Here is a 288,358-nt window from a genome sequence, read left to right as displayed (position 1 = left end):
TAATTTACATGTGGAGATTTCAAGCGAATTGAGGCCAATGACAGAAAAGGAAATATCTTCGTTTAAAAACTAGACGGAATCATTCTCTGAAACAACTTAATGATTTGTGCGTTCAGCTCACAGAGTTTAACCTTTCTTTTCATAGAGCAGTTTGAAAACACTCTGTTTGTAAAGTCTGCAAGTGGATATTTGGACCTTTACGAGGCCTTCGTTGGAAACGAGAATTCTTCATATAATGCAAGACAGAAGATTTCTCAGTAACTTCCTTGTGTTGTGTGTATTCAGCTCACAGAGTTGAACCTTTCTTTAGACAGAGCAGATTTGAAACTCTCTTTTTGTGGAATTTGCAGTTGGAGATTTCAAGCGATTTCACGCCAATGGTAGAAAAGGAAATATCTTCTTTTAAAAACTAGACAGAATCATTCTCTGAAACAACGTATTGATTTGTGCGTTCAGCTCACGGAGTTTCACCTTTCTTTTCATAGAGCAGTTTGGAAACACTCTGTTTGTAAAGTCTGCAAGTGGATATTTGGACCTATTTGAAGCCTTCGTTGGAAGCGGGATTTCTTCATAAACTGCTAGACAGAAGAATTCTCAGTAACTTCTTTGTGTGTGTGTATTCAACTCACAGAGTTGAACCTTCCTTTAGACAGAGTAGATTTGAAACACTCTTTTTGTTTAATTTACATGTGGAGATTTCAGGCGAATTGAGGCCAATGACAAAAAAAGGAAATATCTTCGTTTAAAAACTAGACAGAATCATTCTCTGAAACAACTTAATGATTTGTGCGTTCAGCTCACAGAGTTTAACCTTTCTTTTCATAGAGCAGTCTGAAAACACTCGTTTTGTAAAGTCTGCAAGTGGATATTTGTACCTTTACGAGGCCTCCGTTGGAAACGAGATTTCTTCATATAATGCAAGACAGAAGATTTCTCAGTAACTTCCTTGTGTTGTGTGTATTCAGCTCACAGAGTTGAACCTTTCTTTAGACAGAGCAGATTTGAAACTCTCTTTTTGTGGAATTTGCAGTTGGAGATTTCAAGCGATTTCACGCCAATGGTACAAAAGGAAATATCTTCGTTTAAAAACTAGACAGAATCATTCTCTGAAACTTCGTATTGATTTGTGCATTCAGCTCACGGAGTTTCACCTTTCTTTCATAGAGCAGTTTGGAAACACTCTGTTTGTAAAGTCTGCAAGTGGATATTTGGACCTCTTTGAAGCCTTCGTTGGAAGCGGGATTTCTTCATAAACTGCTAGACAGAAGAATTCTCAGTAACTTCTTTGTGTGTGTGTATTCAACTGACAGAGTTGAACCTTCCTTTAGACAGAGTAGATTTGAAACACTCTTTTTGTTTAATTTACATGTGGAGATTTCAAGCGAATTGAGGCCAATGACAGAAAAGGAAATATCTTCGTTTAAAAACTAGACGGAATCATTCTCTGAAACAACTTAATGATTTGTGCGTTCAGCTCACAGAGTTTAACCTTTCTTTTCATAGAGCAGTTTGAAAACACTCTGTTTGTAAAGTCTGCAAGTGGATATTTGGACCTTTACGAGGCCTTCGTTGGAAACGAGAATTCTTCATATAATGCAAGACAGAAGATTTCTCAGTAACTTCCTTGTGTTGTGTGTATTCAGCTCACAGAGTTGAACCTTTCTTTAGACAGAGCAGATTTGAAACTCTCTTTTTGTGGAATTTGCAGTTGGAGATTTCAAGCGATTTCACGCCAATGGTAGAAAAGGAAATATCTTCTTTTAAAAACTAGACAGAATCATTCTCTGAAACAACGTATTGATTTGTGCGTTCAGCTCACGGAGTTTCACCTTTCTTTTCATAGAGCAGTTTGGAAACACTCTGTTTGTAAAGTCTGCAAGTGGATATTTGGACCTATTTGAAGCCTTCGTTGGAAGCGGGATTTCTTCATAAACTGCTAGACAGAAGAATTCTCAGTAACTTCTTTGTGTGTGTGTATTCAACTCACAGAGTTGAACCTTCCTTTAGACAGAGTAGATTTGAAACACTCTTTTTGTTTAATTTACATGTGGAGATTTCAAGCGAATTGAGGCCAATGACAAAAAAAGGAAATATCTTCGTTTAAAAACTAGACAGAATCATTCTCTGAAACAACTTAATGATTTTTGCGTTCAGCTCACAGAGTTTAACCTTTCTTTTCATAGAGCAGTCTGAAAACACTCGTTTTGTAAAGTCTGCAAGTGGATATTTGGACCTTTACGAGGCCTCCGTTGGAAACGAGATTTCTTCATATAATGCAAGACAGAAGATTTCTCAGTAACTTCCTTGTGTTGTGTGTATTCAGCTCACAGAGTTGAACCTTTCTTTAGACAGAGCAGATTTGAAACTCTCTTTTTGTGGAATTTGCAGTTGGAGATTTCAAGCGATTTCACGCCAATGGTACAAAAGGAAATATCTTCGTTTAAAAACTAGACAGAATCATTCTCTGAAACTTCGTATTGATTTGTGCATTCAGCTCACGGAGTTTCACCTTTCTTTCATAGAGCAGTTTGGAAACACTCTGTTTGTAAAGTCTGCAAGTGGATATTTGGACCTCTTTGAAGCCTTCGTTGGAAGCGGGATTTCTTCATAAACTGCTAGACAGAAGAATTCTCAGTAACTTCTTTGTGTGTGTGTATTCAACTGACAGAGTTGAACCTTCCTTTAGACAGAGTAGATTTGAAACACTCTTTTTGTTTAATTTACATGTGGAGATTTCAAGCGAATTGAGGCCAATGACAGAAAAGGAAATATCTTCGTTTAAAAACTAGACAGAATCATTCTCTGAAACAACTTAATGATTTGTGCGTTCAGCTCTCAGAGTTTAACCTTTCTTTTCATAGAGCAGTTTGAAAACACTCTGCTTGTAAAGTCTGCAAGTGGATATTTGGACCTTTACGAGGCCTTCGTTGGAAACGAGATTTCTTCATATAATGCAAGACAGAAGATTTCTCAGTAACTTCCTTGTGTTGTGTGTATTCAGCTCACAGAGTTGAACCTTTTTTAGACAGAGCAGATTTAAACTCTCTTTTTGTGGAATTTGCAGTTGGAGATTTCAAGCGATTTCACGCCAATGGTAGAAAAGGAAATATCTTCGTTTAAAAACTAGACAGAATCATTCTCTGAAACAACGTATTGATTTCTGCGTTCAGCTCACGGAGTTTCACCTTTCTTTCATAGAGCAGTTTGGAAACACTCTGTTTGTAAAGTCTGCAAGTGGATATTTGGACCTCTTTGAGGCCTTCGTTGGAATCGGGATTTCTTCATAAAATGCTAGACAGAAGAATTCTCAGTAACTTCTTTGTGTGCGTGTATTCAACTGACAGAGTTGAACCTTCCTTTAGACAGAGTAGATTTGAAACACTCTTTTTGTTTAATTTAAATGTGGAGATTTCAAGCGAAATGAGGCCAATGGTAGAAAAGGAAATATCTTCGTTTAAAAACTAGACAGAATCATTCTCTGAAACACCTTAATGATTTGTGCGTTCAGCTCACAGAGTTTAACCTTTCTTTTCATAGAGCAGTTTGAAAACACTCTGCTTGTAAAGTCTGCAAGTGGATATTTGGACCTTTACGAGGCCTTCGTTGGAAACGAGATTTCTTCATATAATGCAAGACAGAAGATTTCTCAGTAACTTCCTTGTGTTGTGTGTATTCAGCTCACAGAGTTGAACCTTTCTTTAGACAGAACAGATTTAAACTCTCTTTTTGTGGAATTTGCAGTTGGAGATTTCAAGCGATTTCACGCCAATGGTAGAAAAGGAAATATCTTCGTTTAAAAACTAGACAGAATCATTCTCTGAAACAACGTATTGATTTGTGCATTCAGCTCACGGTGTTTCACCTTTCTTTTCATAGAGCAGTTTGGAAACACTCTGTTTGTAAAGTCTGCAAGTGGATATTTGGACCTCTTTGAAGCCTTCGTTGGAAGCGGGATTTCTTCATAAACTGCTAGACAGAAGAATTCTCAGTAACTTCTTTGTGTGTGTGTATTCAACTGACAGAGTTGAATCTTCCTTTAGACAGAGTAGATTTGAAACACTCTTTTTGTTTAATTTACATGTGGAGATTTCAAGCGAATTGAGGCCAATGACAGAAAAGGAAATATCTTCGTTTAAAAACTAGACAGAATCATTCTCTGAAACAACTTAATGATTTGTGCGTTCAGCTCTCAAGTTTAACCTTTCTTTTCATAGAGCAGTTTGAAAACACTCTGCTTGTAAAGTCTGCAAGTGGATATTTGGACCATTACGAGGCCTTCGTTGGAAACGAGATTTCTTCATATAATGCAAGACAGAAGATTTCTCAGTAACTTCCTTGTGTTGTGTGTATTCAGCTCACAGAGTTGAACCTTTCTTTAGACAGAGCAGATTTGAAACTCTCTTTTTGTGGAATTTGCAGTTGGAGATTTCAAGCGATTTCACGCCAATGGTACAAAAGGAAATATCTTCGTTTAAAAACTAGACAGAATCATTCTCTGAAACTGCGTATTGATTTGTGCATTCAGCTCACGGAGTTTCACCTTTCTTTCATAGAGCAGTTTGGAAACACTCTGTTTGTAAAGTCTGCAAGTGGATATTTGGACCTCTTTGAAGCCTTCGTTGGAAGCGGGATTTCTTCATAAACTGTTAGACAGAAGAATTCTCAGTAACTTCTTTGTGTGTGTGTATTCAACTGACAGAGTTGAACCTTCCTTTAGACAGAGTAGATTTGAAACACACTTTTAGTTTAATTTACATGTGGAGATTTCAAGCGAATTGAGGCCAATGACAGAAAAGGAAATATCTTCGTTTAAAAACTAGACAGAATCATTCTCTGAAACAACTTAATGATTTGTGCGTTCAGCTCTCAGAGTTTAACCTTTCTTTTCATAGAGCAGTTTGAAAACACTCTGCTTGTAAAGTCTGCAAGTGGATATTTGGACCTTTACGAGGCCTTCGTTGGAAACGGGATTTCTTCATATAATGCAAGACAGAAGATTTCTCAGTAACTTCCTTGTGTTGTGTGTATTCAGCTCACAGAGTTGAACCTTTCTTTAGACAGAGCAGATTTGAAACTCTCTTTTTGTGGAATTTGCAGTTGGAGATTTCAAGCGATTTCACGCCAATGGTACAAAAGGAAATATCTTCGTTTAAAAACTAGACAGAATCATTCTCTGAAACAACTTATTGATTTGTGAGTTCAGCTCACGGAGTTTAACCTTTCTTTTCATAGAGCAGTTTGGAAACACTCTGTTTGTAAAGTCTGCAAGTGGATATTTGGACTTCTTTGAAGCCTTCGTTGGAAGCGGGATTTTTTCATAAAATGCTAGACAGAAGAATTCTCAGTAACTTCTTTGTGTGTGTGTATTCCACTCACAGAGTTGAACCTTCCTTTAGACAGAGTAGATTTGAAACACTCTTTTTGTTTAATTTACATGTGGAGATTTCAAGCGAATTGAGGCCAATGACAGAAAAGGAAATATCTTCGTTTAAAAATTAGACGGAATCATTCTCTGAAACAACTTAATGATTTGTGCGTTCAGCTCACAGAGTTTAACCTTTCTTTTCATAGAGCAGTTTGAAAACACTCTGTTTGTAAAGTCTGCAAGTGGATATTTGGACCTTTACGAGGCCTTCGTTGGAAACCAGAATTCTTCATATAATGCAAGACAGAAGATTTCTCAGTAACTTCCTTGTGTTGTGTGTATTCAGCTCACAGAGTTGAACCTTTCTTTAGACAGAGCAGATTTGAAACTCTCTTTTTGTGGAATTTGCAGTTGGAGATTTCAAGCGATTTCACGCCAATGGTACAAAAGGAAATATCTTCGTTTAAAAACTAGACAGAATCATTCTCTGAAACTTCGTATTGATTTGTGCATTCAGCTCACGGAGTTTCACCTTTCTTTCATAGAGCAGTTTGGAAACACTCTGTTTGTAAAGTCTGCAAGTGGATATTTGGACCTCTTTGAAGCCTTCTTTGGAAGCGGGATTTCTTCATAAACTGCTAGACAGAAGAATTCTCAGTAACTTCTTTGTGTGTGTGTATTCAACTGACAGAGTTGAACCTTCCTTTAGACAGAGTAGATTTGAAACACTCTTTTTGTTTAATTTACATGTGGAGATTTCAAGCGAATTGAGGCCAATGACAGAAAAGGAAATATCTTCGTTTAAAAACTAGACAGAATCATTCTCTGAAACAACTTAATGATTTGTGCGTTCAGCTCTCAGAGTTTAACCTTTCTTTTCATAGAGCAGTTTGAAAACACTCTGCTTGTAAAGTCTGCAAGTGGATATTTGGACCTTTACGAGGCCTTCGTTGGAAACGAGATTTCTTCATATAATGCAAGACAGAAGATTTCTCAGTAACTTCCTTGTGTTGTGTGTATTCAGCTCACAGAGTTGAACCTTTCTTTAGACAGAGCAGATTTGAAACTCTCTTTTTGTGGAATTTGCAGTTGGAGATTTCAAGCGATTTCACGCCAATGGTACAAAAGGAAATATCTTCGTTTAAAAACTAGACAGAATCATTCTCTGAAACATCTTATTGATTTGTGAGTTCAGCTCACGGAGTTTAACCTTTCTTTTCATACAGCAGTTTGGAAACACTCTGTTTGTAAAGTCTGCAAGTGGATATTTGGACTTCTTTGAAGCCTTCGTTGGAAGCGGGATTTTTTCATAAAATGCTAGACAGAAGAATTCTCAGTAACTTCTTTGTGTGTGTGTATTCCACTCACAGAGTTGAACCTTCCTTTAGACAGAGTAGATTTGAAACACTCTTTTTGTTTAATTTACATGTGGAGATTTCAAGCGAATTGAGGCCAATGACAGAAAAGGAAATATCTTCGTTTAAAAACTAGACGGAATCATTCTCTGAAACAACTTAATGATTTGTGCGTTCAGCTCACAGAGTTTAACCTTTCTTTTCATAGAGCAGTTTGAAAACACTCTGTTTGTAAAGTCTGCAAGTGGATATTTGGACCTTTACGAGGCCTTCGTTGGAAACGAGAATTCTTCATATAATGCAAGACAGAAGATTTCTCAGTAACTTCCTTGTGTTGTGTGTATTCAGCTCACAGAGTTGAACCTTTCTTTAGACAGAGCAGATTTGAAACTCTCTTTTTGTGGAATTTGCAGTTGGAGATTTCAAGCGATTTCACGCCAATGGTAGAAAAGGAAATATCTTCTTTTAAAAACTAGACAGAATCATTCTCTGAAACAACGTATTGATTTGTGCGTTCAGCTCACGGAGTTTCACCTTTCTTTTCATAGAGCAGTTTGGAAACACTCTGTTTGTAAAGTCTGCAAGTGGATATTTGGACCTATTTGAAGCCTTCGTTGGAAGCGGGATTTCTTCATAAAATGCTAGACAGAAGAATTCTCACTAACTTCTTTGTGTGTGTGTATTCAACTCACAGAGTTGAACCTTCCTTTAGACAGAGTAGATTTGAAACACTCTTTTTGTTTAATTTACATGTGGAGATTTCAAACGAATTGAGGCCAATGACAAAAAAAGGAAATATCTTCGTTTAAAAACTAGACAGAATCATTCTCTGAAACAACTTAATGATTTGTGCGTTCAGCTCACAGAGTTTAACCTTTCTTTTCATAGAGCAGTCTGAAAACACTCTGTTTGTAAAGTCTGCAAGTGGATATTTGGACCTTTACGAGGCCTCCGTTGGAAACGAGATTTCTTCATATAATGCAAGACAGAAGATTTCTCAGTAACTTCCTTGTGTTGTGTGTATTCAGCTCACAGAGTTGAACCTTTCTTTAGACAGAGCAGATTTGAAACTCTCTTTTTGTGGAATTTGCAGTTGGAGATTTCAAGCGATTTCACGCCAATGGTACAAAAGGAAATATCTTCGTTTAAAAACTAGACAGAATCATTCTCTGAAACTTCGTATTGATTTGTGCATTCAGCTCACGGAGTTTCACCTTTCTTTCATAGAGCAGTTTGGAAACACTCTGTTTGTAAAGTCTGCAAGTGGATATTTGGACCTCTTTGAAGCCTTCGTTGGAAGCGGGATTTCTTCATAAACTGCTAGACAGAAGAATTCTCAGTAACTTCTTTGTGTGTGTGTATTCAACTGACAGAGTTGAACCTTCCTTTAGACAGAGTAGATTTGAAACACTCTTTTTGTTTAATTTACATGTGGAGATTTCAAGCGAATTGAGGCCAATGACAGAAAAGGAAATATCTTCGTTTAAAAACTAGACAGAATCATTCTCTGAAACAACTTAATGATTTGTGCGTTCAGCTCTCAAAGTTTAACCTTTCTTTTCATAGAGCAGTTTGAAAACACTCTGCTTGTAAAGTCTGCAAGTGGATATTTGGACCTTTACGAGGCCTTCGTTGGAAACGAGATTTCTTCATATAATGCAAGACAGAAGATTTCTCAGTAACTTCCTTGTGTTGTGTGTATTCAGCTCACAGAGTTGAACCTTTCTTTAGACAGAACAGATTTAAACTCTCTTTTTGTGGAATTTGCAGTTGGAGATTTCAAGCGATTTCACGCCAATGGTAGAAAAGGAAATATCTTCGTTTAAAAACTAGACAGAATCATTCTCTGAAACAACGTATTGATTTCTGCGTTCAGCTCACGGTGTTTCACCTTTCTTTTCATAGAGCAGTTTGAAAACACTCTGTTTGTAAAGTCTGCAAGTGCATATTTGGATCTCTTTGAAGTCTTCGTTGGAAGCGGGATTTCTTCATAAAATGCTAGACAGAAGAATTCTCAGTAACTTCTTTGTGTGTGTGTATTCAACTCACAGAGTTGAACCTTCCTTTAGACAGAGTAGATTTGAAACACTCTTTTTGTTGAATTTACATTTGGAGATTTCAAGCGAATTGATGCCAATGAGAGAAAAGGAAATATCTTCGTTTAAAAACTAGACAGAATCATTCTCTGAAACAACTTAATGATTTGTGCGTTCAGCTCACAGAGTTATCCTTTCTTTTCAGAGAGCAGTTTGAAAACCCTCTGTGTGTAAAGTCTGCAAGTGGATATTTGGACCTTTACGAGGCCTTCGTTGGAAACGAGATTACTTCATATAATGCAAGACAGAAGATTTCTCAGTAACTTCCTTGTGTTGTGTGTATTCAGCTCACAGAGTTGAACCTTTCTTTAGACAGAGCAGATTTGAAACTCTCTTTTTGTGGAATTTGCAGTTGGAGATTTCAAGCGATTTCACGCCAATGGTAGAAAAGGAAATATCTTCGTTTAAAAACTAGACAGAATCATTCTCTGAAACTGCGTATTGATTTGTGCATTCAGCTCACGGAGTTTCACCTTTCTTTCATAGAGCAGTTTGGAAACACTCTGTTTGTAAAGTCTGCAAGTGGATATTTGGACCTATTTGAAGCCTTCGTTGGAAGCGGGATTTCTTCATAAAATGCTAGACAGAAGAATTCTCAGTAACTTCTTTGTGTGTGTGTATTCAACTCACAGAGTTGAACCTTCCTTTAGACAGAGTAGATTTGAAACACTCTTTTTGTTTAATTTACATGTGGAGATTTCAAACGAATTGAGGCCAATGACAAAAAAAGGAAATATCTTCGTTTAAAAACTAGACAGAATCATTCTCTGAAACAACTTAATGATTTGTGCGTTCAGCTCACAGAGTTTAACCTTTCTTTTCATAGAGCAGTCTGAAAACACTCTGTTTGTAAAGTCTGCGAGTGGATATTTGGACCTTTACGAGGCCTCCGTTGGAAACGAGATTTCTTCATATAATGCAAGACAGAAGATTTCTCAGTAACTTCCTTGTGTTGTGTGTATTCAGCTCACAGAGTTGAACCTTTCTTTAGACAGAGCAGATTTGAAACTCTCTTTTTGTGGAATTTGCAGTTGGAGATTTCAAGCGATTTCACGCCAATGGTACAAAAGGAAATATCTTCGTTTAAAAACTAGACAGAATCATTCTCTGAAACTTCGTATTGATTTGTGCATTCAGCTCACGGAGTTTCACCTTTCTTTCATAGAGCAGTTTGGAAACACTCTGTTTGTAAAGTCTGCAAGTGGATATTTGGACCTCTTTGAAGCCTTCGTTGGAAGCGGGATTTCTTCATAAACTGCTAGACAGAAGAATTCTCAGTAACTTCTTTTTGTGTGTGTATTCAACTGACAGAGTTGAACCTTCCTTTAGACAGAGTAGATTTGAAACACTCTTTTTGTTTAATTTACATGTGGAGATTTCAAGCGAATTGAGGCCAATGACAGAAAAGGAAATATCTTCGTTTAAAAACTAGACAGAATCATTCTCTGAAACAACTTAATGATTTGTGCGTTCAGCTCTCAAAGTTTAACCTTTCTTTTCATAGAGCAGTTTGAAAACACTCTGCTTGTAAAGTCTGCAAGTGGATATTTGGACCTTTACGAGGCCTTCGTTGGAAACGAGATTTCTTCATATAATGCAAGACAGAAGATTTCTCAGTAACTTCCTTGTGTTGTGTGTATTCAGCTCACAGAGTTGAACCTTTCTTTAGACAGAGCAGATTTAAACTCTCTTTTTGTGGAATTTGCAGTTGGAGATTTCAAGCGATTTCACGCCAATGGTAGAAAAGGAAATATCTTCGTTTAAAAACTAGACAGAATCATTCTCTGAAACAACGTATTGATTTCTGCGTTCAGCTCACGGTGTTTCACCTTTCTTTTCATAGAGCAGTTTGAAAACACTCTGTTTGTAAAGTCTGCAAGTGCATATTTGGATCTCTTTGAAGTCTTCGTTGGAAGCGGGATTTCTTCATAAAATGCTAGACAGAAGAATTCTCAGTAACTTCTTTGTGTGTGTGTATTCAACTCACAGAGTTGAACCTTCCTTTAGACAGAGTAGATTTGAAACACTCTTTTTGTTTAATTTACATTTGGAGATTTCAAGCGAATTGATGCCAATGAGAGAAAAGGAAATATCTTCGTTTAAAAACTAGACAGAATCATTCTCTGAAACAACTTAATGATTTGTGCGTTCAGCTCACAGAGTTATCCTTTCTTTTCATAGAGCAGTTTGAAAACCCTGTGTGTGTAAAGTCTGCAAGTGGATATTTGGACCTTTACGAGGCCTTCGTTGGAAACGGGATTACTTCATATAATGCAAGACAGAAGATTTCTCAGTAACTTCCTTGTGTTGTGTGTATTCAGCTCACAGAGTTGAACCTTTCTTTAGACAGAGCAGATTTGAAACTCTCTTTTTGTGGAATTTGCAGTTGGAGATTTCAAGCGATTTCACGCCAATGGTAGAAAAGGAAATATCTTCGTTTAAAAACTAGACAGAATCATTCTCTGAAACTGCGTATTGATTTGTGCATTCAGCTCACGGAGTTTCACCTTTCTTTCATAGAGCAGTTTGGAAACACTCTGTTTGTAAAGTCTGCAAGTGGATATTTGGACCTATTTGAAGCCTTCGTTGGAAGCGGGATTTCTTCATAAAATGCTAGACAGAAGAATTCTCAGTAACTTCTTTGTGTGTGTGTATTCAACTCACAGAGTTGAACCTTCCTTTAGACAGATTAGATTTGAAACACTCTTTTTGTTTAATTTACATGTGGAGATTTCAAGCGAATTGAGGCCAATGACAAAAAAAGGAAATATCTTCGTTTAAAAACTAGACTGAATCATTCTCTGAAACAACTTAATGATTTGTGCGTTCAGCTCACAGAGTTTAACCTTTCTTTTCATAGAGCAGTCTGAAAACACTCTGTTTGTAAAGTCTGCAAGTGGATATTTGGACCTTTACGAGGCCTTCGTTGGAAACGAGATTTCTTCATATAATGCAAGACAGAAGATTTCTCAGTAACTTCCTTGTGTTGTGTGTATTCAGCTCACAGAGTTGAACCTTTCTTTAGACAGAGCAGATTTGAAACTCTCTTTTTGTGGAATTTGCAGTTGGAGATTTCAAGCGATTTCACGCCAATGGTACAAAAGGAAATATCTTCGTTTAAAAACTAGACAGAATCATTCTCTGAAACTGCGTATTGATTTGTGCATTCAGCTCACGGAGTTTCACCTTTCTTTCATAGAGCAGTTTGGAAACACTCTGTTTGTAAAGTCTGCAAGTGGATATTTGGACCTCTTTGAAGCCTTCGTTGGAAGCGGGATTTCTTCATAAACTGCTAGACAGAAGAATTCTCAGTAACTTCTTTGTGTGTGTGTATTCAACTGACAGAGTTGAACCTTCCTTTAGACAGAGTAGATTTGAAACACTCTTTTTGTTTAATTTACAAGTGGAGATTTCAAGCGAAATGAGGCCAATGACAGAAAAGGAAATATCTTCGTTTAAAAACTAGACAGAATCATTCTCTGAAACAACTTAATGATTTGTGCGTTCAGCTCTCAGAGTTTAACCTTTCTTTTCATAGAGCAGTTTGAAAACACTCTGCTTGTAAAGTCTGCAAGTGGATATATGGACCTTTACGAGGTCTTCGTTGGAAACGAGATTTCTTCATATAATGCAAGACAGAAGATTTCTCAGTAACTTCCTTGTGTTGTGTGTATTCAGCTCACAGAGTTGAACCTTTCTTTAGACAGAGCAGATTTAAACTCTCTTTTTGTGGAATTTGCAGTTGGAGATTTCAAGCGATTTCACGCCAATGGTAGAAAAGGAAATATCTTCGTTTAAAAACTAGACAGAATCATTCTCTGAAACAACGTATTGATTTGTGCATTCAGCTCACGGTGTTTCACCTTTCTTTTCATAGAGCAGTTTGGAAACACTCTGTTTGTAAAGTCTGCAAGTGGATATTTGGACCTCTTTGAAGCCTTCGTTGGAAGCGGGATTTCTTCATAAACTGCTAGACAGAAGAATTCTCAGTAACTTCTTTGTGTGTGTGTATTCAACTGACAGAGTTGAACCTTCCTTTAGACAGAGTAGATTTGAAACACTCTTTTTGTTTAATTTACATGTGGAGATTTCAAGCGAATTGAGGCCAATGACAGAAAAGGAAATATCTTCGTTTAAAAACTAGACAGAATCATTCTCTGAAACAACTTAATGATTTGTGCGTTCAGCTCTCAGAGTTTAACCTTTCTTTTCATAGAGCAGTTTGAAAACACTCTGCTTGTAAAGTCTGCAAGTGGATATTTGGACCTTTACGAGGCCTTCGTTGGAAACGGGATTTCTTCATATAATGCAAGACAGAAGATTTCTCAGTAACTTCCTTGTGTTGTGTGTATTCAGCTCACAGAGTTGAACCTTTCTTTAGACAGAGCAGATTTGAAACTCTCTTTTTGTGGAATTTGCAGTTGGAGATTTCAAGCGTTTTCACGCCAATGGTACAAAAGGAAATATCTTCGTTTAAAAACTAGACAGAATCATTCTCTGAAACAACTTATTGATTTGTGAGTACAGCTCACGGAGTTTAACCTTTCTTTTCATAGAGCAGTTTGGAAACACTCTGTTTGTAAAGTCTGCAAGTGGATATTTGGACCTCTTTGAAGCCTTCGTTGGAAGCGGGATTTCTTCATAAACTGCTAGACAGAAGAATTCCCAGTAACTTCTTTGTGTGTGTGTATTCAACTGACAGAGTTGAATCTTCCTTTAGACAGAGTAGATTTGAAACACTCTTTTTGTTTAATTTACATGTGGAGATTTCAAGCGAATTGAGGCCAATGACAGAAAAGGAAATATCTTCGTTTAAAAACTAGACAGAATCATTCTCTGAAACAACTTAATGATTTGTGCGTTCAGCTCTCAAGTTTAACCTTTCTTTTCATAGAGCAGTTTGAAAACACTCTGCTTGTAAAGTCTGCAAGTGGATATTTGGACCATTACGAGGCCTTCGTTGGAAACGAGATTTCTTCATATAATGCAAGACAGAAGATTTCTCAGTAACTTCCTTGTGTTGTGTGTATTCAGCTCACAGAGTTGAACCTTTCTTTAGACAGAACAGATTTAAACTCTCTTTTTGTGGAATTTGCAGTTGGAGATTTCAAGCGATTTCACGCCAATGGTAGAAAAGGAAATATCTTCGTTTAAATACTAGACAGAATCATTCTCTGAAACAACGTATTGATTTGTGCATTCAGCTCACGGAGTTTCACCTTTCTTTCATAGAGCAGTTTGGAAACACTCTGTTTGTAAAGTCTGCAAGTGGATATTTGGACCTCTTTGAAGCCTTCGTTGGAAGCGGGATTTCTTCATAAACTGCTAGACAGAAGAATTCTCAGTAACTTCTTTGTGTGTGTGTATTCAACTGACAGAGTTGAACCTTCCTTTAGACAGAGTAGATTTGAAACACTCTTTTGGTTTAATTTACATGTGGAGATTTCAAGCGAATTGAGGCCAATGACAGAAAAGGAAATATCTTCGTTTAAAAACTAGACAGAATCATTCTCTGAAACAACTTAATGATTTGTGCGTTCAGCTCTCAGAGTTTAACCTTTCTTTTCATAGAGCAGTTTGAAAACACTCTGCTTGTAAAGTCTGCAAGTGGATATTTGGACCTTTACGAGGCCTTCGTTGGAAACGGGATTTCTTCATATAATGCAAGACAGAAGATTTCTCAGTAACTTCCTTGTGTTGTGTGTATTCAGCTCACAGAGTTGAACCTTTCTTTAGACAGAGCAGATTTGAAACTCTCTTTTTGTGGAATTTGCAGTTGGAGATTTCAAGCGATTTCACGCCAATGGTACAAAAGGAAATATCTTCGTTTAAAAACTAGACAGAATCATTCTCTGAAACAACTTATTGATTTGTGAGTTCAGCTCACGGAGTTTAACCTTTCTTTTCATAGAGCAGTTTGGAAACACTCTGTTTGTAAAGTCTGCAAGTGGATATTTGGACTTCTTTGAAGCCTTCGTTGGAAGCGGGATTTTTTCATAAAATGCTAGACAGAAGAATTCTCAGTAACTTCTTTCTGTGTGTGTATTCCACTCACAGAGTTGAACCTTCCTTTAGACAGAGTAGATTTGAAACACTCTTTTTGTTTAATTTACATGTGGAGATTTCAAGCGAATTGAGGCCAATGACAGAAAAGGAAATATCTTCGTTTAAAAACTAGACGGAATCATTCTCTGAAACAACTTAACGATTTGTGCGTTCAGCTCACAGAGTTTAACCTTTCTTTTCATAGAGCAGTTTGAAAACACTCTGTTTGTAAAGTCTGCAAGTGGATATTTGGACCTTTACGAGGCCTTCGTTGGAAACGAGAATTCTTCATATAATGCAAGACAGAAGATTTCTCAGTAACTTCCTTGTGTTGTGTGTATTCAGCTCACAGAGTTGAACCTTTCTTTAGACAGAGCAGATTTGAAACTCTCTTTTTGTGGAATTTGCAGTTGGAGATTTCAAGCGATTTCACGCCAATGGTAGAAAAGGAATTATCTTCTTTTAAAAACTAGACAGAATCATTCTCTGAAACAACGTATTGATTTGTGCGTTTAGTTCACGGAGTTTCACCTTTCTTTTCATAGAGCAGTTTGGAAACACTCTGTTTGTAAAGTCTGCAAGTGGATATTTGGACCTATTTGAAGCCTTCGTTGGAAGCGGGATTTCTTCATAAAATGCTAGACAGAAGAATTCTCAGTAACTTCTTTGTGTGTGTGTATTCAACTCACAGAGTTGAACCTTCCTTTAGACAGAGTAGATTTGAAACACTCTTTTTGTTTAATTTACATGTGGAGATTTCAAGCGAATTGAGGCCAATGACAAAAAAAGGAAATATCTTCGTTTAAAAACTAGACAGAATCATTCTCTGAAACAACTTAATGATTTGTGCGTTCAGCTCACAGAGCTTAACCTTTCTTTTCATAGAGCAGTCTGAAAACACTCTGTTTGTAATGTATGCAAGTGGATATTTGGACCTTTACGAGGCCTCCGTTGGAAACGAGATTTCTTCATATAATGCAAGACAGAAGATTTCTCAGTAACTTCCTTGTGTTGTGTGTATTCAGCTCACAGAGTTGAACCTTTCTTTAGACAGAGCAGATTTGAAACTCTCTTTTTGTGGAATTTGCAGTTGGAGATTTCAAGCGATTTCACGCCAATGGTACAAAAGGAAATATCTTCGTTTAAAAACTAGACAGAATCATTCTCTGAAACTTCGTATTGATTTGTGCATTCAGCTCACGGAGTTTCACCTTTCTTTCATAGAGCAGTTTGGAAACACTCTGTTTGTAAAGTCTGCAAGTGGATATTTGGACCTCTTTGAAGCCTTCTTTGGAAGCGGGATTTCTTCATAAACTGCTAGACAGAAGAATTCTCAGTAACTTCTTTGTGTGTGTGTATTCAACTGACAGAGTTGAACTTTCCTTTAGACAGAGTAGATTTGAAACACTCTTTTTGTTTAATTTACATGTGGAGATTTCAAGCGAATTGAGGCCAATGACAGAAAAGGAAATATCTTCGTTTAAAAACTAGACAGAATCATTCTCTGAAACAACTTAATGATTTGTGCGTTCAGCTCTCAGAGTTTAACCTTTCTTTTCATAGAGCAGTTTGAAAACACTCTGCTTGTAAAGTCTGCAAGTGGATATTTGGACCTTTACGAGGCCTTCGTTGGAAACGGGATTTCTTCATATAATGCAAGACAGAAGATTTCTCAGTAACTTCCTTGTGTTGTGTGTATTCAGCTCACAGAGTTGAACCTTTCTTTAGACAGAGCAGATTTGAAACTCTCTTTTTGTGGAATTTGCAGTTGGAGATTTCAAGCGATTTCACGCCAATGGTACAAAAGGAAATATCTTCGTTTAAAAACTAGACAGAATCATTCTCTGAAACATCTTATTGATTTGTGAGTTCAGCTCACGGAGTTTAACCTTTCTTTTCATACAGCAGTTTGGAAACACTCTGTTTGTAAAGTCTGCAAGTGGATATTTGGACTTCTTTGAAGCCTTCGTTGGAAGCGGGATTTTTTCATAAAATGCTAGACAGAAGAATTCTCAGTAACTTCTTTGTGTGTGTGTATTCCACTCACAGAGTTGAACCTTCCTTTAGACAGAGTAGATTTGAAACACTCTTTTTGTTTAATTTACATGTGGAGATTTCAAGCGAATTGAGGCCAATGACAGAAAAGGAAATATCTTCGTTTAAAAACTAGACGGAATCATTCTCTGAAACAACTTAATGATTTGTGCGTTCAGCTCACAGAGTTTAACCTTTCTTTTCATAGAGCAGTTTGAAAACACTCTGTTTGTAAAGTCTGCAAGTGGATATTTGGACCTTTACGAGGCCTTCGTTGGAAACGAGAATTCTTCATATAATGCAAGACAGAAGATTTCTCAGTAACTTCCTTGTGTTGTGTGTATTCAGCTCACAGAGTTGAACCTTTCTTTAGACAGAGCAGATTTGAAACTCTCTTTTTGTGGAATTTGCAGTTGGAGATTTCAAGCGATTTCACGCCAATGGTAGAAAAGGAAATATCTTCTTTTAAAAACTAGACAGAATCATTCTCTGAAACAACGTATTGATTTGTGCGTTCAGCTCACGGAGTTTCACCTTTCTTTTCATAGAGCAGTTTGGAAACACTCTGTTTGTAAAGTCTGCAAGTGGATATTTGGACCTATTTGAAGCCTTCGTTGGAAGCGGGATTTCTTCATAAAATGCTAGACAGAAGAATTCTCAGTAACTTCTTTGTGTGTGTGTATTCAACTCACAGAGTTGAACCTTCCTTTAGACAGAGTAGATTTGAAACACTCTTTTTGTTTAATTTACATGTGGAGATTTCAAACGAATTGAGGCCAATGACAAAAAAAGGAAATATCTTCGTTTAAAAACTAGACAGAATCATTCTCTGAAACAACTTAATGATTTGTGCGTTCAGCTCACAGAGTTTAACCTTTCTTTTCATAGAGCAGTCTGAAAACACTCTGTTTGTAAAGTCTGCAAGTGGATATTTGGACCTTTACGAGGCCTCCGTTGGAAACGAGATTTCTTCATATAATGCAAGACAGAAGATTTCTCAGTAACTTCCTTGTGTTGTGTGTATTCAGCTCACAGAGTTGAACCTTTCTTTAGACAGAGCAGATTTGAAACTCTCTTTTTGTGGAATTTGCAGTTGGAGATTTCAAGCGATTTCACGCCAATGGTACAAAAGGAAATATCTTCGTTTAAAAACTAGACAGAATCATTCTCTGAAACTTCGTATTGATTTGTGCATTCAGCTCACGGAGTTTCACCTTTCTTTCATAGAGCAGTTTGGAAACACTCTGTTTGTAAAGTCTGCAAGTGGATATTTGGACCTCTTTGAAGCCTTCGTTGGAAGCGGGATTTCTTCATAAACTGCTAGACAGAAGAATTCTCAGTAACTTCTTTGTGTGTGTGTATTCAACTGACAGAGTTGAACCTTCCTTTAGACAGAGTAGATTTGAAACACTCTTTTTGTTTAATTTACATGTGGAGATTTCAAGCGAATTGAGGCCAATGACAGAAAAGGAAATATCTTCGTTTAAAAACTAGACAGAATCATTCTCTGAAACAACTTAATGATTTGTGCGTTCAGCTCTCAAAGTTTAACCTTTCTTTTCATAGAGCAGTTTGAAAACACTCTGCTTGTAAAGTCTGCAAGTGGATATTTGGACCTTTACGAGGCCTTCGTTGGAAACGAGATTTCTTCATATAATGCAAGACAGAAGATTTCTCAGTAACTTCCTTGTGTTGTGTGTATTCAGCTCACAGAGTTGAACCTTTCTTTAGACAGAGCAGATTTAAACTCTCTTTTTGTGGAATTTGCAGTTGGAGATTTCAAGCGATTTCACGCCAATGGTAGAAAAGGAAATATCTTCGTTTAAAAACTAGACAGAATCATTCTCTGAAACAACGTATTGATTTCTGCGTTCAGCTCACGGTGTTTCACCTTTCTTTTCATAGAGCAGTTTGAAAACACTCTGTTTGTAAAGTCTGCAAGTGCATATTTGGATCTCTTTGAAGTCTTCGTTGGAAGCGGGATTTCTTCATAAAATGCTAGACAGAAGAATTCTCAGTAACTTCTTTGTGTGTGTGTATTCAACTCACAGAGTTGAACCTTCCTTTAGACAGAGTAGATTTGAAACACTCTTTTTGTTGAATTTACATTTGGAGATTTCAAGCGAATTGATGCCAATGAGAGAAAAGGAAATATCTTCGTTTAAAAACTAGACAGAATCATTCTCTGAAACAACTTAATGATTTGTGCGTTCAGCTCACAGAGTTATCCTTTCTTTTCATAGAGCAGTTTGAAAACCCTCTGTGTGTAAAGTCTGCAAGTGGATATTTGGACCTTTACGAGGCCTTCGTTGGAAACGGGATTACTTCATATAATGCAAGACAGAAGATTTCTCAGTAACTTCCTTGTGTTGTGTGTATTCAGCTCACAGAGTTGAACCTTTCTTTAGACAGAGCAGATTTGAAACTCTCTTTTTGTGGAATTTGCAGTTGGAGATTTCAAGCGATTTCACGCCAATGGTAGAAAAGGAAATATCTTCGTTTAAAAACTAGACAGAATCATTCTCTGAAACTGCGTATTGATTTGTGCATTCAGCTCACGGAGTTTCACCTTTCTTTCATAGAGCAGTTTGGAAACACTCTGTTTGTAAAGTCTGCAAGTGGATATTTGGACCTATTTGAAGCCTTCGTTGGAAGCGGGATTTCTTCATAAAATGCTAGACAGAAGAATTCTCAGTAACTTCTTTGTGTGTGTGTATTCAACTCACAGAGTTGAACCTTCCTTTAGACAGATTAGATTTGAAACACTCTTTTTGTTTAATTTACATGTGGAGATTTCAAGCGAATTGAGGCCAATGACAAAAAAAGGAAATATCTTCGTTTAAAAACTAGACTGAATCATTCTCTGAAACAACTTAATGATTTGTGCGTTCAGCTCACAGAGTTTAACCTTTCTTTTCATAGAGCAGTCTGAAAACACTCTGTTTGTAAAGTCTGCAAGTGGATATTTGGACCTTTACGAGGCCTTCGTTGGAAACGAGATTTCTTCATATAATGCAAGACAGAAGATTTCTCAGTAACTTCCTTGTGTTGTGTGTATTCAGCTCACAGAGTTGAACCTTTCTTTAGACAGAGCAGATTTGAAACTCTCTTTTTGTGGAATTTGCAGTTGGAGATTTCAAGCGATTTCACGCCAATGGTACAAAAGGAAATATCTTCGTTTAAAAACTAGACAGAATCATTCTCTGAAACTGCGTATTGATTTGTGCATTCAGCTCACGGAGTTTCAACTTTCTTTCATAGAGCAGTTTGGAAACACTCTGTTTGTAAAGTCTGCAAGTGGATATTTGGACCTCTTTGAAGCCTTCGTTGGAAGCGGGATTTCTTCATAAACTGCTAGACAGAAGAATTCTCAGTAACTTCTTTGTGTGTGTGTATTCAACTGACAGAGTTGAACCTTCCTTTAGACAGAGTAGATTTGAAACACTCTTTTTGTTTAATTTACAAGTGGAGATTTCAAGCGAAATGAGGCCAATGACAGAAAAGGAAATATCTTCGTTTAAAAACTAGACAGAATCATTCTCTGAAACAACTTAATGATTTGTGCGTTCAGCTCTCAGAGTTTAACCTTTCTTTTCATAGAGCAGTTTGAAAACACTCTGCTTGTAAAGTCTGCAAGTGGATATATGGACCTTTACGAGGTCTTCGTTGGAAACGAGATTTCTTCATATAATGCAAGACAGAAGATTTCTCAGTAACTTCCTTGTGTTGTGTGTATTCAGCTCACAGAGTTGAACCTTTCTTTAGACAGAGCAGATTTAAACTCTCTTTTTGTGGAATTTGCAGTTGGAGATTTCAAGCGATTTCACGCCAATGGTAGAAAAGGAAATATCTTCGTTTAAAAACTAGACAGAATCATTCTCTGAAACAACGTATTGATTTGTGCATTCAGCTCACGGTGTTTCACCTTTCTTTTCATAGAGCAGTTTGGAAACACTCTGTTTGTAAAGTCTGCAAGTGGATATTTGGACCTCTTTGAAGCCTTCGTTGGAAGCGGGATTTCTTCATAAACTGCTAGACAGAAGAATTCTCAGTAACTTCTTTGTGTGTGTGTATTCAACTGACAGAGTTGAACCTTCCTTTAGACAGAGTAGATTTGAAACACTCTTTTTGTTTAATTTACATGTGGAGATTTCAAGCGAATTGAGGCCAATGACAGAAAAGGAAATATCTTCGTTTAAAAACTAGACAGAATCATTCTCTGAAACAACTTAATGATTTGTGCGTTCAGCTCTCAGAGTTTAACCTTTCTTTTCATAGAGCAGTTTGAAAACACTCTGCTTGTAAAGTCTGCAAGTGGATATTTGGACCTTTACGAGGCCTTCGTTGGAAACGGGATTTCTTCATATAATGCAAGACAGAAGATTTCTCAGTAACTTCCTTGTGTTGTGTGTATTCAGCTCACAGAGTTGAACCTTTCTTTAGACAGAGCAGATTTGAAACTCTCTTTTTGTGGAATTTGCAGTTGGAGATTTCAAGCGTTTTCACGCCAATGGTACAAAAGGAAATATCTTCGTTTAAAAACTAGACAGAATCATTCTCTGAAACAACTTATTGATTTGTGAGTACAGCTCACGGAGTTTAACCTTTCTTTTCATAGAGCAGTTTGGAAACACTCTGTTTGTAAAGTCTGCAAGTGGATATTTGGACCTCTTTGAAGCCTTCGTTGGAAGCGGCATTTCTTCATAAACTGCTAGACAGAAGAATTCCCAGTAACTTCTTTGTGTGTGTGTATTCAACTGACAGAGTTGAATCTTCCTTTAGACAGAGTAGATTTGAAACACTCTTTTTGTTTAATTTACATGTGGAGATTTCAAGCGAATTGAGGCCAATGACAGAAAAGGAAATATCTTCGTTTAAAAACTAGACAGAATCATTCTCTGAAACAACTTAATGATTTGTGCGTTCAGCTCTCAGAGTTTAACCTTTCTTTTCATAGAGCAGTTTGAAAACACTCTGCTTGTAAAGTCTGCAAGTGGATATTTGGACCATTACGAGGCCTTCGTTGGAAACGAGATTTCTTCATATAATGCAAGACAGAAGATTTCTCAGTAACTTCCTTGTGTTGTGTGTATTCAGCTCACAGAGTTGAACCTTTCTTTAGACAGAGCAGATTTGAAACTCTTTTTGTGGAATTTGCAGTTGGAGATTTCAAGCGATTTCACGCCAATGGTACAAAAGGAAATATCTTCGTTTAAAAACTAGACAGAATCATTCTCTGAAACTTCGTATTGATTTGTGCATTCAGCTCACGGAGTTTCACCTTTCTTTCATAGAGCAGTTTGGAAACACTCTGTTTGTAAAGTCTGCAAGTGGATATTTGGACCTCTTTGAAGCCTTCGTTGGAAGCGGGATTTCTTCATAAACTGCTAGACAGAAGAATTCTCAGTAACTTCTTTGTGTGTGTGTATTCAACTGACAGAGTTGAACCTTCCTTTAGACAGAGTAGATTTGAAACACTCTTTTTGTTTAATTTACATGTGGAGATTTCAAGCGAATTGAGGCCAATGACAGAAAAGGAAATATCTTCGTTTAAAAACTAGACAGAATCATTCTCTGAAACAACTTAATGATTTGTGCGTTCAGCTCTCAGAGTTTAACCTTTCTTTTCATAGAGCAGTTTGAAAACACTCTGCTTGTAAAGTCTGCAAGTGGATATTTGGACCTTTACGAGGCCTTCGTTGGAAACGGGATTTCTTCATATAATGCAAGACAGAAGATTTCTCAGTAACTTCCTTGTGTTGTGTGTATTCAGCTCACAGACTTGAACCTTTCTTTAGACAGAGCAGATTTGAAACTCTCTTTTTGTGGAATTTGCAGTTGGAGATTTCAAGCGATTTCACGCCAATGGTACAAAAGGAAATATCTTCGTTTAAAAACTAGACAGAATCATTCTCTGAAACAACTTATTGATTTGTGAGTTCAGCTCACGGAGTTTAACCTTTCTTTTCATAGAGCAGTTTGGAAACACTCTGTTTGTAAAGTCTGCAAGTGGATATTTGGACTTCTTTGAAGCCTTCGTTGGAAGCGGGATTTTTTCATAAAATGCTAGACAGAAGAATTCTCAGTAACTTCTTTCTGTGTGTGTATTCCACTCACAGAGTTGAACCTTCCTTTAGACAGAGTAGATTTGAAACACTCTTTTTGTTTAATTTACATGTGGAGATTTCAAGCGAATTGAGGCCAATGACAGAAAAGGAAATATCTTCGTTTAAAAACTAGACGGAATCATTCTCTGAAACAACTTAATGATTTGTGCGTTCAGCTCACAGAGTTTAACCTTTCTTTTCATAGAGCAGTTTGAAAACACTCTGTTTGTAAAGTCTGCAAGTGGATATTTGGACCTTTACGAGGCCTTCGTTGGAAACGAGAATTCTTCATATAATGCAAGACAGAAGATTTCTCAGTAACTTCCTTGTGTTGTGTGTATTCAGCTCACAGAGTTGAACCTTTCTTTAGACAGAGCAGATTTGAAACTCTCTTTTTGTGGAATTTGCAGTTGGAGATTTCAAGCGATTTCACGCCAATGGTAGAAAAGGAATTATCTTCTTTTAAAAACTAGACAGAATCATTCTCTGAAACAACGTATTGATTTGTGCGTTTAGTTCACGGAGTTTCACCTTTCTTTTCATAGAGCAGTTTGGAAACACTCTGTTTGTAAAGTCTGCAAGTGGATATTTGGACCTATTTGAAGCCTTCGTTGGAAGCGGGATTTCTTCATAAAATGCTAGACAGAAGAATTCTCAGTAACTTCTTTGTGTGTGTGTATTCAACTCACAGAGTTGAACCTTCCTTTAGACAGAGTAGATTTGAAACACTCTTTTTGTTTAATTTACATGTGGAGATTTCAAGCGAATTGAGGCCAATGACAAAAAAAGGAAATATCTTCGTTTAAAAACTAGACAGAATCATTCTCTGAAACAACTTAATGATTTGTGCGTTCAGCTCACAGAGCTTAACCTTTCTTTTCATAGAGCAGTCTGAAAACACTCTGTTTGTAATGTATGCAAGTGGATATTTGGACCTTTACGAGGCCTCCGTTGGAAACGAGATTTCTTCATATAATGCAAGACAGAAGATTTCTCAGTAACTTCCTTGTGTTGTGTGTATTCAGCTCACAGAGTTGAACCTTTCTTTAGACAGAGCAGATTTGAAACTCTCTTTTTGTGGAATTTGCAGTTGGAGATTTCAAGCGATTTCACGCCAATGGTACAAAAGGAAATATCTTCGTTTAAAAACTAGACAGAATCATTCTCTGAAACTTCGTATTGATTTGTGCATTCAGCTCACGGAGTTTCACCTTTCTTTCATAGAGCAGTTTGGAAACACTCTGTTTGTAAAGTCTGCAAGTGGATATTTGGACCTCTTTGAAGCCATCTTTGGAAGCGGGATTTCTTCATAAACTGCTAGACAGAAGAATTCTCAGTAACTTCTTTGTGTGTGTGTATTCAACTGACAGAGTTGAACTTTCCTTTAGACAGAGTAGATTTGAAACACTCTTTTTGTTTAATTTACATGTGGAGATTTCAAGCGAATTGAGGCCAATGACAGAAAAGGAAATATCTTCGTTTAAAAACTAGACAGAATCATTCTCTGAAACAACTTAATGATTTGTGCGTTCAGCTCTCAGAGTTTAACCTTTCTTTTCATAGAGCAGTTTGAAAACACTCTGCTTGTAAAGTCTGCAAGTGGATATTTGGACCATTACGAGGCCTTCGTTGGAAACGGGATTTCTTCATATAATGCAAGACAGAAGATTTCTCAGTAACTTCCTTGTGTTGTGTGTATTCAGCTCACAGAGTTGAACCTTTCTTTAGACAGAGCAGATTTGAAACTCTCTTTTTGTGGAATTTGCAGTTGGAGATTTCAAGCGATTTCACGCCAATGGTACAAAAGGAAATATCTTCGTTTAAAAACTAGACAGAATCATTCTCTGAAACATCTTATTGATTTGTGAGTTCAGCTCACGGAGTTTAACCTTTCTTTTCATACAGCAGTTTGGAAACACTCTGTTTGTAAAGTCTGCAAGTGGATATTTGGACTTCTTTGAAGCCTTCGTTGGAAGCGGGATTTTTTCATAAAATGCTAGACAGAAGAATTCTCAGTAACTTCTTTGTGTGTGTGTATTCCACTCACAGAGTTGAACCTTCCTTTAGACAGAGTAGATTTGAAACACTCTTTTTGTTTAATTTACATGTGGAGATTTCAAGCGAATTGAGGCCAATGACAGAAAAGGAAATATCTTCGTTTAAAAACTAGACGGAATCATTCTCTGAAACAACTTAATGATTTGTGCGTTCAGCTCACAGAGTTTAACCTTTCTTTTCATAGAGCAGTTTGAAAACACTCTGTTTGTAAAGTCTGCAAGTGGATATTTGGACCTTTACGAGGCCTTCGTTGGAAACGAGAATTCTTCATATAATGCAAGACAGAAGATTTCTCAGTAACTTCCTTGTGTTGTGTGTATTCAGCTCACAGAGTTGAACCTTTCTTTAGACAGAGCAGATTTGAAACTCTCTTTTTGTGGAATTTGCAGTTGGAGATTTCAAGCGATTTCACGCCAATGGTAGAAAAGGAATTATCTTCTTTTAAAAACTAGACAGAATCATTCTCTGAAACAACGTATTGATTTGTGCGTTTAGTTCACGGAGTTTCACCTTTCTTTTCATAGAGCAGTTTGGAAACACTCTGTTTGTAAAGTCTGCAAGTGGATATTTGGACCTATTTGAAGCCTTCGTTGGAAGCGGTATTTCTTCATAAAATGCTAGACAGAAGAATTCTCAGTAACTTCTTTGTGTGTGTGTATTCAACTCACAGAGTTGAACCTTCCTTTAGACAGAGTAGATTTGAAACACTCTTTTTGTTTAATTTACATGTGGAGATTTCAAGCGAATTGAGGCCAATGACAAAAAAAGGAAATATCTTCGTTTAAAAACTAGACAGAATCATTCTCTGAAACAACTTAATGATTTGTGCGTTCAGCTCACAGAGCTTAACCTTTCTTTTCATAGAGCAGTCTGAAAACACTCTGTTTGTAATGTATGCAAGTGGATATTTGGACCTTTACGAGGCCTCCGTTGGAAACGAGATTTCTTCATATAATGCAAGACAGAAGATTTCTCAGTAACTTCCTTGTGTTGTGTGTATTCAGCTCACAGAGTTGAACCTTTCTTTAGACAGAGCAGATTTGAAACTCTCTTTTTGTGGAATTTGCAGTTGGAGATTTCAAGCGATTTCACGCCAATGGTACAAAAGGAAATATCTTCGTTTAAAAACTAGACAGAATCATTCTCTGAAACTTCGTATTGATTTGTGCATTCAGCTCACGGAGTTTCACCTTTCTTTCATAGAGCAGTTTGGAAACACTCTGTTTGTAAAGTCTGCAAGTGGATATTTGGACCTCTTTGAAGCCTTCTTTGGAAGCGGGATTTCTTCATAAACTGCTAGACAGAAGAATTCTCAGTAACTTCTTTGTGTGTGTGTATTCAACTGACAGAGTTGAACTTTCCTTTAGACAGAGTAGATTTGAAACACTCTTTTTGTTTAATTTACATGTGGAGATTTCAAGCGAATTGAGGCCAATGACAGAAAAGGAAATATCTTCGTTTAAAAACTAGACAGAATCATTCTCTGAAACAACTTAATGATTTGTGCGTTCAGCTCTCAGAGTTTAACCTTTCTTTTCATAGAGCAGTTTGAAAACACTCTGCTTGTAAAGTCTGCAAGTGGATATTTGGACCATTACGAGGCCTTCGTTGGAAACGGGATTTCTTCATATAATGCAAGACAGAAGATTTCTCAGTAACTTCCTTGTGTTGTGTGTATTCAGCTCACAGAGTTGAACCTTTCTTTAGACAGAGCAGATTTGAAACTCTCTTTTTGTGGAATTTGCAGTTGGAGATTTCAAGCGATTTCACGCCAATGGTACAAAAGGAAATATCTTCGTTTAAAAACTAGACAGAATCATTCTCTGAAACATCTTATTGATTTGTGAGTTCAGCTCACGGAGTTTAACCTTTCTTTTCATACAGCAGTTTGGAAACACTCTGTTTGTAAAGTCTGCAAGTGGATATTTGGACTTCTTTGAAGCCTTCGTTGGAAGCGGGATTTTTTCATAAAATGCTAGACAGAAGAATTCTCAGTAACTTCTTTGTGTGTGTGTATTCCACTCACAGAGTTGAACCTTCCTTTAGACAGAGTAGATTTGAAACACTCTTTTTGTTTAATTTACATGTGGAGATTTCAAGCGAATTGAGGCCAATGACAGAAAAGGAAATATCTTCGTTTAAAAACTAGACGGAATCATTCTCTGAAACAACTTAATGATTTGTGCGTTCAGCTCACAGAGTTTAACCTTTCTTTTCATAGAGCAGTTTGAAAACACTCTGTTTGTAAAGTCTGCAAGTGGATATTTGGACCTTTACGAGGCCTTCGTTGGAAACGAGAATTCTTCATATAATGCAAGACAGAAGATTTCTCAGTAACTTCCTTGTGTTGTGTGTATTCAGCTCACAGAGTTGAACCTTTCTTTAGACAGAGCAGATTTGAAACTCTCTTTTTGTGGAATTTGCAGTTGGAGATTTCAAGCGATTTCACGCCAATGGTAGAAAAGGAAATATCTTCTTTTAAAAACTAGACAGAATCATTCTCTGAAACAACGTATTGATTTGTGCGTTCAGCTCACGGAGTTTCACCTTTCTTTTCATAGAGCAGTTTGGAAACACTCTGTTTGTAAAGTCTGCAAGTGGATATTTGGACCTATTTGAAGCCTTCGTTGGAAGCGGGATTTCTTCATAAAATGCTAGACAGAAGAATTCTCAGTAACTTCTTTGTGTGTGTGTATTCAACTCACGGAGTTGAACCTTCCTTTAGACAGAGTAGATTTGAAACACTCTTTTTGTTTAATTTACATGTGGAGATTTCAAACGAATTGAGGCCAATGACAAAAAAAGGAAATATCTTCGTTTAAAAACTAGACAGAATCATTCTCTGAAACAACTTAATGATTTGTGCGTTCAGCTCACAGAGTTTAACCTTTCTTTTCATAGAGCAGTCTGAAAACACTCTGTTTGTAAAGTCTGCAAGTGGATATTTGGACCTTTACGAGGCCTCCGTTGGAAACGAGATTTCTTCATATAATGCAAGACAGAAGATTTCTCAGTAACTTCCTTGTGTTGTGTGTATTCAGCTCACAGAGTTGAACCTTTCTTTAGACAGAGCAGATTTGAAACTCTCTTTTTGTGGAATTTGCAGTTGGAGATTTCAAGCGATTTCACGCCAATGGTACAAAAGGAAATATCTTCGTTTAAAAACTAGACAGAATCATTCTCTGAAACTTCGTATTGATTTGTGCATTCAGCTCACGGAGTTTCACCTTTCTTTCATAGAGCAGTTTGGAAACACTCTGTTTGTAAAGTCTGCAAGTGGATATTTGGAACTCTTTGAAGCCTTCGTTGGAAGCGGGATTTCTTCATAAACTGCTAGACAGAAGAATTCTCAGTAACTTCTTTGTGTGTGTGTATTCAACTGACAGAGTTGAACCTTCCTTTAGACAGAGTAGATTTGAAACACTCTTTTTGTTTAATTTACATGTGGAGATTTCAAGCGAATTGAGGCCAATGACAGAAAAGGAAATATCTTCGTTTAAAAACTAGACAGAATCATTCTCTGAAACAACTTAATGATTTGTGCGTTCAGCTCTCAAAGTTTAACCTTTCTTTTCATAGAGCAGTTTGAAAACACTCTGCTTGTAAAGTCTGCAAGTGGATATTTGGACCTTTACGAGGCCTTCGTTGGAAACGAGATTTCTTCATATAATGCAAGACAGAAGATTTCTCAGTAACTTCCTTGTGTTGTGTGTATTCAGCTCACAGAGTTGAACCTTTCTTTAGACAGAGCAGATTTAAACTCTCTTTTTGTGGAATTTGCAGTTGGAGATTTCAAGCGATTTCACGCCAATGGTAGAAAAGGAAATATCTTCGTTTAAAAACTAGACAGAATCATTCTCTGAAACAACGTATTGATTTCTGCGTTCAGCTCACGGTGTTTCACCTTTCTTTTCATAGAGCAGTTTGAAAACACTCTGTTTGTAAAGTCTGCAAGTGCATATTTGGATCTCTTTGAAGTCTTCGTTGGAAGCGGGATTTCTTCATAAAATGCTAGACAGAAGAATTCTCAGTAACTTCTTTGTGTGTGTGTATTCAACTCACAGAGTTGAACCTTCCTTTAGACAGAGTAGATTTGAAACACTCTTTTTGTTGAATTTACATGTGGAGATTTCAAGCGAATTGATGCCAATGAGAGAAAAGGAAATATCTTCGTTTAAAAACTAGACAGAATCATTCTCTGAAACAACTTAATGATTTGTGCGTTCAGCTCACAGAGTTATCCTTTCTTTTCATAGAGCAGTTTGAAAACCCTCTGTGTGTAAAGTCTGCAAGTGGATATTTGGACCTTTACGAGGCCTTCGTTGGAAACGGGATTACTTCATATAATGCAAGACAGAAGATTTCTCAGTAACTTCCTTGTGTTGTGTGTATTCAGCTCACAGAGTTGAACCTTTCTTTAGACAGAGCAGATTTGAAACTCTCTTTTTGTGGAATTTGCAGTTGGAGATTTCAAGCGATTTCACGCCAATGGTAGAAAAGGAAATATCTTCGTTTAAAAACTAGACAGAATCATTCTCTGAAACTTCGTATTGATTTGTGCATTCAGCTCACGGAGTTTCACCTTTCTTTCATAGAGCAGTTTGGAAACACTCTGTTTGTAAAGTCTGCAAGTGGATATTTGGACCTCTTTGAAGCCTTCGTTGGAAGCGGGATTTCTTCATAAACTGCTAGACAGAAGAATTCTCAGTAACTTCTTTGTGTGTGTGTATTCAACTGACAGAGTTGAACCTTCCTTTAGACAGAGTAGATTTGAAACACTCTTTTTGTTTAATTTACAAGTGGAGATTTCAAGCGAAATGAGGCCAGTGACAGAAAAGGAAATATCTTCGTTTAAAAACTAGACAGAATCATTCTCTGAAACAACTTAATGATTTGTGCGTTCAGCTCTCAGAGTTTAACCTTTCTTTTCATAGAGCAGTTTGAAAACACTCTGCTTGTAAAGTCTGCAAGTGGATATATGGACCTTTACGAGGTCTTCGTTGGAAACGAGATTTCTTCATATAATGCAAGACAGAAGATTTCTCAGTAACTTCCTTGTGTTGTGTGTATTCAGCTCACAGAGTTGAACCTTTCTTTAGACAGAGCAGATTTAAACTCTCTTTTTGTGGAATTTGCAGTTGGAGATTTCAAGCGATTTCACGCCAATGGTAGAGAAGGAAATATCTTCGTTTAAAAACTAGACAGAATCATTCTCTGAAACAACATATTGATTTGTGCATTCAGCTCACGGTGTTTCACCTTTCTTTTCATAGAGCAGTTTGGAAACACTCTGTTTGTAAAGTCTGCAAGTGGATATTTGGACCTCTTTGAAGCCTTCGTTGGAAGCGGGATTTCTTCATAAACTGCTAGACAGAAGAATTCTCAGTAACTTCTTTGTGTGTGTGTATTCAACTGACAGAGTTGAACCTTCCTTTAGACAGAGTAGATTTGAAACACTCTTTTTGTTTAATTTACATGTGGAGATTTCAAGCGAATTGAGGCCAATGACAGAAAAGGAAATATCTTCGTTTAAAAACTAGACAGAATCATTCTCTGAAACAACTTAATGATTTGTGCATTCAGCTCTCAGAGTTTAACCTTTCTTTTCATAGAGCAGTTTGAAAACACTCTGCTTGTAAAGTCTGCAAGTGGATATTTGGACCTTTACGAGGCCTTCGTTGGAAACGGGATTTCTTCATATAATGCAAGACAGAAGATTTCTCAGTAACTTCCTTGTGTTGTGTGTATTCAGCTCACAGAGTTGAACCTTTCTTTAGACAGAGCAGATTTGAAACTCTCTTTTTGTGGAAATTGCAGTTGGAGATTTCAAGCGTTTTCACGCCAATGGTACAAAAGGAAATATCTTCGTTTAAAAACTAGACAGAATCATTCTCTGAAACAACTTATTGATTTGTGAGTACAGCTCACGGAGTTTAACCTTTCTTTTCATAGAGCAGTTTGGAAACACTCTGTTTGTAAAGTCTGCAAGTGGATATTTGGACTTCTTTGAAGCCTTCGTTGGAAGCGGGATTTTTTCATAAAATGCTAGACAGAAGAATTCTCAGTAACTTCTTTGTGTGTGTGTATTCCACTCACAGAGTTGAACCTTCCTTTAGACAGAGTAGATTTGAAACACTCTTTTTGTTTAATTTACATGTGGAGATTTCAAGCGAATTGAGGCCAATGACAGAAAAGGAAATATCTTCGTTTAAAAACTAGACGGAATCATTCTCTGAAACAACTTAATGATTTGTGCGTTCAGCTCACAGAGTTTAACCTTTCTTTTCATAGAGCAGTTTGAAAACACTCTGTTTGTAAAGTCTGCAAGTGGATATTTGGACCTTTACGAGGCCTTCGTTGGAAACGAGAATTCTTCATATAATGCAAGACAGAAGATTTCTCAGTAACTTCCTTGTGTTGTGTGTATTCAGCTCACAGAGTTGAACCTTTCTTTAGACAGAGCAGATTTGAAACTCTCTTTTTGTGGAATTTGCAGTTGGAGATTTCAAGCGATTTCACGCCAATGGTAGAAAAGGAAATATCTTCTTTTAAAAAGTAGACAGAATCATTCTCTGAAACAACGTATTGATTTGTGCATTCAGCTCACGGAGTTTCACCTTTCTTTTCATAGAGCAGTTTGGAAACACTCTGTTTGTAAAGTCTGCAAGTGGATATTTGGACCTATTTGAAGCCTTCGTTGGAAGCGGGATTTCTTCATAAAATGCTAGACAGAAGAATTCTCAGTAACTTCTTTGTGTGTGTGTATTCAACTCACAGAGTTGAACCTTCCTTTAGACAGAGTAGATTTGAAACACTCTTTTTGTTTAATTTACATGTGGAGATTTCAAGCGAATTGAGGCCAATGACAAAAAAAGGAAATATCTTCATTTAAAAACTAGACAGAATCATTCTCTGAAACAACTTAATGATTTGTGCGTTCAGCTCACAGAGTTTAACCTTTCTTTTCATAGAGCAGTCTGAAAACACTCTGTTTGTAAAGTCTGCAAGTGGATATTTGGACCTTTACGAGGCCTTCGTTGGAAACGAGTTTTCTTCATATAATGCAAGACAGAAGATTTCTCAGTAACTTCCTTGTGTTGTGTGTATTCAGCTCACAGAGTTGAACCTTTCTTTAGACAGAGCAGATTTGAAACTCTCTTTTTGTGGAATTTGCAGTTGGAGATTTCAAGCGATTTCACCCCAATGGTAGAAAAGGAAATATCTTCGTTTAAAAACTAGACAGAATCATTCTCTGAAACTGCGTATTGATTTGTGCATTCAGCTCACGGAGTTTCACCTTTCTTTCATAGAGCAGTTTGGAAACACTCTGTTTGTAAAGTCTGCAAGTGGATATTTGGACCTCTTTGAAGCCTTCGTTGGAAGCGGGATTTCTTCATAAACTGCTAGACAGAAGAATTCTCAGTAACTTCTTTGTGTGTGTGTATTCAACTGACAGAGTTGAACCTTCCTTTAGACAGAGTAGATTTGAAACACTCTTTTTGTTTAATTTACAAGTGGAGATTTCAAGCGAAATGAGGCCAATGACAGAAAAGGAAATATCTTCGTTTAAAAACTAGACAGAATCATTCTCTGAAACAACTTAATGATTTGTGCGTTCAGCTCTCAGAGTTTAACCTTTCTTTTCATAGAGCAGTTTGAAAACACTCTGCTTGTAAAGTCTGCAAGTGGATATATGGACCTTTACGAGGTCTTCGTTGGAAACGAGATTTCTTCATATAATGCAAGACAGAAGATTTCTCAGTAACTTCCTTGTGTTGTGTGTATTCAGCTCACAGAGTTGAACCTTTCTTTAGACAGAGCAGATTTAAACTCTCTTTTTGTGGAATTTGCAGTTGGAGATTTCAAGCGATTTCACGCCAATGGTAGAAAAGGAAATATCTTCGTTTAAAAACTAGACAGAATCATTCTCTGAAACAACGTATTGATTTGTGCATTCAGCTCACGGTGTTTCACCTTTCTTTTCATAGAGCAGTTTGGAAACACTCTGTTTGTAAAGTCTGCAAGTGGATATTTGGACCTCTTTGAAGCCTTCGTTGGAAGCGGGATTTCTTCATAAACTGCTAGACAGAAGAATTCTCAGTAACTTCTTTGTGTGTGTGTATTCAACTGACAGAGTTGAACCTTCCTTTAGACAGAGTAGATTTGAAACACTCTTTTTGTTTAATTTACATGTGGAGATTTCAAGCGAATTGAGGCCAATGACAGAAAAGGAAATATCTTCGTTTAAAAACTAGACAGAATCATTCTCTGAAACAACTTAATGATTTGTGCGTTCAGCTCTCAGAGTTTAACCTTTCTTTTCATAGAGCAGTTTGAAAACACTCTGCTTGTAAAGTCTGCAAGTGGATATTTGGACCTTTACGAGGCCTTCGTTGGAAACGGGATTTCTTCATATAATGCAAGACAGAAGATTTCTCAGTAACTTCCTTGTGTTGTGTGTATTCAGCTCACAGAGTTGAACCTTTCTTTAGACAGAGCAGATTTGAAACTCTCTTTTTGTGGAATTTGCAGTTGGAGATTTCAAGCGTTTTCACGCCAATGGTACAAAAGGAAATATCTTCGTTTAAAAACTAGACAGAATCATTCTCTGAAACAACTTATTGATTTGTGAGTACAGCTCACGGAGTTTAACCTTTCTTTTCATAGAGCAGTTTGGAAACACTCTGTTTGTAAAGTCTGCAAGTGGATATTTGGACCTCTTTGAAGCCTTCGTTGGAAGCGGGATTTCTTCATAAACTGCTAGACAGAAGAATTCCCAGTAACTTCTTTGTGTGTGTGTATTCAACTGACAGAGTTGAATCTTCCTTTAGACAGAGTAGATTTGAAACACTCTTTTTGTTTAATTTACATGTGGAGATTTCAAGCGAATTGAGGCCAATGACAGAAAAGGAAATATCTTCGTTTAAAAACTAGACAGAATCATTCTCTGAAACAACTTAATGATTTGTGCGTTCAGCTCTCAAGTTTAACCTTTCTTTTCATAGAGCAGTTTGAAAACACTCTGCTTGTAAAGTCTGCAAGTGGATATTTGGACCATTACGAGGCCTTCGTTGGAAACGAGATTTCTTCATATAATGCAAGACAGAAGATTTCTCAGTAACTTCCTTGTGTTGTGTGTATTCAGCTCACAGAGTTGAACCTTTCTTTAGACAGAGCAGATTTGAAACTCTTTTTGTGGAATTTGCAGTTGGAGATTTCAAGGGATTTCACGCCAATGGTACAAAAGGAAATATCTTCGTTTAAAAACTAGACAGAATCATTCTCTGAAACTTCGTATTGATTTGTGCATTCAGCTCACGGAGTTTCACCTTTCTTTCATAGAGCAGTTTGGAAACACTCTGTTTGTAAAGTCTGCAAGTGGATATTTGGACCTCTTTGAAGCCTTCGTTGGAAGCGGGATTTCTTCATAAACTGCTAGACAGAAGAATTCTCAGTAACTTCTTTGTGTGTGTGTATTCAACTGACAGAGTTGAACCTTCCTTTAGACAGAGTAGATTTGAAACACTCTTTTGGTTTAATTTACATGTGGAGATTTCAAGCGAATTGAGGCCAATGACAGAAAAGGAAATATCTTCGTTTAAAAACTAGACAGAATCATTCTCTGAAACAACTTAATGATTTGTGCGTTCAGCTCTCAGAGTTTAACCTTTCTTTTCATAGAGCAGTTTGAAAACACTCTGCTTGTAAAGTCTGCAAGTGGATATTTGGACCTTTACGAGGCCTTCGTTGGAAACGGGATTTCTTCATATAATGCAAGACAGAAGATTTCTCAGTAACTTCCTTGTGTTGTGTGTATTCAGCTCACAGAGTTGAACCTTTCTTTAGACAGAGCAGATTTGAAACTCTCTTTTTGTGGAATTTGCAGTTGGAGATTTCAAGCGATTTCACGCCAATGGTACAAAAGGAAATATCTTCGTTTAAAAACTAGACAGAATCATTCTCTAAAACAACTTATTGATTTGTGAGTTCAGCTCACGGAGTTTAACCTTTCTTTTCATAGAGCAGTTTGGAAACACTCTGTTTGTAAAGTCTGCAAGTGGATATTTGGACTTCTTTGAAGCCTTCGTTGGAAGCGGGATTTTTTCATAAAATGCTAGACAGAAGAATTCTCAGTAACTTCTTTCTGTGTGTGTATTCCACTCACAGAGTTGAACCTTCCTTTAGACAGAGTAGATTTGAAACACTCTTTTTGTTTAATTTACATGTGGAGATTTCAAGCGAATTGAGGCCAATGACAGAAAAGGAAATATCTTCGTTTAAAAACTAGACGGAATCATTCTCTGAAACAACTTAATGATTTGTGCGTTCAGCTCACAGAGTTTAACCTTTCTTTTCATAGAGCAGTTTGAAAACACTCTGTTTGTAAAGTCTGCAAGTGGATATTTGGACCTTTACGAGGCCTTCGTTGGAAACGAGAATTCTTCATATAATGCAAGACAGAAGATTTCTCAGTAACTTCCTTGTGTTGTGTGTATTCAGCTCACAGAGTTGAACCTTTCTTTAGACAGAGCAGATTTGAAACTCTCTTTTTGTGGAATTTGCAGTTGGAGATTTCAAGCGATTTCACGCCAATGGTAGAAAAGGAATTATCTTCTTTTAAAAACTAGACAGAATCATTCTCTGAAACAACGTATTGATTTGTGCGTTTAGTTCACGGAGTTTCACCTTTCTTTTCATAGAGCAGTTTGGAAACACTCTGTTTGTAAAGTCTGCAAGTGGATATTTGGACCTATTTGAAGCCTTCGTTGGAAGCGGGATTTCTTCATAAAATGCTAGACAGAAGAATTCTCAGTAACTTCTTTGTGTGTGTGTATTCAACTCACAGAGTTGAACCTTCCTTTAGACAGAGTAGATTTGAAACACTCTTTTTGTTTAATTTACATGTGGAGATTTCAAGCGAATTGAGGCCAATGACAAAAAAAGGAAATATCTTCGTTTAAAAACTAGACAGAATCATTCTCTGAAACAACTTAATGATTTGTGCGTTCAGCTCACAGAGCTTAACCTTTCTTTTCATAGAGCAGTCTGAAAACACTCTGTTTGTAATGTATGCAAGTGGATATTTGGACCTTTACGAGGCCTCCGTTGGAAACGAGATTTCTTCATATAATGCAAGACAGAAGATTTCTCAGTAACTTCCTTGTGTTGTGTGTATTCAGCTCACAGAGTTGAACCTTTCTTTAGACAGAGCAGATTTGAAACTCTCTTTTTGTGGAATTTGCAGTTGGAGATTTCAAGCGATTTCACGCCAATGGTACAAAAGGAAATATCTTCGTTTAAAAACTAGACAGAATCATTCTCTGAAACTTCGTATTGATTTGTGCATTCAGCTCACGGAGTTTCACCTTTCTTTCATAGAGCAGTTTGGAAACACTCTGTTTGTAAAGTCTGCAAGTGGATATTTGGACCTCTTTGAAGCCTTCGTTGGAAGCGGGATTTCTTCATAAACTGCTAGACAGAAGAATTCTCAGTAACTTCTTTGTGTGTGTGTATTCAACTGACAGAGTTGAACCTTCCTTTAGACAGAGTAGATTTGAAACACTCTTTTTGTTTAATTTACATGTGGAGATTTCAAGCGAATTGAGGCCAATGACAGAAAAGGAAATATCTTCGTTTAAAAACTAGACAGAATCATTCTCTGAAACAACTTAATGATTTGTGCGTTCAGCTCTCAGAGTTTAACCTTTCTTTTCATAGAGCAGTTTGAAAACACTCTGCTTGTAAAGTCTGCAAGTGGATATTTGGACCTTTACGAGGCCTTCGTTGGAAACGGGATTTCTTCATATAATGCAAGACAGAAGATTTCTCAGTAACTTCCTTGTGTTGTGTGTATTCAGCTCACAGAGTTGAACCTTTCTTTAGACAGAGCAGATTTGAAACTCTCTTTTTGTGGAATTTGCAGTTGGAGATTTCAAGCGATTTCACGCCAATGGTACAAAAGGAAATATCTTCGTTTAAAAACTAGACAGAATCATTCTCTGAAACATCTTATTGATTTGTGAGTTCAGCTCACGGAGTTTAACCTTTCTTTTCATACAGCAGTTTGGAAACACTCTGTTTGTAAAGTCTGCAAGCGGATATTTGGACTTCTTTGAAGCCTTCGTTGGAAGCGGGATTTTTTCATAAAATGCTAGACAGAAGAATTCTCAGTAACTTCTTTGTGTGTGTGTATTCCACTCACAGAGTTGAACCTTCCTTTAGACAGAGTAGATTTGAAACACTCTTTTTGTTTAATTTACATGTGGAGATTTCAAGCGAATTGAGGCCAATGACAGAAAAGGAAATATCTTCGTTTAAAAACTAGACGGAATCATTCTCTGAAACAACTTAATGATTTGTGCGTTCAGCTCACAGAGTTTAACCTTTCTTTTCATAGAGCAGTTTGAAAACACTCTGTTTGTAAAGTCTGCAAGTGGATATTTGGACCTTTACGAGGCCTTCGTTGGAAACGAGAATTCTTCATATAATGCAAGACAGAAGATTTCTCAGTAACTTCCTTGTGTTGTGTGTATTCAGCTCACAGAGTTGAACCTTTCTTTAGACAGAGCAGATTTGAAACTCTCTTTTTGTGGAATTTGCAGTTGGAGATTTCAAGCGATTTCACGCCAATGGTAGAAAAGGAAATATCTTCTTTTAAAAACTAGACAGAATCATTCTCTGAAACAACGTATTGATTTGTGCGTTCAGCTCACGGAGTTTCACCTTTCTTTTCATAGAGCAGTTTGGAAACACTCTGTTTGTAAAGTCTGCAAGTGGATATTTGGACCTATTTGAAGCCTTCGTTGGAAGCGGGATTTCTTCATAAAATGCTAGACAGAAGAATTCTCAGTAACTTCTTTGTGTGTGTGTATTCAACTCACAGAGTTGAACCTTCCTTTAGACAGAGTAGATTTGAAACACTCTTTTTGTTTAATTTACATGTGGAGATTTCAAACGAATTGAGGCCAATGACAAAAAAAGGAAATATCTTCGTTTAAAAACTAGACAGAATCATTCTCTGAAACAACTTAATGATTTGTGCGTTCAGCTCACAGAGTTTAACCTTTCTTTTCATAGAGCAGTCTGAAAACACTCTGTTTGTAAAGTCTGCAAGTGGATATTTGGACCTTTACGAGGCCTCCGTTGGAAACGAGATTTCTTCATATAATGCAAGACAGAAGATTTCTCAGTAACTTCCTTGTGTTGTGTGTATTCAGCTCACAGAGTTGAACCTTTCTTTAGACAGAGCAGATTTGAAACTCTCTTTTTGTGGAATTTGCAGTTGGAGATTTCAAGCGTTTTCACGCCAATGGTACAAAAGGAAATATCTTCGTTTAAAAACTAGACAGAATCATTCTCTGAAACAACTTATTGATTTGTGAGTACAGCTCACGGAGTTTAACCTTTCTTTTCATAGAGCAGTTTGGAAACACTCTGTTTGTAAAGTCTGCAAGTGGATATTTGGACCTCTTTGAAGCCTTCGTTGGAAGCGGGATTTCTTCATAAACTGCTAGACAGAAGAATTCCCAGTAACTTCTTTGTGTGTGTGTATTCAACTGACAGAGTTGAATCTTCCTTTAGACAGAGTAGATTTGAAACACTCTTTTTGTTTAATTTACATGTGGAGATTTCAAGCGAATTGAGGCCAATGACAGAAAAGGAAATATCTTCGTTTAAAAACTAGACAGAATCATTCTCTGAAACAACTTAATGATTTGTGCGTTCAGCTCTCAAGTTTAACCTTTCTTTTCATAGAGCAGTTTGAAAACACTCTGCTTGTAAAGTCTGCAAGTGGATATTTGGACCATTACGAGGCCTTCGTTGGAAACGAGATTTCTTCATATAATGCAAGACAGAAGATTTCTCAGTAACTTCCTTGTGTTGTGTGTATTCAGCTCACAGAGTTGAACCTTTCTTTAGACAGAGCAGATTTGAAACTCTTTTTGTGGAATTTGCAGTTGGAGATTTCAAGGGATTTCACGCCAATGGTACAAAAGGAAATATCTTCGTTTAAAAACTAGACAGAATCATTCTCTGAAACTTCGTATTGATTTGTGCATTCAGCTCACGGAGTTTCACCTTTCTTTCATAGAGCAGTTTGGAAACACTCTGTTTGTAAAGTCTGCAAGTGGATATTTGGACCTCTTTGAAGCCTTCGTTGGAAGCGGGATTTCTTCATAAACTGCTAGACAGAAGAATTCTCAGTAACTTCTTTGTGTGTGTGTATTCAACTGACAGAGTTGAACCTTCCTTTAGACAGAGTAGATTTGAAACACTCTTTTGGTTTAATTTACATGTGGAGATTTCAAGCGAATTGAGGCCAATGACAGAAAAGGAAATATCTTCGTTTAAAAACTAGACAGAATCATTCTCTGAAACAACTTAATGATTTGTGCGTTCAGCTCTCAGAGTTTAACCTTTCTTTTCATAGAGCAGTTTGAAAACACTCTGCTTGTAAAGTCTGCAAGTGGATATTTGGACCTTTACGAGGCCTTCGTTGGAAACGGGATTTCTTCATATAATGCAAGACAGAAGATTTCTCAGTAACTTCCTTGTGTTGTGTGTATTCAGCTCACAGAGTTGAACCTTTCTTTAGACAGAGCAGATTTGAAACTCTCTTTTTGTGGAATTTGCAGTTGGAGATTTCAAGCGATTTCACGCCAATGGTACAAAAGGAAATATCTTCGTTTAAAAACTAGACAGAATCATTCTCTAAAACAACTTATTGATTTGTGAGTTCAGCTCACGGAGTTTAACCTTTCTTTTCATAGAGCAGTTTGGAAACACTCTGTTTGTAAAGTCTGCAAGTGGATATTTGGACTTCTTTGAAGCCTTCGTTGGAAGCGGGATTTTTTCATAAAATGCTAGACAGAAGAATTCTCAGTAACTTCTTTCTGTGTGTGTATTCCACTCACAGAGTTGAACCTTCCTTTAGACAGAGTAGATTTGAAACACTCTTTTTGTTTAATTTACATGTGGAGATTTCAAGCGAATTGAGGCCAATGACAGAAAAGGAAATATCTTCGTTTAAAAACTAGACGGAATCATTCTCTGAAACAACTTAATGATTTGTGCGTTCAGCTCACAGAGTTTAACCTTTCTTTTCATAGAGCAGTTTGAAAACACTCTGTTTGTAAAGTCTGCAAGTGGATATTTGGACCTTTACGAGGCCTTCGTTGGAAACGAGAATTCTTCATATAATGCAAGACAGAAGATTTCTCAGTAACTTCCTTGTGTTGTGTGTATTCAGCTCACAGAGTTGAACCTTTCTTTAGACAGAGCAGATTTGAAACTCTCTTTTTGTGGAATTTGCAGTTGGAGATTTCAAGCGATTTCACGCCAATGGTAGAAAAGGAATTATCTTCTTTTAAAAACTAGACAGAATCATTCTCTGAAACAACGTATTGATTTGTGCGTTTAGTTCACGGAGTTTCACCTTTCTTTTCATAGAGCAGTTTGGAAACACTCTGTTTGTAAAGTCTGCAAGTGGATATTTGGACCTATTTGAAGCCTTCGTTGGAAGCGGGATTTCTTCATAAAATGCTAGACAGAAGAATTCTCAGTAACTTCTTTGTGTGTGTGTATTCAACTCACAGAGTTGAACCTTCCTTTAGACAGAGTAGATTTGAAACACTCTTTTTGTTTAATTTACATGTGGAGATTTCAAGCGAATTGAGGCCAATGACAAAAAAAGGAAATATCTTCGTTTAAAAACTAGACAGAATCATTCTCTGAAACAACTTAATGATTTGTGCGTTCAGCTCACAGAGCTTAACCTTTCTTTTCATAGAGCAGTCTGAAAACACTCTGTTTGTAATGTATGCAAGTGGATATTTGGACCTTTACGAGGCCTCCGTTGGAAACGAGATTTCTTCATATAATGCAAGACAGAAGATTTCTCAGTAACTTCCTTGTGTTGTGTGTATTCAGCTCACAGAGTTGAACCTTTCTTTAGACAGAGCAGATTTGAAACTCTCTTTTTGTGGAATTTGCAGTTGGAGATTTCAAGCGATTTCACGCCAATGGTACAAAAGGAAATATCTTCGTTTAAAAACTAGACAGAATCATTCTCTGAAACTTCGTATTGATTTGTGCATTCAGCTCACGGAGTTTCACCTTTCTTTCATAGAGCAGTTTGGAAACACTCTGTTTGTAAAGTCTGCAAGTGGATATTTGGACCTCTTTGAAGCCTTCTTTGGAAGCGGGATTTCTTCATAAACTGCTAGACAGAAGAATTCTCAGTAACTTCTTTGTGTGTGTGTATTCAACTGACAGAGTTGAACTTTCCTTTAGACAGAGTAGATTTGAAACACTCTTTTTGTTTAATTTACATGTGGAGATTTCAAGCGAATTGAGGCCAATGACAGAAAAGGAAATATCTTCGTTTAAAAACTAGACAGAATCATTCTCTGAAACAACTTAATGATTTGTGCGTTCAGCTCTCAGAGTTTAACCTTTCTTTTCATAGAGCAGTTTGAAAACACTCTGCTTGTAAAGTCTGCAAGTGGATATTTGGACCATTACGAGGCCTTCGTTGGAAACGGGATTTCTTCATATAATGCAAGACAGAAGATTTCTCAGTAACTTCCTTGTGTTGTGTGTATTCAGCTCACAGAGTTGAACCTTTCTTTAGACAGAGCAGATTTGAAACTCTCTTTTTGTGGAATTTGCAGTTGGAGATTTCAAGCGATTTCACGCCAATGGTACAAAAGGAAATATCTTCGTTTAAAAACTAGACAGAATCATTCTCTGAAACATCTTATTGATTTGTGAGTTCAGCTCACGGAGTTTAACCTTTCTTTTCATACAGCAGTTTGGAAACACTCTGTTTGTAAAGTCTGCAAGTGGATATTTGGACTTCTTTGAAGCCTTCGTTGGAAGCGGGATTTTTTCATAAAATGCTAGACAGAAGAATTCTCAGTAACTTCTTTGTGTGTGTGTATTCCACTCACAGAGTTGAACCTTCCTTTAGACAGAGTAGATTTGAAACACTCTTTTTGTTTAATTTACATGTGGAGATTTCAAGCGAATTGAGGCCAATGACAGAAAAGGAAATATCTTCGTTTAAAAACTAGACGGAATCATTCTCTGAAACAACTTAATGATTTGTGCGTTCAGCTCACAGAGTTTAACCTTTCTTTTCATAGAGCAGTTTGAAAACACTCTGTTTGTAAAGTCTGCAAGTGGATATTTGGACCTTTACGAGGCCTTCGTTGGAAACGAGAATTCTTCATATAATGCAAGACAGAAGATTTCTCAGTAACTTCCTTGTGTTGTGTGTATTCAGCTCACAGAGTTGAACCTTTCTTTAGACAGAGCAGATTTGAAACTCTCTTTTTGTGGAATTTGCAGTTGGAGATTTCAAGCGATTTCACGCCAATGGTAGAAAAGGAAATATCTTCTTTTAAAAACTAGACAGAATCATTCTCTGAAACAACGTATTGATTTGTGCGTTCAGCTCACGGAGTTTCACCTTTCTTTTCATAGAGCAGTTTGGAAACACTCTGTTTGTAAAGTCTGCAAGTGGATATTTGGACCTATTTGAAGCCTTCGTTGGAAGCGGGATTTCTTCATAAAATGCTAGACAGAAGAATTCTCAGTAACTTCTTTGTGTGTGTGTATTCAACTCACAGAGTTGAACCTTCCTTTAGACAGAGTAGATTTGAAACACTCTTTTTGTTTAATTTACATGTGGAGATTTCAAACGAATTGAGGCCAATGACAAAAAAAGGAAATATCTTCGTTTAAAAACTAGACAGAATCATTCTCTGAAACAACTTAATGATTTGTGCGTTCAGCTCACAGAGTTTAACCTTTCTTTTCATAGAGCAGTCTGAAAACACTCTGTTTGTAAAGTCTGCAAGTGGATATTTGGACCTTTACGAGGCCTCCGTTGGAAACGAGATTTCTTCATATAATGCAAGACAGAAGATTTCTCAGTAACTTCCTTGTGTTGTGTGTATTCAGCTCACAGAGTTGAACCTTTCTTTAGACAGAGCAGATTTGAAACTCTCTTTTTGTGGAATTTGCAGTTGGAGATTTCAAGCGATTTCACGCCAATGGTACAAAAGGAAATATCTTCGTTTAAAAACTAGACAGAATCATTCTCTGAAACTTCGTATTGATTTGTGCATTCAGCTCACGGAGTTTCACCTTTCTTTCATAGAGCAGTTTGGAAACACTCTGTTTGTAAAGTCTGCAAGTGGATATTTGGACCTCTTTGAAGCCTTCGTTGGAAGCGGGATTTCTTCATAAACTGCTAGACAGAAGAATTCTCAGTAACTTCTTTGTGTGTGTGTATTCAACTGACAGAGTTGAACCTTCCTTTAGACAGAGTAGATTTGAAACACTCTTTTTGTTTAATTTACATGTGGAGATTTCAAGCGAATTGAGGCCAATGACAGAAAAGGAAATATCTTCGTTTAAAAACTAGACAGAATCATTCTCTGAAACAACTTAATGATTTGTGCGTTCAGCTCTCAAAGTTTAACCTTTCTTTTCATAGAGCAGTTTGAAAACACTCTGCTTGTAAAGTCTGCAAGTGGATATTTGGACCTTTACGAGGCCTTCGTTGGAAACGAGATTTCTTCATATAATGCAAGACAGAAGATTTCTCAGTAACTTCCTTGTGTTGTGTGTATTCAGCTCACAGAGTTGAACCTTTCTTTAGACAGAGCAGATTTAAACTCTCTTTTTGTGGAATTTGCAGTTGGAGATTTCAAGCGATTTCACGCCAATGGTAGAAAAGGAAATATCTTCGTTTAAAAACTAGACAGAATCATTCTCTGAAACAACGTATTGATTTCTGCGTTCAGCTCACGGTGTTTCACCTTTCTTTTCATAGAGCAGTTTGAAAACACTCTGTTTGTAAAGTCTGCAAGTGCATATTTGGATCTCTTTGAAGTCTTCGTTGGAAGCGGGATTTCTTCATAAAATGCTAGACAGAAGAATTCTCAGTAACTTCTTTGTGTGTGTGTATTCAACTCACAGAGTTGAACCTTCCTTTAGACAGAGTAGATTTGAAACACTCTTTTTGTTGAATTTACATTTGGAGATTTCAAGCGAATTGATGCCAATGAGAGAAAAGGAAATATCTTCGTTTAAAAACTAGACAGAATCATTCTCTGAAACAACTTAATGATTTGTGCGTTCAGCTCACAGAGTTATCCTTTCTTTTCATAGAGCAGTTTGAAAACCCTCTGTGTGTAAAGTCTGCAAGTGGATATTTGGACCTTTACGAGGCCTTCGTTGGAAACGGGATTACTTCATATAATGCAAGACAGAAGATTTCTCAGTAACTTCCTTGTGTTGTGTGTATTCAGCTCACAGAGTTGAACCTTTCTTTAGACAGAGCAGATTTGAAACTCTCTTTTTGTGGAATTTGCAGTTGGAGATTTCAAGCGATTTCACGCCAATGGTAGAAAAGGAAATATCTTCGTTTAAAAACTAGACAGAATCATTCTCTGAAACTGCGTATTGATTTGTGCATTCAGCTCACGGAGTTTCACCTTTCTTTCATAGAGCAGTTTGGAAACACTCTGTTTGTAAAGTCTGCAAGTGGATATTTGGACCTATTTGAAGCCTTCGTTGGAAGCGGGATTTCTTCATAAAATGCTAGACAGAAGAATTCTCAGTAACTTCTTTGTGTGTGTGTATTCAACTCACAGAGTTGAACCTTCCTTTAGACAGATTAGATTTGAAACACTCTTTTTGTTTAATTTACATGTGGAGATTTCAAGCGAATTGAGGCCAATGACAAAAAAAGGAAATATCTTCGTTTAAAAACTAGACTGAATCATTCTCTGAAACAACTTAATGATTTGTGCGTTCAGCTCACAGAGTTTAACCTTTCTTTTCATAGAGCAGTCTGAAAACACTCTGTTTGTAAAGTCTGCAAGTGGATATTTGGACCTTTACGAGGCCTTCGTTGGAAACGAGATTTCTTCATATAATGCAAGACAGAAGATTTCTCAGTAACTTCCTTGTGTTGTGTGTATTCAGCTCACAGAGTTGAACCTTTCTTTAGACAGAGCAGATTTGAAACTCTCTTTTTGTGGAATTTGCAGTTGGAGATTTCAAGCGATTTCACGCCAATGGTACAAAAGGAAATATCTTCGTTTAAAAACTAGACAGAATCATTCTCTGAAACTGCGTATTGATTTGTGCATTCAGCTCACGGAGTTTCACCTTTCTTTCATAGAGCAGTTTGGAAACACTCTGTTTGTAAAGTCTGCAAGTGGATATTTGGACCTCTTTGAAGCCTTCGTTGGAAGCGGGATTTCTTCATAAACTGCTAGACAGAAGAATTCTCAGTAACTTCTTTGTGTGTGTGTATTCAACTGACAGAGTTGAACCTTCCTTTAGACAGAGTAGATTTGAAACACTCTTTTTGTTTAATTTACAAGTGGAGATTTCAAGCGAAATGAGGCCAATGACAGAAAAGGAAATATCTTCGTTTAAAAACTAGACAGAATCATTCTCTGAAACAACTTAATGATTTGTGCGTTCAGCTCTCAGAGTTTAACCTTTCTTTTCATAGAGCAGTTTGAAAACACTCTGCTTGTAAAGTCTGCAAGTGGATATATGGACCTTTACGAGGTCTTCGTTGGAAACGAGATTTCTTCATATAATGCAAGACAGAAGATTTCTCAGTAACTTCCTTGTGTTGTGTGTATTCAGCTCACAGAGTTGAACCTTTCTTTAGACAGAGCAGATTTAAACTCTCTTTTTGTGGAATTTGCAGTTGGAGATTTCAAGCGATTTCACGCCAATGGTAGAAAAGGAAATATCTTCGTTTAAAAACTAGACAGAATCATTCTCTGAAACAACGTATTGATTTGTGCATTCAGCTCACGGTGTTTCACCTTTCTTTTCATAGAGCAGTTTGGAAACACTCTGTTTGTAAAGTCTGCAAGTGGATATTTGGACCTCTTTGAAGCCTTCGTTGGAAGCGGGATTTCTTCATAAACTGCTAGACAGAAGAATTCTCAGTAACTTCTTTGTGTGTGTGTATTCAACTGACAGAGTTGAACCTTCCTTTAGACAGAGTAGATTTGAAACACTCTTTTTGTTTAATTTACATGTGGAGATTTCAAGCGAATTGAGGCCAATGACAGAAAAGGAAATATCTTCGTTTAAAAACTAGACAGAATCATTCTCTGAAACAACTTAATGATTTGTGCGTTCAGCTCTCAGAGTTTAACCTTTCTTTTCATAGAGCAGTTTGAAAACACTCTGTTTGTAATGTATGCAAGTGGATATTTGGACCTTTACGAGGCCTCCGTTGGAAACGAGATTTCTTCATATAATGCAAGACAGAAGATTTCTCAGTAACTTCCTTGTGTTGTGTGTATTCAGCTCACAGAGTTGAACCTTTCTTTAGACAGAGCAGATTTGAAACTCTCTTTTTGTGGAATTTGCAGTTGGAGATTTCAAGCGATTTCACGCCAATGGTACAAAAGGAAATATCTTCGTTTAAAAACTAGACAGAATCATTCTCTGAAACTTCGTATTGATTTGTGCATTCAGCTCACGGAGTTTCACCTTTCTTTCATAGAGCAGTTTGGAAACACTCTGTTTGTAAAGTCTGCAAGTGGATATTTGGACCTCTTTGAAGCCTTCTTTGGAAGCGGGATTTCTTCATAAACTGCTAGACAGAAGAATTCTCAGTAACTTCTTTGTGTGTGTGTATTCAACTGACAGAGTTGAACTTTCCTTTAGACAGAGTAGATTTGAAACACTCTTTTTGTTTAATTTACATGTGGAGATTTCAAGCGAATTGAGGCCAATGACAGAAAAGGAAATATCTTCGTTTAAAAACTAGACAGAATCATTCTCTGAAACAACTTAATGATTTGTGCGTTCAGCTCTCAGAGTTTAACCTTTCTTTTCATAGAGCAGTTTGAAAACACTCTGCTTGTAAAGTCTGCAAGTGGATATTTGGACCATTACGAGGCCTTCGTTGGAAACGGGATTTCTTCATATAATGCAAGACAGAAGATTTCTCAGTAACTTCCTTGTGTTGTGTGTATTCAGCTCACAGAGTTGAACCTTTCTTTAGACAGAGCAGATTTGAAACTCTCTTTTTGTGGAATTTGCAGTTGGAGATTTCAAGCGATTTCACGCCAATGGTACAAAAGGAAATATCTTCGTTTAAAAACTAGACAGAATCATTCTCTGAAACATCTTATTGATTTGTGAGTTCAGCTCACGGAGTTTAACCTTTCTTTTCATACAGCAGTTTGGAAACACTCTGTTTGTAAAGTCTGCAAGTGGATATTTGGACTTCTTTGAAGCCTTCGTTGGAAGCGGGATTTTTTCATAAAATGCTAGACAGAAGAATTCTCAGTAACTTCTTTGTGTGTGTGTATTCCACTCACAGAGTTGAACCTTCCTTTAGACAGAGTAGATTTGAAACACTCTTTTTGTTTAATTTACATGTGGAGATTTCAAGCGAATTGAGGCCAATGACAGAAAAGGAAATATCTTCGTTTAAAAACTAGACGGAATCATTCTCTGAAACAACTTAATGATTTGTGCGTTCAGCTCACAGAGTTTAACCTTTCTTTTCATAGAGCAGTTTGAAAACACTCTGTTTGTAAAGTCTGCAAGTGGATATTTGGACCTTTACGAGGCCTTCGTTGGAAACGAGAATTCTTCATATAATGCAAGACAGAAGATTTCTCAGTAACTTCCTTGTGTTGTGTGTATTCAGCTCACAGAGTTGAACCTTTCTTTAGACAGAGCAGATTTGAAACTCTCTTTTTGTGGAATTTGCAGTTGGAGATTTCAAGCGATTTCACGCCAATGGTAGAAAAGGAAATATCTTCTTTTAAAAACTAGACAGAATCATTCTCTGAAACAACGTATTGATTTGTGCGTTCAGCTCACGGAGTTTCACCTTTCTTTTCATAGAGCAGTTTGGAAACACTCTGTTTGTAAAGTCTGCAAGTGGATATTTGGACCTATTTGAAGCCTTCGTTGGAAGCGGGATTTCTTCATAAAATGCTAGACAGAAGAATTCTCAGTAACTTCTTTGTGTGTGTGTATTCAACTCACAGAGTTGAACCTTCCTTTAGACAGAGTAGATTTGAAACACTCTTTTTGTTTAATTTACATGTGGAGATTTCAAACGAATTGAGGCCAATGACAAAAAAAGGAAATATCTTCGTTTAAAAACTAGACAGAATCATTCTCTGAAACAACTTAATGATTTGTGCGTTCAGCTCACAGAGTTTAACCTTTCTTTTCATAGAGCAGTCTGAAAACACTCTGTTTGTAAAGTCTGCAAGTGGATATTTGGACCTTTACGAGGCCTCCGTTGGAAACGAGATTTCTTCATATAATGCAAGACAGAAGATTTCTCAGTAACTTCCTTGTGTTGTGTGTATTCAGCTCACAGAGTTGAACCTTTCTTTAGACAGAGCAGATTTGAAACTCTCTTTTTGTGGAATTTGCAGTTGGAGATTTCAAGCGATTTCACGCCAATGGTACAAAAGGAAATATCTTCGTTTAAAAACTAGACAGAATCATTCTCTGAAACTTCGTATTGATTTGTGCATTCAGCTCACGGAGTTTCACCTTTCTTTCATAGAGCAGTTTGGAAACACTCTGTTTGTAAAGTCTGCAAGTGGATATTTGGACCTCTTTGAAGCCTTCGTTGGAAGCGGGATTTCTTCATAAACTGCTAGACAGAAGAATTCTCAGTAACTTCTTTGTGTGTGTGTATTCAACTGACAGAGTTGAACCTTCCTTTAGACAGAGTAGATTTGAAACACTCTTTTTGTTTAATTTACATGTGGAGATTTCAAGCGAATTGAGGCCAATGACAGAAAAGGAAATATCTTCGTTTAAAAACTAGACAGAATCATTCTCTGAAACAACTTAATGATTTGTGCGTTCAGCTCTCAAAGTTTAACCTTTCTTTTCATAGAGCAGTTTGAAAACACTCTGCTTGTAAAGTCTGCAAGTGGATATTTGGACCTTTACGAGGCCTTCGTTGGAAACGAGATTTCTTCATATAATGCAAGACAGAAGATTTCTCAGTAACTTCCTTGTGTTGTGTGTATTCAGCTCACAGAGTTGAACCTTTCTTTAGACAGAGCAGATTTAAACTCTCTTTTTGTGGAATTTGCAGTTGGAGATTTCAAGCGATTTCACGCCAATGGTAGAAAAGGAAATATCTTCGTTTAAAAACTAGACAGAATCATTCTCTGAAACAACGTATTGATTTCTGCGTTCAGCTCACGGTGTTTCACCTTTCTTTTCATAGAGCAGTTTGAAAACACTCTGTTTGTAAAGTCTGCAAGTGCATATTTGGATCTCTTTGAAGTCTTCGTTGGAAGCGGGATTTCTTCATAAAATGCTAGACAGAAGAATTCTCAGTAACTTCTTTGTGTGTGTGTATTCAACTCACAGAGTTGAACCTTCCTTTAGACAGAGTAGATTTGAAACACTCTTTTTGTTGAATTTACATTTGGAGATTTCAAGCGAATTGATGCCAATGAGAGAAAAGGAAATATCTTCGTTTAAAAACTAGACAGAATCATTCTCTGAAACAACTTAATGATTTGTGCGTTCAGCTCACAGAGTTATCCTTTCTTTTCATAGAGCAGTTTGAAAACCCTCTGTGTGTAAAGTCTGCAAGTGGATATTTGGACCTTTACGAGGCCTTCGTTGGAAACGGGATTACTTCATATAATGCAAGACAGAAGATTTCTCAGTAACTTCCTTGTGTTGTGTGTATTCAGCTCACAGAGTTGAACCTTTCTTTAGACAGAGCAGATTTGAAACTCTCTTTTTGTGGAATTTGCAGTTGGAGATTTCAAGCGATTTCACGCCAATGGTAGAAAAGGAAATATCTTCGTTTAAAAACTAGACAGAATCATTCTCTGAAACTGCGTATTGATTTGTGCATTCAGCTCACGGAGTTTCACCTTTCTTTCATAGAGCAGTTTGGAAACACTCTGTTTGTAAAGTCTGCAAGTGGATATTTGGACCTATTTGAAGCCTTCGTTGGAAGCGGGATTTCTTCATAAAATGCTAGACAGAAGAATTCTCAGTAACTTCTTTGTGTGTGTGTATTCAACTCACAGAGTTGAACCTTCCTTTAGACAGATTAGATTTGAAACACTCTTTTTGTTTAATTTACATGTGGAGATTTCAAGCGAATTGAGGCCAATGACAAAAAAAGGAAATATCTTCGTTTAAAAACTAGACTGAATCATTCTCTGAAACAACTTAATGATTTGTGCGTTCAGCTCACAGAGTTTAACCTTTCTTTTCATAGAGCAGTCTGAAAACACTCTGTTTGTAAAGTCTGCAAGTGGATATTTGGACCTTTACGAGGCCTTCGTTGGAAACGAGATTTCTTCATATAATGCAAGACAGAAGATTTCTCAGTAACTTCCTTGTGTTGTGTGTATTCAGCTCACAGAGTTGAACCTTTCTTTAGACAGAGCAGATTTGAAACTCTCTTTTTGTGGAATTTGCAGTTGGAGATTTCAAGCGATTTCACGCCAATGGTACAAAAGGAAATATCTTCGTTTAAAAACTAGACAGAATCATTCTCTGAAACTGCGTATTGATTTGTGCATTCAGCTCACGGAGTTTCACCTTTCTTTCATAGAGCAGTTTGGAAACACTCTGTTTGTAAAGTCTGCAAGTGGATATTTGGACCTCTTTGAAGCCTTCGTTGGAAGCGGGATTTCTTCATAAACTGCTAGACAGAAGAATTCTCAGTAACTTCTTTGTGTGTGTGTATTCAACTGACAGAGTTGAACCTTCCTTTAGACAGAGTAGATTTGAAACACTCTTTTTGTTTAATTTACAAGTGGAGATTTCAAGCGAAATGAGGCCAATGACAGAAAAGGAAATATCTTCGTTTAAAAACTAGACAGAATCATTCTCTGAAACAACTTAATGATTTGTGCGTTCAGCTCTCAGAGTTTAACCTTTCTTTTCATAGAGCAGTTTGAAAACACTCTGCTTGTAAAGTCTGCAAGTGGATATATGGACCTTTACGAGGTCTTCGTTGGAAACGAGATTTCTTCATATAATGCAAGACAGAAGATTTCTCAGTAACTTCCTTGTGTTGTGTGTATTCAGCTCACAGAGTTGAACCTTTCTTTAGACAGAGCAGATTTAAACTCTCTTTTTGTGGAATTTGCCGTTGGAGATTTCAAGCGATTTCACGCCAATGGTAGAAAAGGAAATATCTTCGTTTAAAAACTAGACAGAATCATTCTCTGAAACAACGTATTGATTTGTGCATTCAGCTCACGGTGTTTCACCTTTCTTTTCATAGAGCAGTTTGGAAACACTCTGTTTGTAAAGTCTGCAAGTGGATATTTGGACCTCTTTGAAGCCTTCGTTGGAAGCGGGATTTCTTCATAAACTGCTAGACAGAAGAATTCTCAGTAACTTCTTTGTGTGTGTGTATTCAACTGACAGAGTTGAACCTTCCTTTAGACAGAGTAGATTTGAAACACTCTTTTTGTTTAATTTACATGTGGAGATTTCAAGCGAATTGAGGCCAATGACAGAAAAGGAAATATCTTCGTTTAAAAACTAGACAGAATCATTCTCTGAAACAACTTAATGATTTGTGCGTTCAGCTCTCAGAGTTTAACCTTTCTTTTCATAGAGCAGTTTGAAAACACTCTGCTTGTAAAGTCTGCAAGTGGATATTTGGACCTTTACGAGGCCTTCGTTGGAAACGGGATTTCTTCATATAATGCAAGACAGAAGATTTCTCAGTAACTTCCTTGTGTTGTGTGTATTCAGCTCACAGAGTTGAACCTTTCTTTAGACAGAGCAGATTTGAAACTCTCTTTTTGTGGAATTTGCAGTTGGAGATTTCAAGCGTTTTCACGCCAATGGTACAAAAGGAAATATCTTCGTTTAAAAACTAGACAGAATCATTCTCTGAAACAACTTATTGATTTGTGAGTACAGCTCACGGAGTTTAACCTTTCTTTTCATAGAGCAGTTTGGAAACACTCTGTTTGTAAAGTCTGCAAGTGGATATTTGGACCTCTTTGAAGCCTTCGTTGGAAGCGGGATTTCTTCATAAACTGCTAGACAGAAGAATTCCCAGTAACTTCTTTGTGTGTGTGTATTCAACTGACAGAGTTGAATCTTCCTTTAGACAGAGTAGATTTGAAACACTCTTTTTGTTTAATTTACATGTGGAGATTTCAAGCGAATTGAGGCCAATGACAGAAAAGGAAATATCTTCGTTTAAAAACTAGACAGAATCATTCTCTGAAACAACTTAATGATTTGTGCGTTCAGCTCTCAAGTTTAACCTTTCTTTTCATAGAGCAGTTTGAAAACACTCTGCTTGTAAAGTCTGCAAGTGGATATTTGGACCATTACGAGGCCTTCGTTGGAAACGAGATTTCTTCATATAATGCAAGACAGAAGATTTCTCAGTAACTTCCTTGTGTTGTGTGTATTCAGCTCACAGAGTTGAACCTTTCTTTAGACAGAGCAGATTTGAAACTCTTTTTGTGGAATTTGCAGTTGGAGATTTCAAGCGATTTCACGCCAATGGTACAAAAGGAAATATCTTCGTTTAAAAACTAGACAGAATCATTCTCTGAAACTTCGTATTGATTTGTGCATTCAGCTCACGGAGTTTCACCTTTCTTTCATAGAGCAGTTTGGAAACACTCTGTTTGTAAAGTCTGCAAGTGGATATTTGGACCTCTTTGAAGCCTTCGTTGGAAGCGGGATTTCTTCATAAACTGCTAGACAGAAGAATTCTCAGTAACTTCTTTGTGTGTGTGTATTCAACTGACAGAGTTGAACCTTCCTTTAGACAGAGTAGATTTGAAACACTCTTTTTGTTTAATTTACATGTGGAGATTTCAAGCGAATTGAGGCCAATGACAGAAAAGGAAATATCTTCGTTTAAAAACTAGACAGAATCATTCTCTGAAACAACTTAATGATTTGTGCGTTCAGCTCTCAGAGTTTAACCTTTCTTTTCATAGAGCAGTTTGAAAACACTCTGCTTGTAAAGTCTGCAAGTGGATATTTGGACCTTTACGAGGCCTTCGTTGGAAACGGGATTTCTTCATATAATGCAAGACAGAAGATTTCTCAGTAACTTCCTTGTGTTGTGTGTATTCAGCTCACAGAGTTGAACCTTTCTTTAGACAGAGCAGATTTGAAACTCTCTTTTTGTGGAATTTGCAGTTGGAGATTTCAAGCGATTTCACGCCAATGGTACAAAAGGAAATATCTTCGTTTAAAAACTAGACAGAATCATTCTCTGAAACAACTTATTGATTTGTGAGTTCAGCTCACGGAGTTTAACCTTTCTTTTCATAGAGCAGTTTGGAAACACTCTGTTTGTAAAGTCTGCAAGTGGATATTTGGACTTCTTTGAAGCCTTCGTTGGAAGCGGGATTTTTTCATAAAATGCTAGACAGAAGAATTCTCAGTAACTTCTTTCTGTGTGTGTATTCCACTCACAGAGTTGAACCTTCCTTTAGACAGAGTAGATTTGAAACACTCTTTTTGTTTAATTTACATGTGGAGATTTCAAGCGAATTGAGGCCAATGACAGAAAAGGAAATATCTTCGTTTAAAAACTAGACGGAATCATTCTCTGAAACAACTTAATGATTTGTGCGTTCAGCTCACAGAGTTTAACCTTTCTTTTCATAGAGCAGTTTGAAAACACTCTGTTTGTAAAGTCTGCAAGTGGATATTTGGACCTTTACGAGGCCTTCGTTGGAAACGAGAATTCTTCATATAATGCAAGACAGAAGATTTCTCAGTAACTTCCTTGTGTTGTGTGTATTCAGCTCACAGAGTTGAACCTTTCTTTAGACAGAGCAGATTTGAAACTCTCTTTTTGTGGAATTTGCAGTTGGAGATTTCAAGCGATTTCACGCCAATGGTAGAAAAGGAATTATCTTCTTTTAAAAACTAGACAGAATCATTCTCTGAAACAACGTATTGATTTGTGCGTTTAGTTCACGGAGTTTCACCTTTCTTTTCATAGAGCAGTTTGGAAACACTCTGTTTGTAAAGTCTGCAAGTGGATATTTGGACCTATTTGAAGCCTTCGTTGGAAGCGGGATTTCTTCATAAAATGCTAGACAGAAGAATTCTCAGTAACTTCTTTGTGTGTGTGTATTCAACTCACAGAGTTGAACCTTCCTTTAGACAGAGTAGATTTGAAACACTCTTTTTGTTTAATTTACATGTGGAGATTTCAAGCGAATTGAGGCCAATGACAAAAAAAGGAAATATCTTCGTTTAAAAACTAGACAGAATCATTCTCTGAAACAACTTAATGATTTGTGCGTTCAGCTCACAGAGCTTAACCTTTCTTTTCATAGAGCAGTCTGAAAACACTCTGTTTGTAATGTATGCAAGTGGATATTTGGACCTTTACGAGGCCTCCGTTGGAAACGAGATTTCTTCATATAATGCAAGACAGAAGATTTCTCAGTAACTTCCTTGTGTTGTGTGTATTCAGCTCACAGAGTTGAACCTTTCTTTAGACAGAGCAGATTTGAAACTCTCTTTTTGTGGAATTTGCAGTTGGAGATTTCAAGCGATTTCACGCCAATGGTACAAAAGGAAATATCTTCGTTTAAAAACTAGACAGAATCATTCTCTGAAACTTCGTATTGATTTGTGCATTCAGCTCACGGAGTTTCACCTTTCTTTCATAGAGCAGTTTGGAAACACTCTGTTTGTAAAGTCTGCAAGTGGATATTTGGACCTCTTTGAAGCCTTCTTTGGAAGCGGGATTTCTTCATAAACTGCTAGACAGAAGAATTCTCAGTAACTTCTTTGTGTGTGTGTATTCAACTGACAGAGTTGAACTTTCCTTTAGACAGAGTAGATTTGAAACACTCTTTTTGTTTAATTTACATGTGGAGATTTCAAGCGAATTGAGGCCAATGACAGAAAAGGAAATATCTTCGTTTAAAAACTAGACAGAATCATTCTCTGAAACAACTTAATGATTTGTGCGTTCAGCTCTCAGAGTTTAACCTTTCTTTTCATAGAGCAGTTTGAAAACACTCTGCTTGTAAAGTCTGCAAGTGGATATTTGGACCATTACGAGGCCTTCGTTGGAAACGGGATTTCTTCATATAATGCAAGACAGAAGATTTCTCAGTAACTTCCTTGTGTTGTGTGTATTCAGCTCACAGAGTTGAACCTTTCTTTAGACAGAGCAGATTTGAAACTCTCTTTTTGTGGAATTTGCAGTTGGAGATTTCAAGCGATTTCACGCCAATGGTACAAAAGGAAATATCTTCGTTTAAAAACTAGACAGAATCATTCTCTGAAACATCTTATTGATTTGTGAGTTCAGCTCACGGAGTTTAACCTTTCTTTTCATACAGCAGTTTGGAAACACTCTGTTTGTAAAGTCTGCAAGTGGATATTTGGACTTCTTTGAAGCCTTCGTTGGAAGCGGGATTTTTTCATAAAATGCTAGACAGAAGAATTCTCAGTAACTTCTTTGTGTGTGTGTATTCCACTCACAGAGTTGAACCTTCCTTTAGACAGAGTAGATTTGAAACACTCTTTTTGTTTAATTTACATGTGGAGATTTCAAGCGAATTGAGGCCAATGACAGAAAAGGAAATATCTTCGTTTAAAAACTAGACGGAATCATTCTCTGAAACAACTTAATGATTTGTGCGTTCAGCTCACAGAGTTTAACCTTTCTTTTCATAGAGCAGTTTGAAAACACTCTGTTTGTAAAGTCTGCAAGTGGATATTTGGACCTTTACGAGGCCTTCGTTGGAAACGAGAATTCTTCATATAATGCAAGACAGAAGATTTCTCAGTAACTTCCTTGTGTTGTGTGTATTCAGCTCACAGAGTTGAACCTTTCTTTAGACAGAGCAGATTTGAAACTCTCTTTTTGTGGAATTTGCAGTTGGAGATTTCAAGCGATTTCACGCCAATGGTAGAAAAGGAATTATCTTCTTTTAAAAACTAGACAGAATCATTCTCTGAAACAACGTATTGATTTGTGCGTTTAGTTCACGGAGTTTCACCTTTCTTTTCATAGAGCAGTTTGGAAACACTCTGTTTGTAAAGTCTGCAAGTGGATATTTGGACCTATTTGAAGCCTTCGTTGGAAGCGGGATTTCTTCATAAAATGCTAGACAGAAGAATTCTCAGTAACTTCTTTGTGTGTGTGTATTCAACTCACAGAGTTGAACCTTCCTTTAGACAGAGTAGATTTGAAACACTCTTTTTGTTTAATTTACATGTGGAGATTTCAAGCGAATTGAGGCCAATGACAAAAAAAGGAAATATCTTCGTTTAAAAACTAGACAGAATCATTCTCTGAAACAACTTAATGATTTGTGCGTTCAGCTCACAGAGCTTAACCTTTCTTTTCATAGAGCAGTCTGAAAACACTCTGTTTGTAATGTATGCAAGTGGATATTTGGACCTTTACGAGGCCTCCGTTGGAAACGAGATTTCTTCATATAATGCAAGACAGAAGATTTCTCAGTAACTTCCTTGTGTTGTGTGTATTCAGCTCACAGAGTTGAACCTTTCTTTAGACAGAGCAGATTTGAAACTCTCTTTTTGTGGAATTTGCAGTTGGAGATTTCAAGCGATTTCACGCCAATGGTACAAAAGGAAATATCTTCGTTTAAAAACTAGACAGAATCATTCTCTGAAACTTCGTATTGATTTGTGCATTCAGCTCACGGAGTTTCACCTTTCTTTCATAGAGCAGTTTGGAAACACTCTGTTTGTAAAGTCTGCAAGTGGATATTTGGACCTCTTTGAAGCCTTCTTTGGAAGCGGGATTTCTTCATAAACTGCTAGACAGAAGAATTCTCAGTAACTTCTTTGTGTGTGTGTATTCAACTGACAGAGTTGAACTTTCCTTTAGACAGAGTAGATTTGAAACACTCTTTTTGTTTAATTTACATGTGGAGATTTCAAGCGAATTGAGGCCAATGACAGAAAAGGAAATATCTTCGTTTAAAAACTAGACAGAATCATTCTCTGAAACAACTTAATGATTTGTGCGTTCAGCTCTCAGAGTTTAACCTTTCTTTTCATAGAGCAGTTTGAAAACACTCTGCTTGTAAAGTCTGCAAGTGGATATTTGGACCATTACGAGGCCTTCGTTGGAGACGGGATTTCTTCATATAATGCAAGACAGAAGATTTCTCAGTAACTTCCTTGTGTTGTGTGTATTCAGCTCACAGAGTTGAACCTTTCTTTAGACAGAGCAGATTTGAAACTCTCTTTTTGTGGAATTTGCAGTTGGAGATTTCAAGCGATTTCACGCCAATGGTACAAAAGGAAATATCTTCGTTTAAAAACTAGACAGAATCATTCTCTGAAACATCTTATTGATTTGTGAGTTCAGCTCACGGAGTTTAACCTTTCTTTTCATACAGCAGTTTGGAAACACTCTGTTTGTAAAGTCTGCAAGTGGATATTTGGACTTCTTTGAAGCCTTCGTTGGAAGCGGGATTTTTTCATAAAATGCTAGACAGAAGAATTCTCAGTAACTTCTTTGTGTGTGTGTATTCCACTCACAGAGTTGAACCTTCCTTTAGACAGAGTAGATTTGAAATACTCTTTTTGTTTAATTTACATGTGGAGATTTCAAGCGAATTGAGGCCAATGACAGAAAAGGAAATATCTTCGTTTAAAAACTAGACGGAATCATTCTCTGAAACAACTTAATGATTTGTGCGTTCAGCTCACAGAGTTTAACCTTTCTTTTCATAGAGCAGTTTGAAAACACTCTGTTTGTAAAGTCTGCAAGTGGATATTTGGACCTTTACGAGGCCTTCGTTGGAAACGAGAATTCTTCATATAATGCAAGACAGAAGATTTCTCAGTAACTTCCTTGTGTTGTGTGTATTCAGCTCACAGAGTTGAACCTTTCTTTAGACAGAGCAGATTTGAAACTCTCTTTTTGTGGAATTTGCAGTTGGAGATTTCAAGCGATTTCACGCCAATGGTAGAAAAGGAAATATCTTCTTTTAAAAACTAGACAGAATCATTCTCTGAAACAACGTATTGATTTGTGCGTTCAGCTCACGGAGTTTCACCTTTCTTTTCATAGAGCAGTTTGGAAACACTCTGTTTGTAAAGTCTGCAAGTGGATATTTGGACCTATTTGAAGCCTTCGTTGGAAGCGGGATTTCTTCATAAAATGCTAGACAGAAGAATTCTCAGTAACTTCTTTGTGTGTGTGTATTCAACTCACGGAGTTGAACCTTCCTTTAGACAGAGTAGATTTGAAACACTCTTTTTGTTTAATTTACATGTGGAGATTTCAAACGAATTGAGGCCAATGACAAAAAAAGGAAATATCTTCGTTTAAAAACTAGACAGAATCATTCTCTGAAACAACTTAATGATTTGTGCGTTCAGCTCACAGAGTTTAACCTTTCTTTTCATAGAGCAGTCTGAAAACACTCTGTTTGTAAAGTCTGCAAGTGGATATTTGGACCTTTACGAGGCCTCCGTTGGAAACGAGATTTCTTCATATAATGCAAGACAGAAGATTTCTCAGTAACTTCCTTGTGTTGTGTGTATTCAGCTCACAGAGTTGAACCTTTCTTTAGACAGAGCAGATTTGAAACTCTCTTTTTGTGGAATTTGCAGTTGGAGATTTCAAGCGATTTCACGCCAATGGTACAAAAGGAAATATCTTCGTTTAAAAACTAGACAGAATCATTCTCTGAAACTTCGTATTGATTTGTGCATTCAGCTCACGGAGTTTCACCTTTCTTTCATAGAGCAGTTTGGAAACACTCTGTTTGTAAAGTCTGCAAGTGGATATTTGGAACTCTTTGAAGCCTTCGTTGGAAGCGGGATTTCTTCATAAACTGCTAGACAGAAGAATTCTCAGTAACTTCTTTGTGTGTGTGTATTCAACTGACAGAGTTGAACCTTCCTTTAGACAGAGTAGATTTGAAACACTCTTTTTGTTTAATTTACATGTGGAGATTTCAAGCGAATTGAGGCCAATGACAGAAAAGGAAATATCTTCGTTTAAAAACTAGACAGAATCATTCTCTGAAACAACTTAATGATTTGTGCGTTCAGCTCTCAAAGTTTAACCTTTCTTTTCATAGAGCAGTTTGAAAACACTCTGCTTGTAAAGTCTGCAAGTGGATATTTGGACCTTTACGAGGCCTTCGTTGGAAACGAGATTTCTTCATATAATGCAAGACAGAAGATTTCTCAGTAACTTCCTTGTGTTGTGTGTATTCAGCTCACAGAGTTGAACCTTTCTTTAGACAGAGCAGATTTAAACTCTCTTTTTGTGGAATTTGCAGTTGGAGATTTCAAGCGATTTCACGCCAATGGTAGAAAAGGAAATATCTTCGTTTAAAAACTAGACAGAATCATTCTCTGAAACAACGTATTGATTTCTGCGTTCAGCTCACGGTGTTTCACCTTTCTTTTCATAGAGCAGTTTGAAAACACTCTGTTTGTAAAGTCTGCAAGTGCATATTTGGATCTCTTTGAAGTCTTCGTTGGAAGCGGGATTTCTTCATAAAATGCTAGACAGAAGAATTCTCAGTAACTTCTTTGTGTGTGTGTATTCAACTCACAGAGTTGAACCTTCCTTTAGACAGAGTAGATTTGAAACACTCTTTTTGTTGAATTTACATGTGGAGATTTCAAGCGAATTGATGCCAATGAGAGAAAAGGAAATATCTTCGTTTAAAAACTAGACAGAATCATTCTCTGAAACAACTTAATGATTTGTGCGTTCAGCTCACAGAGTTATCCTTTCTTTTCATAGAGCAGTTTGAAAACCCTCTGTGTGTAAAGTCTGCAAGTGGATATTTGGACCTTTACGAGGCCTTCGTTGGAAACGGGATTACTTCATATAATGCAAGACAGAAGATTTCTCAGTAACTTCCTTGTGTTGTGTGTATTCAGCTCACAGAGTTGAACCTTTCTTTAGACAGAGCAGATTTAAACTCTCTTTTTGTGGAATTTGCAGTTGGAGATTTCAAGCGATTTCACGCCAATGGTAGAAAAGGAAATATCTTCGTTTAAAAACTAGACAGAATCATTCTCTGAAACAACGTATTGATTTGTGCATTCAGCTCACGGTGTTTCACCTTTCTTTTCATAGAGCAGTTTGGAAACACTCTGTTTGTAAAGTCTGCAAGTGGATATTTGGACCTCTTTGAAGCCTTCGTTGGAAGCGGGATTTCTTCATAAACTGCTAGACAGAAGAATTCTCAGTAACTTCTTTGTGTGTGTGTATTCAACTGACAGAGTTGAACCTTCCTTTAGACAGAGTAGATTTGAAACACTCTTTTTGTTTAATTTACATGTGGAGATTTCAAGCGAATTGAGGCCAATGACAGAAAAGGAAATATCTTCGTTTAAAAACTAGACAGAATCATTCTCTGAAACAACTTAATGATTTGTGCGTTCAGCTCTCAGAGTTTAACCTTTCTTTTCATAGAGCAGTTTGAAAACACTCTGCTTGTAAAGTCTGCAAGTGGATATTTGGAACTTTACGAGGCCTTCGTTGGAAACGGGATTTCTTCATATAATGCAAGACAGAAGATTTCTCAGTAACTTCCTTGTGTTGTGTGTATTCAGCTCACAGAGTTGAACCTTTCTTTAGACAGAGCAGATTTGAAACTCTCTTTTTGTGGAGTTTGCAGTTGGAGATTTCAAGCGTTTTCACGCCAATGGTACAAAAGGAAATATCTTCGTTTAAAAACTAGACAGAATCATTCTCTGAAACAACTTATTGATTTGTGAGTACAGCTCACGGAGTTTAACCTTTCTTTTCATAGAGCAGTTTGGAAACACTCTGTTTGTAAAGTCTGCAAGTGGATATTTGGACCTCTTTGAAGCCTTCGTTGGAAGCGGGATTTCTTCATAAACTGCTAGACAGAAGAATTCCCAGTAACTTCTTTGTGTGTGTGTATTCAACTGACAGAGTTGAATCTTCCTTTAGACAGAGTAGATTTGAAACACTCTTTTTGTTTAATTTACATGTGGAGATTTCAAGCGAATTGAGGCCAATGACAGAAAAGGAAATATCTTCGTTTAAAAACTAGACAGAATCATTCTCTGAAACAACTTAATGATTTGTGCGTTCAGCTCTCAAGTTTAACCTTTCTTTTCATAGAGCAGTTTGAAAACACTCTGCTTGTAAAGTCTGCAAGTGGATATTTGGACCATTACGAGGCCTTCGTTGGAAACGAGATTTCTTCATATAATGCAAGACAGAAGATTTCTCAGTAACTTCCTTGTGTTGTGTGTATTCAGCTCACAGAGTTGAACCTTTCTTTAGACAGAGCAGATTTGAAACTCTTTTTGTGGAATTTGCAGTTGGAGATTTCAAGCGATTTCACGCCAATGGTACAAAAGGAAATATCTTCGTTTAAAAACTAGACAGAATCATTCTCTGAAACTTCGTATTGATTTGTGCATTCAGCTCACGGAGTTTCACCTTTCTTTCATAGAGCAGTTTGGAAACACTCTGTTTGTAAAGTCTGCAAGTGGATATTTGGACCTCTTTGAAGCCTTCTTTGGAAGCGGGATTTCTTCATAAACTGCTAGACAGAAGAATTCTCAGTAACTTCTTTGTGTGTGTGTATTCAACTGACAGAGTTGAACTTTCCTTTAGACAGAGTAGATTTGAAACACTCTTTTTGTTTAATTTACATGTGGAGATTTCAAGCGAATTGAGGCCAATGACAGAAAAGGAAATATCTTCGTTTAAAAACTAGACAGAATCATTCTCTGAAACAACTTAATGATTTGTGCGTTCAGCTCTCAGAGTTTAACCTTTCTTTTCATAGAGCAGTTTGAAAACACTCTGCTTGTAAAGTCTGCAAGTGGATATTTGGACCATTACGAGGCCTTCGTTGGAAACGGGATTTCTTCATATAATGCAAGACAGAAGATTTCTCAGTAACTTCCTTGTGTTGTGTGTATTCAGCTCACAGAGTTGAACCTTTCTTTAGACAGAGCAGATTTGAAACTCTCTTTTTGTGGAATTTGCAGTTGGAGATTTCAAGCGATTTCACGCCAATGGTACAAAAGGAAATATCTTCGTTTAAAAACTAGACAGAATCATTCTCTGAAACATCTTATTGATTTGTGAGTTCAGCTCACGGAGTTTAACCTTTCTTTTCATACAGCACTTTGGAAACACTCTGTTTGTAAAGTCTGCAAGTGGATATTTGGACTTCTTTGAAGCCTTCGTTGGAAGCGGGATTTTTTCATAAAATGCTAGACAGAAGAATTCTCAGTAACTTCTTTGTGTGTGTGTATTCCACTCACAGAGTTGAACCTTCCTTTAGACAGAGTAGATTTGAAATACTCTTTTTGTTTAATTTACATGTGGAGATTTCAAGCGAATTGAGGCCAATGACAGAAAAGGAAATATCTTCGTTTAAAAACTAGACGGAATCATTCTCTGAAACAACTTAATGATTTGTGCGTTCAGCTCACAGAGTTTAACCTTTCTTTTCATAGAGCAGTTTGAAAACACTCTGTTTGTAAAGTCTGCAAGTGGATATTTGGACCTTTACGAGGCCTTCGTTGGAAACGAGAATTCTTCATATAATGCAAGACAGAAGATTTCTCAGTAACTTCCTTGTGTTGTGTGTATTCAGCTCACAGAGTTGAACCTTTCTTTAGACAGAGCAGATTTGAAACTCTCTTTTTGTGGAATTTGCAGTTGGAGATTTCAAGCGATTTCACGCCAATGGTAGAAAAGGAAATATCTTCTTTTAAAAACTAGACAGAATCATTCTCTGAAACAACGTATTGATTTGTGCGTTCAGCTCACGGAGTTTCACCTTTCTTTTCATAGAGCAGTTTGGAAACACTCTGTTTGTAAAGTCTGCAAGTGGATATTTGGACCTATTTGAAGCCTTCGTTGGAAGCGGGATTTCTTCATAAAATGCTAGACAGAAGAATTCTCAGTAACTTCTTTGTGTGTGTGTATTCAACTCACGGAGTTGAACCTTCCTTTAGACAGAGTAGATTTGAAACACTCTTTTTGTTTAATTTACATGTGGAGATTTCAAACGAATTGAGGCCAATGACAAAAAAAGGAAATATCTTCGTTTAAAAACTAGACAGAATCATTCTCTGAAACAACTTAATGATTTGTGCGTTCAGCTCACAGAGTTTAACCTTTCTTTTCATAGAGCAGTCTGAAAACACTCTGTTTGTAAAGTCTGCAAGTGGATATTTGGACCTTTACGAGGCCTCCGTTGGAAACGAGATTTCTTCATATAATGCAAGACAGAAGATTTCTCAGTAACTTCCTTGTGTTGTGTGTATTCAGCTCACAGAGTTGAACCTTTCTTTAGACAGAGCAGATTTGAAACTCTCTTTTTGTGGAATTTGCAGTTGGAGATTTCAAGCGATTTCACGCCAATGGTACAAAAGGAAATATCTTCGTTTAAAAACTAGACAGAATCATTCTCTGAAACTTCGTATTGATTTGTGCATTCAGCTCACGGAGTTTCACCTTTCTTTCATAGAGCAGTTTGGAAACACTCTGTTTGTAAAGTCTGCAAGTGGATATTTGGAACTCTTTGAAGCCTTCGTTGGAAGCGGGATTTCTTCATAAACTGCTAGACAGAAGAATTCTCAGTAACTTCTTTGTGTGTGTGTATTCAACTGACAGAGTTGAACCTTCCTTTAGACAGAGTAGATTTGAAACACTCTTTTTGTTTAATTTACATGTGGAGATTTCAAGCGAATTGAGGCCAATGACAGAAAAGGAAATATCTTCGTTTAAAAACTAGACAGAATCATTCTCTGAAACAACTTAATGATTTGTGCGTTCAGCTCTCAAAGTTTAACCTTTCTTTTCATAGAGCAGTTTGAAAACACTCTGCTTGTAAAGTCTGCAAGTGGATATTTGGACCTTTACGAGGCCTTCGTTGGAAACGAGATTTCTTCATATAATGCAAGACAGAAGATTTCTCAGTAACTTCCTTGTGTTGTGTGTATTCAGCTCACAGAGTTGAACCTTTCTTTAGACAGAGCAGATTTAAACTCTCTTTTTGTGGAATTTGCAGTTGGAGATTTCAAGCGATTTCACGCCAATGGTAGAAAAGGAAATATCTTCGTTTAAAAACTAGACAGAATCATTCTCTGAAACAACGTATTGATTTCTGCGTTCAGCTCACGGTGTTTCACCTTTCTTTTCATAGAGCAGTTTGAAAACACTCTGTTTGTAAAGTCTGCAAGTGCATATTTGGATCTCTTTGAAGTCTTCGTTGGAAGCGGGATTTCTTCATAAAATGCTAGACAGAAGAATTCTCAGTAACTTCTTTGTGTGTGTGTATTCAACTGACAGAGTTGAACCTTCCTTTAGACAGAGTAGATTTGAAACACTCTTTTTGTTGAATTTACATGTGGAGATTTCAAGCGAATTGATGCCAATGAGAGAAAAGGAAATATCTTCGTTTAAAAACTAGACAGAATCATTCTCTGAAACAACTTAATGATTTGTGCGTTCAGCTCACAGAGTTATCCTTTCTTTTCATAGAGCAGTTTGAAAACCCTCTGTGTGTAAAGTCTGCAAGTGGATATTTGGACCTTTACGAGGCCTTCGTTGGAAACGGGATTACTTCATATAATGCAAGACAGAAGATTTCTCAGTAACTTCCTTGTGTTGTGTGTATTCAGCTCACAGAGTTGAACCTTTCTTTAGACAGAGCAGATTTAAACTCTCTTTTTGTGGAATTTGCAGTTGGAGATTTCAAGCGATTTCACGCCAATGGTAGAAAAGGAAATATCTTCGTTTAAAAACTAGACAGAATCATTCTCTGAAACAACGTATTGATTTGTGCATTCAGCTCACGGTGTTTCACCTTTCTTTTCATAGAGCAGTTTGGAAACACTCTGTTTGTAAAGTCTGCAAGTGGATATTTGGACCTCTTTGAAGCCTTCGTTGGAAGCGGGATTTCTTCATAAACTGCTAGACAGAAGAATTCTCAGTAACTTCTTTGTGTGTGTGTATTCAACTGACAGAGTTGAACCTTCCTTTAGACAGAGTAGATTTGAAACACTCTTTTTGTTTAATTTACATGTGGAGATTTCAAGCGAATTGAGGCCAATGACAGAAAAGGAAATATCTTCGTTTAAAAACTAGACAGAATCATTCTCTGAAACAACTTAATGATTTGTGCGTTCAGCTCTCAGAGTTTAACCTTTCTTTTCATAGAGCAGTTTGAAAACACTCTGCTTGTAAAGTCTGCAAGTGGATATTTGGACCTTTACGAGGCCTTCGTTGGAAACGGGATTTCTTCATATAATGCAAGACAGAAGATTTCTCAGTAACTTCCTTGTGTTGTGTGTATTCAGCTCACAGAGTTGAACCTTTCTTTAGACAGAGCAGATTTGAAACTCTCTTTTTGTGGAATTTGCAGTTGGAGATTTCAAGCGTTTTCACGCCAATGGTACAAAAGGAAATATCTTCGTTTAAAAACTAGACAGAATCATTCTCTGAAACAACTTATTGATTTGTGAGTACAGCTCACGGAGTTTAACCTTTCTTTTCATAGAGCAGTTTGGAAACACTCTGTTTGTAAAGTCTGCAAGTGGATATTTGGACCTCTTTGAAGCCTTCGTTGGAAGCGGGATTTCTTCATAAACTGCTAGACAGAAGAATTCCCAGTAACTTCTTTGTGTGTGTGTATTCAACTGACAGAGTTGAATCTTCCTTTAGACAGAGTAGATTTGAAACACTCTTTTTGTTTAATTTACATGTGGAGATTTCAAGCGAATTGAGGCCAATGACAGAAAAGGAAATATCTTCGTTTAAAAACTAGACAGAATCATTCTCTGAAACAACTTAATGATTTGTGCGTTCAGCTCTCAAGTTTAACCTTTCTTTTCATAGAGCAGTTTGAAAACACTCTGCTTGTAAAGTCTGCAAGTGGATATTTGGACCATTACGAGGCCTTCGTTGGAAACGAGATTTCTTCATATAATGCAAGACAGAAGATTTCTCAGTAACTTCCTTGTGTTGTGTGTATTCAGCTCACAGAGTTGAACCTTTCTTTAGACAGAGCAGATTTGAAACTCTTTTTGTGGAATTTGCAGTTGGAGATTTCAAGGGATTTCACGCCAATGGTACAAAAGGAAATATCTTCGTTTAAAAACTAGACAGAATCATTCTCTGAAACTTCGTATTGATTTGTGCATTCAGCTCACGGAGTTTCACCTTTCTTTCATAGAGCAGTTTGGAAACACTCTGTTTGTAAAGTCTGCAAGTGGATATTTGGACCTCTTTGAAGCCTTCGTTGGAAGCGGGATTTCTTCATAAACTGCTAGACAGAAGAATTCTCAGTAACTTCTTTGTGTGTGTGTATTCAACTGACAGAGTTGAACCTTCCTTTAGACAGAGTAGATTTGAAACACTCTTTTTGTTTAATTTACATGTGGAGATTTCAAGCGAATTGAGGCCAATGACAGAAAAGGAAATATCTTCGTTTAAAAACTAGACAGAATCATTCTCTGAAACAACTTAATGATTTGTGCGTTCAGCTCTCAGAGTTTAACCTTTCTTTTCATAGAGCAGTTTGAAAACACTCTGCTTGTAAAGTCTGCAAGTGGATATTTGGACCTTTACGAGGCCTTCGTTGGAAACGGGATTTCTTCATATAATTCAAGACAGAAGATTTCTCAGTAACTTCCTTGTGTTGTGTGTATTCAGCTCACAGAGTTGAACCTTTCTTTAGACAGAGCAGATTTGAAACTCTCTTTTTGTGGAATTTGCAGTTGGAGATTTCAAGCGATTTCACGCCAATGGTACAAAAGGAAATATCTTCGTTTAAAAACTAGACAGAATCATTCTCTGAAACAACTTATTGATTTGTGAGTTCAGCTCACGGAGTTTAACCTTTCTTTTCATAGAGCAGTTTGGAAACACTCTGTTTGTAAAGTCTGCAAGTGGATATTTGGACTTCTTTGAAGCCTTCGTTGGAAGCGGGATTTTTTCATAAAATGCTAGACAGAAGAATTCTCAGTAACTTCTTTGTGTGTGTGTATTCCACTCACAGAGTTGAACCTTCCTTTAGACAGAGTAGATTTGAAACACTCTTTTTGTTTAATTTACATGTGGAGATTTCAAGCGAATTGAGGCCAATGACAGAAAAGGAAATATCTTCGTTTAAAAACTAGACGGAATCATTCTCTGAAACAACTTAATGATTTGTGCGTTCAGCTCACAGAGTTTAACCTTTCTTTTCATAGAGCAGTTTGAAAACACTCTGTTTGTAAAGTCTGCAAGTGGATATTTGGACCTTTACGAGGCCTTCGTTGGAAACGAGAATTCTTCATATAATGCAAGACAGAAGATTTCTCAGTAACTTCCTTGTGTTGTGTGTATTCAGCTCACAGAGTTGAACCTTTCTTTAGAAAGAGCAGATTTGAAACTCTCTTTTTGTGGAATTTGCAGTTGGAGATTTCAAGCGATTTCACGCCAATGGTAGAAAAGGAAATATCTTCTTTTAAAAACTAGACAGAATCATTCTCTGAAACAACGTATTGATTTGTGCGTTCAGCTCACGGAGTTTCACCTTTCTTTTCATAGAGCAGTTTGGAAACACTCTGTTTGTAAAGTCTGCAAGTGGATATTTGGACCTATTTGAGGCCTTCGTTGGAAGCGGGATTTCTTCATAAAATGCTAGACAGAAGAATTCTCAGTAACTTCTTTGTGTGTGTGTATTCAACTCACGGAGTTGAACCTTCCTTTAGACAGAGTAGATTTGAAACACTCTTTTTGTTTAATTTACATGTGGAGATTTCAAACGAATTGAGGCCAATGACAAAAAAAGGAAATATCTTCGTTTAAAAACTAGACAGAATCATTCTCTGAAACAACTTAATGATTTGTGCGTTCAGCTCTCAAAGTTTAACCTTTCTTTTCATAGAGCAGTTTGAAAACACTCTGCTTGTAAAGTCTGCAAGTGGATATTTGGACCTTTACGAGGCCTTCGTTGGAAACGAGATTTCTTCATATAATGCAAGACAGAAGATTTCTCAGTAACTTCCTTGTGTTGTGTGTATTCAGCTCACAGAGTTGAACCTTTCTTTAGACAGAGCAGATTTGAAACTCTCTTTTTGTGGAATTTGCAGTTGGAGATTTCAAGCGATTTCACGCCAATGGTAGAAAAGGAAATATCTTCTTTTAAAAACTAGACAGAATCATTCTCTGAAACAACGTATTGATTTGTGCGTTCAGCTCACGGAGTTTCACCTTTCTTTTCATAGAGCAGTTTGGAAACACTCTGTTTGTAAAGTCTGCAAGTGGATATTTGGACCTATTTGAAGCCTTCGTTGGAAGCGGGATTTCTTCATAAACTGCTAGACAGAAGAATTCTCAGTAACTTCTTTGTGTGTGTGTATTCAACTGACAGAGTTGAACCTTCCTTTAGACAGAGTAGATTTGAAACACTCTTTTTGTTTAATTTACATGTGGAGATTTCAAGCGAATTGAGGCCAATGACAGAAAAGGAAATATCTTCGTTTAAAAACTAGACAGAATCATTCTCTGAAACAACGTATTGATTTGTGCATTCAGCTCACGGTGTTTCACCTTTCTTTTCATAGAGCAGTTTGGAAACACTCTGTTTGTAAAGTCTGCAAGTGGATATTTGGACCTCTTTGAAGCCTTCGTTGGAAGTGGGATTTCTTCATAAACTGCTAGACAGAAGAATTCTCAGTACCTTCTTTGTGTGTGTGTATTCAACTGACAGAGTTGAACCTTCCTTTAGACAGAGTAGATTTGAAACACTCTTTTTGTGGAATTTGCAGTTGGAGATTTCAAGCGATTTCACGCCAATGGTACAAAAGGAAATATCTTCGTTTAAAAACTAGACAGAATCATTCTCTGAAACAACTTATTGATTTGTGAGTACAGCTCACGGAGTTTAACCTTTCTTTTCATAGAGCAGTTTGGAAACACTCTGTTTGTAAAGTCTGCAAGTGGATATTTGGACTTCATTGAAGCCTTCGTTGGAAGCGGGATTTTTTCATAAAATGCTAGACAGAAGAATTCTCAGTAACTTCTTTCTGTGTGTGTATTCCACTCACAGAGTTGAACCTTCCTTTAGACAGAGTAGATTTGAAACACTCTTTTTGTTTAATTTACATGTGGAGATTTCAAGCGAATTGAGGCCAATGACAGAAAAGGAAATATCTTCGTTTAAAAACTAGACGGAATCATTCTCTGAAACAACTTAATGATTTGTGCGTTCAGCTCACAGAGTTTAACCTTTCTTTTCATAGAGCAGTTTGAAAACACTCTGTTTGTAAAGTCTGCAAGTGGATATTTGGACCTTTACGAGGCCTTCGTTGGAAACGAGAATTCTTCATATAATGCAAGACAGAAGATTTCTCAGTAACTTCCTTGTGTTGTGTGTATTCAGCTCACAGAGTTGAACCTTTCTTTAGACAGAGCAGATTTGAAACTCTCTTTTTGTGGAATTTGCAGTTGGAGATTTCAAGCGATTTCACGCCAATGGTAGAAAAGGAAATATCTTCTTTTAAAAACTAGACAGAATCATTCTCTGAAACAACGTATTGATTTGTGCGTTCAGCTCACGGAGTTTCACCTTTCTTTTCATAGAGCAGTTTGGAAACACTCTGTTTGTAAAGTCTGCAAGTGGATATTTGGACCTATTTGAAGCCTTCGTTGGAAGCGGGATTTCTTCATAAACTGCTAGACAGAAGAATTCTCAGTAACTTCTTTGTGTGTGTGTATTCAACTCACAGAGTTGAACCTTCTTTTAGACAGAGTAGATTTGAAACACTCTTTTTGTTTAATTTACATGTGGAGATTTCAAGCGAATTGAGGCCAATGACAAAAAAAGGAAATATCTTCGTTTAAAAACTAGACAGAATCATTCTCTGAAACAACTTAATGATTTTTGCGTTCAGCTCACAGAGTTTAACCTTTCTTTTCATAGAGCAGTCTGAAAACACTCGTTTTGTAAAGTCTGCAAGTGGATATTTGGACCTTTACGAGGCCTCCGTTGGAAACGGGATTTCTTCATATAATGCAAGACAGAAGATTTCTCAGTAACTTCCTTGTGTTGTGTGTATTCAGCTCACAGAGTTGAACCTTTCTTTAGACAGAGCAGATTTGAAACTCTCTTTTTGTGGAATTTGCAGTTGGAGATTTCAAGCGATTTCACGCCAATGGTACAAAAGGAAATATCTTCGTTTAAAAACTAGACAGAATCATTCTCTGAAACTTCGTATTGATTTGTGCATTCAGCTCACGGAGTTTCACCTTTCTTTCATAGAGCAGTTTGGAAACACTCTGTTTGTAAAGTCTGCAAGTGGATATTTGGACCTCTTTGAAGCCTTCGTTGGAAGCGGGATTTCTTCATAAACTGCTAGACAGAAGAATTCTCAGTAACTTCTTTGTGTGTGTGTATTCAACTGACAGAGTTGAACCTTCCTTTAGACAGAGTAGATTTGAAACACTCTTTTTGTTTAATTTACATGTGGAGATTTCAAGCGAATTGAGGCCAATGACAGAAAAGGAAATATCTTCGTTTAAAAACTAGACAGAATCATTCTCTGAAACAACTTAATGATTTGTGCGTTCAGCTCTCAGAGTTTAACCTTTCTTTTCATAGAGCAGTTTGAAAACACTCTGCTTGTAAAGTCTGCAAGTGGATATTTGGACCTTTACGAGGCCTTCGTTGGAAACGAGATTTCTTCATATAATGCAAGACAGAAGATTTCTCAGTAACTTCCTTGTGTTGTGTGTATTCAGCTCACAGAGTTGAACCTTTTTTAGACAGAGCAGATTTAAACTCTCTTTTTGTGGAATTTGCAGTTGGAGATTTCAAGCGATTTCACGCCAATGGTAGAAAAGGAAATATCTTCGTTTAAAAACTAGACAGAATCATTCTCTGAAACAACGTATTGATTTCTGCGTTCAGCTCACGGAGTTTCACCTTTCTTTCATAGAGCAGTTTGGAAACACTCTGTTTGTAAAGTCTGCAAGTGGATATTTGGACCTCTTTGAAGCCTTCGTTGGAATCGGGATTTCTTCATAAAATGCTAGACAGAAGAATTCTCAGTAACTTCTTTGTGTGTGTGTATTCAACTGACAGAGTTGAACCTTCCTTTAGACAGAGTAGATTTGAAACACTCTTTTTGTTTAATTTAAATGTGGAGATTTCAAGCGAAATGAGGCCAATGGTAGAAAAGGAAATATCTTCGTTTAAAAACTAGACAGAATCATTCTCTGAAACACCTTAATGATTTGTGCGTTCAGCTCACAGAGTTTAACCTTTCTTTTCATAGAGCAGTTTGAAAACACTCTGCTTGTAAAGTCTGCAAGTGGATATTTGGACCTTTACGAGGCCTTCGTTGGAAACGAGATTTCTTCATATAATGCAAGACAGAAGATTTCTCAGTAACTTCCTTGTGTTGTGTGTATTCAGCTCACAGAGTTGAACCTTTCTTTAGACAGAGCAGATTTAAACTCTCTTTTTGTGGAATTTGCAGTTGGAGATTTCAAGCGATTTCACGCCAATGGTAGAAAAGGAAATATCTTCGTTTAAAAACTAGACAGAATCATTCTCTGAAACAACGTATTGATTTGTGCATTCAGCTCACGGTGTTTCACCTTTCTTTTCATAGAGCAGTTTGGAAACACTCTGTTTGTAAAGTCTGCAAGTGGATATTTGGACCTCTTTGAAGCCTTCGTTGGAAGTGGGATTTCTTCATAAACTGCTAGACAGAAGAATTCTCAGTACCTTCTTTGTGTGTGTGTATTCAACTGACAGAGTTGAACCTTCCTTTAGACAGAGTAGATTTGAAACACTCTTTTTGTGGAATTTGCAGTTGGAGATTTCAAGCGATTTCACGCCAATGGTACAAAAGGAAATATCTTCGTTTAAAAACTAGACAGAATCATTCTCTGAAACAACTTATTGATTTGTGAGTACAGCTCACGGAGTTTAACCTTTCTTTTCATAGAGCAGTTTGGAAACACTCTGTTTGTAAAGTCTGCAAGTGGATATTTGGACTTCTTTGAAGCCTTCGTTGGAAGCGGGATTTTTTCATAAAATGCTAGACAGAAGAATTCTCAGTAACTTCTTTGTGTGTGTGTATTCCACTCACAGAGTTGAACCTTCCTTTAGACAGAGTAGATTTGAAACACTCTTTTTGTTTAATTTACATGTGGAGATTTCAAGCGAATTGAGGCCAATGACAGAAAAGGAAATATCTTCGTTTAAAAACTAGACGGAATCATTCTCTGAAACAACTTAATGATTTGTGCGTTCAGCTCACAGAGTTTAAACTTTCTTTTCATAGAGCAGTTTGAAAACACTCTGTTTGTAAAGTCTGCAAGTGGATATTTGGACCTTTACGAGGCCTTCGTTGGAAACGAGAATTCTTCATATAATGCAAGACAGAAGATTTCTCAGTAACTTCCTTGTGTTGTGTGTATTCAGCTCACAGAGTTGAACCTTTCTTTAGACAGAGCAGATTTGAAACTCTCTTTTTGTGGAATTTGCAGTTGGAGATTTCAAGCGATTTCACGCCAATGGTAGAAAAGGAAATATCTTCTTTTAAAAACTAGACAGAATCATTCTCTGAAACAACGTATTGATTTGTGCGTTCAGCTCACGGAGTTTCACCTTTCTTTTCATAGAGCAGTTTGGAAACACTCTGTTTGTAAAGTCTGCAAGTGGATATTTGGACCTATTTGAAGCCTTCGTTGGAAGAGGGATTTCTTCATAAACTGCTAGACAGAAGAATTCTCAGTAACTTCTTTGTGTGTGTGTATTCAACTCACAGAGTTGAACCTTCCTTTAGACAGAGTAGATTTGAAACACTCTTTTTGTTGAATTTACATGTGGAGATTTCAAGCGAATTGATGCCAATGAGAGAAAAGGAAATATCTTCGTTTAAAAACTAGACAGAATCATTCTCTGAAACAACTTAATGATTTGTGCGTTCAGCTCACAGAGTTATCCTTTCTTTTCATAGAGCAGTTTGAAAACCCTCTGTGTGTAAAGTCTGCAAGTGGATATTTGGACCTTTACGAGGCCTTCGTTGGAAACGGGATTACTTCATATAATGCAAGACAGAAGATTTCTCAGTAACTTCCTTGTGTTGTGTGTATTCAGCTCACAGAGTTGAACCTTTCTTTAGACAGAGCAGATTTGAAACTCTCTTTTTGTGGAATTTGCAGTTGGAGATTTCAAGCGATTTCACGCCAATGGTAGAAAAGGAAATATCTTCGTTTAAAAACTAGACAGAATCATTCTCTGAAACTTCGTATTGATTTGTGCATTCAGCTCACGGAGTTTCACCTTTCTTTCATAGAGCAGTTTGGAAACACTCTGTTTGTAAAGTCTGCAAGTGGATATTTGGACCTCTTTGAAGCCTTCGTTGGAAGCGGGATTTCTTCATAAACTGCTAGACAGAAGAATTCTCAGTAACTTCTTTGTGTGTGTGTATTCAACTGACAGAGTTGAACCTTCCTTTAGACAGAGTAGATTTGAAACACTCTTTTTGTTTAATTTACATGTGGAGATTTCAAGCGAAATGAGGCCAGTGACAGAAAAGGAAATATCTTCGTTTAAAAACTAGACAGAATCATTCTCTGAAACAACTTAATGATTTGTGCGTTCAGCTCTCAGAGTTTAACCTTTCTTTTCATAGAGCAGTTTGAAAACACTCTGCTTGTAAAGTCTGCAAGTGGATATATGGACCTTTACGAGCTCTTCGTTGGAAACGAGATTTCTTCATATAATGCAAGACAGAAGATTTCTCAGTAACTTCCTTGTGTTGTGTGTATTCAGCTCACAGAGTTGAACCTTTCTTTAGACAGAGCAGATTTAAACTCTCTTTTTGTGGAATTTGCAGTTGGAGATTTCAAGCGATTTCACGCCAATGGTAGAGAAGGAAATATCTTCGTTTAAAAACTAGACAGAATCATTCTCTGAAACAACATATTGATTTGTGCGTTCAGCTCACGGTGTTTCACCTTTCTTTTCATAGAGCAGTTTGGAAACACTCTGTTTGTAAAGTCTGCAAGTGGATATTTGGACCTCTTTGAAGCCTTCGTTGGAAGCGGGATTTCTTCATAAACTGCTAGACAGAAGAATTCTCAGTAACTTCTTTGTGTGTGTGTATTCAACTGACAGAGTTGAACCTTCCTTTAGACAGAGTAGATTTGAAACACTCTTTTTGTTTAATTTACATGTGGAGATTTCAAGCGAATTGAGGCCAATGACAGAAAAGGAAATATCTTCGTTTAAAAACTAGACAGAATCATTCTCTGAAACAACTTAATGATTTGTGCATTCAGCTCTCAGAGTTTAACCTTTCTTTTCATAGAGCAGTTTGAAAACACTCTGCTTGTAAAGTCTGCAAGTGGATATTTGGACCTTTACGAGGCCTTCGTTGGAAACGGGATTTCTTCATATAATGCAAGACAGAAGATTTCTCAGTAACTTCCTTGTGTTGTGTGTATTCAGCTCACAGAGTTGAACCTTTCTTTAGACAGAGCAGATTTGAAACTCTCTTTTTGTGGAAATTGCAGTTGGAGATTTCAAGCGTTTTCACGCCAATGGTACAAAAGGAAATATCTTCGTTTAAAAACTAGACAGAATCATTCTCTGAAACAACTTATTGATTTGTGAGTACAGCTCACGGAGTTTAACCTTTCTTTTCATAGAGCAGTTTGGAAACACTCTGTTTGTAAAGTCTGCAAGTGGATATTTGGACTTCTTTGAAGCCTTCGTTGGAAGCGGGATTTTTTCATAAAATGCTAGACAGAAGAATTCTCAGTAACTTCTTTGTGTGTGTGTATTCCACTCACAGAGTTGAACCTTCCTTTAGACAGAGTAGATTTGAAACACTCTTTTTGTTTAATTTACATGTGGAGATTTCAAGCGAATTGAGGCCAATGACAGAAAAGGAAATATCTTCGTTTAAAAACTAGACGGAATCATTCTCTGAAACAACTTAATGATTTGTGCGTTCAGCTCACAGAGTTTAACCTTTCTTTTCATAGAGCAGTTTGAAAACACTCTGTTTGTAAAGTCTGCAAGTGGATATTTGGACCTTTACGAGGCCTTCGTTGGAAACGAGAATTCTTCATATAATGCAAGACAGAAGATTTCTCAGTAACTTCCTTGTGTTGTGTGTATTCAGCTCACAGAGTTGAACCTTTCTTTAGACAGAGCAGATTTGAAACTCTCTTTTTGTGGAATTTGCAGTTGGAGATTTCAAGCGATTTCACGCCAATGGTAGAAAAGGAAATATCTTCTTTTAAAAAGTAGACAGAATCATTCTCTGAAACAACGTATTGATTTGTGCGTTCAGCTCACGGAGTTTCACCTTTCTTTTCATAGAGCAGTTTGGAAACACTCTGTTTGTAAAGTCTGCAAGTGGATATTTGGACCTATTTGAAGCCTTCGTTGGAAGCGGGATTTCTTCATAAAATGCTAGACAGAAGAATTCTCAGTAACTTCTTTGTGTGTGTGTATTCAACTCACAGAGTTGAACCTTCCTTTAGACAGAGTAGATTTGAAACACTCTTTTTGTTTAATTTACATGTGGAGATTTCAAGCGAATTGAGGCCAATGACAAAAAAAGGAAATATCTTCATTTAAAAACTAGACAGAATCATTCTCTGAAACAACTTAATGATTTGTGCGTTCAGCTCACAGAGTTTAACCTTTCTTTTCATAGAGCAGTCTGAAAACACTCTGTTTGTAAAGTCTGCAAGTGGATATTTGGACCTTTACGAGGCCTTCGTTGGAAACGAGTTTTCTTCATATAATGCAAGACAGAAGATTTCTCAGTAACTTCCTTGTGTTGTGTGTATTCAGCTCACAGAGTTGAACCTTTCTTTAGACAGAGCAGATTTGAAACTCTCTTTTTGTGGAATTTGCAGTTGGAGATTTCAAGCGATTTCACCCCAATGGTAGAAAAGGAAATATCTTCGTTTAAAAACTAGACAGAATCATTCTCTGAAACTGCGTATTGATTTGTGCATTCAGCTCACGGAGTTTCACCTTTCTTTCATAGAGCAGTTTGGAAACACTCTGTTTGTAAAGTCTGCAAGTGGATATTTGGACCTCTTTGAAGCCTTCGTTGGAAGCGGGATTTCTTCATAAACTGCTAGACAGAAGAATTCTCAGTAACTTCTTTGTGTGTGTGTATTCAACTGACAGAGTTGAACCTTCCTTTAGACAGAGTAGATTTGAAACACTCTTTTTGTTTAATTTACAAGTGGAGATTTCAAGCGAAATGAGGCCAATGACAGAAAAGGAAATATCTTCGTTTAAAAACTAGACAGAATCATTCTCTGAAACAACTTAATGATTTGTGCGTTCAGCTCTCAGAGTTTAACCTTTCTTTTCATAGAGCAGTTTGAAAACACTCTGCTTGTAAAGTCTGCAAGTGGATATATGGACCTTTACGAGGTCTTCGTTGGAAACGAGATTTCTTCATATAATGCAAGACAGAAGATTTCTCAGTAACTTCCTTGTGTTGTGTGTATTCAGCTCACAGAGTTGAACCTTTCTTTAGACAGAGCAGATTTAAACTCTCTTTTTGTGGAATTTGCAGTTGGAGATTTCAAGCGATTTCACGCCAATGGTAGAAAAGGAAATATCTTCGTTTAAAAACTAGACAGAATCATTCTCTGAAACAACGTATTGATTTGTGCATTCAGCTCACGGTGTTTCACCTTTCTTTTCATAGAGCAGTTTGGAAACACTCTGTTTGTAAAGTCTGCAAGTGGATATTTGGACCTCTTTGAAGCCTTCGTTGGAAGCGGGATTTCTTCATAAACTGCTAGACAGAAGAATTCTCAGTAACTTCTTTGTGTGTGTGTATTCAACTGACAGAGTTGAACCTTCCTTTAGACAGAGTAGATTTGAAACACTCTTTTTGTTTAATTTACATGTGGAGATTTCAAGCGAATTGAGGCCAATGACAGAAAAGGAAATATCTTCGTTTAAAAACTAGACAGAATCATTCTCTGAAACAACTTAATGATTTGTGCGTTCAGCTCTCAGAGTTTAACCTTTCTTTTCATAGAGCAGTTTGAAAACACTCTGCTTGTAAAGTCTGCAAGTGGATATTTGGACCTTTACGAGGCCTTCGTTGGAAACGGGATTTCTTCATATAATGCAAGACAGAAGATTTCTCAGTAACTTCCTTGTGTTGTGTGTATTCAGCTCACAGAGTTGAACCTTTCTTTAGACAGAGCAGATTTGAAACTCTCTTTTTGTGGAATTTGCAGTTGGAGATTTCAAGCGTTTTCACGCCAATGGTACAAAAGGAAATATCTTCGTTTAAAAACTAGACAGAATCATTCTCTGAAACAACTTATTGATTTGTGAGTACAGCTCACGGCGTTTAACCTTTCTTTTCATAGAGCAGTTTGGAAACACTCTGTTTGTAAAGTCTGCAAGTGGATATTTGGACGTCTTTGAAGCCTTCGTTGGAAGCGGGATTTCTTCATAAACTGCTAGACAGAAGAATTCCCAGTAACTTCTTTGTGTGTGTGTATTCAACTGACAGAGTTGAATCTTCCTTTAGACAGAGTAGATTTGAAACACTCTTTTTGTTTAATTTACATGTGGAGATTTCAAGCGAATTGAGGCCAATGACAGAAAAGGAAATATCTTCGTTTAAAAACTAGACAGAATCATTCTCTGAAACAACTTAATGATTTGTGCGTTCAGCTCTCAAGTTTAACCTTTCTTTTCATAGAGCAGTTTGAAAACACTCTGCTTGTAAAGTCTGCAAGTGGATATTTGGACCATTACGAGGCCTTCGTTGGAAACGAGATTTCTTCATATAATGCAAGACAGAAGATTTCTCAGTAACTTCCTTGTGTTGTGTGTATTCAGCTCACAGAGTTGAACCTTTCTTTAGACAGAGCAGATTTGAAACTCTTTTTGTGGAATTTGCAGTTGGAGATTTCAAGGGATTTCACGCCAATGGTACAAAAGGAAATATCTTCGTTTAAAAACTAGACAGAATCATTCTCTGAAACTTCGTATTGATTTGTGCATTCAGCTCACGGAGTTTCACCTTTCTTTCATAGAGCAGTTTGGAAACACTCTGTTTGTAAAGTCTGCAAGTGGATATTTGGACCTCTTTGAAGCCTTCGTTGGAAGCGGGATTTCTTCATAAACTGCTAGACAGAAGAATTCTCAGTAACTTCTTTGTGTGTGTGTATTCAACTGACAGAGTTGAACCTTCCTTTAGACAGAGTAGATTTGAAACACTCTTTTTGTTTAATTTACATGTGGAGATTTCAAGCGAATTGAGGCCAATGACAGAAAAGGAAATATCTTCGTTTAAAAACTAGACAGAATCATTCTCTGAAACAACTTAATGATTTGTGCGTTCAGCTCTCAGAGTTTAACCTTTCTTTTCATAGAGCAGTTTGAAAACACTCTGCTTGTAAAGTCTGCAAGTGGATATTTGGACCTTTACGAGGCCTTCGTTGGAAACGGGATTTCTTCATATAATGCAAGACAGAAGATTTCTCAGTAACTTCCTTGTGTTGTGTGTATTCAGCTCACAGAGTTGAACCTTTCTTTAGACAGAGCAGATTTGAAACTCTCTTTTTGTGGAATTTGCAGTTGGAGATTTCAAGCGATTTCACGCCAATGGTACAAAAGGAAATATCTTCGTTTAAAAACTAGACAGAATCATTCTCTGAAACAACTTATTGATTTGTGAGTTCAGCTCACGGAGTTTAACCTTTCTTTTCATAGAGCAGTTTGGAAACACTCTGTTTGTAAAGTCTGCAAGTGGATATTTGGACTTCTTTGAAGCCTTCGTTGGAAGCGGGATTTTTTCATAAAATGCTAGACAGAAGAATTCTCAGTAACTTCTTTCTGTGTGTGTATTCCACTCACAGAGTTGAACCTTCCTTTAGACAGAGTAGATTTGAAACACTCTTTTTGTTTAATTTACATGTGGAGATTTCAAGCGAATTGAGGCCAATGACAGAAAAGGAAATATCTTCGTTTAAAAACTAGACGGAATCATTCTCTGAAACAACTTAATGATTTGTGCGTTCAGCTCACAGAGCTTAACCTTTCTTTTCATAGAGCAGTTTGAAAACACTCTGTTTGTAAAGTCTGCAAGTGGATATTTGGACCTTTACGAGGCCTTCGTTGGAAACGAGAATTCTTCATATAATGCAAGACAGAAGATTTCTCAGTAACTTCCTTGTGTTGTGTGTATTCAGCTCACAGAGTTGAACCTTTCTTTAGACAGAGCAGATTTGAAACTCTCTTTTTGTGGAATTTGCAGTTGGAGATTTCAAGCGATTTCACGCCAATGGTAGAAAAGGAATTATCTTCTTTTAAAAACTAGACAGAATCATTCTCTGAAACAACGTATTGATTTGTGCGTTTAGTTCACGGAGTTTCACCTTTCTTTTCATAGAGCAGTTTGGAAACACTCTGTTTGTAAAGTCTGCAAGTGGATATTTGGACCTATTTGAAGCCTTCGTTGGAAGCGGGATTTCTTCATAAAATGCTAAACAGAAGAATTCTCAGTAACTTCTTTGTGTGTGTGTATTCAACTCACAGAGTTGAACCTTCCTTTAGACAGAGTAGATTTGAAACACTCTTTTTGTTTAATTTACATGTGGAGATTTCAAGCGAATTGAGGCCAATGACAGAAAAGGAAATATCTTCGTTTAAAAACTAGACGGAATCATTCTCTGAAACAACTTAATGATTTGTGCGTTCAGCTCACAGAGTTTAACCTTTCTTTTCATAGAGCAGTTTGAAAACACTCTGTTTGTAAAGTCTGCAAGTGGATATTTGGACCTTTACGAGGCCTTCGTTGGAAACGAGAATTCTTCATATAATGCAAGACAGAAGATTTCTCAGTAACTTCCTTGTGTTGTGTGTATTCAGCTCACAGAGTTGAACCTTTCTTTAGACAGAGCAGATTTGAAACTCTCTTTTTGTGGAATTTGCAGTTGGAGATTTCAAGCGATTTCACGCCAATGGTAGAAAAGGAAATATCTTCTTTTAAAAAGTAGACAGAATCATTCTCTGAAACAACGTATTGATTTGTGCGTTCAGCTCACGGAGTTTCACCTTTCTTTTCATAGAGCAGTTTGGAAACACTCTGTTTGTAAAGTCTGCAAGTGGATATTTGGACCTATTTGAAGCCTTCGTTGGAAGCGGGATTTCTTCATAAAATGCTAGACAGAAGAATTCTCAGTAACTTCTTTGTGTGTGTGTATTCAACTCACAGAGTTGAACCTTCCTTTAGACAGAGTAGATTTGAAACACTCTTTTTGTTTAATTTACATGTGGAGATTTCAAGCGAATTGAGGCCAATGACAAAAAAAGGAAATATCTTCATTTAAAAACTAGACAGAATCATTCTCTGAAACAACTTAATGATTTGTGCGTTCAGCTCTCAGAGTTTAACCTTTCTTTTCATAGAGCAGTTTGAAAACACTCTGCTTGTAAAGTCTGCAAGTGGATATATGGACCTTTACGAGGCCTTCGTTGGAAACGAGTTTTCTTCATATAATGCAAGACAGAAGATTTCTCAGTAACTTCCTTGTGTTGTGTGTATTCAGCTCACAGAGTTGAACCTTTCTTTAGACAGAGCAGATTTAAACTCTCTTTTTGTGGAATTTGCAGTTGGAGATTTCAAGCGATTTCACGCCAATGGTAGAAAAGGAAATATCTTCGTTTAAAAACTAGACAGAATCATTCTCTGAAACAACGTATTGATTTGTGCATTCAGCTCACGGTGTTTCACCTTTCTTTTCATAGAGCAGTTTGGAAACACTCTGTTTGTAAAGTCTGCAAGTGGATATTTGGACCTCTTTGAAGCCTTCGTTGGAAGCGGGATTTCTTCATAAACTGCTAGACAGAAGAATTCTCAGTAACTTCTTTGTGTGTGTGTATTCAACTGACAGAGATGAACCTTCCTTTAGACAGAGTAGATTTGAAACACTCTTTTTGTTTAATTTACATGTGGAGATTTCAAGCGAATTGAGGCCAATGACAGAAAAGGAAATATCTTCGTTTAAAAACTAGACAGAATCATTCTCTGAAACAACTTAATGATTTGTGCGTTCAGCTCTCAGAGTTTAACCTTTCTTTTCATAGAGCAGTTTGAAAACACTCTGCTTGTAAAGTCTGCAAGTGGATATTTGGACCTTTACGAGGCCTTCGTTGGAAACGGGATTTCTTCATATAATGCAAGACAGAAGATTTCTCAGTAACTTCCTTGTGTTGTGTGTATTCAGCTCACAGAGTTGAACCTTTCTTTAGACAGAGCAGATTTGAAACTCTCTTTTTGTGGAATTTGCAGTTGGAGATTTCAAGCGTTTTCACGCCAATGGTACAAAAGGAAATATCTTCGTTTAAAAACTAGACAGAATCATTCTCTGAAACAACTTATTGATTTGTGAGTACAGCTCACGGAGTTTAACCTTTCTTTTCATAGAGCAGTTTGGAAACACTCTGTTTGTAAAGTCTGCAAGTGGATATTTGGACCTCTTTGAAGCCTTCGTTGGAAGCGGGATTTCTTCATAAACTGCTAGACAGAAGAATTCCCAGTAACTTCTTTGTGTGTGTGTATTCAACTGACAGAGTTGAATCTTCCTTTAGACAGAGTAGATTTGAAACACTCTTTTTGTTTAATTTACATGTGGAGATTTCAAGCGAATTGAGGCCAATGACAGAAAAGGAAATATCTTCGTTTAAAAACTAGACAGAATCATTCTCTGAAACAACTTAATGATTTGTGCGTTCAGCTCTCAAGTTTAACCTTTCTTTTCATAGAGCAGTTTGAAAACACTCTGCTTGTAAAGTCTGCAAGTGGATATTTGGACCATTACGAGGCCTTCGTTGGAAACGAGATTTCTTCATATAATGCAAGACAGAAGATTTCTCAGTAACTTCCTTGTGTTGTGTGTATTCAGCTCACAGAGTTGAACCTTTCTTTAGACAGAGCAGATTTGAAACTCTTTTTGTGGAATTTGCAGTTGGAGATTTCAAGGGATTTCACGCCAATGGTACAAAAGGAAATATCTTCGTTTAAAAACTAGACAGAATCATTCTCTGAAACTTCGTATTGATTTGTGCATTCAGCTCACGGAGTTTCACCTTTCTTTCATAGAGCAGTTTGGAAACACTCTGTTTGTAAAGTCTGCAAGTGGATATTTGGACCTCTTTGAAGCCTTCGTTGGAAGCGGGATTTCTTCATAAACTGCTAGACAGAAGAATTCTCAGTAACTTCTTTGTGTGTGTGTATTCAACTGACAGAGTTGAACCTTCCTTTAGACAGAGTAGATTTGAAACACTCTTTTTGTTTAATTTACATGTGGAGATTTCAAGCGAATTGAGGCCAATGACAGAAAAGGAAATATCTTCGTTTAAAAACTAGACAGAATCATTCTCTGAAACAACTTAATGATTTGTGCGTTCAGCTCTCAGAGTTTAACCTTTCTTTTCATAGAGCAGTTTGAAAACACTCTGCTTGTAAAGTCTGCAAGTGGATATTTGGACCTTTACGAGGCCTTCGTTGGAAACGGGATTTCTTCATATAATGCAAGACAGAAGATTTCTCAGTAACTTCCTTGTGTTGTGTGTATTCAGCTCACAGAGTTGAACCTTTCTTTAGACAGAGCAGATTTGAAACTCTCTTTTTGTGGAATTTGCAGTTGGAGATTTCAAGCGATTTCACGCCAATGGTACAAAAGGAAATATCTTCGTTTAAAAACTAGACAGAATCATTCTCTGAAACAACTTATTGATTTGTGAGTTCAGCTCACGGAGTTTAACCTTTCTTTTCATAGAGCAGTTTGGAAACACTCTGTTTGTAAAGTCTGCAAGTGGATATTTGGACTTCTTTGAAGCCTTCGTTGGAAGCGGGATTTTTTCATAAAATGCTAGACAGAAGAATTCTCAGTAACTTCTTTGTGTGTGTGTATTCCACTCACAGAGTTGAACCTTCCTTTAGACAGAGTAGATTTGAAACACTCTTTTTGTTTAATTTACATGTGGAGATTTCAAGCGAATTGAGGCCAATGACAGAAAAGGAAATATCTTCGTTTAAAAACTAGACGGAATCATTCTCTGAAACAACTTAATGATTTGTGCGTTCAGCTCACAGAGTTTAACCTTTCTTTTCATAGAGCAGTTTGAAAACACTCTGTTTGTAAAGTCTGCAAGTGGATATTTGGACCTTTACGAGGCCTTCGTTGGAAACGAGAATTCTTCATATAATGCAAGACAGAAGATTTCTCAGTAACTTCCTTGTGTTGTGTGTATTCAGCTCACAGAGTTGAACCTTTCTTTAGAAAGAGCAGATTTGAAACTCTCTTTTTGTGGAATTTGCAGTTGGAGATTTCAAGCGATTTCACGCCAATGGTAGAAAAGGAAATATCTTCTTTTAAAAACTAGACAGAATCATTCTCTGAAACAACGTATTGATTTGTGCGTTCAGCTCACGGAGTTTCACCTTTCTTTTCATAGAGCAGTTTGGAAACACTCTGTTTGTAAAGTCTGCAAGTGGATATTTGGACCTATTTGAAGCCTTCGTTGGAAGCGGGATTTCTTCATAAAATGCTAGACAGAAGAATTCTCAGTAACTTCTTTGTGTGTGTGTATTCAACTCACGGAGTTGAACCTTCCTTTAGACAGAGTAGATTTGAAACACTCTTTTTGTTTAATTTACATGTGGAGATTTCAAACGAATTGAGGCCAATGACAAAAAAAGGAAATATCTTCGTTTAAAAACTAGACAGAATCATTCTCTGAAACAACTTAATGATTTGTGCGTTCAGCTCTCAAAGTTTAACCTTTCTTTTCATAGAGCAGTTTGAAAACACTCTGCTTGTAAAGTCTGCAAGTGGATATTTGGACCTTTACGAGGCCTTCGTTGGAAACGAGATTTCTTCATATAATGCAAGACAGAAGATTTCTTAGTAACTTCCTTGTGTTGTGTGTATTCAGCTCACAGAGTTGAACCTTTCTTTAGACAGAGCAGATTTGAAACTCTCTTTTTGTGGAATTTGCAGTTGGAGATTTCAAGCGATTTCACGCCAATGGTAGAAAAGGAAATATCTTCTTTTAAAAACTAGACAGAATCATTCTCTGAAACAACGTATTGATTTGTGCGTTCAGCTCACGGAGTTTCACCTTTCTTTTCATAGAGCAGTTTGGAAACACTCTGTTTGTAAAGTCTGCAAGTGGATATTTGGACCTATTTGAAGCCTTCGTTGGAAGCGGGATTTCTTCATAAACTGCTAGACAGAAGAATTCTCAGTAACTTCTTTGTGTGTGTGTATTCAACTGACAGAGTTGAACCTTCCTTTAGACAGAGTAGATTTGAAACACTCTTTTTGTTTAATTTACATGTGGAGATTTCAAGCGAATTGAGGCCAATGACAGAAAAGGAAATATCTTCGTTTAAAAACTAGACAGAATCATTCTCTGAAACAACGTATTGATTTGTGCATTCAGCTCACGGTGTTTCACCTTTCTTTTCATAGAGCAGTTTGGAAACACTCTGTTTGTAAAGTCTGCAAGTGGATATTTGGACCTCTTTGAAGCCTTCGTTGGAAGTGGGATTTCTTCATAAACTGCTAGACAGAAGAATTCTCAGTACCTTCTTTGTGTGTGTGTATTCAACTGACAGAGTTGAACCTTCCTTTAGACAGAGTAGATTTGAAACACTCTTTTTGTGGAATTTGCAGTTGGAGATTTCAAGCGATTTCACGCCAATGGTACAAAAGGAAATATCTTCGTTTAAAAACTAGACAGAATCATTCTCTGAAACAACTTATTGATTTGTGAGTACAGCTCACGGAGTTTAACCTTTCTTTTCATAGAGCAGTTTGGAAACACTCTGTTTGTAAAGTCTGCAAGTGGATATTTGGACTTCATTGAAGCCTTCGTTGGAAGCGGGATTTTTTCATAAAATGCTAGACAGAAGAATTCTCAGTAACTTCTTTCTGTGTGTGTATTCCACTCACAGAGTTGAACCTTCCTTTAGACAGAGTAGATTTGAAACACTCTTTTTGTTTAATTTACATGTGGAGATTTCAAGCGAATTGAGGCCAATGACAGAAAAGGAAATATCTTCGTTTAAAAACTAGACGGAATCATTCTCTGAAACAACTTAATGATTTGTGCGTTCAGCTCACAGAGTTTAACCTTTCTTTTCATAGAGCAGTTTGAAAACACTCTGTTTGTAAAGTCTGCAAGTGGATATTTGGACCTTTACGAGGCCTTCGTTGGAAACGAGAATTCTTCATATAATGCAAGACAGAAGATTTCTCAGTAACTTCCTTGTGTTGTGTGTATTCAGCTCACAGAGTTGAACCTTTCTTTAGACAGAGCAGATTTGAAACTCTCTTTTTGTGGAATTTGCAGTTGGAGATTTCAAGCGATTTCACGCCAATGGTAGAAAAGGAAATATCTTCTTTTAAAAACTAGACAGAATCATTCTCTGAAACAACGTATTGATTTGTGCGTTCAGCTCACGGAGTTTCACCTTTCTTTTCATAGAGCAGTTTGGAAACACTCTGTTTGTAAAGTCTGCAAGTGGATATTTGGACCTATTTGAAGCCTTCGTTGGAAGCGGGATTTCTTCATAAACTGCTAGACAGAAGAATTCTCAGTAACTTCTTTGTGTGTGTGTATTCAACTCACAGAGTTGAACCTTCCTTTAGACAGAGTAGATTTGAAACACTCTTTTTGTTTAATTTACATGTGGAGATTTCAAGCGAATTGAGGCCAATGACAAAAAAAGGAAATATCTTCGTTTAAAAACTAGACAGAATCATTCTCTGAAACAACTTAATGATTTTTGCGTTCAGCTCACAGAGTTTAACCTTTCTTTTCATAGAGCAGTCTGAAAACACTCGTTTTGTAAAGTCTGCAAGTGGATATTTGGACCTTTACGAGGCCTCCGTTGGAAACGGGATTTCTTCATATAATGCAAGACAGAAGATTTCTCAGTAACTTCCTTGTGTTGTGTGTATTCAGCTCACAGAGTTGAACCTTTCTTTAGACAGAGCAGATTTGAAACTCTCTTTTTGTGGAATTTGCAGTTGGAGATTTCAAGCGATTTCACGCCAATGGTACAAAAGGAAATATCTTCGTTTAAAAACTAGACAGAATCATTCTCTGAAACTTCGTATTGATTTGTGCATTCAGCTCACGGAGTTTCACCTTTCTTTCATAGAGCAGTTTGGAAACACTCTGTTTGTAAAGTCTGCAAGTGGATATTTGGACCTCTTTGAAGCCTTCGTTGGAAGCGGGATTTCTTCATAAACTGCTAGACAGAAGAATTCTCAGTAACTTCTTTGTGTGTGTGTATTCAACTGACAGAGTTGAACCTTCCTTTAGACAGAGTAGATTTGAAACACTCTTTTTGTTTAATTTACATGTGGAGATTTCAAGCGAATTGAGGCCAATGACAGAAAAGGAAATATCTTCGTTTAAAAACTAGACAGAATCATTCTCTGAAACAACTTAATGATTTGTGCGTTCAGCTCTCAGAGTTTAACCTTTCTTTTCATAGAGCAGTTTGAAAACACTCTGCTTGTAAAGTCTGCAAGTGGATATTTGGACCTTTACGAGGCCTTCGTTGGAAACGAGATTTCTTCATATAATGCAAGACAGAAGATTTCTCAGTAACTTCCTTGTGTTGTGTGTATTCAGCTCACAGAGTTGAACCTTTTTTAGACAGAGCAGATTTAAACTCTCTTTTTGTGGAATTTGCAGTTGGAGATTTCAAGCGATTTCACGCCAATGGTAGAAAAGGAAATATCTTCGTTTAAAAACTAGACAGAATCATTCTCTGAAACAACGTATTGATTTCTGCGTTCAGCTCACGGAGTTTCACCTTTCTTTCATAGAGCAGTTTGGAAACACTCTGTTTGTAAAGTCTGCAAGTGGATATTTGGACCTCTTTGAAGCCTTCGTTGGAATCGGGATTTCTTCATAAAATGCTAGACAGAAGAATTCTCAGTAACTTCTTTGTGTGTGTGTATTCAACTGACAGAGTTGAACCTTCCTTTAGACAGAGTAGATTTGAAACACTCTTTTTGTTTAATTTAAATGTGGAGATTTCAAGCGAAATGAGGCCAATGGTAGAAAAGGAAATATCTTCGTTTAAAAACTAGACAGAATCATTCTCTGAAACACCTTAATGATTTGTGCGTTCAGCTCACAGAGTTTAACCTTTCTTTTCATAGAGCAGTTTGAAAACACTCTGCTTGTAAAGTCTGCAAGTGGATATTTGGACCTTTACGAGGCCTTCGTTGGAAACGAGATTTCTTCATATAATGCAAGACAGAAGATTTCTCAGTAACTTCCTTGTGTTGTGTGTATTCAGCTCACAGAGTTGAACCTTTCTTTAGACAGAGCAGATTTAAACTCTCTTTTTGTGGAATTTGCAGTTGGAGATTTCAAGCGATTTCACGCCAATGGTAGAAAAGGAAATATCTTCGTTTAAAAACTAGACAGAATCATTCTCTGAAACAACGTATTGATTTGTGCATTCAGCTCACGGTGTTTCACCTTTCTTTTCATAGAGCAGTTTGGAAACACTCTGTTTGTAAAGTCTGCAAGTGGATATTTGGACCTCTTTGAAGCCTTCGTTGGAAGTGGGATTTCTTCATAAACTGCTAGACAGAAGAATTCTCAGTACCTTCTTTGTGTGTGTGTATTCAACTGACAGAGTTGAACCTTCCTTTAGACAGAGTAGATTTGAAACACTCTTTTTGTGGAATTTGCAGTTGGAGATTTCAAGCGATTTCACGCCAATGGTACAAAAGGAAATATCTTCGTTTAAAAACTAGACAGAATCATTCTCTGAAACAACTTATTGATTTGTGAGTACAGCTCACGGAGTTTAACCTTTCTTTTCATAGAGCAGTTTGGAAACACTCTGTTTGTAAAGTCTGCAAGTGGATATTTGGACTTCTTTGAAGCCTTCGTTGGAAGCGGGATTTTTTCATAAAATGCTAGACAGAAGAATTCTCAGTAACTTCTTTGTGTGTGTGTATTCCACTCACAGAGTTGAACCTTCCTTTAGACAGAGTAGATTTGAAACACTCTTTTTGTTTAATTTACATGTGGAGATTTCAAGCGAATTGAGGCCAATGACAGAAAAGGAAATATCTTCGTTTAAAAACTAGACGGAATCATTCTCTGAAACAACTTAATGATTTGTGCGTTCAGCTCACAGAGTTTAAACTTTCTTTTCATAGAGCAGTTTGAAAACACTCTGTTTGTAAAGTCTGCAAGTGGATATTTGGACCTTTACGAGGCCTTCGTTGGAAACGAGAATTCTTCATATAATGCAAGACAGAAGATTTCTCAGTAACTTCCTTGTGTTGTGTGTATTCAGCTCACAGAGTTGAACCTTTCTTTAGACAGAGCAGATTTGAAACTCTCTTTTTGTGGAATTTGCAGTTGGAGATTTCAAGCGATTTCACGCCAATGGTAGAAAAGGAAATATCTTCTTTTAAAAACTAGACAGAATCATTCTCTGAAACAACGTATTGATTTGTGCGTTCAGCTCACGGAGTTTCACCTTTCTTTTCATAGAGCAGTTTGGAAACACTCTGTTTGTAAAGTCTGCAAGTGGATATTTGGACCTATTTGAAGCCTTCGTTGGAAGAGGGATTTCTTCATAAACTGCTAGACAGAAGAATTCTCAGTAACTTCTTTGTGTGTGTGTATTCAACTCACAGAGTTGAACCTTCCTTTAGACAGAGTAGATTTGAAACACTCTTTTTGTTGAATTTACATGTGGAGATTTCAAGCGAATTGATGCCAATGAGAGAAAAGGAAATATCTTCGTTTAAAAACTAGACAGAATCATTCTCTGAAACAACTTAATGATTTGTGCGTTCAGCTCACAGAGTTATCCTTTCTTTTCATAGAGCAGTTTGAAAACCCTCTGTGTGTAAAGTCTGCAAGTGGATATTTGGACCTTTACGAGGCCTTCGTTGGAAACGGGATTACTTCATATAATGCAAGACAGAAGATTTCTCAGTAACTTCCTTGTGTTGTGTGTATTCAGCTCACAGAGTTGAACCTTTCTTTAGACAGAGCAGATTTGAAACTCTCTTTTTGTGGAATTTGCAGTTGGAGATTTCAAGCGATTTCACGCCAATGGTAGAAAAGGAAATATCTTCGTTTAAAAACTAGACAGAATCATTCTCTGAAACTTCGTATTGATTTGTGCATTCAGCTCACGGAGTTTCACCTTTCTTTCATAGAGCAGTTTGGAAACACTCTGTTTGTAAAGTCTGCAAGTGGATATTTGGACCTCTTTGAAGCCTTCGTTGGAAGCGGGATTTCTTCATAAACTGCTAGACAGAAGAATTCTCAGTAACTTCTTTGTGTGTGTGTATTCAACTGACAGAGTTGAACCTTCCTTTAGACAGAGTAGATTTGAAACACTCTTTTTGTTTAATTTACATGTGGAGATTTCAAGCGAAATGAGGCCAGTGACAGAAAAGGAAATATCTTCGTTTAAAAACTAGACAGAATCATTCTCTGAAACAACTTAATGATTTGTGCGTTCAGCTCTCAGAGTTTAACCTTTCTTTTCATAGAGCAGTTTGAAAACACTCTGCTTGTAAAGTCTGCAAGTGGATATATGGACCTTTACGAGGTCTTCGTTGGAAACGAGATTTCTTCATATAATGCAAGACAGAAGATTTCTCAGTAACTTCCTTGTGTTGTGTGTATTCAGCTCACAGAGTTGAACCTTTCTTTAGACAGAGCAGATTTAAACTCTCTTTTTGTGGAATTTGCAGTTGGAGATTTCAAGCGATTTCACGCCAATGGTAGAGAAGGAAATATCTTCGTTTAAAAACTAGACAGAATCATTCTCTGAAACAACATATTGATTTGTGCATTCAGCTCACGGTGTTTCACCTTTCTTTTCATAGAGCAGTTTGGAAACACTCTGTTTGTAAAGTCTGCAAGTGGATATTTGGACCTCTTTGAAGCCTTCGTTGGAAGCGGGATTTCTTCATAAACTGCTAGACAGAAGAATTCTCAGTAACTTCTTTGTGTGTGTGTATTCAACTGACAGAGTTGAACCTTCCTTTAGACAGAGTAGATTTGAAACACTCTTTTTGTTTAATTTACATGTGGAGATTTCAAGCGAATTGAGGCCAATGACAGAAAAGGAAATATCTTCGTTTAAAAACTAGACAGAATCATTCTCTGAAACAACTTAATGATTTGTGCATTCAGCTCTCAGAGTTTAACCTTTCTTTTCATAGAGCAGTTTGAAAACACTCTGCTTGTAAAGTCTGCAAGTGGATATTTGGACCTTTACGAGGCCTTCGTTGGAAACGGGATTTCTTCATATAATGCAAGACAGAAGATTTCTCAGTAACTTCCTTGTGTTGTGTGTATTCAGCTCACAGAGTTGAACCTTTCTTTAGACAGAGCAGATTTGAAACTCTCTTTTTGTGGAAATTGCAGTTGGAGATTTCAAGCGTTTTCACGCCAATGGTACAAAAGGAAATATCTTCGTTTAAAAACTAGACAGAATCATTCTCTGAAACAACTTATTGATTTGTGAGTACAGCTCACGGAGTTTAACCTTTCTTTTCATAGAGCAGTTTGGAAACACTCTGTTTGTAAAGTCTGCAAGTGGATATTTGGACTTCTTTGAAGCCTTCGTTGGAAGCGGGATTTTTTCATAAAATGCTAGACAGAAGAATTCTCAGTAACTTCTTTGTGTGTGTGTATTCCACTCACAGAGTTGAACCTTCCTTTAGACAGAGTAGATTTGAAACACTCTTTTTGTTTAATTTACATGTGGAGATTTCAAGCGAATTGAGGCCAATGACAGAAAAGGAAATATCTTCGTTTAAAAACTAGACGGAATCATTCTCTGAAACAACTTAATGATTTGTGCGTTCAGCTCACAGAGTTTAACCTTTCTTTTCATAGAGCAGTTTGAAAACACTCTGTTTGTAAAGTCTGCAAGTGGATATTTGGACCTTTACGAGGCCTTCGTTGGAAACGAGAATTCTTCATATAATGCAAGACAGAAGATTTCTCAGTAACTTCCTTGTGTTGTGTGTATTCAGCTCACAGAGTTGAACCTTTCTTTAGACAGAGCAGATTTGAAACTCTCTTTTTGTGGAATTTGCAGTTGGAGATTTCAAGCGATTTCACGCCAATGGTAGAAAAGGAAATATCTTCTTTTAAAAAGTAGACAGAATCATTCTCTGAAACAACGTATTGATTTGTGCGTTCAGCTCACGGAGTTTCACCTTTCTTTTCATAGAGCAGTTTGGAAACACTCTGTTTGTAAAGTCTGCAAGTGGATATTTGGACCTATTTGAAGCCTTCGTTGGAAGCGGGATTTCTTCATAAAATGCTAGACAGAAGAATTCTCAGTAACTTCTTTGTGTGTGTGTATTCAACTCACAGAGTTGAACCTTCCTTTAGACAGAGTAGATTTGAAACACTCTTTTTGTTTAATTTACATGTGGAGATTTCAAGCGAATTGAGGCCAATGACAAAAAAAGGAAATATCTTCATTTAAAAACTAGACAGAATCATTCTCTGAAACAACTTAATGATTTGTGCGTTCAGCTCACAGAGTTTAACCTTTCTTTTCATAGAGCAGTCTGAAAACACTCTGTTTGTAAAGTCTGCAAGTGGATATTTGGACCTTTACGAGGCCTTCGTTGGAAACGAGTTTTCTTCATATAATGCAAGACAGAAGATTTCTCAGTAACTTCCTTGTGTTGTGTGTATTCAGCTCACAGAGTTGAACCTTTCTTTAGACAGAGCAGATTTGAAACTCTCTTTTTGTGGAATTTGCAGTTGGAGATTTCAAGCGATTTCACCCCAATGGTAGAAAAGGAAATATCTTCGTTTAAAAACTAGACAGAATCATTCTCTGAAACTGCGTATTGATTTGTGCATTCAGCTCACGGAGTTTCACCTTTCTTTCATAGAGCAGTTTGGAAACACTCTGTTTGTAAAGTCTGCAAGTGGATATTTGGACCTCTTTGAAGCCTTCGTTGGAAGCGGGATTTCTTCATAAACTGCTAGACAGAAGAATTCTCAGTAACTTCTTTGTGTGTGTGTATTCAACTGACAGAGTTGAACCTTCCTTTAGACAGAGTAGATTTGAAACACTCTTTTTGTTTAATTTACAAGTGGAGATTTCAAGCGAAATGAGGCCAATGACAGAAAAGGAAATATCTTCGTTTAAAAACTAGACAGAATCATTCTCTGAAACAACTTAATGATTTGTGCGTTCAGCTCTCAGAGTTTAACCTTTCTTTTCATAGAGCAGTTTGAAAACACTCTGCTTGTAAAGTCTGCAAGTGGATATATGGACCTTTACGAGGTCTTCGTTGGAAACGAGATTTCTTCATATAATGCAAGACAGAAGATTTCTCAGTAACTTCCTTGTGTTGTGTGTATTCAGCTCACAGAGTTGAACCTTTCTTTAGACAGAGCAGATTTAAACTCTCTTTTTGTGGAATTTGCAGTTGGAGATTTCAAGCGATTTCACGCCAATGGTAGAAAAGGAAATATCTTCGTTTAAAAACTAGACAGAATCATTCTCTGAAACAACGTATTGATTTGTGCATTCAGCTCACGGTGTTTCACCTTTCTTTTCATAGAGCAGTTTGGAAACACTCTGTTTGTAAAGTCTGCAAGTGGATATTTGGACCTCTTTGAAGCCTTCGTTGGAAGCGGGATTTCTTCATAAACTGCTAGACAGAAGAATTCTCAGTAACTTCTTTGTGTGTGTGTATTCAACTGACAGAGTTGAACCTTCCTTTAGACAGAGTAGATTTGAAACACTCTTTTTGTTTAATTTACATGTGGAGATTTCAAGCGAATTGAGGCCAATGACAGAAAAGGAAATATCTTCGTTTAAAAACTAGACAGAATCATTCTCTGAAACAACTTAATGATTTGTGCGTTCAGCTCTCAGAGTTTAACCTTTCTTTTCATAGAGCAGTTTGAAAACACTCTGCTTGTAAAGTCTGCAAGTGGATATTTGGACCTTTACGAGGCCTTCGTTGGAAACGGGATTTCTTCATATAATGCAAGACAGAAGATTTCTCAGTAACTTCCTTGTGTTGTGTGTATTCAGCTCACAGAGTTGAACCTTTCTTTAGACAGAGCAGATTTGAAACTCTCTTTTTGTGGAATTTGCAGTTGGAGATTTCAAGCGTTTTCACGCCAATGGTACAAAAGGAAATATCTTCGTTTAAAAACTAGACAGAATCATTCTCTGAAACAACTTATTGATTTGTGAGTACAGCTCACGGAGTTTAACCTTTCTTTTCATAGAGCAGTTTGGAAACACTCTGTTTGTAAAGTCTGCAAGTGGATATTTGGACCTCTTTGAAGCCTTCGTTGGAAGCGGGATTTCTTCATAAACTGCTAGACAGAAGAATTCCCAGTAACTTCTTTGTGTGTGTGTATTCAACTGACAGAGTTGAATCTTCCTTTAGACAGAGTAGATTTGAAACACTCTTTTTGTTTAATTTACATGTGGAGATTTCAAGCGAATTGAGGCCAATGACAGAAAAGGAAATATCTTCGTTTAAAAACTAGACAGAATCATTCTCTGAAACAACTTAATGATTTGTGCGTTCAGCTCTCAAGTTTAACCTTTCTTTTCATAGAGCAGTTTGAAAACACTCTGCTTGTAAAGTCTGCAAGTGGATATTTGGACCATTACGAGGCCTTCGTTGGAAACGAGATTTCTTCATATAATGCAAGACAGAAGATTTCTCAGTAACTTCCTTGTGTTGTGTGTATTCAGCTCACAGAGTTGAACCTTTCTTTAGACAGAGCAGATTTGAAACTCTTTTTGTGGAATTTGCAGTTGGAGATTTCAAGGGATTTCACGCCAATGGTACAAAAGGAAATATCTTCGTTTAAAAACTAGACAGAATCATTCTCTGAAACTTCGTATTGATTTGTGCATTCAGCTCACGGAGTTTCACCTTTCTTTCATAGAGCAGTTTGGAAACACTCTGTTTGTAAAGTCTGCAAGTGGATATTTGGACCTCTTTGAAGCCTTCGTTGGAAGCGGGATTTCTTCATAAACTGCTAGACAGAAGAATTCTCAGTAACTTCTTTGTGTGTGTGTATTCAACTGACAGAGTTGAACCTTCCTTTAGACAGAGTAGATTTGAAACACTCTTTTTGTTTAATTTACATGTGGAGATTTCAAGCGAATTGAGGCCAATGACAGAAAAGGAAATATCTTCGTTTAAAAACTAGACAGAATCATTCTCTGAAACAACTTAATGATTTGTGCGTTCAGCTCTCAGAGTTTAACCTTTCTTTTCATAGAGCAGTTTGAAAACACTCTGCTTGTAAAGTCTGCAAGTGGATATTTGGACCTTTACGAGGCCTTCGTTGGAAACGGGATTTCTTCATATAATGCAAGACAGAAGATTTCTCAGTAACTTCCTTGTGTTGTGTGTATTCAGCTCACAGAGTTGAACCTTTCTTTAGACAGAGCAGATTTGAAACTCTCTTTTTGTGGAATTTGCAGTTGGAGATTTCAAGCGATTTCACGCCAATGGTACAAAAGGAAATATCTTCGTTTAAAAACTAGACAGAATCATTCTCTGAAACAACTTATTGATTTGTGAGTTCAGCTCACGGAGTTTAACCTTTCTTTTCATAGAGCAGTTTGGAAACACTCTGTTTGTAAAGTCTGCAAGTGGATATTTGGACTTCTTTGAAGCCTTCGTTGGAAGCGGGATTTTTTCATAAAATGCTAGACAGAAGAATTCTCAGTAACTTCTTTCTGTGTGTGTATTCCACTCACAGAGTTGAACCTTCCTTTAGACAGAGTAGATTTGAAACACTCTTTTTGTTTAATTTACATGTGGAGATTTCAAGCGAATTGAGGCCAATGACAGAAAAGGAAATATCTTCGTTTAAAAACTAGACGGAATCATTCTCTGAAACAACTTAATGATTTGTGCGTTCAGCTCACAGAGCTTAACCTTTCTTTTCATAGAGCAGTTTGAAAACACTCTGTTTGTAAAGTCTGCAAGTGGATATTTGGACCTTTACGAGGCCTTCGTTGGAAACGAGAATTCTTCATATAATGCAAGACAGAAGATTTCTCAGTAACTTCCTTGTGTTGTGTGTATTCAGCTCACAGAGTTGAACCTTTCTTTAGACAGAGCAGATTTGAAACTCTCTTTTTGTGGAATTTGCAGTTGGAGATTTCAAGCGATTTCACGCCAATGGTAGAAAAGGAATTATCTTCTTTTAAAAACTAGACAGAATCATTCTCTGAAACAACGTATTGATTTGTGCGTTTAGTTCACGGAGTTTCACCTCTCTTTTCATAGAGCAGTTTGGAAACACTCTGTTTGTAAAGTCTGCAAGTGGATATTTGGACCTATTTGAAGCCTTCGTTGGAAGCGGGATTTCTTCATAAAATGCTAAACAGAAGAATTCTCAGTAACTTCTTTGTGTGTGTGTATTCAACTCACAGAGTTGAACCTTCCTTTAGACAGAGTAGATTTGAAACACTCTTTTTGTTTAATTTACATGTGGAGATTTCAAACGAATTGAGGCCAATGACAGAAAAGGAAATATCTTCGTTTAAAAACTAGACGGAATCATTCTCTGAAACAACTTAATGATTTGTGCGTTCAGCTCTCAAAGTTTAACCTTTCTTTTCATAGAGCAGTTTGAAAACACTCTGCTTGTAAAGTCTGCAAGTGGATATTTGGACCTTTACGAGGCCTTCGTTGGAAACGAGATTTCTTCATATAATGCAAGACAGAAGATTTCTCAGTAACTTCCTTGTGTTGTGTGTATTCAGCTCACAGAGTTGAACCTTTCTTTAGACAGAGCAGATTTGAAACTCTCTTTTTGTGGAATTTGCAGTTGGAGATTTCAAGCGATTTCACGCCAATGGTAGAAAAGGAAATATCTTCTTTTAAAAACTAGACAGAATCATTCTCTGAAACAACGTATTGATTTGTGCGTTCAGCTCACGGAGTTTCACCTTTCTTTTCATAGAGCAGTTTGGAAACACTCTGTTTGTAAAGTCTGCAAGTGGATATTTGGACCTATTTGAAGCCTTCGTTGGAAGCGGGATTTCTTCATAAACTGCTAGACAGAAGAATTCTCAGTAACTTCTTTGTGTGTGTGTATTCAACTCACAGAGTTGAACCTTCCTTTAGACAGAGTAGATTTGAAACACTCTTTTTGTTTAATTTACATGTGGAGATTTCAAGCGAATTGAGGCCAATGACAGAAAAGGAAATATCTTCGTTTAAAAACTAGACAGAATCATTCTCTGAAACAACGTATTGATTTGTGCATTCAGCTCACGGTGTTTCACCTTTCTTTTCATAGAGCAGTTTGGAAACACTCTGTTTGTAAAGTCTGCAAGTGGATATTTGGACCTCTTTGAAGCCTTCGTTGGAAGTGGGATTTCTTCATAAACTGCTAGACAGAAGAATTCTCAGTACCTTCTTTGTGTGTGTGTATTCAACTGACAGAGTTGAACCTTCCTTTAGACAGAGTAGATTTGAAACACTCTTTTTGTGGAATTTGCAGTTGGAGATTTCAAGCGATTTCACGCCAATGGTACAAAAGGAAATATCTTCGTTTAAAAACTAGACAGAATCATTCTCTGAAACAACTTATTGATTTGTGAGTACAGCTCACGGAGTTTAACCTTTCTTTTCATAGAGCAGTTTGGAAACACTCTGTTTGTAAAGTCTGCAAGTGGATATTTGGACTTCTTTGAAGCCTTCGTTGGAAGCGGGATTTTTTCATAAAATGCTAGACAGAAGAATTCTCAGTAACTTCTTTGTGTGTGTGTATTCCACTCACAGAGTTGAACCTTCCTTTAGACAGAGTAGATTTGAAACACTCTTTTTGTTTAATTTACATGTGGAGATTTCAAGCGAATTGAGGCCAATGACAGAAAAGGAAATATCTTCGTTTAAAAACTAGACGGAATCATTCTCTGAAACAACTTAATGATTTGTGCGTTCAGCTCACAGAGTTTAACCTTTCTTTTCATAGAGCAGTTTGAAAACACTCTGTTTGTAAAGTCTGCAAGTGGATATTTGGACCTTTACGAGGCCTTCGTTGGAAACGAGAATTCCTCATATAATGCAAGACAGAAGATTTCTCAGTAACTTCCTTGTGTTGTGTGTATTCAGCTCACAGAGTTGAACCTTTCTTTAGACAGAGCAGATTTGAAACTCTCTTTTTGTGGAATTTGCAGTTGGAGATTTCAAGCGATTTCACGCCAATGGTAGAAAAGGAAATATCTTCTTTTAAAAACTAGACAGAATCATTCTCTGAAACAACGTATTGATTTGTGCGTTCAGCTCACGGAGTTTCACCTTTCTTTTCATAGAGCAGTTTGGAAACACTCTGTTTGTAAAGTCTGCAAGTGGATATTTGGACCTATTTGAAGCCTTCGTTGGAAGCGGGATTTCTTCATAAAATGCTAGACAGAAGAATTCTCAGTAACTTCTTTGTGTGTGTGTATTCAACTCACGGAGTTGAACCTTCCTTTAGACAGAGTAGATTTGAAACACTCTTTTTGTTTAATTTACATGTGGAGATTTCAAACGAATTGAGGCCAATGACAAAAAAAGGAAATATCTTCGTTTAAAAACTAGACAGAATCATTCTCTGAAACAACTTAATGATTTGTGCGTTCAGCTCACAGAGTTTAACCTTTCTTTTCATAGAGCAGTCTGAAAACACTCTGTTTGTAAAGTCTGCAAGTGGATATTTGGACCTTTACGAGGCCTCCGTTGGAAACGAGATTTCTTCATATAATGCAAGACAGAAGATTTCTCAGTAACTTCCTTGTGTTGTGTGTATTCAGCTCACAGAGTTGAACCTTTCTTTAGACAGAGCAGATTTGAAACTCTCTTTTTGTGGAATTTGCAGTTGGAGATTTCAAGCGATTTCACGCCAATGGTACAAAAGGAAATATCTTCGTTTAAAAACTAGACAGAATCATTCTCTGAAACTTCGTATTGATTTGTGCATTCAGCTCACGGAGTTTCACCTTTCTTTCATAGAGCAGTTTGGAAACACTCTGTTTGTAAAGTCTGCAAGTGGATATTTGGAACTCTTTGAAGCCTTCGTTGGAAGCGGGATTTCTTCATAAACTGCTAGACAGAAGAATTCTCAGTAACTTCTTTGTGTGTGTGTATTCAACTGACAGAGTTGAACCTTCCTTTAGACAGAGTAGATTTGAAACACTCTTTTTGTTTAATTTACATGTGGAGATTTCAAGGGAATTGAGGCCAATGACAGAAAAGGAAATATCTTCGTTTAAAAACTAGACAGAATCATTCTCTGAAACAACTTAATGATTTGTGCGTTCAGCTCTCAAAGTTTAACCTTTCTTTTCATAGAGCAGTTTGAAAACACTCTGCTTGTAAAGTCTGCAAGTGGATATTTGGACCTTTACGAGGCCTTCGTTGGAAACGAGATTTCTTCATATAATGCAAGACAGAAGATTTCTCAGTAACTTCCTTGTGTTGTGTGTATTCAGCTCACAGAGTTGAACCTTTCTTTAGACAGAGCAGATTTAAACTCTCTTTTTGTGGAATTTGCAGTTGGAGATTTCAAGCGATTTCACGCCAATGGTAGAAAAGGAAATATCTTCGTTTAAAAACTAGACAGAATCATTCTCTGAAACAACGTATTGATTTCTGCGTTCAGCTCACGGTGTTTCACCTTTCTTTTCATAGAGCAGTTTGAAAACACTCTGTTTGTAAAGTCTGCAAGTGCATATTTGGATCTCTTTGAAGTCTTCGTTGGAAGCGGGATTTCTTCATAAAATGCTAGACAGAAGAATTCTCAGTAACTTCTTTGTGTGTGTGTATTCAACTCACAGAGTTGAACCTTCCTTTAGACAGAGTAGATTTGAAACACTCTTTTTGTTGAATTTACATGTGGAGATTTCAAGCGAATTGATGCCAATGAGAGAAAAGGAAATATCTTCGTTTAAAAACTAGACAGAATCATTCTCTGAAACAACTTAATGATTTGTGCGTTCAGCTCACAGAGTTATCCTTTCTTTTCATAGAGCAGTTTGAAAACCCTCTGTGTGTAAAGTCTGCAAGTGGATATTTGGACCTTTACGAGGCCTTCGTTGGAAACGGGATTACTTCATATAATGCAAGACAGAAGATTTCTCAGTAACTTCCTTGTGTTGTGTGTATTCAGCTCACAGAGTTGAACCTTTCTTTAGACAGAGCAGATTTGAAACTCTCTTTTTGTGGAATTTGCAGTTGGAGATTTCAAGCGATTTCACGCCAATGGTAGAAAAGGAAATATCTTCGTTTAAAAACTAGACAGAATCATTCTCTGAAACAACGTATTGATTTGTGCATTCAGCTCACGGAGTTTCACCTTTCTTTCATAGAGCAGTTTGGAAACACTCTGTTTGTAAAGTCTGCAAGTGGATATTTGGACCTCTTTGAAGCCTTCGTTGGAAGCGGGATTTCTTCATAAACTGCTAGACAGAAGAATTCTCAGTAACTTCTTTGTGTGTGTGTATTCAACTGACAGAGTTGAACCTTCCTTTAGACAGAGTAGATTTGAAACACTCTTTTTGTTTAATTTACAAGTGGAGATTTCAAGCGAAATGAGGCCAGTGACAGAAAAGGAAATATCTTCGTTTAAAAACTAGACAGAATCATTCTCTGAAACAACTTAATGATTTGTGCGTTCAGCTCTCAGAGTTTAACCTTTCTTTTCATAGAGCAGTTTGAAAACACTCTGCTTGTAAAGTCTGCAAGTGGATATATGGACCTTTACGAGGACTTCGTTGGAAACGAGATTTCTTCATATAATGCAAGACAGAAGATTTCTCAGTAACTTCCTTGTGTTGTGTGTATTCAGCTCACAGAGTTGAACCTTTCTTTAGACAGAGCAGATTTAAACTCTCTTTTTGTGGAATTTGCAGTTGGAGATTTCAAGCGATTTCACGCCAATGGTAGAGAAGGAAATATCTTCGTTTAAAAACTAGACAGAATCATTCTCTGAAACAACATATTGATTTGTGCATTCAGCTCACGGTGTTTCACCTTTCTTTTCATAGAGCAGTTTGGAAACACTCTGTTTGTAAAGTCTGCAAGTGGATATTTGGACCTCTTTGAAGCCTTCGTTGGAAGCGGGATTTCTTCATAAACTGCTAGACAGAAGAATTCTCAGTAACTTCTTTGTGTGTGTGTATTCAACTGACAGAGTTGAACCTTCCTTTAGACAGAGTAGATTTGAAACACTCTTTCTGTTTAATTTACATGTGGAGATTTCAAGCGAATTGAGGCCAATGACAGAAAAGGAAATATCTTCGTTTAAAAACTAGACAGAATCATTCTCTGAAACAACTTAATGATTTGTGCATTCAGCTCTCAGAGTTTAACCTTTCTTTTCATAGAGCAGTTTGAAAACACTCTGCTTGTAAAGTCTGCAAGTGGATATTTGGACCTTTACGAGGCCTTCGTTGGAAACGGGATTTCTTCATATAATGCAAGACAGAAGATTTCTCAGTAACTTCCTTGTGTTGTGTGTATTCAGCTCACAGAGTTGAACCTTTCTTTAGACAGAGCAGATTTGAAACTCTCTTTTTGTGGAATTTGCAGTTGGAGATTTCAAGCGATTTCACGCCAATGGTACAAAAGGAAATATCTTCGTTTAAAAACTAGACAGAATCATTCTCTGAAACTGCGTATTGATTTGTGCATTCAGCTCACGGAGTTTCACCTTTCTTTCATAGAGCAGTTTGGAAACACTCTGTTTGTAAAGTCTGCAAGTGGATATTTGGACCTCTTTGAAGCCTTCGTTGGAAGCGGGATTTCTTCATAAACTGCTAGACAGAAGAATTCTCAGTAACTTCTTTGTGTGTGTGTATTCAACTGACAGAGTTGAACCTTCCTTTAGACAGAGTAGATTTGAAACACACTTTTAGTTTAATTTACATGTGGAGATTTCAAGCGAATTGAGGCCAATGACAGAAAAGGAAATATCTTCGTTTAAAAACTAGACAGAATCATTCTCTGAAACAACTTAATGATTTGTGCGTTCAGCTCTCAGAGTTTAACCTTTCTTTTCATAGAGCAGTTTGAAAACACTCTGCTTGTAAAGTCTGCAAGTGGATATTTGGACTTTTACGAGGCCTTCGTTGGAAACGGGATTTCTTCATATAATGCAAGACAGAAGATTTCTCAGTAACTTCCTTGTGTTGTGTGTATGCAGCTCACAGAGTTGAACCTTTCTTTAGACAGAGCAGATTTGAAACTCTCTTTTTGTGGAATTTGCAGATGGAAATTTCAAGCGATTTCACGCCAATGGTACAAAAGGAAATATCTTCGTTTAAAAACTAGACAGAATCATTCTCTGAAACTTCGTATTGATTTGTGCATTCAGCTCACGGAGTTTCACCTTTCTTTCATAGAGCAGTTTGGAAACACTCTGTTTGTAAAGTCTGCAAGTGGATATTTGGACCTCTTTGAAGCCTTCTTTGGAAGCGGGATTTCTTCATAAACTGCTAGACAGAAGAATTCTCAGTAACTTCTTTGTGTGTGTGTATTCAACTGACAGAGTTGAACTTTCCTTTAGACAGAGTAGATTTGAAACACTCTTTTTGTTTAATTTACATGTGGAGATTTCAAGCGAATTGAGGCCAATGACAGAAAAGGAAATATCTTCGTTTAAAAACTAGACAGAATCATTCTCTGAAACAGCTTAATGATTTGTGCGTTCAGCTCTCAGAGTTTAACCTTTCTTTTCATAGAGCAGTTTGAAAACACTCTGCTTGTAAAGTCTGCAAGTGGATATTTGGACCTTTACGAGGCCTTCGTTGGAAACGGGATTTCTTCATATAATGCAAGACAGAAGATTTCTCAGTAACTTCCTTGTGTTGTGTGTATTCAGCTCACAGAGTTGAACCTTTCTTTAGACAGAGCAGATTTGAAACTCTCTTTTTGTGGAATTTGCAGTTGGAGATTTCAAGCGATTTCACGCCAATGGTACAAAAGGAAATATCTTCGTTTAAAAACTAGACAGAATCATTCTCTGAAACATCTTATTGATTTGTGAGTTCAGCTCACGGAGTTTAACCTTTCTTTTCATACAGCAGTTTGGAAACACTCTGTTTGTAAAGTCTGCAAGTGGATATTTGGACTTCTTTGAAGCCTTCGTTGGAAGCGGGATTTTTTCATAAAATGCTAGACAGAAGAATTCTCAGTAACTTCTTTGTGTGTGTGTATTCCACTCACAGAGTTGAACCTTCCTTTAGACAGAGTAGATTTGAAACACTCTTTTTGTTTAATTTACATGTGGAGATTTCAAGCGAATTGAGGCCAATGACAGAAAAGGAAATATCTTCGTTTAAAAACTAGACGGAATCATTCTCTGAAACAACTTAATGATTTGTGCGTTCAGCTCACAGAGTTTAACCTTTCTTTTCATAGAGCAGTTTGAAAACACTCTGTTTGTAAAGTCTGCAAGTGGATATTTGGACCTTTACGAGGCCTTCGTTGGAAACGAGAATTCCTCATATAATGCAAGACAGAAGATTTCTCAGTAACTTCCTTGTGTTGTGTGTATTCAGCTCACAGAGTTGAACCTTTCTTTAGACAGAGCAGATTTGAAACTCTCTTTTTGTGGAATTTGCAGTTGGAGATTTCAAGCGATTTCACGCCAATGGTAGAAAAGGAAATATCTTCTTTTAAAAACTAGACAGAATCATTCTCTGAAACAACGTATTGATTTGTGCGTTCAGCTCACGGAGTTTCACCTTTCTTTTCATAGAGCAGTTTGGAAACACTCTGTTTGTAAAGTCTGCAAGTGGATATTTGGACCTATTTGAAGCCTTCGTTGGAAGCGGGATTTCTTCATAAAATGCTAGACAGAAGAATTCTCAGTAACTTCTTTGTGTGTGTGTATTCAACTCACGGAGTTGAACCTTCCTTTAGACAGAGTAGATTTGAAACACTCTTTTTGTTTAATTTACATGTGGAGATTTCAAGCGAATTGAGGCCAATGACAGAAAAGGAAATATCTTCGTTTAAAAACTAGACAGAATCATTCTCTGAAACAGCTTAATGATTTGTGCGTTCAGCTCTCAGAGTTTAACCTTTCTTTTCATAGAGCAGTTTGAAAACACTCTGCTTGTAAAGTCTGCAAGTGGATATTTGGACCTTTACGAGGCCTTCGTTGGAAACGGGATTTCTTCATATAATGCAAGACAGAAGATTTCTCAGTAACTTCCTTGTGTTGTGTGTATTCAGCTCACAGAGTTGAACCTTTCTTTAGACAGAGCAGATTTGAAACTCTCTTTTTGTGGAATTTGCAGTTGGAGATTTCAAGCGATTTCACGCCAATGGTACAAAAGGAAATATCTTCGTTTAAAAACTAGACAGAATCATTCTCTGAAACATCTTATTGATTTGTGAGTTCAGCTCACGGAGTTTAACCTTTCTTTTCATACAGCAGTTTGGAAACACTCTGTTTGTAAAGTCTGCAAGTGGATATTTGGACTTCTTTGAAGCCTTCGTTGGAAGCGGGATTTTTTCATAAAATGCTAGACAGAAGAATTCTCAGTAACTTCTTTGTGTGTGTGTATTCCACTCACAGAGTTGAACCTTCCTTTAGACAGAGTAGATTTGAAACACTCTTTTTGTTTAATTTACATGTGGAGATTTCAAGCGAATTGAGGCCAATGACAGAAAAGGAAATATCTTCGTTTAAAAACTAGACGGAATCATTCTCTGAAACAACTTAATGATTTGTGCGTTCAGCTCACAGAGTTTAACCTTTCTTTTCATAGAGCAGTTTGAAAACACTCTGTTTGTAAAGTCTGCAAGTGGATATTTGGACCTTTACGAGGCCTTCGTTGGAAACGAGAATTCCTCATATAATGCAAGACAGAAGATTTCTCAGTAACTTCCTTGTGTTGTGTGTATTCAGCTCACAGAGTTGAACCTTTCTTTAGACAGAGCAGATTTGAAACTCTCTTTTTGTGGAATTTGCAGTTGGAGATTTCAAGCGATTTCACGCCAATGGTAGAAAAGGAAATATCTTCTTTTAAAAACTAGACAGAATCATTCTCTGAAACAACGTATTGATTTGTGCGTTCAGCTCACGGAGTTTCACCTTTCTTTTCATAGAGCAGTTTGGAAACACTCTGTTTGTAAAGTCTGCAAGTGGATATTTGGACCTATTTGAAGCCTTCGTTGGAAGCGGGATTTCTTCATAAAATGCTAGACAGAAGAATTCTCAGTAACTTCTTTGTGTGTGTGTATTCAACTCACGGAGTTGAACCTTCCTTTAGACAGAGTAGATTTGAAACACTCTTTTTGTTTAATTTACATGTGGAGATTTCAAACGAATTGAGGCCAATGACAAAAAAAGGAAATATCTTCGTTTAAAAACTAGACAGAATCATTCTCTGAAACAACTTAATGATTTGTGCGTTCAGCTCACAGAGTTTAACCTTTCTTTTCATAGAGCAGTCTGAAAACACTCTGTTTGTAAAGTCTGCAAGTGGATATTTGGACCTTTACGAGGCCTCCGTTGGAAACGAGATTTCTTCATATAATGCAAGACAGAAGATTTCTCAGTAACTTCCTTGTGTTGTGTGTATTCAGCTCACAGAGTTGAACCTTTCTTTAGACAGAGCAGATTTGAAACTCTCTTTTTGTGGAATTTGCAGTTGGAGATTTCAAGCGATTTCACGCCAATGGTACAAAAGGAAATATCTTCGTTTAAAAACTAGACAGAATCATTCTCTGAAACTTCGTATTGATTTGTGCATTCAGCTCACGGAGTTTCACCTTTCTTTCATAGAGCAGTTTGGAAACACTCTGTTTGTAAAGTCTGCAAGTGGATATTTGGAACTCTTTGAAGCCTTCGTTGGAAGCGGGATTTCTTCATAAACTGCTAGACAGAAGAATTCTCAGTAACTTCTTTGTGTGTGTGTATTCAACTGACAGAGTTGAACCTTCCTTTAGACAGAGTAGATTTGAAACACTCTTTTTGTTTAATTTACATGTGGAGATTTCAAGGGAATTGAGGCCAATGACAGAAAAGGAAATATCTTCGTTTAAAAACTAGACAGAATCATTCTCTGAAACAACTTAATGATTTGTGCGTTCAGCTCTCAAAGTTTAACCTTTCTTTTCATAGAGCAGTTTGAAAACACTCTGCTTGTAAAGTCTGCAAGTGGATATTTGGACCTTTACGAGGCCTTCGTTGGAAACGAGATTTCTTCATATAATGCAAGACAGAAGATTTCTCAGTAACTTCCTTGTGTTGTGTGTATTCAGCTCACAGAGTTGAACCTTTCTTTAGACAGAGCAGATTTAAACTCTCTTTTTGTGGAATTTGCAGTTGGAGATTTCAAGCGATTTCACGCCAATGGTAGAAAAGGAAATATCTTCGTTTAAAAACTAGACAGAATCATTCTCTGAAACAACGTATTGATTTCTGCGTTCAGCTCACGGTGTTTCACCTTTCTTTTCATAGAGCAGTTTGAAAACACTCTGTTTGTAAAGTCTGCAAGTGCATATTTGGATCTCTTTGAAGTCTTCGTTGGAAGCGGGATTTCTTCATAAAATGCTAGACAGAAGAATTCTCAGTAACTTCTTTGTGTGTGTGTATTCAACTCACAGAGTTGAACCTTCCTTTAGACAGAGTAGATTTGAAACACTCTTTTTGTTGAATTTACATGTGGAGATTTCAAGCGAATTGATGCCAATGAGAGAAAAGGAAATATCTTCGTTTAAAAACTAGACAGAATCATTCTCTGAAACAACTTAATGATTTGTGCGTTCAGCTCACAGAGTTATCCTTTCTTTTCATAGAGCAGTTTGAAAACCCTCTGTGTGTAAAGTCTGCAAGTGGATATTTGGACCTTTACGAGGCCTTCGTTGGAAACGGGATTACTTCATATAATGCAAGACAGAAGATTTCTCAGTAACTTCCTTGTGTTGTGTGTATTCAGCTCACAGAGTTGAACCTTTCTTTAGACAGAGCAGATTTGAAACTCTCTTTTTGTGGAATTTGCAGTTGGAGATTTCAAGCGATTTCACGCCAATGGTAGAAAAGGAAATATCTTCGTTTAAAAACTAGACAGAATCATTCTCTGAAACAACGTATTGATTTGTGCATTCAGCTCACGGAGTTTCACCTTTCTTTCATAGAGCAGTTTGGAAACACTCTGTTTGTAAAGTCTGCAAGTGGATATTTGGACCTCTTTGAAGCCTTCGTTGGAAGCGGGATTTCTTCATAAACTGCTAGACAGAAGAATTCTCAGTAACTTCTTTGTGTGTGTGTATTCAACTGACAGAGTTGAACCTTCCTTTAGACAGAGTAGATTTGAAACACTCTTTTTGTTTAATTTACAAGTGGAGATTTCAAGCGAAATGAGGCCAGTGACAGAAAAGGAAATACCTTCGTTTAAAAACTAGACAGAATCATTCTCTGAAACAACTTAATGATTTGTGCGTTCAGCTCTCAGAGTTTAACCTTTCTTTTCATAGAGCAGTTTGAAAACACTCTGCTTGTAAAGTCTGCAAGTGGATATATGGACCTTTACGAGGTCTTCGTTGGAAACGAGATTTCTTCATATAATGCAAGACAGAAGATTTCTCAGTAACTTCCTTGTGTTGTGTGTATTCAGCTCACAGAGTTGAACCTTTCTTTAGACAGAGCAGATTTAAACTCTCTTTTTGTGGAATTTGCAGTTGGAGATTTCAAGCGATTTCACGCCAATGGTAGAGAAGGAAATATCTTCGTTTAAAAACTAGACAGAATCATTCTCTGAAACAACATATTGATTTGTGCATTCAGCTCACGGTGTTTCACCTTTCTTTTCATAGAGCAGTTTGGAAACACTCTGTTTGTAAAGTCTGCAAGTGGATATTTGGACCTCTTTGAAGCCTTCGTTGGAAGCGGGATTTCTTCATAAACTGCTAGACAGAAGAATTCTCAGTAACTTCTTTGTGTGTGTGTATTCAACTGACAGAGTTGAACCTTCCTTTAGACAGAGTAGATTTGAAACACTCTTTTTGTTTAATTTACATGTGGAGATTTCAAGCGAATTGAGGCCAATGACAGAAAAGGAAATATCTTCGTTTAAAAACTAGACAGAATCATTCTCTGAAACAACTTAATGATTTGTGCATTCAGCTCTCAGAGTTTAACCTTTCTTTTCATAGAGCAGTTTGAAAACACTCTGCTTGTAAAGTCTGCAAGTGGATATTTGGACCTTTACGAGGCCTTCGTTGGAAACGGGATTTCTTCATATAATGCAAGACAGAAGATTTCTCAGTAACTTCCTTGTGTTGTGTGTATTCAGCTCACAGAGTTGAACCTTTCTTTAGACAGAGCAGATTTGAAACTCTCTTTTTGTGGAAATTGCAGTTGGAGATTTCAAGCGTTTTCACGCCAATGGTACAAAAGGAAATATCTTCGTTTAAAAACTAGACAGAATCATTCTCTGAAACAACTTATTGATTTGTGAGTACAGCTCACGGAGTTTAACCTTTCTTTTCATAGAGCAGTTTGGAAACACTCTGTTTGTAAAGTCTGCAAGTGGATATTTGGACTTCTTTGAAGCCTTCGTTGGAAGCGGGATTTTTTCATAAAATGCTAGACAGAAGAATTCTCAGTAACTTCTTTGTGTGTGTGTATTCCACTCACAGAGTTGAACCTTCCTTTAGACAGAGTAGATTTGAAACACTCTTTTTGTTTAATTTACATGTGGAGATTTCAAGCGAATTGAGGCCAATGACAGAAAAGGAAATATCTTCGTTTAAAAACTAGACGGAATCATTCTCTGAAACAACTTAATGATTTGTGCGTTCAGCTCACAGAGTTTAACCTTTCTTTTCATAGAGCAGTTTGAAAACACTCTGTTTGTAAAGTCTGCAAGTGGATATTTGGACCTTTACGAGGCCTTCGTTGGAAACGAGAATTCTTCATATAATGCAAGACAGAAGATTTCTCAGTAACTTCCTTGTGTTGTGTGTATTCAGCTCACAGAGTTGAACCTTTCTTTAGACAGAGCAGATTTGAAACTCTCTTTTTGTGGAATTTGCAGTTGGAGATTTCAAGCGATTTCACGCCAATGGTAGAAAAGGAAATATCTTCTTTTAAAAAGTAGACAGAATCATTCTCTGAAACAACGTATTGATTTGTGCGTTCAGCTCACGGAGTTTCACCTTTCTTTTCATAGAGCAGTTTGGAAACACTCTGTTTGTAAAGTCTGCAAGTGGATATTTGGACCTATTTGAAGCCTTCGTTGGAAGCGGGATTTCTTCATAAAATGCTAGACAGAAGAATTCTCAGTAACTTCTTTGTGTGTGTGTATTCAACTCACAGAGTTGAACCTTCCTTTAGACAGAGTAGATTTGAAACACTCTTTTTGTTTAATTTACATGTGGAGATTTCAAGCGAATTGAGGCCAATGACAAAAAAAGGAAATATCTTCATTTAAAAACTAGACAGAATCATTCTCTGAAACAACTTAATGATTTGTGCGTTCAGCTCACAGAGTTTAACCTTTCTTTTCATAGAGCAGTCTGAAAACACTCTGTTTGTAAAGTCTGCAAGTGGATATTTGGACCTTTACGAGGCCTTCGTTGGAAACGAGTTTTCTTCATATAATGCAAGACAGAAGATTTCTCAGTAACTTCCTTGTGTTGTGTGTATTCAGCTCACAGAGTTGAACCTTTCTTTAGACAGAGCAGATTTGAAACTCTCTTTTTGTGGAATTTGCAGTTGGAGATTTCAAGCGATTTCACCCCAATGGTAGAAAAGGAAATATCTTCGTTTAAAAACTAGACAGAATCATTCTCTGAAACTGCGTATTGATTTGTGCATTCAGCTCACGGAGTTTCACCTTTCTTTCATAGAGCAGTTTGGAAACACTCTGTTTGTAAAGTCTGCAAGTGGATATTTGGACCTCTTTGAAGCCTTCGTTGGAAGCGGGATTTCTTCATAAACTGCTAGACAGAAGAATTCTCAGTAACTTCTTTGTGTGTGTGTATTCAACTGACAGAGTTGAACCTTCCTTTAGACAGAGTAGATTTGAAACACTCTTTTTGTTTAATTTACAAGTGGAGTTTTCAAGCGAAATGAGGCCAATGACAGAAAAGGAAATATCTTCGTTTAAAAACTAGACAGAATCATTCTCTGAAACAACTTAATGATTTGTGCGTTCAGCTCTCAGAGTTTAACCTTTCTTTTCATAGAGCAGTTTGAAAACACTCTGCTTGTAAAGTCTGCAAGTGGATATATGGACCTTTACGAGGTCTTCGTTGGAAACGAGATTTCTTCATATAATGCAAGACAGAAGATTTCTCAGTAACTTCCTTGTGTTGTGTGTATTCAGCTCACAGAGTTGAACCTTTCTTTAGACAGAGCAGATTTAAACTCTCTTTTTGTGGAATTTGCAGTTGGAGATTTCAAGCGATTTCACGCCAATGGTACAAAAGGAAATATCTTCGTTTAAAAACTAGACAGAATCATTCTCTGAAACAACGTATTGATTTGTGCATTCAGCTCACGGTGTTTCACCTTTCTTTTCATAGAGCAGTTTGGAAACACTCTGTTTGTAAAGTCTGCAAGTGGATATTTGGACCTCTTTGAAGCCTTCGTTGGAAGCGGGATTTCTTCATAAACTGCTAGACAGAAGAATTCTCAGTAACTTCTTTGTGTGTGTGTATTCAACTGACAGAGTTGAACCTTCCTTTAGACAGAGTAGATTTGAAACACTCTTTTTGTTTAATTTACATGTGGAGATTTCAAGCGAATTGAGGCCAATGACAGAAAAGGAAATATCTTCGTTTAAAAACTAGACAGAATCATTCTCTGAAACAACTTAATGATTTGTGCGTTCAGCTCTCAGAGTTTAACCTTTCTTTTCATAGAGCAGTTTGAAAACACTCTGCTTGTAAAGTCTGCAAGTGGATATTTGGACCTTTACGAGGCCTTCGTTGGAAACGGGATTTCTTCATATAATGCAAGACAGAAGATTTCTCAGTAACTTCCTTGTGTTGTGTGTATTCAGCTCACAGAGTTGAACCTTTCTTTAGACAGAGCAGATTTGAAACTCTCTTTTTGTGGAATTTGCAGTTGGAGATTTCAAGCGTTTTCACGCCAATGGTACAAAAGGAAATATCTTCGTTTAAAAACTAGACAGAATCATTCTCTGAAACAACTTATTGATTTGTGAGTACAGCTCACGGAGTTTAACCTTTCTTTTCATAGAGCAGTTTGGAAACACTCTGTTTGTAAAGTCTGCAAGTGGATATTTGGACCTCTTTGAAGCCTTCGTTGGAAGCGGGATTTCTTCATAAACTGCTAGACAGAAGAATTCCCAGTAACTTCTTTGTGTGTGTGTATTCAACTGACAGAGTTGAATCTTCCTTTAGACAGAGTAGATTTGAAACACTCTTTTTGTTTAATTTACATGTGGAGATTTCAAGCGAATTGAGGCCAATGACAGAAAAGGAAATATCTTCGTTTAAAAACTAGACAGAATCATTCTCTGAAACAACTTAATGATTTGTGCGTTCAGCTCTCAAGTTTAACCTTTCTTTTCATAGAGCAGTTTGAAAACACTCTGCTTGTAAAGTCTGCAAGTGGATATTTGGACCATTACGAGGCCTTCGTTGGAAACGAGATTTCTTCATATAATGCAAGACAGAAGATTTCTCAGTAACTTCCTTGTGTTGTGTGTATTCAGCTCACAGAGTTGAACCTTTCTTTAGACAGAGCAGATTTGAAACTCTTTTTGTGGAATTTGCAGTTGGAGATTTCAAGGGATTTCACGCCAATGGTACAAAAGGAAATATCTTCGTTTAAAAACTAGACAGAATCATTCTCTGAAACTGCGTATTGATTTGTGCATTCAGCTCACGGAGTTTCACCTTTCTTTCATAGAGCAGTTTGGAAACACTCTGTTTGTAAAGTCTGCAAGTGGATATTTGGACCTCTTTGAAGCCTTCGTTGGAAGCGGGATTTCTTCATAAACTGCTAGACAGAAGAATTCTCAGTAACTTCTTTGTGTGTGTGTATTCAACTGACAGAGTTGAACCTTCCTTTAGACAGAGTAGATTTGAAACACTCTTTTTGTTTAATTTACATGTGGAGATTTCAAGCGAATTGAGGCCAATGACAGAAAAGGAAATATCTTCGTTTAAAAACTAGACAGAATCATTCTCTGAAACAACTTAATGATTTGTGCGTTCAGCTCTCAGAGTTTAACCTTTCTTTTCATAGAGCAGTTTGAAAACACTCTGCTTGTAAAGTCTGCAAGTGGATATTTGGACCTTTACGAGGCCTTCGTTGGAAACGGGATTTCTTCATATAATGCAAGACAGAAGATTTCTCAGTAACTTCCTTGTGTTGTGTGTATTCAGCTCACAGAGTTGAACCTTTCTTTAGACAGAGCAGATTTGAAACTCTCTTTTTGTGGAATTTGCAGTTGGAGATTTCAAGCGATTTCACGCCAATGGTACAAAAGGAAATATCTTCGTTTAAAAACTAGACAGAATCATTCTCTGAAACAACTTATTGATTTGTGAGTTCAGCTCACGGAGTTTAACCTTTCTTTTCATAGAGCAGTTTGGAAACACTCTGTTTGTAAAGTCTGCAAGTGGATATTTGGACTTCTTTGAAGCCTTCGTTGGAAGCGGGATTTTTTCATAAAATGCTAGACAGAAGAATTCTCAGTAACTTCTTTCTGTGTGTGTATTCCACTCACAGAGTTGAACCTTCCTTTAGACAGAGTAGATTTGAAACACTCTTTTTGTTTAATTTACATGTGGAGATTTCAAGCGAATTGAGGCCAATGACAGAAAAGGAAATATCTTCGTTTAAAAACTAGACGGAATCATTCTCTGAAACAACTTAATGATTTGTGCGTTCAGCTCACAGAGCTTAACCTTTCTTTTCATAGAGCAGTTTGAAAACACTCTGTTTGTAAAGTCTGCAAGTGGATATTTGGACCTTTACGAGGCCTTCGTTGGAAACGAGAATTCTTCATATAATGCAAGACAGAAGATTTCTCAGTGACTTCCTTGTGTTGTGTGTATTCAGCTCACAGAGTTGAACCTTTCTTTAGACAGAGCAGATTTGAAACTCTCTTTTTGTGGAATTTGCAGTTGGAGATTTCAAGCGATTTCACGCCAATGGTAGAAAAGGAATTATCTTCTTTTAAAAACTAGACAGAATCATTCTGTGAAACAACGTATTGATTTGTGCGTTTAGTTCACGGAGTTTCACCTTTCTTTTCATAGAGCAGTTTGGAAACACTCTGTTTGTAAAGTCTGCAAGTGGATATTTGGACCTATTTGAAGCCTTCGTTGGAAGCGGGATTTCTTCATAAAATGCTAAACAGAAGAATTCTCAGTAACTTCTTTGTGTGTGTGTATTCAACTCACAGAGTTGAACCTTCCTTTAGACAGAGTAGATTTGAAACACTCTTTTTGTTTAATTTACATGTGGAGATTTCAAGCGAATTGAGGCCAATGACAGAAAAGGAAATATCTTCGTTTAAAAACTAGACGGAATCATTCTCTGAAACAACTTAATGATTTGTGCGTTCAGCTCACAGAGTTTAACCTTTCTTTTCATAGAGCAGTTTGAAAACACTCTGTTTGTAAAGTCTGCAAGTGGATATTTGGACCTTTACGAGGCCTTCGTTGGAAACGAGAATTCTTCATATAATGCAAGACAGAAGATTTCTCAGTAACTTCCTTGTGTTGTGTGTATTCAGCTCACAGAGTTGAACCTTTCTTTAGAAAGAGCAGATTTGAAACTCTCTTTTTGTGGAATTTGCAGTTGGAGATTTCAAGCGATTTCACGCCAATGGTAGAAAAGGAAATATCTTCTTTTAAAAACTAGACAGAATCATTCTCTGAAACAACGTATTGATTTGTGCGTTCAGCTCACGGAGTTTCACCTTTCTTTTCATAGAGCAGTTTGGAAACACTCTGTTTGTAAAGTCTGCAAGTGGATATTTGGACCTATTTGAAGCCTTCGTTGGAAGCGGGATTTCTTCATAAAATGCTAGACAGAAGAATTCTCAGTAACTTCTTTGTGTGTGTGTATTCAACTCACGGAGTTGAACCTTCCTTTAGACAGAGTAGATTTGAAACACTCTTTTTGTTTAATTTACATGTGGAGATTTCAAACGAATTGAGGCCAATGACAAAAAAAGGAAATATCTTCGTTTAAAAACTAGACAGAATCATTCTCTGAAACAACTTAATGATTTGTGCGTTCAGCTCTCAAAGTTTAACCTTTCTTTTCATAGAGCAGTTTGAAAACACTCTGCTTGTAAAGTCTGCAAGTGGATATTTGGACCTTTACGAGGCCTTCGTTGGAAACGAGATTTCTTCATATAATGCAAGACAGAAGATTTCTCAGTAACTTCCTTGTGTTGTGTGTATTCAGCTCACAGAGTTGAACCTTTCTTTAGACAGAGCAGATTTGAAACTCTCTTTTTGTGGAATTTGCAGTTGGAGATTTCAAGCGATTTCACGCCAATGGTAGAAAAGGAAATATCTTCTTTTAAAAACTAGACAGAATCATTCTCTGAAACAACGTATTGATTTGTGCGTTCAGCTCACGGAGTTTCACCTTTCTTTTCATAGAGCAGTTTGGAAACACTCTGTTTGTAAAGTCTGCAAGTGGATATTTGGACCTATTTGAAGCCTTCGTTGGAAGCGGGATTTCTTCATAAACTGCTAGACAGAAGAATTCTCAGTAACTTCTTTGTGTGTGTGTATTCAACTCACAGAGTTGAACCTTCCTTTAGACAGAGTAGATTTGAAACACTCTTTTTGTTTAATTTACATGTGGAGATTTCAAGCGAATTGAGGCCAATGACAGAAAAGGAAATATCTTCGTTTAAAAACTAGACAGAATCATTCTCTGAAACAACGTATTGATTTGTGCATTCAGCTCACGGTGTTTCACCTTTCTTTTCATAGAGCAGTTTGGAAACACTCTGTTTGTAAAGTCTGCAAGTGGATATTTGGACCTCTTTGAAGCCTTCGTTGGAAGTGGGATTTCTTCATAAACTGCTAGACAGAAGAATTCTCAGTACCTTCTTTGTGTGTGTGTATTCAACTGACAGAGTTGAACCTTCCTTTAGACAGAGTAGATTTGAAACACTCTTTTTGTGGAATTTGCAGTTGGAGATTTCAAGCGATTTCACGCCAATGGTACAAAAGGAAATATCTTCGTTTAAAAACTAGACAGAATCATTCTCTGAAACAACTTATTGATTTGTGAGTACAGCTCACGGAGTTTAACCTTTCTTTTCATAGAGCAGTTTGGAAACACTCTGTTTGTAAAGTCTGCAAGTGGATATTTGGACTTCTTTGAAGCCTTCGTTGGAAGCGGGATTTTTTCATAAAATGCTAGACAGAAGAATTCTCAGTAACTTCTTTGTGTGTGTGTATTCCACTCACAGAGTTGAACCTTCCTTTAGACAGAGTAGATTTGAAACACTCTTTTTGTTTAATTTACATGTGGAGATTTCAAGCGAATTGAGGCCAATGACAGAAAAGGAAATATCTTCGTTTAAAAACTAGACGGAATCATTCTCTGAAACAACTTAATGATTTGTGCGTTCAGCTCACAGAGTTTAACCTTTCTTTTCATAGAGCAGTTTGAAAACACTCTGTTTGTAAAGTCTGCAAGTGGATATTTGGACCTTTACGAGGCCTTCGTTGGAAACGAGAATTCTTCATATAATGCAAGACAGAAGATTTCTCAGTAACTTCCTTGTGTTGTGTGTATTCAGCTCACAGAGTTGAACCTTTCTTTAGACAGAGCAGATTTGAAACTCTCTTTTTGTGGAATTTGCAGTTGGAGATTTCAAGCGATTTCACGCCAATGGTAGAAAAGGAAATATCTTCTTTTAAAAACTAGACAGAATCATTCTCTGAAACAACGTATTGATTTGTGCGTTCAGCTCACGGAGTTTCACCTTTCTTTTCATAGAGCAGTTTGGAAACACTCTGTTTGTAAAGTCTGCAAGTGGATATTTGGACCTATTTGAAGCCTTCGTTGGAAGCGGGATTTCTTCATTAACTGCTAGACAGAAGAATTCTCAGTAACTTCTTTGTGTGTGTGTATTCAACTCACAGAGTTGAACCTTCCTTTAGACAGAGTAGATTTGAAACACTCTTTTTGTTTAATTTACATGTGGAGATTTCAAGCGAATTGAGGCCAATGACAAAAAAAGGAAATATCTTCGTTTAAAAACTAGACAGAATCATTCTCTGAAACAACTTAATGATTTGTGCGTTCAGCTCACAGAGTTTAACCTTTCTTTTCATAGAGCAGTCTGAAAACACTCGTTTTGTAAAGTCTGCAAGTGGATATTTGTACCTTTACGAGGCCTCCGTTGGAAACGAGATTTCTTCATATAATGCAAGACAGAAGATTTCTCAGTAACTTCCTTGTGTTGTGTGTATTCAGCTCACAGAGTTGAACCTTTCTTTAGACAGAGCAGATTTGAAACTCTCTTTTTGTGGAATTTGCAGTTGGAGATTTCAAGCGATTTCACGCCAATGGTACAAAAGGAAATATCTTCGTTTAAAAACTAGACAGAATCATTCTCTGAAACTTCGTATTGATTTGTGCATTCAGCTCACGGAGTTTCACCTTTCTTTCATAGAGCAGTTTGGAAACACTCTGTTTGTAAAGTCTGCAAGTGGATATTTGGACCTCTTTGAAGCCTTCGTTGGAAGCGGGATTTCTTCATAAACTGCTAGACAGAAGAATTCTCAGTAACTTCTTTGTGTGTGTGTATTCAACTCACAGAGTTGAACCTTCCTTTAAACAGAGTAGATTTGAAACACTCTTTTTGTTTAATTTACATGTGGAGATTTCAAGCGAATTGAGGCCAATGACAAAAAAAGGAAATATCTTCGTTTAAAAACTAGACAGAATCATTCTCTGAAACAACTTAATGATTTTTGCGTTCAGCTCACAGAGTTTAACCTTTCTTTTCATAGAGCAGTCTGAAAACACTCGTTTTGTAAAGTCTGCAAGTGGATATTTGGACCTTTACGAGGCCTCCGTTGGAAACGGGATTTCTTCATATAATGCAAGACAGAAGATTTCTCAGTAACTTCCTTGTGTTGTGTGTATTCAGCTCACAGAGTTGAACCTTTCTTTAGACAGAGCAGATTTGAAACTCTCTTTTTGTGGAATTTGCAGTTGGAGATTTCAAGCGATTTCACGCCAATGGTACAAAAGGAAATATCTTCGTTTAAAAACTAGACAGAATCATTCTCTGAAACTTCGTATTGATTTGTGCATTCAGCTCACGGAGTTTCACCTTTCTTTCATAGAGCAGTTTGGAAACACTCTGTTTGTAAAGTCTGCAAGTGGATATTTGGACCTCTTTGAAGCCTTCGTTGGAAGCGGGATTTCTTCATAAACTGCTAGACAGAAGAATTCTCAGTAACTTCTTTGTGTGTGTGTATTCAACTGACAGAGTTGAACCTTCCTTTAGACAGAGTAGATTTGAAACACTCTTTTTGTTTAATTTACATGTGGAGATTTCAAGCGAATTGAGGCCAATGACAGAAAAGGAAATATCTTCGTTTAAAAACTAGACAGAATCATTCTCTGAAACAACTTAATGATTTGTGCGTTCAGCTCTCAGAGTTTAACCTTTCTTTTCATAGAGCAGTTTGAAAACACTCTGCTTGTAAAGTCTGCAAGTGGATATTTGGACCTTTACGAGGCCTTCGTTGGAAACGAGATTTCTTCATATAATGCAAGACAGAAGATTTCTCAGTAACTTCCTTGTGTTGTGTGTATTCAGCTCACAGAGTTGAACCTTTTTTAGACAGAGCAGATTTAAACTCTCTTTTTGTGGAATTTGCAGTTGGAGATTTCAAGCGATTTCACGCCAATGGTAGAAAAGGAAATATCTTCGTTTAAAAACTAGACAGAATCATTCTCTCAAACAACGTATTGATTTCTGCGTTCAGCTCACGGAGTTTCACCTTTCTTTCATAGAGCAGTTTGGAAACACTCTGTTTGTAAAGTCTGCAAGTGGATATTTGGACCTCTTTGAAGCCTTCGTTGGAATCGGGATTTCTTCATAAAATGCTAGACAGAAGAATTCTCAGTAACTTCTTTGTGTGTGTGTATTCAACTGACAGAGTTGAACCTTCCTTTAGACAGAGTAGATTTGAAACACTCTTTTTGTTTAATTTAAATGTGGAGATTTCAAGCGAAATGAGGCCAATGGTAGAAAAGGAAATATCTTCGTTTAAAAACTAGACAGAATCATTCTCTGAAACACCTTAATGATTTGTGCGTTCAGCTCACAGAGTTTAACCTTTCTTTTCATAGAGCAGTTTGAAAACACTCTGCTTGTAAAGTCTGCAAGTGGATATTTGGACCTTTACGAGGCCTTCGTTGGAAACGAGATTTCTTCATATAATGCAAGACAGAAGATTTCTCAGTAACTTCCTTGTGTTGTGTGTATTCAGCTCACAGAGTTGAACCTTTCTTTAGACAGAACAGATTTAAACTCTCTTTTTGTGGAATTTGCAGTTGGAGATTTCAAGCGATTTCACGCCAATGGTAGAAAAGGAAATATCTTCGTTTAAAAACTAGACAGAATCATTCTCTGAAACAACGTATTGATTTGTGCATTCAGCTCACGGTGTTTCACCTTTCTTTTCATAGAGCAGTTTGGAAACACTCTGTTTGTAAAGTCTGCAAGTGGATATTTGGACCTCTTTGAAGCCTTCGTTGGAAGTGGGATTTCTTCATAAACTGCTAGACAGAAGAATTCTCAGTACCTTCTTTGTGTGTGTGTATTCAACTGACAGAGTTGAACCTTCCTTTAGACAGAGTAGATTTGAAACACTCTTTTTGTGGAATTTGCAGTTGGAGATTTCAAGCGATTTCACGCCAATGGTACAAAAGGAAATATCTTCGTTTAAAAACTAGACAGAATCATTCTCTGAAACAACTTATTGATTTGTGAGTACAGCTCACGGAGTTTAACCTTTCTTTTCATAGAGCAGTTTGGAAACACTCTGTTTGTAAAGTCTGCAAGTGGATATTTGGACTTCTTTGAAGCCTTCGTTGGAAGCGGGATTTTTTCATAAAATGCTAGACAGAAGAATTCTCAGTAACTTCTTTGTGTGTGTGTATTCCACTCACAGAGTTGAACCTTCCTTTAGACAGAGTAGATTTGAAACACTCTTTTTGTTTAATTTACATGTGGAGATTTCAAGCGAATTGAGGCCAATGACAGAAAAGGAAATATCTTCGTTTAAAAACTAGACGGAATCATTCTCTGAAACAACTTAATGATTTGTGCGTTCAGCTCACAGAGTTTAAACTTTCTTTTCATAGAGCAGTTTGAAAACACTCTGTTTGTAAAGTCTGCAAGTGGATATTTGGACCTTTACGAGGCCTTCGTTGGAAACGAGAATTCTTCATATAATGCAAGACAGAAGATTTCTCAGTAACTTCCTTGTGTTGTGTGTATTCAGCTCACAGAGTTGAACCTTTCTTTAGACAGAGCAGATTTGAAACTCTCTTTTTGTGGAATTTGCAGTTGGAGATTTCAAGCGATTTCACGCCAATGGTAGAAAAGGAAATATCTTCTTTTAAAAACTAGACAGAATCATTCTCTGAAACAACGTATTGATTTGTGCGTTCAGCTCACGGAGTTTCACCTTTCTTTTCATAGAGCAGTTTGGAAACACTCTGTTTGTAAAGTCTGCAAGTGGATATTTGGACCTATTTGAAGCCTTCGTTGGAAGCGGGATTTCTTCATAAACTGCTAGACAGAAGAATTCTCAGTAACTTCTTTGTGTGTGTGTATTCAACTCACAGAGTTGAACCTTCCTTTAGACAGAGTAGATTTGAAACACTCTTTTTGTTGAATTTACATGTGGAGATTTCAAGCGAATTGATGCCAATGAGAGAAAAGGAAATATCTTCGTTTAAAAACTAGACAGAATCATTCTCTGAAACAACTTAATGATTTGTGCGTTCAGCTCACAGAGTTATCCTTTCTTTTCATAGAGCAGTTTGAAAACCCTCTGTGTGTAAAGTCTGCAAGTGGATATTTGGACCTTTACGAGGCCTTCGTTGGAAACGGGATTACTTCATATAATGCAAGACAGAAGATTTCTCAGTAACTTCCTTGTGTTGTGTGTATTCAGCTCACAGAGTTGAACCTTTCTTTAGACAGAGCAGATTTGAAACTCTCTTTTTGTGGAATTTGCAGTTGGAGATTTCAAGCGATTTCACGCCAATGGTAGAAAAGGAAATATCTTCGTTTAAAAACTAGACAGAATCATTCTCTGAAACTTCGTATTGATTTGTGCATTCAGCTCACGGAGTTTCACCTTTCTTTCATAGAGCAGTTTGGAAACACTCTGTTTGTAAAGTCTGCAAGTGGATATTTGGACCTCTTTGAAGCCTTCGTTGGAAGCGGGATTTCTTCATAAACTGCTAGACAGAAGAATTCTCAGTAACTTCTTTGTGTGTGTGTATTCAACTGACAGAGTTGAACCTTCCTTTAGACAGAGTAGATTTGAAACACTCTTTTTGTTTAATTTACAAGTGGAGATTTCAAGCGAAATGAGGCCAGTGACAGAAAAGGAAATATCTTCGTTTAAAAACTAGACAGAATCATTCTCTGAAACAACTTAATGATTTGTGCGTTCAGCTCTCAGAGTTTAACCTTTCTTTTCATAGAGCAGTTTGAAAACACTCTGCTTGTAAAGTCTGCAAGTGGATATATGGACCTTTACGAGGTCTTCGTTGGAAACGAGATTTCTTCATATAATGCAAGACAGAAGATTTCTCAGTAACTTCCTTGTGTTGTGTGTATTCAGCTCACAGAGTTGAACCTTTCTTTAGACAGAGCAGATTTAAACTCTCTTTTTGTGGAATTTGCAGTTGGAGATTTCAAGCGATTTCACGCCAATGGTAGAGAAGGAAATATCTTCGTTTAAAAACTAGACAGAATCATTCTCTGAAACAACATATTGATTTGTGCATTCAGCTCACGGTGTTTCACCTTTCTTTTCATAGAGCAGTTTGGAAACACTCTGTTTGTAAAGTCTGCAAGTGGATATTTGGACCTCTTTGAAGCCTTCGTTGGAAGCGGGATTTCTTCATAAACTGCTAGACAGAAGAATTCTCAGTAACTTCTTTGTGTGTGTGTATTCAACTGACAGAGTTGAACCTTCCTTTAGACAGAGTAGATTTGAAACACTCTTTTTGTTTAATTTACATGTGGAGATTTCAAGCGAATTGAGGCCAATGACAGAAAAGGAAATATCTTCGTTTAAAAACTAGACAGAATCATTCTCTGAAACAACTTAATGATTTGTGCATTCAGCTCTCAGAGTTTAACCTTTCTTTTCATAGAGCAGTTTGAAAACAATCTGCTTGTAAAGTCTGCAAGTGGATATTTGGACCTTTACGAGGCCTTCGTTGGAAACGGGATTTCTTCATATAATGCAAGACAGAAGATTTCTCAGTAACTTCCTTGTGTTGTGTGTATTCAGCTCACAGAGTTGAACCTTTCTTTAGACAGAGCAGATTTGAAACTCTCTTTTTGTGGAAATTGCAGTTGGAGATTTCAAGCGTTTTCACGCCAATGGTACAAAAGGAAATATCTTCGTTTAAAAACTAGACAGAATCATTCTCTGAAACAACTTATTGATTTGTGAGTACAGCTCACGGAGTTTAACCTTTCTTTTCATAGAGCAGTTTGGAAACACTCTGTTTGTAAAGTCTGCAAGTGGATATTTGGACTTCTTTGAAGCCTTCGTTGGAAGCGGGATTTTTTCATAAAATGCTAGACAGAAGAATTCTCAGTAACTTCTTTGTGTGTGTGTATTCCACTCACAGAGTTGAACCTTCCTTTAGACAGAGTAGATTTGAAACACTCTTTTTGTTTAATTTACATGTGGAGATTTCAAGCGAATTGAGGCCAATGACAGAAAAGGAAATATCTTCGTTTAAAAACTAGACGGAATCATTCTCTGAAACAACTTAATGATTTGTGCGTTCAGCTCACAGAGTTTAACCTTTCTTTTCATAGAGCAGTTTGAAAACACTCTGTTTGTAAAGTCTGCAAGTGGATATTTGGACCTTTACGAGGCCTTCGTTGGAAACGAGAATTCTTCATATAATGCAAGACAGAAGATTTCTCAGTAACTTCCTTGTGTTGTGTGTATTCAGCTCACAGAGTTGAACCTTTCTTTAGACAGAGCAGATTTGAAACTCTCTTTTTGTGGAATTTGCAGTTGGAGATTTCAAGCGATTTCACGCCAATGGTAGAAAAGGAAATATCTTCTTTTAAAAAGTAGACAGAATCATTCTCTGAAACAACGTATTGATTTGTGCGTTCAGCTCACGGAGTTTCACCTTTCTTTTCATAGAGCAGTTTGGAAACACTCTGTTTGTAAAGTCTGCAAGTGGATATTTGGACCTATTTGAAGCCTTCGTTGGAAGCGGGATTTCTTCATAAACTGCTAGACAGAAGAATTCTCAGTAACTTCTTTGTGTGTGTGTATTCAACTCACAGAGTTGAACCTTCCTTTAGACAGAGTAGATTTGAAACACTCTTTTTGTTTAATTTACATGTGGAGATTTCAAGCGAATTGAGGCCAATGACAAAAAAAGGAAATATCTTCATTTAAAAACTAGACAGAATCATTCTCTGAAACAACTTAATGATTTGTGCGTTCAGCTCACAGAGTTTAACCTTTCTTTTCATAGAGCAGTCTGAAAACACTCTGTTTGTAAAGTCTGCAAGTGGATATTTGGACCTTTACGAGGCCTTCGTTGGAAACGAGTTTTCTTCATATAATGCAAGACAGAAGATTTCTCAGTAACTTCCTTGTGTTGTGTGTATTCAGCTCACAGAGTTGAACCTTTCTTTAGACAGAGCAGATTTGAAACTCTCTTTTTGTGGAATTTGCAGTTGGAGATTTCAAGCGATTTCACCCCAATGGTAGAAAAGGAAATATCTTCGTTTAAAAACTAGACAGAATCATTCTCTGAAACTGCGTATTGATTTGTGCATTCAGCTCACGGAGTTTCACCTTTCTTTCATAGAGCAGTTTGGAAACACTCTGTTTGTAAAGTCTGCAAGTGGATATTTGGACCTCTTTGAAGCCTTCGTTGGAAGCGGGATTTCTTCATAAACTGCTAGACAGAAGAATTCTCAGTAACTTCTTTGTGTGTGTGTATTCAACTGACAGAGTTGAACCTTCCTTTAGACAGAGTAGATTTGAAACACTCTTTTTGTTTAATTTACAAGTGGAGATTTCAAGCGAAATGAGGCCAATGACAGAAAAGGAAATATCTTCGTTTAAAAACTAGACAGAATCATTCTCTGAAACAACTTAATGATTTGTGCGTTCAGCTCTCAGAGTTTAACCTTTCTTTTCATAGAGCAGTTTGAAAACACTCTGCTTGTAAAGTCTGCAAGTGGATATATGGACCTTTACGAGGTCTTCGTTGGAAACGAGATTTCTTCATATAATGCAAGACAGAAGATTTCTCAGTAACTTCCTTGTGTTGTGTGTATTCAGCTCACAGAGTTGAACCTTTCTTTAGACAGAGCAGATTTAAACTCTCTTTTTGTGGAATTTGCAGTTGGAGATTTCAAGCGATTTCACGCCAATGGTAGAAAAGGAAATATCTTCGTTTAAAAACTAGACAGAATCATTCTCTGAAACTGCGTATTGATTTGTGCATTCAGCTCACGGTGTTTCACCTTTCTTTTCATAGAGCAGTTTGGAAACACTCTGTTTGTAAAGTCTGCAAGTGGATATTTGGACCTCTTTGAAGCCTTCGTTGGAAGCGGGATTTCTTCATAAACTGCTAGACAGAAGAATTCTCAGTAACTTCTTTGTGTGTGTGTATTCAACTGACAGAGTTGAACCTTCCTTTAGACAGAGTAGATTTGAAACACTCTTTTTGTTTAATTTACATGTGGAGATTTCAAGCGAATTGAGGCCAATGACAGAAAAGGAAATATCTTCGTTTAAAAACTAGACAGAATCATTCTCTGAAACAACTTAATGATTTGTGCGTTCAGCTCTCAGAGTTTAACCTTTCTTTTCATAGAGCAGTTTGAAAACACTCTGCTTGTAAAGTCTGCAAGTGGATATTTGGACCTTTACGAGGCCTTCGTTGGAAACGGGATTTCTTCATATAATGCAAGACAGAAGATTTCTCAGTAACTTCCTTGTGTTGTGTGTATTCAGCTCACAGAGTTGAACCTTTCTTTAGACAGAGCAGATTTGAAACTCTCTTTTTGTGGAATTTGCAGTTGGAGATTTCAAGCGTTTTCACGCCAATGGTACAAAAGGAAATATCTTCGTTTAAAAACTAGACAGAATCATTCTCTGAAACAACTTTTTGATTTGTGAGTACAGCTCACGGAGTTTAACCTTTCTTTTCATAGAGCAGTTTGGAAACACTCTGTTTGTAAAGTCTGCAAGTGGATATTTGGACCTCTTTGAAGCCTTCGTTGGAAGCGGGATTTCTTCATAAACTGCTAGACAGAAGAATTCCCAGTAACTTCTTTGTGTGTGTGTATTCAACTGACAGAGTTGAATCTTCCTTTAGACAGAGTAGATTTGAAACACTCTTTTTGTTTAATTTACATGTGGAGATTTCAAGCGAATTGAGGCCAATGACAGAAAAGGAAATATCTTCGTTTAAAAACTAGACAGAATCATTCTCTGAAACAACTTAATGATTTGTGCGTTCAGCTCTCAAGTTTAACCTTTCTTTTCATAGAGCAGTTTGAAAACACTCTGCTTGTAAAGTCTGCAAGTGGATATTTGGACCATTACGAGGCCTACGTTGGAAACGAGATTTCTTCATATAATGCAAGACAGAAGATTTCTCAGTAACTTCCTTGTGTTGTGTGTATTCAGCTCACAGAGTTGAACCTTTCTTTAGACAGAGCAGATTTGAAACTCTTTTTGTGGAATTTGCAGTTGGAGATTTCAAGGGATTTCACGCCAATGGTACAAAAGGAAATATCTTCGTTTAAAAACTAGACAGAATCATTCTCTGAAACTTCGTATTGATTTGTGCATTCAGCTCACGGAGTTTCACCTTTCTTTCATAGAGCAGTTTGGAAACACTCTGTTTGTGAAGTCTGCAAGTGGATATTTGGACCTCTTTGAAGCCTTCGTTGGAAGCGGGATTTCTTCATAAACTGCTAGACAGAAGAATTCTCAGTAACTTCTTTGTGTGTGTGTATTCAACTGACAGAGTTGAACCTTCCTTTAGACAGAGTAGATTTGAAACACTCTTTTTGTTTAATTTACATGTGGAGATTTCAAGCGAATTGAGGCCAATGACAGAAAAGGAAATATCTTCGTTTAAAAACTAGACAGAATCATTCTCTGAAACAACTTAATGATTTGTGCGTTCAGCTCTCAGAGTTTAACCTTTCTTTTCATAGAGCAGTTTGAAAACACTCTGCTTGTAAAGTCTGCAAGTGGATATTTGGACCTTTACGAGGCCTTCGTTGGAAACGGGATTTCTTCATATAATGCAAGACAGAAGATTTCTCAGTAACTTCCTTGTGTTGTGTGTATTCAGCTCACAGAGTTGAACCTTTCTTTAGACAGAGCAGATTTGAAACTCTCTTTTTGTGGAATTTGCAGTTGGAGATTTCAAGCGATTTCACGCCAATGGTACAAAAGGAAATATCTTCGTTTAAAAACTAGACAGAATCATTCTCTGAAACAACTTATTGATTTGTGAGTTCAGCTCACGGAGTTTAACCTTTCTTTTCATAGAGCAGTTTGGAAACACTCTGTTTGTAAAGTCTGCAAGTGGATATTTGGACTTCTTTGAAGCCTTCGTTGGAAGCGGGAATTTTTCATAAAATGCTAGACAGAAGAATTCTCAGTAACTTCTTTCTGTGTGTGTATTCCACTCACAGAGTTGAACCTTCCTTTAGACAGAGTAGATTTGAAACACTCTTTTTGTTTAATTTACATGTGGAGATTTCAAGCGAATTGAGGCCAATGACAGAAAAGGAAATATCTTCGTTTAAAAACTAGACGGAATCATTCTCTGAAACAACTTAATGATTTGTGCGTTCAGCTCACAGAGTTTAACCTTTCTTTTCATAGAGCAGTTTGAAAACACTCTGTTTGTAAAGTCTGCAAGTGGATATTTGGACCTTTACGAGGCCTTCGTTGGAAACGAGAATTCTTCATATAATGCAAGACAGAAGATTTCTCAGTAACTTCCTTGTGTTGTGTGTATTCAGCTCACAGAGTTGAACCTTTCTTTAGACAGAGCAGATTTGAAACTCTCTTTTTGTGGAATTTGCAGTTGGAGATTTCAAGCGATTTCACGCCAATGGTAGAAAAGGAATTATCTTCTTTTAAAAACTAGACAGAATCATTCTCTGAAACAACGTATTGATTTGTGCGTTTAGTTCACGGAGTTTCACCTTTCTTTTCATAGAGCAGTTTGGAAACACTCTGTTTGTAAAGTCTGCAAGTGGATATTTGGACCTATTTGAAGCCTTCGTTGGAAGCGGCATTTCTTCATAAAATGCTAAACAGAAGAATTCTCAGTAACTTCTTTGTGTGTGTGTATTCAACTCACAGAGTTGAACCTTCCTTTAGACAGAGTAGATTTGAAACACTCTTTTTGTTTAATTTACATGTGGAGATTTCAAGCGAATTGAGGCCAATGACAAAAAAAGGAAATATCTTCGTTTAAAAACTAGACAGAATCATTCTCTGAAACAACTTAATGATTTGTGCGTTCAGCTCACAGAGCTTAACCTTTCTTTTCATAGAGCAGTCTGAAAACACTCTGTTTGTAATGTATGCAAGTGGATATTTGGACCTTTACGAGGCCTCCGTTGGAAACGAGATTTCTTCATATAATGCAAGACAGAAGATTTCTCAGTAACTTCCTTGTGTTGTGTGTATTCAGCTCACAGAGTTGAACCTTTCTTTAGACAGAGCAGATTTGAAACTCTCTTTTTGTGGAATTTGCAGTTGGAGATTTCAAGCGATTTCACGCCCATGGTACAAAAGGAAATATCTTCGTTTAAAAACTAGACAGAATCATTCTCTGAAACTTCGTATTGATTTGTGCATTCAGCTCACGGAGTTTCACCTTTCTTTCATAGAGCAGTTTGGAAACACTCTGTTTGTAAAGTCTGCAAGTGGATATTTGGACCTCTTTGAAGCCTTCTTTGGAAGCGGGATTTCTTCATAAACTGCTAGACAGAAGAATTCTCAGTAACTTCTTTGTGTGTGTGTATTCAACTGACAGAGTTGAACTTTCCTTTAGACAGAGTAGATTTGAAACACTCTTTTTGTTTAATTTACATGTGGAGATTTCAAGCGAATTGAGGCCAATGACAGAAAAGGAAATATCTTCGTTTAAAAACTAGACAGAATCATTCTCTGAAACAACTTAATGATTTGTGCGTTCAGCTCTCAGAGTTTAACCTTTCTTTTCATAGAGCAGTTTGAAAACACTCTGCTTGTAAAGTCTGCAAGTGGATATTTGGACCTTTACGAGGCCTTCGTTGGAAACGGGATTTCTTCATATAATGCAAGACAGAAGATTTCTCAGTAACTTCCTTGTGTTGTGTGTATTCAGCTCACAGAGTTGAACCTTTCTTTAGACAGAGCAGATTTGAAACTCTCTTTTTGTGGAATTTGCAGTTGGAGATTTCAAGCGATTTCACGCCAATGGTACAAAAGGAAATATCTTCGTTTAAAAACTAGACAGAATCATTCTCTGAAACATCTTATTGATTTGTGAGTTCAGCTCACGGAGTTTAACCTTTCTTTTCATACAGCAGTTTGGAAACACTCTGTTTGTAAAGTCTGCAAGTGGATATTTGGACTTCTTTGAAGCCTTCGTTGGAAGCGGGATTTTTTCATAAAATGCTAGACAGAAGAATTCTCAGTAACTTCTTTGTGTGTGTGTATTCCACTCACAGAGTTGAACCTTCCTTTAGACAGAGTAGATTTGAAACACTCTTTTTGTTTAATTTACATGTGGAGATTTCAAGCGAATTGAGGCCAATGACAGAAAAGGAAATATCTTCGTTTAAAAACTAGACGGAATCATTCTCTGAAACAACTTAATGATTTGTGCGTTCAGCTCACAGAGTTTAACCTTTCTTTTCATAGAGCAGTTTGAAAACACTCTGCTTGTAAAGTCTGCAAGTGGATATTTGGACCTTTACGAGGCCTTCGTTGGAAACGAGATTTCTTCATATAATGCAAGACAGAAGATTTCTCAGTAACTTCCTTGTGTTGTGTGTATTCAGCTCACAGAGTTGAACCTTTCTTTAGACAGAGCAGATTTGAAACTCTCTTTTTGTAGAATTTGCAGTTGGAGATTTCAAGCGATTTCACGCCAATGGTAGAAAAGGAAATATCTTCTTTTAAAAACTAGACAGAATCATTCTCTGAAACAACGTATTGATTTGTGCGTTCAGCTCACGGAGTTTCACCTTTCTTTTCATAGAGCAGTTTGGAAACACTCTGTTTGTAAAGTCTGCAAGTGGATATTTGGACCTATTTGAAGCCTTCGTTGGAAGCGGGATTTCTTCATAAACTGCTAGACAGAAGAATTCTCAGTAACTTCTTTGTGTGTGTGTATTCAACTCACAGAGTTGAACCTTCCTTTAGACAGAGTAGATTTGAAACACTCTTTTTGTTTAATTTACATGTGGAGATTTCAAGCGAATTGAGGCCAATGACAGAAAAGGAAATATCTTCGTTTAAAAACTAGACAGAATCATTCTCTGAAACAACGTATTGATTTGTGCATTCAGCTCACGGTGTTTCACCTTTCTTTTCATAGAGCAGTTTGGAAACACTCTGTTTGTAAAGTCTGCAAGTGGATATTTGGACCTCTTTGAAGCCTTCGTTGGAAGTGGGATTTCTTCATAAACTGCTAGACAGAAGAATTCTCAGTACCTTCTTTGTGTGTGTGTATTCAACTGACAGAGTTGAACCTTCCTTTAGACAGAGTAGATTTGAAACACTCTTTTTGTGGAATTTGCAGTTGGAGATTTCAAGCGATTTCACGCCAATGGTACAAAAGGAAATATCTTCGTTTAAAAACTAGACAGAATCATTCTCTGAAACAACTTATTGATTTGTGAGTACAGCTCACGGAGTTTAACCTTTCTTTTCATAGAGCAGTTTGGAAACACTCTGTTTGTAAAGTCTGCAAGTGGATATTTGGACTTCTTTGAAGCCTTCGTTGGAAGCGGGATTTTTTCATAAAATGCTAGACAGAAGAATTCTCAGTAACTTCTTTGTGTGTGTGTATTCCACTCACAGAGTTGAACCTTCCTTTAGACAGAGTAGATTTGAAACACTCTTTTTGTTTAATTTACATGTGGAGATTTCAAGCGAATTGAGGCCAATGACAGAAAAGGAAATATCTTCGTTTAAAAACTAGACGGAATCATTCTCTGAAACAACTTAATGATTTGTGCGTTCAGCTCACAGAGTTTAACCTTTCTTTTCATAGAGCAGTTTGAAAACACTCTGTTTGTAAAGTCTGCAAGTGGATATTTGGACCTTTACGAGGCCTTCGTTGGAAACGAGAATTCTTCATATAATGCAAGACAGAAGATTTCTCAGTAACTTCCTTGTGTTGTGTGTATTCAGCTCACAGAGTTGAACCTTTCTTTAGACAGAGCAGATTTGAAACTCTCTTTTTGTGGAATTTGCAGTTGGAGATTTCAAGCGATTTCACGCCAATGGTAGAAAAGGAAATATCTTCTTTTAAAAACTAGACAGAATCATTCTCTGAAACAACGTATTGATTTGTGCGTTCAGCTCACGGAGTTTCACCTTTCTTTTCATAGAGCAGTTTGGAAACACTCTGTTTGTAAAGTCTGCAAGTGGATATTTGGACCTATTTGAAGCCTTCGTTGGAAGCGGGATTTCTTCATAAACTGCTAGACAGAAGAATTCTCAGTAACTTCTTTGTGTGTGTGTATTCAACTCACAGAGTTGAACCTTCCTTTAGACAGAGTAGATTTGAAACACTCTTTTTGTTTAATTTACATGTGGAGATTTCAAGCGAATTGAGGCCAATGACAAAAAAAGGAAATATCTTCGTTTAAAAACTAGACAGAATCATTCTCTGAAACAACTTAATGATTTGTGCGTTCAGCTCACAGAGTTTAACCTTTCTTTTCATAGAGCAGTCTGAAAACACTCGTTTTGTAAAGTCTGCAAGTGGATATTTGTACCTTTACGAGGCCTCCGTTGGAAACGAGATTTCTTCATATAATGCAAGACAGAAGATTTCTCAGTAACTTCCTTGTGTTGTGTGTATTCAGCTCACAGAGTTGAACCTTTCTTTAGACAGAGCAGATTTGAAACTCTCTTTTTGTGGAATTTGCAGTTGGAGATTTCAAGCGATTTCACGCCAATGGTACAAAAGGAAATATCTTCGTTTAAAAACTAGACAGAATCATTCTCTGAAACTTCGTATTGATTTGTGCATTCAGCTCACGGAGTTTCACCTTTCTTTCATAGAGCAGTTTGGAAACACTCTGTTTGTAAAGTCTGCAAGTGGATATTTGGACCTCTTTGAAGCCTTCGTTGGAAGCGGGATTTCTTCATAAACTGCTAGACAGAAGAATTCTCAGTAACTTCTTTGTGTGTGTGTATTCAACTGACAGAGTTGAACCTTCCTTTAGACAGAGTAGATTTGAAACACTCTTTTTGTTTAATTTACATGTGGAGATTTCAAGCGAATTGAGGCCAATGACAGAAAAGGAAATATCTTCGTTTAAAAACTAGACGGAATCATTCTCTGAAACAACTTAATGATTTGTGCGTTCAGCTCACAGAGTTTAACCTTTCTTTTCATAGAGCAGTTTGAAAACACTCTGTTTGTAAAGTCTGCAAGTGGATATTTGGACCTTTACGAGGCCTTCGTTGGAAACGAGAATTCTTCATATAATGCAAGACAGAAGATTTCTCAGTAACTTCCTTGTGTTGTGTGTATTCAGCTCACAGAGTTGAACCTTTCTTTAGACAGAGCAGATTTGAAACTCTCTTTTTGTGGAATTTGCAGTTGGAGATTTCAAGCGATTTCACGCCAATGGTAGAAAAGGAAATATCTTCTTTTAAAAACTAGACAGAATCATTCTCTGAAACAACGTATTGATTTGTGCGTTCAGCTCACGGAGTTTCACCTTTCTTTTCATAGAGCAGTTTGGAAACACTCTGTTTGTAAAGTCTGCAAGTGGATATTTGGACCTATTTGAAGCCTTCGTTGGAAGCGGGATTTCTTCATAAACTGCTAGACAGAAGAATTCTCAGTAACTTCTTTGTGTGTGTGTATTCAACTCACAGAGTTGAACCTTCCTTTAGACAGAGTAGATTTGAAACACTCTTTTTGTTTAATTTACATGTGGAGATTTCAAGCGAATTGAGGCCAATGACAAAAAAAGGAAATATCTTCGTTTAAAAACTAGACAGAATCATTCTCTGAAACAACTTAATGATTTTTGCGTTCAGCTCACAGAGTTTAACCTTTCTTTTCATAGAGCAGTCTGAAAACACTCGTTTTGTAAAGTCTGCAAGTGGATATTTGGACCTTTACGAGGCCTCCGTTGGAAACGAGATTTCTTCATATAATGCAAGACAGAAGATTTCTCAGTAACTTCCTTGTGTTGTGTGTATTCAGCTCACAGAGTTGAACCTTTCTTTAGACAGAGCAGATTTGAAACTCTCTTTTTGTGGAATTTGCAGTTGGAGATTTCAAGCGATTTCACGCCAATGGTACAAAAGGAAATATCTTCGTTTAAAAACTAGACAGAATCATTCTCTGAAACTTCGTATTGATTTGTGCATTCAGCTCACGGAGTTTCACCTTTCTTTCATAGAGCAGTTTGGAAACACTCTGTTTGTAAAGTCTGCAAGTGGATATTTGGACCTCTTTGAAGCCTTCGTTGGAAGCGGGATTTCTTCATAAACTGCTAGACAGAAGAATTCTCAGTAACTTCTTTGTGTGTGTGTATTCAACTGACAGAGTTGAACCTTCCTTTAGACAGAGTAGATTTGAAACACTCTTTTTGTTTAATTTACATGTGGAGATTTCAAGCGAATTGAGGCCAATGACAGAAAAGGAAATATCTTCGTTTAAAAACTAGACAGAATCATTCTCTGAAACAACTTAATGATTTGTGCGTTCAGCTCTCAGAGTTTAACCTTTCTTTTCATAGAGCAGTTTGAAAACACTCTGCTTGTAAAGTCTGCAAGTGGATATTTGGACCTTTACGAGGCCTTCGTTGGAAACGAGATTTCTTCATATAATGCAAGACAGAAGATTTCTCAGTAACTTCCTTGTGTTGTGTGTATTCAGCTCACAGAGTTGAACCTTTTTTAGACAGAGCAGATTTAAACTCTCTTTTTGTGGAATTTGCAGTTGGAGATTTCAAGCGATTTCACGCCAATGGTAGAAAAGGAAATATCTTCGTTTAAAAACTAGACAGAATCATTCTCTGAAACAACGTATTGATTTCTGCGTTCAGCTCACGGAGTTTCACCTTTCTTTCATAGAGCAGTTTGGAAACACTCTGTTTGTAAAGTCTGCAAGTGGATATTTGGACCTCTTTGAAGCCTTCGTTGGAATCGGGATTTCTTCATAAAATGCTAGACAGAAGAATTCTCAGTAACTTCTTTGTGTGTGTGTATTCAACTGACAGAGTTGAACCTTCCTTTAGACAGAGTAGATTTGAAACACTCTTTTTGTTTAATTTAAATGTGGAGATTTCAAGCGAAATGAGGCCAATGGTAGAAAAGGAAATATCTTCGTTTAAAAACTAGACAGAATCATTCTCTGAAACACCTTAATGATTTGTGCGTTCAGCTCACAGAGTTTAACCTTTCTTTTCATAGAGCAGTTTGAAAACACTCTGCTTGTAAAGTCTGCAAGTGGATATTTGGACCTTTACGAGGCCTTCGTTGGAAACGAGATTTCTTCATATAATGCAAGACAGAAGATTTCTCAGTAACTTCCTTGTGTTGTGTGTATTCAGCTCACAGAGTTGAACCTTTCTTTAGACAGAACAGATTTAAACTCTCTTTTTGTGGAATTTGCAGTTGGAGATTTCAAGCGATTTCACGCCAATGGTAGAAAAGGAAATATCTTCGTTTAAAAACTAGACAGAATCATTCTCTGAAACAACGTATTGATTTGTGCATTCAGCTCACGGTGTTTCACCTTTCTTTTCATAGAGCAGTTTGGAAACACTCTGTTTGTAAAGTCTGCAAGTGGATATTTGGACCTCTTTGAAGCCTTCGTTGGAAGCGGGATTTCTTCATAAACTGCTAGACAGAAGAATTCTCAGTAACTTCTGTGTGTGTGTGTATTCAACTGACAGAGTTGAATCTTCCTTTAGACAGAGTAGATTTGAAACACTCTTTTTGTTTAATTTACATGTGGAGATTTCAAGCGAATTGAGGCCAATGACAGAAAAGGAAATATCTTCGTTTAAAAACTAGACAGAATCATTCTCTGAAACAACTTAATGATTTGTGCGTTCAGCTCTCAAGTTTAACCTTTCTTTTCATAGAGCAGTTTGAAAACACTCTGCTTGTAAAGTCTGCAAGTGGATATTTGGACCATTACGAGGCCTTCGTTGGAAACGAGATTTCTTCATATAATGCAAGACAGAAGATTTCTCAGTAACTTCCTTGTGTTGTGTGTATTCAGCTCACAGAGTTGAACCTTTCTTTAGACAGAGCAGATTTGAAACTCTCTTTTTGTGGAATTTGCAGTTGGAGATTTCAAGCGATTTCACGCCAATGGTACAAAAGGAAATATCTTCGTTTAAAAACTAGACAGAATCATTCCCTGAAACTGCGTATTGATTTGTGCATTCAGCTCACGGAGTTTCACCTTTCTTTCATAGAGCAGTTTGGAAACACTCTGTTTGTAAAGTCTGCAAGTGGATATTTGGACCTCTTTGAAGCCTTCGTTGGAAGCGGGATTTCTTCATAAACTGCTAGACAGAAGAATTCTCAGTAACTTCTTTGTGTGTGTGTATTCAACTGACAGAGTTGAACCTTCCTTTAGACAGAGTAGATTTGAAACACTCTTTTTGTTGAATTTACATGTGGAGATTTCAAGCGAATTGAGGCCAATGACAGAAAAGGAAATATCTTCGTTTAAAAACTAGACAGAATCATTCTCTGAAACAACTTAATGATTTGTGCGTTCAGCTCTCAGAGTTTAACCTTTCTTTTCATAGAGCAGTTTGAAAACACTCTGCTTGTAAAGTCTGCAAGTGGATATTTGGACTTTTACGAGGCCTTCGTTGGAAACGGGATTTCTTCATATAATGCAAGACAGAAGATTTCTCAGTAACTTCCTTGTGTTGTGTGTATTCAGCTCACAGAGTTGAACCTTTCTTTAGACAGAGCAGATTTGAAACTCTCTTTTTGTGGAATTTGCAGTTGGAGATTTCAAGCGATTTCACGCCAATGGTACAAAAGGAAATATCTTCGTTTAAAAACTAGACAGAATCATTCTCTGAAACAACTTATTGATTTGTGAGTTCAGCTCACGGAGTTTAACCTTTCTTTTCATAGAGCAGTTTGGAAACACTCTGTTTGTAAAGTCTGCAAGTGGATATTTGGACTTCTTTGAAGCCTTCGTTGGAAGCGGGATTTTTTCATAAAATGCTAGACAGAAGAATTCTCAGTAACTTCTTTGTGTGTGTGTATTCCACTCACAGAGTTGAACCTTCCTTTAGACAGAGTAGATTTGAAACACTCTTTTTGTTTAATTTACATGTGGAGATTTCAAGCGAATTGAGGCCAATGACAGAAAAGGAAATATCTTCGTTTAAAAATTAGACGGAATCATTCTCTGAAACAACTTAATGATTTGTGCGTTCAGCTCACAGAGTTTAACCTTTCTTTTCATAGAGCAGTTTGAAAACACTCTGTTTGTAAAGTCTGCAAGTGGATATTTGGACCTTTACGAGGCCTTCGTTGGAAACGAGAATTCTTCATATAATGCAAGACAGAAGATTTCTCAGTAACTTCCTTGTGTTGTGTGTATTCAGCTCACAGAGTTGAACCTTTCTTTAGACAGAGCAGATTTGAAACTCTCTTTTTGTGGAATTTGCAGTTGGAGATTTCAAGCGATTTCACGCCAATGGTACAAAAGGAAATATCTTCGTTTAAAAACTAGACAGAATCATTCTCTGAAACTTCGTATTGATTTGTGCATTCAGCTCACGGAGTTTCACCTTTCTTTCATAGAGCAGTTTGGAAACACTCTGTTTGTAAAGTCTGCAAGTGGATATTTGGACCTCTTTGAAGCCTTCTTTGGAAGCGGGATTTCTTCATAAACTGCTAGACAGAAGAATTCTCAGTAACTTCTTTGTGTGTGTGTATTCCACTCTCAGAGTTGAACCTTCCTTTAGACAGAGTAGATTTGAAACACTCTTTTTGTTTAATTTACATGTGGAGATTTCAAGCGAATTGAGGCCAATGACAGAAAAGGAAATATCTTCGTTTAAAAATTAGACGGAATCATTCTCTGAAACAACTTAATGATTTGTGCGTTCAGCTCACAGAGTTTAACCTTTCTTTTCATAGAGCAGTTTGAAAACACTCTGTTTGTAAAGTCTGCAAGTGGATATTTGGACCTTTACGAGGCCTTCGTTGGAAACGAGAATTCTTCATATAATGCAAGACAGAAGATTTCTCAGTAACTTCCTTGTGTTGTGTGTATTCAGCTCACAGAGTTGAACCTTTCTTTAGACAGAGCAGATTTGAAACTCTCTTTTTGTGGAATTTGCAGTTGGAGATTTCAAGCGATTTCACGCCAATGGTACAAAAGGAAATATCTTCGTTTAAAAACTAGACAGAATCATTCTCTGAAACTTCGTATTGATTTGTGCATTCAGCTCACGGAGTTTCACCTTTCTTTCATAGAGCAGTTTGGAAACACTCTGTTTGTAAAGTCTGCAAGTGGATATTTGGACCTCTTTGAAGCCTTCTTTGGAAGCGGGATTTCTTCATAAACTGCTAGACAGAAGAATTCTCAGTAACTTCTTTGTGTGTGTGTATTCAACTGACAGAGTTGAACCTTCCTTTAGACAGAGTAGATTTGAAACACTCTTTTTGTTTAATTTACATGTGGAGATTTCAAGCGAATTGAGGCCAATGACAGAAAAGGAAATATCTTCGTTTAAAAACTAGACAGAATCATTCTCTGAAACAACTTAATGATTTGTGCGTTCAGCTCTCAGAGTTTAACCTTTCTTTTCATAGAGCAGTTTGAAAACACTCTGCTTGTAAAGTCTGCAAGTGGATATTTGGACCTTTACGAGGCCTTCGTTGGAAACGAGATTTCTTCATATAATGCAAGACAGAAGATTTCTCAGTAACTTCCTTGTGTTGTGTGTATTCAGCTCACAGAGTTGAACCTTTTTTAGACAGAGCAGATTTAAACTCTCTTTTTGTGGAATTTGCAGTTGGAGATTTCAAGCGATTTCACGCCAATGGTAGAAAAGGAAATATCTTCGTTTAAAAACTAGACAGAATCATTCTCTGAAACAACGTATTGATTTCTGCGTTCAGCTCACGGAGTTTCACCTTTCTTTCATAGAGCAGTTTGGAAACACTCTGTTTGTAAAGTCTGCAAGTGGATATTTGGACCTCTTTGAAGCCTTCGTTGGAATCGGGATTTCTTCATAAAATGCTAGACAGAAGAATTCTCAGTAACTTCTTTGTGTGTGTGTATTCAACTGACAGAGTTGAACCTTCCTTTAGACAGAGTAGATTTGAAACACTCTTTTTGTTTAATTTAAATGTGGAGATTTCAAGCGAAATGAGGCCAATGGTAGATAAGGAAATATCTTCGTTTAAAAACTAGACAGAATCATTCTCTGAAACACCTTAATGATTTGTGCGTTCAGCTCACAGAGTTTAACCTTTCTTTTCATAGAGCAGTTTGAAAACACTCTGCTTGTAAAGTCTGCAAGTGGATATTTGGACCTTTACGAGGCCTTCGTTGGAAACGAGATTTCTTCATATAATGCAAGACAGAAGATTTCTCAGTAACTTCCTTGTGTTGTGTGTATTCAGCTCACAGAGTTGAACCTTTCTTTAGACAGAACAGATTTAAACTCTCTTTTTGTGGAATTTGCAGTTGGAGATTTCAAGCGATTTCACGCCAATGGTAGAAAAGGAAATATCTTCGTTTAAAAACTAGACAGAATCATTCTCTGAAACAACGTATTGATTTGTGCATTCAGCTCACGGTGTTTCACCTTTCTTTTCATAGAGCAGTTTGGAAACACTCTGTTTGTAAAGTCTGCAAGTGGATATTTGGACCTCTTTGAAGCCTTCGTTGGAAGCGGGATTTCTTCATAAACTGCTAGACAGAAGAATTCTCAGTAACTTCTGTGTGTGTGTGTATTCAACTGACAGAGTTGAATCTTCCTTTAGACAGAGTAGATTTGAAACACTCTTTTTGTTTAATTTACATGTGGAGATTTCAAGCGAATTGAGGCCAATGACAGAAAAGGAAATATCTTCGTTTAAAAACTAGACAGAATCATTCTCTGAAACAACTTAATGATTTGTGCGTTCAGCTCTCAAGTTTAACCTTTCTTTTCATAGAGCAGTTTGAAAACACTCTGCTTGTAAAGTCTGCAAGTGGATATTTGGACCATTACGAGGCCTTCGTTGGAAACGAGATTTCTTCATATAATGCAAGACAGAAGATTTCTCAGTAACTTCCTTGTGTTGTGTGTATTCAGCTCACAGAGTTGAACCTTTCTTTAGACAGAGCAGATTTGAAACTCTCTTTTTGTGGAATTTGCAGTTGGAGATTTCAAGCGATTTCACGCCAATGGTACAAAAGGAAATATCTTCGTTTAAAAACTAGACAGAATCATTCTCTGAAACTGCGTATTGATTTGTGCATTCAGCTCACGGAGTTTCACCTTTCTTTCATAGAGCAGTTTGGAAACACTCTGTTTGTAAAGTCTGCAAGTGGATATTTGGACCTCTTTGAAGCCTTCGTTGGAAGCGGGATTTCTTCATAAACTGCTAGACAGAAGAATTCTCAGTAACTTCTTTGTGTGTGTGTATTCAACTGACAGAGTTGAACCTTCCTTTAGACAGAGTAGATTTGAAACACTCTTTTTGTTGAATTTACATGTGGAGATTTCAAGCGAATTGAGGCCAATGACAGAAAAGGAAATATCTTCGTTTAAAAACTAGACAGAATCATTCTCTGAAACAACTTAATGATTTGTGCGTTCAGCTCTCAGAGTTTAACCTTTCTTTTCATAGAGCAGTTTGAAAACACTCTGCTTGTAAAGTCTGCAAGTGGATATTTGGACTTTTACGAGGCCTTCGTTGGAAACGGGATTTCTTCATATAATGCAAGACAGAAGATTTCTCAGTAACTTCCTTGTGTTGTGTGTATTCAGCTCACAGAGTTGAACCTTTCTTTAGACAGAGCAGATTTGAAACTCTCTTTTTGTGGAATTTGCAGTTGGAGATTTCAAGCGATTTCACGCCAATGGTACAAAAGGAAATATCTTCGTTTAAAAACTAGACAGAATCATTCTCTGAAACAACTTATTGTTTTGTGAGTTCAGCTCACGGAGTTTAACCTTTCTTTTCATAGAGCAGTTTGGAAACACTCTGTTTGTAAAGTCTGCAAGTGGATATTTGGACTTCTTTGAAGCCTTCGTTGGAAGCGGGATTTTTTCATAAAATGCTAGACAGAAGAATTCTCAGTAACTTCTTTGTGTGTGTGTATTCCACTCACAGAGTTGAACCTTCCTTTAGACAGAGTAGATTTGAAACACTCTTTTTGTTTAATTTACATGTGGAGATTTCAAGCGAATTGAGGCCAATGACAGAAAAGGAAATATCTTCGTTTAAAAATTAGACGGAATCATTCTCTGAAACAACTTAATGATTTGTGCGTTCAGCTCACAGAGTTTAACCTTTCTTTTCATAGAGCAGTTTGAAAACACTCTGTTTGTAAAGTCTGCAAGTGGATATTTGGACCTTTACGAGGCCTTCGTTGGAAACGAGAATTCTTCATATAATGCAAGACAGAAGATTTCTCAGTAACTTCCTTGTGTTGTGTGTATTCAGCTCACAGAGTTGAACCTTTCTTTAGACAGAGCAGATTTGAAACTCTCTTTTTGTGGAATTTGCAGTTGGAGATTTCAAGCGATTTCACGCCAATGGTACAAAAGGAAATATCTTCGTTTAAAAACTAGACAGAATCATTCTCTGAAACTTCGTATTGATTTGTGCATTCAGCTCACGGAGTTTCACCTTTCTTTCATAGAGCAGTTTGGAAACACTCTGTTTGTAAAGTCTGCAAGTGGATATTTGGACCTCTTTGAAGCCTTCTTTGGAAGCGGGATTTCTTCATAAACTGCTAGACAGAAGAATTCTCAGTAACTTCTTTGTGTGTGTGTATTCAACTCACAGAGTTGAACCTTCCTTTAGACAGAGTAGATTTGAAACACTCTTTTTGTTTAATTTACATGTGGAGATTTCAAACGAATTGAGGCCAATGACAAAAAAAGGAAATATCTTCGTTTAAAAACTAGACAGAATCATTCTCTGAAACAACTTAATGATTTGTGCGTTCAGCTCACAGAGTTTAACCTTTCTTTTCATAGAGCAGTCTGAAAACACTCTGTTTGTAAAGTCTGCAAGTGGATATTTGGACCTTTACGAGGCCTCCGTTGGAAACGAGATTTCTTCATATAATGCAAGACAGAAGATTTCTCAGTAACTTCCTTGTGTTGTGTGTATTCAGCTCACAGAGTTGAACCTTTCTTTAGACAGAGCAGATTTGAAACTCTCTTTTTGTGGAATTTGCAGTTGGAGATTTCAAGCGATTTCACGCCAATGGTACAAAAGGAAATATCTTCGTTTAAAAACTAGACAGAATCATTCTCTGAAACAACTTATTGTTTTGTGAGTTCAGCTCACGGAGTTTAACCTTTCTTTTCATAGAGCAGTTTGGAAACACTCTGTTTGTAAAGTCTGCAAGTGGATATTTGGACCTCTTTGAAGCCTTCGTTGGAAGCGGGATTTCTTCATAAACTGCTAGACAGAAGAATTCTCAGTAACTTCTTTGTGTGTGTGTATTCAACTGACAGAGTTGAACCTTCCTTTAGACAGAGTAGATTTGAAACACTCTTTTTGTTTAATTTACATGTGGAGATTTCAAGCGAATTGAGGCCAATGACAGAAAAGGAAATATCTTCGTTTAAAAACTAGACAGAATCATTCTCTGAAACAACTTAATGATTTGTGCGTTCAGCTCTCAAAGTTTAACCTTTCTTTTCATAGAGCAGTTTGAAAACACTCTGCTTGTAAAGTCTGCAAGTGGATATTTGGACCTTTACGAGGCCTTCGTTGGAAACGAGATTTCTTCATATAATGCAAGACAGAAGATTTCTCAGTAACTTCCTTGTGTTGTGTGTATTCAGCTCACAGAGTTGAACCTTTCTTTAGACAGAGCAGATTTAAACTCTCTTTTTGTGGAATTTGCAGTTGGAGATTTCAAGCGATTTCACGCCAATGGTAGAAAAGGAAATATCTTCGTTTAAAAACTAGACAGAATCATTCTCTGAAACAACGTATTGATTTCTGCGTTCAGCTCACGGTGTTTCACCTTTCTTTTCATAGAGCAGTTTGAAAACACTCTGTTTGTAAAGTCTGCAAGTGCATATTTGGATCTCTTTGAAGTCTTCGTTGGAAGCGGGATTTCTTCATAAAATGCTAGACAGAAGAATTCTCAGTAACTTCTTTGTGTGTGTGTATTCAACTCACAGAGTTGAACCTTCCTTTAGACAGAGTAGATTTGAAACACTCTTTTTGTTGAATTTACATTTGGAGATTTCAAGCGAATTGATGCCAATGAGAGAAAAGGAAATATCTTCGTTTAAAAACTAGACAGAATCATTCTCTGAAACAACTTAATGATTTGTGCGTTCAGCTCACAGAGTTATCCTTTCTTTTCATAGAGCAGTTTGAAAACCCTCTGTGTGTAAAGTCTGCAAGTGGATATTTGGACCTTTACGAGGCCTTCGTTGGAAACGGGATTACTTCATATAATGCAAGACAGAAGATTTCTCAGTAACTTCCTTGTGTTGTGTGTATTCAGCTCACAGAGTTGAACCTTTCTTTAGACAGAGCAGATTTGAAACTCTCTTTTTGTGGAATTTGCAGTTGGAGATTTCAAGCGATTTCACGCCAATGGTAGAAAAGGAAATATCTTCGTTTAAAAACTAGACAGAATCATTCTCTGAAACTGCGTATTGATTTGTGCATTCAGCTCACGGAGTTTCACCTTTCTTTCATAGAGCAGTTTGGAAACACTCTGTTTGTAAAGTCTGCAAGTGGATATTTGGACCTATTTGAAGCCTTCGTTGGAAGCGGGATTTCTTCATAAAATGCTAGACAGAAGAATTCTCAGTAACTTCTTTGTGTGTGTGTATTCAACTCACAGAGTTGAACCTTCCTTTAGACAGATTAGATTTGAAACACTCTTTTTGTTTAATTTACATGTGGAGATTTCAAGCGAATTGAGGCCAATGACAAAAAAAGGAAATATCTTCGTTTAAAAACTAGACTGAATCATTCTCTGAAACAACTTAATGATTTGTGCGTTCAGCTCACAGAGTTTAACCTTTCTTTTCATAGAGCAGTCTGAAAACACTCTGTTTGTAAAGTCTGCAAGTGGATATTTGGACCTTTACGAGGCCTTCGTTGGAAACGAGATTTCTTCATATAATGCAAGACAGAAGATTTCTCAGTAACTTCCTTGTGTTGTGTGTATTCAGCTCACAGAGTTGAACCTTTCTTTAGACAGAGCAGATTTGAAACTCTCTTTTTGTGGAATTTGCAGTTGGAGATTTCAAGCGATTTCACGCCAATGGTACAAAAGGAAATATCTTCGTTTAAAAACTAGACAGAATCATTCTCTGAAACTGCGTATTGATTTGTGCATTCAGCTCACGGAGTTTCACCTTTCTTTCATAGAGCAGTTTGGAAACACTCTGTTTGTAAAGTCTGCAAGTGGATATTTGGACCTCTTTGAAGCCTTCGTTGGAAGAGGGATTTCTTCATAAACTGCTAGACAGAAGAATTCTCAGTAACTTCTTTGTGTGTGTGTATTCAACTGACAGAGTTGAACCTTCCTTTAGACAGAGTAGATTTGAAACACTCTTTTTGTTTAATTTACAAGTGGAGATTTCAAGCGAAATGAGGCCAATGACAGAAAAGGAAATATCTTCGTTTAAAAACTAGACAGAATCATTCTCTGAAACAACTTAATGATTTGTGCGTTCAGCTCTCAGAGTTTAACCTTTCTTTTCATAGAGCAGTTTGAAAACACTCTGCTTGTAAAGTCTGCAAGTGGATATATGGACCTTTACGAGGTCTTCGTTGGAAACGAGATTTCTTCATATAATGCAAGACAGAAGATTTCTCAGTAACTTCCTTGTGTTGTGTGTATTCAGCTCACAGAGTTGAACCTTTCTTTAGACAGAGCAGATTTAAACTCTCTTTTTGTGGAATTTGCAGTTGGAGATTTCAAGCGATTTCACGCCAATGGTAGAAAAGGAAATATCTTCGTTTAAAAACTAGACAGAATCATTCTCTGAAACAACGTATTGATTTGTGCATTCAGCTCACGGTGTTTCACCTTTCTTTTCATAGAGCAGTTTGGAAACACTCTGTTTGTAAAGTCTGCAAGTGGATATTTGGACCTCTTTGAAGCCTTCGTTGGAAGCGGGATTTCTTCATAAACTGCTAGACAGAAGAATTCTCAGTAACTTCTTTGTGTGTGTGTATTCAACTGACAGAGTTGAACCTTCCTTTAGACAGAGTAGATTTGAAACACTCTTTTTGTTTAATTTACATGTGGAGATTTCAAGCGAATTGAGGCCAATGACAGAAAAGGAAATATCTTCGTTTAAAAACTAGACAGAATCATTCTCTGAAACAACTTAATGATTTGTGCGTTCAGCTCTCAGAGTTTAACCTTTCTTTTCATAGAGCAGTTTGAAAACACTCTGCTTGTAAAGTCTGCAAGTGGATATTTGGACCTTTACGAGGCCTTCGTTGGAAACGGGATTTCTTCATATAATGCAAGACAGAAGATTTCTCAGTAACTTCCTTGTGTTGTGTGTATTCAGCTCACAGAGTTGAACCTTTCTTTAGACAGAGCAGATTTGAAACTCTCTTTTTGTGGAATTTGCAGTTGGAGATTTCAAGCGTTTTCACGCCAATGGTACAAAAGGAAATATCTTCGTTTAAAAACTAGACAGAATCATTCTCTGAAACAACTTATTGATTTGTGAGTACAGCTCACGGAGTTTAACCTTTCTTTTCATAGAGCAGTTTGGAAACACTCTGTTTGTAAAGTCTGCAAGTGGATATTTGGACCTCTTTGAAGCCTTCGTTGGAAGCGGGATTTCTTCATAAACTGCTAGACAGAAGAATTCCCAGTAACTTCTTTGTGTGTGTGTATTCAACTGACAGAGTTGAATCTTCCTTTAGACAGAGTAGATTTGAAACACTCTTTTTGTTTAATTTACATGTGGAGATTTCAAGCGAATTGAGGCCAATGACAGAAAAGGAAATATCTTCGTTTAAAAACTAGACAGAATCATTCTCTGAAACAACTTAATGATTTGTGCGTTCAGCTCTCAAGTTTAACCTTTCTTTTCATAGAGCAGTTTGAAAACACTCTGCTTGTAAAGTCTGCAAGTGGATATTTGGACCATTACGAGGCCTTCGTTGGAAACGAGATTTCTTCATATAATGCAAGACAGAAGATTTCTCAGTAACTTCCTTGTGTTGTGTGTATTCAGCTCACAGAGTTGAACCTTTCTTTAGACAGAGCAGATTTGAAACTCTTTTTGTGGAATTTGCAGTTGGAGATTTCAAGCGATTTCACGCCAATGGTACAAAAGGAAATATCTTCGTTTAAAAACTAGACAGAATCATTCTCTGAAACTTCGTATTGATTTGTGCATTCAGCTCACGGAGTTTCACCTTTCTTTCATAGAGCAGTTTGGAAACACTCTGTTTGTAAAGTCTGCAAGTGGATATTTGGACCTCTTTGAAGCCTTCGTTGGAAGCGGGATTTCTTCATAAACTGCTAGACAGAAGAATTCTCAGTAACTTCTTTGTGTGTGTGTATTCAACTGACAGAGTTGAACCTTCCTTTAGACAGAGTAGATTTGAAACACTCTTTTTGTTTAATTTACATGTGGAGATTTCAAGCGAATTGAGGCCAATGACAGAAAAGGAAATATCTTCGTTTAAAAACTAGACAGAATCATTCTCTGAAACAACTTAATGATTTGTGCGTTCAGCTCTCAGAGTTTAACCTTTCTTTTCATAGAGCAGTTTGAAAACACTCTGCTTGTAAAGTCTGCAAGTGGATATTTGGACCTTTACGAGGCCTTCGTTGGAAACGGGATTTCTTCATATAATGCAAGACAGAAGATTTCTCAGTAACTTCCTTGTGTTGTGTGTATTCAGCTCACAGAGTTGAACCTTTCTTTAGACAGAGCAGATTTGAAACTCTCTTTTTGTGGAATTTGCAGTTGGAGATTTCAAGCGATTTCACGCCAATGGTACAAAAGGAAATATCTTCGTTTAAAAACTAGACAGAATCATTCTCTGAAACAACTTATTGATTTGTGAGTTCAGCTCACGGAGTTTAACCTTTCTTTTCATAGAGCAGTTTGGAAACACTCTGTTTGTAAAGTCTGCAAGTGGATATTTGGACTTCTTTGAAGCCTTCGTTGGAAGCGGGATTTTTTCATAAAATGCTAGACAGAAGAATTCTCAGTAACTTCTTTCTGTGTGTGTATTCCACTCACAGAGTTGATCCTTCCTTTAGACAGAGTAGATTTGAAACACTCTTTTTGTTTAATTTACATGTGGAGATTTCAAGCGAATTGAGGCCAATGACAGAAAAGGAAATATCTTCGTTTAAAAACTAGACGGAATCATTCTCTGAAACAACTTAATGATTTGTGCGTTCAGCTCACAGAGTTTAACCTTTCTTTTCATAGAGCAGTTTGAAAACACTCTGTTTGTAAAGTCTGCAAGTGGATATTTGGACCTTTACGAGGCCTTCGTTGGAAACGAGAATTCTTCATATAATGCAAGACAGAAGATTTCTCAGTAACTTCCTTGTGTTGTGTGTATTCAGCTCACAGAGTTGAACCTTTCTTTAGACAGAGCAGATTTGAAACTCTCTTTTTGTGGAATTTGCAGTTGGAGATTTCAAGCGATTTCACGCCAATGGTAGAAAAGGAATTATCTTCTTTTAAAAACTAGACAGAATCATTCTCTGAAACAACGTATTGATTTGTGCGTTTAGTTCACGGAGTTTCACCTTTCTTTTCATAGAGCAGTTTGGAAACACTCTGTTTGTAAAGTCTGCAAGTGGATATTTGGACCTATTTGAAGCCTTCGTTGGAAGCGGGATTTCTTCATAAAATGCTAGACAGAAGAATTCTCAGTAACTTCTTTGTGTGTGTGTATTCAACTCACAGAGTTGAACCTTCCTTTAGACAGAGTAGATTTGAAACACTCTTTTTGTTTAATTTACATGTGGAGATTTCAAGCGAATTGAGGCCAATGACAAAAAAAGGAAATATCTTCGTTTAAAAACTAGACAGAATCATTCTCTGAAACAACTTAATGATTTGTGCGTTCAGCTCACAGAGCTTAACCTTTCTTTTCATAGAGCAGTCTGAAAACACTCTGTTTGTAATGTATGCAAGTGGATATTTGGACCTTTACGAGGCCTCCGTTGGAAACGAGATTTCTTCATATAATGCAAGACAGAAGATTTCTCAGTAACTTCCTTGTGTTGTGTGTATTCAGCTCACAGAGTTGAACCTTTCTTTAGACAGAGCAGATTTGAAACTCTCTTTTTGTGGAATTTGCAGTTGGAGATTTCAAGCGATTTCACGCCAATGGTACAAAAGGAAATATCTTCGTTTAAAAACTAGACAGAATCATTCTCTGAAACTTCGTATTGATTTGTGCATTCAGCTCACGGAGTTTCACCTTTCTTTCATAGAGCAGTTTGGAAACACTCTGTTTGTAAAGTCTGCAAGTGGATATTTGGACCTCTTTGAAGCCTTCTTTGGAAGCGGGATTTCTTCATAAACTGCTAGACAGAAGAATTCTCAGTAACTTCTTTGTGTGTGTGTATTCAACTGACAGAGTTGAACTTTCCTTTAGACAGAGTAGATTTGAAACACTCTTTTTGTTTAATTTACATGTGGAGATTTCAAGCGAATTGAGGCCAATGACAGAAAAGGAAATATCTTCGTTTAAAAACTAGACAGAATCATTCTCTGAAACAACTTAATGATTTGTGCGTTCAGCTCTCAGAGTTTAACCTTTCTTTTCATAGAGCAGTTTGAAAACACTCTGCTTGTAAAGTCTGCAAGTGGATATTTGGACCTTTACGAGGCCTTCGTTGGAAACGGGATTTCTTCATATAATGCAAGACAGAAGATTTCTCAGTAACTTCCTTGTGTTGTGTGTATTCAGCTCACAGAGTTGAACCTTTCTTTAGACAGAGCAGATTTGAAACTCTCTTTTTGTGGAATTTGCAGTTGGAGATTTCAAGCGATTTCACGCCAATGGTACAAAAGGAAATATCTTCGTTTAAAAACTAGACAGAATCATTCTCTGAAACATCTTATTGATTTGTGAGTTCAGCTCACGGAGTTTAACCTTTCTTTTCATACAGCAGTTTGGAAACACTCTGTTTGTAAAGTCTGCAAGTGGATATTTGGACTTCTTTGAAGCCTTCGTTGGAAGCGGGATTTTTTCATAAAATGCTAGACAGAAGAATTCTCAGTAACTTCTTTGTGTGTGTGTATTCCACTCACAGAGTTGAACCTTCCTTTAGACAGAGTAGATTTGAAACACTCTTTTTGTTTAATTTACATGTGGAGATTTCAAGCGAATTGAGGCCAATGACAGAAAAGGAAATATCTTCGTTTAAAAACTAGACGGAATCATTCTCTGAAACAACTTAATGATTTGTGCGTTCAGCTCACAGAGTTTAACCTTTCTTTTCATAGAGCAGTTTGAAAACACTCTGTTTGTAAAGTCTGCAAGTGGATATTTGGACCTTTACGAGGCCTTCGTTGGAAACGAGAATTCCTCATATAATGCAAGACAGAAGATTTCTCAGTAACTTCCTTGTGTTGTGTGTATTCAGCTCACAGAGTTGAACCTTTCTTTAGACAGAGCAGATTTGAAACTCTCTTTTTGTGGAATTTGCAGTTGGAGATTTCAAGCGATTTCACGCCAATGGTAGAAAAGGAAATATCTTCTTTTAAAAACTAGACAGAATCATTCTCTGAAACAACGTATTGATTTGTGCGTTCAGCTCACGGAGTTTCACCTTTCTTTTCATAGAGCAGTTTGGAAACACTCTGTTTGTAAAGTCTGCAAGTGGATATTTGGACCTATTTGAAGCCTTCGTTGGAAGCGGGATTTCTTCATAAAATGCTAGACAGAAGAATTCTCAGTAACTTCTTTGTGTGTGTGTATTCAACTCACGGAGTTGAACCTTCCTTTAGACAGAGTAGATTTGAAACACTCTTTTTGTTTAATTTACATGTGGAGATTTCAAACGAATTGAGGCCAATGACAAAAAAAGGAAATATCTTCGTTTAAAAACTAGACAGAATCATTCTCTGAAACAACTTAATGATTTGTGCGTTCAGCTCACAGAGTTTAACCTTTCTTTTCATAGAGCAGTCTGAAAACACTCTGTTTGTAAAGTCTGCAAGTGGATATTTGGACCTTTACGAGGCCTCCGTTGGAAACGAGATTTCTTCATATAATGCAAGACAGAAGATTTCTCAGTAACTTCCTTGTGTTGTGTGTATTCAGCTCACAGAGTTGAACCTTTCTTTAGACAGAGCAGATTTGAAACTCTCTTTTTGTGGAATTTGCAGTTGGAGATTTCAAGCGATTTCACGCCAATGGTACAAAAGGAAATATCTTCGTTTAAAAACTAGACAGAATCATTCTCTGAAACTTCGTATTGATTTGTGCATTCAGCTCACGGAGTTTCACCTTTCTTTCATAGAGCAGTTTGGAAATACTCTGTTTGTAAAGTCTGCAAGTGGATATTTGGAACTCTTTGAAGCCTTCGTTGGAAGCGGGATTTCTTCATAAACTGCTAGACAGAAGAATTCTCAGTAACTTCTTTGTGTGTGTGTATTCAACTGACAGAGTTGAACCTTCCTTTAGACAGAGTAGATTTGAAACACTCTTTTTGTTTAATTTACATGTGGAGATTTCAAGGGAATTGAGGCCAATGACAGAAAAGGAAATATCTTCGTTTAAAAACTAGACAGAATCATTCTCTGAAACAACTTAATGATTTGTGCGTTCAGCTCTCAAAGTTTAACCTTTCTTTTCATAGAGCAGTTTGAAAACACTCTGCTTGTAAAGTCTGCAAGTGGATATTTGGACCTTTACGAGGCCTTCGTTGGAAACGAGATTTCTTCATATAATGCAAGACAGAAGATTTCTCAGTAACTTCCTTGTGTTGTGTGTATTCAGCTCACAGAGTTGAACCTTTCTTTAGACAGAGCAGATTTAAACTCTCTTTTTGTGGAATTTGCAGTTGGAGATTTCAAGCGATTTCACGCCAATGGTAGAAAAGGAAATATCTTCGTTTAAAAACTAGACAGAATCATTCTCTGAAACAACGTATTGATTTCTGCGTTCAGCTCACGGTGTTTCACCTTTCTTTTCATAGAGCAGTTTGAAAACACTCTGTTTGTAAAGTCTGCAAGTGCATATTTGGATCTCTTTGAAGTCTTCGTTGGAAGCGGGATTTCTTCATAAAATGCTAGACAGAAGAATTCTCAGTAACTTCTTTGTGTGTGTGTATTCAACTCACAGAGTTGAACCTTCCTTTAGACAGAGTAGATTTGAAACACTCTTTTTGTTGAATTTACATGTGGAGATTTCAAGCGAATTGATGCCAATGAGAGAAAAGGAAATATCTTCGTTTAAAAACTAGACAGAATCATTCTCTGAAACAACTTAATGATTTGTGCGTTCAGCTCACAGAGTTATCCTTTCTTTTCATAGAGCAGTTTGAAAACCCTCTGTGTGTAAAGTCTGCAAGTGGATATTTGGACCTTTACGAGGCCTTCGTTGGAAACGGGATTACTTCATATAATGCAAGACAGAAGATTTCTCAGTAACTTCCTTGTGTTGTGTGTATTCAGCTCACAGAGTTGAACCTTTCTTTAGACAGAGCAGATTTGAAACTCTCTTTTTGTGGAATTTGCAGTTGGAGATTTCAAGCGATTTCACGCCAATGGTAGAAAAGGAAATATCTTCGTTTAAAAACTAGACAGAATCATTCTCTGAAACAACGTATTGATTTGTGCATTCAGCTCACGGAGTTTCACCTTTCTTTCATAGAGCAGTTTGGAAACACTCTGTTTGTAAAGTCTGCAAGTGGATATTTGGACCTCTTTGAAGCCTTCGTTGGAAGCGGGATTTCTTCATAAACTGCTAGACAGAAGAATTCTCAGTAACTTCTTTGTGTGTGTGTATTCAACTGACAGAGTTGAACCTTCCTTTAGACAGAGTAGATTTGAAACACTCTTTTTGTTTAATTTACAAGTGGAGATTTCAAGCGAAATGAGGCCAGTGACAGAAAAGGAAATATCTTCGTTTAAAAACTAGACAGAATCATTCTCTGAAACAACTTAATGATTTGTGCGTTCAGCTCTCAGAGTTTAACCTTTCTTTTCATAGAGCAGTTTGAAAACACTCTGCTTGTAAAGTCTGCAAGTGGATATATGGACCTTTACGAGGTCTTCGTTGGAAACGAGATTTCTTCATATAATGCAAGACAGAAGATTTCTCAGTAACTTCCTTGTGTTGTGTGTATTCAGCTCACAGAGTTGAACCTTTCTTTAGACAGAGCAGATTTAAACTCTCTTTTTGTGGAATTTGCAGTTGGAGATTTCAAGCGATTTCACGCCAATGGTAGAGAAGGAAATATCTTCGTTTAAAAACTAGACAGAATCATTCTCTGAAACAACATATTGATTTGTGCATTCAGCTCACGGTGTTTCACCTTTCTTTTCATAGAGCAGTTTGGAAACACTCTGTTTGTAAAGTCTGCAAGTGGATATTTGGACCTCTTTGAAGCCTTCGTTGGAAGCGGGATTTCTTCATAAACTGCTAGACAGAAGAATTCTCAGTAACTTCTTTGTGTGTGTGTATTCAACTGACAGAGTTGAACCTTCCTTTAGACAGAGTAGATTTGAAACACTCTTTTTGTTTAATTTACATGTGGAGATTTCAAGCGAATTGAGGCCAATGACAGAAAAGGAAATATCTTCGTTTAAAAACTAGACAGAATCATTCTCTGAAACAACTTAATGATTTGTGCATTCAGCTCTCAGAGTTTAACCTTTCTTTTCATAGAGCAGTTTGAAAACACTCTGCTTGTAAAGTCTGCAAGTGGATATTTGGACCTTTACGAGGCCTTCGTTGGAAACGGGATTTCTTCATATAATGCAAGACAGAAGATTTCTCAGTAACTTCCTTGTGTTGTGTGTATTCAGCTCACAGAGTTGAACCTTTCTTTAGACAGAGCAGATTTGAAACTCTCTTTTTGTGGAAATTGCAGTTGGAGATTTCAAGCGTTTTCACGCCAATGGTACAAAAGGAAATATCTTCGTTTAAAAACTAGACAGAATCATTCTCTGAAACAACTTATTGATTTGTGAGTACAGCTCACGGAGTTTAACCTTTCTTTTCATAGAGCAGTTTGGAAACACTCTGTTTGTAAAGTCTGCAAGTGGATATTTGGACTTCTTTGAAGCCTTCGTTGGAAGCGGGATTTTTTCATAAAATGCTAGACAGAAGAATTCTCAGTAACTTCTTTGTGTGTGTGTATTCCACTCACAGAGTTGAACCTTCCTTTAGACAGAGTAGATTTGAAACACTCTTTTTGTTTAATTTACATGTGGAGATTTCAAGCGAATTGAGGCCAATGACAGAAAAGGAAATATCTTCGTTTAAAAACTAGACGGAATCATTCTCTGAAACAACTTAATGATTTGTGCGTTCAGCTCACAGAGTTTAACCTTTCTTTTCATAGAGCAGTTTGAAAACACTCTGTTTGTAAAGTCTGCAAGTGGATATTTGGACCTTTACGAGGCCTTCGTTGGAAACGAGAATTCTTCATATAATGCAAGACAGAAGATTTCTCAGTAACTTCCTTGTGTTGTGTGTATTCAGCTCACAGAGTTGAACCTTTCTTTAGACAGAGCAGATTTGAAACTCTCTTTTTGTGGAATTTGCAGTTGGAGATTTCAAGCGATTTCAGGCCAATGGTACAAAAGGAAATATCTTCGTTTAAAAAGTAGACAGAATCATTCTCTGAAACAACGTATTGATTTGTGCGTTCAGCTCACGGAGTTTCACCTTTCTTTTCATAGAGCAGTTTGGAAACACTCTGTTTGTAAAGTCTGCAAGTGGATATTTGGACCTATTTGAAGCCTTCGTTGGAAGCGGGATTTCTTCATAAAATGCTAGACAGAAGAATTCTCAGTAACTTCTTTGTGTGTGTGTATTCAACTCACAGAGTTGAACCTTCCTTTAGACAGAGTAGATTTGAAACACTCTTTTTGTTTAATTTACATGTGGAGATTTCAAGCGAATTGAGGCCAATGACAAAAAAAGGAAATATCTTCATTTAAAAACTAGACAGAATCATTCTCTGAAACAACTTAATGATTTGTGCGTTCAGCTCACAGAGTTTAACCTTTCTTTTCATAGAGCAGTCTGAAAACACTCTGTTTGTAAAGTCTGCAAGTGGATATTTGGACCTTTACGAGGCCTTCGTTGGAAACGAGTTTTCTTCATATAATGCAAGACAGAAGATTTCTCAGTAACTTCCTTGTGTTGTGTGTATTCAGCTCACAGAGTTGAACCTTTCTTTAGACAGAGCAGATTTAAACTCTCTTTTTGTGGAATTTGCAGTTGGAGATTTCAAGCGATTTCACGCCAATGGTAGAAAAGGAAATATCTTCGTTTAAAAACTAGACAGAATCATTCTCTGAAACAACGTATTGATTTGTGCATTCAGCTCACGGTGTTTCACCTTTCTTTTCATAGAGCAGTTTGGAAACACTCTGTTTGTAAAGTCTGCAAGTGGATATTTGGACCTCTTTGAAGCCTTCGTTGGAAGCGGGATTTCTTCATAAACTGCTAGACAGAAGAATTCTCATTAACTTCTTTGTGTGTGTGTATTCAACTGACAGAGTTGAACCTTCCTTTAGACAGAGTAGATTTGAAACACTCTTTTTGTTTAATTTACATGTGGAGATTTCAAGCGAATTGAGGCCAATGACAGAAAAGGAAATATCTTCGTTTAAAAACTAGACAGAATCATTCTCTGAAACAACTTAATGATTTGTGCGTTCAGCTCTCAGAGTTTAACCTTTCTTTTCATAGAGCAGTTTGAAAACACTCTGCTTGTAAAGTCTGCAAGTGGATATTTGGACCTTTACGAGGCCTTCGTTGGAAACGGGATTTCTTCATATAATGCAAGACAGAAGATTTCTCAGTAACTTCCTTGTGTTGTGTGTATTCAGCTCACAGAGTTGAACCTTTCTTTAGACAGAGCAGATTTGAAACTCTCTTTTTGTGGAATTTGCAGTTGGAGATTTCAAGCGTTTTCACGCCAATGGTACAAAAGGAAATATCTTCGTTTAAAAACTAGACAGAATCATTCTCTGAAACAACTTATTGATTTGTGAGTACAGCTCACGGAGTTTAACCTTTCTTTTCATAGAGCAGTTTGGAAACACTCTGTTTGTAAAGTCTGCAAGTGGATATTTGGACCTCTTTGAAGCCTTCGTTGGAAGCGGGATTTCTTCATAAACTGCTAGACAGAAGAATTCCCAGTAAATTCTTTGTGTGTGTGTATTCAACTGACAGAGTTCAATCTTCCTTTAGACAGAGTAGATTTGAAACACTCTTTTTGTTTAATTTACATGTGGAGATTTCAAGCGAATTGAGGCCAATGACAGAAAAGGAAATATCTTCGTTTAAAAACTAGAAAGAATCATTCTCTGAAACAACTTAATGATTTGTGCGTTCAGCTCTCAAGTTTAACCTTTCTTTTCATAGAGCAGTTTGAAAACACTCTGCTTGTAAAGTCTGCAAGTGGATATTTGGACCATTACGAGGCCTTCGTTGGAAACGAGATTTCTTCATATAATGCAAGACAGAAGATTTCTCAGTAACTTCCTTGTGTTGTGTGTATTCAGCTCACAGAGTTGAACCTTTCTTTAGACAGAGCAGATTTAAACTCTCTTTTTGTGGAAATTGCAGTTGGAGATTTCAAGCGATTTCACGCCAATGGTAGAGAAGGAAATATCTTCGTTTAAAAACTAGACAGAATCATTCTCTGAAACAACATATTGATTTGTGCATTCAGCTCACGGTGTTTCACCTTTCTTTTCATAGAGCAGTTTGGAAACACTCTGTTTGTAAAGTCTGCAAGTGGATATTTGGACCTCTTTGAAGCCTTCTTTGGAAGCGGGATTTCTTCATAAACTGCTAGACAGAAGAATTCTCAGTAACTTCTTTGTGTGTGTGTATTCAACTGACAGAGTTGAACCTTCCTTTAGACAGAGTAGATTTGAAACACTCTTTTTGTTTAATTTACATGTGGAGATTTCAAGCGAATTGAGGCCAATGACAGAAAAGGAAATATCTTCGTTTAAAAACTAGACAGAATCATTCTCTGAAACAACTTAATGATTTGTGCATTCAGCTCTCAGAGTTTAACCTTTCTTTTCATAGAGCAGTTTGAAAACACTCTGCTTGTAAAGTCTGCAAGTGGATATTTGGACCTTTACGAGGCCTTCGTTGGAAACGGGATTTCTTCATATAATGCAAGACAGAAGATTTCTCAGTAACTTCCTTGTGTTGTGTGTATTCAGCTCACAGAGTTGAACCTTTCTTTAGACAGAGCAGATTTGAAACTCTCTTTTTGTGGAAATTGCAGTTGGAGATTTCAAGCGTTTTCACGCCAATGGTACAAAAGGAAATATCTTCGTTTAAAAACTAGACAGAATCATTCTCTGAAACAACTTATTGATTTGTGAGTACAGCTCACGGAGTTTAACCTTTCTTTTCATAGAGCAGTTTGGAAACACTCTGTTTGTAAAGTCTGCAAGTGGATATTTGGACTTCTTTGAAGCCTTCGTTGGAAGCGGGATTTTTTCATAAAATGCTAGACAGAAGAATTCTCAGTAACTTCTTTGTGTGTGTGTATTCCACTCACAGAGTTGAACCTTCCTTTAGACAGAGTAGATTTGAAACACTCTTTTTGTTTAATTTACATGTGGAGATTTCAAGCGAATTGAGGCCAATGACAGAAAAGGAAATATCTTCGTTTAAAAACTAGACGGAATCATTCTCTGAAACAACTTAATGATTTGTGCGTTCAGCTCACAGAGTTTAACCTTTCTTTTCATAGAGCAGTTTGAAAACACTCTGTTTGTAAAGTCTGCAAGTGGATATTTGGACCTTTACGAGGCCTTCGTTGGAAACGAGAATTCTTCATATAATGCAAGACAGAAGATTTCTCAGTAACTTCCTTGTGTTGTGTGTATTCAGCTCACAGAGTTGAACCTTTCTTTAGACAGAGCAGATTTGAAACTCTCTTTTTGTGGAATTTGCAGTTGGAGATTTCAAGCGATTTCACGCCAATGGTAGAAAAGGAAATATCTTCTTTTAAAAAGTAGACAGAATCATTCTCTGAAACAACGTATTGATTTGTGCGTTCAGCTCACGGAGTTTCACCTTTCTTTTCATAGAGCAGTTTGGAAACACTCTGTTTGTAAAGTCTGCAAGTGGATATTTGGACCTATTTGAAGCCTTCGTTGGAAGCGGGATTTCTTCATAAAATGCTAGACAGAAGAATTCTCAGTAACTTCTTTGTGTGTGTGTATTCAACTCACAGAGTTGAACCTTCCTTTAGACAGAGTAGATTTGAAACACTCTTTTAGTTTAATTTACATGTGGAGATTTCAAGCGAATTGAGGCCAATGACAAAAAAAGGAAATATCTTCATTTAAAAACTAGACAGAATCATTCTCTGAAACAACTTAATGATTTGTGCGTTCAGCTCACAGAGTTTAACCTTTCTTTTCATAGAGCAGTCTGAAAACACTCTGTTTGTAAAGTCTGCAAGTGGATATTTGGACCTTTACGAGGCCTTCGTTGGAAACGAGTTTTCTTCATATAATGCAAGACAGAAGATTTCTCAGTAACTTCCTTGTGTTGTGTGTATTCAGCTCACAGAGTTGAACCTTTCTTTAGACAGAGCAGATTTGAAACTCTCTTTTTGTGGAATTTGCAGTTGGAGATTTCAAGCGATTTCACCCCAATGGTAGAAAAGGAAATATCTTCGTTTAAAAACTAGACAGAATCATTCTCTGAAACTGCGTATTGATTTGTGCATTCAGCTCACGGAGTTTCACCTTTCTTTCATAGAGCAGTTTGGAAACACTCTGTTTGTAAAGTCTGCAAGTGGATATTTGGACCTCTTTGAAGCCTTCGTTGGAAGCGGGATTTCTTCATAAACTGCTAGACAGAAGAATTCTCAGTAACTTCTTTGTGTGTGTGTATTCAACTGACAGAGTTGAACCTTCCTTTAGACAGAGTAGATTTGAAACACTCTTTTTGTTTAATTTACAAGTGGAGATTTCAAGCGAAATGAGGCCAATGACAGAAAAGGAAATATCTTCGTTTAAAAACTAGACAGAATCATTCTCTGAAACAACTTAATGATTTGTGCGTTCAGCTCTCAGAGTTTAACCTTTCTTTTCATAGAGCAGTTTGAAAACACTCTGCTTGTAAAGTCTGCAAGTGGATATATGGACCTTTACGAGGTCTTCGTTGGAAACGAGATTTCTTCATATAATGCAAGACAGAAGATTTCTCAGTAACTTCCTTGTGTTGTGTGTATTCAGCTCACAGAGTTGAACCTTTCTTTAGACAGAGCAGATTTAAACTCTCTTTTTGTGGAATTTGCAGTTGGAGATTTCAAGCGATTTCACGCCAATGGTAGAAAAGGAAATATCTTCGTTTAAAAACTAGACAGAATCATTCTCTGAAACAACGTATTGATTTGTGCATTCAGCTCACGGTGTTTCACCTTTCTTTTCATAGAGCAGTTTGGAAACACTCTGTTTGTAAAGTCTGCAAGTGGATATTTGGACCTCTTTGAAGCCTTCGTTGGAAGCGGGATTTCTTCATAAACTGCTAGACAGAAGAATTCTCAGTAACTTCTTTGTGTGTGTGTATTCAACTGACAGAGTTGAACCTTCCTTTAGACAGAGTAGATTTGAAACACTCTTTTTGTTTAATTTACATGTGGAGATTTCAAGCGAATTGAGGCCAATGACAGAAAAGGAAATATCTTCGTTTAAAAACTAGACAGAATCATTCTCTGAAACAACTTAATGATTTGTGCGTTCAGCTCTCAGAGTTTAACCTTTCTTTTCATAGAGCAGTTTGAAAACACTCTGCTTGTAAAGTCTGCAAGTGGATATTTGGACCTTTACGAGGCCTTCGTTGGAAACGGGATTTCTTCATATAATGCAAGACAGAAGATTTCTCAGTAACTTCCTTGTGTTGTGTGTATTCAGCTCACAGAGTTGAACCTTTCTTTAGACAGAGCAGATTTGAAACTCTCTTTTTGTGGAATTTGCAGTTGGAGATTTCAAGCGTTTTCACGCCAATGGTACAAAAGGAAATATCTTCGTTTAAAAACTAGACAGAATCATTCTCTGAAACAACTTATTGATTTGTGAGTACAGCTCACGGAGTTTAACCTTTCTTTTCATAGAGCAGTTTGGAAACACTCTGTTTGTAAAGTCTGCAAGTGGATATTTGGACCTCTTTGAAGCCTTCGTTGGAAGCGGGATTTCTTCATAAACTGCTAGACAGAAGAATTCCCAGTAACTTCTTTGTGTGTGTGTATTCAACTGACAGAGTTGAATCTTCCTTTAGACAGAGTAGATTTGAAACACTCTTTTTGTTTAATTTACATATGGAGATTTCAAGCGAATTGAGGCCAATGACAGAAAAGGAAATATCTTCGTTTAAAAACTAGACAGAATCATTCTCTGAAACAACTTAATGATTTGTGCGTTCAGCTCTCAAGTTTAACCTTTCTTTTCATAGAGCAGTTTGAAAACACTCTGCTTGTAAAGTCTGCAAGTGGATATTTGGACCATTACGAGGCCTTCGTTGGAAACGAGATTTCTTCATATAATGCAAGACAGAAGATTTCTCAGTAACTTCCTTGTGTTGTGTGTATTCAGCTCACAGAGTTGAACCTTTCTTTAGACAGAGCAGATTTGAAACTCTTTTTGTGGAATTTGCAGTTGGAGATTTCAAGCGATTTCACGCCAATGGTACAAAAGGAAATATCTTCGTTTAAAAACTAGACAGAATCATTCTCTGAAACTTCGTATTGATTTGTGCATTCAGCTCACGGAGTTTCACCTTTCTTTCATAGAGCAGTTTGGAAACACTCTGTTTGTAAAGTCTGCAAGTGGATATTTGGACCTCTTTGAAGCCTTCGTTGGAAGCGGGATTTCTTCATAAACTGCTAGACAGAAGAATTCTCAGTAACTTCTTTGTGTGTGTGTATTCAACTGACAGAGTTGAACCTTCCTTTAGACAGAGTAGATTTGAAACACTCTTTTTGTTTAATTTACATGTGGAGATTTCAAGCGAATTGAGGCCAATGACAGAAAAGGAAATATCTTCGTTTAAAAACTAGACAGAATCATTCTCTGAAACAACTTAATGATTTGTGCGTTCAGCTCTCAGAGTTTAACCTTTCTTTTCATAGAGCAGTTTGAAAACACTCTGCTTGTAAAGTCTGCAAGTGGATATTTGGACCTTTACGAGGCCTTCGTTGGAAACGGGATTTCTTCATATAATGCAAGACAGAAGATTTCTCAGTAACTTCCTTGTGTTGTGTGTATTCAGCTCACAGAGTTGAACCTTTCTTTAGACAGAGCAGATTTGAAACTCTCTTTTTGTGGAATTTGCAGTTGGAGATTTCAAGCGATTTCACGCCAATGGTACAAAAGGAAATATCTTCGTTTAAAAACTAGACAGAATCATTCTCTGAAACAACTTATTGATTTGTGAGTTCAGCTCACGGAGTTTAACCTTTCTTTTCATAGAGCAGTTTGGAAACACTCTGTTTGTAAAGTCTGCAAGTGGATATTTGGACTTCTTTGAAGCCTTCGTTGGAAGCGGGATTTTTTCATAAAATGCTAGACAGAAGAATTCTCAGTAACTTCTTTCTGTGTGTGTATTCCACTCACAGAGTTGAACCTTCCTTTAGACAGAGTAGATTTGAAACACTCTTTTTGTTTAATTTACATGTGGAGATTTCAAGCGAATTGAGGCCAATGACAGAAAAGGAAATATCTTCGTTTAAAAACTAGACGGAATCATTCTCTGAAACAACTTAATGATTTGTGCGTTCAGCTCACAGAGTTTAACCTTTCTTTTCATAGAGCAGTTTGAAAACACTCTGTTTGTAAAGTCTGCAAGTGGATATTTGGACCTTTACGAGGCCTTCGTTGGAAACGAGAATTCTTCATATAATGCAAGACAGAAGATTTCTCAGTAACTTCCTTGTGTTGTGTGTATTCAGCTCACAGAGTTGAACCTTTCTTTAGACAGAGCAGATTTGAAACTCTCTTTTTGTGGAATTTGCAGTTGGAGATTTCAAGCGATTTCACGCCAATGGTAGAAAAGGAATTATCTTCTTTTAAAAACTAGACAGAATCATTCTCTGAAACAACGTATTGATTTGTGCGTTTAGTTCACGGAGTTTCACCTTTCTTTTCATAGAGCAGTTTGGAAACACTCTGTTTGTAAAGTCTGCAAGTGGATATTTGGACCTATTTGAAGCCTTCGTTGGAAGCGGGATTTCTTCATAAAATGCTAGACAGAAGAATTCTCAGTAACTTCTTTGTGTGTGTGTATTCAACTCACAGAGTTGAACCTTCCTTTAGACAGAGTAGATTTGAAACACTCTTTTTGTTTAATTTACATGTGGAGATTTCAAGCGAATTGAGGCCAATGACAAAAAAAGGAAATATCTTCGTTTAAAAACTAGACAGAATCATTCTCTGAAACAACTTAATGATTTGTGCGCTCAGCTCACAGAGCTTAACCTTTCTTTTCATAGAGCAGTCTGAAAACACTCTGTTTGTAATGTATGCAAGTGGATATTTGGACCTTTACGAGGCCTCCGTTGGAAACGAGATTTCTTCATATAATGCAAGACAGAAGATTTCTCAGTAACTTCCTTGTGTTGTGTGTATTCAGCTCACAGAGTTGAACCTTTCTTTAGACAGAGCAGATTTGAAACTCTCTTTTTGTGGAATTTGCAGTTGGAGATTTCAAGCGATTTCACGCCAATGGTACAAAAGGAAATATCTTCGTTTAAAAACTAGACAGAATCATTCTCTGAAACTTCGTATTGATTTGTGCATTCAGCTCACGGAGTTTCACCTTTCTTTCATAGAGCAGTTTGGAAACACTCTGTTTGTAAAGTCTGCAAGTGGATATTTGGACCTCTTTGAAGCCTTCTTTGGAAGCGGGATTTCTTCATAAACTGCTAGACAGAAGAATTCTCAGTAACTTCTTTGTGTGTGTGTATTCAACTGACAGAGTTGAACTTTCCTTTAGACAGAGTAGATTTGAAACACTCTTTTTGTTTAATTTACATGTGGAGATTTCAAGCGAATTGAGGCCAATGACAGAAAAGGAAATATCTTCGTTTAAAAACTAGACAGAATCATTCTCTGAAACAACTTAATGATTTGTGCGTTCAGCTCTCAGAGTTTCACCTTTCTTTTCATAGAGCAGTTTGAAAACACTCTGCTTGTAAAGTCTGCAAGTGGATATTTGGACCTTTACGAGGCCTTCGTTGGAAACGGGATTTCTTCATATAATGCAAGACAGAAGATTTCTCAGTAACTTCCTTGTGTTGTGTGTATTCAGCTCACAGAGTTGAACCTTTCTTTAGACAGAGCAGATTTGAAACTCTCTTTTTGTGGAATTTGCAGTTGGAGATTTCAAGCGATTTCACGCCAATGGTACAAAAGGAAATATCTTCGTTTAAAAACTAGACAGAATCATTCTCTGAAACATCTTATTGATTTGTGAGTTCAGCTCACGGAGTTTAACCTTTCTTTTCATACAGCAGTTTGGAAACACTCTGTTTGTAAAGTCTGCAAGTGGATATTTGGACTTCTTTGAAGCCTTCGTTGGAAGCGGGATTTTTTCATAAAATGCTAGACAGAAGAATTCTCAGTAACTTCTTTGTGTGTGTGTATTCCACTCACAGAGTTGAACCTTCCTTTAGACAGAGTAGATTTGAAACACTCTTTTTGTTTAATTTACATGTGGAGATTTCAAGCGAATTGAGGCCAATGACAGAAAAGGAAATATCTTCGTTTAAAAACTAGACGGAATCATTCTCTGAAACAACTTAATGATTTGTGCGTTCAGCTCACAGAGTTTAACCTTTCTTTTCATAGAGCAGTTTGAAAACACTCTGTTTGTAAAGTCTGCAAGTGGATATTTGGACCTTTACGAGGCCTTCGTTGGAAACGAGAATTCTTCATATAATGCAAGACAGAAGATTTCTCAGTAACTTCCTTGTGTTGTGTGTATTCAGCTCACAGAGTTGAACCTTTCTTTAGACAGAGCAGATTTGAAACTCTCTTTTTGTGGAATTTGCAGTTGGAGATTTCAAGCGATTTCACGCCAATGGTAGAAAAGGAAATATCTTCTTTTAAAAACTAGACAGAATCATTCTCTGAAACAACGTATTGATTTGTGCGTTCAGCTCACGGAGTTTCACCTTTCTTTTCATAGAGCAGTTTGGAAACACTCTGTTTGTAAAGTCTGCAAGTGGATATTTGGACCTATTTGAAGCCTTCGTTGGAAGCGGGATTTCATCATAAAATGCTAGACAGAAGAATTCTCAGTAACTTCTTTGTGTGTGTGTATTCAACTCACGGAGTTGAACCTTCCTTTAGACAGAGTAGATTTGAAACACTCTTTTTGTTTAATTTACATGTGGAGATTTCAAACGAATTGAGGCCAATGACAAAAAAAGGAAATATCTTCGTTTAAAAACTAGACAGAATCATTCTCTGAAACAACTTAATGATTTGTGCGTTCAGCTCACAGAGTTTAACCTTTCTTTTCATAGAGCAGTCTGAAAACACTCTGTTTGTAAAGTCTGCAAGTGGATATTTGGACCTTTACGAGGCCTCCGTTGGAAACGAGATTTCTTCATATAATGCAAGACAGAAGATTTCTCAGTAACTTCCTTGTGTTGTGTGTATTCAGCTCACAGAGTTGAACCTTTCTTTAGACAGAGCAGATTTGAAACTCTCTTTTTGTGGAATTTGCAGTTGGAGATTTCAAGCGATTTCACGCCAATGGTACAAAAGGAAATATCTTCGTTTAAAAACTAGACAGAATCATTCTCTGAAACTTCGTATTGATTTGTGCATTCAGCTCACGGAGTTTCACCTTTCTTTCATAGAGCAGTTTGGAAACACTCTGTTTGTAAAGTCTGCAAGTGGATATTTGGAACTCTTTGAAGCCTTCGTTGGAAGCGGGATTTCTTCATAAACTGCTAGACAGAAGAATTCTCAGTAACTTCTTTGTGTGTGTGTATTCAACTGACAGAGTTGAACCTTCCTTTAGACAGAGTAGATTTGAAACACTCTTTTTGTTTAATTTACATGTGGAGATTTCAAGCGAATTGAGGCCAATGACAGAAAAGGAAATATCTTCGTTTAAAAACTAGACAGAATCATTCTCTGAAACAACTTAATGATTTGTGCGTTCAGCTCTCAAAGTTTAACCTTTCTTTTCATAGAGCAGTTTGAAAACACTCTGCTTGTAAAGTCTGCAAGTGGATATTTGGACCTTTACGAGGCCTTCGTTGGAAACGAGATTTCTTCATATAATGCAAGACAGAAGATTTCTCAGTAACTTCCTTGTGTTGTGTGTATTCAGCTCACAGAGTTGAACCTTTCTTTAGACAGAGCAGATTTAAACTCTCTTTTTGTGGAATTTGCAGTTGGAGATTTCAAGCGATTTCACGCCAATGGTAGAAAAGGAAATATCTTCGTTTAAAAACTAGACAGAATCATTCTCTGAAACAACGTATTGATTTCTGCGTTCAGCTCACGGTGTTTCACCTTTCTTTTCATAGAGCAGTTTGAAAACACTCTGTTTGTAAAGTCTGCAAGTGCATATTTGGATCTCTTTGAAGTCTTCGTTGGAAGCGGGATTTCTTCATAAAATGCTAGACAGAAGAATTCTCAGTAACTTCTTTGTGTGTGTGTATTCAACTCACAGAGTTGAACCTTCCTTTAGACAGAGTAGATTTGAAACACTCTTTTTGTTGAATTTACATGTGGAGATTTCAAGCGAATTGATGCCAATGAGAGAAAAGGAAATATCTTCGTTTAAAAACTAGACAGAATCATTCTCTGAAACAACTTAATGATTTGTGCGTTCAGCTCACAGAGTTATCCTTTCTTTTCATAGAGCAGTTTGAAAACCCTCTGTGTGTAAAGTCTGCAAGTGGATATTTGGACCTTTACGAGGCCTTCGTTGGAAACGGGATTACTTCATATAATGCAAGACAGAAGATTTCTCAGTAACTTCCTTGTGTTGTGTGTATTCAGCTCACAGAGTTGAACCTTTCTTTAGACAGAGCAGATTTGAAACTCTCTTTTTGTGGAATTTGCAGTTGGAGATTTCAAGCGATTTCACGCCAATGGTAGAAAAGGAAATATCTTCGTTTAAAAACTAGACAGAATCATTCTCTGAAACTTCGTATTGATTTGTGCATTCAGCTCACGGAGTTTCACCTTTCTTTCATAGAGCAGTTTGGAAACACTCTGTTTGTAAAGTCTGCAAGTGGATATTTGGACCTCTTTGAAGCCTTCGTTGGAAGCGGGATTTCTTCATAAACTGCTAGACAGAAGAATTCTCAGTAACTTCTTTGTGTGTGTGTATTCAACTGACAGAGTTGAACCTTCCTTTAGACAGAGTAGATTTGAAACACTCTTTTTGTTTAATTTACAAGTGGAGATTTCAAGCGAAATGAGGCCAGTGACAGAAAAGGAAATATCTTCGTTTAAAAACTAGACAGAATCATTCTCTGAAACAACTTAATGATTTGTGCGTTCAGCTCTCAGAGTTTAACCTTTCTTTTCATAGAGCAGTTTGAAAACACTCTGCTTGTAAAGTCTGCAAGTGGATATATGGACCTTTACGAGGTCTTCGTTGGAAACGAGATTTCTTCATATAATGCAAGACAGAAGATTTCTCAGTAACTTCCTTGTGTTGTGTGTATTCAGCTCACAGAGTTGAACCTTTCTTTAGACAGAGCAGATTTAAACTCTCTTTTTGTGGAATTTGCAGTTGGAGATTTCAAGCGATTTCACGCCAATGGTAGAGAAGGAAATATCTTCGTTTAAAAACTAGACAGAATCATTCTCTGAAACAACATATTGATTTGTGCATTCAGCTCACGGTGTTTCACCTTTCTTTTCATAGAGCAGTTTGGAAACACTCTGTTTGTAAAGTCTGCAAGTGGATATTTGGACCTCTTTGAAGCCTTCGTTGGAAGCGGGATTTCTTCATAAACTGCTAGACAGAAGAATTCTCAGTAACTTCTTTGTGTGTGTGTATTCAACTGACAGAGTTGAACCTTCCTTTAGACAGAGTAGATTTGAAACACTCTTTTTGTTTAATTTACATGTGGAGATTTCAAGCGAATTGAGGCCAATGACAGAAAAGGAAATATCTTCGTTTAAAAACTAGACAGAATCATTCTCTGAAACAACTTAATGATTTGTGCATTCAGCTCTCAGAGTTTAACCTTTCTTTTCATAGAGCAGTTTGAAAACACTCTGCTTGTAAAGTCTGCAAGTGGATATTTGGACCTTTACGAGGCCTTCGTTGGAAACGGGATTTCTTCATATAATGCAAGACAGAAGATTTCTCAGTAACTTCCTTGTGTTGTGTGTATTCAGCTCACAGAGTTGAACCTTTCTTTAGACAGAGCAGATTTGAAACTCTCTTTTTGTGGAAATTGCAGTTGGAGATTTCAAGCGTTTTCACGCCAATGGTACAAAAGGAAATATCTTCGTTTAAAAACTAGACAGAATCATTCTCTGAAACAACTTATTGATTTGTGAGTACAGCTCACGGAGTTTAACCTTTCTTTTCATAGAGCAGTTTGGAAACACTCTGTTTGTAAAGTCTGCAAGTGGATATTTGGACTTCTTTGAAGCCTTCGTTGGAAGCGGGATTTTTTCATAAAATGCTAGACAGAAGAATTCTCAGTAACTTCTTTGTGTGTGTGTATTCCACTCACAGAGTTGAACCTTCCTTTAGACAGAGTAGATTTGAAACACTCTTTTTGTTTAATTTACATGTGGAGATTTCAAGCGAATTGAGGCCAATGACAGAAAAGGAAATATCTTCGTTTAAAAACTAGACGGAATCATTCTCTGAAACAACTTAATGATTTGTGCGTTCAGCTCACAGAGTTTAACCTTTCTTTTCATAGAGCAGTTTGAAAACACTCTGTTTGTAAAGTCTGCAAGTGGATATTTGGACCTTTACGAGGCCTTCGTTGGAAACGAGAATTCTTCATATAATGCAAGACAGAAGATTTCTCAGTAACTTCCTTGTGTTGTGTGTATTCAGCTCACAGAGTTGAACCTTTCTTTAGACAGAGCAGATTTGAAACTCTCTTTTTGTGGAATTTGCAGTTGGAGATTTCAAGCGATTTCACGCCAATGGTACAAAAGGAAATATCTTCGTTTAAAAACTAGACAGAATCATTCTCTGAAACTTCGTATTGATTTGTGCATTCAGCTCACGGAGTTTCACCTTTCTTTCATAGAGCAGTTTGGAAACACTCTGTTTGTAAAGTCTGCAAGTGGATATTTGGAACTCTTTGAAGCCTTCGTTGGAAGCGGGATTTCTTCATAAACTGCTAGACAGAAGAATTCTCAGTAACTTCTTTGTGTGTGTGTATTCAACTGACAGAGTTGAACCTTCCTTTAGACAGAGTAGATTTGAAACACTCTTTTTGTTTAATTTACATGTGGAGATTTCAAGCGAATTGAGGCCAATGACAGAAAAGGAAATATCTTCGTTTAAAAACTAGACAGAATCATTCTCTGAAACAACTTAATGATTTGTGCGTTCAGCTCTCAAAGTTTAACCTTTCTTTTCATAGAGCAGTTTGAAAACACTCTGCTTGTAAAGTCTGCAAGTGGATATTTGGACCTTTACGAGGCCTTCGTTGGAAACGAGATTTCTTCATATAATGCAAGACAGAAGATTTCTCAGTAACTTCCTTGTGTTGTGTGTATTCAGCTCACAGAGTTGAACCTTTCTTTAGACAGAGCAGATTTAAACTCTCTTTTTGTGGAATTTGCAGTTGGAGATTTCAAGCGATTTCACGCCAATGGTAGAAAAGGAAATATCTTCGTTTAAAAACTAGACAGAATCATTCTCTGAAACAACGTATTGATTTCTGCGTTCAGCTCACGGTGTTTCACCTTTCTTTTCATAGAGCAGTTTGAAAACACTCTGTTTGTAAAGTCTGCAAGTGCATATTTGGATCTCTTTGAAGTCTTCGTTGGAAGCGGGATTTCTTCATAAAATGCTAGACAGAAGAATTCTCAGTAACTTCTTTGTGTGTGTGTATTCAACTCACAGAGTTGAACCTTCCTTTAGACAGAGTAGATTTGAAACACTCTTTTTGTTGAATTTACATGTGGAGATTTCAAGCGAATTGATGCCAATGAGAGAAAAGGAAATATCTTCGTTTAAAAACTAGACAGAATCATTCTCTGAAACAACTTAATGATTTGTGCGTTCAGCTCACAGAGTTATCCTTTCTTTTCATAGAGCAGTTTGAAAACCCTCTGTGTGTAAAGTCTGCAAGTGGATATTTGGACCTTTACGAGGCCTTCGTTGGAAACGGGATTACTTCATATAATGCAAGACAGAAGATTTCTCAGTAACTTCCTTGTGTTGTGTGTATTCAGCTCACAGAGTTGAACCTTTCTTTAGACAGAGCAGATTTGAAACTCTCTTTTTGTGGAATTTGCAGTTGGAGATTTCAAGCGATTTCACGCCAATGGTAGAAAAGGAAATATCTTCGTTTAAAAACTAGACAGAATCATTCTCTGAAACTTCGTATTGATTTGTGCATTCAGCTCACGGAGTTTCACCTTTCTTTCATAGAGCAGTTTGGAAACACTCTGTTTGTAAAGTCTGCAAGTGGATATTTGGACCTCTTTGAAGCCTTCGTTGGAAGCGGGATTTCTTCATAAACTGCTAGACAGAAGAATTCTCAGTAACTTCTTTGTGTGTGTGTATTCAACTGACAGAGTTGAACCTTCCTTTAGACAGAGTAGATTTGAAACACTCTTTTTGTTTAATTTACAAGTGGAGATTTCAAGCGAAATGAGGCCAGTGACAGAAAAGGAAATATCTTCGTTTAAAAACTAGACAGAATCATTCTCTGAAACAACTTAATGATTTGTGCGTTCAGCTCTCAGAGTTTAACCTTTCTTTTCATAGAGCAGTTTGAAAACACTCTGCTTGTAAAGTCTGCAAGTGGATATATGGACCTTTACGAGGTCTTCGTTGGAAACGAGATTTCTTCATATAATGCAAGACAGAAGATTTCTCAGTAACTTCCTTGTGTTGTGTGTATTCAGCTCACAGAGTTGAACCTTTCTTTAGACAGAGCAGATTTAAACTCTCTTTTTGTGGAATTTGCAGTTGGAGATTTCAAGCGATTTCACGCCAATGGTAGAGAAGGAAATATCTTCGTTTAAAAACTAGACAGAATCATTCTCTGAAACAACATATTGATTTGTGCATTCAGCTCACGGTGTTTCACCTTTCTTTTCATAGAGCAGTTTGGAAACACTCTGTTTGTAAAGTCTGCAAGTGGATATTTGGACCTCTTTGAAGCCTTCGTTGGAAGCGGGATTTCTTCATAAACTGCTAGACAGAAGAATTCTCAGTAACTTCTTTGTGTGTGTGTATTCAACTGACAGAGTTGAACCTTCCTTTAGACAGAGTAGATTTGAAACACTCTTTTTGTTTAATTTACATGTGGAGATTTCAAGCGAATTGAGGCCAATGACAGAAAAGGAAATATCTTCGTTTAAAAACTAGACAGAATCATTCTCTGAAACAACTTAATGATTTGTGCATTCAGCTCTCAGAGTTTAACCTTTCTTTTCATAGAGCAGTTTGAAAACACTCTGCTTGTAAAGTCTGCAAGTGGATATTTGGACCTTTACGAGGCCTTCGTTGGAAACGGGATTTCTTCATATAATGCAAGACAGAAGATTTCTCAGTAACTTCCTTGTGTTGTGTGTATTCAGCTCACAGAGTTGAACCTTTCTTTAGACAGAGCAGATTTGAAACTCTCTTTTTGTGGAAATTGCAGTTGGAGATTTCAAGCGTTTTCACGCCAATGGTACAAAAGGAAATATCTTCGTTTAAAAACTAGACAGAATCATTCTCTGAAACAACTTATTGATTTGTGAGTACAGCTCACGGAGTTTAACCTTTCTTTTCATAGAGCAGTTTGGAAACACTCTGTTTGTAAAGTCTGCAAGTGGATATTTGGACTTCTTTGAAGCCTTCGTTGGAAGCGGGATTTTTTCATAAAATGCTAGACAGAAGAATTCTCAGTAACTTCTTTGTGTGTGTGTATTCCACTCACAGAGTTGAACCTTCCTTTAGACAGAGTAGATTTGAAACACTCTTTTTGTTTAATTTACATGTGGAGATTTCAAGCGAATTGAGGCCAATGACAGAAAAGGAAATATCTTCGTTTAAAAACTAGACGGAATCATTCTCTGAAACAACTTAATGATTTGTGCGTTCAGCTCACAGAGTTTAACCTTTCTTTTCATAGAGCAGTTTGAAAACACTCTGTTTGTAAAGTCTGCAAGTGGATATTTGGACCTTTACGAGGCCTTCGTTGGAAACGAGAATTCTTCATATAATGCAAGACAGAAGATTTCTCAGTAACTTCCTTGTGTTGTGTGTATTCAGCTCACAGAGTTGAACCTTTCTTTAGACAGAGCAGATTTGAAACTCTCTTTTTGTGGAATTTGCAGTTGGAGATTTCAAGCGATTTCACGCCAATGGTACAAAAGGAAATATCTTCGTTTAAAAACTAGACAGAATCATTCTCTGAAACTTCGTATTGATTTGTGCATTCAGCTCACGGAGTTTCACCTTTCTTTCATAGAGCAGTTTGGAAACACTCTGTTTGTAAAGTCTGCAAGTGGATATTTGGAACTCTTTGAAGCCTTCGTTGGAAGCGGGATTTCTTCATAAACTGCTAGACAGAAGAATTCTCAGTAACTTCTTTGTGTGTGTGTATTCAACTGACAGAGTTGAACCTTCCTTTAGACAGAGTAGATTTGAAACACTCTTTTTGTTTAATTTACATGTGGAGATTTCAAGCGAATTGAGGCCAATGACAGAAAAGGAAATATCTTCGTTTAAAAACTAGACAGAATCATTCTCTGAAACAACTTAATGATTTGTGCGTTCAGCTCTCAAAGTTTAACCTTTCTTTTCATAGAGCAGTTTGAAAACACTCTGCTTGTAAAGTCTGCAAGTGGATATTTGGACCTTTACGAGGCCTTCGTTGGAAACGAGATTTCTTCATATAATGCAAGACAGAAGATTTCTCAGTAACTTCCTTGTGTTGTGTGTATTCAGCTCACAGAGTTGAACCTTTCTTTAGACAGAGCAGATTTAAACTCTCTTTTTGTGGAATTTGCAGTTGGAGATTTCAAGCGATTTCACGCCAATGGTAGAAAAGGAAATATCTTCGTTTAAAAACTAGACAGAATCATTCTCTGAAACAACGTATTGATTTCTGCGTTCAGCTCACGGTGTTTCACCTTTCTTTTCATAGAGCAGTTTGAAAACACTCTGTTTGTAAAGTCTGCAAGTGCATATTTGGATCTCTTTGAAGTCTTCGTTGGAAGCGGGATTTCTTCATAAAATGCTAGACAGAAGAATTCTCAGTAACTTCTTTGTGTGTGTGTATTCAACTCACAGAGTTGAACCTTCCTTTAGACAGAGTAGATTTGAAACACTCTTTTTGTTGAATTTACATGTGGAGATTTCAAGCGAATTGATGCCAATGAGAGAAAAGGAAATATCTTCGTTTAAAAACTAGACAGAATCATTCTCTGAAACAACTTAATGATTTGTGCGTTCAGCTCACAGAGTTATCCTTTCTTTTCATAGAGCAGTTTGAAAACCCTCTGTGTGTAAAGTCTGCAAGTGGATATTTGGACCTTTACGAGGCCTTCGTTGGAAACGGGATTACTTCATATAATGCAAGACAGAAGATTTCTCAGTAACTTCCTTGTGTTGTGTGTATTCAGCTCACAGAGTTGAACCTTTCTTTAGACAGAGCAGATTTGAAACTCTCTTTTTGTGGAATTTGCAGTTGGAGATTTCAAGCGATTTCACGCCAATGGTAGAAAAGGAAATATCTTCGTTTAAAAACTAGACAGAATCATTCTCTGAAACTTCGTATTGATTTGTGCATTCAGCTCACGGAGTTTCACCTTTCTTTCATAGAGCAGTTTGGAAACACTCTGTTTGTAAAGTCTGCAAGTGGATATTTGGACCTCTTTGAAGCCTTCGTTGGAAGCGGGATTTCTTCATAAACTGCTAGACAGAAGAATTCTCAGTAACTTCTTTGTGTGTGTGTATTCAACTGACAGAGTTGAACCTTCCTTTAGACAGAGTAGATTTGAAACACTCTTTTTGTTTAATTTACAAGTGGAGATTTCAAGCGAAATGAGGCCAGTGACAGAAAAGGAAATATCTTCGTTTAAAAACTAGACAGAATCATTCTCTGAAACAACTTAATGATTTGTGCGTTCAGCTCTCAGAGTTTAACCTTTCTTTTCATAGAGCAGTTTGAAAACACTCTGCTTGTAAAGTCTGCAAGTGGATATATGGACCTTTACGAGGTCTTCGTTGGAAACGAGATTTCTTCATATAATGCAAGACAGAAGATTTCTCAGTAACTTCCTTGTGTTGTGTGTATTCAGCTCACAGAGTTGAACCTTTCTTTAGACAGAGCAGATTTAAACTCTCTTTTTGTGGAATTTGCAGTTGGAGATTTCAAGCGATTTCACGCCAATGGTAGAGAAGGAAATATCTTCGTTTAAAAACTAGACAGAATCATTCTCTGAAACAACATATTGATTTGTGCATTCAGCTCACGGTGTTTCACCTTTCTTTTCATAGAGCAGTTTGGAAACACTCTGTTTGTAAAGTCTGCAAGTGGATATTTGGACCTCTTTGAAGCCTTCGTTGGAAGCGGGATTTCTTCATAAACTGCTAGACAGAAGAATTCTCAGTAACTTCTTTGTGTGTGTGTATTCAACTGACAGAGTTGAACCTTCCTTTAGACAGAGTAGATTTGAAACACTCTTTTTGTTTAATTTACATGTGGAGATTTCAAGCGAATTGAGGCCAATGACAGAAAAGGAAATATCTTCGTTTAAAAACTAGACAGAATCATTCTCTGAAACAACTTAATGATTTGTGCGTTCAGCTCTCAGAGTTTAACCTTTCTTTTCATAGAGCAGTTTGAAAACACTCTGCTTGTAAAGTCTGCAAGTGGATATTTGGACCTTTACGAGGCCTTCGTTGGAAACGGGATTTCTTCATATAATGCAAGACAGAAGATTTCTCAGTAACTTCCTTGTGTTGTGTGTATTCAGCTCACAGAGTTGAACCTTTCTTTAGACAGAGCAGATTTGAAACTCTCTTTTTGTGGAATTTGCAGTTGGAGATTTCAAGCGTTTTCACGCCAATGGTACAAAAGGAAATATCTTCGTTTAAAAACTAGACAGAATCATTCTCTGAAACAACTTATTGATTTGTGAGTACAGCTCACGGAGTTTAACCTTTCTTTTCATAGAGCAGTTTGGAAACACTCTGTTTGTAAAGTCTGCAAGTGGATATTTGGACCTCTTTGAAGCCTTCGTTGGAAGCGGGATTTCTTCATAAACTGCTAGACAGAAGAATTCCCAGTAACTTCTTTGTGTGTGTGTATTCAACTGACAGAGTTGAATCTTCCTTTAGACAGAGTAGATTTGAAACACTCTTTTTGTTTAATTTACATGTGGAGATTTCAAGCGAATTGAGGCCAATGACAGAAAAGGAAATATCTTCGTTTAAAAACTAGACAGAATCATTCTCTGAAACAACTTAATGATTTGTGCGTTCAGCTCTCAAGTTTAACCTTTCTTTTCATAGAGCAGTTTGAAAACACTCTGCTTGTAAAGTCTGCAAGTGGATATTTGGACCATTACGAGGCCTTCGTTGGAAACGAGATTTCTTCATATAATGCAAGACAGAAGATTTCTCAGTAACTTCCTTGTGTTGTGTGTATTCAGCTCACAGAGTTGAACCTTTCTTTAGACAGAGCAGATTTGAAACTCTTTTTGTGGAATTTGCAGTTGGAGATTTCAAGCGATTTCACGCCAATGGTACAAAAGGAAATATCTTCGTTTAAAAACTAGACAGAATCATTCTCTGAAACTTCGTATTGATTTGTGCATTCAGCTCACGGAGTTTCACCTTTCTTTCATAGAGCAGTTTGGAAACACTCTGTTTGTAAAGTCTGCAAGTGGATATTTGGACCTCTTTGAAGCCTTCGTTGGAAGCGGGATTTCTTCATAAACTGCTAGACAGAAGAATTCTCAGTAACTTCTTTGTGTGTGTGTATTCAACTGACAGAGTTGAACCTTCCTTTAGACAGAGTAGATTTGAAACACTCTTTTTGTTTAATTTACATGTGGAGATTTCAAGCGAATTGAGGCCAATGACCGAAAAGGAAATATCTTCGTTTAAAAACTAGACAGAATCATTCTCTGAAACAACTTAATGATTTGTGCGTTCAGCTCTCAGAGTTTAACCTTTCTTTTCATAGAGCAGTTTGAAAACACTCTGCTTGTAAAGTCTGCAAGTGGATATTTGGACCTTTACGAGGCCTTCGTTGGAAACGGGATTTCTTCATATAATGCAAGACAGAAGATTTCTCAGTAACTTCCTTGTGTTGTGTGTATTCAGCTCACAGAGTTGAACCTTTCTTTAGACAGAGCAGATTTGAAACTCTCTTTTTGTGGAATTTGCAGTTGGAGATTTCAAGCGATTTCACGCCAATGGTACAAAAGGAAATATCTTCGTTTAAAAACTAGACAGAATCATTCTCTGAAACAACTTATTGATTTGTGAGTTCAGCTCACGGAGTTTAACCTTTCTTTTCATAGAGCAGTTTGGAAACACTCTGTTTGTAAAGTCTGCAAGTGGATATTTGGACTTCTTTGAAGCCTTCGTTGGAAGCGGGATTTTTTCATAAAATGCTAGACAGAAGAATTCTCAGTAACTTCTTTCTGTGTGTGTATTCCACTCACAGAGTTGAACCTTCCTTTAGACAGAGTAGATTTGAAACACTCTTTTTGTTTAATTTACATGTGGAGATTTCAAGCGAATTGAGGCCAATGACAGAAAAGGAAATATCTTCGTTTAAAAACTAGACGGAATCATTCTCTGAAACAACTTAATGATTTGTGCGTTCAGCTCACAGAGTTTAACCTTTCTTTTCATAGAGCAGTTTGAAAACACTCTGTTTGTAAAGTCTGCAAGTGGATATTTGGACCTTTACGAGGCCTTCGTTGGAAACGAGAATTCTTCATATAATGCAAGACAGAAGATTTCTCAGTAACTTCCTTGTGTTGTGTGTATTCAGCTCACAGAGTTGAACCTTTCTTTAGACAGAGCAGATTTGAAACTCTCTTTTTGTGGAATTTGCAGTTGGAGATTTCAAGCGATTTCACGCCAATGGTAGAAAAGGAATTATCTTCTTTTAAAAACTAGACAGAATCATTCTCTGAAACAACGTATTGATTTGTGCGTTTAGTTCACGGAGTTTCACCTTTCTTTTCATAGAGCAGTTTGGAAACACTCTGTTTGTAAAGTCTGCAAGTGGATATTTGGACCTATTTGAAGCCTTCGTTGGAAGCGGGATTTCTTCATAAAATGCTAGACAGAAGAATTCTCAGTAACTTCTTTGTGTGTGTGTATTCAACTCACAGAGTTGAACCTTCCTTTAGACAGAGTAGATTTGAAACACTCTTTTTGTTTAATTTACATGTGGAGATTTCAAGCGAATTGAGGCCAATGACAAAAAAAGGAAATATCTTCGTTTAAAAACTAGACAGAATCATTCTCTGAAACAACTTAATGATTTGTGCGTTCAGCTCACAGAGCTTAACCTTTCTTTTCATAGAGCAGTCTGAAAACACTCTGTTTGTAATGTATGCAAGTGGATATTTGGACCTTTACGAGGCCTCCGTTGGAAACGAGATTTCTTCATATAATGCAAGACAGAAGATTTCTCAGTAACTTCCTTGTGTTGTGTGTATTCAGCTCACAGAGTTGAACCTTTCTTTAGACAGAGCAGATTTGAAACTCTCTTTTTGTGGAATTTGCAGTTGGAGATTTCAAGCGATTTCACGCCAATGGTACAAAAGGAAATATCTTCGTTTAAAAACTAGACAGAATCATTCTCTGAAACTTCGTATTGATTTGTGCATTCAGCTCACGGAGTTTCACCTTTCTTTCATAGAGCAGTTTGGAAACACTCTGTTTGTAAAGTCTGCAAGTGGATATTTGGACCTCTTTGAAGCCTTCTTTGGAAGCGGGATTTCTTCATAAACTGCTAGACAGAAGAATTCTCAGTAACTTCTTTGTGTGTGTGTATTCAACTGACAGAGTTGAACTTTCCTTTAGACAGAGTAGATTTGAAACACTCTTTTTGTTTAATTTACATGTGGAGATTTCAAGCGAATTGAGGCCAATGACAGAAAAGGAAATATCTTCGTTTAAAAACTAGACAGAATCATTCTCTGAAACAACTTAATGATTTGTGCGTTCAGCTCTCAGAGTTTAACCTTTCTTTTCATAGAGCAGTTTGAAAACACTCTGCTTGTAAAGTCTGCAAGTGGATATTTGGACCTTTACGAGGCCTTCGTTGGAAACGGGATTTCTTCATATAATGCAAGACAGAAGATTTCTCAGTAACTTCCTTGTGTTGTGTGTATTCAGCTCACAGAGTTGAACCTTTCTTTAGACAGAGCAGATTTGAAACTCTCTTTTTGTGGAATTTGCAGTTGGAGATTTCAAGCGATTTCACGCCAATGGTACAAAAGGAAATATCTTCGTTTAAAAACTAGACAGAATCATTCTCTGAAACATCTTATTGATTTGTGAGTTCAGCTCACGGAGTTTAACCTTTCTTTTCATACAGCAGTTTGGAAACACTCTGTTTGTAAAGTCTGCAAGTGGATATTTGGACTTCTTTGAAGCCTTCGTTGGAAGCGGGATTTTTTCATAAAATGCTAGACAGAAGAATTCTCAGTAACTTCTTTGTGTGTGTGTATTCCACTCACAGAGTTGAACCTTCCTTTAGACAGAGTAGATTTGAAACACTCTTTTTGTTTAATTTACATGTGGAGATTTCAAGCGAATTGAGGCCAATGACAGAAAAGGAAATATCTTCGTTTAAAAACTAGACGGAATCATTCTCTGAAACAACTTAATGATTTGTGCGTTCAGCTCACAGAGTTTAACCTTTCTTTTCATAGAGCAGTTTGAAAACACTCTGTTTGTAAAGTCTGCAAGTGGATATTTGGACCTTTACGAGGCCTTCGTTGGAAACGAGAATTCTTCATATAATGCAAGACAGAAGATTTCTCAGTAACTTCCTTGTGTTGTGTGTATTCAGCTCACAGAGTTGAACCTTTCTTTAGACAGAGCAGATTTGAAACTCTCTTTTTGTGGAATTTGCAGTTGGAGATTTCAAGCGATTTCACGCCAATGGTAGAAAAGGAAATATCTTCTTTTAAAAACTAGACAGAATCATTCTCTGAAACAACGTATTGATTTGTGCGTTCAGCTCACGGAGTTTCACCTTTCTTTTCATAGAGCAGTTTGGAAACACTCTGTTTGTAAAGTCTGCAAGTGGATATTTGGACCTATTTGAAGCCTTCGTTGGAAGCGGGATTTCTTCATAAAATGCTAGACAGAAGAATTCTCAGTAACTTCTTTGTGTGTGTGTATTCAACTCACAGAGTTGAACCTTCCTTTAGACAGAGTAGATTTGAAACACTCTTTTTGTTTAATTTACATGTGGAGATTTCAAACGAATTGAGGCCAATGACAAAAAAAGGAAATATCTTCGTTTAAAAACTAGACAGAATCATTCTCTGAAACAACTTAATGATTTGTGCGTTCAGCTCACAGAGTTTAACCTTTCTTTTCATAGAGCAGTCTGAAAACACTCTGTTTGTAAAGTCTGCAAGTGGATATTTGGACCTTTACGAGGCCTCCGTTGGAAACGAGATTTCTTCATATAATGCAAGACAGAAGATTTCTCAGTAACTTCCTTGTGTTGTGTGTATTCAGCTCACAGAGTTGAACCTTTCTTTAGACAGAGCAGATTTGAAACTCTCTTTTTGTGGAATTTGCAGTTGGAGATTTCAAGCGATTTCACGCCAATGGTACAAAAGGAAATATCTTCGTTTAAAAACTAGACAGAATCATTCTCTGAAACTTCGTATTGATTTGTGCATTCAGCTCACGGAGTTTCACCTTTCTTTCATAGAGCAGTTTGGAAACACTCTGTTTGTAAAGTCTGCAAGTGGATATTTGGAACTCTTTGAAGCCTTCGTTGGAAGCGGGATTTCTTCATAAACTGCTAGACAGAAGAATTCTCAGTAACTTCTTTGTGTGTGTGTATTCAACTGACAGAGTTGAACCTTCCTTTAGACAGAGTAGATTTGAAACACTCTTTTTGTTTAATTTACATGTGGAGATTTCAAGCGAATTGAGGCCAATGACAGAAAAGGAAATATCTTCGTTTAAAAACTAGACAGAATCATTCTCTGAAACAACTTAATGATTTGTGCGTTCAGCTCTCAAAGTTTAACCTTTCTTTTCATAGAGCAGTTTGAAAACACTCTGCTTGTAAAGTCTGCAAGTGGATATTTGGACCTTTACGAGGCCTTCGTTGGAAACGAGATTTCTTCATATAATGCAAGACAGAAGATTTCTCAGTAACTTCCTTGTGTTGTGTGTATTCAGCTCACAGAGTTGAACCTTTCTTTAGACAGAGCAGATTTAAACTCTCTTTTTGTGGAATTTGCAGTTGGAGATTTCAAGCGATTTCACGCCAATGGTAGAAAAGGAAATATCTTCGTTTAAAAACTAGACAGAATCATTCTCTGAAACAACGTATTGATTTCTGCGTTCAGCTCACGGTGTTTCACCTTTCTTTTCATAGAGCAGTTTGAAAACACTCTGTTTGTAAAGTCTGCAAGTGCATATTTGGATCTCTTTGAAGTCTTCGTTGGAAGCGGGATTTCTTCATAAAATGCTAGACAGAAGAATTCTCAGTAACTTCTTTGTGTGTGTGTATTCAACTCACAGAGTTGAACCTTCCTTTAGACAGAGTAGATTTGAAACACTCTTTTTGTTGAATTTACATGTGGAGATTTCAAGCGAATTGATGCCAATGAGAGAAAAGGAAATATCTTCGTTTAAAAACTAGACAGAATCATTCTCTGAAACAACTTAATGATTTGTGCGTTCAGCTCACAGAGTTATCCTTTCTTTTCATAGAGCAGTTTGAAAACCCTCTGTGTGTAAAGTCTGCAAGTGGATATTTGGACCTTTACGAGGCCTTCGTTGGAAACGGGATTACTTCATATAATGCAAGACAGAAGATTTCTCAGTAACTTCCTTGTGTTGTGTGTATTCAGCTCACAGAGTTGAACCTTTCTTTAGACAGAGCAGATTTGAAACTCTCTTTTTGTGGAATTTGCAGTTGGAGATTTCAAGCGATTTCACGCCAATGGTAGAAAAGGAAATATCTTCGTTTAAAAACTAGACAGAATCATTCTCTGAAACAACGTATTGATTTGTGCATTCAGCTCACGGAGTTTCACCTTTCTTTCATAGAGCAGTTTGGAAACACTCTGTTTGTAAAGTCTGCAAGTGGATATTTGGACCTCTTTGAAGCCTTCGTTGGAAGCGGGATTTCTTCATAAACTGCTAGACAGAAGAATTCTCAGTAACTTCTTTGTGTGTGTGTATTCAACTGACAGAGTTGAACCTTCCTTTAGACAGACTAGATTTGAAACACTCTTTTTGTTTAATTTACAAGTGGAGATTTCAAGCGAAATGAGGCCAGTGACAGAAAAGGAAATATCTTCGTTTAAAAACTAGACAGAATCATTCTCTGAAACAACTTAATGATTTGTGCGTTCAGCTCTCAGAGTTTAACCTTTCTTTTCATAGAGCAGTTTGAAAACACTCTGCTTGTAAAGTCTGCAAGTGGATATATGGACCTTTACGAGGTCTTCGTTGGAAACGAGATTTCTTCATATAATGCAAGACAGAAGATTTCTCAGTAACTTCCTTGTGTTGTGTGTATTCAGCTCACAGAGTTGAACCTTTCTTTAGACAGAGCAGATTTAAACTCTCTTTTTGTGGAATTTGCAGTTGGAGATTTCAAGCGATTTCACGCCAATGGTAGAGAAGGAAATATCTTCGTTTAAAAACTAGACAGAATCATTCTCTGAAACAACGTATTGATTTGTGCATTCAGCTCACGGTGTTTCACCTTTCTTTTCATAGAGCAGTTTGGAAACACTCTGTTTGTAAAGTCTGCAAGTGGATATTTGGACCTCTTTGAAGCCTTCGTTGGAAGCGGGATTTCTTCATAAACTGCTAGACAGAAGAATTCTCAGTAACTTCTTTGTGTGTGTGTATTCAACTGACAGAGTTGAACCTTCCTTTAGACAGAGTAGATTTGAAACACTCTTTTTGTTTAATTTACATGTGGAGATTTCAAGCGAATTGAGGCCAATGACAGAAAAGGAAATATCTTCGTTTAAAAACTAGACAGAATCATTCTCTGAAACAACTTAATGATTTGTGCATTCAGCTCTCAGAGTTTAACCTTTCTTTTCATAGAGCAGTTTGAAAACACTCTGCTTGTAAAGTCTGCAAGTGGATATTTGGACCTTTACGAGGCCTTCGTTGGAAACGGGATTTCTTCATATAATGCAAGACAGAAGATTTCTCAGTAACTTCCTTGTGTTGTGTGTATTCAGCTCACAGAGTTGAACCTTTCTTTAGACAGAGCAGATTTGAAACTCTCTTTTTGTGGAAATTGCAGTTGGAGATTTCAAGCGTTTTCACGCCAATGGTACAAAAGGAAATATCTTCGTTTAAAAACTAGACAGAATCATTCTCTGAAACAACTTATTGATTTGTGAGTACAGCTCACGGAGTTTAACCTTTCTTTTCATAGAGCAGTTTGGAAACACTCTGTTTGTAAAGTCTGCAAGTGGATATTTGGACTTCTTTGAAGCCTTCGTTGGAAGCGGGATTTTTTCATAAAATGCTAGACAGAAGAATTCTCAGTAACTTCTTTGTGTGTGTGTATTCCACTCACAGAGTTGAACCTTCCTTTAGACAGAGTAGATTTGAAACACTCTTTTTGTTTAATTTACATGTGGAGATTTCAAGCGAATTGAGGCCAATGACAGAAAAGGAAATATCTTCGTTTAAAAACTAGACGGAATCATTCTCTGAAACAACTTAATGATTTGTGCGTTCAGCTCACAGAGTTTAACCTTTCTTTTCATAGAGCAGTTTGAAAACACTCTGTTTGTAAAGTCTGCAAGTGGATATTTGGACCTTTACGAGGCCTTCGTTGGAAACGAGAATTCTTCATATAATGCAAGACAGAAGATTTCTCAGTAACTTCCTTGTGTTGTGTGTATTCAGCTCACAGAGTTGAACCTTTCTTTAGACAGAGCAGATTTGAAACTCTCTTTTTGTGGAATTTGCAGTTGGAGATTTCAAGCGATTTCACGCCAATGGTAGAAAAGGAAATATCTTCTTTTAAAAAGTAGACAGAATCATTCTCTGAAACAACGTATTGATTTGTGCGTTCAGCTCACGGAGTTTCACCTTTCTTTTCATAGAGCAGTTTGGAAACACTCTGTTTGTAAAGTCTGCAAGTGGATATTTGGACCTATTTGAAGCCTTCGTTGGAAGCGGGATTTCTTCATAAAATGCTAGACAGAAGAATTCTCAGTAACTTCTTTGTGTGTGTGTATTCAACTCACAGAGTTGAACCTTCCTTTAGACAGAGTAGATTTGAAACACTCTTTTTGTTTAATTTACATGTGGAGATTTCAAGCGAATTGAGGCCAATGACAAAAAAAGGAAATATCTTCATTTAAAAACTAGACAGAATCATTCTCTGAAACAACTTAATGATTTGTGCGTTCAGCTCACAGAGTTTAACCTTTCTTTTCATAGAGCAGTCTGAAAACACTCTGTTTGTAAAGTCTGCAAGTGGATATTTGGACCTTTACGAGGCCTTCGTTGGAAACGAGTTTTCTTCATATAATGCAAGACAGAAGATTTCTCAGTAACTTCCTTGTGTTGTGTGTATTCAGCTCACAGAGTTGAACCTTTCTTTAGACAGAGCAGATTTGAAACTCTCTTTTTGTGGAATTTGCAGTTGGAGATTTCAAGCGATTTCACCCCAATGGTAGAAAAGGAAATATCTTCGTTTAAAAACTAGACAGAATCATTCTCTGAAACAACTTAATGATTTGTGCGTTCAGCTCACAGAGTTTAACCTTTCTTTTCATAGATCTGTCTGAAAATACTCTGTTTGTAAAGTCTGCAAGTGGATATTTGGACCTTTAAGAGGCCTTCGTTGGAAAAGGGTTTTCTTCATATAATGCAAGACAGAAGATTTCTCAGTAACTTCCTTGTGTTGTGTGTATAAAGCTCACAGAGTTGAACCTTTCTTTAGACAGAGCAGATTTGAAACTCTCTTTTTCTGGAATTTGCAGTTGGAGATTTCAAGCGTTTTCAGGCCAATTGCAGAAAAGGAAATATCTTCCTTTAAAAACTCTACAGAATCATTCTCTGAAACTGCGTATTGATTTGTGCGTTCAGCTCACGGAGTTTAACCTTTCTTTTCATAGAGCAGTTTGGAAACACTCTGTTTGTAAAGTCTGCAAGTGGATATTTGGACGTCTTTGAAGCCTTCGTTGGAAGCGGGATTTCTTCATAAAATGCTAGACAGAAGAATTCCCAGTAACTTCATTGTGTGTGTGAATTCAACTCACAGAGTTGAACCTTCCTTTAGACAGAGTAGATTTGAAACACTCTTTTTGTTTAATTTACATGTGGAGATTTCAAGCGAATTGAGGCCAATGACAGAAAAGGAAATATCTTCGTTTAAAAACTAGACAGAATCATTCTCTGAAACAACTTAATGATTTGTGCGTTCAGCTCACAGAGTTTAACCTTTCTTTTCATAGAGCAGTTTGAAAACACTCTGTTTGTAAAGTCTGCAAGTGGATATTTGGACCTTTAAGAGGCCTTCGTTGGAAACGGGATTTCTTCATATAATGCAAGACAGAAGATTTCTCAGTAACTTCCTTCTGTTGTGTGTATAAAGCTCACAGAGTTGAACCTTTCTTTAGACAGAGCAGATTTGAAACTCTCTTTTTGTGGAATTTGCAGTTGGAGATTTCAAGCGTTTTCAGGCCAATTGCAGAAAAGGAAATATCTTCCTTTAAAAGCTCTACAGAATCATTCTCTGAAACTGCGTATTGATTTGTGCGTTCAGCTCACGGAGTTTAACCTTTCTTTTCATAGAGCAGTTTGAAAACACTCTGTTTGTAAAGTCTGCAAGTGCATATTTGGATCTCTTTGAAGTCTTCGTTGGAAGCGGGATTTCTTCATAAAATGCTAGACAGAAGAATTCTCAGTAACTTCTTTGTGTGTGTATTCAACTCACAGAGTTGAACCTTCCTTTAGACAGAGTAGATTTGAAACACTCTTTTTGTTTAATTTACATGTGGAGATTTCAAGCGAATTGAGGCCAATGACAGAAAAGGAAATATCTTCGTTTAAAAACTAGACAGAATCATTCTCTGAAACAACTTAATGATTTGTGCGTTCAGCTCTCAAAGTTTAACCTTTCTTTTCATAGAGCAGTTTGAAAACACTCTGCTTGTAAAGTCTGCAAGTGGATATTTGGACCATTACGAGGCCTTCGTTGGAAACGAGATTTCTTCATATAATGCAAGACAGAAGATTTCTCAGTAACTTCCTTGTGTTGTGTGTATTCAGCTCACAGAGTTGAACCTTTCTTTAGACAGAGCAGATTTGAAACTCTCTTTTTGTGGAATTTGCAGTTGGAGATTTCAAGCGATTTCACGCCAATGGTAGAAAAGGAAATATCTTCGTTTAAAAACTAGACAGAATCATTCTCTGAAACAACTTAATGATTTGTGCATTCAGCTCACGGAGTTTAACCTTTCTTTTCATAGAACAGTTTGAAAACACTCTGTTTGTAAAGTCTGCAAGTGGATATTTGGACCTTGACGAGGCCTTCGTTGGAAACGAGATTTCTTGATATAATGCAAGACAGAAGATTTCTCAGTAACTTCCTTGTGTTGTGTGTATTCAGCTCACAGAGTTGAACCTTTCTTTAGACAGAGCAGATTTGAAACTCTCTTTTTGTGGAATTTGCAGTTGGAGATTTCAAGCGATTTCAGGCCAATTGCAGAGAAGGAAATATCTTCGTTTAAAAACTAGACAGAATCATTCTCTGAAACAACGTAATGATTTGTGCGTTCAGCTCACAGAGTTTAACCTTTCTTTTCATAGAGCAGTTTGAAAACACTCTGTTTGTAAAGTCTGCAAGTGCAAATTTGGATCTCTTTGAAGTCTTCGTTGGAAGCGGGATTTCTTCATAAAATGCTAGACAGAAGAATTCTCAGTAACTTCTTTGTGTGTGTATTCAACTCACAGAGTTGAACCTTCCTTTAGACAGAGTAGATTTGAAACACTCTTTTTGTTTAATTTACATGTGTAGATTTCAAGCGAATTGAGGCCAATGACAGAAAAGCAAATATCTTCGTTTTAAAATTAGACAGAATCATTCTCTGAAACTTCGTATTGATTTGTGCATTCAGCTCACGGAGTTTCACCTTTCTTTCATAGAGCAGTTTGGAAACACTCTGTTTGTAAAGTCTGCAAGTGGATATTTGGACCTCTTTGAAGCCTTCGTTGGAAACGAGATTTCTTCATATAATGCAAGACAGAAGATTTCTCAGTAACTTCCTTGTGTTGTGTGTATTCAGCTCACAGAGTTGAACCTTTCTTTAGACAGAGCAGATTTGAAACTCTCTTTTTGTGGAATTTGCAGTTGGAGATTTCAAGCGATTTCACGCCAATGGTACAAAAGGAAATATCTTCGTTTAAAAACTAGACAGAATCATTCTCTGAAACTTCGTATTGATTTGTGCATTCAGCTCACGGAGTTTCACCTTTCTTTCATAGAGCAGTTTGGAAACACTCTGTTTGTAAAGTCTGCAAGTGGATATTTGGACCTCTTTGAAGCCTTCGTTGGAAGCGGGATTTCTTCATAAACTGCTAGACAGAAGAATTCTCAGTAACTTCTTTGTGTGTGTGTATTCAACTGACAGAGTTGAACCTTCCTTTAGACAGAGTAGATTTGAAACACTCTTTTTGTTTAATTTACAAGTGGAGATTTCAAGCGAATTGAGGCCAATGACAGAAAAGGAAATATCTTCGTTTAAAAACTAGACAGAATCATTCTCTGAAACAACTTAATGATTTGTGCGTTCAGCTCTCAGAGTTTAACCTTTCTTTTCATAGAGCAGTTTGAAAACACTCTGCTTGTAAAGTCTGCAAGTGGATATTTGGACCTTTACGAGGCCTTCGTTGGAAACGGGATTTCTTCATATAATGCAAGACAGAAGATTTCTCAGTAACTTCCTTGTGTTGTGTGTATTCAGCTCACAGAGTTGAACCTTTCTTTAGACAGAGCAGATTTGAAACTCTCTTTTTGTGGAATTTGCAGTTGGAGATTTCAAGCGTTTTCACGCCAATGGTACAAAAGGAAATATCTTCGTTTAAAAACTAGACAGAATCATTCTCTGAAACAACTTATTGATTTGTGAGTACAGCTCACGGAGTTTAACCTTTCTTTTCATAGAGCAGTTTGGAAACACTCTGTTTGTAAAGTCTGCAAGTGGATATTTGGACTTCTTTGAAGCCTTCGTTGGAAGCGGGATTTTTTCATAAAATGCTAGACAGAAGAATTCTCAGTAACTTCTTTGTGTGTGTGTATTCCACTCACAGAGTTGAACCTTCCTTTAGACAGAGTAGATTTGAAACACTCTTTTTGTTTAATTTACATGTGGAGATTTCAAGCGAATTGAGGCCAATGACAGAAAAGGAAATATCTTCGTTTAAAAACTAGACGGAATCATTCTCTGAAACAACTTAATGATTTGTGCGTTCAGCTCACAGAGTTTAACCTTTCTTTTCATAGAGCAGTTTGAAAACACTCTGTTTGTAAAGTCTGCAAGTGGATATTTGGACCTTTACGAGGCCTTCGTTGGAAACGAGAATTCTTCATATAATGCAAGACAGAAGATTTCTCAGTAACTTCCTTGTGTTGTGTGTATTCAGCTCACAGAGTTGAACCTTTCTTTAGACAGAGCAGATTTGAAACTCTCTTTTTGTGGAATTTGCAGTTGGAGATTTCAAGCGATTTCACGCCAATGGTAGAAAAGGAAATATCTTCTTTTAAAAACTAGACAGAATCATTCTCTGAAACAACGTATTGATTTGTGCGTTCAGCTCACGGAGTTTCACCTTTCTTTTCATAGAGCAGTTTGGAAACACTCTGTTTGTAAAGTCTGCAAGTGGATATTTGGACCTATTTGAAGCCTTCGTTGGAAGCGGGATTTCTTCATAAAATGCTAGACAGAAGAATTCTCAGTAACTTCTTTGTGTGTGTGTATTCAACTCACAGAGTTGAACCTTCCTTTAGACAGAGTAGATTTGAAACACTCTTTTTGTTTAATTTACATGTGGAGATTTCAAACGAATTGAGGCCAATGACAAAAAAAGGAAATATCTTCGTTTAAAAACTAGACAGAATCATTCTCTGAAACAACTTAATGATTTGTGCGTTCAGCTCACAGAGTTTAACCTTTCTTTTCATAGAGCAGTCTGAAAACACTCTGTTTGTAAAGTCTGCAAGTGGATATTTGGACCTTTACGAGGCCTCCGTTGGAAACGAGATTTCTTCATATAATGCAAGACAGAAGATTTCTCAGTAACTTCCTTGTGTTGTGTGTATTCAGCTCACAGAGTTGAACCTTTCTTTAGACAGAGCAGATTTGAAACTCTCTTTTTGTGGAATTTGCAGTTGGAGATTTCAAGCGATTTCACGCCAATGGTACAAAAGGAAATATCTTCGTTTAAAAACTAGACAGAATCATTCTCTGAAACTTCGTATTGATTTGTGCATTCAGCTCACGGAGTTTCACCTTTCTTTCATAGAGCAGTTTGGAAACACTCTGTTTGTAAAGTCTGCAAGTGGATATTTGGAACTCTTTGAAGCCTTCGTTGGAAGCGGGATTTCTTCATAAACTGCTAGACAGAAGAATTCTCAGTAACTTCTTTGTGTGTGTGTATTCAACTGACAGAGTTGAACCTTCCTTTAGACAGAGTAGATTTGAAACACTCTTTTTGTTTAATTTACATGTGGAGATTTCAAGCGAATTGAGGCCAATGACAGAAAAGGAAATATCTTCGTTTAAAAACTAGACAGAATCATTCTCTGAAACAACTTAATGATTTGTGCGTTCAGCTCTCAAAGTTTAACCTTTCTTTTCATAGAGCAGTTTGAAAACACTCTGCTTGTAAAGTCTGCAAGTGGATATTTGGACCTTTACGAGGCCTTCGTTGGAAACGAGATTTCTTCATATAATGCAAGACAGAAGATTTCTCAGTAACTTCCTTGTGTTGTGTGTATTCAGCTCACAGAGTTGAACCTTTCTTTAGACAGAGCAGATTTAAACTCTCTTTTTGTGGAATTTGCAGTTGGAGATTTCAAGCGATTTCACGCCAATGGTAGAAAAGGAAATATCTTCGTTTAAAAACTAGACAGAATCATTCTCTGAAACAACGTATTGATTTCTGCGTTCAGCTCACGGTGTTTCACCTTTCTTTTCATAGAGCAGTTTGAAAACACTCTGTTTGTAAAGTCTGCAAGTGCATATTTGGATCTCTTTGAAGTCTTCGTTGGAAGCGGGATTTCTTCATAAAATGCTAGACAGAAGAATTCTCAGTAACTTCTTTGTGTGTGTGTATTCAACTCACAGAGTTGAACCTTCCTTTAGACAGAGTAGATTTGAAACACTCTTTTTGTTGAATTTACATGTGGAGATTTCAAGCGAATTGATGCCAATGAGAGAAAAGGAAATATCTTCGTTTAAAAACTAGACAGAATCATTCTCTGAAACAACTTAATGATTTGTGCGTTCAGCTCACAGAGTTATCCTTTCTTTTCATAGAGCAGTTTGAAAACCCTCTGTGTGTAAAGTCTGCAAGTGGATATTTGGACCTTTACGAGGCCTTCGTTGGAAACGGGATTACTTCATATAATGCAAGACAGAAGATTTCTCAGTAACTTCCTTGTGTTGTGTGTATTCAGCTCACAGAGTTGAACCTTTCTTTAGACAGAGCAGATTTGAAACTCTCTTTTTGTGGAATTTGCAGTTGGAGATTTCAAGCGATTTCACGCCAATGGTAGAAAAGGAAATATCTTCGTTTAAAAACTAGACAGAATCATTCTCTGAAACAACGTATTGATTTGTGCATTCAGCTCACGGAGTTTCACCTTTCTTTCATAGAGCAGTTTGGAAACACTCTGTTTGTAAAGTCTGCAAGTGGATATTTGGACCTCTTTGAAGCCTTCGTTGGAAGCGGGATTTCTTCATAAACTGCTAGACAGAAGAATTCTCAGTAACTTCTTTGTGTGTGTGTATTCAACTGACAGAGTTGAACCTTCCTTTAGACAGACTAGATTTGAAACACTCTTTTTGTTTAATTTACAAGTGGAGATTTCAAGCGAAATGAGGCCAGTGACAGAAAAGGAAATATCTTCGTTTAAAAACTAGACAGAATCATTCTCTGAAACAACTTAATGATTTGTGCGTTCAGCTCTCAGAGTTTAACCTTTCTTTTCATAGAGCAGTTTGAAAACACTCTGCTTGTAAAGTCTGCAAGTGGATATATGGACCTTTACGAGGTCTTCGTTGGAAACGAGATTTCTTCATATAATGCAAGACAGAAGATTTCTCAGTAACTTCCTTGTGTTGTGTGTATTCAGCTCACAGAGTTGAACCTTTCTTTAGACAGAGCAGATTTAAACTCTCTTTTTGTGGAATTTGCAGTTGGAGATTTCAAGCGATTTCACGCCAATGGTAGAGAAGGAAATATCTTCGTTTAAAAACTAGACAGAATCATTCTCTGAAACAACGTATTGATTTGTGCATTCAGCTCACGGTGTTTCACCTTTCTTTTCATAGAGCAGTTTGGAAACACTCTGTTTGTAAAGTCTGCAAGTGGATATTTGGACCTCTTTGAAGCCTTCGTTGGAAGCGGGATTTCTTCATAAACTGCTAGACAGAAGAATTCTCAGTAACTTCTTTGTGTGTGTGTATTCAACTGACAGAGTTGAACCTTCCTTTAGACAGAGTAGATTTGAAACACTCTTTTTGTTTAATTTACATGTGGAGATTTCAAGCGAATTGAGGCCAATGACAGAAAAGGAAATATCTTCGTTTAAAAACTAGACAGAATCATTCTCTGAAACAACTTAATGATTTGTGCATTCAGCTCTCAGAGTTTAACCTTTCTTTTCATAGAGCAGTTTGAAAACACTCTGCTTGTAAAGTCTGCAAGTGGATATTTGGACCTTTACGAGGCCTTCGTTGGAAACGGGATTTCTTCATATAATGCAAGACAGAAGATTTCTCAGTAACTTCCTTGTGTTGTGTGTATTCAGCTCACAGAGTTGAACCTTTCTTTAGACAGAGCAGATTTGAAACTCTCTTTTTGTGGAAATTGCAGTTGGAGATTTCAAGCGTTTTCACGCCAATGGTACAAAAGGAAATATCTTCGTTTAAAAACTAGACAGAATCATTCTCTGAAACAACTTATTGATTTGTGAGTACAGCTCACGGAGTTTAACCTTTCTTTTCATAGAGCAGTTTGGAAACACTCTGTTTGTAAAGTCTGCAAGTGGATATTTGGACTTCTTTGAAGCCTTCGTTGGAAGCGGGATTTTTTCATAAAATGCTAGACAGAAGAATTCTCAGTAACTTCTTTGTGTGTGTGTATTCCACTCACAGAGTTGAACCTTCCTTTAGACAGAGTAGATTTGAAACACTCTTTTTGTTTAATTTACATGTGGAGATTTCAAGCGAATTGAGGCCAATGACAGAAAAGGAAATATCTTCGTTTAAAAACTAGACGGAATCATTCTCTGAAACAACTTAATGATTTGTGCGTTCAGCTCACAGAGTTTAACCTTTCTTTTCATAGAGCAGTTTGAAAACACTCTGTTTGTAAAGTCTGCAAGTGGATATTTGGACCTTTACGAGGCCTTCGTTGGAAACGAGAATTCTTCATATAATGCAAGACAGAAGATTTCTCAGTAACTTCCTTGTGTTGTGTGTATTCAGCTCACAGAGTTGAACCTTTCTTTAGACAGAGCAGATTTGAAACTCTCTTTTTGTGGAATTTGCAGTTGGAGATTTCAAGCGATTTCACGCCAATGGTAGAAAAGGAAATATCTTCTTTTAAAAAGTAGACAGAATCATTCTCTGAAACAACGTATTGATTTGTGCGTTCAGCTCACGGAGTTTCACCTTTCTTTTCATAGAGCAGTTTGGAAACACTCTGTTTGTAAAGTCTGCAAGTGGATATTTGGACCTATTTGAAGCCTTCGATGGAAGCGGGATTTCTTCATAAAATGCTAGACAGAAGAATTCCCAGTAACTTCATTGTGTGTGTGAATTCAACTCACAGAGTTGAACCTTCCTTTAGACAGAGTAGATTTGAAACACTCTTTTTGTTTAATTTACATGTGGAGATTTCAAGCGAATTGAGGCCAATGACAGAAAAGGAAATATCTTCGTTTAAAAACTAGACAGAATCATTCTCTGAAACAACTTAATGATTTGTGCGTTCAGCTCACAGAGTTTAACCTTTCTTTTCATAGAGCAGTTTGAAAACACTCTGTTTGTAAAGTCTGCAAGTGGATATTTGGACCTTTAAGAGGCCTTCGTTGGAAACGGGATTTCTTCATATAATGCAAGACAGAAGATTTCTCAGTAACTTCCTTCTGTTGTGTGTATAAAGCTCACAGAGTTGAACCTTTCTTTAGACAGAGCAGATTTGAAACTCTCTTTTTGTGGAATTTGCAGTTGGAGATTTCAAGCGTTTTCAGGCCAATTGCAGAAAAGGAAATATCTTCCTTTAAAAGCTCTACAGAATCATTCTCTGAAACTGCGTATTGATTTGTGCGTTCAGCTCACGGAGTTTAACCTTTCTTTTCATAGAGCAGTTTGAAAACACTCTGTTTGTAAAGTCTGCAAGTGCATATTTGGATCTCTTTGAAGTCTTCGTTGGAAGCGGGATTTCTTCATAAAATGCTAGACAGAAGAATTCTCAGTAACTTCTTTGTGTGTGTATTCAACTCACAGAGTTGAAACTTCCTTTAGACAGAGTAGATTTGAAACACTCTTTTTGTTTAATTTACATGTGGAGATTTCAAGCGAATTGAGGCCAATGACAGAAAAGGAAATATCTTCGTTTAAAAACTAGACAGAATCATTCTCTGAAACAACTTAATGATTTGTGCGTTCAGCTCTCAAAGTTTAACCTTTCTTTTCATAGAGCAGTTTGAAAACACTCTGCTTGTAAAGTCTGCAAGTGGATATTTGGACCATTACGAGGCCTTCGTTGGAAACGAGATTTCTTCATATAATGCAAGACAGAAGATTTCTCAGTAACTTCCTTGTGTTGTGTGTATTCAGCTCACAGAGTTGAACCTTTCTTTAGACAGAGCAGATTTGAAACTCTCTTTTTGTGGAATTTGCAGTTGGAGATTTCAAGCGATTTCACGCCAATGGTAGAAAAGGAAATATCTTCGTTTAAAAACTAGACAGAATCATTCTCTGAAACAACTTAATGATTTGTGCATTCAGCTCACGGAGTTTAACCTTTCTTTTCATAGAACAGTTTGAAAACACTCTGTTTGTAAAGTCTGCAAGTGGATATTTGGACCTTGACGAGGCCTTCGTTGGAAACGAGATTTCTTGATATAATGCAAGACAGAAGATTTCTCAGTAACTTCCTTGTGTTGTGTGTATTCAGCTCACAGAGTTGAACCTTTCTTTAGACAGAGCAGATTTGAAACTCTCTTTTTGTGGAATTTGCAGTTGGAGATTTCAAGCGATTTCAGGCCAATTGCAGAGAAGGAAATATCTTCGTTTAAAAACTAGACAGAATCATTCTCTGAAACAACGTAATGATTTGTGCGTTCAGCTCACAGAGTTTAACCTTTCTTTTCATAGAGCAGTTTGAAAACACTCTGTTTGTAAAGTCTGCAAGTGCAAATTTGGATCTCTTTGAAGTCTTCGTTGGAAGCGGGATTTCTTCATAAAATGCTAGACAGAAGAATTCTCAGTAACTTCTTTGTGTGTGTATTCAACTCACAGAGTTGAACCTTCCTTTAGACAGAGTAGATTTGAAACACTCTTTTTGTTTAATTTACATGTGTAGATTTCAAGCGAATTGAGGCCAATGACAGAAAAGCAAATATCTTCGTTTTAAAATTAGACAGAATCATTCTCTGAAACTTCGTATTGATTTGTGCATTCAGCTCACGGAGTTTCACCTTTCTTTCATAGAGCAGTTTGGAAACACTCTGTTTGTAAAGTCTGCAAGTGGATATTTGGACCTCTTTGAAGCCTTCGTTGGAAACGAGATTTCTTCATATAATGCAAGACAGAAGATTTCTCAGTAACTTCCTTGTGTTGTGTGTATTCAGCTCACAGAGTTGAACCTTTCTTTAGACAGAGCAGATTTGAAACTCTCTTTTTGTGGAATTTGCAGTTGGAGATTTCAAGCGATTTCACGCCAATGGTACAAAAGGAAATATCTTCGTTTAAAAACTAGACAGAATCATTCTCTGAAACTTCGTATTGATTTGTGCATTCAGCTCACGGAGTTTCACCTTTCTTTCATAGAGCAGTTTGGAAACACTCTGTTTGTAAAGTCTGCAAGTGGATATTTGGACCTCTTTGAAGCCTTCGTTGGAAGCGGGATTTCTTCATAAACTGCTAGACAGAAGAATTCTCAGTAACTTCTTTGTGTGTGTGTATTCAACTGACAGAGTTGAACCTTCCTTTAGACAGAGTAGATTTGAAACACTCTTTTTGTTTAATTTACAAGTGGAGATTTCAAGCGAATTGAGGCCAATGACAGAAAAGGAAATATCTTCGTTTAAAAACTAGACAGAATCATTCTCTGAAACAACTTAATGATTTGTGCGTTCAGCTCTCAGAGTTTAACCTTTCTTTTCATAGAGCAGTTTGAAAACACTCTGCTTGTAAAGTCTGCAAGTGGATATTTGGACCTTTACGAGGCCTTCGTTGGAAACGGGATTTCTTCATATAATGCAAGACAGAAGATTTCTCAGTAACTTCCTTGTGTTGTGTGTATTCAGCTCACAGAGTTGAACCTTTCTTTAGACAGAGCAGATTTGAAACTCTCTTTTTGTGGAATTTGCAGTTGGAGATTTCAAGCGTTTTCACGCCAATGGTACAAAAGGAAATATCTTCGTTTAAAAACTAGACAGAATCATTCTCTGAAACAACTTATTGATTTGTGAGTACAGCTCACGGAGTTTAACCTTTCTTTTCATAGAGCAGTTTGGAAACACTCTGTTTGTAAAGTCTGCAAGTGGATATTTGGACTTCTTTGAAGCCTTCGTTGGAAGCGGGATTTTTTCATAAAATGCTAGACAGAAGAATTCTCAGTAACTTCTTTGTGTGTGTGTATTCCACTCACAGAGTTGAACCTTCCTTTAGACAGAGTAGATTTGAAACACTCTTTTTGTTTAATTTACATGTGGAGATTTCAAGCGAATTGAGGCCAATGACAGAAAAGGAAATATCTTCGTTTAAAAACTAGACGGAATCATTCTCTGAAACAACTTAATGATTTGTGCGTTCAGCTCACAGAGTTTAACCTTTCTTTTCATAGAGCAGTTTGAAAACACTCTGTTTGTAAAGTCTGCAAGTGGATATTTGGACCTTTACGAGGCCTTCGTTGGAAACGAGAATTCTTCATATAATGCAAGACAGAAGATTTCTCAGTAACTTCCTTGTGTTGTGTGTATTCAGCTCACAGAGTTGAACCTTTCTTTAGACAGAGTAGATTTGAAACTCTCTTTTTGTGGAATTTGCAGTTGGAGATTTCAAGCGATTTCACGCCAATGGTAGAAAAGGAAATATCTTCTTTTAAAAAGTAGACAGAATCATTCTCTGAAACAACGTATTGATTTGTGCGTTCAGCTCACGGAGTTTCACCTTTCTTTTCATAGAGCAGTTTGGAAACACTCTGTTTGTAAAGTCTGCAAGTGGATATTTGGACCTCTTTGAAGCCTTCGTTGGAAGCGGGATTTCTTCATAAAATGCTAGACAGAAGAATTCTCAGTAACTTCTTTGTGTGTGTGTATTCAACTCACAGAGTTGAACCTTCCTTTAGACAGAGTAGATTTGAAACACTCTTTTTGTTTAATTTACATGTGGAGATTTCAAGCGAATTGAGGCCAATGACAAAAAAAGGAAATATCTTCATTTAAAAACTAGACAGAATCATTCTCTGAAACAACTTAATGATTTGTGCGTTCAGCTCACAGAGTTTAACCTTTCTTTTCATAGAGCAGTCTGAAAACACTCTGTTTGTAAAGTCTGCAAGTGGATATTTGGACCTTTACGAGGCCTTCGTTGGAAACGAGATTTCTTCATATAATGCAAGACAGAAGATTTCTCAGTAACTTCCTTGTGTTGTGTGTATTCAGCTCACAGAGTTGAACCTTTCTTTAGACAGAGCAGATTTGAAACTCTCTTTTTGTGGAATTTGCAGTTGGAGATTTCAAGCGATTTCACCCCAATGGTAGAAAAGGAAATATCTTCGTTTAAAAACTAGACAGAATCATTCTCTGAAACAACTTAATGATTTATGCGTTCAGCTCACAGAGTTTAACCTTTCTTTTCATAGATCTGTCTGAAAATACTCTGTTTGTAAAGTATGCAAGTGGATATTTGGACCTTTAAGAGGCCTTCGTTGGAAAAGGGTTTTCTTCATATAATGCAAGACAGAAGATTTCTCAGTAACTTCCTTGTGTTGTGTGTATAAAGCTCACAGAGTTGAACCTTTCTTTAGACAGAGCAGATTTGAAACTCTCTTTTTCTGGAATTTGCAGTTGGAGATTTCAAGCGTTTTCAGGCCAATTGCAGAAAAGGAAATATCTTCCTTTAAAAACTCTACAGAATCATTCTCTGAAACTGCGTATTGATTTGTGCGTTCAGCTCACGGAGTTTAACCTTTCTTTTCATAGAGCAGTTTGGAAACACTCTGTTTGTAAAGTCTGCAAGTGGATATTTGGACGTCTTTGAAGCCTTCGTTGGAAGCGGGATTTCTTCATAAAATGCTAGACAGAAGAATTCCCAGTAACTTCATTGTGTGTGTGAATTCAACTCACAGAGTTGAACCTTCCTTTAGACAGAGTAGATTTGAAACACTCTTTTTGTTTAATTTACATGTGGAGATTTCAAGCGAATTGAGGCCAATGACAGAAAAGGAAATATCTTCGTTTAAAAACTAGACAGAATCATTCTCTGAAACAACTTAATGATTTGTGCGTTCAGCTCACAGAGTTTAACCTTTCTTTTCATAGAGCAGTTTGAAAACACTCTGCTTGTAAAGTCTGCAAGTGGATATTTGGACCTTTACGAGGCCTTCGTTGGAAACGAGATTTCTTCATATAATGCAAGACAGAAGATTTCTCAGTAACTTCCTTGTGTTGTGTGTATTCAGCTCACAGAGTTGAACCTTTCTTTAGACAGAGCAGATTTGAAACTCTCTTTTTGTGGAATTTGCAGTTGGAGATTTCAAGCGTTTTCACGCCAATGGTACAAAAGGAAATATCTTCGTTTAAAAACTAGACAGAATCATTCTCTGAAACAACTTATTGATTTGTGAGTACAGCTCACGGAGTTTAACCTTTCTTTTCATAGAGCAGTTTGGAAACACTCTGTTTGTAAAGTCTGCAAGTGGATATTTGGACTTCTTTGAAGCCTTCGTTGGAAGCGGGATTTTTTCATAAAATGCTAGACAGAAGAATTCTCAGTAACTTCTTTGTGTGTGTGTATTCCACTCACAGAGTTGAACCTTCCTTTAGACAGAGTAGATTTGAAACACTCTTTTTGTTTAATTTACATGTGGAGATTTCAAGCGAATTGAGGCCAATGACAGAAAAGGAAATATCTTCGTTTAAAAACTAGACGGAAGCATTCTCTGAAACAACTTAATGATTTGTGCGTTCAGCTCACAGAGTTTAACCTTTCTTTTCATAGAGCAGTTTGAAAACACTCTGCTTGTAAAGTCTGCAAGTGGATATTTGGACCTTTACGAGGCCTTCGTTGGAAACGAGATTTCTTCATATAATGCAAGACAGAAGATTTCTCAGTAACTTCCTTCTGTTGTGTGTATAAAGCTCACAGAGTTGAACCTTTCTTTAGACAGAGCAGATTTGAAACTCTCTTTTTGTGGAATTTGCAGTTGGAGATTTCAAGCGTTTTCAGGCCAATTGCAGAAAAGGAAATATCTTCCTTTAAAAGCTCTACAGAATCATTCTCTGAAACTGCGTATTGATTTGTGCGTTCAGCTCACGGAGTTTAACCTTTCTTTTCATAGAGCAGTTTGAAAACACTCTGTTTGTAAAGTCTGCAAGTGCATATTTGGATCTCTTTGAAGTCTTCGTTGGAAGCGGGATTTCTTCATAAAATGCTAGACAGAAGAATTCTCAGTAACTTCTTTGTGTGTGTATTCAACTCACAGAGTTGAACCTTCCTTTAGACAGAGTAGATTTGAAACACTCTTTTTGTTTAATTTACATGTGGAGATTTCAAGCGAATTGAGGCCAATGACAGAAAAGGAAATATCTTCGTTCAAAAACTAGACAGAATCATTCTCTGAAACTTCGTATTGATTTGTGCATTCAGCTCACGGAGTTTCACCTTTCTTTCATAGAGCAGTTTGGAAACACTCTGTTTGTAAAGTCTGCAAGTGGATATTTGGACCTCTTTGAAGCCTTCGTTGGAAGCGGGATTTCTTCATAAACTGCTAGACAGAAGAATTCTCAGTAACTTCTTTGTGTGTGTGTATTCAACTGACAGAGTTGAACCTTCCTTTAGACAGAGTAGATTTGAAACACTCTTTTTGTTTAATTTACATGTGGAGATTTCAAGCGAATTGAGGCCAATGACAGAAAAGGAAATATCTTCGTTTAAAAACTAGACAGAATCATTCTCTGAAACAACTTAATGATTTGTGCGTTCAGCTCTCAGAGTTTAACCTTTCTTTTCATAGAGCAGTTTGAAAACACTCTGCTTGTAAAGTCTGCAAGTGGATATTTGGACCTTTACGAGGCCTTCGTTGGAAACGAGATTTCTTCATATAATGCAAGACAGAAGATTTCTCAGTAACTTCCTTGTGTTGTGTGTATTCAGCTCACAGAGTTGAACCTTTCTTTAGACAGAGCAGATTTAAACTCTCTTTTTGTGGAATTTGCAGTTGGAGATTTCAAGCGATTTCACGCCAATGGTAGAAAAGGAAATATCTTCGTTTAAAAACTAGACAGAATCATTCTCTGAAACAACGTATTGATTTCTGCGTTCAGCTCACGGTGTTTCACCTTTCTTTTCATAGAGCAGTTTGAAAACACTCTGTTTGTAAAGTCTGCAAGTGCATATTTGGATCTCTTTGAAGTCTTCGTTGGAAGCGGGATTTCATCATAAAATGCTAGACAGAAGAATTCTCAGTAATATCTTTGTGTGTGTGTATTCAACTCACAGAGTTGAACCTTCCTTTAGACAGAGTAGATTTGAAACACTCTTTTTGTTGAATTTACATGTGGAGATTTCAAGCGAATTGATGCCAATGAGAGAAAAGGAAATATCTTGGTTTAAAAACTAGACAGAATCATTCTCTGAAACAACTTAATGATTTGTGCGTTCAGCTCACAGAGTTATCCTTTCTTTTCATAGAGCAGTTTGAAAACCCTCTGTGTGTAAAGTCTGCAAGTGGATATTTGGACCTTTACGAGGCCTTCGTTGGAAACGGGATTACTTCATATAATGCAAGACAGAAGATTTCTCAGTAACTTCCTTGTGTTGTGTGTATTCAGCTCACAGAGTTGAACCTTTCTTTAGACAGACCAGATTTGAAACTCTCTTTTTGTGGAATTTGCAGTTGGAGATTTCAAGCGATTTCACGCCAATGGTAGAAAAGGAAATATCTTCGTTTAAAAACTAGACAGAATCATTCTCTGAAACTGCGTATTGATTTGTGCATTCAGCTCACGGAGTTTCACCTTTCTTTCATAGAGCAGTTTGGAAACACTCTGTTTGTAAAGTCTGCAAGTGGATATTTGGACCTATTTGAAGCCTTCGTTGGAAGCGGGATTTCTTCATAAAATGCTAGACAGAAGAATTCTCAGTAACTTCTTTGTGTGTGTGTATTCAACTCACAGAGTTGAACCTTCCTTTAGACAGATTAGATTTGAAACACTCTTTTTGTTTAATTTACATGTGGAGATTTCAAGCGAATTGAGGCCAATGACAAAAAAAGGAAATATCTTCGTTTAAAAACTAGACTGAATCATTCTCTGAAACAACTTAATGATTTGTGCGTTCAGCTCACAGAGTTTAACCTTTCTTTTCATAGAGCAGTCTGAAAACACTCTGTTTGTAAAGTCTGCAAGTGGATATTTGGACCTTTACGAGGCCTTCGTTGGAAACGAGATTTCTTCATATAATGCAAGACAGAAGATTTCTCAGTAACTTCCTTGTGTTGTGTGTATTCAGCTCACAGAGTTGAACCTTTCTTTAGACAGAGCAGATTTGAAACTCTCTTTTTGTGGAATTTGCAGTTGGAGATTTCAAGCGATTTCACGCCAATGGTACAAAAGGAAATATCTTCGTTTAAAAACTAGACAGAATCATTCTCTGAAACTTCGTATTGATTTGTGCATTCAGCTCACGGAGTTTCACCTTTCTTTCATAGAGCAGTTTGGAAACACTCTGTTTGTAAAGTCTGCAAGTGGATATTTGGACCTCTTTGAAGCCTTCGTTGGAAGCGGGATTTCTTCATAAACTGCTAGACAGAAGAATTCTCAGTAACTTCTTTGTGTGTGTGTATTCAACTGACAGAGTTGAACCTTCCTTTAGACAGAGTAGATTTGAAACACTCTTTTTGTTTAATTTACATGTGGAGATTTCAAGCGAATTGAGGCCAATGACAGAAAAGGAAATATCTTCGTTTAAAAACTAGACAGAATCATTCTCTGAAACAACTTAATGATTTGTGCGTTCAGCTCTCAGAGTTTAACCTTTCTTTTCATAGAGCAGTTTGAAAACACTCTGTTTGTAAAGTCTGCAAGTGGATATTTGGACCTCTAAGAGGCCTTCGTTGGAAACGGGATTTCTTCATATAATGCAAGACAGAAGATTTCTCAGTAACTTCCTTCTGTTGTGTGTATAAAGCTCACAGAGTTGAACCTTTCTTTAGACAGAGCAGATTTGAAACTCTCTTTTTGTGGAATTTGCAGTTGGAGATTTCAAGCGTTTTCAGGCCAATTGCAGAAAAGGAAATATCTTCCTTTAAAAGCTCTACAGAATCATTCTCTGAAACTGCGTATTGATTTGTGCGTTCAGCTCACGGAGTTTAACCTTTCTTTTCATAGAGCAGTTTGAAAACACTCTGTTTGTAAAGTCTGCAAGTGCATATTTGGATCTCTTTGAAGTCTTCGTTGGAAGCGGGATTTCTTCATAAAATGCTAGACAGAAGAATTCTCAGTAACTTCTTTGTGTGTGTATTCAACTCACAGAGTTGAACCTTCCTTTAGACAGAGTAGATTTGAAACACTCTTTTTGTTTAATTTACATGTGGAGATTTCAAGCGAATTGAGGCCAATGACAGAAAAGGAAATATCTTCGTTTAAAAACTAGACAGAATCATTCTCTGAAACTTCGTATTGATTTGTGCATTCAGCTCACGGAGTTTCACCTTTCTTTCATAGAGCAGTTTGGAAACACTCTGTTTGTAAAGTCTGCAAGTGGATATTTGGACCTCTTTGAAGCCTTCGTTGGAAGCGGGATTTCTTCATAAACTGCTAGACAGAAGAATTCTCAGTAACTTCTTTGTGTGTGTGTATTCAACTGACAGAGTTGAACCTTCCTTTAGACAGAGTAGATTTGAAACACTCTTTTTGTTTAATTCACATGTGGAGATTTCAAGCGAATTGAGGCCAATGACAGAAAAGGAAATATCTTCGTTTAAAAACTAGACAGAATCATTCTCTGAAACAACTTAATGATTTGTGCGTTCAGCTCTCAGAGTTTAACCTTTCTTTTCATAGAGCAGTTTGAAAACACTCTGCTTGTAAAGTCTGCAAGTGGATATTTGGACCTTTACGAGGCCTTCGTTGGAAACGAGATTTCTTCATATAATGCAAGACAGAAGATTTCTCAGTAACTTCCTTGTGTTGTGTGTATTCAGCTCACAGAGTTGAACCTTTCTTTAGACAGAGCAGATTTAAACTCTCTTTTTGTGGAATTTGCAGTTGGAGATTTCAAGCGATTTCACGCCAATGGTAGAAAAGGAAATATCTTCGTTTAAAAACTAGACAGAATCATTCTCTGAAACAACGTATTGATTTCTGCGTTCAGCTCACGGTGTTTCACCTTTCTTTTCATAGAGCAGTTTGAAAACACTCTGTTTGTAAAGTCTGCAAGTGCATATTTGGATCTCTTTGAAGTCTTCGTTGGAAGCGGGATTTCTTCATAAAATGCTAGACAGAAGAATTCTCAGTAACATCTTTGTGTGTGTGTATTCAACTCACAGAGTTGAACCTTCCTTTAGACAGAGTAGATTTGAAACACTCTTTTTGTTGAATTTACATGTGGAGATTTCAAGCGAATTGATGCCAATGAGAGAAAAGGAAATATCTTCGTTTAAAAACTAGACAGAATCATTCTCTGAAACAACTTAATGATTTGTGCGTTCAGCTCTCAAGTTTAACCTTTCTTTTCATAGAGCAGTTTGAAAACACTCTGCTTGTAAAGTCTGCAAGTGGATATTTGGACCATTACGAGGCCTTCGTTGGAAACGAGATTTCTTCATATAATGCAAGACAGAAGATTTCTCAGTAACTTCCTTGTGTTGTGTGTATTCAGCTCACAGAGTTGAACCTTTCTTTAGACAGAGCAGATTTGAAACTCTTTTTGTGGAATTTGCAGTTGGAGATTTCAAGCGATTTCACGCCAATGGTACAAAAGGAAATATCTTCGTTTAAAAACTAGACAGAATCATTCTCTGAAACTTCGTATTGATTTGTGCATTCAGCTCACGGAGTTTCACCTTTCTTTCATAGAGCAGTTTGGAAACACTCTGTTTGTAAAGTCTGCAAGTGGATATTTGGACCTCTTTGAAGCCTTCGTTGGAAGCGGGATTTCTTCATAAACTGCTAGACAGAAGAATTCTCAGTAACTTCTTTGTGTGTGTGTATTCAACTGACAGAGTTGAACCTTCCTTTAGACAGAGTAGATTTGAAACACTCTTTTTGTTTAATTTACATGTGGAGATTTCAAGCGAATTGAGGCCAATGACAGAAAAGGAAATATCTTCGTTTAAAAACTAGACAGAATCATTCTCTGAAACAACTTAATGATTTGTGCGTTCAGCTCTCAGAGTTTAACCTTTCTTTTCATAGAGCAGTTTGAAAACACTCTGCTTGTAAAGTCTGCAAGTGGATATTTGGACCTTTACGAGGCCTTCGTTGGAAACGGGATTTCTTCATATAATGCAAGACAGAAGATTTCTCAGTAACTTCCTTGTGTTGTGTGTATTCAGCTCACAGAGTTGAACCTTTCTTTAGACAGAGCAGATTTGAAACTCTCTTTTTGTGGAATTTGCAGTTGGAGATTTCAAGCGATTTCACGCCAATGGTACAAAAGGAAATATCTTCGTTTAAAAACTAGACAGAATCATTCTCTGAAACAACTTATTGATTTGTGAGTTCAGCTCACGGAGTTTAACCTTTCTTTTCATAGAGCAGTTTGGAAACACTCTGTTTGTAAAGTCTGCAAGTGGATATTTGGACCTCTTTGAAGCCTTCTTTGGAAGCGGGATTTCTTCATAAACTGCTAGACAGAAGAATTCTCAGTAACTTCTTTGTGTGTGTGTATTCAACTGACAGAGTTGAACTTTCCTTTAGACAGAGTAGATTTGAAACACTCTTTTTGTGGAATTTGCAGTTGGAGATTTCAAGCGATTTCACCCCAATGGTAGAAAAGGAAATATCTTCGTTTAAAAACTAGACAGAATCATTCTCTGAAACAACTTAATGATTTATGCGTTCAGCTCACAGAGTTTAACCTTTCTTTTCATAGATCTGTCTGAAAATACTCTGTTTGTAAAGTATGCAAGTGGATATTTGGACCTTTAAGAGGCCTTCGTTGGAAAAGGGTTTTCTTCATATAATGCAAGACAGAAGATTTCTCAGTAACTTCCTTGTGTTGTGTGTATAAAGCTCACAGAGTTGAACCTTTCTTTAGACAGAGCAGATTTGAAACTCTCTTTTTCTGGAATTTGCAGTTGGAGATTTCAAGCGTTTTCAGGCCAATTGCAGAAAAGGAAATATCTTCCTTTAAAAACTCTACAGAATCATTCTCTGAAACTGCGTATTGATTTGTGCGTTCAGCTCACGGAGTTTAACCTTTCTTTTCATAGAGCAGTTTGGAAACACTCTGTTTGTAAAGTCTGCAAGTGGATATTTGGACGTCTTTGAAGCCTTCGTTGGAAGCGGGATTTCTTCATAAAATGCTAGACAGAAGAATTCCCAGTAACTTCATTGTGTGTGTGAATTCAACTCACAGAGTTGAACCTTCCTTTAGACAGAGTAGATTTGAAACACTCTTTTTGTTTAATTTACATGTGGAGATTTCAAGCGAATTGAGGCCAATGACAGAAAAGGAAATATCTTCGTTTAAAAACTAGACAGAATCATTCTCTGAAACAACTTAATGATTTGTGCGTTCAGCTCACAGAGTTTAACCTTTCTTTTCATAGAGCAGTTTGAAAACACTCTGCTTGTAAAGTCTGCAAGTGGATATTTGGACCTTTACGAGGCCTTCGTTGGAAACGGGATTTCTTCATATAATGCAAGACAGAAGATTTCTCAGTAACTTCCTTGTGTTGTGTGTATTCAGCTCACAGAGTTGAACCTTTCTTTAGACAGAGCAGATTTGAAACTCTCTTTTTGTGGAATTTGCAGTTGGAGATTTCAAGCGTTTTCACGCCAATGGTACAAAAGGAAATATCTTCGTTTAAAAACTAGACAGAATCATTCTCTGAAACAACTTATTGATTTGTGAGTACAGCTCACGGAGTTTAACCTTTCTTTTCATAGAGCAGTTTGGAAACACTCTGTTTGTAAAGTCTGCAAGTGGATATTTGGACTTCTTTGAAGCCTTCGTTGGAAGCGGGATTTTTTCATAAAATGCTAGACAGAAGAATTCTCAGTAACTTCTTTGTGTGTGTGTATTCCACTCACAGAGTTGAACCTTCCTTTAGACAGAGTAGATTTGAAACACTCTTTTTGTTTAATTTACATGTGGAGATTTCAAGCGAATTGAGGCCAATGACAGAAAAGGAAATATCTTCGTTTAAAAACTAGACGGAATCATTCTCTGAAACAACTTAATGATTTGTGCGTTCAGCTCACAGAGTTTAACCTTTCTTTTCATAGAGCAGTTTGAAAACACTCTGTTTGTAAAGTCTGCAAGTGGATATTTGGACCTTTACGAGGCCTTCGTTGGAAACGAGAATTCTTCATATAATGCAAGACAGAAGATTTCTCAGTAACTTCCTTGTGTTGTGTGTATTCAGCTCACAGAGTTGAACCTTTCTTTAGACAGAGCAGATTTGAAACTCTCTTTTTGTGGAATTTGCAGTTGGAGATTTCAAGCGATTTCACGCCAATGGTAGAAAAGGAAATATCTTCTTTTAAAAAGTAGACAGAATCATTCTCTGAAACAACGTATTGATTTGTGCGTTCAGCTCACGGAGTTTCACCTTTCTTTTCATAGAGCAGTTTGGAAACACTCTGTTTGTAAAGTCTGCAAGTGGATATTTGGACCTATTTGAAGCCTTCGTTGGAAGCGGGATTTCTTCATAAAATGCTAGACAGAAGAATTCTCAGTAACTTCTTTGTGTGTGTGTATTCAACTCACAGAGTTGAACCTTCCTTTAGACAGAGTAGATTTGAAACACTCTTTTTGTTTAATTTACATGTGGAGATTTCAAGCGAATTGAGGCCAATGACAAAAAAAGGAAATATCTTCATTTAAAAACTAGACAGAATCATTCTCTGAAACAACTTAATGATTTGTGCGTTCAGCTCACAGAGTTTAACCTTTCTTTTCATAGAGCAGTCTGAAAACACTCTGTTTGTAAAGTCTGCAAGTGGATATTTGGACCTTTACGAGGCCTTCGTTGGAAACGAGATTTCTTCATATAATGCAAGACAGAAGATTTCTCAGTAACTTCCTTGTGTTGTGTGTATTCAGCTCACAGAGTTGAACCTTTCTTTAGACAGAGCAGATTTGAAACTCTCTTTTTGTGGAATTTGCAGTTGGAGATTTCAAGCGATTTCACCCCAATGGTAGAAAAGGAAATATCTTCGTTTAAAAACTAGACAGAATCATTCTCTGAAACAACTTAATGATTTATGCGTTCAGCTCACAGAGTTTAACCTTTCTTTTCATAGATCTGTCTGAAAATACTCTGTTTGTAAAGTCTGCAAGTGGATATTTGGACCTTTAAGAGGCCTTCGTTGGAAAAGGGTTTTCTTCATATAATGCAAGACAGAAGATTTCTCAGTAACTTCCTTGTGTTGTGTGTATAAAGCTCACAGAGTTGAACCTTTCTTTAGACAGAGCAGATTTGAAACTCTCTTTTTCTGGAATTTGCAGTTGGAGATTTCAAGCGTTTTCAGGCCAATTGCAGAAAAGGAAATATCTTCCTTTAAAAACTCTACAGAATCATTCTCTGAAACTGCGTATTGATTTGTGCGTTCAGCTCACGGAGTTTAACCTTTCTTTTCATAGAGCAGTTTGGAAACACTCTGTTTGTAAAGTCTGCAAGTGGATATTTGGACGTCTTTGAAGCCTTCGTTGGAAGCGGGATTTCTTCATAAAATGCTAGACAGAAGAATTCCCAGTAACTTCATTGTGTGTGTGAATTCAACTCACAGAGTTGAACCTTCCTTTAGACAGAGTAGATTTGAAACACTCTTTTTGTTTAATTTACATGTGGAGATTTCAAGCGAATTGAGGCCAATGACAGAAAAGGAAATATCTTCGTTTAAAAACTAGACAGAATCATTCTCTGAAACAACGTAATGATTTGTGCGTTCAGCTCACAGAGTTTAACCTTTCTTTTCATAGAGCAGTTTGAAAACACTCTGTTTGTAAAGTCTGCAAGTGGATATTTGGACCTTTAAGAGGCCTTCGTTGGAAACGGGATTTCTTCATATAATGCAAGACAGAAGATTTCTCAGTAACTTCCTTCTGTTGTGTGTATAAAGCTCACAGAGTTGAACCTTTCTTTAGACAGAGCAGATTTGAAACTCTCTTTTTGTGGAATTTGCAGTTGGAGATTTCAAGCGTTTTCAGGCCAATTGCAGAAAAGGAAATATCTTCCTTTAAAAGCTCTACAGAATCATTCTCTGAAACTGCGTATTGATTTGTGCGTTCAGCTCACGGAGTTTAACCTTTCTTTTCATAGAGCAGTTTGAAAACACTCTGTTTGTAAAGTCTGCAAGTGCATATTTGGATCTCTTTGAAGTCTTCGTTGGAAGCGGGATTTCTTCATAAAATGCTAGACAGAAGAATTCTCAGTAACTTCTTTGTGTGTGTATTCAACTCACAGAGTTGAACCTTCCTTTAGACAGAGTAGATTTGAAACACTCTTTTTGTTTAATTTACATGTGGAGATTTCAAGCGAATTGAGGCCAATGACAGAAAAGGAAATATCTTCGTTTAAAAACTAGACAGAATCATTCTCTGAAACTTCGTATTGATTTGTGCATTCAGCTCACGGAGTTTCACCTTTCTTTCATAGAGCAGTTTGGAAACACTCTGTTTGTAAAGTCTGCAAGTGGATATTTGGACCTCTTTGAAGCCTTCGTTGGAAGCGGGATTTCTTCATAAACTGCTAGACAGAAGAATTCTCAGTAACTTCTTTGTGTGTGTGTATTCAACTGACAGAGTTGAACCTTCCTTTAGACAGAGTAGATTTGAAACACTCTTTTTGTTTAATTTACATGTGGAGATTTCAAGCGAATTGAGGCCAATGACAGAAAAGGAAATATCTTCGTTTAAAAACTAGACAGAATCATTCTCTGAAACAACTTAATGATTTGTGCGTTCAGCTCTCAGAGTTTAACCTTTCTTTTCATAGAGCAGTTTGAAAACACTCTGCTTGTAAAGTCTGCAAGTGGATATTTGGACCTTTACGAGGCCTTCGTTGGAAACGAGATTTCTTCATATAATGCAAGACAGAAGATTTCTCAGTAACTTCCTTGTGTTGTGTGTATTCAGCTCACAGAGTTGAACCTTTCTTTAGACAGAGCAGATTTAAACTCTCTTTTTGTGGAATTTGCAGTTGGAGATTTCAAGCGATTTCCCGCCAATGGTAGAAAAGGAAATATCTTCGTTTAAAAACTAGACAGAATCATTCTCTGAAACAACGTATTGATTTCTGCGTTCAGCTCACGGTGTTTCACCTTTCTTTTCATAGAGCAGTTTGAAAACACTCTGTTTGTAAAGTCTGCAAGTGCATATTTGGATCTCTTTGAAGTCTTCGTTGGAAGCGGGATTTCATCATAAAATGCTAGACAGAAGAATTCTCAGTAATATCTTTGTGTGTGTGTATTCAACTCACAGAGTTGAACCTTCCTTTAGACAGAGTAGATTTGAAACACTCTTTTTGTTGAATTTACATGTGGAGATTTCAAGCGAATTGATGCCAATGAGAGAAAAGGAAATATCTTCGTTTAAAAACTAGACAGAATCATTCTCTGAAACAACTTAATGATTTGTGCGTTCAGCTCACAGAGTTATCCTTTCTTTTCATAGAGCAGTTTGAAAACCCTCTGTGTGTAAAGTCTGCAAGTGGATATTTGGACCTTTACGAGGCCTTCGTTGGAAACGGGATTACTTCATATAATGCAAGACAGAAGATTTCTCAGTAACTTCCTTGTGTTGTGTGTATTCAGCTCACAGAGTTGAACCTTTCTTTAGACAGACCAGATTTGAAACTCTCTTTTTGTGGAATTTGCAGTTGGAGATTTCAAGCGATTTCACGCCAATGGTAGAAAAGGAAATATCTTCGTTTAAAAACTAGACAGAATCATTCTCTGAAACTGCGTATTGATTTGTGCATTCAGCTCACGGAGTTTCACCTTTCTTTCATAGAGCAGTTTGGAAACACTCTGTTTGTAAAGTCTGCAAGTGGATATTTGGACCTATTTGAAGCCTTCGTTGGAAGCGGGATTTCTTCATAAAATGCTAGACAGAAGAATTCTCAGTAACTTCTTTGTGTGTGTGTATTCAACTCACAGAGTTGAACCTTCCTTTAGACAGATTAGATTTGAAACACTCTTTTTGTTTAATTTACATGTGGAGATTTCAAGCGAATTGAGGCCAATGACAAAAAAAGGAAATATCTTCGTTTAAAAACTAGACTGAATCATTCTCTGAAACAACTTAATGATTTGTGCGTTCAGCTCACAGAGTTTAACCTTTCTTTTCATAGAGCAGTCTGAAAACACTCTGTTTGTAAAGTCTGCAAGTGGATATTTGGACCTTTACGAGGCCTTCGTTGGAAACGAGATTTCTTCATATAATGCAAGACAGAAGATATCTCAGTAACTTCCTTGTGTTGTGTGTATTCAGCTCACAGAGTTGAACCTTTCTTTAGACAGAGCAGATTTGAAACTCTCTTTTTGTGGAATTTGCAGTTGGAGATTTCAAGCGATTTCACGCCAATGGTACAAAAGGAAATATCTTCGTTTAAAAACTAGACAGAATCATTCTCTGAAACTTCGTATTGATTTGTGCATTCAGCTCACGGAGTTTCACCTTTCTTTCATAGAGCAGTTTGGAAACACTCTGTTTGTAAAGTCTGCAAGTGGATATTTGGACCTCTTTGAAGCCTTCGTTGGAAGCGGGATTTCTTCATAAACTGCTAGACAGAAGAATTCTCAGTAACTTCTTTGTGTGTGTGTATTCAACTGACAGAGTTGAACCTTCCTTTAGACAGAGTAGATTTGAAACACTCTTTTTGTTTAATTTACATGTGGAGATTTCAAGCGAATTGAGGCCAATGACAGAAAAGGAAATATCTTCGTTTAAAAACTAGACAGAATCATTCTCTGAAACAACTTAATGATTTGTGCGTTCAGCTCTCAGAGTTTAACCTTTCTTTTCATAGAGCAGTTTGAAAACACTCTGTTTGTAAAGTCTGCAAGTGGATATTTGGACCTCTAAGAGGCCTTCGTTGGAAACGGGATTTCTTCATATAATGCAAGACAGAAGATTTCTCAGTAACTTCCTTCTGTTGTGTGTATAAAGCTCACAGAGTTGAACCTTTCTTTAGACAGAGCAGATTTGAAACTCTCTTTTTGTGGAATTTGCAGTTGGAGATTTCAAGCGTTTTCAGGCCAATTGCAGAAAAGGAAATATCTTCCTTTAAAAGCTCTACAGAATCATTCTCTGAAACTGCGTATTGATTTGTGCGTTCAGCTCACGGAGTTTAACCTTTCTTTTCATAGAGCAGTTTGAAAACACTCTGTTTGTAAAGTCTGCAAGTGCATATTTGGATCTCTTTGAAGTCTTCGTTGGAAGCGGGATTTCTTCATAAAATGCTAGACAGAAGAATTCTCAGTAACTTCTTTGTGTGTGTATTCAACTCACAGAGTTGAACCTTCCTTTAGACAGAGTAGATTTGAAACACTCTTTTTGTTTAATTTACATGTGGAGATTTCAAGCGAATTGAGGCCAATGACAGAAAAGGAAATATCTTCGTTTAAAAACTAGACAGAATCATTCTCTGAAACTTCGTATTGATTTGTGCATTCAGCTCACGGAGTTTCACCTTTCTTTCATAGAGCAGTTTGGAAACACTCTGTTTGTAAAGTCTGCAAGTGGATATTTGGACCTCTTTGAAGCCTTCGTTGGAAGCGGGATTTCTTCATAAACTGCTAGACAGAAGAATTCTCAGTAACTTCTTTGTGTGTGTGTATTCAACTGACAGAGTTGAACCTTCCTTTAGACAGAGTAGATTTGAAACACTCTTTTTGTTTAATTCACATGTGGAGATTTCAAGCGAATTGAGGCCAATGACAGAAAAGGAAATATCTTCGTTTAAAAACTAGACAGAATCATTCTCTGAAACAACTTAATGATTTGTGCGTTCAGCTCTCAGAGTTTAACCTTTCTTTTCATAGAGCAGTTTGAAAACACTCTGCTTGTAAAGTCTGCAAGTGGATATTTGGACCTTTACGAGGCCTTCGTTGGAAACGAGATTTCTTCATATAATGCAAGACAGAAGATTTCTCAGTAACTTCCTTGTGTTGTGTGTATTCAGCTCACAGAGTTGAACCTTTCTTTAGACAGAGCAGATTTAAACTCTCTTTTTGTGGAATTTGCAGTTGGAGATTTCAAGCGATTTCACGCCAATGGTAGAAAAGGAAATATCTTCGTTTAAAAACTAGACAGAATCATTCTCTGAAACAACGTATTGATTTCTGCGTTCAGCTCACGGTGTTTCACCTTTCTTTTCATAGAGCAGTTTGAAAACACTCTGTTTGTAAAGTCTGCAAGTGCATATTTGGATCTCTTTGAAGTCTTCGTTGGAAGCGGGATTTCTTCATAAAATGCTAGACAGAAGAATTCTCAGTAACATCTTTGTGTGTGTGTATTCAACTCACAGAGTTGAACCTTCCTTTAGACAGAGTAGATTTGAAACACTCTTTTTGTTGAATTTACATGTGGAGATTTCAAGCGAATTGATGCCAATGAGAGAAAAGGAAATATCTTCGTTTAAAAACTAGACAGAATCATTCTCTGAAACAACTTAATGATTTGTGCGTTCAGCTCTCAAGTTTAACCTTTCTTTTCATAGAGCAGTTTGAAAACACTCTGCTTGTAAAGTCTGCAAGTGGATATTTGGACCATTACGAGGCCTTCGTTGGAAACGAGATTTCTTCATATAATGCAAGACAGAAGATTTCTCAGTAACTTCCTTGTGTTGTGTGTATTCAGCTCACAGAGTTGAACCTTTCTTTAGACAGAGCAGATTTGAAACTCTTTTTGTGGAATTTGCAGTTGGAGATTTCAAGCGATTTCACGCCAATGGTACAAAAGGAAATATCTTCGTTTAAAAACTAGACAGAATCATTCTCTGAAACTTCGTATTGATTTGTGCATTCAGCTCACGGAGTTTCACCTTTCTTTCATAGAGCAGTTTGGAAACACTCTGTTTGTAAAGTCTGCAAGTGGATATTTGGACCTCTTTGAAGCCTTCGTTGGAAGCGGGATTTCTTCATAAACTGCTAGACAGAAGAATTCTCAGTAACTTCTTTGTGTGTGTGTATTCAACTGACAGAGTTGAACCTTCCTTTAGACAGAGTAGATTTGAAACACTCTTTTTGTTTAATTTACATGTGGAGATTTCAAGCGAATTGAGGCCAATGACAGAAAAGGAAATATCTTCGTTTAAAAACTAGACAGAATCATTCTCTGAAACAACTTAATGATTTGTGCGTTCAGCTCTCAGAGTTTAACCTTTCTTTTCATAGAGCAGTTTGAAAACACTCTGCTTGTAAAGTCTGCAAGTGGATATTTGGACCTTTACGAGGCCTTCGTTGGAAACGGGATTTCTTCATATAATGCAAGACAGAAGATTTCTCAGTAACTTCCTTGTGTTGTGTGTATTCAGCTCACAGAGTTGAACCTTTCTTTAGACAGAGCAGATTTGAAACTCTCTTTTTGTGGAATTTGCAGTTGGAGATTTCAAGCGATTTCACGCCAATGGTACAAAAGGAAATATCTTCGTTTAAAAACTAGACAGAATCATTCTCTGAAACTTCGTATTGATTTGTGCATTCAGCTCACGGAGTTTCACCTTTCTTTCATAGAGCAGTTTGGAAACACTCTGTTTGTAAAGTCTGCAAGTGGATATTTGGACCTCTTTGAAGCCTTCGTTGGAAGCGGGATTTCTTCATAAACTGCTAGACAGAAGAATTCTCAGTAACTTCTTTGTGTGTGTGTATTCAACTGACAGAGTTGAACCTTCCTTTAGACAGAGTAGATTTGAAACACTCTTTTTGTTTAATTTACATGTGGAGATTTCAAGCGAATTGAGGCCAATGACAGAAAAGGAAATATCTTCGTTTAAAAACTAGACAGAATCATTCTCTGAAACAACTTAATGATTTGTGCGTTCAGCTCTCAGAGTTTAACCTTTCTTTTCATAGAGCAGTTTGAAAACACTCTGTTTGTAAAGTCTGCAAGTGGATATTTGGACCTCTAAGAGGCCTTCGTTGGAAACGGGATTTCTTCATATAATGCAAGACAGAAGATTTCTCAGTAACTTCCTTCTGTTGTGTGTATAAAGCTCACAGAGTTGAACCTTTCTTTAGACAGAGCAGATTTGAAACTCTCTTTTTGTGGAATTTGCAGTTGGAGATTTCAAGCGTTTTCAGGCCAATTGCAGAAAAGGAAATATCTTCCTTTAAAAGCTCTACAGAATCATTCTCTGAAACTGCGTATTGATTTGTGCGTTCAGCTCACGGAGTTTAACCTTTCTTTTCATAGAGCAGTTTGAAAACACTCTGTTTGTAAAGTCTGCAAGTGCATATTTGGATCTCTTTGAAGTCTTCGTTGGAAGCGGGATTTCTTCATAAAATGCTAGACAGAAGAATTCTCAGTAACTTCTTTGTGTGTGTATTCAACTCACAGAGTTGAACCTTCCTTTAGACAGAGTAGATTTGAAACACTCTTTTTGTTTAATTTACATGTGGAGATTTCAAGCGAATTGAGGCCAATGACAGAAAAGGAAATATCTTCGTTTAAAAACTAGACAGAATCATTCTCTGAAACTTCGTATTGATTTGTGCATTCAGCTCACGGAGTTTCACCTTTCTTTCATAGAGCAGTTTGGAAACACTCTGTTTGTAAAGTCTGCAAGTGGATATTTGGACCTCTTTGAAGCCTTCGTTGGAAGCGGGATTTCTTCATAAACTGCTAGACAGAAGAATTCTCAGTAACTTCTTTGTGTGTGTGTATTCAACTGACAGAGTTGAACCTTCCTTTAGACAGAGTAGATTTGAAACACTCTTTTTGTTTAATTCACATGTGGAGATTTCAAGCGAATTGAGGCCAATGACAGAAAAGGAAATATCTTCGTTTAAAAACTAGACAGAATCATTCTCTGAAACAACTTAATGATTTGTGCGTTCAGCTCTCAGAGTTTAACCTTTCTTTTCATAGAGCAGTTTGAAAACACTCTGCTTGTAAAGTCTGCAAGTGGATATTTGGACCTTTACGAGGCCTTCGTTGGAAACGAGATTTCTTCATATAATGCAAGACAGAAGATTTCTCAGTAACTTCCTTGTGTTGTGTGTATTCAGCTCACAGAGTTGAACCTTTCTTTAGACAGAGCAGATTTAAACTCTCTTTTTGTGGAATTTGCAGTTGGAGATTTCAAGCGATTTCACGCCAATGGTAGAAAAGGAAATATCTTCGTTTAAAAACTAGACAGAATCATTCTCTGAAACAACGTATTGATTTCTGCGTTCAGCTCACGGTGTTTCACCTTTCTTTTCATAGAGCAGTTTGAAAACACTCTGTTTGTAAAGTCTGCAAGTGCATATTTGGATCTCTTTGAAGTCTTCGTTGGAAGCGGGATTTCTTCATAAAATGCTAGACAGAAGAATTCTCAGTAACATCTTTGTGTGTGTGTATTCAACTCACAGAGTTGAACCTTCCTTTAGACAGAGTAGATTTGAAACACTCTTTTTGTTGAATTTACATGTGGAGATTTCAAGCGAATTGATGCCAATGAGAGAAAAGGAAATATCTTCGTTTAAAAACTAGACAGAATCATTCTCTGAAACAACTTAATGATTTGTGCGTTCAGCTCTCAAGTTTAACCTTTCTTTTCATAGAGCAGTTTGAAAACACTCTGCTTGTAAAGTCTGCAAGTGGATATTTGGACCATTACGAGGCCTTCGTTGGAAACGAGATTTCTTCATATAATGCAAGACAGAAGATTTCTCAGTAACTTCCTTGTGTTGTGTGTATTCAGCTCACAGAGTTGAACCTTTCTTTAGACAGAGCAGATTTGAAACTCTTTTTGTGGAATTTGCAGTTGGAGATTTCAAGCGATTTCACGCCAATGGTACAAAAGGAAATATCTTCGTTTAAAAACTAGACAGAATCATTCTCTGAAACTTCGTATTGATTTGTGCATTCAGCTCACGGAGTTTCACCTTTCTTTCATAGAGCAGTTTGGAAACACTCTGTTTGTAAAGTCTGCAAGTGGATATTTGGACCTCTTTGAAGCCTTCGTTGGAAGCGGGATTTCTTCATAAACTGCTAGACAGAAGAATTCTCAGTAACTTCTTTGTGTGTGTGTATTCAACTGACAGAGTTGAACCTTCCTTTAGACAGAGTAGATTTGAAACACTCTTTTTGTTTAATTTACATGTGGAGATTTCAAGCGAATTGAGGCCAATGACAGAAAAGGAAATATCTTCGTTTAAAAACTAGACAGAATCATTCTCTGAAACAACTTAATGATTTGTGCGTTCAGCTCTCAGAGTTTAACCTTTCTTTTCATAGAGCAGTTTGAAAACACTCTGCTTGTAAAGTCTGCAAGTGGATATTTGGACCTTTACGAGGCCTTCGTTGGAAACGGGATTTCTTCATATAATGCAAGACAGAAGATTTCTCAGTAACTTCCTTGTGTTGTGTGTATTCAGCTCACAGAGTTGAACCTTTCTTTAGACAGAGCAGATTTGAAACTCTCTTTTTGTGGAATTTGCAGTTGGAGATTTCAAGCGATTTCACGCCAATGGTACAAAAGGAAATATCTTCGTTTAAAAACTAGACAGAATCATTCTCTGAAACAACTTATTGATTTGTGAGTTCAGCTCACGGAGTTTAACCTTTCTTTTCATAGAGCAGTTTGGAAACACTCTGTTTGTAAAGTCTGCAAGTGGATATTTGGACTTCTTTGAAGCCTTCGTTGGAAGCGGGATTTTTTCATAAAATGCTAGACAGAAGAATTCTCAGTAACTTCTTTCTGTGTGTGTATTCCACTCACAGAGTTGAACCTTCCTTTGGACAGAGTAGATTTGAAACACTCTTTTTGTTTAATTTACATGTGGAGATTTCAAGCGAATTGAGGCCAATGACAGAAAAGGAAATATCTTCGTTTAAAAACTAGACGGAATCATTCTCTGAAACAACTTAATGATTTGTGCGTTCAGCTCACAGAGTTTAACCTTTCTTTTCATAGAGCAGTTTGAAAACACTCTGTTTGTAAAGTCTGCAAGTGGATATTTGGACCTTTACGAGGCCTTCGTTGGAAACGAGAATTCTTCATATAATGCAAGACAGAAGATTTCTCAGTAACTTCCTTGTGTTGTGTGTATTCAGCTCACAGAGTTGAACCTTTCTTTAGACAGAGCAGATTTGAAACTCTCTTTTTGTGGAATTTGCAGTTGGAGATTTCAAGCGATTTCACGCCAATGGTAGAAAAGGAATTATCTTCTTTTAAAAACTAGACAGAATCATTCTCTGAAACAACGTATTGATTTGTGCGTTTAGTTCACGGAGTTTCACCTTTCTTTTCATAGAGCAGTTTGGAAACACTCTGTTTGTAAAGTCTGCAAGTGGATATTTGGACCTATTTGAAGCCTTCGTTGGAAGCGGGATTTCTTCATAAAATGCTAGACAGAAGAATTCTCAGTAACTTCTTTGTGTGTGTGTATTCAACTCACAGAGTTGAACCTTCCTTTAGACAGAGTAGATTTGAAACACTCTTTTTGTTTAATTTACATGTGGAGATTTCAAGCGAATTGAGGCCAATGACAAAAAAAGGAAATATCTTCGTTTAAAAACTAGACAGAATCATTCTCTGAAACAACTTAATGATTTGTGCGTTCAGCTCACAGAGCTTAACCTTTCTTTTCATAGAGCAGTCTGAAAACACTCTGTTTGTAATGTATGCAAGTGGATATTTGGACCTTTACGAGGCCTCCGTTGGAAACGAGATTTCTACATATAATGCAAGACAGAAGATTTCTCAGTAACTTCCTTGTGTTGTGTGTATTCAGCTCACAGAGTTGAACCTTTCTTTAGACAGAGCAGATTTGAAACTCTCTTTTTGTGGAATTTGCAGTTGGAGATTTCAAGCGATTTCACGCCAATGGTACAAAAGGAAATATCTTCGTTTAAAAACTAGACAGAATCATTCTCTGAAACTTCGTATTGATTTGTGCATTCAGCTCACGGAGTTTCACCTTTCTTTCATAGAGCAGTTTGGAAACACTCTGTTTGTAAAGTCTGCAAGTGGATATTTGGACCTCTTTGAAGCCTTCTTTGGAAGCGGGATTTCTTCATAAACTGCTAGACAGAAGAATTCTCAGTAACTTCTTTGTGTGTGTGTATTCAACTGACAGAGTTGAACTTTCCTTTAGACAGAGTAGATTTGAAACACTCTTTTTGTTTAATTTACATGTGGAGATTTCAAGCGAATTGAGGCCAATGACAGAAAAGGAAATATCTTCGTTTAAAAACTAGACAGAATCATTCTCTGAAACAACTTAATGATTTGTGCGTTCAGCTCTCAGAGTTTAACCTTTCTTTTCATAGAGCAGTTTGAAAACACTCTGCTTGTAAAGTCTGCAAGTGGATATTTGGACCTTTACGAGGCCTTCGTTGGAAACGGGATTTCTTCATATAATGCAAGACAGAAGATTTCTCAGTAACTTCCTTGTGTTGTGTGTATTCAGCTCACAGAGTTGAACCTTTCTTTAGACAGAGCAGATTTGAAACTCTCTTTTTGTGGAATTTGCAGTTGGAGATTTCAAGCGATTTCACGCCAATGGTACAAAAGGAAATATCTTCGTTTAAAAACTAGACAGAATCATTCTCTGAAACATCTTATTGATTTGTGAGTTCAGCTCACGGAGTTTAACCTTTCTTTTCATACAGCAGTTTGGAAACACTCTGTTTGTAAAGTCTGCAAGTGGATATTTGGACTTCTTTGAAGCCTTCGTTGGAAGCGGGATTTTTTCATAAAATGCTAGACAGAAGAATTCTCAGTAACTTCTTTGTGTGTGTGTATTCCACTCACAGAGTTGAACCTTCCTTTAGACAGAGTAGATTTGAAACACTCTTTTTGTTTAATTTACATGTGGAGATTTCAAGCGAATTGAGGCCAATGACAGAAAAGGAAATATCTTCGTTTAAAAACTAGACGGAATCATTCTCTGAAACAACTTAATGATTTGTGCGTTCAGCTCACAGAGTTTAACCTTTCTTTTCATAGAGCAGTTTGAAAACACTCTGTTTGTAAAGTCTGCAAGTGGATATTTGGACCTTTACGAGGCCTTCGTTGGAAACGAGAATTCTTCATATAATGCAAGACAGAAGATTTCTCAGTAACTTCCTTGTGTTGTGTGTATTCAGCTCACAGAGTTGAACCTTTCTTTAGACAGAGCAGATTTGAAACTCTCTTTTTGTGGAATTTGCAGTTGGAGATTTCAAGCGATTTCACGCCAATGGTAGAAAAGGAAATATCTTCTTTTAAAAACTAGACAGAATCATTCTCTGAAACAACGTATTGATTTGTGCGTTCAGCTCACGGAGTTTCACCTTTCTTTTCATAGAGCAGTTTGGAAACACTCTGTTTGTAAAGTCTGCAAGTGGATATTTGGACCTATTTGAAGCCTTCGTTGGAAGCGGGATTTCTTCATAAAATGCTAGACAGAAGAATTCTCAGTAACTTCTTTGTGTGTGTGTATTCAACTCACGGAGTTGAACCTTCCTTTAGACAGAGTAGATTTGAAACACTCTTTTTGTTTAATTTACATGTGGAGATTTCAAACGAATTGAGGCCAATGACAAAAAAAGGAAATATCTTCGTTTAAAAACTAGACAGAATCATTCTCTGAAACAACTTAATGATTTGTGCGTTCAGCTCACAGAGTTTAACCTTTCTTTTCATAGAGCAGTCTGAAAACACTCTGTTTGTAAAGTCTGCAAGTGGATATTTGGACCTTTACGAGGCCTCCGTTGGAAACGAGATTTCTTCATATAATGCAAGACAGAAGATTTCTCAGTAACTTCCTTGTGTTGTGTGTATTCAGCTCACAGAGTTGAACCTTTCTTTAGACAGAGCAGATTTGAAACTCTCTTTTTGTGGAATTTGCAGTTGGAGATTTCAAGCGATTTCACGCCAATGGTACAAAAGGAAATATCTTCGTTTAAAAACTAGACAGAATCATTCTCTGAAACTTCGTATTGATTTGTGCATTCAGCTCACGGAGTTTCACCTTTCTTTCATAGAGCAGTTTGGAAACACTCTGTTTGTAAAGTCTGCAAGTGGATATTTGGAACTCTTTGAAGCCTTCGTTGGAAGCGGGATTTCTTCATAAACTGCTAGACAGAAGAATTCTCAGTAACTTCTTTGTGTGTGTGTATTCAACTGACAGAGTTGAACCTTCCTTTAGACAGAGTAGATTTGAAACACTCTTTTTGTTTAATTTACATGTGGAGATTTCAAGCGAATTGAGGCCAATGACAGAAAAGGAAATATCTTCGTTTAAAAACTAGACAGAATCATTCTCTGAAACAACTTAATGATTTGTGCGTTCAGCTCTCAATGTTTAACCTTTCTTTTCATAGAGCAGTTTGAAAACACTCTGCTTGTAAAGTCTGCAAGTGGATATTTGGACCTTTACGAGGCCTTCGTTGGAAACGAGATTTCTTCATATAATGCAAGACAGAAGATTTCTCAGTAACTTCCTTGTGTTGTGTGTATTCAGCTCACAGAGTTGAACCTTTCTTTAGACAGAGCAGATTTAAACTCTCTTTTTGTGGAATTTGCAGTTGGAGATTTCAAGCGATTTCACGCCAATGGTAGAAAAGGAAATATCTTCGTTTAAAAACTAGACAGAATCATTCTCTGAAACAACGTATTGATTTCTGCGTTCAGCTCACGGTGTTTCACCTTTCTTTTCATAGAGCAGTTTGAAAACACTCTGTTTGTAAAGTCTGCAAGTGCATATTTGGATCTCTTTGAAGTCTTCGTTGGAAGCGGGATTTCTTCATAAAATGCTAGACAGAAGAATTCTCAGTAACTTCTTTGTGTGTGTGTATTCAACTCACAGAGTTGAACCTTCCTTTAGACAGAGTAGATTTGAAACACTCTTTTTGTTGAATTTACATGTGGAGATTTCAAGCGAATTGATGCCAATGAGAGAAAAGGAAATATCTTCGTTTAAAAACTAGACAGAATCATTCTCTGAAACAACTTAATGATTTGTGCGTTCAGCTCACAGAGTTATCCTTTCTTTTCATAGAGCAGTTTGAAAACCCTCTGTGTGTAAAGTCTGCAAGTGGATATTTGGACCTTTACGAGGCCTTCGTTGGAAACGGGATTACTTCATATAATGCAAGACAGAAGATTTCTCAGTAACTTCCTTGTGTTGTGTGTATTCAGCTCACAGAGTTGAACCTTTCTTTAGACAGAGCAGATTTGAAACTCTCTTTTTGTGGAATTTGCAGTTGGAGATTTCAAGCGATTTCACGCCAATGGTAGAAAAGGAAATATCTTCGTTTAAAAACTAGACAGAATCATTCTCTGAAACAACGTATTGATTTGTGCATTCAGCTCACGGAGTTTCACCTTTCTTTCATAGAGCAGTTTGGAAACACTCTGTTTGTAAAGTCTGCAAGTGGATATTTGGACCTCTTTGAAGCCTTCGTTGGAAGCGGGATTTCTTCATAAACTGCTAGACAGAAGAATTCTCAGTAACTTCTTTGTGTGTGTGTATTCAACTGACAGAGTTGAACCTTCCTTTAGACAGACTAGATTTGAAACACTCTTTTTGTTTAATTTACAAGTGGAGATTTCAAGCGAAATGAGGCCAGTGACAGAAAAGGAAATATCTTCGTTTAAAAACTAGACAGAATCATTCTCTGAAACAACTTAATGATTTGTGCGTTCAGCTCTCAGAGTTTAACCTTTCTTTTCATAGAGCAGTTTGAAAACACTCTGCTTGTAAAGTCTGCAAGTGGATATATGGACCTTTACGAGGTCTTCGTTGGAAACGAGATTTCTTCATATAATGCAAGACAGAAGATTTCTCAGTAACTTCCTTGTGTTGTGTGTATTCAGCTCACAGAGTTGAACCTTTCTTTAGACAGAGCAGATTTAAACTCTCTTTTTGTGGAATTTGCAGTTGGAGATTTCAAGCGATTTCACGCCAATGGTAGAGAAGGAAATATCTTCGTTTAAAAACTAGACAGAATCATTCTCTGAAACAACGTATTGATTTGTGCATTCAGCTCACGGTGTTTCACCTTTCTTTTCATAGAGCAGTTTGGAAACACTCTGTTTGTAAAGTCTGCAAGTGGATATTTGGACCTCTTTGAAGCCTTCGTTGGAAGCGGGATTTCTTCATAAACTGCTAGACAGAAGAATTCTCAGTAACTTCTTTGTGTGTGTGTATTCAACTGACAGAGTTGAACCTTCCTTTAGACAGAGTAGATTTGAAACACTCTTTTTGTTTAATTTACATGTGGAGATTTCAAGCGAATTGAGGCCAATGACAGAAAAGGAAATATCTTCGTTTAAAAACTAGACAGAATCATTCTCTGAAACAACTTAATGATTTGTGCATTCAGCTCTCAGAGTTTAACCTTTCTTTTCATAGAGCAGTTTGAAAACACTCTGCTTGTAAAGTCTGCAAGTGGATATTTGGACCTTTACGAGGCCTTCGTTGGAAACGGGATTTCTTCATATAATGCAAGACAGAAGATTTCTCAGTAACTTCCTTGTGTTGTGTGTATTCAGCTCACAGAGTTGAACCTTTCTTTAGACAGAGCAGATTTGAAACTCTCTTTTTGTGGAAATTGCAGTTGGAGATTTCAAGCGTTTTCACGCCAATGGTACAAAAGGAAATATCTTCGTTTAAAAACTAGACAGAATCATTCTCTGAAACAACTTATTGATTTGTGAGTACAGCTCACGGAGTTTAACCTTTCTTTTCATAGAGCAGTTTGGAAACACTCTGTTTGTAAAGTCTGCAAGTGGATATTTGGACTTCTTTGAAGCCTTCGTTGGAAGCGGGATTTTTTCATAAAATGCTAGACAGAAGAATTCTCAGTAACTTCTTTGTGTGTGTGTATTCCACTCACAGAGTTGAACCTTCCTTTAGACAGAGTAGATTTGAAACACTCTTTTTGTTTAATTTACATGTGGAGATTTCAAGCGAATTGAGGCCAATGACAGAAAAGGAAATATCTTCGTTTAAAAACTAGACGGAATCATTCTCTGAAACAACTTAATGATTTGTGCGTTCAGCTCACAGAGTTTAACCTTTCTTTTCATAGAGCAGTTTGAAAACACTCTGTTTGTAAAGTCTGCAAGTGGATATTTGGACCTTTACGAGGCCTTCGTTGGAAACGAGAATTCTTCATATAATGCAAGACAGAAGATTTCTCAGTAACTTCCTTGTGTTGTGTGTATTCAGCTCACAGAGTTGAACCTTTCTTTAGACAGAGCAGATTTGAAACTCTCTTTTTGTGGAATTTGCAGTTGGAGATTTCAAGCGATTTCACGCCAATGGTAGAAAAGGAAATATCTTCTTTTAAAAAGTAGACAGAATCATTCTCTGAAACAACGTATTGATTTGTGCGTTCAGCTCACGGAGTTTCACCTTTCTTTTCATAGAGCAGTTTGGAAACACTCTGTTTGTAAAGTCTGCAAGTGGATATTTGGACCTATTTGAAGCCTTCGTTGGAAGCGGGATTTCTTCATAAAATGCTAGACAGAAGAATTCTCAGTAACTTCTTTGTGTGTGTGTATTCAACTCACAGAGTTGAACCTTCCTTTAGACAGAGTAGATTTGAAACACTCTTTTTGTTTAATTTACATGTGGAGATTTCAAGCGAATTGAGGCCAATGACAAAAAAAGGAAATATCTTCATTTAAAAACTAGACAGAATCATTCTCTGAAACAACTTAATGATTTGTGCGTTCAGCTCACAGAGTTTAACCTTTCTTTTCATAGAGCAGTCTGAAAACACTCTGTTTGTAAAGTCTGCAAGTGGATATTTGGACCTTTACGAGGCCTTCGTTGGAAACGAGTTTTCTTCATATAATGCAAGACAGAAGATTTCTCAGTAACTTCCTTGTGTTGTGTGTATTCAGCTCACAGAGTTGAACCTTTCTTTAGACAGAGCAGATTTGAAACTCTCTTTTTGTGGAATTTGCAGTTGGAGATTTCAAGCGATTTCACCCCAATGGTAGAAAAGGAAATATCTTCGTTTAAAAACTAGACAGAATCATTCTCTGAAACAACTTAATGATTTGTGCGTTCAGCTCACAGAGTTTAACCTTTCTTTTCATAGATCTGTCTGAAAATACTCTGTTTGTAAAGTCTGCAAGTGGATATTTGGACCTTTAAGAGGCCTTCGTTGGAAAAGGGTTTTCTTCATATAATGCAAGACAGAAGATTTCTCAGTAACTTCCTTGTGTTGTGTGTATAAAGCTCACAGAGTTGAACCTTTCTTTAGACAGAGCAGATTTGAAACTCTCTTTTTCTGGAATTTGCAGTTGGAGATTTCAAGCGTTTTCAGGCCAATTGCAGAAAAGGAAATATCTTCCTTTAAAAACTCTACAGAATCATTCTCTGAAACTGCGTATTGATTTGTGCGTTCAGCTCACGGAGTTTAACCTTTCTTTTCATAGAGCAGTTTGGAAACACTCTGTTTGTAAAGTCTGCAAGTGGATATTTGGACGTCTTTGAAGCCTTCGTTGGAAGCGGGATTTCTTCATAAAATGCTAGACAGAAGAATTCCCAGTAACTTCATTGTGTGTGTGAATTCAACTCACAGAGTTGAACCTTCCTTTAGACAGAGTAGATTTGAAACACTCTTTTTGTTTAATTTACATGTGGAGATTTCAAGCGAATTGAGGCCAATGACAGAAAAGGAAATATCTTCGTTTAAAAACTAGACAGAATCATTCTCTGAAACAACTTAATGATTTGTGCGTTCAGCTCACAGAGTTTAACCTTTCTTTTCATAGAGCAGTTTGAAAACACTCTGTTTGTAAAGTCTGCAAGTGGATATTTGGACCTTTAAGAGGCCTTCGTTGGAAACGGGATTTCTTCATATAATGCAAGACAGAAGATTTCTCAGTAACTTCCTTCTGTTGTGTGTATAAAGCTCACAGAGTTGAACCTTTCTTTAGACAGAGCAGATTTGAAACTCTCTTTTTGTGGAATTTGCAGTTGGAGATTTCAAGCGTTTTCAGGCCAATTGCAGAAAAGGAAATATCTTCCTTTAAAAGCTCTACAGAATCATTCTCTGAAACTGCGTATTGATTTGTGCGTTCAGCTCACGGAGTTTAACCTTTCTTTTCATAGAGCAGTTTGAAAACACTCTGTTTGTAAAGTCTGCAAGTGCATATTTGGATCTCTTTGAAGTCTTCGTTGGAAGCGGGATTTCTTCATAAAATGCTAGACAGAAGAATTCTCAGTAACTTCTTTGTGTGTGTATTCAACTCACAGAGTTGAACCTTCCTTTAGACAGAGTAGATTTGAAACACTCTTTTTGTTTAATTTACATGTGGAGATTTCAAGCGAATTGAGGCCAATGACAGAAAAGGAAATATCTTCGTTTAAAAACTAGACAGAATCATTCTCTGAAACAACTTAATGATTTGTGCGTTCAGCTCTCAAAGTTTAACCTTTCTTTTCATAGAGCAGTTTGAAAACACTCTGCTTGTAAAGTCTGCAAGTGGATATTTGGACCATTACGAGGCCTTCGTTGGAAACGAGATTTCTTCATATAATGCAAGACAGAAGATTTCTCAGTAACTTCCTTGTGTTGTGTGTATTCAGCTCACAGAGTTGAACCTTTCTTTAGACAGAGCAGATTTGAAACTCTCTTTTTGTGGAATTTGCAGTTGGAGATTTCAAGCGATTTCACGCCAATGGTAGAAAAGGAAATATCTTCGTTTAAAAACTAGACAGAATCATTCTCTGAAACAACTTAATGATTTGTGCGTTCAGCTCACGGAGTTTAACCTTTCTTTTCATAGAACAGTTTGAAAACACTCTGTTTGTAAAGTCTGCAAGTGGATATTTGGACCTTGACGAGGCCTTCGTTGGAAACGAGATTTCTTGATATAATGCAAGACAGAAGATTTCTCAGTAACTTCCTTGTGTTGTGTGTATTCAGCTCACAGAGTTGAACCTTTCTTTAGACAGAGCAGATTTGAAACTCTCTTTTTGTGGAATTTGCATTTGGAGATTTCAAGCGATTTCAGGCCAATTGCAGAGAAGGAAATATCTTCGTTTAAAAACTAGACAGAATCATTCTCTGAAACAACGTAATGATTTGTGCGTTCAGCTCACAGAGTTTAACCTTTCTTTTCATAGAGCAGTTTGAAAACACTCTGTTTGTAAAGTCTGCAAGTGCAAATTTGGATCTCTTTGAAGTCTTCGTTGGAAGCGGGATTTCTTCATAAAATGCTAGACAGAAGAATTCTCAGTAACTTCTTTGTGTGTGTATTCAACTCACAGAGTTGAACCTTCCTTTAGACAGAGTAGATTTGAAACACTCTTTTTGTTTAATTTACATGTGTAGATTTCAAGCGAATTGAGGCCAATGACAGAAAAGGAAATATCTTCGTTTTAAAATTAGACAGAATCATTCTCTGAAACTTCGTATTGATTTGTGCATTCAGCTCACGGAGTTTCACCTTTCTTTCATAGAGCAGTTTGGAAACACTCTGTTTGTAAAGTCTGCAAGTGGATATTTGGACCTCTTTGAAGCCTTCGTTGGAAACGAGATTTCTTCATATAATGCAAGACAGAAGATTTCTCAGTAACTTCCTTGTGTTGTGTGTATTCAGCTCACAGAGTTGAACCTTTCTTTAGACAGAGCAGATTTGAAACTCTCTTTTTGTGGAATTTGCAGTTGGAGATTTCAAGCGATTTCACGCCAATGGTACAAAAGGAAATATCTTCGTTTAAAAACTAGACAGAATCATTCTCTGAAACTTCGTATTGATTTGTGCATTCAGCTCACGGAGTTTCACCTTTCTTTCATAGAGCAGTTTGGAAACACTCTGTTTGTAAAGTCTGCAAGTGGATATTTGGACCTCTTTGAAGCCTTCGTTGGAAGCGGGATTTCTTCATAAACTGCTAGACAGAAGAATTCTCAGTAACTTCTTTGTGTGTGTGTATTCAACTGACAGAGTTGAACCTTCCTTTAGACAGAGTAGATTTGAAACACTCTTTTTGTTTAATTTACAAGTGGAGATTTCAAGCGAATTGAGGCCAATGACAGAAAAGGAAATATCTTCGTTTAAAAACTAGACAGAATCATTCTCTGAAACAACTTAATGATTTGTGCGTTCAGCTCTCAGAGTTTAACCTTTCTTTTCATAGAGCAGTTTGAAAACACTCTGCTTGTAAAGTCTGCAAGTGGATATTTGGACCTTTACGAGGCCTTCGTTGGAAACGGGATTTCTTCATATAATGCAAGACAGAAGATTTCTCAGTAACTTCCTTGTGTTGTGTGTATTCAGCTCACAGAGTTGAACCTTTCTTTAGACAGAGCAGATTTGAAACTCTCTTTTTGTGGAATTTGCAGTTGGAGATTTCAAGCGTTTTCACGCCAATGGTACAAAAGGAAATATCTTCGTTTAAAAACTAGACAGAATCATTCTCTGAAACAACTTATTGATTTGTGAGTACAGCTCACGGAGTTTAACCTTTCTTTTCATAGAGCAGTTTGGAAACACTCTGTTTGTAAAGTCTGCAAGTGGATATTTGGACTTCTTTGAAGCCTTCGTTGGAAGCGGGATTTTTTCATAAAATGCTAGACAGAAGAATTCTCAGTAACTTCTTTGTGTGTGTGTATTCCACTCACAGAGTTGAACCTTCCTTTAGACAGAGTAGATTTGAAACACTCTTTTTGTTTAATTTACATGTGGAGATTTCAAGCGAATTGAGGCCAATGACAGAAAAGGAAATATCTTCGTTTAAAAACTAGACGGAATCATTCTCTGAAACAACTTAATGATTTGTGCGTTCAGCTCACAGAGTTTAACCTTTCTTTTCATAGAGCAGTTTGAAAACACTCTGTTTGTAAAGTCTGCAAGTGGATATTTGGACCTTTACGAGGCCTTCGTTGGAAACGAGAATTCTTCATATAATGCAAGACAGAAGATTTCTCAGTAACTTCCTTGTGTTGTGTGTATTCAGCTCACAGAGTTGAACCTTTCTTTAGACAGAGCAGATGTGAAACTCTCTTTTTGTGGAATTTGCAGTTGGAGATTTCAAGCGATTTCACGCCAATGTAGAAAAGGAAATATCTTCTTTTAAAAAGTAGACAGAATCATTCTCTGAAACAACGTATTGATTTGTGCGTTCAGCTCACGGAGTTTCACCTTTCTTTTCATAGAGCAGTTTGGAAACACTCTGTTTGTAAAGTCTGCAAGTGGATATTTGGACCTATTTGAAGCCTTCGTTGGAAGCGGGATTTCTTCATAAAATGCTAGACAGAAGAATTCTCAGTAACTTCTTTGTGTGTGTGTATTCAACTCACAGAGTTGAACCTTCCTTTAGACAGAGTAGATTTGAAACACTCTTTTTGTTTAATTTACATGTGGAGATTTCAAGCGAATTGAGGCCAATGACAAAAAAAGGAAATATCTTCATTTAAAAACTAGACAGAATCATTCTCTGAAACAACTTAATGATTTGTGCGTTCAGCTCACAGAGTTTAACCTTTCTTTTCATAGAGCAGTCTGAAAACACTCTGTTTGTAAAGTCTGCAAGTGGATATTTGGACCTTTACGAGGCCTTCGTTGGAAACGAGATTTCTTCATATAATGCAAGACAGAAGATTTCTCAGTAACTTCCTTGTGTTGTGTGTATTCAGCTCACAGAGTTGAACCTTTCTTTAGACAGAGCAGATTTGAAACTCTCTTTTTGTGGAATTTGCAGTTGGAGATTTCAAGCGATTTCACCCCAATGGTAGAAAAGGAAATATCTTCGTTTAAAAACTAGACAGAATCATTCTCTGAAACAACTTAATGATTTATGCGTTCAGCTCACAGAGTTTAACCTTTCTTTTCATAGATCTGTCTGAAAATACTCTGTTTGTAAAGTATGCAAGTGGATATTTGGACCTTTAAGAGGCCTTCGTTGGAAAAGGGTTTTCTTCATATAATGCAAGACAGAAGATTTCTCAGTAACTTCCTTGTGTTGTGTGTATAAAGCTCACAGAGTTGAACCTTTCTTTAGACAGAGCAGATTTGAAACTCTCTTTTTCTGGAATTTGCAGTTGGAGATTTCAAGCGTTTTCAGGCCAATTGCAGAAAAGGAAATATCTTCCTTTAAAAACTCTACAGAATCACTCTCTGAAACTGCGTATTGATTTGTGCGTTCAGCTCACGGAGTTTAACCTTTCTTTTCATAGAGCAGTTTGGAAACACTCTGTTTGTAAAGTCTGCAAGTGGATATTTGGACGTCTTTGAAGCCTTCGTTGGAAGCGGGATTTCTTCATAAAATGCTAGACAGAAGAATTCCCAGTAACTTCATTGTGTGTGTGAATTCAACTCACAGAGTTGAACCTTCCTTTAGACAGAGTAGATTTGAAACACTCTTTTTGTTTAATTTACATGTGGAGATTTCAAGCGAATTGAGGCCAATGACAGAAAAGGAAATATCTTCGTTTAAAAACTAGACAGAATCATTCTCTGAAACAACTTAATGATTTGTGCGTTCAGCTCTCAGAGTTTAACCTTTCTTTTCATAGAGCAGTTTGAAAACACTCTGCTTGTAAAGTCTGCAAGTGGATATTTGGACCTTTACGAGGCCTTCGTTGGAAACGGGATTTCTTCATATAATGCAAGACAGAAGATTTCTCAGTAACTTCCTTGTGTTGTGTGTATTCAGCTCACAGAGTTGAACCTTTCTTTAGACAGAGCAGATTTGAAACTCTCTTTTTGTGGAATTTGCAGTTGGAGATTTCAAGCGTTTTCACGCCAATGGTACAAAAGGAAATATCTTCGTTTAAAAACTAGACAGAATCATTCTCTGAAACAACTTATTGATTTGTGAGTACAGCTCACGGAGTTTAACCTTTCTTTTCATAGAGCAGTTTGGAAACACTCTGTTTGTAAAGTCTGCAAGTGGATATTTGGACTTCTTTGAAGCCTTCGTTGGAAGCGGGATTTTTTCATAAAATGCTAGACAGAAGAATTCTCAGTAACTTCTTTGTGTGTGTGTATTCCACTCACAGAGTTGAACCTTCCTTTAGACAGAGTAGATTTGAAACACTCTTTTTGTTTAATTTACATGTGGAGATTTCAAGCGAATTGAGGCCAATGACAGAAAAGGAAATATCTTCGTTTAAAAACTAGACGGAATCATTCTCTGAAACAACTTAATGATTTGTGCGTTCAGCTCACAGAGTTTAACCTTTCTTTTCATAGAGCAGTTTGAAAACACTCTGTTTGTAAAGTCTGCAAGTGGATATTTGGACCTTTACGAGGCCTTCGTTGGAAACGAGAATTCTTCATATAATGCAAGACAGAAGATTTCTCAGTAACTTCCTTGTGTTGTGTGTATTCAGCTCACAGAGTTGAACCTTTCTTTAGACAGAGCAGATTTGAAACTCTCTTTTTGTGGAATTTGCAGTTGGAGATTTCAAGCGATTTCACGCCAATGGTAGAAAAGGAAATATCTTCTTTTAAAAAGTAGACAGAATCATTCTCTGAAACAACGTATTGATTTGTGCGTTCAGCTCACGGAGTTTCACCTTTCTTTTCATAGAGCAGTTTGGAAACACTCTGTTTGTAAAGTCTGCAAGTGGATATTTGGACCTATTTGAAGCCTTCGTTGGAAGCGGGATTTCTTCATAAAATGCTAGACAGAAGAATTCTCAGTAACTTCTTTGTGTGTGTGTATTCAACTCACAGAGTTGAACCTTCCTTTAGACAGAGTAGATTTGAAACACTCTTTTTGTTTAATTTACATGTGGAGATTTCAAGCGAATTGAGGCCAATGACAAAAAAAGGAAATATCTTCATTTAAAAACTAGACAGAATCATTCTCTGAAACAACTTAATGATTTGTGCGTTCAGCTCACAGAGTTTAACCTTTCTTTTCATAGAGCAGTCTGAAAACACTCTGTTTGTAAAGTCTGCAAGTGGATATTTGGACCTTTACGAGGCCTTCGTTGGAAACGAGATTTCTTCATATAATGCAAGACAGAAGATTTCTCAGTAACTTCCTTGTGTTGTGTGTATTCAGCTCACAGAGTTGAACCTTTCTTTAGACAGAGCAGATTTGAAACTCTCTTTTTGTGGAATTTGCAGTTGGAGATTTCAAGCGATTTCACCCCAATGGTAGAAAAGGAAATATCTTCGTTTAAAAACTAGACAGAATCATTCTCTGAAACAACTTAATGATTTATGCGTTCAGCTCACAGAGTTTAACCTTTCTTTTCATAGATCTGTCTGAAAATACTCTGTTTGTAAAGTCTGCAAGTGGATATTTGGACCTTTAAGAGGCCTTCGTTGGAAAAGGGTTTTCTTCATATAATGCAAGACAGAAGATTTCTCAGTAACTTCCTTGTGTTGTGTGTATAAAGCTCACAGAGTTGAACCTTTCTTTAGACAGAGCAGATTTGAAACTCTCTTTTTCTGGAATTTGCAGTTGGAGATTTCAAGCGTTTTCAGGCCAATTGCAGAAAAGGAAATATCTTCCTTTAAAAACTCTACAGAATCATTCTCTGAAACTGCGTATTGATTTGTGCGTTCAGCTCACGGAGTTTAACCTTTCTTTTCATAGAGCAGTTTGGAAACACTCTGTTTGTAAAGTCTGCAAGTGGATATTTGGACGTCTTTGAAGCCTTCGTTGGAAGCGGGATTTCTTCATAAAATGCTAGACAGAAGAATTCCCAGTAACTTCATTGTGTGTGTGAATTCAACTCACAGAGTTGAACCTTCCTTTAGACAGAGTAGATTTGAAACACTCTTTTTGTTTAATTTACATGTGGAGATTTCAAGCGAATTGAGGCCAATGACAGAAAAGGAAATATCTTCGTTTAAAAACTAGACAGAATCATTCTCTGAAACAACTTAATGATTTGTGCGTTCAGCTCACAGAGTTTAAACTTTCTTTTCATAGAGCAGTTTGAAAACACTCTGTTTGTAAAGTCTGCAAGTGGATATTTGGACCTTTAAGAGGCCTTCGTTGGAAACGGGATTTCTTCATATAATGCAAGACAGAAGATTTCTCAGTAACTTCCTTCTGTTGTGTGTATAAAGCTCACAGAGTTGAACCTTTCTTTAGACAGAGCAGATTTGAAACTCTCTTTTTGTGGAATTTGCAGTTGGAGATTTCAAGCGTTTTCAGGCCAATTGCAGAAAAGGAAATATCTTCCTTTAAAAGCTCTACAGAATCATTCTCTGAAACTGCGTATTGATTTGTGCGTTCAGCTCACGGAGTTTAACCTTTCTTTTCATAGAGCAGTTTGAAAACACTCTGTTTGTAAAGTCTGCAAGTGCATATTTGGATCTCTTTGAAGTCTTCGTTGGAAGCGGGATTTCTTCATAAAATGCTAGACAGAAGAATTCTCAGTAACTTCTTTGTGTGTGTATTCAACTCACAGAGTTGAACCTTCCTTTAGACAGAGTAGATTTGAAACACTCTTTTTGTTTAATTTACATGTGGAGATTTCAAGCGAATTGAGGCCAATGACAGAAAAGGAAATATCTTCGTTTAAAAACTAGACAGAATCATTCTCTGAAACTTCGTATTGATTTGTGCATTCAGCTCACGGAGTTTCACCTTTCTTTCATAGAGCAGTTTGGAAACACTCTGTTTGTAAAGTCTGCAAGTGGATATTTGGACCTCTTTGAAGCCTTCGTTGGAAGCGGGATTTCTTCATAAACTGCTAGACAGAAGAATTCTCAGTAACTTCTTTGTGTGTGTGTATTCAACTGACAGAGTTGAACCTTCCTTTAGACAGAGTAGATTTGAAACACTCTTTTTGTTTAATTTACATGTGGAGATTTCAAGCGAATTGAGGCCAATGACAGAAAAGGAAATATCTTCGTTTAAAAACTAGACAGAATCATTCTCTGAAACAACTTAATGATTTGTGCGTTCAGCTCACAGAGTTTAACCTTTCTTTTCATAGAGCAGTTTGAAAACACTCTGCTTGTAAAGTCTGCAAGTGGATATTTGGACCTTTACGAGGCCTTCGTTGGAAACGAGATTTCTTCATATAATGCAAGACAGAAGATTTCTCAGTAACTTCCTTGTGTTGTGTGTATTCAGCTCACAGAGTTGAACCTTTCTTTAGACAGAGCAGATTTAAACTCTCTTTTTGTGGAATTTGCAGTTGGAGATTTCAAGCGATTTCACGCCAATGGTAGAAAAGGAAATATCTTCGTTTAAAAACTAGACAGAATCATTCTCTGAAACAACGTATTGATTTCTGCGTTCAGCTCACGGTGTTTCACCTTTCTTTTCATAGAGCAGTTTGAAAACACTCTGTTTGTAAAGTCTGCAAGTGCATATTTGGATCTCTTTGAAGTCTTCGTTGGAAGCGGGATTTCATCATAAAATGCTAGACAGAAGAATTCTCAGTAATATCTTTGTGTGTGTGTATTCAACTCACAGAGTTGAACCTTCCTTTAGACAGAGTAGATTTGAAACACTCTTTTTGTTGAATTTACATGTGGAGATTTCAAGCGAATTGATGCCAATGAGAGAAAAGGAAATATCTTCGTTTAAAAACTAGACAGAATCATTCTCTGAAACAACTTAATGATTTGTGCGTTCAGCTCACAGAGTTATCCTTTCCTTTCATAGAGCAGTTTGAAAACCCTCTGTGTGTAAAGTCTGCAAGTGGATATTTGGACCTTTACGAGGCCTTCGTTGGAAACGGGATTACTTCATATAATGCAAGACAGAAGATTTCTCAGTAACTTCCTTGTGTTGTGTGTATTCAGCTCACAGAGTTGAACCTTTCTTTAGACAGACCAGATTTGAAACTCTCTTTTTGTGGAATTTGCAGTTGGAGATTTCAAGCGATTTCACGCCAATGGTAGAAAAGGAAATATCTTCGTTTAAAAACTAGACAGAATCATTCTCTGAAACTGCGTATTGATTTGTGCATTCAGCTCACGGAGTTTCACCTTTCTTTCATAGAGCAGTTTGGAAACACTCTGTTTGTAAAGTCTGCAAGTGGATATTTGGACCTATTTGAAGCCTTCGTTGGAAGCGGGATTTCTTCATAAAATGCTAGACAGAAGAATTCTCAGTAACTTCTTTGTGTGTGTGTATTCAACTCACAGAGTTGAACCTTCCTTTAGACAGATTAGATTTGAAACACTCTTTTTGTTTAATTTACATGTGGAGATTTCAAGCGAATTGAGGCCAATGACAAAAAAAGGAAATACCTTCGTTTAAAAACTAGACTGAATCATTCTCTGAAACAACTTAATGATTTGTGCGTTCAGCTCACAGAGTTTAACCTTTCTTTTCATAGAGCAGTCTGAAAACACTCTGTTTGTAAAGTCTGCAAGTGGATATTTGGACCTTTACGAGGCCTTCGTTGGAAACGAGATTTCTTCATATAATGCAAGACAGAAGATTTCTCAGTAACTTCCTTGTGTTGTGTGTATTCAGCTCACAGAGTTGAACCTTTCTTTAGACAGAGCAGATTTGAAACTCTCTTTTTGTGGAATTTGCAGTTGGAGATTTCAAGCGATTTCACGCCAATGGTACAAAAGGAAATATCTTCGTTTAAAAACTAGACAGAATCATTCTCTGAAACTTCGTATTGATTTGTGCATTCAGCTCACGGAGTTTCACCTTTCTTTCATAGAGCAGTTTGGAAACACTCTGTTTGTAAAGTCTGCAAGTGGATATTTGGACCTCTTTGAAGCCTTCGTTGGAAGCGGGATTTCTTCATAAACTGCTAGACAGAAGAATTCTCAGTAACTTCTTTGTGTGTGTGTATTCAACTGACAGAGTTGAACCTTCCTTTAGACAGAGTAGATTTGAAACACTCTTTTTGTTTAATTTACATGTGGAGATTTCAAGCGAATTGAGGCCAATGACAGAAAAGGAAATATCTTCGTTTAAAAACTAGACTGAATCATTCTCTGAAACAACTTAATGATTTGTGCGTTCAGCTCACAGAGTTTAACCTTTCTTCTCATAGAGCAGTTTGAAAACACTCTGTTTGTAAAGTCTGCAAGTGGATATTTGGACCTCTAAGAGGCCTTCGTTGGAAACGGGATTTCTTCATATAATGCAAGACAGAAGATTTCTCAGTAACTTCCTTCTGTTGTGTGTATAAAGCTCACAGAGTTGAACCTTTCTTTAGACAGAGCAGATTTGAAACTCTCTTTTTGTGGAATTTGCAGTTGGAGATTTCAAGCGTTTTCAGGCCAATTGCAGAAAAGGAAATATCTTCCTTTAAAAGCTCTACAGAATCATTCTCTGAAACTGCGTATTGATTTGTGCGTTCAGCTCACGGAGTTTAACCTTTCTTTTCATAGAGCAGTTTGAAAACACTCTGTTTGTAAAGTCTGCAAGTGCATATTTGGATCTCTTTGAAGTCTTCGTTGGAAGCGGGATTTCTTCATAAAATGCTAGACAGAAGAATTCTCAGTAACTTCTTTGTGTGTGTATTCAACTCACAGAGTTGAACCTTCCTTTAGACAGAGTAGATTTGAAACACTCTTTTTGTTTAATTTACATGTGGAGATTTCAAGCGAATTGAGGCCAATGACAGAAAAGGAAATATCTTCGTTTAAAAACTAGACAGAATCATTCTCTGAAACAACGTATTGATTTGTGCATTCAGCTCACGGAGTTTCACCTTTCTTTCATAGAGCAGTTTGGAAACACTCTGTTTGTAAAGTCTGCAAGTGGATATTTGGACCTCTTTGAAGCCTTCGTTGGAAGCGGGATTTCTTCATAAACTGCTAGACAGAAGAATTCTCAGTAACTTCTTTGTGTGTGTGTATTCAACTGACAGAGTTGAACCTTCCTTTAGACAGAGTAGATTTGAAACACTCTTTTTGTTTAATTCACATGTGGAGATTTCAAGCGAATTGAGGCCAATGACAGAAAAGGAAATATCTTCGTTTAAAAACTAGACAGAATCATTCTCTGAAACAACTTAATGATTTGTGCGTTCAGCTCTCAGAGTTTAACCTTTCTTTTCATAGAGCAGTTTGAAAACACTCTGCTTGTAAAGTCTGCAAGTGGATATTTGGACCTTTACGAGGCCTTCGTTGGAAACGAGATTTCTTCATATAATGCAAGACAGAAGATTTCTCAGTAACTTCCTTGTGTTGTGTGTATTCAGCTCACAGAGTTGAACCTTTCTTTAGACAGAGCAGATTTAAACTCTCTTTTTGTGGAATTTGCAGTTGGAGATTTCAAGCGATTTCACGCCAATGGTAGAAAAGGAAATATCTTCGTTTAAAAACTAGACAGAATCATTCTCTGAAACAACGTATTGATTTCTGCGTTCAGCTCACGGTGTTTCACCTTTCTTTTCATAGAGCAGTTTGAAAACACTCTGTTTGTAAAGTCTGCAAGTGCATATTTGGATCTCTTTGAAGTCTTCGTTGGAAGCGGGATTTCTTCATAAAATGCTAGACAGAAGAATTCTCAGTAACATCTTTGTGTGTGTGTATTCAACTCACAGAGTTGAACCTTCCTTTAGACAGAGTAGATTTGAAACACTCTTTTTGTTGAATTTACATGTGGAGATTTCAAGCGAATTGATGCCAATGAGAGAAAAGGAAATATCTTCGTTTAAAAACTAGACAGAATCATTCTCTGAAACAACTTAATGATTTGTGCGTTCAGCTCACAGAGTTATCCTTTCTTTTCATAGAGCAGTTTGAAAACCCTCTGTGTGTAAAGTCTGCAAGTGGATATTTGGACCTTTACGAGGCCTTCGTTGGAAACGGGATTACTTCATATAATGCAAGACAGAAGATTTCTCAGTAACTTCCTTGTGTTGTGTGTATTCAGCTCACAGAGTTGAACCTTTCTTTAGACAGACCAGATTTGAAACTCTCTTTTTGTGGAATTTGCAGTTGGAGATTTCAAGCGATTTCACGCCAATGGTAGAAAAGGAAATATCTTCGTTTAAAAACTAGACAGAATCATTCTCTGAAACTGCGTATTGATTTGTGCATTCAGCTCACGGAGTTTCACCTTTCTTTCATAGAGCAGTTTGGAAACACTCTGTTTGTAAAGTCTGCAAGTGGATATTTGGACCTATTTGAAGCCTTCGTTGGAAGCGGGATTTCTTCATAAAATGCTAGACAGAAGAATTCTCAGTAACTTCTTTGTGTGTGTGTATTCAACTCACAGAGTTGAACCTTCCTTTAGACAGATTAGATTTGAAACACTCTTTTTGTTTAATTTACATGTGGAGATTTCAAGCGAATTGAGGCCAATGACAAAAAAAGGAAATATCTTCGTTTAAAAACTAGACTGAATCATTCTCTGAAACAACTTAATGATTTGTGCGTTCAGCTCACAGAGTTTAACCTTTCTTTTCATAGAGCAGTCTGAAAACACTCTGTTTGTAAAGTCTGCAAGTGGATATTTGGACCTTTACGAGGCCTTCGTTGGAAACGAGATTTCTTCATATAATGCAAGACAGAAGATTTCTCAGTAACTTCCTTGTGTTGTGTGTATTCAGCTCACAGAGTTGAACCTTTCTTTAGACAGAGCAGATTTGAAACTCTCTTTTTGTGGAATTTGCAGTTGGAGATTTCATGCGATTTCACGCCAATGGTACAAAAGGAAATATCTTCGTTTAAAAACTAGACAGAATCATTCTCTGAAACTTCGTATTGATTTGTGCATTCAGCTCACGGAGTTTCACCTTTCTTTCATAGAGCAGTTTGGAAACACTCTGTTTGTAAAGTCTGCAAGTGGATATTTGGACCTCTTTGAAGCCTTCGTTGGAAGCGGGATTTCTTCATAAACTGCTAGACAGAAGAATTCTCAGTAACTTCTTTGTGTGTGTGTATTCAACTGACAGAGTTGAACCTTCCTTTAGACAGAGTAGATTTGAAACACTCTTTTTGTTTAATTTACAAGTGGAGATTTCAAGCGAATTGAGGCCAATGACAGAAAAGGAAATATCTTCGTTTAAAAACTAGACAGAATCATTCTCTGAAACAACTTAATGATTTGTGCGTTCAGCTCTCAGAGTTTAACCTTTCTTTTCATAGAGCAGTTTGAAAACACTCTGCTTGTAAAGTCTGCAAGTGGATATATGGACCTTTACGATGTCTTCGTTGGAAACGAGATTTCTTCGTATAATGCAAGACAGAAGATTTCTCAGTAACTTCCTTGTGTTGTGTGTATTCAGCTCACAGAGTTGAACCTTTCTTTAGACAGAGCAGATTTAAACTCTCTTTTTGTGGAATTTGCAGTTGGAGATTTCAAGCGATTTCACGCCAATGGTAGAAAAGGAAATATCTTCGTTTAAAAACTAGACAGAATCATTCTCTGAAACAACGTATTGATTTGTGCATTCAGCTCACGGTGTTTCACCTTTCTTTTCATAGAGCAGTTTGGAAACACTCTGTTTGTAAAGTCTGCAAGTGGATATTTGGACCTCTTTGAAGCCTTCGTTGGAAGCGGGATTTCTTCATAAACTGCTAGACAGAAGAATTCTCAGTAACTTCTTTGTGTGTGTGTATTCAACTGACAGAGTTGAACCTTCCTTTAGACAGAGTAGATTTGAAACACTCTTTTTGTTTAATTTACATGTGGAGATTTCAAGCGAATTGAGGCCAATGACAGAAAAGGAAATATCTTCGTTTAAAAACTAGACAGAATCATTCTCTGAAACAACTTAATGATTTGTGCGTTCAGCTCTCAGAGTTTAACCTTTCTTTTCATAGAGCAGTTTGAAAACACTCTGCTTGTAAAGTCTGCAAGTGGATATTTGGACCTTTACGAGGCCTTCGTTGGAAACGGGATTTCTTCATATAATGCAAGACAGAAGATTTCTCAGTAACTTCCTTGTGTTGTGTGTATTCAGCTCACAGAGTTGAACCTTTCTTTAGACAGAGCAGATTTGAAACTCTCTTTTTGTGGAATTTGCAGTTGGAGATTTCAAGCGTTTTCACGCCAATGGTACAAAAGGAAATATCTTCGTTTAAAAACTAGACAGAATCATTCTCTGAAACAACTTATTGATTTGTGAGTACAGCTCACGGAGTTTAACCTTTCTTTTCATAGAGCAGTTTGGAAACACTCTGTTTGTAAAGTCTGCAAGTGGATATTTGGACTTCTTTGAAGCCTTCGTTGGAAGCGGGATTTTTTCATAAAATGCTAGACAGAAGAATTCTCAGTAACTTCTTTGTGTGTGTGTATTCCACTCACAGAGTTGAACCTTCCTTTAGACAGAGTAGATTTGAAACACTCTTTTTGTTTAATTTACATGTGGAGATTTCAAGCGAATTGAGGCCAATGACAGAAAAGGAAATATCTTCGTTTAAAAACTAGACGGAATCATTCTCTGAAACAACTTAATGATTTGTGCGTTCAGCTCACAGAGTTTAACCTTTCTTTTCATAGAGCAGTTTGAAAACACTCTGTTTGTAAAGTCTGCAAGTGGATATTTGGACCTTTACGAGGCCTTCGTTGGAAACGAGAATTCTTCATATAATGCAAGACAGAAGATTTCTCAGTAACTTCCTTGTGTTGTGTGTATTCAGCTCACAGAGTTGAACCTTTCTTTAGACAGAGCAGATTTGAAACTCTCTTTTTGTGGAATTTGCAGTTGGAGATTTCAAGCGATTTCACACCAATGGTAGAAAAGGAAATATCTTCGTTTAAAAACTAGACAGAATCATTCTCTGAAACAACGTATTGATTTGTGCGTTCAGCTCACGGAGTTTCACCTTTCTTTTCATAGAGCAGTTTGGAAACACTCTGTTTGTAAAGTCTGCAAGTGGATATTTGGACCTATTTGAAGCCTTCGTTGGAAGCGGGATTTCTTCATAAAATGCTAGACAGAAGAATTCTCAGTAACTTCTTTGTGTGTGTGTATTCCACTCACAGAGTTGAACCTTCCTTTAGACAGAGTAGATTTGAAACACTCTTTTTGTTTAATTTACATGTGGAGATTTCAAGCGAATTGAGGCCAATGACAGAAAAGGAAATATCTTCGTTTAAAAACTAGACAGAATCATTCTCTGAAACAACTTAATGATTTGTGCGTTCAGCTCACAGAGTTTAACCTTTCTTTTCATAGAGCAGTCTGAAAACACTCTGTTTGTAAAGTCTGCAAGTGGATATTTGGACCTTTACGAGGCCTTCGTTGGAAACGAGATTTCTTCATATAATGCAAGACAGAAGATTTCTCAGTAACTTCCTTGTGTTGTGTGTATTCAGCTCACAGAGTTGAACCTTTCTTTAGACAGAGCAGATTTGAAACTCTCTTTTTGTGGAATTTGCAGTTGGAGATTTCAAGCGATTTCACCCCAATGGTAGAAAAGGAAATATCTTCGTTTAAAAACTAGACAGAATCATTCTCTGAAACAACTTAATGATTTGTGCGTTCAGCTCACAGAGTTTAACCTTTCTTTTCATAGATCTGTCTGAAAATACTCTGTTTGTAAAGTCTGCAAGTGGATATTTGGACCTTTAAGAGGCCTTCGTTGGAAAAGGGTTTTCTTCATATAATGCAAGACAGAAGATTTCTCAGTAACTTCCTTGTGTTGTGTGTATAAAGCTCACAGAGTTGAACCTTTCTTTAGACAGAGCAGATTTGAAACTCTCTTTTTCTGGAATTTGCAGTTGGAGATTTCAAGCGTTTTCAGGCCAATTGCAGAAAAGGAAATATCTTCCTTTAAAAACTCTACAGAATCATTCCCTGAAACTGCGTATTGATTTGTGCGTTCAGCTCACGGAGTTTAACCTTTCTTTTCATAGAGCAGTTTGGAAACACTCTGTTTGTAAAGTCTGCAAGTGGATATTTGGACGTCTTTGAAGCCTTCGTTGGAAGCGGGATTTCTTCATAAAATGCTAGACAGAAGAATTCCCAGTAACTTCATTGTGTGTGTGAATTCAACTCACAGAGTTGAACCTTCCTTTAGACAGAGTAGATTTGAAACACTCTTTTTGTTTAATTTACATGTGGAGATTTCAAGCGAATTGAGGCCAATGACAGAAAAGGAAATATCTTCGTTTAAAAACTAGACAGAATCATTCTCTGAAACAACTTAATGATTTGTGCGTTCAGCTCACAGAGTTATCCTTTCTTTTCATAGAGCAGTTTGAAAACCCTCTGTGTGTAAAGTCTGCAAGTGGATATTTGGACCTTTACGAGGCCTTCGTTGGAAACGGGATTTCTTCATATAATGCAAGACAGAAGATTTCTCAGTAACTTCCTTCTGTTGTGTGTATAAAGCTCACAGAGTTGAACCTTTCTTTAGACAGAGCAGATTTGAAACTCTCTTTTTGTGGAATTTGCAGTTGGAGATTTCAAGCGTTTTCAGGCCAATTGCAGAAAAGGAAATATCTTCCTTTAAAAGCTCTACAGAATCATTCTCTGAAACTGCGTATTGATTTGTGCGTTCAGCTCACGGAGTTTAACCTTTCTTTTCATAGAGCAGTTTGAAAACACTCTGTTTGTAAAGTCTGCAAGTGCATATTTGGATCTCTTTGAAGTCTTCGTTGGAAGCGGGATTTCTTCATAAAATGCTAGACAGAAGAATTCTCAGTAACTTCTTTGTGTGTGTATTCAACTCACAGAGTTGAACCTTCCTTTAGACAGAGTAGATTTGAAACACTCTTTTTGTTTAATTTACATGTGTAGATTTCAAGCGAATTGAGGCCAATGACAGAAAAGGAAATATCTTCGTTTAAAAACTAGACAGAATCATTCTCTGAAACAACTTAATGATTTGTGCGTTCAGCTCTCAAAGTTTAACCTTTCTTTTCATAGAGCAGTTTGAAAACACTCTGCTTGTAAAGTCTGCAAGTGGATATTTGGACCATTACGAGGCCTTCGTTGGAAACGAGATTTCTTCATATAATGCAAGACAGAAGATTTCTCAGTAACTTCCTTGTGTTGTGTGTATTCAGCTCACAGAGTTGAACCTTTCTTTAGACAGAGCAGATTTGAAACTCTCTTTTTGTGGAATTTGCAGTTGGAGATTTCAAGCGATTTCACGCCAATGGTAGAAAAGGAAATATCTTCGTTTAAAAACTAGACAGAATCATTCTCTGAAACAACGTATTGATTGCTGCGTTCAGCTCACGTTGTTTCACCTTTCTTTTCATAGAGCAGTTTGGAAACACTCTGTTTGTAAAGTCTGCAAGTGGATATTTGGACCTATTTGAAGCCTTCGTTGGAAGCGGGATTTCTTCATAAACTGCTAGACAGAAGAATTCTCAGTAACTTCTTTGTGTGTGTGTATTCAACTGACAGAGTTGAACCTTCCTTTAGACAGAGTAGATTTGAAACACTCTTTTTGTTTAATTTACATGTGGAGATTTCAAGCGAATTGAGGCCAATGACAGAAAAGGAAATATCTTCGTTTAAAAACTAGACAGAATCATTCTCTGAAACAACTTAATGATTTGTGCGTTCAGCTCACGGAGTTTAACCTTTCTTTTCATAGAACAGTTTGAAAACACTCTGTTTGTAAAGTCTGCAAGTGGATATTTGGACCTTGACGAGGCCTTCGTTGGAAACGAGATTTCTTGATATAATGCAAGACAGAAGATTTCTCAGTAACTTCCTTGTGTTGTGTGTATTCAGCTCACAGAGTTGAACCTTTCTTTAGACAGAGCAGATTTGAAACTCTCTTTTTGTGGAATTTGCAGTTGGAGATTTCAAGCGATTTCAGGCCAATTGCAGAGAAGGAAATATCTTCGTTTAAAAACTAGACAGAATCATTCTCTGAAACAACGTAATGATTTGTGCGTTCAGCTCACAGAGTTTAACCTTTCTTTTCATAGAGCAGTTTGAAAACACTCTGTTTGTAAAGTCTGCAAGTGCAAATTTGGATCTCTTTGAAGTCTTCGTTGGAAGCGGGATTTCTTCATAAAATGCTAGACAGAAGAATTCTCAGTAACTTCTTTGTGTGTGTATTCAACTCACGGAGTTGAACCTTCCTTTAGACAGAGTAGATTTGAAACACTCTTTTTGTTTAATTTACATGTGTAGATTTCAAGCGAATTGAGGCCAATGACAGAAAAGGAAATATCTTCGTTTAAAAACTAGACAGAATCATTCTCTGAAACAACTTAATGATTTGTGCGTTCAGCTCACGGAGTTTAACCTTTCTTTTCATAGAGCAGTTTGAAAACACTCTGCTTGTAAAGTCTGCAAGTGGATATTTGGACCTTTACGAGGCCTTCGTTGGAAACGAGATTTCTTCATATAATGCAAGACAGAAGATTTCTCAGTAACTTCCTTGTGTTGTGTGTATTCAGCTCACAGAGTTGAACCTTTCTTTAGACAGAGCAGATTTGAAACTCTCTTTTTGTGGAATTTGCAGTTGGAGATTTCAAGCGATTTCACGCCAATGGTAGAAAAGGAAATATCTTCGTTTAAAAACTAGACAGAATCATTCTCTGAAACAACGTATTGATTTCTGCGTTCAGCTCAAGTTGTTTCACCTTTCTTTTCATAGAGCAGTTTGGAAACACTCTGTTTGTAAAGTCTGCAAGTGGATATTTGGACCTATTTGAAGCCTTCGTTGGAAGCGGGATTTCTTCATAAACTGCTAGACAGAAGAATTCTCAGTAACTTCTTTGTGTGTGTGTATTCAACTGACAGAGTTGAACCTTCCTTTAGACAGAGTAGATTTGAAACACTCTTTTTGTTGAATTTACATGTGGAGATTTCAAGCGAATTGAGGCCAATGACAGAAAAGGAAATATCTTCGTTTAAAAACTAGACAGAATCATTCTCTGAAACAACTTAATGATTTGTGCGTTCAGCTCACGGAGTTTAACCTTTCTTTTCATAGAACAGTTTGAAAACACTCTGTTTGTAAAGTCTGCAAGTGGATATTTGGACCTTGACGAGGCCTTCGTTGGAAACGGGATTTCTTCATATAATGCAAGACAGAAGATTTCTCAGTAACTTCCTTGTGTTGTGTGTATTCAGCTCACAGAGTTGAACCTTTCTTTAGACAGAGCAGATTTGAAACTCTCTTTTTGTGGAATTTGCAGTTGGAGATTTCAAGCGATTTCACGCCAATGGTACAAAAGGAAATATCTTCGTTTAAAAACTAGACAGAATCATTCTCTGAAACTTCGTATTGATTTGTGCATTCAGCTCACGGAGTTTCACCTTTCTTTCATAGAGCAGTTTGGAAACACTCTGTTTGTAAAGTCTGCAAGTGGATATTTGGACCTCTTTGAAGCCTTCGTTGGAAGCGGGATTTCTTCATAAACTGCTAGACAGAAGAATTCTCAGTAACTTCTTTGTGTGTGTGTATTCAACTGACAGAGTTGAACCTTCCTTTAGACAGAGTAGATTTGAAACACTCTTTTTGTTTAATTTACAAGTGGAGATTTCAAGCGAATTGAGGCCAATGACAGAAAAGGAAATATCTTCGTTTAAAAACTAGACAGAATCATTCTCTGAAACAACTTAATGATTTGTGCGTTCAGCTCTCAGAGTTTAACCTTTCTTTTCATAGAGCAGTTTGAAAACACTCTGCTTGTAAAGTCTGCAAGTGGATATATGGACCTTTACGATGTCTTCGTTGGAAACGAGATTTCTTCGTATAATGCAAGACAGAAGATTTCTCAGTAACTTCCTTGTGTTGTGTGTATTCAGCTCACAGAGTTGAACCTTTCTTTAGACAGAGCAGATTTAAACTCTCTTTTTGTGGAATTTGCAGTTGGAGATTTCAAGCGATTTCACGCCAATGGTAGAAAAGGAAATATCTTCGTTTAAAAACTAGACAGAATCATTCTCTGAAACAACGTATTGATTTGTGCATTCAGCTCACGGTGTTTCACCTTTCTTTTCATAGAGCAGTTTGGAAACACTCTGTTTGTAAAGTCTGCAAGTGGATATTTGGACCTCTTTGAAGCCTTCGTTGGAAGCGGGATTTCTTCATAAACTGCTAGACAGAAGAATTCTCAGTAACTTCTTTGTGTGTGTGTATTCAACTGACAGAGTTGAACCTTCCTTTAGACAGAGTAGATTTGAAACACTCTTTTTGTTTAATTTACATGTGGAGATTTCAAGCGAATTGAGGCCAATGACAGAAAAGGAAATATCTTCGTTTAAAAACTAGACAGAATCATTCTCTGAAACAACTTAATGATTTGTGCGTTCAGCTCTCAGAGTTTAACCTTTCTTTTCATAGAGCAGTTTGAAAACACTCTGCTTGTAAAGTCTGCAAGTGGATATTTGGACCTTTACGAGGCCTTCGTTGGAAACGGGATTTCTTCATATAATGCAAGACAGAAGATTTCTCAGTAACTTCCTTGTGTTGTGTGTATTCAGCTCACAGAGTTGAACCTTTCTTTAGACAGAGCAGATTTGAAACTCTCTTTTTGTGGAATTTGCAGTTGGAGATTTCAAGCGTTTTCACGCCAATGGTACAAAAGGAAATATCTTCGTTTAAAAACTAGACAGAATCATTCTCTGAAACAACTTATTGATTTGTGAGTACAGCTCACGGAGTTTAACCTTTCTTTTCATAGAGCAGTTTGGAAACACTCTGTTTGTAAAGTCTGCAAGTGGATATTTGGACTTCTTTGAAGCCTTCGTTGGAAGCGGGATTTTTTCATAAAATGCTAGACAGAAGAATTCTCAGTAACTTCTTTGTGTGTGTGTATTCCACTCACAGAGTTGAACCTTCCTTTAGACAGAGTAGATTTGAAACACTCTTTTTGTTTAATTTACATGTGGAGATTTCAAGCGAATTGAGGCCAATGACAGAAAAGGAAATATCTTCGTTTAAAAACTAGACGGAATCATTCTCTGAAACAACTTAATGATTTGTGCGTTCAGCTCACAGAGTTTAACCTTTCTTTTCATAGAGCAGTTTGAAAACACTCTGTTTGTAAAGTCTGCAAGTGGATATTTGGACCTTTACGAGGCCTTCGTTGGAAACGAGAATTCTTCATATAATGCAAGACAGAAGATTTCTCAGTAACTTCCTTGTGTTGTGTGTATTCAGCTCACAGAGTTGAACCTTTCTTTAGACAGAGCAGATTTGAAACTCTCTTTTTGTGGAATTTGCAGTTGGAGATTTCAAGCGATTTCACACCAATGGTAGAAAAGGAAATATCTTCGTTTAAAAACTAGACAGAATCATTCTCTGAAACAACGTATTGATTTGTGCGTTCAGCTCACGGAGTTTCACCTTTCTTTTCATAGAGCAGTTTGGAAACACTCTGTTTGTAAAGTCTGCAAGTGGATATTTGGACCTATTTGAAGCCTTCGTTGGAAGCGGGATTTCTTCATAAAATGCTAGACAGAAGAATTCTCAGTAACTTCTTTGTGTGTGTGTATTCCACTCACAGAGTTGAACCTTCCTTTAGACAGAGTAGATTTGAAACACTCTTTTTGTTTAATTTACATGTGGAGATTTCAAGCGAATTGAGGCCAATGACAGAAAAGGAAATATCTTCGTTTAAAAACTAGACAGAATCATTCTCTGAAACAACTTAATGATTTGTGCGTTCAGCTCACAGAGTTTAACCTTTCTTTTCATAGAGCAGTCTGAAAACACTCTGTTTGTAAAGTCTGCAAGTGGATATTTGGACCTTTACGAGGCCTTCGTTGGAAACGAGATTTCTTCATATAATGCAAGACAGAAGATTTCTCAGTAACTTCCTTGTGTTGTGTGTATTCAGCTCACAGAGTTGAACCTTTCTTTAGACAGAGCAGATTTGAAACTCTCTTTTTGTGGAATTTGCAGTTGGAGATTTCAAGCGATTTCACCCCAATGGTAGAAAAGGAAATATCTTCGTTTAAAAACTAGACAGAATCATTCTCTGAAACAACTTAATGATTTGTGCGTTCAGCTCACAGAGTTTAACCTTTCTTTTCATAGATCTGTCTGAAAATACTCTGTTTGTAAAGTCTGCAAGTGGATATTTGGACCTTTAAGAGGCCTTCGTTGGAAAAGGGTTTTCTTCATATAATGCAAGACAGAAGATTTCTCAGTAACTTCCTTGTGTTGTGTGTATAAAGCTCACAGAGTTGAACCTTTCTTTAGACAGAGCAGATTTGAAACTCTCTTTTTCTGGAATTTGCAGTTGGAGATTTCAAGCGTTTTCAGGCCAATTGCAGAAAAGGAAATATCTTCCTTTAAAAACTCTACAGAATCATTCCCAGAAACTGCGTATTGATTTGTGCGTTCAGCTCACGGAGTTTAACCTTTCTTTTCATAGAGCAGTTTGGAAACACTCTGTTTGTAAAGTCTGCAAGTGGATATTTGGACGTCTTTGAAGCCTTCGTTGGAAGCGGGATTTCTTCATAAAATGCTAGACAGAAGAATTCCCAGTAACTTCATTGTGTGTGTGAATTCAACTCACAGAGTTGAACCTTCCTTTAGACAGAGTAGATTTGAAACACTCTTTTTGTTTAATTTACATGTGGAGATTTCAAGCGAATTGAGGCCAATGACAGAAAAGGAAATATCTTCGTTTAAAAACTAGACAGAATCATTCTCTGAAACAACTTAATGATTTGTGCGTTCAGCTCACAGAGTTATCCTTTCTTTTCATAGAGCAGTTTGAAAACCCTCTGTGTGTAAAGTCTGCAAGTGGATATTTGGACCTTTACGAGGCCTTCGTTGGAAACGGGATTTCTTCATATAATGCAAGACAGAAGATTTCTCAGTAACTTCCTTCTGTTGTGTGTATAAAGCTCACAGAGTTGAACCTTTCTTTAGACAGAGCAGATTTGAAACTCTCTTTTTGTGGAATTTGCAGTTGGAGATTTCAAGCGTTTTCAGGCCAATTGCAGAAAAGGAAATATCTTCCTTTAAAAGCTCTACAGAATCATTCTCTGAAACTGCGTATTGATTTGTGCGTTCAGCTCACGGAGTTTAACCTTTCTTTTCATAGAGCAGTTTGAAAACACTCTGTTTGTAAAGTCTGCAAGTGCATATTTGGATCTCTTTGAAGTCTTCGTTGGAAGCGGGATTTCTTCATAAAATGCTAGACAGAAGAATTCTCAGTAACTTCTTTGTGTGTGTATTCAACTCACAGAGTTGAACCTTCCTTTAGACAGAGTAGATTTGAAACACTCTTTTTGTTTAATTTACATGTGTAGATTTCAAGCGAATTGAGGCCAATGACAGAAAAGGAAATATCTTCGTTTAAAAACTAGACAGAATCATTCTCTGAAACAACTTAATGATTTGTGCGTTCAGCTCTCAAAGTTTAACCTTTCTTTTCATAGAGCAGTTTGAAAACACTCTGCTTGTAAAGTCTGCAAGTGGATATTTGGACCATTACGAGGCCTTCGTTGGAAACGAGATTTCTTCATATAATGCAAGACAGAAGATTTCTCAGTAACTTCCTTGTGTTGTGTGTATTCAGCTCACAGAGTTGAACCTTTCTTTAGACAGAGCAGATTTGAAACTCTCTTTTTGTGGAATTTGCAGTTGGAGATTTCAAGCGATTTCACGCCAATGGTAGAAAAGGAAATATCTTCGTTTAAAAACTAGACAGAATCATTCTCTGAAACAACGTATTGATTGCTGCGTTCAGCTCACGTTGTTTCACCTTTCTTTTCATAGAGCAGTTTGGAAACACTCTGTTTGTAAAGTCTGCAAGTGGATATTTGGACCTATTTGAAGCCTTCGTTGGAAGCGGGATTTCTTCATAAACTGCTAGACAGAAGAATTCTCAGTAACTTCTTTGTGTGTGTGTATTCAACTGACAGAGTTGAACCTTCCTTTAGACAGAGTAGATTTGAAACACTCTTTTTGTTTAATTTACATGTGGAGATTTCAAGCGAATTGAGGCCAATGACAGAAAAGGAAATATCTTCGTTTAAAAACTAGACAGAATCATTCTCTGAAACAACTTAATGATTTGTGCGTTCAGCTCACGGAGTTTAACCTTTCTTTTCATAGAACAGTTTGAAAACACTCTGTTTGTAAAGTCTGCAAGTGGATATTTGGACCTTGACGAGGCCTTCGTTGGAAACGAGATTTCTTGATATAATGCAAGACAGAAGATTTCTCAGTAACTTCCTTGTGTTGTGTGTATTCAGCTCACAGAGTTGAACCTTTCTTTAGACAGAGCAGATTTGAAACTCTCTTTTTGTGGAATTTGCAGTTGGAGATTTCAAGCGATTTCAGGCCAATTGCAGAGAAGGAAATATCTTCGTTTAAAAACTAGACAGAATCATTCTCTGAAACAACGTAATGATTTGTGCGTTCAGCTCACAGAGTTTAACCTTTCTTTTCATAGAGCAGTTTGAAAACACTCTGTTTGTAAAGTCTGCAAGTGCAAATTTGGATCTCTTTGAAGTCTTCGTTGGAAGCGGGATTTCTTCATAAAATGCTAGACAGAAGAATTCTCAGTAACTTCTTTGTGTGTGTATTCAACTCACGGAGTTGAACCTTCCTTTAGACAGAGTAGATTTGAAACACTCTTTTTGTTTAATTTACATGTGTAGATTTCAAGCGAATTGAGGCCAATGACAGAAAAGGAAATATCTTCGTTTAAAAACTAGACAGAATCATTCTCTGAAACAACTTAATGATTTGTGCGTTCAGCTCACGGAGTTTAACCTTTCTTTTCATAGAGCAGTTTGAAAACACTCTGCTTGTAAAGTCTGCAAGTGGATATTTGGACCTTTACGAGGCCTTCGTTGGAAACGAGATTTCTTCATATAATGCAAGACAGAAGATTTCTCAGTAACTTCCTTGTGTTGTGTGTATTCAGCTCACAGAGTTGAACCTTTCTTTAGACAGAGCAGATTTGAAACTCTCTTTTTGTGGAATTTGCAGTTGGAGATTTCAAGCGATTTCACGCCAATGGTAGAAAAGGAAATATCTTCGTTTAAAAACTAGACAGAATCATTCTCTGAAACAACGTACTGATTTCTGCGTTCAGCTCAAGTTGTTTCACCTTTCTTTTCATAGAGCAGTTTGGAAACACTCTGTTTGTAAAGTCTGCAAGTGGATATTTGGACCTATTTGAAGCCTTCGTTGGAAGCGGGATTTCTTCATAAACTGCTAGACAGAAGAATTCTCAGTAACTTCTTTGTGTGTGTGTATTCAACTGACAGAGTTGAACCTTCCTTTAGACAGAGTAGATTTGAAACACTCTTTTTGTTGAATTTACATGTGGAGATTTCAAGCGAATTGAGGCCAATGACAGAAAAGGAAATATCTTCGTTTAAAAACTAGACAGAATCATTCTCTGAAACAACTTAATGATTTGTGCGTTCAGCTCACGGAGTTTAACCTTTCTTTTCATAGAACAGTTTGAAAACACTCTGTTTGTAAAGTCTGCAAGTGGATATTTGGACCTTGACGAGGCCTTCGTTGGAAACGGGATTTCTTCATATAATGCAAGACAGAAGATTTCTCAGTAACTTCCTTGTGTTGTGTGTATTCAGCTCACAGAGTTGAACCTTTCTTTAGACAGAGCAGATTTGAAACTCTCTTTTTGTGGAATTTGCAGTTGGAGATTTCAAGCGATTTCACGCCAATGGTAGAAAAGGAAATATCTTCGTTTAAAAACTAGACAGAATCATTCTCTGAAACAACGTATTGATTTGTGCATTCAGCTCACGGTGTTTCACCTTTCTTTTCATAGAGCAGTTTGGAAACACTCTGTTTGTAAAGTCTGCAAGTGGATATTTGGACCTCTTTGAAGCCTTCGTTGGAAGCGGGATTTCTTCATAAACTGCTAGACAGAAGAATTCTCAGTAACTTCTTTGTGTGTGTGTATTCAACTGACAGAGTTGAACCTTCCTTTAGACAGAGTAGATTTGAAACACTCTTTTTGTTTAATTTACATGTGGAGATTTCAAGCGAATTGAGGCCAATGACAGAAAAGGAAATATCTTCGTTTAAAAACTAGACAGAATCATTCTCTGAAACAACTTAATGATTTGTGCGTTCAGCTCTCAGAGTTTAACCTTTCTTTTCATAGAGCAGTTTGAAAACACTCTGCTTGTAAAGTCTGCAAGTGGATATTTGGACCTTTACGAGGCCTTCGTTGGAAACGGGATTTCTTCATATAATGCAAGACAGAAGATTTCTCAGTAACTTCCTTGTGTTGTGTGTATTCAGCTCACAGAGTTGAACCTTTCTTTAGACAGAGCAGATTTGAAACTCTCTTTTTGTGGAATTTGCAGTTGGAGATTTCAAGCGTTTTCACGCCAATGGTACAAAAGGAAATATCTTCGTTTAAAAACTAGACAGAATCATTCTCTGAAACAACTTATTGATTTGTGAGTACAGCTCACGGAGTTTAACCTTTCTTTTCATACAGCAGTTTGGAAACACTCTGTTTGTAAAGTCTGCAAGTGGATATTTGGACTTCTTTGAAGCCTTCGTTGGAAGCGGGATTTTTTCATAAAATGCTAGACAGAAGAATTCTCAGCAACTTCTTTGTGTTTGTGTATTCCACTCACAGAGTTGAACCTTCCTTTAGACAGAGTAGATTTGAAACACTCTTTTTGTTTAATTTACATGTGGAGATTTCAAGCGAATTGAGGCCAATGACAGAAAAGGAAATATCTTCGTTTAAAAACTAGACGGAATCATTCTCTGAAACAACTTAATGATTTGTGCGTTCAGCTCACAGAGTTTAACCTTTCTTTTCATAGAGCAGTTTGAAAACACTCTGTTTGTAAAGTCTGCAAGTGGATATTTGGACCTTTACGAGGCCTTCGTTGGAAACGAGAATTCTTCATATAATGCAAGACAGAAGATTTCACAGTAACTTCCTTGTGTTGTGTGTATTCAGCTCACAGAGTTGAACCTTTCTTTAGACAGAGCAGATTTGAAACTCTCTTTTTGTGGAATTTGCAGTTGGAGATTTCAAGCGATTTCACGCCAATGGTAGAAAAGGAAATATCTTCGTTTAAAAACTAGACAGAATCATTCTCTGAAACAACGTATTGATTCGTGCATTCAGCTCACGGTGTTTCACCTTTCTTTTCATAGAGCAGTTTGGAAACACTCTGTTTGTAAAGTCTGCAAGTGGATATTTGGACCTCTTTGAAGCCTTCGTTGGAAGCGGGATTTCTTCATAAACTGCTAGACAGAAGAATTCTCAGTAACTTCTTTGTGTGTGTGTATTCAACTGACAGAGTTGAACCTTCCTTTAGACAGAGTAGATTTGAAACACTCTTTTTGTTTAATTTACATGTGGAGATTTCAAGCGAATTGAGGCCAATGACAGAAAAGGAAATATCTTCGTTTAAAAACTAGACAGAATCATTCTCTGAAACAACTTAATGATTTGTGCGTTCAGCTCTCAGAGTTTAACCTTTCTTTTCATAGAGCAGTTTGAAAACACTCTGCTTGTAAAGTCTGCAAGTGGATATTTGGACCTTTACGAGGCCTTCGTTGGAAACGGGATTTCTTCATATAATGCAAGACAGAAGATTTCTCAGTAACTTCCTTGTGTTGTGTGTATTCAGCTCACAGAGTTGAACCTTTCTTTAGACAGAGCAGATTTGAAACTCTCTTTTTGTGGAATTTGCAGTTGGAGATTTCAAGCGTTTTCACGCCAATGGTACAAAAGGAAATATCTTCGTTTAAAAACTAGACAGAATCATTCTCTGAAACAACTTATTGATTTGTGAGTACAGCTCACGGAGTTTAACCTTTCTTTTCATAGAGCAGTTTGGAAACACTCTGTTTGTAAAGTCTGCAAGTGGATATTTGGACTTCTTTGAAGCCTTCGTTGGAAGCGGGATTTTTTCATAAAATGCTAGACAGAAGAATTCTCAGTAACTTCTTTGTGTTTGTGTATTCCACTCACAGAGTTGAACCTTCCTTTAGACAGAGTAGATTTGAAACACTCTTTTTGTTTAATTTACATGTGGAGATTTCAAGCGAATTGAGGCCAATGACAGAAAAGGAAATATCTTCGTTTAAAAACTAGACGGAATCATTCTCTGAAACAACTTAATGATTTGTGCGTTCAGCTCACAGAGTTTAACCTTTCTTTTCATAGAGCAGTTTGAAAACACTCTGTTTGTAAAGTCTGCAAGTGGATATTTGGACCTTTACGAGGCCTTCGTTGGAAACGAGAATTCTTCATATAATGCAAGACAGAAGATTTCTCAGTAACTTCCTTGTGTTGTGTGTATTCAGCTCACAGAGTTGAACCTTTCTTTAGACAGAGCAGATTTGAAACTCTCTTTTTGTGGAATTTGCAGTTGGAGATTTCAAGCGATTTCACACCAATGGTAGAAAAGGAAATATCTTCTTTTAAAAAGTAGACAGAATCATTCTCTGAAACAACGTACTGATTTGTGCGTTCAGCTCACGGAGTTTCACCTTTCTTTTCATAGAGCAGTTTGGAAACACTCTGTTTGTAAAGTCTGCAAGTGGATATTTGGACCTATTTGAAGCCTTCGTTGGAAGCGGGATTTCTTCATAAAATGCTAGACAGAAGAATTCTCAGTAACTTCTTTGTGTGTGTGTATTCAACTCACAGAGTTGAACCTTCCTTTAGACAGAGTAGATTTGAAACACTCTTTTTGTTTAATTTACATGTGGAGATTTCAAGCGAATTGAGGCCAATGACAAAAAAAGGAAATATCTTCATTTAAAAACTAGACAGAATCATTCTCTGAAACAACTTAATGATTTGTGCGTTCAGCTCACAGAGTTTAACTTTTCTTTTCACAGAGCAGTCTGAAAACACTCTGTTTGTAAAGTCTGCAAGTGGATATTTGGACCTTTACGAGGCCTTCGTTGGAAACGAGATTTCTTCATATAATGCAAGACAGAAGATTTCTCAGTAACTTCCTTGTGTTGTGTGTATTCAGCTCACAGAGTTGAACCTTTCTTTAGACAGAGCAGATTTGAAACTCTCTTTTTGTGGAATTTGCAGTTGGAGATTTCAAGCGATTTCACCCCAATGGTAGAAAAGGAAATATCTTCGTTTAAAAACTAGACAGAATCATTCTCTGAAACAACTTAATGATTTGTGCGTTCAGCTCACAGAGTTTAACCTTTCTTTTCATAGATCTGTCTGAAAATACTCTGTTTGTAAAGTCTGCAAGTGGATATTTGGACCTTTAAGAGGCCTTCGTTGGAAAAGGGTTTTCTTCATATAATGCAAGACAGAAGATTTCTCAGTAACTTCCTTGTGTTGTGTGTATAAAGCTCACAGAGTTGAACCTTTCTTTAGACAGAGCAGATTTGAAACTCTCTTTTTCTGGAATTTGCAGTTGGAGATTTCAAGCGTTTTCAGGCCAATTGCAGAAAAGGAAATATCTTCCTTTAAAAACTCTACAGAATCATTCTCTGAAACTGCGTATTGATTTGTGCGTTCAGCTCACGGAGTTTAACCTTTCTTTTCATAGAGCAGTTTGGAAACACTCTGTTTGTAAAGTCTGCAAGTGGATATTTGGACGTCTTTGAAGCATTCGTTGGAAGCGGGATTTCTTCATAAAATGCTAGACAGAAGAATTCCCAGTAACTTCATTGTGTGTGTGAATTCAACTCACAGAGTTGAACCTTCCTTTAGACAGAGTAGATTTGAAACACTCTTTTTGTTTAATTTACATGTGGAGATTTCAAGCGAATTGAGGCCAATGACAGAAAAGGAAATATCTTCGTTTAAAAACTAGACAGAATCATTCTCTGAAACAACTTAATGATTTGTGCGTTCAGCTCACAGAGTTTAACCTTTCTTTTCATAGAGCAGTTTGAAAACACTCTGTTTGTAAAGTCTGTAAGTGGATATTTGGACCTTTAAGAGGCCTTCGTTGGAAACGGGATTTCTTCATATAATGCAAGACAGAAGATTTCTCAGTAACTTCCTTCTGTTGTGTGTATTCAGCTCACAGAGTTGAACCTTTCTTTAGACAGAGCAGATTTGAAACTCTCTTTTTGTGGAATTTGCAGTTGGAGATTTCAAGCGATTTCAGGCCAATTGCAGAGAAGGAAATATCTTCGTTTAAAAACTAGACAGAATCATTCTCTGAAACAACGTAATGATTTGTGCGTTCAGCTCACAGAGTTTAACCTTTCTTTTCATAGAGCAGTTTGAAAACACTCTGTTTGTAAAGTCTGCAAGTGCAAATTTGGATCTCTTTGAAGTCTTCGTTGGAAGCGGGATTTCTTCATAAAATGCTAGACAGAAGAATTCTCAGTAACTTCTTCGTGTGTGTATTCAACTCACAGAGTTGAACCTTCCTTTAGACAGAGTAGATTTGAAACACTCTTTTTGTTTAATTTACATGTGTAGATTTCAAGCGAATTGAGGCCAATGACAGAAAAGGAAATATCTTCGTTTAAAAACTAGACAGAATCATTCTCTGAAACAACTTAATGATTTGTGCGTTCAGCTCACAGAGTTTAACCTTTCTTTTCATAGAGCAGTTTGAAAACACTCTGCTTGTAAAGTCTGCAAGTGGATATTTGGACCTTTACGAGGCCTTCGTTGGAAACGAGATTTCTTCATATAATGCAAGACAGAAGATTTCTCAGTAACTTCCTTGTGTTGTGTGTATTCAGCTCACAGAGTTGAACCTTTCTTTAGACAGAGCAGATTTGAAACTCTCTTTTTGTGGAATTTGCAGTTGGAGATTTCAAGCGATTTCACGCCAATGGTAGAAAAGGAAATATCTTCGTTTAAAAACTAGACAGAATCATTCTCTGAAACAACGTATTGATTTCTGCGTTCAGCTCAAGTTGTTTCACCTTTCTTTTCATAGAGCAGTTTGGAAACACTCTGTTTGTAAAGTCTGCAAGTGGATATTTGGACCTATTTGAAGCCTTCGTTGGAAGCGGGATTTCTTCATAAACTGCTAGACAGAAGAATTCTCAGTAACTTCTTTGTGTGTGTGTATTCAACTGACAGAGTTGAACCTTCCTTTAGACAGAGTAGATTTGAAACACTCTTTTTGTTTAATTTACATGTGGAGATTTCAAGCGAATTGAGGCCAATGACAGAAAAGGAAATATCTTCGTTTAAAAACTAGACAGAATCATTCTCTGAAACAACTTAATGATTTGTGCGTTCAGCTCACGGAGTTTAACCTTTCTTTTCATAGAACAGTTTGAAAACACTCTGTTTGTAAAGTCTGCCAGTGGATATTTGGACCTTGACGAGGCCTTCGTTGGAAACGGGATTTCTTCATATAATGCAAGACAGAAGATTTCTCAGTAACTTCCTTGTGTTGTGTGTATTCAGCTCACAGAGTTGAACCTTTCTTTAGACAGAGCAGATTTGAAACTCTCTTTTTGTGGAATTTGCAGTTGGAGATTTCATGCGATTTCAGGCCAATTGCAGAAAAGGAAATATCTTCGTTTAAAAACTAGACAGAATCATTCTCTGAAACAACGTAATGATTTGTGCGTTCAGCTCACAGAGTTTAACCGTTCTTTTCATAGAGCAGTTTGAAAACACTCTGTTTGTAAAGTCTGCAAGTGCATATTTGGATCTCTTTGAAGTCTTCGTTGGAAGCGGGATTTCTTCATAAAATGCTAGACAGAAGAATTCTCAGTAACTTCTTTGTGTGTGTATTCAACTGACAGAGTTGAACCTTCCTTTAGACAGAGTAGATTTGAAACACTCTTTTTGTTTAATTTACATGTGGAGATTTCAAGCGAATTGAGGCCAATGACAGGAAAGGAAATATCTTCGTTTAAAAACTAGACAGAATCATTCTCTGAAACAACTTAATGATTTGTGCGTTCAGCTCACAGAGTTTAACCTTTCTTTTCATAGAGCAGTTTGAAAACACTCTGCTTGTAAAGTCTGCAAGTGGATATTTGGACCTTTACGAGGCCTTCGTTGGAAACGAGATTTCTTCATATAATGCAAGACAGAAGATTTCTCAGTAACTTCCTTGTGTTGTGTGTATTCAGCTCACAGAGTTGAACCTTTCTTTAGACAGAGCAGATTTGAAACTCTCTTTTTGTGGAATTTGCAGTTGGAGATTTCAAGCGATTTCACGCCAATGGTAGAAAAGGAAATATCTTCGTTTAAAAACTAGACAGAATCATTCTCTGAAACAACGTATTGATTTGTGCATTCAGCTCACGGTGTTTCACCTTTCTTTTCATAGAGCAGTTTGGAAACACTCTGTTTGTAAAGTCTGCAAGTGGATATTTGGACCTCTTTGAAGCCTTCGTTGGAAGCGGGATTTCTTCATAAACTGCTAGACAGAAGAATTCTCAGTAACTTCTTTGTGTGTGTGTATTCAACTGACAGAGTTGAACCTTCCTTTAGACAGAGTAGATTTGAAACACTCTTTTTGTTTAATTTACATGTGGAGATTTCAAGCGAATTGAGGCCAATGACAGAAAAGGAAATATCTTCGTTTAAAAACTAGACAGAATCATTCTCTGAAACAACTTAATGATTTGTGCGTTCAGCTCTCAAAGTTTAACCTTTCTTTTCATAGAGCAGTTTGAAAACACTCTGCTTGTAAAGTCTGCAAGTGGATATTTGGACCATTACGAGGCCTTCGTTGGAAACGAGATTTCTTCATATAATGCAAGACAGAAGATTTCTCAGTAACTTCCTTGTGTTGTGTGTATTCACCTCACAGAGTTGAACCTTTCTTTAGACAGAGCAGATTTGAAACTCTCTTTTTGTGGAATTTGCAGTTGGAGATTTCAAGCGATTTCACGCCAATGGTACAAAAGGAAATATCTTCGTTTAAAAACTAGACAGAATCATTCTCTGAAACTGCGTATTGATTTGTGCATTCAGCTCACGGAGTTTCACCTTTCTTTCATAGAGCAGTTTGGAAACACTCTGTTTGTAAAGTCTGCAAGTGGATATTTGGACCTCTTTGAAGCCTTCGTTGGAAGCGGGATTTCTTCATAAAATGCTAGACAGAAGAATTCTCAGTAACTTCTTTGTGTGTGTGTATTCAACTCACAGAGTTGAACCTTCCTTTAGACAGAGTAGATTTGAAACACTCTTTTTGTTGAATTTACATGTGGAGATTTCAAGCGAATTGAGGCCAATGAGAGAAAAGGCAATATCTTCGTTTAAAAACTAGACAGAATCATTCTCTGAAACAACTTAATGATTTGTGCGTTCAGCTCACAGAGTTATCCTTTCTTTTCATAGAGCAGTTTGAAAACCCTCTGTGAGTAAAGTCTGCAAGTGGATATTTGGACCTTTACGAGGCCTTCGTTGGAAACGGGATTTCTTCATATAATGCAAGACAGAAGATTTCTCAGTAACTTCCTTGTGTTGTGTGTATTCAGCTCACAGAGTTGAACCTTCCTTTAGACAGAGCAGATTTGAAACTCTCTTTTTGTGGAATTTGCAGTTGGAGATTTCAAGAGATTTCAGGCCAATGGTAGAAAAGGAAATATCTTCGTTTAAAAACTAGACAGAATCAGTCTGTGAAACAACGTATTGATTTGTGCGTTCAGCTCACGGGGTTTAACCTTTCTTTTCATAGAGCAGGTTGAAAACACTCTGTTTGTAAAGTCTGCAAGTGGATATTTGGACGTCTTTGAAGCCTTCGTTGGAAGCGGGATTTCTTCATAAAATGCTAGACAGAAGAATTCTAAGTAACTACTTTGTGTTGTTTGTATACAACTCACAGAGTTGAACCTTTCTTTAGACAGAGGAGATTTGAAACTCTCTTTTTTTGGAAATTGCAATTGGAGATTTCAAGCGATTTGAGGCCAATGGTAGAAAAGGAAATATATTCGTATAAAAACTAGACAGAATCATTCTCAGAAACTACTCTGTGATGTGTGCATTCAGCTCACAGGGTTTAACATTTCTGTTCATAGAGCAGTTTGGAAACACTCTGTTTGTAATGTCTGCAAGTGGATATTTGGACCTCTCTGAGGCCTTCGTTGGAAACGGTATTTCTTCATGTAATGCTAGACAGAAGAATTCTCAGTAACTTCTTTGTGTTGTGTGTATTCAGCTCACAGAGTGGAACCTTTCCTTACACACAGCAGGTTAGAAACTCTCTTTTTCTGGAATTTGCAATTTGAGATTTCAAGCGATTTGGGGCCAATGGTAGAAAAGGAAATATCTTCGTATAAACACTAGACAGAATTATTCTCAGATACTACTTTGTGATGTGTGCGTTCAGCTCACAGAGTTTAGCCTTTCTATTCATAGAGCTGTTTGGAAACACTCTGTTTGTAATGTCTGCATGTGGATATTTGGAACTCTTTGAGGAGTTCGTTGGAAACGGGATTTCTTCATATAATACTAGACCGAAGAATTCTCAGAAACTTCTTTGTGTTGTGTGTATTTAGCTCACAGAGTGGAACCTTTCTTTAAACACAGCAGATTAGAAACTCTGTTTTTGTGGAATCTGCAGTTGGAGACTTCAAGCGATTTGAGACCAATGGTAGAAAAGGAAATATCTTCGTATAAAAACCAGACAGAATCATTCTCAGAAACTACTTTGTGACGTGTGCGTTCATCTCACAGAGTTTAACCTTTCTGTTCATAGAGCAGTTTGGAAAAACTCTGTTTGTAAAGTCTGCAAGTGGATATTTGGACCTCTTTGAGGCCTTCGTTGGAAACTGGATTTCTTCATATAATGCTAGACAGAAGAATTCTCAGTAACTTCTTTGTGCTGTGTGTATTCAGCTCACAGAGTTGAACCTTTCTTTGGACAGAGCAGATATGAAACACTCTTTTTGTGGAAATTGCAATTGGAGATTTCAAGGGATTTGAGGCCAATGGAAGAAAAGGAAATATCTTCGAATAAAAACTAGACAGAATCATTCTCAGAATCTATTTTGTGATGTGTGCATTCAGCTTACGGAGTTTAAACTTTCTTTTCATAGAGCGGTTTGGAAACACTATGTTTGTAATGTCTGCAAGTGGATATTTGGACCTCCCTGAGGACGTAGTTTGAAACGGTATTTCTTCATGTAATGCTAGACAGAAGAATTCTCAGTAACTTCTTTGTGTTGTGTGTATTCAACGCACAGAGTTGAACATTTCTTTTGTCAGAGCAGATTTGTAACTCTCTTTTTGTGGAATTTGCATGTGGAGATTTCAAGCGATTTGTGGCCACTGTTAGAAAAGGAAATATCTTCGTCTAAAAACTAGACAGAATCATTCTCAGAAACTACTTTGTGATGTGTTCCTTCCACTGACAGGGTTTAAAGTTTCTTTTCATAGAGCACTTTGGAAACACTCTGTTTGTAAAGTCTGCTAGTGGATATTTGGGCCTCTTTGAGGACTTCGTTGGAAACGGGATTTCTTCATGGAATGCTAGACAGAAGAATTCTCAGTAACTTCTTTGTGTGTGTGTATTCAGCTCACAGATTTGAACCTTTCTTTGGACCCAGCAGATTTGAAACTCTCTATTTGTTGAAATTGCAATTGGAGATTTCAAGAGATTTGAGGCCAATGGTAGAAATGGAAATATCTTCGTATAAAAACCAGACAGAATCATTCTCAGAAACTACTTTGTGATGTGTGCATTCAGCTCACAGAGTTTAACCTTTCTGTTCATAGAGGAGTTTGGAAACACTCTGTTTGTAAAGTCTACAAGTGGATATTTGCACCTCTTTGAGGCCTTCGTTGGAAAAGGGATTTCTTCTTATAATTCTAGACAGAAGAATTCTCAGTAACTTCTTTGTGTTGTGTGTATTCAGCTCACAGAGTTGAACCTTTCCTTACACACAGCAGGTTTCAAACTCTCTTTATCTGGAATTTGCAAGTTGAGATTGCAAGCGATTTGAGGACAATGGTAGAAAAGGGAATATCTTCGTATAAAAACTAGACAGAATCATTCTAAGAATCTAGTTTGTGATGTGTGCATTCAGCTCAGAGAGTTTAACCTTGCTTTTCATAGAGCAGTTTGGAAACACTCTGTTTGAAAAGTCTGCAAGTGGATATTTGGACCTCTCTGAGGCCTTCGTTGGAAACGGGATTTCTTCATATAATGTTAGACAGAAGAATTCTAAGTAACTTCTTTGTGTTGTGTGTATACAACTCACAGAGTTGAACCTTTCTTTAGACAGAGGAGATTTGAAACTCTCTTTTTTTGGAAATTGCAATTGGAGATTTCAAGCGATTTGAGGCCAATGGCAGAAAAGGAAATATATTCGTATAAAAACTAGACAGAATCATTCTCAGAAACTACTGTGTGATGTGTGCATTCAGCTCACAGGGTTTAACATTTCTGTTCATAGAGCAGTTTGGAAACACTCTGTTTGTAATGTCTGCAAGTGGATATTTGGACCTCTCTGAGGCCTTCGTTGGAAACGGTATTTCTTCATGTAATGCTAGACAGAAGAATTCTCAGTAACTTCTTTGTGTTGTGTGTATTCAGCTCACAGAGTGGAACCTTTCCTTACACACAGCAGGTTAGAAACTCTCTTTTTCTGGAATTTGCAGTTTGAGATTTCAAGCGATTTGGGGACATTGGTAGAAAAGGAAATATCTTCGTATAAAAACTAGACAGAATTATTCTCAGATACTACTTTGTGATGTGTGCGTTCAGCTCACAGAGTTTAGCCTTTCTGTTCATAGAGCTGTTTGGAAACACTCTGTTTGTAATGTCTGCATGTGGATATTTGGAACTCTTTGAGGAGTTCGTTGGAAACGGGATTTCTTCATATAATACTAGACCGAAGAATTCTCAGAAACTTCTTTGTGTTGTGTGTATTTAGCTCACAGAGTGGAACCTTTCTTTAAACACAGCAGATTAGAAACTCTCTTTTTGTGGAATCTGCAGTTGGAGACTTCAAGCGATTTGAGACCAATGGTAGAAAAGGAAATATCTTCGTATAAAAACCAGACAGAATCATTCTCACAAACTACTTTGTGATGAGTGCGTTCATCTCACAGAGTTTAACCTTTCTGTTCGTAGAGCAGTTTGGAAACACTCTGTTTGTAAAGTCTGCAAGGGGATATTTGGACCTCTTAGAGGCCTTCTTAGGAAACGGGATTTCTTCATATAATGCTAGACAGAAGAATTCTCAGTAACTTCCTTGTGCTGTGTGTATTCAGCTCACAGAGGTGAACCTTTCTTTGGACAGAGCAGATTTGAAACTCTCTTTTTGTGGAAATTGCAATTGGAGATTTCAAGCGATTTGAGGCCAGTGGTAGAAAAGGGAATATCTTCGTATAAAAACTGGATAGAATCATTCTCAGTACCTATTTTGTGATGTGTGCATTCAGTTTACGGAGTTTAAACTTTCTTTTCGTAGAGCAGTTTGGAAACACTCTGTTTGTAAATTCTGCAAGTGGATATTTTCAACTCTTTGAGGCCTTCGTTGCAAACGGGATTTCTTCGTATAATGCTAGACAGAAGAATTTTCAGTAACTTCTTTGTGTTGTGTGGATTCAACTCACAGAGTAGAACGTTTCTTTAGACAGAGGAGATTTGAAACTCTCTTTTTGTGGAAATTGCAATTGGAGATTTCAAGCGATTTGAGGCCAATGGTAGAAAAGGAAATATCTTCGTATAAAAATTGGATAGATTCATTCTCAGAAACTACTTTGTGATGTGTGCGTTCAGCTCACAGAGTTTAACCTTTCTGTTAATAATGCAGTTTGGAAACACTCTGTTTGTAAAGTCTGCAAGTGTATATTTGGACCTGTTTGAGGCCTTCGTTGGAAAAGGAATTTCTTCATATAATGCTAGACAGAAGAATTTTCAGTAACTTCTTTGTGTTCTGTGTATTCAGCTCACAGAGTTGAACCTTTCTTTGGACAGAGCAGATTTGAAACTCTCTTTTTGTGGAAATTGGAATTGGAGATTTCAAGCGATTTGAGGCCAATGTTAGAAAAGGAAATATCATCGTATAAAAACTAGACAGAATCATTCTCAGAAACTACTTTGTGATGTGTGCATTCAGCTCACAGTGTTTAACTTTTCTGTTCATAGAGCAGTTTGGAAACACTCTGTTTGTAAAGTCTGCAATTGGATATTGGGACCCCTTTGAGGACTTCGTTGGAAACGGGATTTCTTCTTATAATGCTAGACAGAGGAATTCTCAGTAACTTCTTTGTGTTGTGGGTATGCAGCTCACAGAGTTGAACCTTTCCTTACACACTGCAGGTTTGAAACTCTCTTTTTCTGGAATTTGCAATATGAGATCTCAAGCGGTTTTAGGCCAATGTTATAAAAGGGAATACCTTCGCATAAAAATAAGAATCATTCTCAGAAACTACTTTGTGATGTGTGCGTTCAGCTCACAGAGTTTAACCTTTCTGTTCATAGAGCAGTTTGGAAACACTCTGTTTGTAAAGTCTCCAAGTGGATATTTGGACTTCTTTTGGCCTTCGTTGGAAACGGGATTTCTTCATATAATGCTAGACAGAAGAATTCTCAGTAACTTCTTTGTCTTGTGTGTATTAAACTCACAGAGTTGAACATTTCTTTTGTCAAAGCAGATTGGTAACTCTCTTTTTGTGGAAATTGCAACTGGAGATTTCAAGCGATTTTTCGCCAATATTAGAAAAGGAAATATCTTCCTATAAAAACTAGACAGAATCATTCTCAGAATCTGCTATGTGATGTGTGCATTCAGCTCACAGAGTTTAACCTTTCTTTTCATAGAGCAGTTTGGAAACACTCTGTTTGTAAAGTCTGCAAGTGGATATTTGGACCTCTCTGAGGACTTCGTTGGAAAAGGGATTTCTTCATATAATGCTAGACAGAAGAATTCTCAGCAACTACTTTGTGTTGTGTGTATTCAGCTCACAGAGTTGAACCTTTCCTTACACACTGCAGGTTTGAAACTCTCTTTTTCTGGAATTTGTAATTTCGGATTTCAAGCGATATGAGGCCAATGTTAGACAAGGAAATATCCTCGTATAAAAACTAGACAGAATCATTCTCAGAAACTACTTTGTGATGTGTGCGTTCAGCTCACAGAGTTTAACATTTCTGTTCAGAGAGCAGTTTGGAAACACTGTGTTTGTAAAGTCTGCAAGTGGATATTTGCACCTCTTTGAGGCCTTCGTTGGAAACGGGATTTCTTCTTATAATGCTAGACAGAAAAATTCTCAGTTACTTCTTTGTGTTGTGTGTTTTCAGCTCACAGAGTTGAACCTTTCATTACACACTGCAGGGTTGAAACTCTCTTTTTCTGGAATTTGCAATTGGAGATTTCAAGCGATTTGAGGCCAATGTTAGAAAAGGAAAAATCTCCGCATAAAGGCTAGACAGAATCATTCTCAGAAACTACTTTCTGATGTGTGCGTTCAGCTCACAGAGTTTAAACTTTCTGTTCATAGAGCAGTTTGGAAACACTCTGTTTGTAAAGTCTACAAGTGGATATTTGTACGACTTTGAGGCCTTCGTTGGAAACGTGATTTCTTCATATAATGCTCGACGGAATACTTCTCAGTAACTTCATTGTGTTGTGTGTATTCAGCTCACAGAGTTGAACCTTTCTTTGGACAGAGCAGATTTGAAACTCTCCTTTGTGGAAATTGCAATTGGAGATTTCAAGCGATTTTTGGCCAATATTAGACAAGGAAATATCTTCCTATAAAAACTAGACAGAGTCATTCTCAGAATCTACTATGTGATGTGTGCATTCAGCTCACAGAGTTTAACCTTTCTTTTCATAGAGCAGTTTGGAAACACTCTGTTTGTAAAGTCTGCAAGTGGATATTTGGACCTCTCTGAGGACTTCTTCATATAATGCTAGACAGAAGAATTCTCAGCAACTACTTTGTGTTGTGTGTATTCAGCTCACAGAGTTGAACTTTTCCTTACACACTGCAGGTTTGAAACTCTCTTTTTCTGGAATTTGTAATTTCAGATTTCAAGAGATATGAGGCCAATGTTAGAAAAGGAAATATCTTCGTATTAAAACTAGACAGCATCATTCTCAGAAACTACTTTGTGATGTGTGCGTTCAGCTCACAGAGCTTAACATTTCTGTTCATAGAGCAGTTTGGAAACACTCTGTTTGGAAAGTCTACAAGTGGATATTTGCACCTCTTTGAGGCCTTCGTTGGAAACGGGATTTCTTCATGTAAAGCTAGACAGAAGAATTCTCAGTAACTTCTTTGTGTTGTGTGTATTCAGCTCACAGAGTTGAACCTTTCCTTGGGCAGAGCAGATTTGAAACTCTCTTTTTGTGGAAATTGCAATTGGAGATTACAAGCGATTTGAGGCCAATGGTAGAAAAGGAAATATCTTCATATAAAAACTAGACAGAATCATTCTCAGAAACTACTTTGTTATGTGTGCGTTCAGCTCACAGAGTTTAACCTTTCTTTTCATAGAGCAGTTTGGAAACACTCTGATTGTAAAGTCTGCAAGTGGATATTTGGACCACTTTGAGGCCTTCGTTGGAAATGGGATTTCATCATATAATGCTAGACAGAAGACATTTCAGTAACTTCTTTGTGTTGTGTGTATTCAGCTCACAGAGTTGAACCTTTCTTTGGACAGAGCAGATTTGAAACTCTCTTTTTGTGGAAATTGCAATTGGAGATTTTCAGTGATTTGAGGCCAATGGTAGAAAAGGAAATATCTTCGTATAAAAACTAGACAGAATCATTCTCAGAATCTAGTTTGTGATGTGTGCTTTCTGCTCACAGCGTTTAACCTTTCTTTTCATGGAGCAGTTTGGATGCTCTCTGTTTGTAAAGTCTGCAAGTGAATATTTGGACCTCTCTGAGGACTTCGTTGGAAACGGGGTTTCTTCATATAATGCTAGACAGAAGAATTCTCAGTATCTACTTTGTGTTGTGTGTACTCAGCTCACAGAGTTGAACCTTTCCTTACACACTGCAGGTTTGAAACTCTCTTTTTCTGGAATTAGCAATTTGAGATTTCAAGCGTTTTGAGGCCAATGTTAGAAAAGGGAATATCTTCGCATTAAAACTAGACAGAATCATTCTCAGAAACTACTTTGTGATGTGTGCGTTCAGCTCACAGAGTTCAACCTTTCAGTTCATAGAGCAGGTTGGAAACACTCTGTTTGTAAAGTCTGCAAGTGGATATTTGGACCTCTTTGAGGCCTTCGTTGGAAACGGGATTTGTTCTTATAATGCTAGACAGAAGAATTCTCAGTAACTTCTTTGTGTTGTGTGTATTCAGCTCACAGAGTTGAAACTTTCTTTGGACAGAGCAGATTTGAAACTCTCTTTTTGTGGGAATTGCAGTTGGAGATTTCAAGCGATTTGAGGCCAATGTTAGAAAAGGAAATATCTTCGTATAGAAACTAGACAGAATCATTCTCAGAAACTACTTTGTGATGTGTGCATTCAGCTCACAGAGTTTAACCTTTCTTTTCATAGAGCAGTTTGGAAACACTCTGTTTGTACAGTCTGCAAGTGGATATTTGGACCTCTTTGAGGACTTCGTTGGAAACGGGATTTCTTCTTATAATGCTAGACAGAATAATTCTCAGTAACTTCTTTGTGTTGTGTGTATTCAGCTCACAGAGTTGAACCTTTCCTTAAACACTGCAAGGTTGAAACTCTCTTTTTCTGGTATTTGCAATATGAGATTTCAAGCCATTTGGGTCCAATGTTAGAAAAGGGAATACCTTCGCATAAATATTTGACAGAATCATTCTCAGAAACTACTTTGTGATGTCTGGGTTCAGCTCGCAGAGTTTAACCTTTCTGTTCATAGAGCAGTTTGGAAACACTCTGTTTGAAAAGTCTGCAAGTGGATATTTGGACCTCTTTGAGGACTTCGTTGGAAATGGGATTTCTTCATATAATGCAAGACAGAAGAATTCTCAGTAACTTCTTTGTGTGGCGTGTATTCAGCTTACAGAGTTGAACATTTCTTTACACACAACAGATTTGAAACAATCTTTGTGTGGAATCTGCAGTTGGAGACTTCAAGCGATTTGAGACCAATGATAGAAAAGGAAATATCTTCGTATAAAAACTAGACAGAATTATTCTCAGAAACTACTTTGTGATGTGTGAATTCAGCTCACAGAGTTTAACCTTTCTGTTCATAGAGCAGTTTGGAAACACTCTGTTTGTAAAGTCTGCAAGTGGATATTTGGAACACTTTGAGGCCTTCGTTGGAAACGGGATTTCTTCATATAATGCTAGACAGAAGACTTTTCAGTAACTTCTTTCTGTTGTGTGTATTCAGCTCACAGAGTTGAACCTTTCTTTGGACACAGCAGATTTGAAACTCTATTTTTGTGGAAATTGCAATTGGAGATTTCCAGTGATTTGAGGCCAATGGTAGAAAAGGAAATATCTTCGTATAAAAACTAGACAGAATCATTCTCAGAATCTAGTTTGTGATGTGTGCGTTCTGCTCACAGCGTTTAACCTTTCTTTTCATGGAGCAGTTTGGAAACACTCTGTTTGTAACGTCTGCAAGTGGATATTTGGACCTCTCTGAGGACTTCGTTGGAAACGGGGTTTCTTCATATAATGCTAGACAGAAGAATTCTCAGTATCTACTTTGTGTTGTGTGTACTCAGCTCACAGAGTTGAACCTTTCCTTACACACTGCAGGTTTGAAACTCTCTTTTTCTGGAATTAGCAATTTGAGATTTCAAGCGATTTGAGGCCAATGTTAGAAAAGGAAATATCTTCGTATAGAAACTAGACAGAATCATTCTCAGGAACTAATTTGTGATGTGTGCATTCAGCTCACAGAGTTTAACCTTTCAGTTCATAGAGCAGTTTGGGAACACTCTGTTTGTAATGTCTGCATGTGGATATTTGGACCTCTTTGAGGACTTCGTTGGAAACGGTGTTTCTTCTTATAATGCTAGACAGAAGAATTCTCAGTAGCTTCTTTGTGTTGTGTGTATTCAGCTCACAGAGTTGAAACTTTCCTTACACACTGCAAGGTTGAAACTCTCTTTTTCTGGTATTTGCAATATGAGATTTCAAGCCATTTGAGTCCAATGTTAGAAAAGGGAATACCTTCGCATAAAAGTTAGACAGAATCATTCTCAGAAACTACTTTGTGATGTCTGCGTTCAGCTCGCAGAGTTTAAACTTTCTGTTCATAGAGCAGTTTGGAAACACTCTGTTTGTAAGTCTGCAAGTGGATATTTGGACATCTTTGAGGACTTCGTTGCAAACGGGATTTCTTCATATAATGCAAGACAGAAGAATTCTCAGTAACTTCTTTGTGTGGTGTGTATTCAGCTCACAGAGTTGAGCTTTTCTTTACACACAGCAGATTTGAAACAATCTTTGTGTGGAATCTGCAGTTGGAGACTTCAAGCGATTTGAGACCAATGGTAGAAAAGGAAATATCTTCGTATAAAAACTAGACAGAATCATTCTCAGAAACTACTTTGTGATGTCTGCGTTCAGCTCACAGAGTTTAACCTTGCTTTTCATAGAGCAGTTTGGAAACACTCTGTTTGTAAAGTCTGCAAGTGGATATTTGTACCTCTTTGAGGCCTTCGTTGGAAAAGGGATTCTTCATATAATGCTAGACAGAAGAATTTTCAATAACTTCTTTGTGTTGTGTGTTTTCAGGTCACAGAGTTGAATCTTTATTTGGACAGAGCAGATTTGAAACTCTCTTTTTGTGGAAATTGCAATTGGAGGTTTCAAGCGATTTGAGGCCAATGGTAGAAAAGGAAATATCTTCGTATAAAAACTAGACAGAATCACTCTCAGAATCTAGTTTGTGATGTGTGCATTCAGCTCAGAGAGTTTAACCTTGCTTTTCATAGAGCAGTTTGGAAACACTCTGTTTGTAAAGTCTGCAAGTGGATATTTGGACCTCTCTGAGGCCTTCGTTGGAAACGGGATTTCTTCATATAATGTTAGACAGAAGAATTCTAAGTAACTACTTTGTGTTGTTTGTATACAACTCACAGAGTTGAACCTTTCTTTAGACAGAGGAGATTTGAAACTCTCTTTTTTTGGAAATTGCAATTGGAGATTTCAAGCGATTTGAGGCCAATGGTAGAAAAGGAAATATATTCGTATAAAAACTAGACAGAATCATTCTCAGAAACTACTCTGTGATGTGTGCATTCAGCTCACAGGGTTTAACATTTCTGTTCATAGAGCAGTTTGGAAACACTCTGTTTGTAATGTCTGCAAGTGGATATTTGGACCTCTCTGAGGCCTTCGTTGGAAACGGTATTTCTTCATGTAATGCTAGACAGAAGAATTCTCAGTAACTTCTTTGTGTTGTGTGTATTCAGCTCACAGAGTGGAACCTTTCCTTACACACAGCAGGTTAGAAACTCTCTTTTTCTGGAATTTGCAATTTGAGATTTCAAGCGATTTGGGGCCAATGGTAGAAAAGGAAATATCTTCGTATAAACACTAGACAGAATTATTCTCAGATACTACTTTGTGATGTGTGCGTTCAGCTCACAGAGTTTAGCCTTTCTATTCATAGAGCTGTTTGGAAACACTCTGTTTGTAATGTCTGCATGTGGATATTTGGAACTCTTTGAGGAGTTCGTTGGAAACGGGATTTCTTCATATAATACTAGACCGAAGAATTCTCAGAAACTTCTTTGTGTTGTGTGTATTTAGCCCACAGAGTGGAACCTTTCTTTAAACACAGCAGATTAGAAACTCTGTTTTTGTGGAATCTGCAGTTGGAGACTTCAAGCGATTTGAGACCAATGGTAGAAAAGGAAATATCTTCGTATAAAAACCAGACAGAATCATTCTCAGAAACTACTTTGTGACGTGTGCGTTCATCTCACAGAGTTTAACCTTTCTGTTCATAGAGCAGTTTGGAAAAACTCTGTTTGTAAAGTCTGCAAGTGGATATTTGGACCTCTTTGAGGCCTTCGTTGGAAACGGGATTTCTTCATATAATGCTAGACAGAAGAATTCTCAGTAACTTCTTTGTGCTGTGTGTATTCAGCTCACAGAGTTGAACCTTTCTTTGGACAGAACAGATATGAAACACTCTTTTTGTGGAAATTGCAATTGGAGATTTCAAGGGATTTGAGGCCAATGGAAGAAAAGGAAATATCTTCGAATAAAAACTAGACAGAATCATTCTCAGAATCTATTTTGTGATGTGTGCATTCAGCTTACGGAGTTTAAACTTTCTTTTCATAGAGCGGTTTGGAAACACTATGTTTGTAATGTCTGCAAGTGGATATTTGGACCTCCCTGAGGACGTAGTTTGAAACGGTATTTCTTCATGTAATGCTAGACAGAAGAATTCTCAGTAACTTCTTTGTGTTGTGTGTATTCAACGCACAGAGTTGAACATTTCTTTTGTCAGAGCAGATTTGTAACTCTCTTTTTGTGGAATTTGCATGTGGAGATTTCAAGCGATTTGTGGCCACTGTTAGAAAAGGAAATATCTTCGTCTAAAAACTAGACAGAATCATTCTCAGAAACTACTTTGTGATGTGTTCCTTCCACTGACAGGGTTTAAAGTTTCTTTTCATAGAGCACTTTGGAAACACTCTGTTTGTAAAGTCTGCTAGTGGATATTTGGGCCTCTTTGAGGACTTCGTTGGAAACGGGATTTCTTCATGGAATGCTAGACAGAAGAATTCTCAGTAACTTCTTTGTGTGTGTGTATTCAGCTCACAGATTTGAACCTTTCTTTGGACCCAGCAGATTTGAAACTCTCTATTTGTTGAAATTGCAATTGGAGATTTCAAGAGATTTGAGGCCAATGGTAGAAATGGAAATATCTTCGTATAAAAACCAGACAGAATCATTCTCAGAAACTACTTTGTGATGTGTGCATTCAGCTCACAGAGTTTAACCTTTCTGTTCATAGAGCAGTTTGGAAACACTCTGTTTGTAAAGTCTACAAGTGGATATTTGCACCTCTTTGAGGCCTTCGTTGGAAAAGGGATTTCTTCTTATAATTCTAGACAGAAGAATTCTCAGTAACTTCTTTGTGTTGTGTGTATTCAGCTCACAGAGTTGAACCTTTCCTTACACACAGCAGGTTTCAAACTCTCTTTATCTGGAATTTGCAAGTTGAGATTGCAAGCGATTTGAGGCCAATGGTAGAAAAGGAAATATCTTCGTATAAAAACTAGACAGAATCATTCTAAGAATCTAGTTTGTGATGTGTGCATTCAGCTCACAGAGTTTAACCTTGCTTTTCATAGAGCAGTTTGGAAACACTCTGTTTGAAAAGTCTGCAAGTGGATATTTGGACCTCTCTGAGGCCTTCGTTGGAAACGGGATTTCTTCATATAATGTTAGACAGAAGAATTCTAAGTAACTTCTTTGTGTTGTGTGTATACAACTCACAGAGTTGAACCTTTCTTTAGACAGAGGAGATTTGAAACTCTCTATTTTTGGAAATTGCAATTGGAGATTTCAAGCGATTTGAGGCCAATGGCAGAAAAGGAAATATATTCGTATAAAAACTAGACAGAATCATTCTCAGAAACTACTGTGTGATGTGTGCATTCAGCTCACAGGGTTTAACATTTCTGTTCATAGAGCAGTTTGGAAACACTCTGTTTGTAATGTCTGCAAGTGGATATTTGGACCTCTCTGAGGCCTTCGTTGGAAACGGTATTTCTTCATGTAATGCTAGACAGAAGAATTCTCAGTAACTTCTTTGTGTTGTGTGTATTCAGCTCACAGAGTGGAACCTTTCCTTACACACAGCAGGTTAGAAACTCTCTTTTTCTGGAATTTGCAGTTTGAGATTTCAAGCGATTTGGGGACATTGGTAGAAAAGGAAATATCTTCGTATAAAAACTAGACAGAATTATTCTCAGATACTACTTTGTGATGTGTGCGTTCAGCTCACAGAGTTTAGCCTTTCTGTTCATAGAGCTGTTTGGAAACACTCTGTTTGTAATGTCTGCATGTGGATATTTGGAACTCTTTGAGGAGTTCGTTGGAAACGGGATTTCTTCATATAATACTAGACCGAAGAATTCTCAGAAACTTCTTTGTGTTGTGTGTATTTAGCTCACAGAGTGGAACCTTTCTTTAAACACAGCAGATTAGAAACTCTCTTTTTGTGGAATCTGCAGTTGGAGACTTCAAGCGATTTGAGACCAATGGTAGAAAAGGAAATATCTTCGTATAAAAACCAGACAGAATCATTCTCACAAACTACTTTGTGATGAGTGCGTTCATCTCACAGAGTTTAACCTTTCTGTTCGTAGAGCAGTTTGGAAACACTCTGTTTGTAAAGTCTGCAAGGGGATATTTGGACCTCTTAGAGGCCTTCTTAGGAAACGGGATTTCTTCATATAATGCTAGACAGAAGAATTCTCAGTAACTTCCTTGTGCTGTGTGTATTCAGCTCACAGAGGTGAACCTTTCTTTGGACAGAGCAGATTTGAAACTCTCTTTTTGTGGAAATTGCAATTGGAGATTTCAAGCGATTTGAGGCCAGTGGTAGAAAAGGGAATATCTTCGTATAAAAACTGGATAGAATCATTCTCAGTACCTATTTTGTGATGTGTGCATTCAGTTTACGGAGTTTAAACTTTCTTTTCGTAGAGCAGTTTGGAAACACTCTGTTTGTAAATTCTGCAAGTGGATATTTTCAACTCTTTGAGGCCTTCGTTGCAAACGGGATTTCTTCGTATAATGCTAGACAGAAGAATTTTCAGTAACTTCTTTGTGTTGTGTGGATTCAACTCACAGAGTAGAACGTTTCTTTAGACAGAGGAGATTTGAAACTCTCTTTTTGTGGAAATTGCAATTGGAGATTTCAAGCGATTTGAGGCCAATGGTAGAAAAGGAAATATCTTCGTATAAAAATTGGATAGATTCATTCTCAGAAACTACTTTGTGATGTGTGCGTTCAGCTCACAGAGTTTAACCTTTCTGTTAATAATGCAGTTTGGAAACACTCTGTTTGTAAAGTCTGCAAGTGTATATTTGGACCTGTTTGAGGCCTTCGTTGGAAAAGGAATTTCTTCATATAATGCTAGACAGAAGAATTTTCAGTAACTTCTTTGTGTTCTGTGTATTCAGCTCACAGAGTTGAACCTTTCTTTGGACAGAGCAGATTTGAAACTCTCTTTTTGTGGAAATTGGAATTGGAGATTTCAAGCGATTTGAGGCCAATGTTAGAAAAGGAAATATCATCGTATAAAAACTAGACAGAATCATTCTCAGAAACTACTTTGTGATGTGTGCATTCAGCTCACAGTGTTTAACTTTTCTGTTCATAGAGCAGTTTGGAAACACTCTGTTTGTAAAGTCTGCAATTGGATATTGGGACCCCTTTGAGGACTTCGTTGGAAACGGGATTTCTTCTTATAATGCTAGACAGAGGAATTCTCAGTAACTTCTTTGTGTTGTGGGTATGCAGCTCACAGAGTTGAACCTTTCCTTACACACTGCAGGTTTGAAACTCTCTTTTTCTGGAATTTGCAATATGAGATCTCAAGCGGTTTTAGGCCAATGTTATAAAAGGGAATACCTTCGCATAAAAATAAGAATCATTCTCAGAAACTACTTTGTGATGTGTGCGTTCAGCTCACAGAGTTTAACCTTTCTGTTCATAGAGCAGTTTGGAAACACTCTGTTTGTAAAGTCTCCAAGTGGATATTTGGACTTCTTTTGGCCTTCGTTGGAAACGGGATTTCTTCATATAATGCTAGACAGAAGAATTCTCAGTAACTTCTTTGTCTTGTGTGTATTAAACTCACAGAGTTGAACATTTCTTTTGTCAAAGCAGATTGGTAACTCTCTTTTTGTGGAAATTGCAACTGGAGATTTCAAGCGATTTTTCGCCAATATTAGAAAAGGAAATATCTTCCTATAAAAACTAGACAGAATCATTCTCAGAATCTGCTATGTGATGTGTGCATTCAGCTCACAGAGTTTAACCTTTCTTTTCATAGAGCAGTTTGGAAACACTCTGTTTGTAAAGTCTGCAAGTGGATATTTGGACCTCTCTGAGGACTTCGTTGGAAAAGGGATTTCTTCATATAATGCTAGACAGAAGAATTCTCAGCAACTACTTTGTGTTGTGTGTATTCAGCTCACAGAGTTGAACCTTTCCTTACACACTGCAGGTTTGAAACTCTCTTTTTCTGGAATTTGTAATTTCGGATTTCAAGCGATATGAGGCCAATGTTAGACAAGGAAATATCCTCGTATAAAAACTAGACAGAATCATTCTCAGAAACTACTTTGTGATGTGTGCGTTCAGCTCACAGAGTTTAACATTTCTGTTCAGAGAGCAGTTTGGAAACACTGTGTTTGTAAAGTCTGCAAGTGGATATTTGCACCTCTTTGAGGCCTTCGTTGGAAACGGGATTTCTTCTTATAATGCTAGACAGAAAAATTCTCAGTTACTTCTTTGTGTTGTGTGTTTTCAGCTCACAGAGTTGAACCTTTCATTACACACTGCAGGGTTGAAACTCTCTTTTTCTGGAATTTGCAATTGGAGATTTCAAGCGATTTGAGGCCAATGTTAGAAAAGGAAAAATCTCCGCATAAAGGCTAGACAGAATCATTCTCAGAAACTACTTTCTGATGTGTGCGTTCAGCTCACAGAGTTTAAACTTTCTGTTCATAGAGCAGTTTGGAAACACTCTGTTTGTAAAGTCTACAAGTGGATATTTGTACGACTTTGAGGCCTTCGTTGGAAACGTGATTTCTTCATATAATGCTCGACGGAATACTTCTCAGTAACTTCATTGTGTTGTGTGTATTCAGCTCACAGAGTTGAACCTTTCTTTGGACAGAGCAGATTTGAAACTCTCCTTTGTGGAAATTGCAATTGGAGATTTCAAGCGATTTTTGGCCAATATTAGACAAGGAAATATCTTCCTATAAAAACTAGACAGAGTCATTCTCAGAATCTACTATGTGATGTGTGCATTCAGCTCACAGAGTTTAACCTTTCTTTTCATAGAGCAGTTTGGAAACACTCTGTTTGTAAAGTCTGCAAGTGGATATTTGGACCTCTCTGAGGACTTCTTCATATAATGCTAGACAGAAGAATTCTCAGCAACTACTTTGTGTTGTGTGTATTCAGCTCACAGAGTTGAACTTTTCCTTACACACTGCAGGTTTGAAACTCTCTTTTTCTGGAATTTGTAATTTCAGATTTCAAGAGATATGAGGCCAATGTTAGAAAAGGAAATATCTTCGTATTAAAACTAGACAGCATCATTCTCAGAAACTACTTTGTGATGTGTGCGTTCAGCTCACAGAGCTTAACATTTCTGTTCATAGAGCAGTTTGGAAACACTCTGTTTGGAAAGTCTACAAGTGGATATTTGCACCTCTTTGAGGCCTTCGTTGGAAACGGGATTTCTTCATGTAAAGCTAGACAGAAGAATTCTCAGTAACTTCTTTGTGTTGTGTGTATTCAGCTCACAGAGTTGAACCTTTCCTTGGGCAGAGCAGATTTGAAACTCTCTTTTTGTGGAAATTGCAATTGGAGATTACAAGCGATTTGAGGCCAATGGTAGAAAAGGAAATATCTTCATATAAAAACTAGACAGAATCATTCTCAGAAACTACTTTGTTATGTGTGCGTTCAGCTCACAGAGTTTAACCTTTCTTTTCATAGAGCAGTTTGGAAACACTCTGATTGTAAAGTCTGCAAGTGGATATTTGGACCACTTTGAGGCCTTCGTTGGAAATGGGATTTCATCATATAATGCTAGACAGAAGACATTTCAGTAACTTCTTTGTGTTGTGTGTATTCAGCTCACAGAGTTGAACCTTTCTTTGGACAGAGCAGATTTGAAACTCTCTTTTTGTGGAAATTGCAATTGGAGATTTTCAGTGATTTGAGGCCAATGGTAGAAAAGGAAATATCTTCGTATAAAAACTAGACAGAATCATTCTCAGAATCTAGTTTGTGATGTGTGCTTTCTGCTCACAGCGTTTAACCTTTCTTTTCATGGAGCAGTTTGGATGCTCTCTGTTTGTAAAGTCTGCAAGTGAATATTTGGACCTCTCTGAGGACTTCGTTGGAAACGGGGTTTCTTCATATAATGCTAGACAGAAGAATTCTCAGTATCTACTTTGTGTTGTGTGTACTCAGCTCACAGAGTTGAACCTTTCCTTACACACTGCAGGTTTGAAACTCTCTTTTTCTGGAATTAGCAATTTGAGATTTCAAGCGTTTTGAGGCCAATGTTAGAAAAGGGAATATCTTCGCATTAAAACTAGACAGAATCATTCTCAGAAACTACTTTGTGATGTGTGCGTTCAGCTCACAGAGTTCAACCTTTCAGTTCATAGAGCAGGTTGGAAACACTCTGTTTGTAAAGTCTGCAAGTGGATATTTGGACCTCTTTGAGGCCTTCGTTGGAAACGGGATTTGTTCTTATAATGCTAGACAGAAGAATTCTCAGTAACTTCTTTGTGTTGTGTGTATTCAGCTCACAGAGTTGAAACTTTCTTTGGACAGAGCAGATTTGAAACTCTCTTTTTGTGGGAATTGCAGTTGGAGATTTCAAGCGATTTGAGGCCAATGTTAGAAAAGGAAATATCTTCGTATAGAAACTAGACAGAATCATTCTCAGAAACTACTTTGTGATGTGTGCATTCAGCTCACAGAGTTTAACCTTTCTTTTCATAGAGCAGTTTGGAAACACTCTGTTTGTACAGTCTGCAAGTGGATATTTGGACCTCTTTGAGGACTTCGTTGGAAACGGGATTTCTTCTTATAATGCTAGACAGAATAATTCTCAGTAACTTCTTTGTGTTGTGTGTATTCAGCTCACAGAGTTGAACCTTTCCTTAAACACTGCAAGGTTGAAACTCTCTTTTTCTGGTATTTGCAATATGAGATTTCAAGCCATTTGGGTCCAATGTTAGAAAAGGGAATACCTTCGCATAAATATTTGACAGAATCATTCTCAGAAACTACTTTGTGATGTCTGGGTTCAGCTCGCAGAGTTTAACCTTTCTGTTCATAGAGCAGTTTGGAAACACTCTGTTTGAAAAGTCTGCAAGTGGATATTTGGACCTCTTTGAGGACTTCGTTGGAAATGGGATTTCTTCATATAATGCAAGACAGAAGAATTCTCAGTAACTTCTTTGTGTGGCGTGTATTCAGCTTACAGAGTTGAACATTTCTTTACACACAACAGATTTGAAACAATCTTTGTGTGGAATCTGCAGTTGGAGACTTCAAGCGATTTGAGACCAATGATAGAAAAGGAAATATCTTCGTATAAAAACTAGACAGAATTATTCTCAGAAACTACTTTGTGATGTGTGAATTCAGCTCACAGAGTTTAACCTTTCTGTTCATAGAGCAGTTTGGAAACACTCTGTTTGTAAAGTCTGCAAGTGGATATTTGGAACACTTTGAGGCCTTCGTTGGAAACGGGATTTCTTCATATAATGCTAGACAGAAGACTTTTCAGTAACTTCTTTCTGTTGTGTGTATTCAGCTCACAGAGTTGAACCTTTCTTTGGACACAGCAGATTTGAAACTCTATTTTTGTGGAAATTGCAATTGGAGATTTCCAGTGATTTGAGGCCAATGGTAGAAAAGGAAATATCTTCGTATAAAAACTAGACAGAATCATTCTCAGAATCTAGTTTGTGATGTGTGCGTTCTGCTCACAGCGTTTAACCTTTCTTTTCATGGAGCAGTTTGGAAACACTCTGTTTGTAACGTCTGCAAGTGGATATTTGGACCTCTCTGAGGACTTCGTTGGAAACGGGGTTTCTTCATATAATGCTAGACAGAAGAATTCTCAGTATCTACTTTGTGTTGTGTGTACTCAGCTCACAGAGTTGAACCTTTCCTTACACACTGCAGGTTTGAAACTCTCTTTTTCTGGAATTAGCAATTTGAGATTTCAAGCGATTTGAGGCCAATGTTAGAAAAGGAAATATCTTCGTATAGAAACTAGACAGAATCATTCTCAGGAACTAATTTGTGATGTGTGCATTCAGCTCACAGAGTTTAACCTTTCAGTTCATAGAGCAGTTTGGGAACACTCTGTTTGTAATGTCTGCATGTGGATATTTGGACCTCTTTGAGGACTTCGTTGGAAACGGTGTTTCTTCTTATAATGCTAGACAGAAGAATTCTCAGTAGCTTCTTTGTGTTGTGTGTATTCAGCTCACAGAGTTGAAACTTTCCTTACACACTGCAAGGTTGAAACTCTCTTTTTCTGGTATTTGCAATATGAGATTTCAAGCCATTTGAGTCCAATGTTAGAAAAGGGAATACCTTCGCATAAAAGTTAGACAGAATCATTCTCAGAAACTACTTTGTGATGTCTGCGTTCAGCTCGCAGAGTTTAAACTTTCTGTTCATAGAGCAGTTTGGAAACACTCTGTTTGTAAGTCTGCAAGTGGATATTTGGACATCTTTGAGGACTTCGTTGCAAACGGGATTTCTTCATATAATGCAAGACAGAAGAATTCTCAGTAACTTCTTTGTGTGGTGTGTATTCAGCTCACAGAGTTGAGCTTTTCTTTACACACAGCAGATTTGAAACAATCTTTGTGTGGAATCTGCAGTTGGAGACTTCAAGCGATTTGAGACCAATGGTAGAAAAGGAAATATCTTCGTATAAAAACTAGACAGAATCATTCTCAGAAACTACTTTGTGATGTCTGCGTTCAGCTCACAGAGTTTAACCTTGCTTTTCATAGAGCAGTTTGGAAACACTCTGTTTGTAAAGTCTGCAAGTGGATATTTGTACCTCTTTGAGGCCTTCGTTGGAAAAGGGATTCTTCATATAATGCTAGACAGAAGAATTTTCAATAACTTCTTTGTGTTGTGTGTTTTCAGGTCACAGAGTTGAATCTTTATTTGGACAGAGCAGATTTGAAACTCTCTTTTTGTGGAAATTGCAATTGGAGGTTTCAAGCGATTTGAGGCCAATGGTAGAAAAGGAAATATCTTCGTATAAAAACTAGACAGAATCACTCTCAGAATCTAGTTTGTGATGTGTGCATTCAGCTCAGAGAGTTTAACCTTGCTTTTCATAGAGCAGTTTGGAAACACTCTGTTTGTAAAGTCTGCAAGTGGATATTTGGACCTCTCTGAGGCCTTCGTTGGAAACGGGATTTCTTCATATAATGTTAGACAGAAGAATTCTAAGTAACTACTTTGTGTTGTTTGTATACAACTCACAGAGTTGAACCTTTCTTTAGACAGAGGAGATTTGAAACTCTCTTTTTTTGGAAATTGCAATTGGAGATTTCAAGCGATTTGAGGCCAATGGTAGAAAAGGAAATATATTCGTATAAAAACTAGACAGAATCATTCTCAGAAACTACTCTGTGATGTGTGCATTCAGCTCACAGGGTTTAACATTTCTGTTCATAGAGCAGTTTGGAAACACTCTGTTTGTAATGTCTGCAAGTGGATATTTGGACCTCTCTGAGGCCTTCGTTGGAAACGGTATTTCTTCATGTAATGCTAGACAGAAGAATTCTCAGTAACTTCTTTGTGTTGTGTGTATTCAGCTCACAGAGTGGAACCTTTCCTTACACACAGCAGGTTAGAAACTCTCTTTTTCTGGAATTTGCAATTTGAGATTTCAAGCGATTTGGGGCCAATGGTAGAAAAGGAAATATCTTCGTATAAACACTAGACAGAATTATTCTCAGATACTACTTTGTGATGTGTGCGTTCAGCTCACAGAGTTTAGCCTTTCTATTCATAGAGCTGTTTGGAAACACTCTGTTTGTAATGTCTGCATGTGGATATTTGGAACTCTTTGAGGAGTTCGTTGGAAACGGGATTTCTTCATATAATACTAGACCGAAGAATTCTCAGAAACTTCTTTGTGTTGTGTGTATTTAGCCCACAGAGTGGAACCTTTCTTTAAACACAGCAGATTAGAAACTCTGTTTTTGTGGAATCTGCAGTTGGAGACTTCAAGCGATTTGAGACCAATGGTAGAAAAGGAAATATCTTCGTATAAAAACCAGACAGAATCATTCTCAGAAACTACTTTGTGACGTGTGCGTTCATCTCACAGAGTTTAACCTTTCTGTTCATAGAGCAGTTTGGAAAAACTCTGTTTGTAAAGTCTGCAAGTGGATATTTGGACCTCTTTGAGGCCTTCGTTGGAAACGGGATTTCTTCATATAATGCTAGACAGAAGAATTCTCAGTAACTTCTTTGTGCTGTGTGTATTCAGCTCACAGAGTTGAACCTTTCTTTGGACAGAACAGATATGAAACACTCTTTTTGTGGAAATTGCAATTGGAGATTTCAAGGGATTTGAGGCCAATGGAAGAAAAGGAAATATCTTCGAATAAAAACTAGACAGAATCATTCTCAGAATCTATTTTGTGATGTGTGCATTCAGCTTACGGAGTTTAAACTTTCTTTTCATAGAGCGGTTTGGAAACACTATGTTTGTAATGTCTGCAAGTGGATATTTGGACCTCCCTGAGGACGTAGTTTGAAACGGTATTTCTTCATGTAATGCTAGACAGAAGAATTCTCAGTAACTTCTTTGTGTTGTGTGTATTCAACGCACAGAGTTGAACATTTCTTTTGTCAGAGCAGATTTGTAACTCTCTTTTTGTGGAATTTGCATGTGGAGATTTCAAGCGATTTGTGGCCACTGTTAGAAAAGGAAATATCTTCGTCTAAAAACTAGACAGAATCATTCTCAGAAACTACTTTGTGATGTGTGCCTTCCACTGACAGTGTTTAAAGTTTCTTTTCATAGAGCACTTTGGAAACACTCTGTTTGTAAAGTCTGCTAGTGGATATTTGGGACTCTTTGAGGACTTCGTTGGAAACGGGATTTCTTCATGGAATGCTAGACAGAAGAATTCTCAGTAACTTCTTTGTGTGTGTGTATTCAGCTCACAGATTTGAACCTTTCTTTGGACCCAGCAGATTTGAAACTCTCTATTTGTTGAAATTGCAATTGGAGATTTCAAGAGATTTGAGGCCAATGGTAGAAATGGAAATATCTTCGTATAAAAACCAGACAGAATCATTCTCAGAAACTACTTTGTGATGTGTGCATTCAGCTCACAGAGTTTAACCTTTCTGTTCATAGAGCAGTTTGGAAACACTCTGTTTGTAAAGTCTACAAGTGGATATTTGCACCTCTTTGAGGCCTTCGTTGGAAAAGGGATTTCTTCTTATAATTCTAGACAGAAGAATTCTCAGTAACTTCTTTGTGTTGTGTGTATTCAGCTCACAGAGTTGAACCTTTCCTTACACACAGCAGGTTTCAAACTCTCTTTATCTGGAATTTGCAAGTTGAGATTGCAAGCGATTTGAGGCCAATGGTAGAAAAGGAAATATCTTCGTATAAAAACTAGACAGAATCATTCTAAGAATCTAGTTTGTGATGTGTGCATTCAGCTCACAGAGTTTAACCTTGCTTTTCATAGAGCAGTTTGGAAACACTCTGTTTGAAAAGTCTGCAAGTGGATATTTGGACCTCTCTGAGGCCTTCGTTGGAAACGGGATTTCTTCATATAATGTTAGACAGAAGAATTCTAAGTAACTTCTTTGTGTTGTGTGTATACAACTCACAGAGTTGAACCTTTCTTTAGACAGAGGAGATTTGAAACTCTCTATTTTTGGAAATTGCAATTGGAGATTTCAAGCGATTTGAGGCCAATGGCAGAAAAGGAAATATATTCGTATAAAAACTAGACAGAATCATTCTCAGAAACTACTCTGTGATGTGTGCATTCAGCTCACAGGGTTTAACATTTCTGTTCATAGAGCAGTTTGGAAACACTCTGTTTGTAATGTCTGCAAGTGGATATTTGGACCTCTCTGAGGCCTTCGTTGGAAACGGTATTTCTTCATGTAATGCTAGACAGAAGAATTCTCAGTAACTTCTTTGTGTTGTGTGTATTCAGCTCACAGAGTGGAAACTTTCCTTACACACAGCAGGTTAGAAACTCTCTTTTTCGGGAATTTGCAGTTTGAGATTTCAAGCGATTTGGGGACATTGGTAGAAAAGGAAATATCTTCTTATAAAAACTAGACAGAATTATTCTCAGATACTACTTTGTGATGTGTGCGTTCAGCTCACAGAGTTTAGCCTTTCTATTCATAGAGCTGTTTGGAAACACTCTGTTTGTAATGTCTCTTTGAAGTCTTCGTTGGAAGCGGGATTTCTTCATAAAACGCTAGACAGAAGAATTGTCAGTAACTTCTTTGTGTGAGTATTCAACTCACAGAGTTGAACCTTCCTTTAGACAGATTAGATTTGAAACACTCTTTTTGTTTAATTTACATGTGGAGATTTCAAGCGAATTGAGGCCAATGAGAGAAAAGGAAATATCTTCGTTTAAAAACTAGACAGAATCATTCTCTGAAACAACTTAATGATTTGTGCGTTCAGCTCTCAGAGTTTAACCTTTCTTTTCATAGAGCAGTTTGAAAACACTCTGCTTGTAAAGTCTGCAAGTGGATATTTGGACCTTTACGAGGCCTTCGTTGGAAACGGGATTTCTTCATATAATGCAAGACAGAAGATTTCTCAGTAACTTCCTTGTGTTGTGTGTATTCAGCTCACAGAGTTGAACCTTTCTTTAGACAGAGCAGATTTGAAACTCTCTTTTTGTGGAATTTGCAGTTGGAGATTTCAAGCGATTTCACGCCAATGGTACAAAAGGAAATATCTTCGTTTAAAAACTAGACAGAATCATTCTCTGAAACAACTTAATGATTTGTGCGTTCAGCTCACATAGTTTAACCTTTCTTTTCATAGAGCAGTTTGAAAACACTCTGTTTGTAAAGTCTGCAAGTGGATATTTGGACCTTTAAGAAGCCTTCGTTGGAAACGGGATTTCTTCATATAATGCAAGACAGAAGATTTCTCAGTAACTTCCTTGTGTTGTGTGTATTCAGCTCACAGAGTTGAACCTTTCTTTAGACAGAGCAGATTTGAAACTCTCTTTTTGTGGAATTTGCAGTTGGAGATTTCAAGCGATTTCACGCCAATGGTAGAAAAGGAAATATCTTCGTTTAAAAACTAGACAGAATCATTCTCTGAAACAACGTATTGATTTGTGCATTCAGCTCACGGTGTTTCACCTTTCTTTTCATAGAGCAGTTTGGAAACACTCTGTTTGTAAAGTCTGCAAGTGGATATTTGGACCTATTTGAAGCCTTCGTTGGAAGCGGGATTTCTTCATAAAATGCTAGACAGAAGAATTCTCAGTAACTTCTTTGTGTGTGTATTCAACTGACAGAGTTGAACCTTCCTTTAGACAGAGTAGATTTGAAACACTCTTTTTGTTTAATTTACATGTGGAGATTTCAAGCGAATTGAGGCCAATGACAGAAAAGGAAATATCTTCGTTTAAAAACTAGACAGAATCATTCTCTGAAACAACTTAATGATTTGTGCGTTCAGCTCACGGAGTTTAACCTTTCTTTTCATAGAACAGTTTGAAAACGCTCTGTTTGTAAAGTCTGCAAGTGGATATTTGGACCTTTAAGAGGCCTTCGTTGGAAACGGGATTTCTTCATATAATGCAAGACAGAAGATTTCTCAGTAACTTCCTTCTGTTGTGTGTATAAAGCTCACAGAGTTGAACCTTTCTTTAGACAGAGCAGATTTGAAACTCTCTTTTTGTGGAATTTGCAGTTGGAGATTTCAAGCGATTTCACGCCAATGGTACAAAAGGAAATATCTTCGTTTAAAAACTAGACAGAATCATTCTCTGAAACTTCGTATTGATTTGTGCATTCAGCTCACGGAGTTTCACCTTTCTTTCATAGAGCAGTTTGGAAACACTCTGTTTGTAAAGTCTGCAAGTGGATATTTGGAACTCTTTGAAGCCTTCGTTGGAAGCGGGATTTCTTCATAAACTGCTAGACAGAAGAATTCTCAGTAACTTCTTTGTGTGTGTGTATTCAACTGACAGAGTTGAACCTTCCTTTAGACAGAGTAGATTTGAAACACTCTTTTTGTTTAATTTACATGTGGAGATTTCAAGCGAATTGAGGCCAATGACAGAAAAGGAAATATCTTCGTTTAAAAACTAGACAGAATCATTCTCTGAAACAACTTAATGATTTGTGCGTTCAGCTCTCAAAGTTTAACCTTTCTTTTCATAGAGCAGTTTGAAAACACTCTGCTTGTAAAGTCTGCAAGTGGATATTTGGACCTTTACGAGGCCTTCGTTGGAAACGAGATTTCTTCATATAATGCAAGACAGAAGATTTCTCAGTAACTTCCTTGTGTTGTGTGTATTCAGCTCACAGAGTTGAACCTTTCTTTAGACAGAGCAGATTTAAACTCTCTTTTTGTGGAATTTGCAGTTGGAGATTTCAAGCGATTTCACGCCAATGGTAGAAAAGGAAATATCTTCGTTTAAAAACTAGACAGAATCATTCTCTGAAACAACATATTGATTTCTGCGTTCAGCTCACGGTTTTTCACCTTTCTTTTCATAGAGCAGTTTGAAAACACTCTGTTTGTAAAGTCTGCAAGTGCATATTTGGATCTCTTTGAAGTCTTCGTTGGAAGCGGGATTTCTTCATAAAATGCTAGACAGAAGAATTCTCAGTAACTTCTTTGTGTGTGTGTATTCAACTCACAGAGTTGAACCTTCCTTTAGACAGAGTAGATTTGAAACACTCTTTTTGTTGAATTTACATGTGGAGATTTCAAGCGAATTGAGGCCAATGACAGAAAAGGAAATATCTTCGTTTAAAAACTAGACAGAATCATTCTCTGAAACAACTTAATGATTTGTGCGTTCAGCTCACAGAGTTATCCTTTCTTTTCATAGAGCAGTTTGAAAACCCTCTGTGTGTAAAGTCTGCAAGTGGATATTTGGACCTTTACGAGGCCTTCGTTGGAAACGGGATTACTTCATATAATGCAAGACAGAAGATTTCTCAGTAACTTCCTTGTGTTGTGTGTATTCAGCTCACAGAGTTGAACCTTTCTTTAGACAGAGCAGATTTGAAACTCTCTTTTTGTGGAATTTGCAGTTGGAGATTTCAAGCGATTTCACGCCAATGGTAGAAAAGGAAATATCTTCGTTTAAAAACTAGACAGAATCATTCTCTGAAACTTCGTATTGATTTGTGCATTCAGCTCACGGAGTTTCACCTTTCTTTCATAGAGCAGTTTGGAAACACTCTGTTTGTAAAGTCTGCAAGTGGATATTTGGACCTCTTTGAAGCCTTCGTTGGAAGCGGGATTTCTTCATAAACTGCTAGACAGAAGAATTCTCAGTAACTTCTTTGTGTGTGTGTATTCAACTGACAGAGTTGAACCTTCCTTTAGACAGAGTAGATTTGAAACACTCTTTTTGTTTAATTTACAAGTGGAGATTTCAAGCGAAATGAGGCCAGTGACAGAAAAGGAAATATCTTCGTTTAAAAACTAGACAGAATCATTCTCTGAAACAACTTAATGATTTGTGCGTTCAGCTCTCAGAGTTTAACCTTTCTTTTCATAGAGCAGTTTGAAAACACTCTGCTTGTAAAGTCTGCAAGTGGATATATGGACCTTTACGAGGTCTTCGTTGGAAACGAGATTTCTTCATATAATGCAAGACAGAAGATTTCTCAGTAACTTCCTTGTGTTGTGTGTATTCAGCTCACAGAGTTGAACCTTTCTTTAGACAGAGCAGATTTAAACTCTCTTTTTGTGGAATTTGCAGTTGGAGATTTCAAGCGATTTCACGCCAATGGTAGAAAAGGAAATATCTTCGTTTAAAAACTAGACAGAATCATTCTCTGAAACAACGTATTGATTTGTGCATTCAGCTCACGGTGTTTCACCTTTCTTTTCATAGAGCAGTTTGGAAACACTCTGTTTGTAAAGTCTGCAAGTGGATATTTGGACCTCTTTGAAGCCTTCGTTGGAAGCGGGATTTCTTCATAAACTGCTAGACAGAAGAATTCTCACTAACTTCTTTGTGTGTGTGTATTCAACTGACAGAGTTGAACCTTCCTTTAGACAGAGTAGATTTGAAACACTCTTTTTGTTTAATTTACATGTGGAGATTTCAAGCGAATTGAGGCCAATGACAGAAAAGGAAATATCTTCGTTTAAAAACTAGACAGAATCATTCTCTGAAACAACTTAATGATTTGTGCATTCAGCTCTCAGAGTTTAACCTTTCTTTTCATAGAGCAGTTTGAAAACACTCTGCTTGTAAAGTCTGCAAGTGGATATTTGGACCTTTACGAGGCCTTCGTTGGAAACGGGATTTCTTCATATAATGCAAGACAGAAGATTTCTCAGTAACTTCCTTGTGTTGTGTGTATTCAGCTCACAGAGTTGAACCTTTCTTTAGACAGAGCAGATTTGAAACTCTCTTTTTGTGGAATTTGCAGTTGGAGATTTCAAGCGTTATCACGCCAATGGTACAAAAGGAAATATCTTCGTTTAAAAACTAGACAGAATCATTCTCTGAAACAACTTATTGATTTGTGAGTACAGCTCACGGAGTTTAACCTTTCTTTTCATAGAGCAGTTTGGAAACACTCTGTTTGTAAAGTCTGCAAGTGGATATTTGGACTTCTTTGAAGCCTTCGTTGGAAGCGGGATTTTTTCATAAAATGCTAGACAGAAGAATTCTCAGTAACTTCTTTGTGTGTGTGTATTCCACTCACAGAGTTGAACCTTCCTTTAGACAGAGTAGATTTGAAACACTCTTTTTGTTTAATTTACATGTGGAGATTTCAAGCGAATTGAGGCCAATGACAGAAAAGGAAATATCTTCGTTTAAAAACTAGACGGAATCATTCTCTGAAACAACTTAATGATTTGTGCGTTCAGCTCACAGAGTTTAACCTTTCTTTTCATAGAGCAGTTTGAAAACACTCTGTTTGTAAAGTCTGCAAGTGGATATTTGGACCTTTACGAGGCCTTCGTTGGAAACGAGAATTCTTCATATAATGCAAGACAGAAGATTTCTCAGTAACTTCCTTGTGTTGTGTGTATTCAGCTCACAGAGTTGAACCTTTCTTTAGACAGAGCAGATTTGAAACTCTCTTTTTGTGGAATTTGCAGTTGGAGATTTCAAGCGATTTCACGCCAATGGTAGAAAAGGAAATATCTTCTTTTAAAAAGTAGACACAATCATTCTCTGAAACAACGTATTGATTTGTGCGTTCAGCTCACGGAGTTTCACCTTTCTTTTCATAGAGCAGTTTGGAAACATTCTGTTTGTAAAGTCTGCAAGTGGATATTTGGACCTATTTGAAGCCTTCGTTGGAAGCGGGATTTCTTCATAAAATGCTAGACAGAAGAATTCTCAGTAACTTCTTTGTGTGTGTGTATTCAACTCACAGAGTTGAACCTTCCTTTAGACAGAGTAGATTTGAAACACTCTTTTTGTTTAATTTACATGTGGAGATTTCAAGCGAATTGAGGCCAATGACAAAAAAAGGAAATATCTTCATTTAAAAACTAGACAGAATCATTCTCTGAAACAACTTAATGATTTGTGCGTTCAGCTCACAGAGTTTAACCTTTCTTTTCATAGAGCAGTCTGAAAACACTCTGTTTGTAAAGTCTGCAAGTGGATATTTGGACCTTTACGAGGCCTTCGTTGGAAACGAGTTTTCTTCATATAATGCAAGACAGAAGATTTCTCAGTAACTTCCTTGTGTTGTGTGTATTCAGCTCACAGAGTTGAACCTTTCTTTAGACAGAGCAGATTTGAAACTCTCTTTTTGTGGAATTTGCAGTTGGAGATTTCAAGCGATTTCACGCCAATGGTAGAAAAGGAAATATCTTCGTTTAAAAACTAGACAGAATCATTCTCTGAAACAACTTAATGATTTGTGCGTTCAGCTCACAGAGTTTAACCTTTCTTTTCATAGATCTGTCTGAAAATACTCTGTTTGTAAAGTCTGCAAGTGGATATTTGGACCTTTAAGAGGCCTTCGTTGGAAAAGGGTTTTCTTCATATAATGCAAGACAGAAGATTTCTCAGTAACTTCCTTGTGTTGTGTGTATAAAGCTCACAGAGTTGAACCTTTCTTTAGACAGAGCAGATTTGAAACTCTCTTTTTCTGGAATTTGCAGTTGGAGATTTCAAGCGTTTTCAGGCCAATTGCAGAAAAGGAAATATCTTCCTTTAAAAACTCTACAGAATCATTCTCTGAAACTGCGTATTGATTTGTGCGTTCAGCTCACGGAGTTTAACCTTTCTTTTCATAGAGCAGTTTGGAAACACTCTGTTTGTAAAGTCTGCAAGTGGATATTTGGACGTCTTTGAAGCCTTCGTTGGAAGCGGGATTTCTTCATAAAATGCTAGACAGAAGAATTCCCAGTAACTTCATTGTGTGTGTGAATTCAACTCACAGAGTTGAACCTTCCTTTAGACAGAGTAGATTTGAAACACTCTTTTTGTTTAATTTACATGTGGAGATTTCAAGCGAATTGAGGCCAATGACAGAAAAGGAAATATCTTCGTTTAAAAACTAGACAGAATCATTCTCTGAAACAACTTAATGATTTGTGCGTTCAGCTCACAGAGTTTAACCTTTCTTTTCATAGAGCAGTTTGAAAACACTCTGTTTGTAAAGTCTGCAAGTGGATATTTGGACCTTTAAGAGGCCTTCGTTGGAAACGGGATTTCTTCATATAATGCAAGACAGAAGATTTCTCAGTAACTTCCTTCTGTTGTGTGTATAAAGCTCACAGAGTTGAACCTTTCTTTAGACAGAGCAGATTTGAAACTCTCTTTTTGTGGAATTTGCAGTTGGAGATTTCAAGCGTTTTCAGGCCAATTGCAGAAAAGGAAATATCTTCCTTTAAAAGCTCTACAGAATCATTCTCTGAAACTGCGTATTGATTTGTGCGTTCAGCTCACGGAGTTTAACCTTTCTTTTCATAGAGCAGTTTGAAAACACTCTGTTTGTAAAGTCTGCAAGTGCATATTTGGATCTCTTTGAAGTCTTCGTTGGAAGCGGGATTTCTTCATAAAATGCTAGACAGAAGAATTCTCAGTAACTTCTTTGTGTGTGTATTCAACTCACAGAGTTGAACCTTCCTTTAGACAGAGTAGATTTGAAACACTCTTTTTGTTTAATTTACATGTGGAGATTTCAAGCGAATTGAGGCCAATGACAGAAAAGGAAATATCTTCGTTTAAAAACTAGACAGAATCATTCTCTGAAACAACTTAATGATTTGTGCGTTCAGCTCTCAAAGTTTAACCTTTCTTTTCATAGAGCAGTTTGAAAACACTCTGCTTGTAAAGTCTGCAAGTGGATATTTGGACCATTACGAGGCCTTCGTTGGAAACGAGATTTCTTCATATAATGCAAGACAGAAGATTTCTCAGTAACTTCCTTATGTTGTGTGTATTCAGCTCACAGAGTTGAACCTTTCTTTAGACAGAGCAGATTTGAAACTCTCTTTTTGTGGAATTTGCAGTTGGAGATTTCAAGCGATTTCAGGCCAATTGCAGAGAAGGAAATATCTTCGTTTAAAAACTAGACAGAATCATTCTCTGAAACAACGTAATGATTTGTGCGTTCAGCTCACAGAGTTTAACCTTTCTTTTCATAGAGCAGTTTGAAAACACTCTGTTTGTAAAGTCTGCAAGTGCAAATTTGGATCTCTTTGAAGTCTTCGTTGGAAGCGGGATTTCTTCATAAAATGCTAGACAGAAGAATTCTCAGTAACTTCTTTGTGTGTGTATTCAACTCACAGAGTTGAACCTTCCTTTAGACAGAGTAGATTTGAAACACTCTTTTTGTTTAATTTACATGTGTAGATTTCAAGCGAATTGAGGCCAATGACAGAAAAGGAAATATCTTCGTTTAAAAACTAGACAGAATCATTCTCTGAAACTTCGTATTGATTTGTGCATTCAGCTCACGGAGTTTCACCTTTCTTTCATAGAGCAGTTTGGAAACACTCTGTTTGTAAAGTCTGCAAGTGGATATTTGGACCTCTTTGAAGCCTACGTTGGAAACGAGATTTCTTCATATAATGCAAGACAGAAGATTTCTCAGTAACTTCCTTGTGTTGTGTGTATTCAGCTCACAGAGTTGAACCTTTCTTTAGACAGAGCAGATTTGAAACTCTCTTTTTGTGGAATTTGCAGTTGGAGATTTCAAGCGATTTCACGCCAATGGTACAAAAGGAAATATCTTCGTTTAAAAACTAGACAGAATCATTCTCTGAAACTTCGTATTGATTTGTGCATTCAGCTCACGGAGTTTCACCTTTCTTTCATAGAGCAGTTTGGAAACACTCTGTTTGTAAAGTCTGCAAGTGGATATTTGGACCTCTTTGAAGCCTTCGTTGGAAGCGGGATTTCTTCATAAACTGCTAGACAGAAGAATTCTCAGTAACTTCTTTGTGTGTGTGTATTCAACTGACAGAGTTGAACCTTCCTTTAGACAGAGTAGATTTGAAACACGCTTTTTGTTTAATTTACAAGTGGAGATTTCAAGCGAATTGAGGCCAATGACAGAAAAGGAAATATCTTCGTTTAAAAACTAGACAGAATCATTCTCTGAAACAACTTAATGATTTGTGCGTTCAGCTCTCAGAGTTTAACCTTTCTTTTCATAGAGCAGTTTGAAAACACTCTGCTTGTAAAGTCTGCAAGTGGATATTTGGACCTTTACGAGGCCTTCGTTGGAAACGGGATTTCTTCATATAATGCAAGACAGAAGATTTCTCAGTAACTTCCTTGTGTTGTGTGTATTCAGCTCACAGAGTTGAACCTTTCTTTAGACAGAGCAGATTTGAAACTCTCTTTTTGTGGAATTTGCAGTTGGAGATTTCAAGCGATTTCACGCCAATGGTAGAAAAGGAAATATCTTCGTTTAAAAACTAGACAGAATCATTCTCTGAAACAACTTAATGATTTGTGCGTTCAGCTCACGGAGTTTAACCTTTCTTTTCATAGAACAGTTTGAAAACACTCTGTTTGTAAAGTCTGCAAGTGGATATTTGGACCTTGACGAGGCCTTCGTTGGAAACCAGATTTCTTGATATAATGCAAGACAGAAGATTTCTCAGTAACTTCCTTGTGTTGTGTGTATTCAGCTCACAGAGTTGAACCTTTCTTTAGACAGAGCAGATTTGAAACTCTCTTTTTGTGGAATTTGCAGTTGGAGATTTCAAGCGATTTCAGGCCAATTGCAGAGAAGGAAATATCTTCGTTTAAAAACTAGACAGAATCATTCTCTGAAACAACGTAATGATTTGTGCGTTCAGCTCACAGAGTTTAACCTTTCTTTTCATAGAGCAGTTTGAAAACACTCTGTTTGTAAAGTCTGCAAGTGCAAATTTGGATCTCTTTGAAGTCTTCGTTGGAAGCGGGATTTCTTCATAAAATGCTAGACAGAAGAATTCTCAGTAACTTCTTTGTGTGTGTATTCAACTCACAGAGTTGAACCTTCCTTTAGACAGAGTAGATTTGAAACACTCTTTTTGTTTAATTTACATGTGTAGATTTCAAGCGAATTGAGGCCAATGACAGAAAAGGAAATATCTTCGTTTAAAAACTAGACAGAATCATTCTCTGAAACTTCGTATTGATTTGTGCATTCAGCTCACGGAGTTTCACCTTTCTTTCATAGAGCAGTTTGGAAACACTCTGTTTGTAAAGTCTGCAAGTGGATATTTGGACCTCTTTGAAGCCTTCGTTGGAAACGAGATTTCTTCATATAATGCAAGACAGAAGATTTCTCAGTAACTTCCTTGTGTTGTGTGTATTCAGCTCACAGAGTTGAACCTTTCTTTAGACAGAGCAGATTTGAAACTCTCTTTTTGTGGAATTTGCAGTTGGAGATTTCAAGCGATTTCACACCAATGGTACAAAAGGAAATATCTTCGTTTAAAAACTAGACAGAATCATTCTCTGAAACTTCGTATTGATTTGTGCATTCAGCTCACGGAGTTTCACCTTTCTTTCATAGAGCAGTTTGGAAACACTCTGTTTGTAAAGTCTGCAAGTGGATATTTGGACCTCTTTGAAGCCTTCGTTGGAAGCGGGATTTCTTCATAAACTGCTAGACAGAAGAATTCTCAGTAACTTCTTTGTGTGTGTGTATTCAACTGACAGAGTTGAACCTTCCTTTAGACAGAGTAGATTTGAAACACTCTTTTTGTTTAATTTACAAGTGGAGATTTCAAGCGAATTGAGGCCAATGACAGAAAAGGAAATATCTTCGTTTAAAAACTAGACAGAATCATTCTCTGAAACAACTTAATGATTTGTGCGTTCAGCTCTCAGAGTTTAACCTTTCTTTTCATAGAGCAGTTTGAAAACACTCTGCTTGTAAAGTCTGCAAGTGGATATTTGGACCTTTACGAGGCCTTCGTTGGAAACGGGATTTCTTCATATAATGCAAGACAGAAGATTTCTCAGTAACTTCCTTGTGTTGTGTGTATTCAGCTCACAGAGTTGAACCTTTCTTTAGACAGAGCAGATTTGAAACTCTCTTTTTGTGGAATTTGCAGTTGGAGATTTCAAGCGTTTTCACGCCAATGGTACAAAAGGAAATATCTTCGTTTAAAAACTAGACAGAATCATTCTCTGAAACAACTTATTGATTTGTGAGTACAGCTCACGGAGTTTAACCTTTCTTTTCATAGAGCAGTTTGGAAACACTCTGTTTGTAAAGTCTGCAAGTGGATATTTGGACTTCTTTGAAGCCTTCGTTGGAAGCGGGATTTTTTCATAAAATGCTAGACAGAAGAATTCTCAGTAACTTCTTTGTGTGTGTGTATTCCACTCACAGAGTTGAACCTTCCTTTAGACAGAGTAGATTTGAAACACTCTTTTTGTTTAATTTACATGTGGAGATTTCAAGCGAATTGAGGCCAATGACAGAAAAGGAAATATCTTCGTTTAAAAACTAGACGGAATCATTCTCTGAAACAACTTAATGATTTGTGCGTTCAGCTCACAGAGTTTAACCTTTCTTTTCATAGAGCAGTTTGAAAACACTCTGTTTGTAAAGTCTGCAAGTGGATATTTGGACCTTTACGAGGCCTTCGTTGGAAACGAGAATTCTTCATATAATGCAAGACAGAAGATTTCTCAGTAACTTCCTTGTGTTGTGTGTATTCAGGTCACAGAGTTGAACCTTTCTTTAGACAGAGCAGATTTGAAACTCTCTTTTTGTGGAATTTGCAGTTGGAGATTTCAAGCGATTTCACGCCAATGGTAGAAAAGGAAATATCTTCTTTTAAAAACTAGACAGAATCATTCTCTGAAACAACGTATTGATTTGTGCGTTCAGCTCACGGAGTTTCACCTTTCTTTTCATAGAGCAGTTTGGAAACACTCTGTTTGTAAAGTCTGCAAGTGGATATTTGGACCTATTTGAAGCCTTCGTTGGAAGCGGGATTTCTTCATAAAATGCTAGACAGAAGAATTCTCAGTAACTTCTTTGTGTGTGTGTATTCAACTCACAGAGTTGAACCTTCCTTTAGACAGAGTAGATTTGAAACACTCTTTTTGTTTAATTTACATGTGGAGATTTCAAGCGAATTGAGGCCAATGACAAAAAAAGGAAATATCTTCATTTAAAAACTAGACAGAATCATTCTCTGAAACAACTTAATGATTTGTGCGTTCAGCTCACAGAGTTTAACCTTTCTTTTCATAGAGCAGTCTGAAAACACTCTGTTTGTAAAGTCTGCAAGTGGATATTTGGACCTTTACGAGGCCTTCGTTGGAAACGAGATTTCTTCATATAATGCAAGACAGAAGATTTCTCAGTAACTTCCTTGTGTTGTGTGTATTCAGCTCACAGAGTTGAACCTTTCTTTAGACAGAGCAGATTTGAAACTCTCTTTTTGTGGAATTTGCAGTTGGAGATTTCAAGGGATTTCACCCCAATGGTAGAAAAGGAAATATCTTCGTTTAAAAACTAGACAGAATCATTCTCTGAAACAACTTAATGATTTATGCGTTCAGCTCACAGAGTTTAACCTTTCTTTTCATAGGTCTGTCTGAAAATACTCTGTTTGTAAAGTCTGCAAGTGGATATTTGGACCTTTAAGAGGCCTTCGTTGGAAAAGGGTTTTCTTCATATAATGCAAGACAGAAGATTTCTCAGTAACTTCCTTGTGTTGTGTGTATAAAGCTCACAGAGCTGAACCTTTCTTTAGACAGAGCAGATTTGAAACTCTCTTTTTCTGGAATTTGCAGTTGGAGATTTCAAGCGTTTTCAGGCCAATTGCAGAAAAGGAAATATCTTCCTTTAAAAACTCTACAGAATCATTCTCTGAAACTGCGT

The sequence above is a fragment of the Pan paniscus genome, chromosome 23, assembly GCF_029289425.2.
Source record: "Pan paniscus chromosome 23, NHGRI_mPanPan1-v2.0_pri, whole genome shotgun sequence".
NCBI classification, from domain to species: domain Eukaryota; kingdom Metazoa; phylum Chordata; class Mammalia; order Primates; family Hominidae; genus Pan; species Pan paniscus.
The sequence above is the reverse complement of the archived record's forward strand: the minus strand, read 5'-3'. Positions refer to the sequence as shown.